This window comes from Delphinapterus leucas, chromosome 13, assembly GCF_059928025.1.
Source record: "Delphinapterus leucas isolate spDelLeu-1000000601 "Yukka" chromosome 13, BTC_Dleu_Yukka2, whole genome shotgun sequence".
NCBI classification, from domain to species: Eukaryota; Metazoa; Chordata; class Mammalia; order Artiodactyla; family Monodontidae; genus Delphinapterus; species Delphinapterus leucas.
The window spans coordinates 46,836,611-47,124,968 of NC_143141.1; positions in this window are offsets into that span (position 1 = coordinate 46,836,611).

Below are 288,358 nucleotides of genomic sequence, written 5' to 3' on the forward strand. Positions count from 1 at the left end.
AAAAGAGCAAAGGTAGTACAATGGAGCAAAGGTAGTCTTTTCAGCAAACAGTGCTGGAAGAACTAGATGTCCACATGCACATGTTAATAAATGTAGACACAGACCTTATATTAGTCACAAAAAAAACTCAAAATGGATCACAGACCTAAATGTAAGACACAAAACTATAAAACTCCTAGAAGATAACATACAAGAAAACCTGAATGACATTAGGTATGGTGATAACTTTTTAGATATAACAGTAGGGGCATGATCTATGAAAGAAATAATTGATAAGCTTGACTTCATTAAAATTTAAGAAGTCTGCTATGCAAAAGGCATTGTCAAGAGAATGAAGAGACAGGCCACAGATTAGAAGAAATTATTTGCAAGAGACACATCTGGTAACGGACTGTTATCCAGAACACACAAAGAACGCATAGCTCAACAAAAGAAAAACAAACAACCCCTATTAAAAAGTGAGTCAAAGACCTTAACAGATATCTTACTAAAGAAGATTTAAAGATGGGAAATAAGATGCTCTCCATCAGGAGTCCCCAACCCCTGGGCCATGGACCTAGGAACTGGGCCACACAGCAGGAGGTGAGTGGCTGACAAGCAAGTGAAGCTTCATCTGCCACTCCCCATCGCTTGCACTATCACCTGAACCATCCCCCAGCCCCGTCCGTGGAAAAATTGTCTTCCACAAAACCGGTGGACCGCTGCCCTACATCACACGTCTCAAGGGAAATGCAAACAAAAGCAACAATGATATACCACTAACACCTATTAGAACCTCAAAAATCTAGAACATGGACAACACCAAATGCTAGCAAGGATGTAGAGCTATAGGAACTCAGATATATTGCTGCTGGGAATGCAGAATTGTTACAGCCAATGTGTAAGACAGTTTGAAAGTTTCTTAAAAAACTAAACTTATTCTTATCATACAGTCCAGCAATCACGCTCCTTGGTAATTACCCAAAGGAGTTGAGCACTTACGTCCACACAAAATCCTGCATGTGGATATTTACAGCAGTTTTATTCATAATTGCCAAAACTGGGAAGGAACCATGATGTCCTTCAGCAGGTGAATGGATAAACTGTGGTACGTGTAGATAATGGAATACTATTCAGTGTTAAATAGAAGTGAGCCTGTAAGCCATAAAAAGATGTGGAGGAATCATAAAGCATAATACAAAGTGAACAAAGCCAATCTGAAGAGGCTACATACAGTATGATTCCAAATATATGACATTCTGGAAAAGGTAGACAGTAACAAGAGCGGTAGTTGCCAGGATTTGAGAGGCAGGAGGGGTGAATAGGTGGAGCACAGAGGATTTTTAAGGCACTGAAACTACTCTTTATGATACTGTTATGGTGGATACATGTCCTCATATATGTGTTCAAACCCATAGAAGGTACAAAGCCAAGAATAAACCTTAATGCAGACTAGGAACTTTGGGTGTCAGTGTGGGTTCATAGATTGTAACTAATATCACACTGTGATGGGGGATGTTGATAATACCTGAGGCTATGCATTTATGAGGGCATGGGTATGGAAAATCTCTGTACAGTTGACCCTTGAGCAATGTGGCGGTTAGGGGCACCAATCTCTGCAAAGTGGAAAATCCGTGTATAACTTTATAGTTGGCCTTCCCTATCCGTGTTTCCTCCTTATCCAAGGTTCCCCAACCATGGGTTCAACCAACTGCAGATCGTGTACTACTGCTGTATTTACTACTGAAAAAAATCTGGGTATAAGTAGACCCATGCAGTTCAAACCCTTGTTGTTCAGGGTCAGCAATTAAGTACTTCTTACTTAATTTAACTGTGAACCTAAAACTACTATAAAAAATAAAGCCTATTTAAAAATGAATAAAAACTCATGGACTTGTCTGTGAAATAACATCAGCATTTTGATACAATTATACTGGCTAAGAGAAAACAATTCTCTCTTTCTCTCTGTCTCCTCTTTTATTTTTCAACTCTGCTCCCACTACCTCTTCTAAGGCAAGGGGAACTCAAATGTGGAATTTAGTACCAATGACCTTAATTAGATAACAAAAGTGCAGTTTTGTAGAGTTTTAGTTGACCTACAGACAGTACGCATAAGACTGAGCTGGGTTCTTAGAAGTGCACTGTCACGAATCAGCATGTTCCCTTGGTCCAAGGAACATATAAGGCAACAGTTTTTTAGAGAAGTGTAAATAGCCAAAACTTAAATAGAATATTTTGCCAGTCCTCATGGCTCTGAGGATTTTTCCAGCCTCACTTAATTCAGAGTTTATAAGCCTGAAATCAAGAAAACTTTTCAGGCCAGTTCTCTACTTCAGCAGTTTTAAATGTGGTTGTAGGCTGCCATTGGGTTCGTGGGCATGAAGAGCTTTAAGTAACTTAAATTCAAATATTTCAAATCCCATATGTCTCTTTCCTAAAACTGTTCTGCCTGAGAATGTACCTACTGTCAAGACATGGTATGAATTCTCCTTTCTTATGGCCTTTTTTTCAACTGCCAAAAAAGAATAATTAGAAATATTGTTGTTAGTGTTGAGAAAGTGAATAACTCTAATGATTAACAAATTATTTTGCAAGGCAGGTTGTTTCAGTGTTTTATTTTTAACAAAATTGATTCAGGGCTTAATTGAGCTCTCAGCATATAGATCATTAAAAATAATTTTTGATGATTGATCACTATGTGATATTTGGCATAGAACTTCTTTCTATTCTTATCTAATAATTTATATTGACAAGATTTTCAAAGTTTATAATAATGAAAAAAATATAAAAATTAATATTTAGCCATATGGTATTCAATTAAAAATTAACATCTGTCCACAGATACATGTAATCAGTTTTTTATAACTCTCCATCCACCTCATAAAGAGATGCTCTTCTAGTAAAATTTTCCTTTTGTGTTAAATAATTATTTTTAAATGTATATTTCTGTTATTTGATGAAATGTGTTCTAATCTTCAATGATGAAACAATTCATAAGAAAATCATAATATTTAGAACTTGTGGGTCATACAAATTAATATATTAAATCCAAGTTTATGTACATGTTTTTGTTGCAAAGGAATAGGATAGGATGATCAAGGATGACTTTCAAGCTCAAAATATGTTAGGTTGGGATAAACTTCTGTGGACTAAGTGTAAAGAAAATATGTGAAAGAAGAAAAAAGAGCAGTGTAAAATAGTTGATTATTAAAACATTTTGTTTATATATATATATTTAAATCAATAATAGCAGGCCTCAAAAACTATAGTATTTTTATGTCACAGTTTTTTTAAAGATTGATATAATATTGTTTCAAATTATATATCCATTCCTACTATATAAATTTTTAATAAAACATTTTGAGTCATCTTGAAATATATGAGTGGGTACATACATTTAAAAATTATTTTAAAAGATACACAAACAAAAAGGAGGTTTCAGATGTATAAAGTCCTGAGTAACGTGGCCTCCACAAAGATCTGTTCATGGGCCAACCAAGCCATTTGTCCCAGAAACTTCCAGAGGAAAAAGCTCAATCTGAAGATGACTAGTTGAGTTGGCTTAAAAGCAGATCTCAGTCCCACTTTCTTGAGCTAGACAGCTCTTGAGTTGCAGAGATCCAGATACATGCAAATTTGTCTAAACCCTCTGCAATGATTCGACATTAACAATAGAAGAGAATTCTGTAGGATTCTCTATTGTCCATATGTTTGATGGTTTCTGAAAGTCAGACATCAAATGAATCAAATGAGGACTCTGATTGGAATGGATTTCAAAGCCTAGGCGGCCACTAGACATTGTGTGTGTGCTTGTGAAGGAGTATGTTTAGTAGCAGGAGAGCCATTTAGTGCTCAAGAGAAATTTTTCCAGACTTCATTGAAACTCTATGCATAGGGCATAGTGTAAGAATGAAAAAGACCAGAGCTCTCATGCTCTCATTTGGAGGAGTTGCTGTGGCTTAATCACCATTTTATTAGATTATTTCCTAGCGCACTCTTAATCCAAAGTGATAATAAAAAGAGTTTTGCATAATTGCCCTATATATCAAATTTATGGAGTCATACTCTAGAATAAAGTTTAAAAAAAAATCCACTCTATGGAAATTTTATCTTATTATACTAAGGAATGTAAATATATAAAATTAATCTCTATATTCTTGTCATGAGTATTTTATATAAATAATCCTTCAGTGAAGAAGAATTCCTAATATAAAGATTAATAAATCAAATAAGAAAGCTTGAGATACATCAAAACACTTGTATTTTAAATAAGAAAAATGCATTTCAGGCTCTAAATGGCTTAAATGCTATTTTTTTCTTTCGTGGTGTTTGGATTAAGTACATTGGGAAGCTCAGTGGAAAAAAAAAAATTTTAAAGAAATCCTGGACAAGACTTTTACAAAATTTGTGTTAAACATAGATCTCCGATTTAGCTCAGATTTCTTTGGGTCAGTAGTGACACAAAGCTAATAAGGCAAGTCTTCATAAGGAGAAAATAGATGCAGATAGATGGATGACAGATTAGATGATAGATCTGATAGATGATAGATAAATTCATAGACCCAAAGAGACAGGTATGTGTGTGTGTGTATATATATATATATATATGTATATATAGTATTAATTATACCGTGCTGCACACTGAATCTTATGGCAGGGGACCCAGATAAATCTGAACTGAGATTTCGTTATAGAATTTGACATCCCCCAGATCTATTCCCAGCCTTCCCTTCCCCGCCCCCTGTGGGGACTATGGAGACTTTTATGATAAGAATCTCAGTCATGTCTGAAGATAGAAGAGTTTGCAACAGAACATTCATTTTGATGAGAGACAGAAGACATGCCCTCGGAGAGGATTTGTCCCAATGTTACAAGGAAATTGCAATGACGTGCAAAATCGACAGCATGTTTAGTGGTGATTATTCTTGATGTATCCCAAGTTTGCTATGCTGGTGGTAAACACACGCACTTGGGAATGAATGAATTAGAGTAAACTTAGAGAAGTTTGGACCTTGGGAGCTAAGCATAGATAGTGGGCTAAATGAGCATAATTTAGAGAAGTGGGAATTGCTTCTAGTCAATTCCTCCAAAGAGTGGGGAACATCAGAACTCTGGCCAAGAAAGATGGGAAGGAGCCATGAGGAAAAAAATGAGATATGAGGGTGAATATATGACTGATAGTGCCGTAGAAAGATGACGGTGTCTTCAGCGTTGGAAGGCGCTGCATGGCATAGGGTATAGGGCCCAGTCAAAATCCAGAGACAAAGCCTTGAAGAAGCTGAAGATACTCCCAAGCATACAGAGTGGAAGGAGCTTCCAAAGAGAGTGTCTGAAGTACAGCCATCTGAGAGGTGGTCATTCATGGAACTAGCAAAATTCTGCTCTAGATGTTTATGTGACCTTATTTGCTAAATGCTTGGCCCTGTAATTCTTACACTTTTACCATGATAGTGAGGAAAGGTCAGAAAAAAAGAATTACTGTGAATAGACATAGTAAATTACATTTATGTATGTACTATTCATATTATTCAGAATAACCTAGATTGTTTGCTAACCCAGAACCAATGCTGATAGGGAAAATGGGTGTTAGCTCATTTTGGTGGCTATCAAGGGAAATAGAGACAACTTCCTGAATAGTTCTAATAGTTTTAAAAGACATTCGAAAAGATTTAATATGGCTGAAGATGAAGATAATAGTATGATAATATCAAGTACTGGGTAGCCATGTGGCTGACTGCCAAGGTTCTGAAAGCTTTTTATTTAGAGGCTACAATTCAGTCGTGCCGCAGATGGTTACTTTACACCTGTGATGTGTCAGGCGCAGTGTTGTGTGCACTGGCCGTGCAGCCACCAACAAAGTGCACAACCATCTCTGCCTTAGGTCTTAGTGCACTTGAGAACATCTTGGCGGGATATTATCAATAACTCTTTAATAAAATAAACTTCCGCATTGTGAAACCCAATAAGATAAACATGTATCAAAACTAAGGGTGGGCATACGTTTTGAAAGATCTCTTATCCACAACTATATATATTGTTTACCAGTTGTGGAAAATTGAAATTCTTCTTTGGGTTTTAGAGGTTACTGTTGGAACAACAGAAACAAAGTAAGGCTTTTCTGTTTCATTGTTCTTGAATCCCACATCTCCCAAACCAGGGCTCTCATTTAAAACTGGGTACATGGCTTAAGCTTCAGGCTTAAGCCAACCGCCGCCTCCTTCCAACCCAAATTTAAACTGTGGGAATCCTATTCTCAAGGACAGAAGAGGCCTACGAGAAAATGTATCCTAAAAGTAAAAGGAGATAGATATGAAAACAGAACCATCGGCATATGTAGTGGTGACTCTTTTTAATTAGGCATTCTGATACATACAGAAAATGGTAGAGATAGAGATCGGAAGGTAGACCTTGTCCAAATTAGCTTCTCAATTAAGCTGAAAATAAATAAGAAAATGCAAAACAAGAATATTTTTAATTTTCTTTATGGTTTTTAGCTGTATAGAAGTTTTAAAATGTATGTAGTAAAAATGTCGTGCTTTCTTTCGGATTTCCTCCTCTGCTTTTAATCTTAAAAACACTTTGGTCAAGTTGAGAGAAAATATACGTCACTTATATTTTATCTGCTATTTTATTAGATACATTTTCCCACACTGTGTAGCTCTTAAATCCATAAAGTTATTTTATGACAGTGGATTGCTTTTTATTTATATAAAATAAAAGATTGCATTTGAGTTTGCTCCATCTTTAGTATCTTTCTTTAGTGTCTGTGCTGTAGAGATATGCTGACACTGCACTATTTTCCAATTTACTGAATTGTCATGATTTTTTCTTATTTATCAGATTGACTGGCTCCTTTAAATTCCCCTAAAGTTGCAATCTTGAAAGCATAATCCCACATCCTTTCTCCTGCATTTTCCTCTGCTTAGCAGAGTGTCTTGTGGAGTGGTTTTATTGATGCCTCTAGATCCGTCCAGCTGAGTGATGGAGTTGGTGGGGATTCCAGTCCTCTTCTGGGCATCTGCTTCCTGGAGCAGCCCCATCCATCACCTTGACAGGCATGTGTATAGACCTCCAAGTGTCAAATATTCTCAGCTTTTTTTTTTAAGAGTTACGTTTGTAAGGCTTTTATCACAGGAGAATAATTTTGGAGAATGTTTAGGTCCAGGTACCTATTTTGTAGGTAGAACTCTAAAAATGCACCCCCCACTAAAGATTTTCTGCCCTAAAGCCTATGACTGTGAATATGACTAGATATCACACCCATGAACACCTTATTATCTGTCAAAAGAGACTTTGAAGAGGTAATGAAGATACTAATTCATTGACTTTAAGAAAGGGGGATTATCCTGGATTATCTGGTTGGGTCTAATCTCGTTACACAAACGCTTTAAAAGTGGAGAAGTTTCTCTAGCCAGCAGTAGAAGGGAAGTCAGAGGTTTGAAACACAAAGGAGATTTGATTTGATGCACAACTGCTGACTTTGAAGATGTGGGGACCATGTGCTAAGGGATGCAAGTGGCCTTTAGGAACTAAAAGCAACCCCAACTGACTGCTAGCAAGGGAGTGCATTCGGCCAATAATCTAAATGAGCCTGGAAGTGGATTCTTTCTCATGTTCTCTAGTTAAGAGCCCAGCTTGTCTGATACCTTGATTTTGGCCTTGTGAGACGCTATGCAAGGAACCACAGAAACTGTGAGGTATTAAGCCACTGAATTTGTGATAAGTCGTTTTGGCAATAATAGAAACTTCCTACAATACCCACATTAGGGTTGTTATTTTCACAAAGGCACAGATGACATATGACAGTGGGAAGGGCGGGCAGACTGTGATTTGGAGCCCATGTCTTCTCCAAAGGAGCCCCCCAACCCACAGCATTGCAGTGCAGAGAGGTGAGTGGGACAGGAGGGCACTGACAAATGCAGCCAATGGCATCCCCTCTTTAGATTTTATTCTTTTAATAGGCAGCTCTGTAACCTAAACAGGGGCAGGCCATCTTCTGGAAACCCAGGCAATTTGCCACTTGGTGGCACTGCTGACTTTTGGAGGCTGAAAGAGTGATGCCACACACCACCAATAGCTTGCTTGGCAATACTGCTAAATAGCTTTGTCTGCAGTTAGTACCAGAGAGGAGGTTTATGAGAACAAAACAGGCTATGGTGACCCCCCCCCCCCAGGTCTGTGACTGCAGGGGGCAAAGTTGAGCTTCGTCTCCAGGTGCTGCTTTCTGAAACCCATCACAGTCTTGACAGCGGTGCCATGCTTCCTGAACTGCTCCCAGCCAATGACTGAGTGTGACAGAGATACTCAGGCAGGGGCACTCCTGTGAGAGATTGTTCTCCTTCGATGGGAGGCTGTCTTGAGCATGACCCAATGGCCACGCAACTTCCCTTAGAACTGCCCTGTAGTGTAAAACTCTTCCCACCAACCTTCCTTCCTTTCTTTGATCCTTCCTTGGAGCCAGACCTGACTGGTGTCTGCAAGTTCTCATGGCCTCTATTTATTTTTCCCCATTTTCTCTCCCAGGCATTTCCCCTAATAAATTCCTGTACATTTAGTCTTGTCTTGACATCTCTTTATTTACTGGAAGACCCAGCCTACCACACAAGGTATGAGTGAAGCAACTCCTTGAGAATGAGGCTGTAGCTCCCTTTGATTCAGCAAGGACCATGCAGGTCACATAGACACAAGGAAACTTTTAGGTCTGTGCGGAGAGGCCCCAGCTATGAACCACAGGCTTTAAAGGGCCCTGAAGAGCACACACACTGATGATAATAGTCAGTAGACCTTCATTTGTACCTTTGTCCCAGGCCCTACAAGTGTCATGCGCAGGCCTGCACAGAGCTATGACAGGTCTGACCCACTTCCTCATACCCAATTGTACATTCTCATCATATAAAAGGAAAGTCAAAACTATTCTTTTGGTTGCTATGTGTAGTTGGCCCTCAAACTTCATTTGTGAGTTTCCTCCAAAAAGACTCTAGCTAGGGTATTAGCCTTTGATTTCTGGATGTCAGGGAAGGTCTGGGAAACCAAATTAACTTAATGAGGGTAATTAGTGTTTATCAGGCTTCCTTAACTAGGCAGGGAATAGTTGTTTAAACCAATCACAGGGTAATATTTTCCAGAGAGTATTATTGTATAGTTTCTGACATTGAAGCTTTTCAGTGTGTGGTGTTCAGTCAGCTTCATTCTGGTAATGAAGGGTGTAGTTAGTGAACCATAAGATGTTTCTTGTGAAGGACATACCACAGCATCACAGAACTTTTGCACTGAAATAGAGATCACTTTACAGTTGTGGAAACTGAGACTCAGAAAGGTTTGTTGGTGTGGAATAAGTCCTACAGCTGGTTACTGATAGAGCAGGGGCTGAAGGCCATTGTCCATCAGATAATGGTTCGCTGAGCGTTCTCCCACGCTCTGGACTGAAGGCATATTTGGTTTGAAGTAACGCGAACAAATGAGCCATAGGTCAGAGGCAACGTGGAAGGGAGTGTTATTTAGAGTCTGGTGTCACTTTCCGCACGATTATTTCAGCTCTGTCACTTGGGTGGCCATAAAAACCATCCACTGATTTATTCTGGGCTCCTGGCCCTGTCTCATAAAGGCATCTTTGTAATTCTCACCAGAGATCATCCTCTGGGATGACAAATAACATCGATCATTAAAAATGACATCTGTAATTTTGCATCCAGGGAAGATGATCTTTTAAAGATGTCAGTGAAGCAAAAGGGATTTTAGGAGATGCTGATGCAGTCTCTTTAAAATCTTTGCAAGTTGTAAAGCGTGAAGATAAACTCTGCATTTTGGAATTGCAGGATGAATTGTGTGCCAAGGCATGCCCCCCACGTGCCCTGCTGTCAGTGGAGGTGAGGTTTGAGGCAACCAGGGTTCCCTGCGGCTCAATCATTAACTTGCTGAGTGACCTAGGAGTCAAAGGAGTTAATGGGCTTCATCCAGAGCTGGAGGAATGGAGGGCAGGCAGAGAGGCAGGGCAAAAACTGTCTATTGTAATAGGAAGAGGAGGTGAGAAGGAAAGCCACACAGAGAGGCAAGGGAGACACAGACACTCAAGAATACCACCTCTGCTTTGGGACTGGTGGTCATGTAAGCAATGAAAAGAACCCTGCATTACAGACCCTCGAAGTCACCCTGCATTACAGACCCCCGAAGTCACCGTAATGAATAGTCTTGTCTCCTCTCCTCTTCATTAAAATTTCCAGGACATTAAAATTGCTGCATTGTCAGCCATATCAATCTCTGCAGCTCTGCAAAAAATAAAGGGGGAGAAAAGAAAAGAAATTAGGTACATGTTTTCCAAGAAAAGGGAGCGGGAAGATGAGAGGATGGAGCCTGGTCCTCACGGCCTTTTCTCACCAGAGGCAGGGAGCTAATTAGTCTTGATAAGCAGATGCTCAGAGCACCGGGACTAATGAACAGACTTGCTCTCTCCAAGTGGAAAGCAGGAAGCCTGGAAACAGCTGCAGCTACAGAAGAGCTAAAGCTGAGGGGTGGGGGCTGCCTGTCCTGGGAGGGGTGGCGGTACATCTGAGGGACACATCTCCACTTGGAGGCAACATATCTGAGTGAACTTTCTAGGTGACTGGAGCAGCAATGCAGACTAAATGCATGTCATCCACACCAGTTTTGCATCTCCATGCCAATCCTAAATACGGTGCTTTATTTATCCCGTTGGAGAGTTTTTAGAGGAAACTCTAACTGCAGCAATTATTGCACAAGAGTCTGAGCGGCTGATGACCTACAGGGCTAGTTGCACTTGGTTTCTTGCAAGCTTTCCCCTGTTTTGTTACCTGATTTGATGGTTTTTTATCTTTGTTCTGCAGTGAATTGTGTGCTTGCTGCTGACCCCCTGCAGTCCTTGGGATTCCCAGGCTGGGGGGCAGGAAGGTGGGCAGTCAGCCTGTCAGACTCTGGCACAGAAGTCAGTACAAGGGGGTGGAATAATTTTCCTGTGCTATTGTTTGCTGAGTTGGCATTTAGTGTAAATACTTCCTGTTTCCAAGATGTCTCTTGCATAATTACCAAGCATGATTCTATTTTGGGTGCAATAGCTGAGAGGGTATAATTGGAAACCACAGAGGCAGAGTATTTTCTCTTTCTTTAAGGGGCTCTTTGTTATCATCATATAATCTTATGCTCCCACTCACTCATACCAAGTACTTCCCATGCTGAATAAGAATATGTACTTGTTCTGAGATTCTTTCTGCTTATAGGTTGTATTGCTTAAAAACTGCACAAGTGGGGAAGTATGGTTACCCAAGATGGTCTTAATGTTCCCCTCAGTTTGACTAAATTTTAGACAGTTGTCTTCCTGACCTTCCTTTTCTTAGAGCATTAACCTAAAACAACTTGCAATTGCAAATTCTTTCTCTGCCCCATAGAGATGTAAATCTTCTACAGCCCAGGAATATCTTCCTCAAGGGTCTGGGAGCCATCCCTTTTAAATGTAATCAAGAAAGACAATGTCCCTGTTTCCCAATTTCTGTGGGAGGATAGGAGTCTAACTTTGATTAGTGACAGCAAACACTGATGGCCAATCACGTTGACCATCCTCCCCCCAACATCCTCCAGTACTTTCCTACTAGCTAACTCCAGTACTTAAAAGCTCTTTTAACAGAGTTGAATTGAATCTCTTTTCCCTATTGAATTAATCCTGACCGCTACTGCAATATTCTTGAATAAAGTCCTCCTTACCTTTTTAACTTTGAGTTTAGCTGAGTTCTGTACGGAAGTGACTCTCGCCTACTGCAGTAGCTGGAATAAAATCTGTCTTGTCATTTTAAACAAGTGTCAGATGCAATTTTTCTTTATCATGGTGTACATAGAATATCACATTTTCTAAAATGGCACAATCTTAGATATTATTTGTTAGTTTATGGAGCCAGCCCTTGGCTAAGCCACCCAACTCTCATAAGTTAGGGATATTTATTTCTGATTTTTAAAAATTTATTTGCTCAAAAAATATCTGTTGAGTTCCTACCATTTACTAAGCACTGTGGATGCAGTGGTTAGCAAAGATAGACATGAGTCCTCCTCTCATAGGATTTATTGTATGAGAGGAAAACAAACATTAATTAAATAATCATACAACTAAACATAAAATTGCACATGTGAAAAGTGCTGTGAAGGGAAAGTATAGGGTTTTATAAGAACGTGTGTTAGGGTGAAGGCGATCTTGTCAGGGAGGTCAAGGGTTCCCTGAAGTATTTAGTTGAGTTTGAAAGAAAAGTGACAGGGTTGGCGTATATGCAGGCAGAGGGAATAGCGTGTGTGAAGGTCCCCTTTGAGAATTTTGAAAGGAAAATTTGAGAAGAAAAGTCAGTGAGACTAGGGTGCAGGCTCTATAGCCATGTCAGTGATGGTTAACATTATCTGGTCTGGTCAGTGATCAAATGTGCACTCTCCCCTACAGCTTCCTCCCCACTGATGTGTGTGGTTCCTTGAGGATTCTCTCCAGGCTCTACTTTTCCTTTATTTGATTAGTTCTAGACTTTGGAGTCCATTCTTGTTCTCCACTCATCTCTGATAGTTTGACGTTTTAGATGATGTGCTGGTTACTTTCCGTTTGACCTCTCATCCCGCATATTCTGTATCCTTTATCACCCTGTTCTGGGCCCCAGGAAGCTAATTTCCCAGGTCCGTGTCACCTAAGTTCCGTGTTGTTGACTTGTTGAGTTCAGCCAAGGGGAGGCACCTGATGGAAGTAAACAGGCAAGAGGAAAGAGAAGTTGGGGTTGGGTCTTGCTTTGGGCAGAATTTCTAGAAGTACTGTATCACTTCATCTATACAGCTGCTATCCTATCAGGAAGGGACCAGTTCCACTGAGCTTCTGTAGTACTGTTTCTTCCTTCCACTACTTCAAGCCTGGGTTGGTAATGGCTTCTAGCTATTGGTAGTCTGTGGGTGCCTCAACATCCTTTGAATTTTTTTTTTTTTTTTTTTGCGGTACGCGGGCCTCTCACTGTTGTGGCCTCTCCCGTTGCGGAGCACAGGCTGCGGACGCGCAGGCTCAGCGGCCACGGCTCACGGGCCCAGCCGCTCCGCGGCATGTGGGATCTTCGCAGACCGGGGCACGAACCCGTGTCCCCTGCATCGGCAGGCGGACTCTCAACCACTGTGCCACCAGGGAAGCCCGACGTCCTTTGATTTTTAGTGGTGCCCATATGTCTATGAATATTCCTTTTATTAAAGCTTCTGGTGCGATCTGAATTTGTCTTTGTTTTCTGCTGGGATCCTAACTGACAAAGCTGATCTCACTAAAGCTATTTCTGTTTATTATGGTAAGCTATTTTTCTCTTGCTCCACCTCTATGTTGAGAATTAGTCCTAATCATTCATATACTGGTCCCTGGCTCTTGGGCACCACAACCTAGGTTTCATCCTCAAGTCTTGCCTAGCCCAGGAGGAGAGATTGGGTAGTTTCATGATGTTCTCTAACACGGTGAGGCAACTTCAAAGACCTTGCTCTGGAAGAGATGGCTCCTACCATCTTCATGCGTCTCTGAAAATGCCTGGATCCTTTTGCTCTTGAGCCCAGGAACCCCCAGCAGTCCCGATAATGCATTTTAGCGTTCCCTTGAAGCAAGTTTTCTCAACACTTTATTTGTGTTTGCTCAATGTTGGTGCCTCACATGCTTAGATGTTTTTGCTTCCATCTCTCCTTAACACTGGGCCTACCAAATGGAGGCTACTAGCATACTGTATAGGATGAAAAACGACCAAAAAACACAGCCCTAGTTTCCATGATTTGGGGATATCTTGCTCTCCCCAAATCCCAGGGCTCATATGGGTTTGATAGTTGAATAATCCAGATAGATTCCATAATCCAGTACTGCTTTCCAAAGCAATGTCTCAGTTTGGGGTTTATTAATTAACTTCTCATTCTCCCCTTGCCTGTAGGGGGCAAACAAAAAGCTTACCTGTCTCAGGTTCCATTTCTAAAGAGTCTTGTCTTCAGCTGGACATCAAATTAGAAAGGCTGTGCTAGATGAATTCAGATGGAATTGTTGAGAACTATTGTTCTTGATACTTTTATGCAACAGATGGAAAGCTCTTGTACGTGACAGATGGAAAAAATGCTGTAATTTCTAATGTGTAAAATTTTCGCATTGTGACAGGTTAGTAGAAGTAATAACAGAAAGGAAGGAATAAGAATCTATATAAATAGGCCTTCTTGGTGAAGCAAATAAAATGTCTACTCTACCTGTCTGGAAAAATATTTTCTGTTGGGGGGTTAGAGGGAGACTAGGATGTTTTAGCCTTGCTGTAGATTCTTTGTTCCCAAGAATCTTCCACTTCATAATCCCAGCTAAAAAATATATTTTTTAAAAAGTAGTCAAAATATTACATAGAAGACTGAACTCCAATTCGTGTCAGTTGTGATGTTGCTGATATAATTGAAATTTAAAACTTGATAAAACAAAAATATATGTAATCAATTTATTTATATATATATATGTATGTATATTTTATCTATGAATCCATCACTCTTCCCAATGACTAGAACATAACAGGCGCTTTATAACTTTCCATGTGCTCCTCCCTCATCCCACCTCTGCTTCCCCACCAGCAGGCACCACTGTCCTTCACAGACTGTAGATCTGTCCCTGACCCAGCTGTTCTCAAGCTCTTCCTTCCTCTTCGATAGTCCCTTCTAGGACTTGTCCCTCCCTGTGCTTCCTCTCTTCCTAAGGAAAAGAGAGGTAGCACAGATAGAGGTGAAAGGAAAATAGAGATGGCCATTTTTATGGAACTGAAATAAGGTTATCTAGTTTCCTTTAAGAATGCTCTTTATCTGCTAGTCCAATTAGTCATTTCTTAATGTAATGTTTGAAAAAGAAATCCCTTCTTTGGATTGTTTGAGAAGGTTTTTTCATCAGTGTAATTTCACTTCCTTGGGAGTAACCTTGCTGCCTCTGTGATAAACTGTGCATGACTCAATTCACTCAACACAATTAGCTGCTAATGTTTGCCTGGCATGGGGAGCAAAAGTCAAAGAAAAAGTAACATTAAAGCATATGCCAAATTATATATTATATAGAATAGCTCTTACCTAAGAGACTCTCAAGAAATTAAAAATAAGTGAAATTTGTAAGTCAAAGTGGTTATAGGATGAAGGCATCATTAGCCTGATTATTTTATACAATAATTTGGATTTGCCTGCATTTGAGGATAAGAGGGGAGATGAAGAAGGTGTCTGACTGAATTATTAATCCAAGCAATTTTTCAAAATGCAGGAGAACTACCACTCCATATTGTTCTGTCCCTGTAATGTCAAAAAACAAACAAACAAGAAAAGAACACACCACTAAGCTTAAACCACAGGAGAATTAATGATAGAACAATAAACCGCTACAGTGACTTAGTATCAACTTGTTCTTCACCCATCGATGTCCTTGAAGAAACTTAAGAACAAAAGACTGTTAGGAGAAAAGATTTATCTACAGAGAACTATATATATCTCTGATGAGTTTCTAAGGTATGTGGCCAGGTGGAATATATTTTTTTAACCTCGACTTTTTCAGAGTTTACCATCTCTATGGTCCGTGTATACTGTGTGTTTGTGCGTATCAACAGAGAGACATAACACATGGCTGTCTGAGAAAGGCTTTGTATTCTAACTCCACGTCTGAATCAATTATGTAATAAGCACAGTGCCTCCTCCTGTCCTCTCATGCACCCTCATTGCTCCATTTTCCTGCCTCAAAAATGAGGACAGTGCTAGCCTGACTCCTGAGGATGGTATCAGGGTTAAATAAATAGTTGAGTGATGGGAGAAGAAGGGCTATGAAAGTATGGAAGTGTGAAATTGGACTGTAAAGCAATACATGGCTGCGAAGGCAAGAGGCAGATTTAAGTGCTGAATGAAATACGGCGACACAAACTGGAACCTGTTTGTTCATGATGTGTTCTTGAGATTCCAGGAGAAACCAAGGGTCTATGGGTTGGGATGTGAGACTCCCTTTCCCAGTGAAACAATCTGTATTTCAAGAAGCAGCACTAACATTTATAAAGAGATACTGCTTTGTTCTTGAGGAGATGGAATTTCAGGGGGTGAAGCTGAAGTTCTGTTTATGAGTGTAGACTTGTCAGGAAAAACCAGCAGCAGCTACAACGGCTTGGCATACGGCAGAGAGAAAAAAGAAAGCTAATGTAATCAAGGGTATCCTTTAGCTCAAGAGACGTAAGGGCTAAGAGGCCAGCATTGAGAAACCCTCAAGAGTTTCCCACCCAATGGGCTAATAGTGCACACATATCTTGTCGTGTGGGAAGGCCATGCCTTGAAATGTAACTCTCTAGAGGGATCTAATTCTGTCCTTGTCACATAAGCCCTTCAAAGGTTGGCACGGAATCCCTCCACAGGCTCTGGAAACAGGGAGCACATCTGCCCCACCTACACTGACTGATGCTCCATAATTGTTGAGAACCTCTGGACTGTGGCCAGCCCCTGGGTATGGCACTAGGGTGGAGAGGGCTGTCACAGTCACGCAGCTCCCACCGAGCTGTGCCTGACACTTATATTTGCTCTTCTCTAAAGGGAGAAGGTTCAAGAAGATCCGTTTTATCCTTGTCAAACATGTGCCCTCCATGGCATGGAGGATGAAGAATACAAGTTTCAGTCACTTTAGTGGGGGGAAATATAGAGGTTTTTCTAAACTCCATTAAATCCATTTATCAAGATGCTTTGACTTTGACAGTTTTGAAAATGATGATAAAGTTTTGCTGTGTACTTCATGCTTGATCTTAATCAATACAATTTTATACATTCTTTTGCTCTTCTGCGTCAGAAAATAAGACAGGAAATCACTGAAAATTTTTCCATGGTTACTTTGTTTTGAAAAATCTATTCTTTTGCCTCTGTGGAGAGGAAGAGTGGAACTTGCAGGGAGAGTGTAATAATTCTAGAATAACTTCCCACCATAAATAAGCAACCAAGAATGCATGTTTTTCATAAATAATTTTTTGAGGAACAAAATTCCCTTCACTTTGACAAAGTGATGTTATAGCAAATGATGTGAATAATAGACTATTTCTTTGTTTGCAGCCGTGTTGCCACTGTTGCGATACCACAGTGCTGGGCACAGTGGTCTCACCCCACACTTTGGGATTAGTTCAGACTTTTATTTATAGCTGAATACTATAAAATTCCTAATAGAGCCATCTTTCCTTGAAAAACGCTATGAGCTGAAGAGACCAAACTTGAGAAGGACACCAAGTCCTCAGTCCCCTTCTGATGGGATTCTCACACAGCCTGCTGAGAGAAGGATCCCTCAGGGATTCCTACAAGTAATTAACTGTCAAATTATTCTAACAAGTAATCTCTGCATCATGAGGGCACCCCAAATTCACAACAGGATAATTGCTAATATCTCCCTTTCTTCTGGAAGATGACATTAGAACTTTACTTTTCTCCTATTTTATATTTAAAAAAAAAAGACAAAACCAAGTGGTGTTATGGCTCAGTATGTTCTGAAATCAGACCACTTGCCATTGACTCCTGACCACAGGACCTATTGGTTTTGTGTGACTTGGACAAGTCACTGTGGCCACCCCTCCCTTGCTCCATTGATATTTCCAAAGGATGATCACACAGACGAGAGCCCGAGTGGAACGCCACCATTGCTGATCCCATTAAATCTTCACAGTGACTCTCAAACCAAGTCACCAGATCTTCAAGAGCCCCATTGCCATTCCTGAAGATATGGAACAGGACTCTAGTCGTTTCTGCTTAGAGAAATCACCGCTAAGTTCTCTCCGGAGAGCTTGGTGTTTTGCCTGCAAGCATAGCACACACCACAAGCTTAATCTTTTCTTGCGGTACGCGGGCCTCTGACTGTTGTGGCCTCTTCCGTTGCGGAGCACAGGCTCCGGACGCGCAGGCCCAGCGGCCATGGCTCACGGGCCCAGCCGCTCTGCGGCATGTGGGATCCTCCCGGACCGGGGCACGAACCCGCGTCCCCTGCATCGGCAGGCGGACTCTCAACCACTGTGCCACCAGGGAAGCCCAAGCTTAATCTTTTTTACTGTCCTAAAGCAAACATTAAATTCTTTGCTGAGAGGGGAGCTGAATTATAGAAAATATGAATTCTGAGTTTACTACAAGCAAATTATGGTGGTCCCCTCACACATCCTCTAGATGAGCAATTGCTTTTATTTTGTATGTATCAGAACTTCACAGTGCATTTGTCTTATGAATGTAAACTCTTGCCGTCTTCTCCTCAAAGGAGCCACCTAATAGTGATAGTGATAACAATTACAATAGCTAAATTTATTGGGCACTTACAGTGTTTAAGGGCCTCTGTAATGAACACAAATAATCTAAATTAATCTTCTCAATAATCCTATGAGGAAGATATTATCACTTCAGTTATACAGGCAAAGAAACTGAAAGAGAAATAAAGGCTCTATACAGGGCTTTTTTACCACTAGGCCATCCTGTCTCGTGAAAGTCTTCCAGCTTCCAGACGAGGAGTCTGAGGTTCTTTTCTGCAGGCTAATCTCAGGCCAAGATTCAGTGATATTGAGATGCCCCTCACCCCCACACACAAGTATTTATAGTGGATGCCATTATTCCCATTTTATAAAAGGGAAACAAAAATGCATTAAAAAGATGTCTCGTGCTTACACATTTTTCCCTAGGCCCTCAAAATGATTAGGATTCCATTTATGGCAAGGATAGAGTAAAAACTTGGATTCAGCTTTAAATCTGGAAACTCCAAATAGGGCTGTAACTAGTTTTCCTAAAAATGAAACAAACCTGGCAACCACAAAATTACATGTGTCAAATCTCGGAAATAGCACCTTAATTATGAGTGTGGCCATTCACGGAGGCTCATAAATTAAATGGAAGCTTTCCAGTCCCACCCCCTCTACACACACACACACCACACACACACACACACACACACACACACTCTAAATCTAGTAGCCGAAATAGGATAGGATTGTGCGCTTTACAGCGGCTATGCCTGCCAGCAGGAGTGAGGCCGAGGGAGCTCTGTGGTGCCCCCTGCTAGTGGTGGCTGAGGCCTCCTACCGCCTTGCTGATGCTGGTGTGGAAAGACAGGCTTTGAGACTGTTTGGGGCCTGGAAGCTCAGTTTCACCTTGAACCTTCTGCTGTGTTTATTTACTCTTACCTATGAGATGTTAAAAATCCTGGGAAGAACTTTCCTCAAGGCCATATGAAGAAGCTGTGGGGAGGGGGATGAGTGAACAATTGCATTTTCTCTTTTTCTCCTCTTCTAAGGCCCTTTTCTCCTCTTCAGAAGCCTCTTCTGTGTTCCTTTCAACTTCCGAAAGGATGACCATGTCATGGCATCATGTGGGGAATTCCACCAAACCTTACCAATCAATCCCCTTCTCCCTCCCTATGATGGTTCTATCCCTTCAGAGTAATCTGTTTAGTTTGGGTTCTGCTTCCAACCAGCCATGTGTCCTTGGTTAAATCACCGAACCTCTTTCGGTGCCTCAGTTTCCCTGTATAATGCAGACGCAAAGTACATCAGACTTGAAGTCACAGGATCTGAGCTCCTGTCCCAGGTTTACCCATTACTACCTCCCTGGCTTTGGACAAATCACTTTATCTCTTTGAGCCCCACCTTTCTAATCTGTACAAAAAGGAATAAGGAGCACTGTTTTCCACAGTTTTTATTGTTTTTATGAGGATTAAATGAGGGGTATATATATATATATATATATGTGTGTGAGTATATGTATATACACACATATATATCTACACATAAAGATATATACACACACACACGTGATACGCTTTGTGCACTGTAAAGTTCTGTGTAGCTATAAGAGATTGATATCACGATTGTTGTTTGCAGACCTAGTGATGTCCAGTCTGAGAGGCACAATGAGCTCTCCCCTTTGCTCCTACCCACTTCTTTGTTACAGCTTTGTACTAAAGCTCCTGAAGATGGATAGAGAGCCAGATTCCTTGACTGCCTATTAAGTCAACAACCACCAGATTTTATTCCTTTCTCAGCTGTTTTGCTTCTCAGGAGATTCCTGTAAGGCAGAGGCATTAATATGACATAGATGATTGTAAAAATAGCCCTCCCAGACCTCATAAAGAAACCCATGCTGGGACCCCATACAAGCTTAGTTCCCAAAGCTTAGGTCAGGATTTCTGTGTTTAACTTGTACCCAGAAATGCATTTTCATAAACAGAAACGAGAATTCTTTCTTGAAAGTTACAACACACTGTTAGAATTAAAAGAAATTAGAAGGGTGTTTTCTTCCATCATGACTAGTAGGTAAGTAACTCTTCAAACAGCACTTACCACTGAAGAAACCTCATTGAACTTCTCATCTTCTTCCTCTTCCCTCCCTGCCTTTCCTTTTTATCCTATCTCCCTCCCTTTCTCAGATACCTCTGTACTCACTTTTCAAGAAGGGCTATTGTATACTGGGGGGAAACTTGACAACTTTGCCAGAGCAAACTGATTCTTCATTTTGATCCTGTCTAGCATCTCCCAGTTGGCATGTTAAAGACAAAAGCAAAAACAAAGCTGCCTCAAGCCTTTTGCAGCAGGAATCCCAGTTGCAGGAAAGAAAAATGCATTTCCCCTCCTCTGCTGTGAATGCCTGCATGCCAGGCTACCCCTCTATCTGCTCAGCTGCTCAGGCAAAGTGGCTTCCATTTTGGGAAGAACTGGCCTTCCTGTATCTATTGTCTTTGGTCTGTTTGCAAAGAGGTTTTGCCTCTTAGGTTGACAAAGCTCTTGGGCTACTTGAGTTGCCAGTCTCCTAGTCTCCATGAAAAGAACACAAGGAGATAAATCCCCTGAAGCATTTAAAGGGATTCTGATCTTATGCACTATCTAGAATCTGGGATCAGGGATGATTGCCTACAGGCTCTCTTGAGTGTGAAAGGAACCCATTAGGTGGTTTCTAACTAGATCTAACAACCCTCCCACTTGCCCAGGAAATGCCAACGTGCCCTATGTCTGGTCTCAGCAAAGATCACCAACTTCTCTACAGAGCACTTCTTCATCTTCTTCAGAACATTCCTCTCTCTCTCTTCCCTTATCAACAGGGTTTATTACACATAACTTACACATAATAAAGCTCAGCAAAGGGCTTCCCTGGTGGAGCAGTGGTTGAGAGTCCGCCTGCCAATGCAGGGGACATGGGTTCGTGCCCCGGTCTGGGAAGATCCCACATGCCGCGGAGCGGCTGGGCCCGTGAGCCATGGCCGCTGAGCCTGCGCGTCCGGAGCCTGTGCTCCGCAACGGGAGAGGCCACAACAGTGAGAGGCCCGCATACCGAAAAAAATTAAAAACTCATCAAATATTGTTGATTTCAGAAAAAAACATTCTGATTTGTTTTTTTAAGAACATTGGGTGTAGGGTAAGAGTTGGAGGATTTTCATTCTAAGTCTCATTTCAACTATGAAATTAAAACGTCTATAGTAAATTTGTCTCTGTGAAAGTGATTTCACTAGAGAGTAGATGGAAGAAGGTTTTGAAGAGCAGAGGCATTCAGGCAGTGCCTCAGGGAAATAGTGAATGGAGGTAAAGTATGTGTCAGTCTTCTTTACTGGAAAGTAATTTGACACTGAAAGATGAGAGATCTATTATGGATAGGGGCTCTTATCTCATTTTCCCTGTTAGTCTCCGTGAGAGTTGCCCAAAGTATATTCCTTGGGGCAGTGATTCTGTGACCAGCATGAGAAACATTTTGGTCAGATGTTCTTGAGAAGCACTCAGTACTGGTTCTCCTTTCCATAGATTTGTAATGTGCTCTAGCCTATCAAAAGTCCTGTACTAAAGAAAACATTTTAGGTTAATATTTCCTCAAATGCTGTTCACAGAAAGCCTTCTTTATGTGGTAAAAAATATAATACCCCATGGATCAAGTATTGGCTAATGTTGGTTTGCATCATCTCTTTCTAGGAGAGTTAAACCATCCCCAGTTTAGGCCATCGTCAAACAACCGGTATCATAATCTGTTACAGAGGAACATGAGGCAGAATTCTGGAACAGGGTCAGATTGAGGACAGATATATAGCCTCCTCCAGGGCAGGGGCAGCCTTCCCAGTCACAGAGCTCCAGGGAAGAGGCCAAGTCAGGAAGCAGGATCTTCAGTGGTATCAGCTCAGCCCAAGAAGACACATCTGAGACAACGGCAGTGCTGACTCTGACACAGCTCCTGCGGTGGGAGATGCCTGGCCTTCTCTACGTACTGACATGCTTCATGGGAAAGTGAGGAAATGCTTGCTGGCCACAATTCCTTCTGAGGAATATGCAGGAACAATAAGACACATACCAATAGCAAACACAACCTGTTCAGATACCGTGGTAATCTTTATCACCCTTTGCACCCAGTCAAAACCTTGTAAAAGTATATGTGTCTGGGACTGTACTGCCTACCTTTTAACCTGTAAGAGTAGTATGTTTATTTGGTATGTGATTTGAGTGTTTCAGAAAGATACTAGTGAGGCTACTGACAGCCAAACAATCTAAGTCTGCACATAAGAGCAGAGGACAAATACACAAGCACATTCCATAATGGTTCATATTTAAGGAGCTGGGCCAGGATACTATTCACATATATGAATAGCAATTGGCCACCAACCCAGTGGCCTCAGGTGGGCCCTTGCCATTGCCACTGGTATCTCCTTATAGCTGAAATAGCCAAGCTACTCCTGTAACCCTGAAGCACAGGGGTTTCCCACATGAAACACCTCTTGACCAGGATCTCGGCTGATGGAGAAGAGCCCAGAGGATGGGACTTCCCTGGTGGTACAACGGTTAAGAATCCACCTTCCATTGCTGGGGACACGGGTTCAAACCCTGGTCACAGAACTAAGATCCCACATGCCGCAGGACAACTAAGCCCACGTGCTACAACTGCTGAGCCCTAGCACCACAACTTGAGAGCCCATGTGCCACAACTAGAGAGAAGCCCGCATGCCGCAACGAAGACCCTGGCACTGCAACGAAGAAGACCTGACATAGCCAAAAATAATAAATAAATAAATATTAAAAAAAAAAAAAAAGAATAACTCAGAGGAGGAGGGCTTCAGGGAATGGTCTAAGCTCAGCCCAAAGAGTTTTGTTTTTGTCTTTCAGTGTTTAGTAAGGAAATACTATTTGTTTTAAGAGGTCTATCAATGGCTTACAAGTAAAGCATGTATCACCCAATCTCCTGTCTCCTTCTGGGTCTGGTATTTTAATGAACTGTGTTTGTGTTTGTGTATGAAGAAAATGTAACTTCGCTGCTCCACATCTCATAGGCTTGTTATTATGATGAAGATACTCTAATGCTTTGTGATCTGCAGAGCTTAGGAGGAAAACCTGAGGTTGATATATTTGGATGTGTGACAGCACATTTACAGATGAATACAAAGTTGTGATGTTCTTGTGCTAGGAGTGTGAGAGAGTCGGAGTGTGGAGTAAGGGTGCTCACATTGAATATGTGCCCATAGTATATTCTAGACAGTCTATATATGTTATTTTATTTAGAACTAGTTTTATAGAGTAGAAACATAAACTTAGAAAGACTAATGGATGTACCTAAAATTAAAGGCAGTAGAAAGTAACAAAACTAGGATTTGGACCTGGACCCAGGACCACATGTTCCGAAGCCCATGCTGTTTCTCCTGCTCAATGTAACATGGACTGAATCCAGTTGGATGTTACTTTTTCATGCGTTCAGAGTCTGACTGTGATGATTTGAGGTCAGCAGGTGGTGGCTATGAGTCCTTTTCTTGCCATTCAGCGGCTCTGGTGGTTGGGCTGTTATTCATGGGCTGAATTGTCAAAAAAGCATCAAGAGTAGCCCTGGGAAACTGGGCCTGGCAGTGAGCCACCGGCCTGTTTCTGTCTTGATGGGAGTCTCCTTGTGTTCCTTCAGTACATTCTAACTTTGCTGGACTGTGTCTTTCTGCAAAACACTAATTCCTGGAGAGTCCTTGCTTCTAGACGTGGATGATACGACGATAAGAGATGATATCATTAACCATGGCTCATAATCCAGGGAAGATGCAGAACTTGAGAGACAAGGGCTCAGCCTGGAGCTTTGACCCTTTGCCTGCACCTCTTATTCTAACAGTGTAAAGTGTTTTGAAGACTAAGCTCTTTGGTCCTATGGCCTTGAGATTTTAGTGTCTGTTGATTTTCTTGGGAGAAGGATCCATGCAAGGGTAAAAGAAGATGGGGCACAGATAAGCATTTAACAAGTCATAGACCAGGAATGTCCTTTGAAGAAAGGTTCTGTTTAATTCAAAGAATTTGAGGTTGATGCTATGACGTTTGACTTTAACTTGTTTGAACAATGGACTGAAAACAAAAATTAGCTTGGAATTTGAGGTTAAAAGATAAAGGAACAAAATTTGTAATGTGAAATTATCACCTTTAAAATATCCTACTCGTCCAGTGATTTGTCTGTTGCTTTTCTCTTAAGAACAGATGTGTTTTGGGCTTTGACTCTCAGAGTTTATGATAAAATATTCACTGGACATTCTTATTCACTGAGAAGGAAACTGATCATGTCTTTCCAGATTTTCATTTTAAAAGAAACTTCTCTATCTAACATGGGTCACTTTTCACTGTGCTTACAACTCTCAGAGGAGCTAATCACTCAGGAGAGAAAAAGCATAGATGCGGTCTGAATATGGCCACTGGTCTGATTAATTTCCTGTTGTGTACACATTATTCCTGAGGACGCTGGTGGGATCACACTATCTGGATATGGGCTTTACTGTTTGGTTGGAGTGTAATAATCTCTGTAAGTTCAGGTTGATTATAAAAGGCAGGCAGAAAATGGCATGAAATACCCTGTGGCAAGTGTATAATTCCAAGAGGAAAGTGAGGCATTTACAAAATACCTGTACGTTTCCCTCCAAAGTGGATTTACAATCCTACCCTCACCTACTAGGTGAGTCCTTTGTGAAGCCACCTGGGCCTTTAGCTTACTTTGCCCTTTACCATAGATGGATCAAGACCTTTAGGTTTGAGGACTCTATTCCTCTCCCCACAGTGATTCTGATACGCAGTATGCTTTCAAAGTCCTGGCCTAACGCTGGTATGTATTGTGCCACAGAAGCAAACGATGGATGGGAAAAGATTTTGCAAGGAAAGAAATGATGCCTTTGGAGAGTTGATTTAACATTTCTCCTCTTGCTTCATTCATTCATTTGATATTCAAAGTTGTACTTTTCCATAGCCACTGTATGCCTTAGATTCTGATAAGTGCTAGAGATAAAAAGATTAATTAGACACTGATCCTAACCTCACAAGGTTAGGATAGACGAACTGTTACCATACAGTATAGAATTGTTTACACTGTGCTTAGGTAGTACAAAAGAGGGGGCCAGTAGAGATAGTAACTAAGTTGGACCTTTGTTAATATTTTATGAAAATATAAATGAAATAGAACCTGTCAGATACAATTACAGACCATTTCCCCCCTTCTCACTCTCAGTCTTCTCTCTAGTAGAGGAAACTGAGTCTGGAAGGACAAGTTAGAGTTAATCAAATACACCAATGGGAGCAAGTATTCTAGACTGAGAAAATGGTATATATCAGGCATGGAAGTGCTACTAAGGTCAATATGGCTACCAGGTATGGGAGCTTGACGGGTAGGTGGTAAGTATAGAGTCAGAGAGACAGATAATGAAGAACATCCATCTTTGGGATGTCGGTGATGGGAAGCCATGGGATCATATTAAACTTAAGAGAAAGTAACAAGCAGATTTATATTTTAGAAAGATTATTCTAGCAGAAGGGTAAAGGAGGGGGTGGAGGGACACCACTCTTATATTCTGGATAGAAATACCAAGGCTCTCAAACAGCGGTTCTCTATCCTGGCTGCATATTTGCATCACTTAGGGAGCTTTATAAAATCCTGATGCTGGCCAGGACCAGACAGTTTTACTGGTGAATTCTATCAAATATTTAAAGAAGAATTAATGCCAATTCTCCTCACACTCTTCAAAAAAATTGAAGAGGAGGGTACACTCCCAAACTCATTTTGCTAGGCCAGCATTATCCTGATACAAAAGTCAAGTAAGGACGCTATAAGAAAACAAAACTGTAGGCCAATATTCCTGACAAATATAAACTCTCAACAAAATACTAGCAAAGTGAATTAAATAGTACATTAAAAGGATCATACACCACGGACAAGTAGGAGTCATCCTTGGGATGCAAGGATGGTTTGGCATATGCAAATCAATATGTATGATACATCACATTAGTAGAATGAAAGAAAAAATCATATGAGCATATCAATAGATGCAGAAAAAGCATTTGACAAAATGCAACATCTTTCATGATCAAAACTCTCAGCAAATTGATACAGAAGGAACGTACCTCAACATAATAAAGGTCATATGTGACAAGCCGCAGCTAACATCATACTCAGTGATGAAAGGTCGAAGCTTTCCCTCTAAGATCAGGAGCAAGACAAGGGTTCCCACTCTTACCACTCCTGTTCAATATATTATTGGAAGCCCTAGCTAGAATAATCAGGCAATAAAAAGAAATAAAAGATATTCAAATCAGAGGGGAAAGAGTAAAATTGTCTCTATCAGCAGGTGGCATGATCTTATACACAGAAAATCCTGAAGATTCCACTAAAAACAGTTAGAATTAATAAATTCAGTAAAGCTGCAGGATACAGACAAATACTGTATTATCTCGCTTACATGTGTAATCTAAAAAAAAAAGTTTTGCCACTATCATTTATTGAATATACTGTCCTTTCCCCATTGAGTATGATCAGCACCATTGTCAACTATTAGTTGACCATATATATGCTGGGGATTATTTCTTGGCATCTATTCTGTTCCATTGGTCTATGTGTCTATTTTTATGCCAATATCATACTGTTTTGATTACTATATTTTCATAGTATAGTCTGAAATCAAGAAGTGTGATTCCTTCAGCTGTGTTCTTCTTTCTTAGGTTTTTTGGATTATTTCGGGGTCTCTTGTTGTTCCATATGAGTGTCAGGATTGTTTTTTTTTCTATTTCTGTGAAAAACACCATTGGAATTTTGATAGGAACTGCATTGAATCTACAATGGTTTTGGGTAGTATAGACATTTTAACAATATTAATTCTTCTGATTTATGAACACAAGATATTTTTCTAAGGAATACATAAAAATGACCAATAGGTAAATGAAAAGGTGCTCAAGATCACTACTCATCAAGGAAATGCAAATCAAAACCACAATGAGATATTAACTCACACTTGTTAGAGTGGCTATCATCAAAAAGACAAGAGATAGCAAGTATTGATGAGGATGTGGAGAAAAGAAAATCCTTGTGCACTATTGGTGGGGATGTAAATTGGTGCAGCCACTATGGAAAACAGTATGGAGATTCCTCAAAAAATTAAAAATCGAACTACCATAAGGTCCGGCAATCCCACTTGTGGGGTGTATCCAAAGGAAATGAAAAGGGATATCTAAAAGAAAAGATATCTGTACTCTCATGTTTAATGCAGCATTATTCACAATAACCAAGATATGGAAACCACCTTAACTGATTCCATTCAATGGATAAATGGATCAAGAAGATGTGGTATGTATGTAGAGAGTGGAATATTATTCAGTCACAAGAAAGAAGGAAATCCCGTCATTTGCAAAAATAGATGACACTTGAGGGCAATATGCTAAGTGAGATAAGTCAAGCCGAGAAAGACAAATATGGCATTATATCACTTAGATGTGCAATCTAAAACAGCTGAAGTCATAGAAACAGAGAGTAGATTTGTGGTTTCCAGGGACTGGGGGTTGAGGGGATTTGAGGAGATGTTGGGCAAAAGATACAAAGTTCAGTTAGAAGATGAATAAATTCTGGAGGTATAATGCACAGCATTGTGATTATTAACAATACGTAGTGTTATATAATTTAAAGTTGCTAAGAGACTAGATCTTAAATGTTCTCACCACAAAAAGAGAAATGATAATTAGGTGACATAATAGAGGTGTTAATGCTCCAGTAGTAACCATATTGCAATATATACATGTATCAAATCAGCACATTGTATACCTTAAACTTCCATAATGCTGTATGTCAATTATATTTCAATTAAAAAGGTGTACAATGTAATGATTGATACATGTATATATTGAAGGATGATTACCACATGTTAGTTAACACATCCATCAGCTGACATAGTTACAGATTATTGTGTGTGATAATAACTTTTAAAATTTACTCTCTTACATTTCAAATATACAAGACAGTATTAACTGTAGTCACCATGCTGCACATGAGATTCCCTAGGACTTATTCATCTTATAACTGGAAGTTTGTGCCATGCACAAACTTTGTCTACTTTCAACTATTTCTCCCCACCTACCCCGACGCCTCACCCCTGAAAACCACTAATCTACTCTCTGTTTCTATGAGTTCTGTTTTTTTAGATTTCAAATATAAGTGAGATCATACAGTATTTGTCTTTCTCTGTCTGATTTATTTCACTTAGCAAAATGCCCTCAGATTTCATCTGTATTGTCTCAAATGACTAGATTTTCTTCTTATAGCTGAATATCTTCTTTATCCATTAATTCATCGATATGAACACTTAGGTTATTTCCATGTCTTGGCTAAGAAGCTCCACTTTTGTGCTCTTTAGCTCAATTTGGAATATTGAGGTGAACAAATGCATCTCAAGACAAAAATCTCCCTGAAGGGCTGCAGGGAACTAGCTAGTGAGAGCTGCAGGACACAAGCTGTTCTCAGAGTGCAGTCACTCAAGCCCCAGGCTGTATGGTAACAGGATTTATTTCCTAGTAATGCAGATAACCTTTATCTGAGATGTAGGCCTTAGACTCCTCTGAGGAGCTGCTGATCTATTCTTTTATTTTTAACATCTTTATTGGAATATAGTTGCTTTACAATGGTGTGTTAGTTGCTGCTGTATAGCAAAGTGAATCAGCTGTACATATACATATATCCCCATATCTCCTCCCTCTTGCATCTCCCTCCCACCCTCCCTATCTCACCTCTCTAGGTGGACACAAAACACCAAGCTGATCTCCGTGTGCTATGTGGCTGCTTCCCACCAGCTATCTCTTTTACATTTGGTAGTTTATATATGTCCATGCCACTCTCTCACTTCATCTCAGCTTAGCCTTCCCCCTCCCCATGTCCTCAAGTCCATTCTCTATGTCTGTGTCTCTATTCCTGTCCTGCCTCTAGGTTCTTCAGAACCATTTTTTTTTTTTTTTAGATTCCATATATATATATGTGTTAGCATACAGTATTTGTTTTTCTGTTTCTGACTTACTTCACTCTGTATGACAGACTCTAGGTCCATCCACCTCAATACAAATAACTCAATTTTGTTTCCTTTTATGTCTGAGTAATATTCCATTGTATATATGTGCCACATCTTCTTGATTCATTCATCTGTTGATAGACACATAGGTTGCTTCCATGTCCTGGGTATTGTAAATAGTGCTGCAATGAACATTGGGGAACATGACTCTTTCTGAATTATGGTTTTCTCAGGGTATATGCCCAGTAGTGGGATTGCTGGATCATACGGTAGTTCTGTTTTTAGTTTTCTTTTCTTTTTTTTTTTTTTTTTGCAGTACGCGGGCCTCTCACTGTTGTGGCCTCTCCCGTTGCGGAGCCCAGGCTCTGGACGCGCAGGCTCAGCGGCCATGGCTCTCGGGCCCAGCCGCTCCACGGCATGTGGGATCTTCCTGGACCAGGGCACAAACCCATGTCCCCTGCATCGGCAGGCGGACTGTCAACCACTGCGCCACCAGGGAAGCCCTGTTTTTAGTTTTCTTGAGGAACTTCAATACTGTTCTCCATAGTGGCTGTATCAATTTACATTCCCACCAACAGTGTATGAGGATTCCCTTTTCTCCACACCCTCTCCAGCATTTATTGTTTCTAGATTTTTTGATGATGGCCATTCTGACTGGTGTGAGATGATATCTCATTGTAGTTTTGATTTGCATTTCTCTAATGATTAATGATTTGAGCATTCTTTCATGTGTTTGTTGGCAATCTGTATATCTTCTTTGGAGAAATGTCTATTTAGGTCTTCTGCCCATTTTTAGATTGGGTTGTTTGTTTCTTTTTGAAATTGAGCTGCATGAGCTGCTTGTAAATTTTGGAGATTAATCCTTTGTCAGTTGCTTCATTTGCAAATAATTTCTGAGGTTGTCTTTTCATCTTGTTTATGGTTTCCTTTGCTGTGCAAAAGCTTTTAAGTTTCATTAGGTCCCATTTGTTTATTTTTGTTTTTATTTCCATTTCTCTAGGAGGTGGGTCAAAAAAGATCTTTCTGTGATTTATGTCATAGAGTGTTCTGCCTGTGTTTTCCTCTAAGAGTTTTATAGCGTCTGGCCTTACATTTAGGTCTTTAATCCATTTTGAGTTTATTTTTGTGTATGGTGTTAGGGAGTGTTCTAATTTCATTCTTTTACAGGTAGCTGTCCAGTTTACCCAGCACTACTTATTGAAAAGGCTGTCTTTTCTCCATTGTATATTCTTGCCTCCTTCATCAAAGATAAGGTGACCATATGTGCGTGGGTTTATCTCTGGGATTTCTATCCTATTCCATTGATCTATGTTTCTGTTTTTGTGCCAGTACCATAGTGTCTTGATTACTGTAGCTTTATATTATAGTCTGAAGTCAGGGAGCCTGATTCCTCCAGCTCCATTTTTCTTTCTCAAAATTGCTTTGGCTATTCGGGGTCTTTTGTGTTCCCCTACAAATTGTGAAATGTTTTGTTCTAGTTCTGTGAAAAATGCCATTGGTAGTTTGATAGGGATTGCATTCAATCTGTAGATTGCTTTGGGTGGTAAACTCATTTTCACAATGTTGATTCTTCCAATCCAAGATCACGGTATATCTCTCCATCTGTTTGTACCATCTTTAATTTCTTTCATCAGTGTCTTATAGTTTTCTGCATACAGGTCTTTTGTCTTCTTAGGCAGGTTTATTCCTAGGTATTTTATTATTTTTGTTGCAATGATAAATGGGAGTGTTTCGTTAATTTCTCTTTCCGATTTTTCATCTTTAGCGTATAGCAATGCCAGAGATTTCTGTGCATTAATTTTGTATCCTGCTACTTTACCAAATTCATTGATTAGCTGTAGTAGTTTTCTGGTAGCACCTTTAGTATTTTCTATGTATAGTATCATGTCATCTGCAAACAGTGACAGTTTTACTTCTTATTTTCCGATTTGGATTCCTTTTATTTATTTTTCTTTGACTGCTGTGGCTAAAACTTCCAAAAGTTTGTTGAATAATAGTGGTGAGAGTGGGCAACGTTGTCTTGTTCCTGATCTTAGTGCAAATGGTTTCAGTTTTTCACCATTGAGAACAATATTGGCTGTGGGTTTGTCATATATGGCCTTTATTATGTTGAGGAAAGTTCCCTCTATGCCTACGTTCTGAAGGGTTTTTATCATAAATTGGTGTTGAATTTTGTTGAAAGCTTTTTCTGCATCTATTAAGATGATCATATGGTTTATATCCTTCAATTTGTTAATATGGTGTATCACATTGATTGATTTGCATATATTGAAGAATCCTTGCATTCCTGGGATAAACCCCACTTGATCATGGTGTAAGATCCTTTAAAGGTACTGTTGGATTCTGCTTGCTAGTATTTTGTTGAGGATTTTTGCATCTATGTTCATCAGTGACATTGGCCTGTATTTTGTTTTCTTTGTGACATCTTTGTCTGATTTTGGTATCAGGGTGATGGTGGCCTCGTAGAATGAGTTTGGGAGTGTTCCTCCCTCTGCTATATTTTGGAAGCATTTGAGAAGGATAGGTGTTAGCTCTTCTCTAAATGTTTGATAGAGTTTGCCTGTGAAGCCACCTGGTCCTGGGCTTTTGTTTGTTGGAAGATTTTTAGTCACAGTTTCAATTTCAGTGCTTATGACTGGTCTGTTTATATTTTCTGTTTCTTCCTGGTTCCGTCTCGGAAGGTTGTGCTTATCTGAGAATTTGTCCATTTCTTCCAGCTTCTCCATTTTATTGGCATATGGTTGCTTGTAGTAATCTCTCATGATCCTTTGTATTTCTGCAGTGTTAGTTGTTACTTCTCCTTTTTCATTTCTAATTTTATTGATTTGAGTCCTCTCCCTCTTTTTCTTGATGAGTCTGGCTAATGGTTTATCAATTTTGTATATCTTCTCAAAGAACCAGCTCTTAGTTTTATTGATCTTTGCTATCGTTTCCTTCATTTCTTTTTCATTTATTTCTGGTCTGATGTTTATGATTTCCTTCCTTCTGCTAACTTTGGGGGTTTTTTGTTCCTCTTTTTCTGATTGCTTTAGGTGTAAGTTTGGTTGTTTATTTGAGATGTTTCTTGTTTCTTAAGGTAGGATTGTATTGCTATAAACTTCCCTCTTAGAACTGCTTTTTCTGCATCCCATAGATTTTGGGTTGTCGTGTCTCCATTGTCATTTGTTTCTAGGTATTTTTTGATTTCCTCTTTGATTTCTTCAGTGATCTCTTATTTAGTAGTGTATTGTTTAGCCTCCATGTGTTTGTATTTTTTACAGATTTCTTTCCTCTAATTGATAACTAGCCTCATCAGAAAAGATACTTGATATGATTTCAATTTTCTTAACTTTACCAAGGCTTGATTTGTGCCCCAAGATATGATCTATCCTGGAGAATGTTCCATGAGCACTTGAGAAGAAAGTGTAATCTGCTGTGTTTGGATGGAATGTCCTATAAATATCAATTAAGTCCATCTTATCTAATGTATAATTTAAAGCTTGTGTTTCCTTATTTATTTTCATTTTGGATGATCTGTCCATTGGTGAAAGTGGGGTGTAAAAGTCCCCTACTATGATTGTGTTACTGTCAATTTCCCCTTTTATGGCTCTTAGCATTTGCCTTATGTATTGAGGTGCTCCTATGTTGGGTGCATAATACTTACAATTGTTATGTCTTCTTCTTGGATTGATTCCTTGATCATTTTGTAGTGTCCTTCTTTATCTCTTGTAATAGTCTTTATTTTAAAGTCTATTTTTTCTTATATAAGAATTGCTACTCCAGTTTTCTTTTGATTTCCATTTACATGGAATATCTGTTTCCATCCCCTCACTTTCAGTATGTGCCCCTAGGTCTGAAGTGGGTCTCTTGTATGCAGCATACATACGGGTCTTGTTTTTGTTTCCATTCAGCCAGTTTACGTCATTTGGTTAGAGCATTTAATCCATTTACATTTAAGGTAGTTATTGATATGTAGTTCCTATTTCCATTTTCTTAATTGTTTTGGTTTGTTATTGTAAGTCTTTTCCTTTTTCTTGTGTTTCCTGCCTAGAGTAGTTCCTTTAGCATTTGTTGTAGAGCTGGTTTGGTGGTGCTGAATTCTCTTAGCTTTTATATGTCTTTAAAGGTTCTAATTTCTCTGTCAAATCTGAATGAGATCCTTGCTGGGTAGAGTAATCTTGGTTGAAGGTTTTTCCCTTTCATCACTTTAAATATTTCCTGCCACTCCCTTCTGGCTTGCAGAGTTTCTGCTGAAAGATCAGCTGTTAACCTTATGGGGATTCCCTTGTATGTTACTTGTTGCTTTTCCCTTGCTGCTTTTTATACTTTTTCTTTGTATTTAATTTTTGATAGTTTGATTAATATGTGTCTTGGCATGTTTCTCCTTGGATTTATCCTGCACTTCCTGGACTTGATTGACTATTTCCTTACCCATATTAAGAAGTTTTCAATTATATCTCTTCAAATATTTTCTCAGTCCCTTTTTTTTTTCTCTTCTTCTTCTGGGACCCCTGTAATTCGAATGTTGGTGCATTTGATGTTGTCCTAGAGGTCTCTGAGATTGTCCTTGATTCTTTTCATTCTTTTTTCTTTATTTTGCCCTGCATTACTTATTTCCACTATTTTATCTTCTAGGTCACTTCTCTGTTCTTCTGCCTCAGTTATTCTGCTACTGATTCCCTGTAGAGAATTTTCTATTTCATTTACTGTGTTGTTCATCGTTGTTTGTTTGCTCTTTAATTCTTCTTGGTTGTTGTTAAACATTTCTTGTATTTTCTCCATTCTATTTCCAAGATTTTGGATCATCTCTACTATCATTACCCTGAATTCTTTTTCAGGTAGACTGCCTATTTCCTCTTTGTTTGTTTGGTCCGGTGGGTTTTTACCTTGCTCCTTCATCTGCTGTGTATTTCTCTGTCTTCTCATTTTGCTTAACTTACTGGGTTTGGGGTCTCCTTTCCACAGGCTGCAGTTTCGTAGTTCCCGTTGTTTTTGGTGTCTGCTCCCCGTGGGTAAGTTTGGTTCAGTGGGTTGTGTAGGCTTCCTGGTGGAGGGGACTGGTGCCTGTGTTCTGGTGGATGAGGCTGTTTCTGGTCTTTCTGCTGGGCAGGACCGAGTCTGATGGTGTGTTTTGGGGTGTGTGTGAACTTATTACGATTTTAGGCTGCCTCTCTGCTCATTGGTGGGGTTGTGTTCCCATCTTGTTAGTTGTTTGGCATAGGGTGTCCAGCGCTGTAGCTTGCTGGTCGTTCAGTGGAGCTGGGTCTTAGTGTTGAGATGGAGATCTCTGGGAGAGCTTTCGCTGTTTGATATTATGTGGGGCTGGGAGGTCTCTGGCGGAGCAATGTCCTGAACTCGGCTCTCCCACTTCAGAGGCTCAGGCCTGACACTGGCCAGAGCACCAAGACTGTGTCAGCCACACAGCTCAGAAGAAAAGTGAGGGAAAAAAAAGAAACAAAGAAGGAAAAAACAAAAAAATAAAATAAAATAAAGTTATTAAAATAGAAAAAAAATATTAAAAATAAAAAAATTAAAAAGTAATTTAAAAAAAGGACAGTCTGAACCCTAGGACAAATGGCCAAAGCAGAGCTATACAGACAAGATCACACAAAGAAGCATACACATACTCACTCACAAAAATAGAAAAAGGAAAAAAAAATAGTATATATAAAAGGAAGAGAGCAACCAAATCAATAAACAAATCTACCAATAACAATAAGCTCTAAATACTAAACTGAGATAAACGTAAAACCAGAATCAAATTTGATGCAGAAAGCAAACCCCAAGTCTACAGTTGCTCCCAAAGTCCACCACCTCAATTTTGGGTTGTTTCATTGTTTATTCAGGTATTCCACAGATGCAGGGTACATCAAGTTGATTGTAGAGATTTAATCTGCTGCTCCTGAGGTTGCTGGGAGAAATTTCCCTTTCTCTTCTTTGTTCGCACAGCTCCTGGGGCTCAGCTTTGGATTTCGCACCCCCTCTGCGTGTAGGTCACCTGAGGGCATCTTTTGGGATGTCTGAGGTCTTCCGCCAGCGTTCAGAAGGTGTTCTGTTGGGGTTGTTCCACATGTAGTTGTATTTTTGATGTATTTGTGGGGAGGAAAGTGATGTCCACGTCTTACTCCTCTGCCATCTTAAAGGTGCCCCTTCTGATCTATTCTTTTGAATCTTGAATCTCATACTTTAAACCATCACCAAACAATATAAATTACAGAAATATTCATATTGACACTAATACATACAAGCATTTGTTGAAAAATTATTATGTGCCAGACTCTGGGATATGTACTTTACATGCATAATCTCATTAATCATCAAAATCACTCTCTGAAGGGGATTCCCTGGCACTCCAGTGGTTAGGACTCTGTGTTTTCACTGCCGAGGGCCCTGGCTCAATCCCTGGTCAGGGAACTAAGATCCCACAAGCCACAAAGCATGACCAAAAAAAAAAAAAAAAAATCACTCTCTGAAGAATAATATTGTTATCATCATTTTATAGCACAGCAAACTGAGATGTTGAAAGGTTAGACAGTTTCTCAAGGTCAAAAAGTCAAGGAGCTAGGATTGAATCTAGGAATATGATCTCAGAGTGGATACTCTTCATGTACTGCCTTTGCAAGCATTGTGGGGTTTTCTTTCTTAGAAATCCAAATATCTGAGTTTACTTCCTTTTACTCCAGGTCAAAGTATTTAAAACTGACTAATGCCACTTGGAACTGAACTAATCAGGCTAGGTCCTCAATGCAGATCCGAGGGCACCAGGCCAGCAATGAGGGATGTCTTGGCTCCCCTTGAGAGCTTCATACACGGAAGTCAAAGATGCCTTCAGAACACAGGGAACTCCACATTGTTAGGCTGGAGTTGGACTTGGGACCAATTAGGCCTTGAAATTAACCTAACCTAGAATAACATATCTTAAGGAGGCTCATTCTAGCCCAGAATCACAATGTTGCAAGGGTATCCTAGTTCTCACTTTAGGAGGTTTAATTCTTTGAAGCAGTTTTAAAATGGTACTTTAAAGAGTCTTACAAAGCCTGGTGAAAACTCAGTGAAGAGAAGCATGCATCAGTGTAAAATTTTAGTTTGTGCTAGAATTGACCCCTCAAGTTAATCCCTGGTTCTAAGACCTGTTAAGGACCTATAAAGTAGGCTCTAGGTCATTAGGAAGACCTTCACTTTCAACCTTTTTCTTCTAACATCATTTGGGCATTTCATTACCTCTCTCCTTCACTGCTATCCAGAGTCATGAATTATTTCATTATGCATTTCATGCATGCTTAAAATAAAAGGCTCATCTAACTGGCTCATATCTGAAATTTCTCCAGCTGGAAGGGAGAAGATAAAGTAGGAGACAAAGAGGTTCTCAGGTCGAGGAAAACTCAGAGTGGGGACATTAGACAGGCTGGGAGAAGAGGAGAATAACATATTAACAATCTTGCTCATTCATGATTTCATGCCATTGACAATTTATCCTCAGATAATGAACTTTATATTGATTTTTAAGTGAAGATCTGTTTAATAGTCATAGGAGGAAAGTCTCTGAAGAAAATAAATATTACCATGACTATTGTAGGTGCAAGAGAAGCATGTATCAGTGAACTGTTTAGAGTGGGGGGAAAGAAGGCACTTTCATTTTTATCAGAATGAATCTGTAGAACCCTTGGCAGTCACTTGTCTTGCATTGACTTTGGCATCTAGCAATGATCTAAGTGACTTGATTTCTCTCTGCATCCCTTCTTCTGTCATCTCTCCTAATAATGGTGTGATATGAGAAGTGACAAACAGCACTATAGGCAAGAGCACTGGAAACAAGGCTCAACCTTCCAAATTTAAGATATATCACCAAGTTCATGACACTTAATCATTTTTAATGTGTATCCAAGCACATTATAATAGCTTATTGGTGCCAATGATGTAACTCATGAGAGTAAGTTAAAAATAGCACATGGGCAATTATGCAGCCTTCACCGGACTGTGCATATTTTCCTTAGATTGCCCTGACAGCATGCTGTCCTGGAACAATTCCAGAGAAGTCATTTCTTTGTACTCTGCCATCAGAACATCCCAGAAAAGCATGATTTCAGGTTCTGGTAACATGATGCTGCTACTATTATACAAAGCTCAGAGTTCATGGGACTTAGAGATAAGGTAATCGAAACAAGCTCACAAATCACATTTGGTTCATAAAAAGCTGAATCTCTCTAGAATATGTCAGGGATTTACTTTTACATTACTCCACTTCAAGGGAAAATACGCTGAAAACACTTATGTCCATGCTATGGATGAATAATGGTACCAAGTGATTCAAATGTCTGTTTCCAATTTCAGAAGTTCAGAGTTCTTAAGCCTCAAGTAGAATGAACGATATTCACTCCAATTTTTCAGACCAGGGAGCTGGAGTCCACAAATAGCTCAAGATTCTCTCTGCCCCAGTGAGCAGCTTGCATTTAATAAATGTTCAGTATTAAAAGCATCCAAATGTGTGCTGATCTGAAACAAATCTAGAATGCCTGCTTCTGATCTTTGCCTTTGCTTTCTGCAGTGACTTGAGTGATTCTTTTCTTGGCTTTCTCTGTTAGGTAATGCTGGCACTGACCAAAATCTCATTAGAACTTGGTGCACAAGGAATTCACCCAGAGCCTTCCTCAATTTCTCAATATGTAAAATGAGACATACATTTAAATATATGACTTTAATTATCGAAAGTCTGAAATGCCTAACCATCCCTCTTTTCTCCACCCTTAAAAATCACCAGTTATTTTGTTGTCTTTTTAATCTAAAAGGAATATTTTTATATTTGAAGACAAAACGGTTGATTGTTAAACATCTTTATCGAGTAATAATTTGCATACCAAGATATTCACTCACTTGCAATTCAATGTTCTTAGTAATGCTACAGAGTTATTCAACAATCCCCACAATTTTATAATATTTTCATTAACTTTAAAAAGAGTCTTCATGCCTATTTGAATTGTCTTTGCATCCTTGTAGGAAATCAGTTGGACATAAATGTAAGTGTTTTTTGCTGGACCCCCAGTTGTATTTCATTGATATAAGTGTCTATCCTCAGGCCAGTGCCACATAGTCTTGATTGTAATAGCTTTGTAGTAAGTTTTGAAATCAGGAGGTATGAATTCTCTAACGTTGTTTTTTATTTTTTAAGGTCGTTTAGGCTATTCTGAATCTCTTGCATGCTCATATGAATATTAGGATCAGTTTGTCAGTTTAAAAAAAAAAAGCTGAGATTTAAACAGATTGCATTGAATTTATGGATCAATTTGGGGAGAATTTTCATGTTGATATTAAGTCTAACAGTCCATGAACATTAGATGTCTTTCCATTTATTTAGGTCTTCTTTAATTTCTTTCTATGATATTTTGTACTTTTTAGTATATGCCTTATATTTCTTTTGTTACATTTATTCCTAAATATTTTATTCTTTTTGATGCTATTGTAAATGAAGTTGATTTCCTAATATTATTGCCAGATTGTTCATTGCTAGTGTACAGAAATACAATTGTGTTTGTACATTGATTTTGTATTCTGAAAGTTGCTGAACTAATTTATTAGTTAAAATATTTTTCTGCATTTCTCACATTTTTTTATATACAGATTATGTCATCTGCAAATAGAGATAGTTTTACTTCTTCCTTTTCAATATGGATTACTCTTATTTATTTTTCTTGCCTAATTGCCCTTTTTAGAACCTTCAGTACTGTGTTGAATAAACATGGCAAGAGTGGACATCTTATCTTGTTTCTGATTTTAAGGGAAAAGCTCTCAGTCTTTCACCATAAAGGATGATGTTAACTGTGGTTATTTCATAGATATCCCTTACTAGGTTGAGGATATTCCTTTCTATTTCTAGCTTTTTTAGTGTTTTTTAAATAAAGGGGTGTTGGATTTTTGTCAAATGTTTTTTTCTGCATCTGTCGAGATGATTGTGGTTTTTGCCTTTTATTCTATTAATATGTTGTAATTCACTAATGGATTTTTGTATGTTGAATCAACCTTGCATTCCTGGGATAAAACCCATTTGGTTATGGTATATAATCCTTTTTATATGTTGCTAGTTTGTAGTATTTTGTTGAAGATTTTTGCATCTATTTTTATAAGAGTTATCACTCTATTGTATTCTTTTATTCTATGTGATTCTGTCCCATGTAATGCGTTGGAAAGTGTTCCCTCCATTTCTATTTTTTGGAGGAGCTTGTGAAGCAGTAGCATTCATTCCTCTCTACATATTTGCTAGAATTCACCAGTGAAGGCTTTTGGATCTGGGTTTTCCTTTGTAATGAATTTTAAAATTACACATTTAATCTCTTTGTTATAGATCTATTCAGATTTTCTATTTCATCTTGAGTTAGTTTTGGTGCTTCATGTCTTTCAAGGAATTTTTCCATTTCATCTAAGTTATCAAATTTGTTGGCATATAGTTCTTTTCAGTATTCCTTTCTAAAGATCAGTAAATTGTTCCTTTCTAAATATCAAAGATTATTTCTGCAAGATCATGTTTCTGTTTCATTCCTGACTAGTAATATGGGTCTTCTCTCTCTTTTTTCCCTTGGTTTGTCAATTTTTTTTATCTTTTCAAAAATCCAACTTTTTATTTAATTGATTTCCTAAATTGTTTTTCTACTTCATTTTATTTCCATTTTATTTGTATTTTCTTTATTTCTGCTCTAATCCTTGTTTTTTCCTTCCTTCTTATTTCTTTGGGTTTAGTTTGCTTTTCTTTTTCTAGTTCTTAAGATGGATGTTTTGGTTATTGACTGAAATCTTTCTTCTTTTTGTAATACATGTGTTTACAACCGTAAATTTCCTTCTGAGAATTGCTTGAGTTGAATCTCATAAGTTTGGTATGTTGTGTTTCATTTTAATTTATTTAAGTTTTTTCTAATTTCCCTTGTGATTTCTTTGACCCATTAGCTATTTAATCTTGTGTTGTTTAATTTCCACATATTTTTGAACTCCCCAAATTTCCTTGTTACTGATTTCTAATTTCCATTGTGGTCAAAGAACATACTTTGTATATTACAATCCTTTTAAATTTATTGAAGCTTGTTTTATGGCCTAGCATCTGATCAATCCTGGAGAATGTTCCATGTATACTTAAGAAATATGTGAATTCTGATGTTTTGGGGTGAATTGTTCTTCAATGTCTTTTTTGTCTTTAGAATGTTGCTCTAAAGAGCAGTTGAAGTTTTATATATTCTTGTTGATCTTCTGAATAGTTGTTCTGTTGATTCTTGAAGTCTCCAACTATTATTGTTGAATTATCTATTCTTCTTTTGTCCATTTTTCCTTTATGAATTCAAAGCTCTGTTCTTAGGTGTATATATGTTTATAATTGTTATGTCTTCCTGGTGGATTGATCCTTTTATCATTATAGTATTTCATTCTTTATCTCTATTAACACTTTTTTAAAACTTTAATTTGTTTGATATTAGTACAATGACTCTTGCTCTCTGATGGTTGCTATTCACATGACATATCTTTTTCTATCACTTTACTTTCAATTTATTTGTATTTTTAAATCTAAAGATTGCTTTCAGTAGACAGCACATGGTTTTTGGTGAATTTTTAAAAAGCCAATCCAGTATTCTCTGCATTTGATCAAATTGCTTAATTCATTCACATTTAATGTTATTATTGATATGGTTGAATTTACGTCTGACACTTTGTTTTCTACATGCTTCATCTTTTTATTTCCTCCATTCCTCCTTTACTGTCTTCTTTTGAATTAAGTGAATATTTTCTAGCATAACATTTCAATTACTTTAATAATTTGTTATTTGTTGTAAGTAAAATAATGGACCCCAAAAGATGTCCATGTTCAAATCCCTGCAACCTGTGAATATGTCACCTCACATGGCAAGAGTTAAGGATCTTGAGCTCGGGAAATTATCCTAGCTTATCTGAGTGGGTTCAATGTAATCACGAGGGTCCTTGCTACACCTCTCTTATTCCTTCTGGTGGCTGAGGGGGATTTTTAAGATTGTATACCTTCTCTTGATCCTGCAAACCCAGGCTGAGTGATCCTGCAAACCCAGGCTAAGTGTTTAAAACCTCCTGTTTGTTTTTCCTAGGGCAGTGCCCTGAAATGGTTAAGTTTGTGTGTCTCCTACTGATGGCCCAGTTTGGCAGTCCACAAGTGAGGCATCCCAAATAGCTCATGGGAAGACTTCTTGGTGGAGTCTGCACCACAGTTAAGAGAATACATGGCCCTTTGTTGATTTCTAAGCCCTCCTTGCTGTAGGTCCTTGCTGCTCTTCTCTTATCCCAGCCTCTCCCAGCCACTCACTCATGCTGATCCCCCTCAGTATTCTGGATGGGGTGAGAAAGAGGTGGGCCAGTGTCCTGCACAACTGGGGAAGCTAGGCACTCAGTCACTCTGCTCTCACATTCCCCCATGGGAGGGGTTAAGATCTGAGAGGGTCTCTCCTGGCACTAAACTGTGCCACCTTGGGGGGAAGGGTGATGCAGGTAACATAAAACTGTTCATTTTACCCACTTCAGTGAGTCTATTCTGTGATCTTTTGTTCCAGTGATGTGCTGGAACTTCTCTGCTGAACTTCTGGACTCCCACAACAATACTCTCATCTTGGGATCATTATCAAAATTGGTGCTGTGGAGAGATGACAATATAAAACTCCTATTCTGCCATCTTGCTGACATTATCTATACTAGTTTTTAAGTAGTTTGATTATCAGTCTTTAGGGTGGTGAAAATATAGTCTTTGGAATTACTAATCTTTGACCCTGAGTTCAGCTTTCTTATTTCTTTTCAGCTGACAAATATTTTGCCCTCTTCCTGATATTTTAGTTATTGTGTAGTAAGTTTAGCAGTTAGATTTGATTTAATACAAAACCATGGCTGAATTTTAATAAAGTAATATTTGCTTTTTAAGCCACAGATTCTTCCTCACCACCCGAAGAGAGCCAAAGTTAGACCTTCCTCCAGCTGCTCCTATTGTGAAGGACAGTATAACTTCATAGGAGCTGTTAACAATTCTAAACATAGTGCTAAAGAAATTCATTTTACTCCTCTGTTGGGAGGTGCTGATGGGAGTAGGGAACCAATTAACAAGGAGAAAGGGGGTAATTATTAATTGCATAAAAGTTTCCCAAATCAAATTAGCACTTAAACACAGAGGTGCATGGACTTCTCATCTTTAGACATATCACATGTTCCATTTTTAAAATGATGCAATGTCCCCATACTGAGGAGATTTAATTTGTAATTGCAGAAGATTCCCATTCTTAGGAAAAAAGTAAAACCCTATTAGTAAATTCAGTAAATTTGGTAAGTCTATTAAATTCCATCCTGGAAATTACCCTTTTTTCTTTTGTTTTCTCCCCTATTCGTCTATATGCATTAAAAAAATATAGGTTCTCCTCTTGGGTATTTCATTCTTTCTCTGATTCTGGGAAATTCCTGTGTTGGTTATTGTAACATGAAGTCTCCTCTGATTATTTAGATTACTCCTTTCTCATTTGTCTCTGAGTACTATTTTATTACTACTTTATCTTGAGCCATCATTATAGAGGTCCTTGAGAATTTTCCATCTTTCCTTAAATTTCTGTTCTTTGCTGGATGTTTTTAAGCCTACATTATACAGAAACTTCTCTACCTAACCCCAGCCTGCTTTGTTGTAGCTGGAAAATGCTCCCCAAATGATTGGTATAGGGCTGTTCCTAGTGCTACAAATTTAATTAATCTCTGCTGTTGACATACTTTCTTCCATGCTAATGACTTCCTGTTGGATAAACTCATGACTAGATCTTTATTTGCTTTCTTGAGTTTTGGAAAGTAAGGGTTCTCCTCTGTGAAGTGCAATTGCTTTCTGAAGACTTTTGGGCTGTGTCAGTGACACAAAATGTGGTTATCTAGTTAAAATTCTGAAAAGCAGTTCTTGAGACCCTGTTGTCCTTTTTAAATATTTGTCATCCTGGGTGAATTTTCATCTTTGAAATAATCAATATGTGTGCATCTCTGTAATAAAAATATCTGCGAAGAATGTAGCTGTAAAGGGAACTTTTCTTACCAGCTTTCATCCACTTTACTGCCGCAGCTGCACACTTTATCCCAATGTTTGGAGAAAACCCTATTAACCCTCCCTGCAGCATACTGACTCCTGAACTAGTCCTAGTCTCCCTTCCTTGCAGTGCCAGTTTTTCTTGGGGAACCCCAGTGGGGAAAAAGGGAAAAGTGAAGAATGTATGTGCCACTGTGGGTAACTTTTCCTAGCTCCTGTTGCTCCTCTCACCTACCTCCATGTGCCATTTGGAGGCTGGATTATCACCCATTGTCCTGCTCTCCCTCCCCAAACCATCCCTGTTCTTTACCTCAACTTAAGCTCCCACCCAGTGTCTTAACAACCTGAGAGCCTCTTGTATTAATTAGGTGGGAAACTTTCAATTGCAAATTAAATGTCTTAAAGCAAACTGATAAACAGTACTGGGTATTTCATTTCCTGTCACAGAACTGAAAGGTCCAGGAGTATATGGCTTCAGGCCAGTTTGATCCAGGTGCTCATATTCTGTCATTGAAAATCTGCCCCTCTCAGCTCTATATTCTTATGACAGTAGTCTTAAATTTTGACTGTGGAACTTGGCTAAGCAGGTTGCTTTCTCCTTTTTAACACACAAAGGGAAAACAATTCACTTTCCCCTTGGTCATTGCCCTACAAGCTCATCTACCCTCACCTCTGAGCAGAAGAATACTCACTGCTTAAAAGATGGGGAAGATGTGTCTTTGGGGCATGGCTGAGTTAGATTTTTCAAAAGCATTTTCTCACAGAAATCTTTTACTTATTTACACTTACTTAAGTTCTGCCTTGTTCCAAAAATGATTTAAGGTGGAAAGGAAAGATTGTTGTAAATGGCAGTGAACCTCAAAGTGCTTCTGAAACTATATTTCACATATTTTATAAGTTAAACATATTTCTGTGGATGGTCTGCCCAATGTCCAATCACCATTTTTAACATTTCCTCTAAGGGGCATGGGTCCTAAGTGAAAAATTATTTACAGACGGAATTTTTGAGCACAATCAGGTCAGACTTACAGGGAACTGCCTTTAATTCCTTTTCATGTCAATGGCTAACTGAATTTCACTGGGCATTCTATGTTTGATTTTCTTATTATGTTTGTACAAGTGCCTTATTGAATGAGCATTTGGTCCCCTTTTTCCAAGCCAGATTCTCAGTCTAGATGAATCATATTGTCCCTTTTTTTAGCTAGCTCATTACTTCAGGATTGAAATTTCATGCGTGTACAACACTATTGACTAATTTCTGCTAATGCCCACATACTTTTTCCCCCCAAATATAAAATACATGAAATATGTATTGCCCAAGTACCCTCAACTCTCATCACTGTGTGGAAATACTGAGTTTACACTAGAATTTACTCTCAATTTCTGCTTAGACATTGTCTTCCCTACTCAAGCAGGAACTCAGCATCTCAGAAAAATCTACTACTGCCACTGCATTACTCATAAAAGTATTCTTGAAAATTCTTAGGGAATATTCTCATATGGGTTTTTAAAGTCTATGTTCCCCTAGAGATCCATTCTTTCACCAGATTTCTCTGTTTTTGTTTTTGTTTTGTTTTTTTTCGGTATGTGGGCGTCTCACTGTTGTGGCCTCTCCCGTTGCGGAGCACAGGCTCCGGATGCGCAGGTTCAGCGGCCATGGCTCACGGGCCCAGCCGCTCCGCGGCACGTGGGATCTTCCCGGACCGGGGCACGAACCCGTGTCCCCTGCATCGGCAGGTGGACTCTCAACCACTGCCCCACCAGGGAAGCCCAGATTTCTCTGTTTTAAGAGAGTGGGCTCTGAAGCTAAACTACCTGGGTTTGAATGCTAGTGCCACCATTTAGCTTGTGACCTTGGGCAAGTTGCTTAACTTCTCTAAACTTGAGCTTGTTATCTGGGAAGGAGTGATTGTTTTAAGAGAGTTATTGGAGTTATTGGAGAGTACTTGACATGTGTTAAGTGCCCCATAAACATTAATCTCTACTATTATCCACAGTATCTTCTGCTGCTTCTTCACTGTTTTAAGGTTCTTGCTGAGTATTAAATACATGATTCTCAAAATCTGCAAATCCAGGGGCCGTCAGAAGGGTCAGTACCATTGTATATTTATCCCAGAAATGGAGAGAAAGGCCCTGCTCGCATTTGGTTCACGTGCTTTCCTTGGAGCAGGTTGGGGTCAAGGTGGCTCAAGATCTCTTCTAGTTTTCATCTCTCCTCCGGGCTGTCATGTGTCAAAAGTTACCTTTTTGCAGGCACTCTTCAGCTCATGAAAATCAATCAGTAGGACCTGAAGCCTGAATGGAGATAAGGGTGGGCACTAAAATCTAGTCCAGCCATGTAACAACTTCAGTGACCTCCCTCTACCGTCCATCATGAACTCTGTACATTGGAAGGAACCATTTTGCCCATTGCACGTTCTACCCATAACTTGTCTTAATTTTAGTTGTCTGTATATTAAGTGAGTTAGTGGACTGAATTCATGTAATTCAAGTCAGAACCTCTGCACTTGTATAGACAGTTCAGTGTATTTTATTTTATCAATCCTACAATGCATTCTGCTTTTTTTTTGGCCTTCAGAAAATATTTAAAAACAATTTAGTTAAGTGAAATAACTTGATTATTTCTAGAACAAAAGTGACAATGAATGTAGTAAATACATTTTTAAAAACTATTCAAACATTTTAACTTTAGAATAACTATTTTTGACTGACTTAATATTTTATTTATTTTAAACCAGCTACAGGATATGCAACATCTTATTTTAAAATTATTTTAAGATCACCAGAACAAACTAGACCCACGTGAAATCTTTTTAATGGGTAACTAGCCACTATTGAAAATATTTGGAATCTGCTTCAATTTTTGACGTCTTATCAATTTAGAAAAGTGTAGTGTCATGATTATCTAAGAGGACTAGGGTAGTTTGCCTAGTTTGAATGCTGGTTCTACCATACAGTAGATGTGTATCTTGGGCAAGTTACTTAGCCTCTCTCTATTTTAGTTTCCCCATCTATAAAATGGGGATAATAATAGGCCAGATGTCATAGAATTGTTGTGAAGATTAAAATAGCTAATATATATTAAGTGGTTACAGTGCCTGGTACATAACAAGTACTCAAAAATGTTTGGCTATTATAGTTAACTATGCCAAAAATAATGGACAAAAAGAACATGATTTTGACTCACTTAATATTTATTAAGCATCCAACTATGTAATAGGAACTGTGCTAGATTAAGGACTAAAAGGCAACTAAGACAAGATTCCTGCCCTCAAGAAACTAATAGTATTGTGTTCTAAAATTTTTAGATGATTGTCTCCATTAAACATTTCATTTTGGAGAACATTCATGAACGAAGCTTATCAAAGAGATGAAATTTGAAAAGGAAAAAGGTATCTCTTCAATAAATGAAGAATTTTCTAAAGTAATCTTTACTGCATAAAGAATTTTTATGCAGTAATCTTTATTTTTTTGTTCAAAATATCTAGATTTCAGGCAAATATGGCTATTTAGATGAATAGCTTTAATGGGATCAAGTGTCTAGGAAGAGTTAATGCAGATGCAGAGAAAGCTCTGTGCTTTATTTCTCCTAGAATTCATTAAAATAATTTTAAAATTAGCCTTTTGAAGATAAACAATTTCCATTTTTAATGCAATCTTTTATAATTAGCATTTTCACACTTATTTAGCATTTTCTTCCTTCAAAGAATGGAAAGCGTTATTTAAACTTGAGTGATACCACTAAGTTTAAATAACTAGGAACAATATTTTCTATCTTTTGCATAAAAGGCATATCATTTTCTTAAAATTCATCATCAAGAATTCTAAAAATGGCACAAATTGGGAAATAATTTAGTTTCCCAATTATTACTGAGAATTTATGAAAAAGACTGCTAGTCAATCTCTTGGGATAAATAGAAGTGAATAGATAGAAAGGGTGCATATGTAAGTTTTGAAGAGAAACTGACCTTGTGTCAGTCTCTCAACCTTTCCTTCTTAACAGATGAATGTCATTTGCCGCGTCAGTGGTTTGAAGTCCATAACCATTGATACTCTCCTTTGGGACCTCTTGTACTTACAAAGGCAATACTTTAGAATGAGGACACAGTCTGCTGATGAGTAAGTAAGTATCTCTAATGATGATAGGAAGAAATTTTACTTTGAAGCTCTGAAATTCAAAAGAATTATTGCTGCTCTGTTCTTTTTAGTAGCTATTGAACAATAATGGGGCATAATTCCCAACTGAAGGAAAAAAAGGTTATATCCAAAAGGAATTTTAAAATGCTTGTGTTCTACAATATATTGCTCTTGCTCTGTTTGGAGAGCAATTTCAAAATGCTGACCCTGGTAAGAAACTTGGTAGAACAACACCTTTTCAAATGAGCCTGTTCATTTATGTCTAGGTCAGAAAGATGCAGAAGTTTAGTTTTCAGCCGAGATACACTCTCAGATATAAAATGTGTTTTACTCTTTCATGGTACCTTGCCTTTGGAGTCTTTACTATTTGGTTGCTTGCTTTACCTGGGCAAATTATGAACATTGGCCTCATGGTCAGTTAAAATCTGCTGCCATGTGTGGCACACAAGTGTTGGCCTTTTAATAATCACTTCTTGGGCTTCCCTGGTGGCGCAGTGGTTAAGAATCCACCTGCCAATGCAGGGGACACTGGTTCAAGCCCTGGTCCAGGAAGATCCCACATGCCATGGAGCAACTAAGTCCATGCGCCACAACTACTGAGGCTGTGCTCTAGAGCCCATGAGCCACAACTACTGAACCCGTGTTCCACAACTGCTGAAGCCCGTGTGCCCAGAGCCTGTGCTCTGCAACAAAAGAAGCTACCGTAATGAGAAGCCTGCGTGCTGCAACAAAGAGTAGCCCCCACTCGCCACAACTAGAGAAAGCCTGCATGCAGCAATGAAGACCCAATGCAGCCATACATAAATAAATAAATTTATATTTTAAAAAATCACTTCTTTATTCTTTTGTCCTCACATTTTCGTAGTGGCCATGTAGTATATAAGAAAAATGATGGAGGATTTGGATAGCTCCTCAGTCTTTGGCATTGAGGTCTTACAGTATTGCCAGACCTTGGTGTTAAAGACAGTTGGACTGGACAACTCATGAGTCTAATTCCACAGGGTAATGTTGCTTTCATCGTGAAAGTATGAATACTAGTTCCAAGTAGGGGCTATCAGAGATGGTGGTAACCCTGAGTTGGGTTACAGGGACCTGGAGATATGGCCCATTGAATATGAGCTTGTCTGCTTAAGGTCTACTTTTACCTTTGGGTTATTTTTTTTTCCCATTTATTTATTTATTTTTTGCCAAGGTGAAAGTGATTCCTGTAGCTGAATATAAAGTATGTGGCCAGGAGTTCTCCTTGCCCCTAAAAGTTCATTTTATAGTACGTGGTAGAGTTACTGTTTAGGTAGTTACACCCTTGTTCTTCATCTCTACCCCCCAAAGGATTTCCTCTTAAACTGAAACAAAATGGAATTAAAAAAAACTTGATTGGATAATACAGCTACAATATGCTCTGTAGCACCCTATCAAAGCATTTGTCACACCATATTGTAACTGAACTTTTTTTTTTTTTTTTTTTTTTTTGCGGTACGCGGGCCTCTCACTGCTGTGGCCTCTCACGTTGCGGAGCACAGGCTCCGGACGTGCAGGCTCAGCGGCCATGGCTCACGGGCCCAGCCACTCCGCGGCATGTGGGATCTTCCCATACCGGGGCACAAACCCGTGTCCCCTGCATCGTCAGGCGGATTCTCAACCACTGCGCCACCAGGGAAGCCCATGTAACTGAACTTTCTATATGTATGTCTTCCCCTCCAGACTGTGACCTTCTTAAAGCAGGGATTGTGTTTACTGCTATTTCATCAGTGCCTAGCATACATTCTGTCATATAGCAGATATTTAATGTTCAATAAGTGAATGAACCAGAAAAAAAATAAATGAATGAATGAGTACATTTGAAGTAGATCACTTCAAGAGATATTTTGCTAATGTGTACTGCAGAGATGTCTCCTAAATCCAGTGAGAAAGCATGATCTTTCTCAATCTAATCAATAAATGAACAACGTAAAACACGCATATGGATGCTGTAAGAACCAATTGCTTGAACCCAGAAGAAGCATCACGGAAGGGTATGAATGTTTTTGGTTTGCAGCCATTGTGTTTTTGAGATAGTTAAGTCCTATCCAAAGTGAATATATTTTCCCCTATTATCAGAGTTGGTTTCTGAGTTTGGTTGTTATGAATCAACGCCACAGAGTCTGACCACCTTCTGAGAAGCTGATGAAATTGAGAGCCTGGGAATACCCTGGCAGCCCAGTGGTTAGGACTCCACGCCTCCACTACTGGGGACATGGGTTTGATCCCTAGCCGGGGAACTAAGATTCCGTATGCCGCATGGTGCATACAAAAAAAAAAAGAAAGAAAGAAATTGAGAGCCTGGATCAAGAAACCTTGGCTTAAAGACATAGCCAATCAGTATCACTCAGATCCATATGTATTTCAATTCAGAGTGTTTATAAACACGTTAATTTTACACAAGCCTTGTACAGTAAGTCCCCTACATATGAACGAGTTCCATTCGGAGAGCAAGTTTATAAGTCCAGTTTGTTCATGAGTCCAACAAAGTTAGCCTAGGTACCCAACTAACACAATCGGCTATATAGTACTGTACTGTAATAGGTTTATAATACTTTTCACACAAATAATACATAACAAACAAACAAACACAAAACATAGAGAAAACTTTTTTTTTTTGCGGTACGCGGGCCTCTCACTGTTGTGGCCTCTCCCGTTGCGGAGCACAGGCTCCGGACGCGCAGGCTCAGCGGCCATGGCTCACGGGCCCAGCTGCTCTGCGGCATGTGGGATCTTCCCGGACCGGGGCACGAACCCGTGTTCCCTGCATCGGCAGGTGGACTCTCAACCACTGAGCCACCAGGGAAGCCCCGAGAAAACATTTTAATCTTACAGTTCAGTACCTTGAAAAGTACAGTAGTACAGTACAACAGCTGGCATACAGGGGCTGGCAAGTGAACAGGCAAGAAGAGTTACTGACTGGAGGAGGGAGAAGAGGTGGGAGATGGTAGAGCTGAAGGGTCTTCAGCAATAGGAGATGGAGGGCAAGCTGCAGTTTCACTCATGCCTGACGTTGATGGCACAGGTTCTGGTTCCTTGCTGGATTCAATTCTATCTACCCTCCTGAAAAATGATACAGTGATGTCTGGGTAGTAGCTCCTTTTTTCTCATTCTATATGACGCGGTAGTACTGGATTGCATTCTGAACATTTGCTGCAACCTTCGTGTACAGTTCTACGTTCGGGTCCTATGCCTCAAAAACTAACGGTGCCTCCTCAAATGAAGACAATCGCTTTGGCATTTCCTGCATCGTGACTCTTCAGTTTTTTAGTTACTTCTTCCTCTTGTCTCTCTTCATCCTTTATCTGGGCCTCCAATTCCATCAGGTCTTCATTAGTAAGTTCCTCCTGTTGCACGGCAGCAGTACTGTACAGTAAAGTACACAAAAGCACAACACTTGTAGAGGATGCACGCATGTGACGATGTACACCAGACACGTGAGCTAACCTACATGATTGGACATGTGAACACACGTACGTGTCTTTGAAAGTTTGCAACTTGAAAGTTGACATGTAGGGGACTTACTGTATAGTATTATTCAGTTCAAATCAAATGAATCCAGAGAAATTTAGCTTGAGTTCATCTATAAAATGGCATTAATCACAATTGGAAGCAAATTCCCATTAAATATGTGTGGATACCCTGATTTCATTCATTATAAGATTTAGTCATCTCATTGACTTTCCATTTTCTTAAGTGAAATGACCAGGTAATAAAACTTGATCTAATTGATTTCATTGGTTTGGCCGTTAACTTATGTATATAGTTATGAGGCTCTATAAGAGACTTGCTCGAGGTCAAAATAAAATTTGACTAGTTAGAACAGTCATTTTGAACAATTTCTTTTTATTCCCTCTTGAGTCCTATAATGAGCATATAAACACAAAACTCTCTGTTTAAGAGATAGGAGCCTCTTAAGGCCAATTCTGTTCCTTTGACTGATAGAAAGGAAACCAACATATACTAAGCAACCACTCTTCACCAAATGATATGTGAGATGAAGATATAGGCCAGGTTGTGTACTACTAGACTTTGACGGCGTCTTACCACTGGACCGCCAGGGAAGTCCCAATGTACTACTAGACTTTATATATCTGAGTAGGTGAGCAGCATGCTGTGATTTCACAATAGGTTTCTCTGTGATTTCTCATATAATCCAAGTTTATTCATTACAGAAATATATATATATATATATATATATACACACACACACATATATATATATACACAAGTATATATTGAGTATCTGCTATGTGTAATCCAGATTTCAAAGATAGCAAATCCTAAATTAAGCTATATAATTAATGCAATCCTCATAAAATACCAACAATTTGAGACATATGACAAAATGATATTAAATTTAAGTAGGAGGCATAAATATTCGAGTCTATTCTTAAATCCAATAGAGCTTATATTATTGTTGGGAGAGACACAAATGTAAGCAAACATAAAAGTAAAGTATATAAATTTTAGGTGGTGAAAAGTGCTCTGGAGAAAAGTTAAGTATAATAGGTGGATATGGAGTACTATTGGTGGGGCTTTAGTTTTAAATAAGGTCTACAGAGAATACCAATGAAGTCAGTATTATTATTTTCATTTTACCTTACACTTCCAAGATTTGTCCGTGGCTATCTGATATTCAGTAATGGTTCAGTAAGAGTTTGGTTTGGGTACTTGAGATATTTAAATTAAACTCCAGTACAACCATCCTGAAATATAAAATCAAAAATAAAACAAATGTCTCTGATAACAATTTATGAAATCTCTGTTAAATACCTCATTGGTCAAAAAGAAAATCAAAACCTTGATTGTGCAATGTTTGTAAAATAACAAAAGTAAAAACAGTAAGTTTCAGAACAAATAGGATATATCTACTGTTAATTACAGCACAATTCCCATAGTCTTAAACTCTTAATTAAGAAAGATTAAAAGGATGAATTAATTATTTAAATCAAGTTTTTGAAAACGATCAAGTGGGAACTAAGGAAAGTAGAGGAATGATTTTAAAAAATGAAAGCATAAATTTATACATAAAGCAGAACCTATAAGTGAATTCAAGACCTGGTTCTTTAAAAAAAACAGATAAAATATATTAGATTTGAAATAAAAATGAGGACATAAACAACTGCACATAAAGACAAAATCAAATTAGTTATAAATGAGTATCTTACATATTCTCTCTAATTCTATTTGAAAGCGTAGACGAAATAAAAGCTTTTCTGACTAAAAAATCCCATAAAAACCAGAGTTAACTCAAAAAGATGTAGGAAAACTAAATAGTCCCCAAATCCAAGGTAAAAATTGAGAAAACTGTTAATCCCCAGAAACATTACACTTAGAAGATTTTACATACGAAGTCTTCTAAATACTTTAAAGCTTGAAAAAGTAATAATTCTAATTATAATTTTTCTCACATAAAAAGTTTAAACTGATATCAAAATATGATTAATGATAATAGAAAGGGAAAAACAAAAATGAACCACTTTATTAACCCATGAACACAAAAATGCAAAACACATTACTGGCAAATAGAATTAGAGCTATTATGAAGGATGACTTAATTTTGGAAAAACTAGTGATATAATTTACCATATTAAAAGATGCAGAAAAATATGATCAATTTAATAGATGATAAAAATGCAGTTGCTTTAAAGCAATATTTATTTTTAATATAAAACTTTAAAAATGGAAATGGAAACTTCCTTAGCATGAGATAAATGCATGCCCAATTCAAAAGCAAGCAAGCATCAGGCTAAATAGTGAAACACTAAGATACTCCTGTTACACTCAGGAGAAATATAGATATGCTCTTTTACATCATTATCATTTATTATTTTTCTGGAAATACAGACATTAGATTCATTAGACAAAAAATAAATTTAGATTTATAAATATTGGAAAGTATGGGCTAAATTTTAATTCTGCAAATGATAACAATTTTATACTTGAAAACCCTAAAAGAATCAACTAAGAACTATTATAAAAATAATTTAGTGAAATAATAGATTAAAAATAAATAACCAAAAAGTTTTCTATATACAAAACTATAAATTCAGAAACACATAGTTTCTAAATTTCTATATGTTCTGTATAACAGGTGGAATAAGAAAAATAGTATTACAAAGGTATATTCCAAGAAGATATTCCTGTAGTGAAGAACTACACCTGCATGGTAAATGAACATGAAAATTAGGTATAGAATTCCTTACATGGATATATGTCGTTGTTAACGAATTTCAAGAATGAATAAATAATTATTCAGGCATCAGAAAAAGCTAATCACCTCCAAAAGAGACAAAAATCCAGACAGACCTCAAACTTCTGCATAGCAACACTCCATGCTCAACTATAAATGAGAATTGTCTGCACTGTGCTGTCCAATATGATAGTCACTAATTATATATGGCTTTTGAGCTCTTGAAGTGTGGCTAGTTCAAACTGAGACATGCTCTGAATATAAAATACATACTGGATTTTGAAGACAATATAAAAATTTTTTTAAATCTCATTAATCATGTTTTATGTTGATTACACATTAAAATGATATTTAGACACATTGGGTTGAATAAAATATATTATTAAAATTAAAAAATGTAATGGAATAAAATGTTTAGTGTACAATATCTGCAAATAATAATGTGTAGAACTAATGTGAAAAAAAAATAAATCTTTTCTAAGGATAGTAAAGAAGTATCAAAGAGAAAGACATACTTTGGATAAGAATAATCTATGTTAAAAATGTATATTTTTCTCAAATCTGTACATTTAATATACTCCTTTCAAAATACCAGCAAGATTGCTTTTAAGAAAATTTGTAAAATGATACTAAATTTCATTTGAAAAAAATAGTGAAATTAAAATGAAAGATTGTAAATGAGAAGAGTAATGTTGGAAAATAAGCCCTACCAGATATTAACATAAAGTATAAAGCTAGAGAACTTTAAAGAGTTGGTCACTGATTTAAGAAAAGACTGAAGAGTATGAAAGTAAAAGTCAAAATATATGAAGATTTAATACATGATAAAGGTAGGGTTCAAATAAATGGGGAAGGAATGGATTATTTAATAAACAATGTTCAATAAATTGGCTTAACATTTGAAGAACTAAAGTGAGATCTCTACCTCATTCATACACTAAAATGAATTTCAGATGAATCAAACATTATAACATAAAAAGTAAAATCATAAAAGCAATGGAGTAAAACATTAGAATATTGCTGTAGTAAAAGCCTTCTAAGCATGACACAAAATTTGGAAGTTGTAAAAGGGAGACTGACAAATTTGAGGACATAAAGATTAAATCCTTCAGTCAAAACAAAAAATTGAAGTCAGAACATGAATGACCACCATGGGAAAAAGTAATCAGAAAAGCATATGAGAAAGGGCTAATTTTATTTGTATGAAAGGATTCACAAGTTAGTAAGAAAAAGTAGCTCAACCCTATAGGGATATGAACAAAAACATAAAGAGGTAGTTTACTAGGATGACCTTCACAACACATTTGTAACAACCACACACACAAATTCTGGAAACAATCTAAATATGTGTCAATTATGATTCACACAAATCATGAAGTATACTGAAAAAAATTTCCTTTAAAAGTGAGGTATGGGCTTCCCTCGTGGCACAGTGGTTGAGAATCCGCCTGCCAATGCAGGGGACACGGGTTCGAGCTCTGGTCCGGTTAGATCCCACATGCCACGGAGCAACCAAGCCCATGCCCCGCAACTACTGAGCCTGCACTCTAGAGCCCACGAGCCACAACTACTGAGCCCATGAGCCACAACTACTGAGCCCTTGTGCCACAACTACTGAAGCCCGTGCGCCTAGAGCCCATGCTCCGCAACAAGAGAAGCCACTGCAATGAGAAGCCTGCACACCGCAATGAAGAGTAGCCCCCACTCGCCGCAACCAGAGAAAGCCTGCACACAGCAGCGAAGACCCAACACAGCCAAAAAAATGAATTAAATAAATAAATGTATTTTAAAAAATGAGGTATATTTTTTAAACTGATATGGAAAAATATCCAAACTACATTATCATATGAATAAGGGACCTAAAAATATGCCCAAATTTATTTTTACCTGTGAAAAAGCACGGAATTTCTAACAGGTATCTCTATTAACATTGCAGTAGTGTTAACTTAGTGCAAAGTGTAACAAGTCTGTTCTATGATAATAGTTGATTATTTCAAAAGTCATCTATTTAAATAGAATTTAAAGGGAAAGGAAAGGGGAAGATAAAGACTGCAATGCACATAATTAAATGCATTATATTGATTTCCTATAAAACTGATTTTGTTACTTTTTTTAAGAGTATTATGTGAATTTAACATTTTGTTTTGGAGATAGGTTTTTTTTTTTTTTTTTTTTTTTTTGCGGTACGCGGGCCTCTCACCGTTGTGGCCTCTCCCATGGCGGAGCACAGGCTCCGGACGCGCAGGCTCAGCGGCCATGGCTCACGGGCCCAGCTGCTCCGCGGCATGTGGGATCTTCCTGGACTGGGGCACAAACCCGTGTCCCCTGCATCGGCAGGCGGACTCTCAACCACTGCGCCACCAGGGAAGCCCTGGAGATAGATATTTTGAAATAATGTAATTCATTGTGTAACTTTATAATAGACCCATATAAAACATGTAAAAGCTAAATTATTCAGTTTGCTATTCCACTGGATTCCAATGCCATATTTTAATATAAGTATAAAGAGTCTAATTTAAAAACAGCGCCTTTTACAAATTACTGTGTTTTTTTAGCTTCGTGATTAATTTTTCTATAGCTGTTCTTTCAGAATAAAAGAATAGTTATCTTAAATCTCTCTGTAGTTGTACCTATTTCATCTTTGTTTCAAAATTTTAAAAAGATATGAGTAATCCTCATTCCTTCCTTCTTTGTAGAAATATTATTTAAAAAATACTCTGCCTTCAAATATAAATTAAATATAAACCAGAAGAATAAAATTTATTCATCCATGAATTAATAATAGGTTACTAAGAACTTGAAAATTAATTCAGCACCAGGCTGAATTTTATCCTTTTCCCCTTTTTTCTCAAATCACTTTTATATAGCCACACTTTAGTGAGCAAATAGGAAGTTTCACAAAAGAAATTATTGTGCTAATTCTGTTGCTAACAGCAAGGCCCTAGGTAGTTTCAACCATTTAAAGTGGCTTCTATTTTTCTACAGGTTATTTGGAATTGGTTTATTATAACCAGGTAGGATGACACTATCCTTCCATTTTCTACCTAAGGAAGTGGGAAACCAGTTTAGAAGTTGTCATCACTCTGAGGTGAATCAATTCTAGAGCAGAGTGGGTGCTGGGACCCCTTCAGTTCTTCCAGTTTTCTCTCTGGTTTCAGATTAGCATGGATGCCTCCAACTTGAATCTACCATCACAATTTTTTACTTCATTTACAAAACTCTTGGAAATTGAATAAAAACTTTTAATGGAATGAAGTGAATGTAGTTACCTGAGGAAAAAAAAAACTTTATTTTTTTGCTGTGACTAATTCTCTGTTGCCAAATTTTCTGGAGAACATGCATCTGTAAACAGATGTCTAAAAACTTGGAGAAATTAGTTTGCAAATAGCAGAGTTAAAAAGAAATTGAATACTTATACCTTTTTTTTTCACTAAAAATCTTCCCTAGAGCTAATTCATAGTCTAATTAGGATGGTGACTATCCCAGAGGGAAATGTATCCCAAACTTGTTTGACCATGGAAGCTATTTTTTTCCCCTATAGAACATCTGTTTAGTAGAACAAATTTGGGTAATACTGATAAGAGCATATCTTTGGACATTAAAAGAAAAAAAAAAGAAAGAAGAATTACCTTAATAATTTGACTTACAGCACAAATCTCCTGCTATATTAAAACAAATTTATACTTTAGCAAGTTAATCTGTAATATCACCTTTTATTGGTACAAGAATAACAGATTTTATGATTTTAGTTAGAGGCTTCATAACTGATAGAATTACTACACCTTGGAGGTGATGCTATCGAGGACTCTGTTGGCCAAGTTGCTGCTATGCATTTGTTTGAATAGAGCTTTGCTAATAATCATCGAAGGTGCTGTGCACAATGGCTGGGCCTTGTTATGGTCTGTAGGCTCTGTCCAAAATTTCAGCCACAGAGGCAGTCTGGATGTGAAGGCTGGCTCTAGAAGCCATGCAATTTACCCACCCTCAAGCAGTGATTATTTTGACTATGCAATGAGCAGATGAAAGAAAAAAGAGACATTTTCATATGTGAACACTAAGTTCTGTTCACTCTTGGAAGGCTCAGCACGAGCACAGTGATGCCTGTGATAAATTTTAAGCTCTAAGTTCCTTAGTCATTGCTCCTGGTATTGTTAGGGGATTTAAACTGTCACTGTTCTTCTGGTCTGACGTTTTCCTTAAATAGCCCATTTATTAATGCTTATTAGAGGGAAATTTTTAAATTCTTTTCTGTTTTTTCCTCCTGCATATTTAAAGTCAGCTTAACATTGTAAGGACTCTCAGCCAGTTGGGTTATTCTGCTATGTCATTTGACGGCTTAGTTTTCTGCTTTGTCTACCTACCTGCTAAATTTTGTCTAAATGATAGATCACAGTATTTTATTATTTTTTCCAACAGATAATTTCACTATGTTCTCTTCTCAATTTCTATGATCTACCACTTTCAATATATGTCTACAGAAACCTTCACTCCTTACTGTGTCTTATATGCAGCAAATGGGAGATTCGTTCATATTTGTAAAATTTCTTAGATTCTAAAAACATCTTTGATATGAAGAGGAACAGAATTCCCATTATGATTCAAATAAGCAGAAGGGATATAAATGATCTGAAGCAGGTTTGTAAGTTTAGTTGGTGACTGTCTATGTGATGTAATTTCAGGGATCTTACAACACCAAAAATAAATGACTGAAAACATTCTGTTCTACAAAATGGGATGTAGAACAGAATCTGTTCTACAGATTCTGTTTGTCTTAAGCCCTCTGATCAATGTTAAAATGTGCACAGACCTTCAGTTAGATATGTAAACATATTATATATTAAGGATTTCAAGCAAATTCATTTAAGAGGAAGATTGAGTAGGGTAAGAGACTGCAGGAGGATTTGGGACAGCTAACATCGGGAGCCGAGGAGAAGGCCATGGAAGAGAAGAGGCTGGGGACACCAGACACAAACAATTCCCTTTGATAAATGCCAGCTCTGAATACCTCACTAAATCTCCTGAAAAGGAAAATGTGGCCAGTAGTGCCAATGTGGATACACTGAAGAGCAGATGGCTCATAGTGTTGTCAATCTTTAGTCAGAAATGTGATGCATGTTTTAAATTTGGGGATAGGGTATGAGAAAGGAAAGCATCTTTGCTAACACATCGCTGAAACTCTCTCATGGGTCTTGGGCTTCTTTTTACCTGAAGCTGGGCGGAGTGATTGTGGCGTCTTCCTGAGCTGTCTGAGGGCCTTGGGTTTTGGATTCTTTGAAGCCAGAATCTCTTCTCTCATCCAGCGGTCCTTCCCCTGCCTTAATATCTATACCGCTCATCACTGAATTTCAGGGCTGTATGCTCCAGAGGGAGGTAGGCTGAGAGAAGGAGGCTGGAAGTGGTGGAAATGGAAGACTGTGACTCTGTGAGGCTGAGTGTTTTGGACGGGGCCTCGGGGAGGGGATTCTTGTGCTCTAACCCCAGGCCTTTAAGGCATAGCTGGTGGCTGCACCTCTTTGGCCTTTATCAAAAACAGTGGTGCGCTACACACCACCGGGGTCTTTCTGAGAGGAGGTCAGTAGAAACCCATGCTGTTCTTTACCAAGCTTGTGCCTTTGAACTTGTAGGTATCTACTGATTGTATCAAAATGTCATATGTCCCTCATCTTCAGTTTAATGTCCCTCATCTTCAGTTTAAATGTTCCATACCCCATGTGGTATGTTAATTCATGATCAGGTCTCCCCAAAAGAAAATCGATTAGGGTTGAATATACACAAACTAGAAATGCCCTTCTAGAAGAGGTTAGTATGCTTTTCTAGAAGGACATTTTAGTAACTTTATAGCATCACACTCCTAGTATCTTAGGGGAAGGAACCTTTGAAATCATGCAGTCCTATTCAGTTGGCTCATAGATGAAGAAGCTGGGGTCTGGATGGGTGAAGTGCCTTACCCAAGGCTTCAGAGCCAGACAGGAACACAAATCTTTGGGCCCCAGCCCCATGCTTTCCCTAGTACATCACACTGCCCTTGGTGCCTCTTTGCAGTGACTTACCCCACCTCAAATAAAAAGGAGAAAATGTTTCCCTTAAAGTACTCTAAAACGCCAAGTACTTGCTATAACTATTTGGCGTCACCAATCAAAATATGCAAAACAGTCACACTTCACTAAGGAAGATCAGCATTAGGTTCATCATTCATTACACATGAAACACTATTGTAATTTATTTGGAATCTGAAAACAAATTTTTAAATTTTACTAAAAACGTAAAAAAATTGAAAATCTACAAAATGAAAGTTGTCTTGAAGAAATATAATGTAGGAAACCAAAGAGAAGACATCTGCTTATGTTAATCCCTGCTTACTCAGCTATCTGCCTACCCACCTCTTCCACTAGTGAGCTTGTTCCTACCATGTCCCCTCCCTGCTCCTTCTTAGCTTGACAGAGGCTTATGAATTCAAGGGGTTCAATTCAGTTTGTTGTCCAACAAAGTTCTGCTCTGCATGAGCAAAATGATTCTTTAATTAAATGCACTGTCATGCATATTTCACAGATTATCTTCATTTTTCCTACTATGACTCTGATCTTCACTGCTTTCAAATCTTGAGATGGTTCTCTTGACTTTTGGTGTCTGATTCAGAAGACAGCCATTCCTCTTAAACCAGTTTACCTTGCTCAAGCCCTCACCTCAGTATTCTACCCTGAAGTGGCCTTGGGGCTTGAAGTTCCCTGGGTGAAGATGTTTTGCATAAAGAGGACAATAGATATAGCAACATACTTTAAAATTTTTTAATTTATATTTTTCTAAAGTAATACTCAATGTTGCATATTAGATTCCCTGGGGAAAATATTCAGATTGAGGTTTTGGGGGAAGGTTTATTGGGAGTGCTCTCGGGAACCACACCTGTGAGAGAATGAAGGAAATAGGATGGTCTAGGGAGAAATTGGAGGCAAGAGAGCTAGGCCTTAATACTCTCACATTAACCAATATTGGATGTGAGTTGCCTCCAGAATTTGGGGGGTGGGAGGTGTGACCTAGGACAGGGAGGCTCTCTTTAGCTTAGATAGCCTTCTTCAGCCCAGGGTGAGGCCCAGAGATAAACTCAGGTGAAAGCATGAGTGGTAGATTGAGTCCTGAGGTTGATCTATACAGGACACCCCAGCATCCACAAGAGCCCACCATTCATATTGCTCAGATATGTAAGTTTCATATAACACACTCAGGGAACAGCTCCCCCTGTATCCTCTTGAGCTCTTCCTAGGAAAATTACAAGAAAAGTTTAGTGGGATGAACTATAGCTCTAGCTCCTTCAGCTGGTCTCAAGGCTACAACGTAATGTGTCTGTCTTCCACTAACCTTCCTAAGTTCCACTTACGTTTGGCTTATACCTCATAGTCTGGATGGCTCACTTGCTAGGATGACTCAGACCCTAATCTCTGTAGGCTCTGAACCCTAGATAACATGTTCTTCACAGTATATGCCTGTGAATTTGCCCCTTTACAATCAAGATGGTACGAGAGATGCTGATAAAGTTCATCTGGGTGCCAGCATGTTCTTCCATGCCTTCATTATATAATAGCTGTCCTACTTATTCCTGATGATTGGGCCAGTTGTCCTGCCAGGATGTAACTCCTTTCCTTGCCAAGTGGTCTCAGTACAAGAAACATAAAGGGAATGGGCAGCACCCATAGCTTAAATTTCAATGGCACTCTTACTATGTACCATGATGGAAGCGTTCGTACCTGGGAACCAGAAGTTTTAAACCTGCAGAGCCCTGTGTTGAGGGGAAGAGAAGCACACATTCCTCAAGTGGGTCACTGGGAGTGAGGGTAAGCTGAGCCACTCATGTTTCCACCCCTTGTTTCCTGGACCTATTTTTCTATCTATTGGGAAGACAGCACAATTAATAGGTCATTGATTTAGAGTGTCATATAACATTCTGTAGGAAGAGCCCCCATTTTCCCAGGGTGTTACTTGTGAGCTGGAGCTTCAGCTGTACCTTCATCAGGCCATTCCATTGCTCTACCAGGTCAGCATCTTCTAGAAGGCACAGTAAGCAATAGCACCAGTGGATTGCCTGGTCATGTAACCATTCCAAAGTCTATAGGATTCTGTGTCAGTGGATCGAACACTGTGTAAGCGCTTGGAGCGTGAGCATAGATAGGCCCTGCAGGCAGGAAAAGCAAACCCATACTTGGAAAATATGCTGATGCCATTCAAGTTGAGTTGCTGCCATTCCAGTGTAAAAAAAAAAAAATCCAGTCTGATCAACTAGCCAAATCTTTATCGGAAAGACCTTTTCCATATTCCTTTACTGAAATACTGGGGTTTGTTGTTAGGAAAAGAAATTACAGCTGGGCCTCTCCTGCTTTTCTTGTGTTCTTATTTTAATTCTTCCACTTATAGCTCTGTAATTTTAGGCTAGTCACTTAACTTCTTTGACCTTAAGATTTTATATCAGTAAGTGCATAATCCTTCTCCTTCTTCTTCACACATTTATTGTGAAAAACCCAGACACTCTACTAATGTAGAAGGGATAGTTTTATAGTGATATCATGTCTAGGGATAAGAGAACAGTACAAAGGGGAGAACCAGAGAAAAAACAAAACAAAACAAAAAACCTTTTCTTTTTTTTTCTTTCAAACTGTGTCCCAATTTGCCTAGTGTCAGGATCATACACATTTTACAGAGAAATAAGGAAAACACAACTCATTGATTTTGTTTCAGAACAGACGCGGCTGTGCCTGCATAGCAACCAGCAAAAGATGGAGAAGGGCAGGTTTCAGATGATGGTCCAGATGCTTGCTGATATTCACAGTGTAAGCAAAGCAGCTGGGTGGTTGACTGAATCTCCCATTAATCACCAAGACCCTTGGCCTTGTGTGGACAAAATTGTAAGTTGATGATGGGGAGAAAAATAAATCCATATAGACAGAAAAACAGAATTATACATAATTCCAGTCTGGTATGTTTGAATGTAAATGTCTCTCTTTGTACTCTCATAATGAGTGGGAGTCTTAGGCAGTCTATTATAACAGCAGGGGCAGCCATAAAGACAGTAAGGATATAAATGATGACACGATAAATAGTCTTCTACTGCAGATCATCGGAGGGGAGCCTTTTAAAGCAGAGTATTCTATGAACATTCCCAAGTTGGTGTGTCTGTACTTATTTCATCTTACACTTTTTCAAACGATGGTCTCTCCAGAAGACATATAAATCATTGCAATTACTAGAGGAGGAACCCATAGACCCTTGCTTCTTTTCATGGTAGCTGAAAATGACGAGACTAGAAACCCCTTGAGATGTGACGCTCATGAGTGAAAAGCCCCAGGCACCTGAACTAAGACTTGAATCAATGCATCCAAATTGCAGAACGGGATGGGATGCTTAGGGGATTTGGGCTCATTTATCCCCTGCCTTCAACCATGCAGAGAGAGGAGGTAAACCAAATATTTGTCCACAGGGAGGAGGAAGTAAGCCTTCTCAGTCCCTTTTCTTTCTTTTCCTCTTCTACTTCTATAGCCTTGTGGCAACTTGGGAAATGTGATCGCTTATTTAAAAGTTAATTTATCCAGGGTTATGATTAACCATACATTTATCAGGCAATCTGTATTTTCTTATGAGGTTTTTTCTTCTGAGCTATATTTGTTAATATCAATTATTAAACACACATGAAATAACTTGACTTGAAATACAGTATAACTTTATTGTAAGTATTTGTTGATCATTCATTGTGTGCTTGTATATGTACCAGGCACCCAGGAACCTACAAACTGCCTGGAGAAATAGTTCCTGGTACTTGCTGTCTTCTTTTCTCTCATTCACTACTCAACCTCCTGCAGTACAAACTGATTGGAATTTCTCTTGGCAAGGTCAATGATGACGTCTTTGTTGATAAACTCAATAAATAATCCTTATTTGAACTCTCATCAGCATTCCACAATGTTGACCAGTTTCTCCTTTAAAAGCCTCTTCCCTGGCTTTTAGGATACCGTGCTACCTGGCTTTCCTACTACTTCTCTCTGGTGCCTCTTTTCTGGTTCTTAGCATGTGTCTCCCTCCTCTGCCAATAACTAAAATGTTGGTATTTTCAGGGTTCTTCTCTAGGTGCCCTCCTCTCCTTTTTCCTCCCTTTTCCTCTCTCCTCTCTCCTCTTTTCATTCTACTCAACTTCCCTGAGTAATCAGAGCCATTCCAATGGCTCTGCAATCCCTAATCCTATATGTACCGTACAGCCCCTTATATATCTGATTATTCATAAATTTATGTTTTCATCTGAATCTTCACACCTGGACACCATCCCGTATATCAGATTGCCCCTTGGATGGCTTGCTTTGCTGTCTTACAGGTACTTCTATTATAGTATAATCAAAGAAAAATTCATCTTCTCCCACAAATTTGACTCATCTGTTTTGCATTTTTCACTGAATGGCACTAAAATCCAACCCACAGAATAAGCCAGAAATATGGGTGGCATGGTTAACTCTTTCTTCTCCACACATTTGACCAGTTACCAAGTTCTATGAATTTTAACTAAGAAACATTTTAAAATATGTTCACATGCTTCCTTTCCTCTATTAATACCCCAGTCTGAGTCCCAACATTTCTCCCCAGATAAAGTCTTCATTTTAACATGCACAATTTGGAAGAGAGGACAGATACAGTCATTTTTAGGAAGAAAGTCTTAACGTTAGCCAAACTGGAATAAACAAGGGTTTGTAGAATGGGCCACAGCACTTCTTCACGTTTCTCTTATGAGCACCTTTCAGTTCACATAGAGTCGGCTTCACATGGAAATTTGAGAAGCTCTTCCATTTCTGATTTCCTCTTCTTTATTCCTCCAACTATTCCTTTGGTTCTTCTCTAGTACCTTCAACTCAAGTGCCTTAAATTCCTTGAGGTTCTGATAATGGCTCCTGCTTCTAATCTGTCTGAGTGGCTATAGATCCTTTTTGTGTCATAGATGGAGAAATTTTCAGGTATTTCAGATGCTTCAGACCATACTAGACCACTTTTGTTTTGTCAGCATTGAGTGCCTCTCTTGGCATAACTTTTCTCTATTACTGTACCACTCAAGTCATTCTCTCTAGGACTCAGAGGATGAGGGAAGGCAGTGTGAATTCAGTATTCTGTTCATGGTTCTGCTCACCTCCTGATTTGCTCCTGTTCAATATTCTCTTCCTTTTGCAGTCAGAATAAGCCTTCTGAAAGGTAGGTCTAATCATATCACTTCCCTACTTCACATTCCCATGGCATCCCATTACCATTAGGGTAACCATCAACTTCTTAAAATAGACTTGTCTACTTCCTTTCACGTTGTCACTTGCCACACCCTTCTTCTTCTTTCTCTCAGCACCAGCTAAACTGGATTCTTTCAAGCTCTATGTCATCTGGTTCTCTGTTAGCTCCAGTCCTTTGCACATGCTGTTCCTTCTGTCCCAACGCAGACCTTGGAATCATTGCATCTCATTCTTTGGCTCATCTCTAGATCTCCTTCTTTCTACAAGAGATAGGTGAAAATGTGAATTGCAGTCTCATTTGGGTATTTGTTTATACCCTGTTTTATGTTTTGTTTTGTCTGTTGAATCCTCCTAATAGCAGCAAGCCTGAAATTGAATTTCTGGTTTCCGGTGAATAAGAAAAGCGCCTTCTGCCTAGGGAACACTATTCTTTTCTGTGCTCTGTTGCTTGATGATTGGCTTCAGGTGGGTGGCAGGATGTAACTTCCAGCTAGGGTCTTGCCGGGAGGTCTCCCAGCTGTGGGAGTAAAGCCAAGGGTCCCTCCTGTGTACGTGCATATGAGGACAGCTATAATGAGCTAGGAACTGGTACTTTATTCTCAGTGTTTTTGTTACAGAGATGTGGATGAGGGATTGTTTTAGCAAAAGGAATTAAATACCTGTCAAGATACTCTCCAGCATTAACATGGAAAAAAGTTCACTCCTAGAAGTTTTCTGAGCTTAGATTCAATGAGTAGTTATTGGCATCATTATTTAGTAGGAGAATTTTGATCCACAGAGTTGATATATATCTCAGGTTCCTAATTTATATGTGTGTTGTTGTTTTTTTTCCTGTTCGCAAGAAGGATGTTATTATCTGTTAGATTCAATGGTGGAAGCAAAACAGAAGGAACCAGAGAATACAGCATTGTGAGTTCAAGCAGTAACACTATTTAGGAAAGAAAGCAATCTCAGGAGAAAGAATTGAGTAAACTTGATAGATTTTCTGATTTATCCTCTTCACAAACGTATTCCTACAGCCCTAACCAATTTCATTTTCTCTCTACCTTCTCTATGATATGCCTTAAAATCACTTTAATCCTTAAAGAAGCAGAGTTAGCACAAAGGACTCTATTTGGGCCAGCTTTATAAATGATTCTCATGATTTTTCCTCAAGTTATGATAGGTCTGAAGGAAATTAGCAACAGAAGACAAAATGGGAGACACCATTTTACATCTAGGAATTGGCTTATTTAATTCCTTACTTTTTTTAAAGGCCATGTTAGCTTCTTTCTTAGGAGGTGTTGGAATGTGAAAAAAAATATGAAGAGGTTTTACGCATTTTTCTTTTTTTTTTTTTTTTTTTTTTACTTAACCCTCATTTCAGAAGGTTGTAATGAACTCCGACCCCTCAGCAATGTGTATTTTTGAGCCCTGCTAGGTAGCATGGTACAGACATGGACTCTAAAAAAACCTCAGAGTGTCTGTTTACCAAGGTGACTTACGTGATTCTCGAAGCTCCCATCCAGCTCCTGAGAGTTCTGCAGTGTTGAAGTTTTATGTCCAATTTATGATTATATTACACAGAGATACTGAGCTAACACAGGCAATGAAGTCCAGAGGCATTAAGCATGTTCATTTAAGCAGTAATTTCTGTCTTATCTATTAACAACCTTTATTAGAGGGGTTAGCAAGTTGCTAAAATGAGACCGATTCTGGCTTAATTTTATTTCATTTCCCTTGTCTCCGCTTAAATGAAGGGCATTAACTAGCAATGAATTGTCCAGGCCTCTGGGAGAGGGGTGGAAGGAGAAAGAAGAAAAGCAAATGTCCGGTTTCTCCCTGAGACTGGACAGACCTCTTCTAGGTAATAGGCATTGGCTCTGTCTTTCTGGGAGAAGCCGCAGTTTTACCTGGAGAGTACAGGAAAATACATAATAAGGGAAGAATACCATATATTATTTTCATTGCAGTTGAGACAGTCTTGATTATTGTTCCTGTGCTCCTTAGGCTCGGAACTGGAGGGCGGGGAGCGCATGCAGCTTGGGAGTAGGATGGAGCATCTGGGTTGTATGTACACAGCATTATGCAAAAGTCTTGTATGCCCACACTTCAGACAGTTCTGACAGCTGCTGGGACAAACTTTTTTCCAGTATAATTATATAAAGCCAAAAGCAGTCAGCAATTGTATTTACCATTGTGAATTGTGTTCCAAATCTTATTCTCTCTGAGATATTCATTTTAATGAGCTAAAGATGCTCACTTAAAAAAATAAAAGGTTTTGCATGTAAGCATCTTCAAAAAAATGTTTTTATACTGTATGCTAGCATTACCACATTCCTTCCAGAACATATTTTGATTCCTAAGTTAAATCTAGCTATAGCCAAAACTCAGGTTTGCAATATGTCAAAATGCTCTGTTACAGGTAGCTCTCAAGACCTTGTGGCCGTGATCCACCAGGAGTAGACTGGATTTTGGAAATTATGGCAAATAGAATCTTAATCATATATGTCTTCAGCCTTCTGAAGATTATAGGTTTCCAGATGAATGAAATGACATGATGATAAAGATGTTTTTCAGCCTAAGTTTTTGAAACCAAGGATGCTACAAAGCAGAGGAAGCTCAGAGGATTGACACTCTTACTGAATCCATCTATCCATTAATTTTAGATTTTTTGCTGCCTTTAAACTTCTCATTCTTTCTGCCACCTTGTAGGAAATGCTAACCAATGGCACCAATAACTAATGACAGAAGCTAAATGAGGTATCTTTTCCCTTAGTACTCACTGAGAGTTGTGCACACCTGCACTGTAGCCGTAAGTTTGCTGTCCTGTAATTGTGTGAGTCTTCCCTCCATACCAGGGGTTGACATACTATGGTCTGCAGACCATTCCTGACTGCTCCCTGTTGTTGTTTTTTAATAACGTTTTATTGAAACACATCTCTACGCATCTGTTTATGTATTTATTGTCTATGACTGCTTTCGTGCTACAGGGGCAAAGTTGAATAGTTGCACCAGAGACTGTAGGGTGAGACCCCGGTGGGAAGGAAACAAGGAGAATAAGCATGGAATCTTCAGGGATTCAAATCTTAATGCCTGCACTGTCTGAGTGATTAAAGAAAAGTCAGTATAGTAGAGCAGAGGAGCTGAGTCACCTACAAATTTCATCAGCAGAAAGGGTTCCAGGAAAGATATATGCTTAGGGCCACCATTGCAGAGAGCTGAGCCTTTGGGAGAAGATGAAAAAAGCCTGTTTGCTTATTATACTTTTTGGTCCTCCCTTTCAGTGGTAGTAGTAATTAAAGGTCTGAGTGTGTCTTTTGCCAGGCAGGGCTTAATGGAGGGTTAACCTGGGCCAAGGTGAGGCCTTGGGGGTGGGGTGGGGATACGGTGGAAGGAAGCAAAGGAAGGCTGCTTGACTATCTCTGGATCAAGCCTCAGGGTTCTTTAAATTCTCTGCTGGTCGGCTTAGGTGGGTAGGGAGAAGGTGAATATTTAGAACAGAAGCCCTGGTTGTGGTAAGGACTGCACATTTGGTCAGTTTGGGTCCTGTGTCATCCCTTGGAAATCACATTGAGGCAGTGAGGATGTGGATTTGGGATGGTACTAATTGAGCTGAGGGAGCCCGAACATCTGCCAGAGCCAGCAATAGGAAACGTCAACAGCTGGCAAACGACCTACAAATACTGCCTGTCTGAAATTGCAGTAACAATAGCTTTTTCACATAGTGAGTAGTAAATAAAAGAAATTTATCCACTACCCTCCAAAGGTTTTTATGAGAAGAATAACAAATGACAGTGATCCAAGAAACAATCACTTATTAAAGGGGAATAATGTGCTCAGAATATATTTATAAAATGAATATATTGTAGGGTCACCGAGTATACTGACTGTGGCAAACACTCAGCCCCCTAACAAAATATTATAACTTCTGCAGCTAAACATGTACACTAGTTAGCATATATATATATATAGCAGGGTGGCTCATTGATTTAGCTCAGCATAGAATTTAATTTTCTATTATACATTTTTTTTTTATTTTTAGAGATGAACTAGAGTTCTAACATTATGAGTCTCAACCAGGAGTTTGAAGTATTATAATCAAATGATTTCATAGTCTCAAATAACCTAAAGCTGTTCCCAGATTGTTTATTGATTCTTACTGATTTATTTCCTGGTATTGTTATTCTTCTCATCTGCCACTGTTCCTCCAACCACAGAGCACTGTGGCCAATGTATATCCACAAGCAAGCACTGAGAGGAGATAGGTAACCTGGAAAGCTTCATTAAATTTCCAGGACAACAGAGTCAGAATCACTGCACCAGGTTAGTCATTTACTGAAAGGCAAAACGATTTTGCTTTGGATTCTCTGGTTACCACCTCAGGGGTCCATAGAAATCTTCTGAGCCCTTTGTTCTCACTCGTTCTGTTTTTCTTGAAGGATGAATGCACTAGGTTTGTTTTTATTACAAATTTGACGCAGTAAACTCTGAAGTTACAGTATGGAAAACATATAATTACGGAAGCAAGCAAAGCAATAATCATTTTGTATAAGACACCAAAAGCCTACAACTGTGGCAATTAGTGTGGCACTCCCAGCTGAGATTACATTTGCATAGTGTTAATGCCAAAGTGATGCTTCCATGTGGCTCAAAGAATGGAAGGAATTATCATCCCAAATTACTTGCAAATGATAAGCTACAGAAAACCAGCAGGGTCTCTTCAGTGACCTGGCAAATTTATGTATCTTCCCTTCTGAAATCGTCACTTGCTTTAGGTTGTGTGTGTGTGTGTGTCTGTGTCTGTGTCTGTGTCTACACCAGTGAAGAATGGCTTTCATAATATTTCTACCATGAGTTTTTAAAGCATTGTTCGTTCAGATAAACGTCATATACTGTTGTGTTCTCAGAACATCTCTTTAAGGTGAATATGAAGATATTTTTGCTTTCAGATGTCTTCAGTGTTCTAGATAATTCAGGCCTAAGACAGCCTGACATTGTTGTTATCGCTGAGTGACATGAACTCAGCTTCTGATTCACATTTTTTCCCTAGCGCAGGAAAAAGCACTTTTTCCCTGCCCTTGAAGTCCTCTGTTTTTTTTTCTATTTTTTATCCTAGCTCTAAATAGATACAATTTTTTAAAATACCAAATTATATTTAGTCTCACTTTTACAATATAGGTGAAGCAGTTTATATCTGAGCCCTTCTCAGCTTTGATTTAATCACTTTTTAAAGTCTTTGGAAAATAATGTGTGCATACAGTGAGAACCTTTCGTTAATGACAGCAATAGTTAACGCTTAGGAATCTACTGCATCCAGAATACTCTACTGAACGCTGTAAGGAAGCTTGTATATAAGAGGAAACTGAAACTTAAAGAAATTTAAATGATTTATTCAAGGCTACATTGCCTAGTAAGTGTCAGAGCTGGGATTCAAACCCAGGCATTTTGGCTCTAGTGCCTATATACTGAATATTGCTTTGCTAGAGCTTGGCTGCAGTTTTTGCTAGCGTTTTTTTTTTTTTTTTTGGTTTTTTGGTGTTTTGGTTTGTTTTGGGGGCTGTGCTGTGCAGAATGCAGGATCTTAATTCTGTGACCCCTGCAGTGGAAGTGTGGAGTCTAACCACTGGACAGCCAGGGAATTCCCTTGGCTGCATTTTCTACATGTAGGTGGATGGGAATTTCTGTTTAACTAAGTAGTGGTTGGCATAGCAGATAGGTAAGAGGGTGTATGGGCAGGTGGGGAGTATATGTGGGTCCTCGATGCCTTCCAGCCAGTGTGTGCAGAAGGAAGGGAGTGTCAGAGGGTTTCTACATAGTTCTACAAGGGCCTTCTAAACCTCATGATCATCCTGGAAAACTTTGAAAGAAATAACAAAGAGAAGCTCTGTAACTGCTGGATGTCTTGTTTTTGTAATCCTAATTACAAACTACTGTGCTTTTGAGGGATTGATGTTTGTCTTCCAAATTCTCCTTTCGTGTCTTCACTGAAACGTGACCAATGTGGTCTAAGGCCAGTTTGTACCTTTGGTAAGTGCACAAAGTCCACCTTCTGTTTTGACAAGGTCACGTAAGTCTTGGTGGTAGTTGTATTTCTATATAGGCTTATAACCTATTTCCTTGTCTTTTCCATTATATTCCCCTTGTGTTATTCTTATGCTTTTCCCTAGCATGTTGTCATGCAGATGTTGTGCTAAACAGTAGCAAGGGAGTGAAAAGAATCTATAGGTCCTGTGTAGCCACCAGGATAACTCAAGCAGGCTGTCATGCTAGGGGTGCTGGCCATGATGTAGCCATGCACCAGACGTATGGACATGAGACTAGTCGTGCCTATCAAAGCATGGCCCAATAATGATGACTTGAGAGGTCCCACACATGGAGGACAGTGCACTAGTGCTCCATGACACCACAGTCATTTAGACAGACCTACTTTAATGTAATTGGAAAAGGTAAACAGAAAGTATTCTAGGCTGTGGAAAAGGAATGTTGTTCTTAAAAAATGCTATTCAAGATGCCTCCTGGCCAAACCAGTATACTCATGAAAAGTTTTGTTTCCAATTTCCAGGATTACACAGCTTTTTGTATTGTCCTTGCCGTAACATTTTTCAACATGTAGTGGAACTCATATAAAAATTAAGCTATCTGATATCATGGGATCCTGTCTGAGCCCTGTAGCAATTCTGTAATTACCAGTTAGTAAATGCCTGTTCTGCTATGCACTTGTGTTTACCTGACCATAGGGCTGTAAGAGGCCAGAAAAATATAAAGTATCCTCAAAATAATCCCAGTTTGATATTTACAAAGACAAATATCATGATATGTTTGTTCCAAACAAATACACACTTTTAACCTTTTAAACTGCACCAATTTTTTTTGCCATTCCAACTGAAGCCAAGAAATGAAAATAACTATAATTTCTTATGGCAGGGAGTTCCCTGGTGGTCCAATAGTTAGGACTTGGTGCTTTCACTGCCGTGTGCCTGAGGTTCTATATATATATGTATGTGTGTATATATATATGTGTGTGTGTGTATACATATATATATATATATATACACATATATATTTCTTATGGCAGTAGACATTTATCCCTGTGAGTTTTGTATAAATTATTTTTGACAACCCCAACGAGGGAGTAAACTTATTTCAAAGAATTTGTAAACCTTGCCTCATGTTTAAAAGCTGGAAATAAGTCACTTTTTTACTTCGGCAACTGAAAAGTTTGGTTTACCTTGTACTCAATTAAAACCAGATCTTTTATACAAAAACATTGCTCTGTGATGATTTCTTACACCTGTCTGTATTAGTGGTATTGTTTTGCATTGTACTATTTTGAGGAGACAATTTGGTGTCTTACCTTTCAAACTTCTGAATATCTATTTTCATTTAGTTATCTGGCAGTCTAAAGTGGGGCCCTAGTCTAGGCAGTATGTATTTGTCACTGTAAGTTGTGTAGATCATATAATTAGTTTTAATTTTTTTTCTTTATATAGAAGTCTATTTATTTGGAAGTTTTGTGGCTCTAGTTCTGGGGCATGAAAAGGATTAGTAGAAGCAGGGCCTACTATTAACAAAATTGGAAAGGTCTAGAACTTTACAGTTAAATCCTTTAGCTTTTTCTTTCTTTTCCTATTCATTCAGTAAGGCCCCATCTTACTCATTGAGATACGTCAGTGAACAGAGATATCTGTATATCAGCTTCCTCATAAACTTTTTTTCATTTTTTGCTGTCACTCCCTGTCTCTGTCCGTCTTCTAAGTTCATCATTCACAGAACAGATATTTTTGAGTATCTATAATGTACTACCCTAGTTCCCCGGTGGTTTTGTAGCTTTCTCAGACTGCTTTTAGAGAAGGAATTGCAATAAGTCATATAGTCTCAAATGTGAATTGAAGTCAACTTTAGCTCTCTCTTTCAAGGATAATAAATCTGAAGTCTTATTTGATTATAGAGGTATTGGATTTTATTAACAGAATTTGGCATTAATTAGGAAATGGCTAAATTATTGGTCTTAGTAGCTACTGTCTAAGGGTAAGTGCATATAGCCCCTCAGATATTCACACCTAATCAGAAGCTTGAGTTAAAGGAATTTCAGGAATCTTGCTCTGTTCCACTTTTACTTAACAGGGTGGAAAAGCTGACATTTTACTTATTTATTTACAACTCTATGCCCTTTATTTTATATATTTATTTATATATATGGAATCTTAAAAAAAAAATGGTTATGAAGAACCTAGGGGCAGGACGGGAATAAAGGTGCAGACCTACTAGAGAATGGATTTGAGGACACGGGGAGGGGGAAGGGTAAGCTGGGACAAAGTGAGAGAGTGTCATGGACATATATACACTACCAAAAGCTGACATTTAAAATTGCCAAATACCTCACATCAAATTTGTATGAAAACGCCTATCAGAACCTGGCTGGTTTTTTGTTTTGTTTTTTGTTTTTTGGGGGTTTTTTTTGGCTGAGCTCCATGGCATGTGGGATCTTAGTTCTCAACCAGGGATAGAACCCATGCCCCCTGCCGTGGAAGTGCAGAGTCCCAACCACTGGACCAAGAATCTGGGTTTCCTGACTCTCAGTCTGATGAGTTTTACTCTACCATGTTGAGTATGGGGAGAACCTAAAGCAGAATGAGCCCAGAGAGAACTAAAAGGTGGAAAATTAGACCCAACCTGGAATTTGTATTTGTTCTGGACAAGAATAGGCTAATGGGAAACTTCAAAGCTAGCTGCATTTAAGGGTATAAACAGCTTTTACAGTAAGAATTGTGATGACTAACACTATTGATTGAAGGCATAAAAAGAACAAATGTATTTAAGTTGTACCATGAAGATTTGGGTGAGGTATAAAAAATTCCCTGAAATTAAATGTAAGAAGATATTTCTGGGAGAAAAGATGGACCTATATTTTTGAGAGATATTGAGATATTTTAAAAAAATAACCTAGATATCTAGGTGTGTTCGTGTGTGTGTGTTTAGCTGTAAACCTCCTGTTCAAATGGAAGGAAGTGCATTATATAAGTCAGGTGAAAGTGGAGGTGCACTTAGAATCCCACTTGCTTGTGGTTCCCTGAATTCTGCAGAGCACAGTCTGAGTGAAAAGCAATGAGCCAGATCATCATTTGGCCAGAATGGATTTACCTTAGGGCAGAGAGTAGCTTTTATGACAGTGCTGCAGCTCTGATATTCCAGGAAGGGCTCTCTGCCTGCATATCAAGAGGTAGTTTGGCAATGTACATGATATTCGGCAATCATTGACTCATGCCCTTTCATTTCAACTAAATTGAATAATCAATGCTCAACATAAGGCCTTGCACACAGTGGGTTCTCGACAAATATTTGCTGAACAAATGCTGTTCTTTGGTACAGTAGAGAGCTTTAATTCTCTAAATGATTTGGTGAGAAGCAGTGACAAGTCAGTGGCACAGAGTAAATTTTGGCTTCCTATCCTCTCTAGACAGTATATTGGATTTCACCCATGAGATGGCTGCCAAAGATACAATTTTCCCAGCTCTGTTTGTGCTTATAGCCTGGGCAGAAGCTGGGATAGCTGCCACAGCAGAAACATGAGGCACAGACCCAGGGCCAGCCTGACTCAGTCAATATCTTCCCACTCAGCACCTCAAAAATGTTTCCTGTGTGGATCTCTTTGGACAGTAATGAAGGAACGAAGGATATTTTTAAAACAGTAACTTATCAACATGAAGCAGATACCCAAGTGTGCTCTGGATTGGATGCAGTTTACACAAGAACTTTCAGAATTGATTTTTTTTCTCTTCCTGGCCTTATATAAATGTGGGGAGGTGACTCCAAGGCATTATGGATTTTTTTTTTTTGGATATTGACAAGTCAATCTACCACTGAATGTGCGGCTTTGGAGAGCAGTAAATAATTTTCCTGGGTTCACTGACTTTTAGGGGCCTGACAGATATTTTCAGAACTGCCATATAAAGAAGATTGTATCATTATGACAAAAACATTTTGCAATTCCCACACTCCCTGCTCCATCCCCATGAAGTATGTTTCTTCGTTGTGCTTTTATCAACATTTTTTCTTCTCTTTATTTTATTTATCATGTAAATAGCATAAAATAACAACCAAGACATAAAGAACAAAGAAGGACGTTATCTGAAATATCACCACTCAGTTATAGAAAATGTCTTAAATTTTCATTTTTCTTTATAGACACTGTGTTCATACAAATACTATATAGTGTTAATAAAAATGTAGATAGAATTATGTCTTCGTATGCTAAAATTGATGTTATGTATATTTTCCATGTTGAATGATTTTCATAAGTCATCAGACTAGTGGTTATATTCTTTTGGTAGATATATCTTAAGACTTTATTATTTGATGCTTATTTAGAGAGTTTCCAAGTGTTTCTATGATAAAATCACTGAAATGAGTAATTTAACATATATCATTTTTTCTTTCTTTTAAAAGCACAGCATAGAGATAATCCCTTGCCTAAAGAAATTTACATTTTAGTGACGATAGACATGAAATAGAACAAGTGGGTAACAGTTGCTATAGCAGCTGGGTACAGTGAGAGAATGACAATGGTACATTCCTAAAGGGTCAGAATGGTTTCTTTTTTTTTTTTTTTTTTTAATGTATAAAGGAAGTGATGCTGTTACTAAGTCTTGAAAATGTGTTGATTTTAACTAGTTATGTGAAAGCAGAAGGAATTACAGACATAGGGAGGAGCTTGTGCAAGGGCATGGAAGTCCGGGAAGTTCTGGGAACTGTCAGTCATTAGCAATAAGGCAGTATGAAGGAGGCTCAGCTCCACTCAGGTGAGACACAGATGATGAAGCGCCTTGTGCACCCTTCAGGAAAGGTCATGGAGGCTGAATGAAGCCTGTTTCCTGTATCGAGAAACGGGGGACACAGAAAGGCTTTTGTGCCCAGGAGCCCCACAGGGTCCTGCTCGGTATCACCTCAAATTTTGTCTATTGAGCTCTTTCTGGATTAGAATCCATATGCATTTTCCATATCATGTAGATATTAGCTCTTTGTACAGTCATACTTGACATTTATTCTTCCTAGTGCATTTAAAAAGTTATTTACTTATTTATTTTTGTCCAGTGCATTTTTTGTATCTAAAATTTTTCAGTTACATCTATCGTGAATTCAACAATTTTAAATAGTGATGCTTTTCCTTTGTGATTTTTTTTCTTCTGCATTGAAATACAGACAGATTAATTAAGAGGAATTGAAGGGCTAGTGGTAGGGAGTCCAGTTAGGAAGCTATTATGCCAAAGAGATGATGTCCTAAGGGCCTGGAATAATGAAAGGAGCAGTAGGAATAGAAAAGAGGAGATTGATGTAGGAGTTACTACAGAGGTAAAATTTATACGTTTCCATAACCAACTGTAAAATTAGGCAGGGATGTTTGGAGGCTGAGGTTTTAGACAATGGATAGAAGGAAAGAAAACCAGCATTTTAAGCTTTTACCGTATTTCAGAAAATTTATGTTTAATCATTCAAAGAATTTATTGAGTACCTGCTATGAGCCTGACATTGTTCTATGTGCTTGGGATGTATTAGTAGACAAAGCAATGATTCCTGCCCTTGTGTAGTTTACTTTTTAGGGGTGAATACGGATGATAAACAAGCAAAAAATAACAATGGCACATAAGTAAAGTATACAGTACATTAGAAGTCAATGTGATTGATATTCTCTGCTTGCTTCTCTAGATTTATTTTATCTTTTCCTCCTCCTGCCCAGAGCTCTGGAAGTCTGACTTTTACAGATGAATCTATGGGTTCTTTTGCCTTTGGGCCTCCAATTAAGTTTAACCGATGAGAGGCAACAAAAGGAGATCAGAGCCTGGGAGGAGAATGAGTGTTGTTCTCTCCTCCTGCTGGTCAAAGTGTTGATAACGGCTGGGCTCATCTGGCAACAGGCTCAACTTCTGTAAGATGCCTTCTCCTACAGGTTTCTCAAGGTTCCAGCAAACTGCTTCTCCCTTCCTCGCCGTTTTAGCCAAGATTAGCACTAGAATTCTGCTGTTTCTCACCCTGATGTGTTTCAACATTTGTAGTTAATTTCCCATTTATTTGCCCAATGGCACCTTCAATCCCCTCACCCCCCATTTGAGCATACCATTTGTTTTCTACCAACCTTGACTAGTGTAAGTGATAAGTACCAGGTGAAAAAAAAAAAAAAAATAGAGCATGGTAAGGGGGATCAGGATTGTCAGAACTGAGAGGATAATTTGCAATATGAATAGGATGGTTAGTTGGGTTTCATTAAAAATGAGACGTTTAAGCAAAACCTGGAAGGAGTTGAAGGCATTATTCAAGTGGATATCTGGGGTAGGATCATTTCAGGCTGAAAGAGCAACTATAGGTAACGTACCAAGAATGGTGTGTCCTATTATGTCAAGAAACAGCAGAAGACTGCAGGGCTGGGGCATAATGAGTGCACTGGATTGTAATAGTAGAAGATCAGAGACCATGCAGGCATTGAAAATCATTGCAAATAATTTGGCTTTTACTCTGAAACTGTGAGTCACTAAACAGTATTAAACAGAGGAGTGACATGATCTGACATACTGAAACAGGATAGCTTTGGATACCTAGTTAAGAAGAGCTGCAGGCAGGCAGAGGGATTGAAGGGAGAACTAGTTGGAGATGATCATAGTAGTTTTCTTGGAAAATGATGACGACTCTATCCCTTGTGATATCAGAGAATGTGGTGCAAATTGGTCAAAGCCTAGGTATAATTTGGGGTATGAGAGAACAGAAAGAGTAAGGGATGACTCCAGGGTTTGTGTCTGGGCCTACTGGTAAGGTGGACTTCTATCACTTCAGATAGAGTGCAAGGAGATCAGCTTGGCTTTGGACATGCAGAATTTGAGATGTATAATTGCTATCTCCAATTGGAAATCACAAGTAGACAGACAGATATGTGATCTGGAGTAATAAATTGGGAGTCATTATATAGATCTGCAATACAATAGTCCACTTGCCACATGTACTAGCACATGTAAAGTGCCCAGCAGTCTCATGTGGTTAGTGGTTGTTGTATTAGGTAGTGCACATATAGAATATTTACACCGTAGAAGAAAGTTCTGATGTACAGTGTTAATCTAGATGGTATCTCAAGTAATTAGACTGGATGAAATCACCAAGGCAGTAATAAGAGAAGAAGAGAAAAAACTGAAACCTGGGACAATAAAATATTAAGGGATCAGACAGGAGATGGAAGCAATAAAGACTTGAAAAGGAGTGGAAGTATAAGGTAAGTCAGAAGTATCTGGTTGAAGTGTATCATTTCATCCTCATTACAAAATTAAGGGGCTTCAATTATTTTCAATATTATTTAGGCAAGGAAACAGGCTCAGAGAGTAAAAGCACATGTTTTCTATCACACAGCTAGTTTTGGAAAAGTTGGGATTTGAGACCAGAAAGAATGGAAAGCCTCCTCTGGGAGGGATCTAGCTGTATGTAAATATGATGATGGTGATTTCTCTTAGACCATGACAGCTGGGGTTTTCTCACCAAAGATGTCTGTTCTGGTAGATTCAGGATGTTGACCCAGGTCTCAAGGATCCACCCAAACCTGTTGAATATATTATACTGACAACAGCTGCCTCCAATTATGACCAGATGAGAGAGAGTGTTTGCTTCCCTCCCATCCAGTTTATTGAAATATAATTGCTATATAGCATTGTTATAGTTTGAGATGTACAACATAACTATTTGATATATGTATATATTGCAAAATGATTACTACAGTAAGTTCAGTTGACATCCATAACCTCACATAGTTACAAACATTTTTTTCTTGGGACCAGCACTTTTAAGATCTACTCTCTTAGCAACTTTCAAATATATAAAACAGCACTGTTAATTATAGTCATCATGCTGTACATTACATGCCCAGAACTTATTCATCTTATAACTAGATGGTACCTTTTGACAAACTTCACCCATTTTGTCCACCTCTTACCCACCACCTCTGCAGCCACCAGTCTGTGCTCTGTGTCTGCGAGTTTGTTTTTTTTTTGATTCCACACATAAGTGAGGTTATACAGTATTTGTATTTTTCTGTTTGATTTATTTCATTTAGCACAGTACCCTCCATTATGCATAAGGTTCAATGATGTTGTCACAAATGGCAGAATTTTATTCTTTTTTATGGTTGAAAAATATTCCATGGTATATATGTATATATCATGTTTTCTTTATCCACTCATCCACTGATGGACACTTCACTTGTTTCCTGAAAACATGTCTTGGCTATTGTGAACAATGCTGCAATGAACAAGGAGGTGCAGATATCTTTTCAAGATAGTGATTTCATTCTCTTTGGATATATACCCAGAAGTGGAATTATGGGATCATATGTAGCTATACTTCAAAATTTTTGAGGAACCACTATACTTTTTCCACAGTGGCTGCATCAATTTATATTCCCACCAACAGTGCACAAATGTTCCCTTTCCTCTACATCTTCACCAACACTTTTTATCTCTTGTCTTTTTGATACTAGCCATTCCAAAAGATGTGAGGTGATCTCATAGTTTTTATTTTCATTTCCTTGATGATTAGTGATATTGAGCATCTTTTCCTGTACCTGTTGGCCATCTGTATGTCTTCTTTGGAAAAATGTCTATTCAGGCCCTCTGCCCAACTTTTAATCAGAATTTTTTTTGCTATTGAGTTGTATGAGTTCTTTATATATTTTGGATATTACCTCCTTATCAGATATATGATTTGCAAATATTTTCTCCCATTCAATAGGTTGCCTTTTCATTTTGTTGATGGTTTCCTTGGCTGTGCAGAAGCTTTTGAGTTTGACGTAATCACACTTGTTTACTTTTGCTTTTGTTGCCTTTGCTTTTGGTGTTAAATCCAAAATATTGTTGTCCAAAATATTATTTACAATGGTAAAGTGTCAGTGTTTGCTTTTGAATGGATCATCTTCCCTAGGTTTGTCACATAAGAGGGTACGTGCTTCATCTTAGTGACTCACAAAGTCCTAAGATTGCTACGTAAGGGGCTTAATGTTTTGCCTGATTTGATATTTCTTATTATAAAATCCTTAACATCATTTATGTCTTGGTTTGCATCTCCCTGAAGGCATAGACTGAAATAAGGATTTGGATGCAAGTGACCTATTTGGGAGAAGATCATTTCTGCTTCTGGGAAGCAGAAATGAGAGAGTGAGGAGAATGAAGCAGGGCAAGGAGAAAAGCTAAAAAGGGTTAGTTACCTCCATGGGCAAATGGAGCTTAATCTATGTGGGGTCAGTCTGATTCCCCTGACTCACACTACCCTTAGTCCAGAGTTGACCTTGGGGTAACTACCCATAATTCTGGGCTATGCTTATGTACAATTTAAGCTGTGTTCCCAGCTTCTCCCTGAACCAGAAAAATCAGAGATGCTGCAGCTTGTGTTTGAGGTGAGACACAGGCACTGTGCATGAAACTGTCCACTAAAGCCATACTGAAATCAGGGGGGTGGGAGGTGGCATGCAGCACCTGTAAATGTGTAATACAGTTGGGAACTAGCATAATTTAGCTGTTGGTAGTTACTAACGAATACAGAATTACATTATCCTCCCTTAAAATGATAATGTAAGTATACTGGCTGACACTATCATTTGTCTCTGAGACAAAATAATTACCAATAAAACTTAAAAAGAAACTCTCCACTATTGCAAATTAGATGCATCATTTTGGAATCAGAGAAATTGTGTTAGAGTGCTAGTTTTGCTGCTTATTTGCTCTCTGACTTTTGGGAAGCTAGTTATTATTACTGAACATCAATATTGTAATCTATACAATAGAGATAAACGTATTTACCTCATGGGATTGTTAGAAGAGTTATAGAATACATACACAAACATACACATATGCACACACATCAGGCATGGATTAGGTACTTAATGATTGTTAGTTTTCCTTTCTTTTGAAAAATTGTATTTATTTAATTCATTTTATTCCTGAGCTCCTTTCTTTTTTTTTTTTTTTTTGGTGGTACGCGGGCCTCTCACTGTTGTGGCCTCTCCCGTTGCGGAGCACAGGCTCCGGACACGCAGGCTCAGCGGCCATGGCTCACGGGCCCAGCCCCTCCGCGGCATGTGGGATCTTCCCGGACAGGGGCACAAACCCATGTCCCCTGCATTGGCAGGCGGACTCCCAACCACTGCGCCACCAGGGAAGCCCTCTTTCTTCTTTCTGAATGCAAAGTAGAGACATATGTTGATTGGTATCAATGGTGAAAAAACAGAATAAAAGTGATACAAAATTCCATTCGATTAAATGAAGAATATTGGACTTTGATGAATGATTTTGGTATTTAAGTTATGACAAAATGAAAAAAATATATGAACAAAGAAAAATATCGTCTTATCTAAAGTTTGTACTAAAAATTCATATACTGCAGCCTAATTTTTCTTTTTATGAGATTTAAAAAGAGGCAAGGAAAAAAAAAGCAAACTGTATTAGGTAGCACACATACAGAATACTTCCACCATAGAAGAACGTTCTGAGGTACAGTGCTAATCTAGATGGTATTTCAAGTAATTAGACTGGATGAAATCACCAAGGGAGTAATTTCTACTTCCATTTACTGTAATGGGAATATTGTTGATTATAAGCTTTGAATTTTCTATTAAGTGTCTTCTTATCTCTTTGCTTTATTGAACACTCATTCCTCATTTTTTGTTTATGGCCTTACTATCTAGAGATGAAGAGAGAAAATAAACGCCAACAAGTCTAAATACTGAAAGGTCAGGGTGTTCACACACACAGTATTTCACTTTTCAGAATGCATTAGCCATTACAAGTCTAGTATCTCCGTCAACTTTCCGATATCAAATTGATGTTGTGCCATTTTCTCCCCTGGAGGCAATTTTGAGATCATAAAAGTTGTGCCAAGGACAAGAAAATGGGGCCTGGATGACTCAGAATTGAGAACATGTTCAGCTCATGGGTAGTGAAAAAGAACCAAAGTGCTGGTTTCACTGGCTGCTTGTTTTTGTAGCACTTCAAGTAATAAAACCATCAACATAAATTCTGGGTTGGTTTTGTTCCCCTTTGAACTTTTGCTCTAGGGACTGAAGAATCTCTTTGCACAGCTGCGTAAATACTGTGCTGGCATTTGGCACAAATGGGAGGTTGGTCTTAGAAATCTTCACTTGTGAAAAATGAAATAAGCACAGGGGACTGGAACACGTGTGGATTAGGAAAGGAAGAGAGGAGCCGGAGCTCTGCAGTCTGAGATTTTTCTGTAATAGATATTTGCTGCTCCTCTTTGCCTAATATATTTTCAGTTGGGTACCTGCTCCTTCTCTACCTCATAATTTTGGTCAAGCTGTCAGGTACCCTGACTTCTGTCCAACAGAGTAGCTACTAGGGGTCCAACAATTGTAAAATCAGAGGCAATAAGAAAAAAAAAAAACACCTTGATAAATTTGACTATACAAAATTTTTTTAAATGCATGAAAAAATCATAAGTAAAATCAAAGACATTTGATAAATTTGGAGAAAATATTTTCAAGGTATATCATATATAAAGGGTTAATAGCCCTAATTCATAATAAACTTTTAAAATTAGAAGGGGAAAAAAATGTAGTAGAGATTAGGAAGAAGATATAAACAGATAATTCACAATAAAAATAGACGTTAAACATAAAAATGTTTCTAATTTCTTTACATCTTTGCCAACATTTACCTTTTATTGTTTCGATAACTGCTGTGAGATGGTATCTCATTGTGGCTTTGATTTGCATGTCCCTAATGACTAGTAATATTGAGTATCTTTTCACATATATATATATATATATATATATATATATATATTCATTTATATGGCTTTTTAGCCATTCCCCACCTGTTGACTCTCTATCAGCCAGGGCTCTCCATTAGCTCAGCTTGCCTGCCAGAAAATAATTAAATTCAGTAAATATGTGATCCCTTCCTGTGGACTGGTTTATCCAAGTGCCTCAAAGTCCTTTCAGAAGTACCATAAACACTATAGGTTACAAATTGTAGGCAGAATTTTATCACACTCAATAATCTCTTCTACCTTCCGTCTCAGTTAATAGCATATTCATCTTCCTATTCCTTTTAGAAACCCTAGAATCACCTTTCATTTAAACTTTTCTTAATATTCTCTATGAAGTTACCAAATGTTGTATAGTCTTAGGATTTCAGCCTTATCACTTGCCTCCAGATTCATAGTCTACGTTTTCCTCCTGCTTTGTTTATGGTTCTCCTGCTATTCAGTCAGATAATCACAATGACCCAGTCCTTCTACTGCAATATCAGTGGGGTCCAGTCCATGACATTCAAATAAAGATCTTATCATTATTCATCTATAAACAAGTTCCTGACAATTCCCTGTTCCCCTAGTGGATACAGAGAAAACTCCTTATCATGGTATACAAAGGTCTCCCCAATCTGGTATCAACTATCTTTCTAACCTTATCCTTTGCCCTGCAGTCAATGTATTCAAATTCACAATGTTGCTCTTTCCAGAGCTCCCTGTGTTTTGGTCTGCATATTGCTGTTGTCTACACCTATAATACTTTCTTTTTCTTTTCTAACTGGAAAATGCTTACTCATCTTTCATAATCCATCTTAAATAGCCCCTCTGATGTTTTTTCTCTATTCCCTCTATTCCCAACCTGAGCAGGTTAAATCATTCTCTCTTTTCTCCATAACATCGCCACACATTTTGTTATTATCAAACTCATCAATTTATATTGTGATTTTTATGTCACTTTTTCTCTAGTAGACACCTAGCAAAATTATGGGGTTCAGTAAATGTTAAGTTGAATGAATATAAATGAATGCGTGCATGAGACATAAGGGAAGTATTTTTGCTGTAGAAGAAAATCTGCTACCACTCACATGTGCACTAAAATACAAAATAGTCTACTCTGATTATGAGGATGACTGTTCTCAAGTAATTTATATGACTTCGATGTTGTAAATAAATTTACTTTCAAATCTGAGTTCATTCTTGGTATGCATTTTGCCAGGACACTTTCTAAATTCTAAACCACATTCCTCTCTATAGCAGTGATATGAAATGGCTCTAGGAAACTACACATTTAAATAATGACTTAAGTCAGATGGTAAGAATAAGAAACTATATTTTATTGGTCCAATTAATTTAATAAGCCCTTTAGTTTCCATAATAGAAAATTAGAATTGTATAGAAATAGAATTATATATATATATAGCTTTTGATAATATTATATAATATTTCACTTTAAACATGTTATGCTTTTGAATGTAAGTTACTGTGAAACTAACTGGAAAAAAACAACACCACCTCATCAGACTCTCAAGTGTTGAAAATCTTTTTCCTCTATATAGAAACTATATTCCTGTAGAAACTATATTCCTCTATTAGAAGTAGATGGCACCATTTTCCAGGCTGAAATTATAAGCCAGTACACCTCCAGGCATTTCTCAATGGAGAAACTGAAAGGTAATCACATTTGCACAACTCTGTGTGCTGTAAGCTTGACAGATTTGAGTGCACTGTATTGTTTTCTGAGAGATTATTTATACTCTTATCTTTAAGATACAGAGATCCTTACTCTGAACTGGCTTTTTAAAGGATTTGCACTGAGACAGCACCTGCATCTGTAAAATGTGCAGGGAGGAAAGCCAGGTTTGTTTAATGTCTTATATGCTCTTCAGGTACTTAGACAGAGAATGCATTTTTTCATGTTTCTTTTTATTTACAAAAGTCTCATCATTGTGACCTTATATAAGGCTGTTTATACATATTTGTGTGTGTATGTATGTGTGTGTGTGTGTGTACGTTCAAGACAACACAGATGTTTGCGTGTTGCTACAGAAATGTTTTGTTACATGCTGTCTTACATTATTAACAGCCTCTGGATTTGTATTTTGCTTTTCACAGTTGAACTTGTGATTAAGGCTAGAAAGGCATGATGAATCCTTGTGCAAAGTGATGAAATTATAAAATTGCAGCGGCTTAAACTGGTGTTCACAACACTTAATTCATTTGGCTCTAAACCAGGCTTATTCATAAATTTCTTGTACTTGAAGAGTCGGCAGACATTTAATATGCCTAACTTTTTTCTTTCCAGGTATAGTTTGATCTTGACATCGACTAAGAAATAAACCAAAATAAACTAAGGGAAAACAAATCTGTTGTTTTTTTTTTCAAAGTCTCCCTTGCATTCTCTCTCTAAGAGGGTATGAAACCTAATTATGTATTTTCTAGGAAGCAGTGATCATCCCATTGAAAAGTGAAACATCCAGACAGTCTATGAGACCTAATAGTCCAGTGATATGCTGCGAAGGGAATTTTATATATTTGACGTTTTCTTTGCATTTTGAGGACTGCATTTAAGAAAGGAGGCTTTAGTGTAGTCTCAGAGAGGAGGTGAAAAATGCCTCCAGGCCTCCTAAAAGTTTTAATGACCTGAGAAGTTTTCTTAACTTTTCCTGCTGGTATTAGTGTTTCAGCAAAGCACTTGATACTTGGGAGCTTCACTGACCCAGAGAAATAGAAGACCAGATCCAGGGATTACACGTTCCATTTTTATTAAAAGTACTCTGTTCTTTCAGAATCTATCTGAATCTTTGTGTGCTGAGAGACCTCAGCAGATTAAAGCTTTCTAGAAGGATTTCATTGAGGAAGAGGGTTGAGATACATATTTTCATAGCAAAAGGTGTTTGAAAGGATACCTATTTTCTTCTGAAGCCTTAACATGCATATTTACTTACTTAGTGTGAAGAAAATACCACCATCTCATCCCTGGTAAGATGAGATGAAATTAATTGCATATGGGATAACTTTTTCTTCTATAATGAGAAAAGAAAGTGAGATATAAATGTCTCTGGGGCAGGGGGCATTTTGATTCAAGTTCATACTAGGATATAAAAAAAAAAGTTTTCCCGAGAGCAGTTTCTGATGGATGGAAGAAGAGTAAAGAGAGCAAGAATACACTAGATGGAAGGAGGAAAAAATATCATAAAGTTGGGGGAAATAAAGAGGAATGGGCTGAGAGGCTGGAGTACTCACAAGCCAGCTATGATGACAATTTTATAGATGTGTACTCTGGCCTCTCCACACTGCTTATGCTTAAAGCTGGCTATCAACTCTGTGACTAGATCCATGGCTAGTATTTAAATATTAGCCTCATAGATGGCTAGGAGTATTTGCTAAAATAGTGCTAGACTAGGGCTGACTGTGGTAATTTTTCCCCCATATAGAATTTGGGCACATTAAAAAAAAATCATCCTTGAGGACATCCTTCTAAATACCTCTTTCTACTTGAATTTGCCATTCATAGGACAACACAATGCCTAGAAAATTCATATTTCAGCTCACTTGGCAATTAACTAATTATATTTAAAGATGGGGATCATGGTTCTTTTAGACCTCTTAGAGCCACTTGGACATAATGGAAACATCCAGGAATCAATTAATACATACGAGAAACATAAGCATATTTATATAAACATATTTTTAAATTGTAAGATAAAATACAATAGGCTTGGTCCTATTGGTGAGAAAATCATTATTAGCAAAGTGTCATTTAAATGTGATGATTTACCTTAAACTATTTACAATTCTGTTCTCATTAGAGATTTTTCACAATTGAGCGGTCTACATTTTCTTTAATATTTATTTACTTTGGGTGCGCCAGGTCTTAGTTGTGGCACGTGGACTTCTTAGTTGCAGCTTGTGGACTCTTAGTTGTGTCTTGCGGGCTCTTAGTTGCGGCAGGCATGCGGGATGTCTTTCCTTGACCAGGGATCGAACCCAGGCCCCCTGCATTGGGAGCACGGAGTCTTACCCACAGGACCACCAGGGAAGTCCCTGAGTAGTCTACTTTCTTTTCCGTTTAGGGGACTCAAAATCATGAAACCAGGAGCCTGTGCTAGGATTTCTCACCACCTTCCTTTGAATTTGCTCAGTCCCCTTAGTTCTTTCCTCTCCATTCTCCTCAACAGAGGAACTGCTGCTATCTCTACTGAGTCATAATAAGTGAATTTGAACACAGTTTAAAGTGGACAAGGCACCACTCACTAGTCAGCTTTTCTCATTTTCCTTGGTCTCCTTAGCCTGTCTTTAAAGGTGCTAATAATGAGAGCAAATCTTCATTCCACAATTTTTTTTGAAGTCTGCTATTTCCAAGGTACTATGCTAGATATCCAAAAATAGAATATTCTTGTTTTCTGAAAGCTGAAAGCTGGGAGCTGGGAGTGGGGAGGGGGGGTAGTTAAAATACATTCATAAATAACTTGGATTCATAAGCTGAACATAATACAGAACAATGAGATATTTACTGAGTATTTACTATGTGCTGTATACTCTGCTAGGTGCTGTGAGTGATTAAAAAAAGTGAGTGGAGCCCATGAATTAACTGGAGAGATGGTGCATACACACATGAAACACAGGCTGGTAGGAACCAAGATAAGTAGAATCTGATGAGAAGACATCAGAGAGCTAGATTTATGGTAAATATGTAATAAATGTTTAGAGATTGTTTAAAGAAAATTGGGACTAAGCAAGGACTATGGAATAGCTTTAGCTGGTGCTTTAAGAATGACAGTCTGGTACAGTAGGGGAGGAAGCACTCTGGGTAAGGAAGTGATGGGAGCAAAGGTAAAGAATTAGATATGTACTGGCATGACTGGAAATGAGAGAGGCTAACGGGAGAAATACAAGCAGGGGGCAAGAAGGAGACCTGGAGGTCAGGCAACTTGTCCAAGGTTGTAGAGCTAAAAATAAATGGGGTTGGGATTTGAACCTGGGATGTCTGATGCTGACTCCCCTGGGTGGGAGGTCAAAATTGAGGCAGCCTTCATTATGGAAAATGGTATGGAGTTTCCTCAAAGAGTTGCCATATGATCTAGCAATCCCACTCCTAGGCATATACCCAAACAAAACTATAATTCGAAAAGACACATGCACCCCTATGTTCATAGCAGCAATGTTCACAATAGCCAAGACATGGAAACAACCTAAATGTCCATCAACAGATGAATGGGTAAAGAGGATGTGGTACATTATATACAATGGAATACTACTCAGCCATAAAAAAGAATGAAATAATGTCCTTTGCAGCAACATGGATGGACCTAGAGATTATCATACTAAATGAAGTAAGTCAGAAAGAGAAAGACAAATACCATATGATATCTTATATATGGAAATACCATATGATATCTTATATATGGAATCTAAAATATGACACATATGAACCTATCTACAAAATAGAAATAGTCTCACAGATATAGAGAACAGACCTGTGATTGCCAAGGGGGAGAAGGGATGGGGAAGGGATGAATTAGGAGTTTTAAATTAGCAGATGCAAATTATTATAAATAGAATAGATAAACGACAAGGTCCGACTGTATGGTACGGGAAAATATATTCAGTACCTGTGATAAACTATAATGGAAAAGAATATGAAAAAAATATATATATATAACTGAATCACTTTGCTGTACAGTAGGAATTAACACAACATTGTAAATCAACTATACTTGAATAAAATAAATTTTTAAAAATTGTGGCAGCCTTGAATTTGGGCACAGGGATTTGAGTTTAATTTTGTAGATACCTGAGGATTTATTCAATGTTATTTTCTTGCCTTTCTACTATAAACATTAGCAGCTGCTTTAATATTGGAAAAGAGTACTCAGCATTGAGAGAACTCAGCTTTCTGAAATGATGGTCTTGTAAATGACCTCAAGTACTGGGAAGTAACTTTTTTAACTTTCAAAATTCTAATGTTCCAATATGTGATAAGTAACACAAAATTCTGTGATATTATTGGGTTTCTGCTGAAGACTTTCATAAAAGGAACACTTTTAAGCTGAGATGTGACTTGTTTGAGGTTCTTATTATGCGGAAAACTTATTTCTAGAATTTCAACTAAACCTAAGACGTGAGTGTTTACAGGTTGATTTGTGTCTCCTCAAAGTTCATATGTGGAAGCCCTAACTCTTAATGTGACTGTATTTGGAGAGAGCGCCTTTAAGGAGGCAAATAAGGCTAACTGAGGTTATAAGGATAGGACCCTAATCTGATAGAATTTGGTCCCTTAGAAGAAGAGGAAATAACACTCAAGCTCACTTTCTTTCTCTCTCCTCTTGCACACAGGAGAAAGGCCATGTGAGGACACAGTGAGAAGGTTTGCAATCCAAGAAGAGAGTTCTCGCCATAAACCAGCCCTGATGGTGCCTTGATCTTGGACTTGTGGCCTCTAGAACTGTGAGAAAGTAAATGTTTATTGTTTAAGCCACCCAGGTATTGATATTTTGTTATGGCAGCCCTAGCAGAATAAGACAGTGAGAAAAAAGTAGGAAAGAGAAAAAAGGAGAAATAAAACAGAATTCTCTCTCTCAAATTAATAAAAGGAAATTGAGGGGAAATACAATATACCTAGAAATATGTTATCATTTAAGGAGGCATTATTAGGTCCTAACTTAGAAAGCTCATCTTCATAGGCTGTCTGGATTGACATACTGTGAAACATCAGGAAGTAAGTTAACTGATTTTCTTGGAAAGAGAAGTCACCGTGAAAATTATGGACGGTGTCACTTGGGGTTACCTATGTTTAAAAATAAATGTAATTGTGGCCAATGAGAAATATTTGAAAACTACTGGCCATTTTTTGTTTCACTCTGCTGTAGTTTATTAACACAAGTTTTAATTAACTCCATTGGCAGTATTATTTTTCTCTTGCAGCAGCTGACTAAAATATCTAGGGCAAATTCTGGCAATAATTGTGTTGAATCTCTTCAGGTAAAAAGTGAGAGCAATAATACCTATAAAACTTTGCAATGGTTTGCGTTAGCAGATTTTTTCAAAGACTGAATATTTTCACTTTTTACTCCTTTGAAAGCAAGTAAACCTGAGTTGTCTGAACGGGAAGAAAAGTTTCACTTTTCACATGGGGAACTTCTTAAAAAGAGAGAAATTCTTTTGAGGAAGATGCAAATTCTTGGGTATCTGTGTGTCTAAGCTTACTTACTAGCTCAATGTTGGGTGATGTGGCACCTTTCCTATTCCTGTATTCACAAATACTGAAACTGTGCCTCAGCACTGCAATGAAGACGTGACAGCTTATACTCTTCTATAGTTTCAAAGACTCTGGAAAAAAACAATCTAGGCCATGCCCATATATAATAAAGGGCTTTAAAATTTTTTTCCAGGTTCATATAAAGCCATTTAAATCATTTGGTTCCTCTTATAAAAATACAGAAAATTGAATGTCTTGCTCTATAGAATAGATAATACATAAATTTGAAAGAAAGCATAAATGATTTTATGCTGATATAGTCTTTAAATATTGCTAATTTCTTCTTTTATATTTCTCCCTCTTACATTTAAGGTAAATAAAATTGCCAGTTTGGTACAGGGATTTAAACCAAGCTTCCAATTGTGAAAAAAAAGTTTTTTTAATTTGATTTCTGATACAGTTGGAGGTTTATTCATTATACATTTCTAGATTTTATGTTATTTAAAATTACTTCTCCACATAGTACTGGCTATCAGTCTGTATAATAACTTTGTCTGTCATGCTGCTGTAATCAGATTTTTTAGATTTACTCTTTTATTTTGAAACATATTTCCATTATTTCCATTCAGGTAAATTTATTGGGTACCTGATAGGTAAAGTTCAATAATGAGTTCTAATTATTTCAAGCAAAGTAGAACATTTCACATGATTTCAAAGTTTCCTGTAGGGAAAATGAGTCTCATATTAGCATGGATTGTTTTTGGCTACTCATCACCCAAGGATCCAAACATCTTTCTTACTATGGGATAGCTCTAACAGTGGTGGTAAGCAGGGCCCTACCTCTCACTATAGAAATGAAAGAGGTACATAATTCTTTGACTTCCTGGAAGCTAAAGTATAAGCAAGTATCTGCACAGGCTTGTCTAGGTAGACACTATGAACATTTAATATTAAGGGAATCATTCAAAAATAAGGGAGCTGAGTTTCCTTATAGAGTTGTCACAGTGAATTTTCAGGGGCAAGTGTCCACTGCTAAATTGGTGTTAGAGATGACAGCGTCCATCCAGACCGCTCCTGTGTGCTATCTCGGCTCCACCTTGGCTTCCTTTATTTCTTCTCATCCTTTATATCTTTCCAGTGTTTCTGTGAACTCTCTATTATCCTTTCCATAAATTTGTTTTATGTTTAATGAGAGTGGATTTCAGATATTTGCAATCAAGTAGCATGACTATTACCTTCCATCATCAGGGATTATTATTTTTTTAAACTGTAGGTGAAATTAACTAAAGTAGTGATAACTTTCATTTGTACAGTCCTCTATAATATTTTTGAAGCACTTCCACATTCTTATTTAATTCTATCCTAAGGAGATTACTATGAATTGGTCAGGAACTAGTATCTCTGAATGATAAAACAATAAGCTATGGCATGGAAATGTTAAATGACTTGCCTAAGGACACCTACTCAGGCATAGAGAAGAATTTATAAGCCAGAGTGCCTGACTCTCAACATCACCTTCTCATATTTGTTTCATATTAGCTGATATCAGGATTGTGCTAATAAAAATCTTAAAACCCTAAAAGAATAGCCTAGATAAATTTTAACTCAGCATATATTTATTGAATAAATTTCTAACCTGCATAATTTATTTTTTTTAAAGCAATAAAAACAGAGCTTCCCTGGTGGCGCAGTGGGTGAGAGTCTGACTGCCGATGCAGGGGACACAGGTTCGTGCCCCGGTCTGGGAAGATCCCACGTGCTGCGGAGCGGCTGGGCCCGTGAGCCATGGCCACTGAGCCTGCGCGTCCGGAGCCTGTGCTCCGCAACGGGAGAGGCCACAACAGTGAGAGGCCCATGTACCGCAAAAAAAAAAAAAAAAAAAAAAGCAATAAAAATAAAATTATTAACTGGTGAGTAAAGCTGTCTCTACTCTTCTAGGAACTTACTATTGAATCAAGGAGGTAGATCTACATAAATAACGTATTTCAATAGGTACTTATGGGGTCTGGAAAATTCTTGAGGCGTAACTTCTGAAATGAATGAAGGAGCTAAGTGAAGGGTGTGTGGCAGGATTTCTTCAGGGGAAATCATGGAGTTGGTTTTGTAGGAACTTAGCAAAGAGTGTGCCCTGAGAGAAGAAAATGGAGATGGGGTTTAAGACTAGGTCATAGCGAGCCTTGAAAAAGCCTTACTTTTGAAACGTATTCTCCAAGACAGCAGTTTCAAGCAATCTCCAAGGAAGTGTTGACCTGACACAAATAGACAGCCAGATATTTCTCCAGCAAAGATAGGTTTATTCAGGATCAGCAGAGAATTGCAATTTGGACTCTGCAACCATGGTCATCTACCTGTAAGTCCCTGTAGGCAAGGGATGGAGAACACTTTTATAGAGATAAAAAGTAAGTTGGGAGGGCTACAGGAAACAGAGTCCATGGCTTTCCATTGGCTGAGTCCTTGCCAGGAAAGAAGAGGCATCTCTTTTCTTCTTGTTGGGCTCTGCTGTCATTGCAGAACATGAGAGATCCTCCTCTGTCCTCCCAACTCTATTTAATTGGTGTTTCTGTTTGTCAGATTTTTACTGAAGTTTGTTAAAATGTGGTTTCCCGGACCTCCTTTGCAGAAGTTCTTATTTTTCTGCCTGGGGTAGAGCCTAGAATTTTAACCTTAACAATAACAAATTCAGGTAGTGTGCAGATGCTCCCCAGTGAGACAATCAGCTTATGTCTTGTAATACATTGTTACTGTTCATGTAACTTCTAATAGGTCTAAATGTATGAAAAAGGGGCAATGAAACAGCCTACCTTCACTCTTGCCTAATATCATTGTCAAGTAGTATTCACTCATTCAGGTGTGTAATGGGTTCTGTCCAGGAGTTGGAGGGGTGGTAGAGAACAAAACAAAGTGCCTGCAAGCTTGTGTCCTAGTTGGAGGCAGGGTAGAGACTATTTTGTATCTTATATCTTCATTACAAGAACAGGAGATGTGTCGATGGAGGGGTATTGTTTTCATAGCAGTGATCAGGAAAGGGCTCTCTCGTGTGATACTTGAGCAAAGTCCTGAAAGACTTTGACATGAGGAGGGAGTCAATCTGAGCAGGAAACTTCCAGGCTGAAAGTACAGTAAGTATGAAGACCCTGAGGAGGAATTTGTGGTGGGAAAACAAGAGTCCAGTGTGGTTAAAGAGGAGGAGAAAGGAAAGGAGCTAAAGAGAACCAGTTTAAAGATGTAAAGAATGTCTGCTCTTTTATGCTGTGGTAAGGTGGTCACTGTGTTCTCAGTATCATGGAGAGAGAATTTTGAGCAGGTGATTTATGATTTTAAACGATCACTTTTGCTGCTCTGGGGAGAAGGGACTGTTGAGAAAGCAGAGTGTTGAGAGGTGATGGTGGCCTAGACCAGGCTGACCTCGACTGGCATGGCTATAATGGTCCTTCAACCCAATTACATGATATATGTCTTCAAAACATGTTTAAAGGGTTCTGTGGTATTTTCCAACATTGACAGCCACGTCTCTGGTTCTCTGGACACCAACTATGTCCTACAATGCAATTCAGTTCTGGTAGTAACTCCTTGGATTTAGCACCAGAGTCCACAGATTTAAGGGCTCAGACCCACAAGAATGTCCTCACTTTAGATGCCAGCATAAATATTGGGTCCCCAGGTTACACACATTCTGTCCAACTTGGCTGCAAATTGGGGTTTCCACACCCCCCCAAGTTCAATAATTGGGTAGACTGGCTCATAGAACTCAGGAAAACAGTTTACTTTCTGTAACTACAAACAATAAACAGGGGACACGGAGGTGCTTTTGTACCTGGGAGGGCCCACAGATCCCTGCTCTGTTTCAATCCCTGCTTTTCTTTGATACTGTTCAATCCTGAGGGTAACAGAGGTGGGACAAGAAAAGGAAAAGTTTTGGACAGAGAGGTTTATCATAAACTCATCAGGGGAACTCAGTTTTAGTGGAACTTGGTTTCACAGGCAAATGGAAGAGATGCATAGGGCAAGTTATAGGGGAAGGGGCATAAAGTTTCCCTGCCATCTCACTGTGCAACACCATCCCAACATCTGGATGTGTTCACCAACCTGGTAGTTCTCTGAACCCCATCATTTAGGAGTTTTTATGGTGTTCCCATTACATAGGAGTGATTGATTAAATTATTGACCACTGGTGATTGAACCCAATCTCCAGCCCCAGAGGTCTGAGGGGAGGGCTGAAAGTTCCAGTCCTCTGATCATGTGATTGGTTCCTTTGGCAACCATCCCCCATCCTGAAGCTACCTAGGAACCCAGCAAGAGTCACCTCATTAACATACACTCAGGTATAGTTGAAAGCAGCTTGTTACAAATAACAAAAGGTGTTGCTATTACCACTATCACTCAGGAAATTCCAAGGATTTTAGAATGTCTGTGTTAGGAACTTAAGAGAAAGACCAAATATGTGTTTACTATAAGTACAAATAATGGTGGAATCACATGTTGGCTGAAAGCCAGCCCACTTTAGGGATACATTTCTTTAATACTGTATTGCTTTTGACACCCCAGAGTTCACACTATGTAGATGGCTATGTACGAAGGAAAAGGAACATTTTTAACATTTTTATAAAAGGACACTTCATAATTTCTATAATTTAAATTTTAAAATAACATCCATTAGGAAATATCATATTTACTCTAAATTCTTCTTGCTGAGGTCCAATCTACTGCTTTCTCTAGAACCATATGCTTGTTTTACAGGATCTAATAAAATGATCTCATAATTATGTTAGGATTTCAGCTGCTTTACATGAGATAGTTCTATTTGTGGAATTAATGTCGATTCCAGTTATATTAGAGAACATGTCTCAAAATCACGAAAGGAGATGAAGATGGCCATAACATTTATAGAGCAAGAAGGGCAATTTGACTTAACCTACAATAATAGTCACTGAATGTTAGTGTTTTTCAGTAATGATACAGGAAACAAACTTATTTATATGTTGTTAAATGCTTTGCACAAATGAGAGAATTGACGTATGTGTTAACTGTAGAAATAGGTAAGCTTTTAAGACTGAGAGAATGGATAGAAATAAAAGCGATCATGCACTTCTGTGAACAGAAATGCAGTTGCCAATGATAACGATTCCATTCAGTTTGAGAAACTGTGATACAATGTTCACCACATTGAAAACTGAAACGTCCAATCTGGCATTATCTATGGCACATATCCAGTGATATGGGCCAAAGAGGACTTAGTGTGACATCTTAGAGTATCTATGAATTTATGAAAGAAAAAAGTGGGATGGTTTTTAAGTTAGGTAAAATTGTAACAGAACATTCTCTTCCCCGGTATAATAAAACTGGAAATGAGACAGGAGGGAAGAGAGCAGGGCACAACCATCAAAAGAATGACATAGCCGTTGAAGATATGACATAAACTGGTTAGAACCAGCTAGGCCCAAGGTGGCGTAAGATTCAACTTCCAGTGGACCTTGAGCCTCATTATGCATTCATTGTAATACATTAGCTTAAACGACACACACACAGGCGCCATGATAGTTCCGAGGCTGACCATAAAAGGCCAAAAAGTGGGCTGTGGCCTAATTCCTGGAAATCCCCACCCCTTCCCCATAATAGTTGGAATAAACCTCTCACTCATCAGCCTATGAAATTACCCAGCCCTTAAAAACTACCACCCCTGCACCAGGCCACCCTCGCCTTATAAGACGGCCCACACTCTGTCTGTGTCTCTCTCTAAATAAATCTGCTTTCACTTTACTATGGCTCCCTCTTGAATTCTTTCCTGCGTGAAGCCCATCCCAGGGACTCACCTGAGAACTGACACATGTGGTCTTCTCCCCCTCCCCCATTTTTCCTTTGATTATAAAACTGTAGCCCACTTAGTTACCGGGGCAGAGCCCTCTTGTTTGTCCACGTATATCCTTCACAAGCATCCTATATTAATAAATCTACTTTTTACCTATCACTTTGTCTCTCGCTGGATTCCTTCTGCAGCGAACCATAAAGAATCTGAGCTTAAGTCCTGAGACAAGTTGCGTGGTTTCAGTTGGAAGATTGTGGGTTCAAGTCCCTATGTGAGGTGCAGTTTCAGAAGGAGAAGAAATAGCAAGATGCGGTCATGTTTAAACTGGCACGTTTAACTTTCTATCTTGGAGGTTGGGCGGTTCGGAGAGGAGGCGAGACGGCGGGGCTAGAGAGGCTGTTCTGGCGGCTGCAGGCGTGGCCGGAAGTGCTGGGTCCCGAGCTGGAGCTCGAAACCTCGTGTGCAGGTATTCCACGTCTAGTTTCTTCGCAGACTGTGTCAGAGTGGAGCTGAGCCGTCTGGACGATTCCAGGAGAGCATCTCACTGTTTTCGCAGACTTGCTGGCCTTGTGGCTATGACTGCGTGTTCTCTATCACTAAGTAGCCGTCAGCACCGCAAGAAGCAGGAATGAAAGTGGTGCTTTCTCCGGCCCAGGGTTCCAGGACACAGTCCCAGGCTGCCTATGGTTATGAGGCCGACTGAGGGTGTGAGGGGCCTTCACACCTCACTGCAAACTTTAAGCTCGTTGTAACATACAAAGAAACGACGCCTGGAAATTTCCAAACAACAGTTTTTTCCTCAATTTCTTCCTTAACTTTATGGAAGAAGAAGCTGAGTAGGGCCCAATACAGGGGCTGCTTTCTTTTCTACTCCCCTCGTATCAATATACATCTATGTGTAAGTATGTATATATATTTCCTATGGGGAAAAAACCCTATGATTAATTTTAATCTCTTTAATGCACAGTGTAAGCTTAGTTGTAAGGAGCTCAATATAAACCGGGTAATATAGTTAAGAGCTCAGGCTCTGGAGTCTGACTGCTGGGTTTTCAGCCATGGTTCTACAACTTGTTAACCGTGGGACCTTAGGGGATGTTAAGGACTGAATGTTCTTGTCTCCTCAAAATTCATATGCTGGAGTCCTAATTCCCAGTGTGGCTATGTTTGAAGATGGGACCTCTAAGGAAGTAATTAAGTTTAAATGAGATCATATGGGTGAGGCTCTGGTCCAATAGGCTTAGTGTCTATATAAGAGACACCTGAGAGTTGTTCCCTTTCCCTCTCCACCTGTTTAGGATTCAGCAAGAGGGCAGCTATCTGCAAGTCAAGAAGAAAGCCCTACCTGAAACTGAAGCAGCTGGAACCTTGATCTTGGACTTCTAGCTTCCAGAACGGTAAGAAAATAAATTTCTGCTGTTTAAGCCCCGCAGTCTAAGGTATTTTGTTATAGTAGCCTAAGAAGACTAATACAGAAAAATTATTTAATTCTCTGTGCCTTAGTTCCCTTACTGTAAAATGAAGGTAACAGATAGGCCCACTTCCTAGTGTTGCTTTGATGAGCTGAGTGTAAGAAGCTCAACTAATGTTAGTTATTCATATTATAATTATTGAGAATGCAGTTTACTGTTGTCTTTATGCAAGTAGAATAGAATGAGCTAATTTGGTGAATGAGTGTTTTTTTTTAATGAATTAAACTCATTAGGTATAAGTATTTATACATATTTTGTATGTAGAAGAATGTACATGAACCTGAGACAGATTTAAAGCTTTGTCAAAGAATGCTAAAAAGAGAGGTCTGTGGAATATAAGAAGAGTAAATTAAACAAATTTTTTTTGATATGAATTTTGACTTTTTTTGAAGGTGTGACTCAAATGTGACCAAACAGACTTAGGTGAATATCGTTTTGAAATTTTCAAGGTTCTTAAACTGTACCCTAGATAACTAAATGCAAATTGTTAGTCTGAGATCTTTTCTCAGACAATGACAAGGAGAAAAACAAAAAAGAGTATAGACTATATGGTTCATTTAAATATTTTAGCCCCAAACTTCAATCTGAAATTTTGACTGCAACGAGCTCTTTTAGTGTCCTGGAGACAGAGATTCAGTCAATTTAGCAAAGCAAAGGTCAAGTCAATTATTTGTTGTCCTAGAGAGGCAATTGAATAATTGATTTAGTTAATATTATATTTCTTGGGCTTCCCTGGTGCCACAGTGGTTAAGAATCTGCCTGCCAATGCAGGGGACACGGGTTCGAGGCCTGGTCCAGGAAGATCCCACATGCCGCGGAGCAACTAAGCCTGTGCGCCGCAACTACTGAGCCTGCGCTCTAGAGCCTGTGAGCCACAACTACTGAAGCCCGCGCTCCTAGAGCCCCTGCTCGGCAACAAGAGAAGCCACCGCAATGAGAAGCCTGTGCACCGCAACAAAGAGTAGCCCCTGCTCACTGCAACTAGAGAAAGCCCACACTCAGCAGCAAAGATCCAGTGCAGCCAAAAATAAATAAAAATAAAAAATTTAAAAGAATATATTATATTTCTTTAACCTGGTAATGCCTGTGAATTTTAGACAAAATCTCAATGAAATCAGAATTTTTCTTCCTACTAGTTAATACCTCAACACATTGACATATGTCATTTTATAGACAAATTGCTTACTGCAGTAGGTTCTTTAATAAAGCGTTTGGGACCTAGAATTGAAAGTAGATGTGCTTGTATGGGTTGGGCAGGAATGGGGGGTGGGGAGGAGTCAACTGTCTTCAGACATTTGACTGACTGATCTAACAAAGTTCCTACTATTCCTAAAAAAATTCCTAGGTTGTTGCTGATGGCTTTGAGGGCAGAATGCAATTCTTATAAGAAAATAAGAAACCCGAGGGTACAGGAAGAATATTGATAAAAAATCAGAGATAAGGTAGGTAAAGCAGATTTCTCTGAAAAAATATCTCTTTTTTAATCATGTCTCTCCCTCGTAATTACCAAATCTGGTTAGTTAGAATAAGAAGAAAGTAGGAGAGGGATGGTGAATACAGAATTTCATTGTCATCAGTAAATAAGTTGTATGTGTCTATTTATATGTTTTACTGTCATCTTATAAAACTGGGGCTTAGTAGCAGGAAATTCTATAATGAATCATAAATATAACAGTATTTTAATAGTATAGATTGTATTCTCATGATGCTTATAGTAGAATAGTCAAGTCTTTTAATAAGCTCTAGAAAAACCTTAAATGTAAAACCAAGTAATGAAAAACTATAGGTTTAAAATAAAACACTATAATAATGTAATCTGTTTGGCATCTTAAGTTATCTAACTTAGTCTTATAAGTTCAGTGTGTAATTATATAATTCCTTTGCCTAGGAAAAAGATAATTCTTTTTTTTTTAAGGAATATTTACTGTGTGCTTATTACACGTCAGACATTGCTGGCATTTTAAAAAAATTTTTATTGGAGTATAGTTGCTTTATTTATTTATTCTGTTAGTTTAGCATATATGTGGAATCTACAAAAATGGTACAGATGAGCCAGTTTGCAAGGCAGTAATAGAGATACAGATGTAGAGAACAAATGTATGGACACCAAGGGGGGAAAGTGTGTGGGGGGGTGGGGGGGGGTGGGATGAATTGAGAGATTGGGATTGACGTGTATACACTGATGTGTATAAAATAGATAACTGATAAGAACCTGCTATATAAAAAATAACTAAAACAAAATTCAAAAAATATATAAATGCAATAAATAAATAAATACTCTGTTAGTTTATACTTTACATACAACATTCTTTTTTTTTAATTTTTTAAAAATTTATTTTATTTATTTTTGGCTGTGTTGGGTCTTTGTTGCTGCGCGCAGCCTTTCTCTAGTTGTGGCAAGCGGGGGCTACTCTTCGTTGAGGTGTGCGGGTTTCTCATTGCGGTGGCTTCTCTTGTTGCGGAGCATGGGCTCTAGGCGCATGGACTTCAGTAGTTGTCGCGCACAGGCTTAGTTGCTCCACGGCATGTGGCATCCTCCCCGACCAGGGCTCAAACCTGTGTCCCCTGCATTGGCAGGCAGATTCTTAACCACTGTGCCACCAGGGAAGTCCCAGCATTCAGTTTTGAGGGGTCTTCTGGAGTCTGCAAGTCCAAGATGAAGGTGTCAGCAGCATAGTTCCACCTGAGGCCTCTCTCTTTGGTGTGCAGATGGCTGCTCTCTTAATGTGTCTTCACATGACCTTCCCTCTGTGGCCGCACTTCCCTGATGGCTCCAAAAGACAGTTCTTAAAAAGTTCTTTCTCACTTAAGTTATTATGAATAAGAAAATATTAATGTACTTTATATGCACTTTTAAGTAGTGCATAGGCAGGGACAGAGAGAAAATTAGAAAACTTAAAAAAAAATGACTGCTAAAAAGTGAAGCAAAAGCTGTTTTGTATTGAATTCCCACCCAAAGATATCTGAGAAAGAATAGAAGTAACTAATATATCCAGTTTTTAAATATTGCTTTAGGAATAGTTTCATTTGCTGGAAAATAGTGAAAAGATAAGGAACAATATATTTCTCAGTAAGCTGAGAGAGTATATTTGACTGCAAGCTTTTAGTATCTACAAATGCTGTTTAAAGAGGATATTAATATCCGTTAATGTCTCCCAAGCAAAGCAAAGCAAATCAATGGGAAAAATATTAAAGCTAAGAACATTTGGTAAAGTGGCTGTTTTCAAAATAAATATTATAAATAAATAGCTTTATCAGTAATAAACATTAAAAAGAACAAAAAATTACACTGAAGTTGTAAAATATGAAATTTCTAGGAATAATCTCAACAAAATTTGTCATACAAACAAATTTGAGACCTATGGAGGAAATAAATTTAAGACCTATGGAGGAAATAAATAAAAGATCATTTTTTCCTCTTTTGTATCCCTAATGCTTTGAATAGTGCTGGGCTCAGCCCATGAAATATTTGTCAAATAGCTAATGGATCAACCTTGTGGAATATGTAGAAAATAGTTTGGGAAATGCTTTTATGATGTAAAAATATTGCACCGTTGACATTCAATGTATATATACATATATAATGAGTATGTATGTATATATGTTTGTGTATGTTTTCTATTAAGTGAATATTATTTTTAAAATTGCACCCAGCATTCTACATAACAGAGAAGTAATAGAGGCATGTGATTCTAGTATTTAATCAGATAGTCAAGGGTTGCAGATTTATTTATTTCTTTTTTTACTTATTTTGTTCCTGAATTTTAATCCCTAGTTGTTATATACTCTAGTTTCTGGAAATATAAGGCCAGAATTCTGAATTACAATAAAAATAATCAAACACAAGCACTCGTACACACATGCATGCACACATACATAAACACACCCTACAGTCAACCAGTCAACCAGAGAACAAAACCTAGTGTCTCAGTTCAAAGTCATATCATGTTTCATCCAACTACCCATCCATTCATTGATCCATTGATCCATCAGTCCATTGATCTATTGATCCATTGGTCCATCCATCCCTACATGCGTACATAAAATTAAGTTTATTGACCTCTATAAATATAAACTAGTATTAGCAACCTGTTTCAGTAAAGGAAACATAAAAGGTAATCATAGAGTAGAAAAAATAGAGTATTGCAGTGAAAGTCTAGGAAAAGAAGTGTTTCAAGGAGCTGGGAGGAGTCTATGGGGATGATACAGAGGGATTATGTCTTGGTAGTATTCTTTTGGATTCATTGCTTAGGATGCTACTGATGAATTTCAAGATCGCAGTTTTAGTAGGTTCATTAAGTACAAGCCAAATTCAGTTAGATTGAAAGTAAGTGTGGTGAGAAGGAAGTAAGGAGTTGAATGTGTGGCATCCTTATCAGTACCACTCTTAGGACTGGGAAAGAGTGGCCCCTGCTCTCAGACCTGCATTATAAAAGGACACACGCCTCACAAGCACACAGACTCACATGTTTATTAAAGAACACATGGGCAGTACTGTTATCAGAGATCTGGAACTCAGTGCTCTTTTAATACGTGAAATGAACCTAAACATCCTCTTTTTTGACATACCATTTGGTCTTCAGGGAAATGCTCCTTTTCATTTCTTGCACCATGTCTTTGAAACAAAAAGTGACAATGTCTGAATGCCATGAAATTTGTGCATCAGGTTAATGTCAAAATCACCTATACCTTCAAAGTGCAGGAATGATCTGAGCACCAAAAGTGCTTAGGTAAAAGGAAAAAAAAAAAAAAAATATATATATATATATATATATAAATTAACTTGTCAAATTCTTCCTCTCACCATGGAAGAATGTTGTAGATTCTTGCATGACAAAGTATCCTTCCCAGCAGTTCTGAGCTTCTATTCTCTGTTCCTCTGTGTTCCAATTCCTGGTTCTGGAGCCACTCAAAAATAGTACAGAATTTGTAGCATTTGCATGGCAGCTGAGAATCAGTTTGTAATGTTAAACCACATTATTATAATGATTTTTAAATTATTTTTACTTTATGTTTTTTGATGAAATATATTCAAAATGTGGATGCTTTGAGAACAATAACATTTTAATTCTTAGATCATTCCAGTCAGTAGAACAAAAATAACACTATAATATTACTTATAAAAACAATTTGTGGGACTTCCCTGGTGGTCCAGTGGTTAAGACTTCGCCTTCCAATGCAGGGGCTGTGGGTTTGATCCCTGATGGGGGAGCTAAGATCCCACATGCCTCAGGGCCAAAAAACCAAAGCATAAAACAGAAGCAATATGGTAATAAATTCAATAAAGACTTCAAAAATGGTCCACATTAAAAAAAGAAAAATTGTGATTTTGATGAAATAAAGGCAAAAATATTTTGGAATATACTCTGGGAATTAGGTATGCCTTTGTCTGTTACACGTCCAAACATTGCAAGTGCAGCAAGAGAATGATGCCCAGACACATACAATATTTATTAAATTCAATCATCTTTGATATTTTGATAATTTCAGTTACAAAGAAACCATAGTTTTATCAGTATTTTTCCATTTAAAAAAGTCATGGAGGTAGATTTGTCAAAGAAGAGAAAAACATTTTTATTTAACAGTATGTTAGCTTGGTTTATAACTTTTAAATACTTAGACATATGGTTTGTGGGCTTCATTTTTACTCTTGCTTTGGGTCTTGTAAATTTTAGGGGTGGGTCTAGTGTGAATATATTCTTGAATATTTGTTCACTTACATAGTTTCTTAAGATAAATTTATAAAATAGAATTACAAAGTCAGAGAGACCTTTTTTGTGAACATTTAGATTTGTAATGATTTCATAGCAAAAGCCCCTTTAATAAATGAAAATATTATTTATTGAGTACTGTTTACTACCCTTTTATCAGAACATCCCTCATAATTTTGTTATTGAATGTGTAAGTCATAACAGTGTTGCAAAATTCTGCAGAACTATTGCAGAGGTCCTGAAGAGGCAGAGAGGAAATCAGAGGAGAGCTGGGGAGGTACAGGGCAACTGGAGGAGGCTTTCTTTGGGTTCAGATTTTATCCGTGATCTCTGTGCTGCAGTTTAGTTACAAACCAAGCGTCCCTCAGCCTGGAAATTTGGTGGTGGGCTCCGTGGGTCATATACATTCTTCAAAACAAATTGCATTTTGAAAGACTATACACAAATACATTTTTTGTTACAAAATATAAATCAGAAAATTTATGAAAGAATGGGGAGAATGATAATTGCCTACAATCATATATTGAGAGAAAAATTGCTATAGTATTGATACTTTTGTATATATATTTTCAGACATGTATGTGATTTTATATATATATAAATGTGTGTATATAAATATATATATATATACATTTAAAATTTATCCCCCATTTAATATACTGTGAACATCTATCCACGTCAGTACATATCTAAGGTTGCATTGCATTGGTATATGAATATACCTTAATATATTCATTTATAATTTATGTCACATTCTTAGACATCTAAGATGTTTTTGCTTCCATAAATAATCCCAAGACAAATATGTCTGTACATAAATCTTTAGAATCTTGTCCATTTATTACTTTAAAGCATGTTCTGTGAAGTGGAATTATGAATTTTAAAATAAATACACGTTAAAGCTTTTGGTAGATATTGTCAAATAACTCTCCACAAAGGGTATATGTATTTTACCCTGCTGTATATGAAAGTGATTAATTCCTCAATTCACTGTTATTTTGTTTTTACTCTTTACCGGTCTCTATGACAATGCAAATAATTTTTGTTTTATTGTGTATGGTCGCAAAATAATTTAGATAAGCTTTCATATATTTATGGACAGTGCATTTATTTGTGAATTGTTTGTTCATATAATTTCTATATTATTGTTTGATGTCTTCAAACTGTTCTTTTTTTAAAATTTATTTTTTTATATTTATTTTTGGCTGCGTTGGCTCTTCGTTGCTGCGCGGGGGCTTTCTCTAGTTGCGGTGAGGAGGGCTACTCTCCGTTGTGGTGCACGGGCTTCTCATTGCAGTGGCTCCTCTTGTTGCAGAGCATGGGTTCTAGGCACGCGGGCTTCAGTAGTTGTGGCATACAGGCTCAGTAGTTGTGGCTCGCGGGCTCCAGAGCACAGGCTCAGTAGTTGTGGCACACGGGTTTAGTTGCTCTGCGGCATGTGGGATCTTCCTGGACCAGGGCTCGAACTCGTGTCTCCTGCATTGGCAGGGGGATTCTTAACCACTGTGCCACCAGGGAAGTCCCAAAATTGTTCTTATATATACACTTTATACAGAAAAAAATACTAAAGCTTTGTCTCAATTTAACAACATTTAGAAAACTATTTATTGACCAATACTCTGTTTAGTGGAGGGCACTAAATAGACACATTGAACAAAATAAACATGACGGCTGAGCTGAGTGACTTATTTAATGATCAAGCCAAGGAAGATAGAAAAGGAAAGATGGTCTTCACACCCAGAAAGCTGTTTTAACCAAGACAGATAGTGATAGCATTCACATTGCTTCAGTGCAAGAAATCTGGCTCCATAATTCATATTGCTGTGTTTTTCATTTTTTGCTTTATATTAATTTATTACAAGTATAAATTTAATGAACACATTTTAAAAATTCAAATAGTATTAAGCAGCTTATAACTAAAAGAAACAGTATACCCTGCCCTGTTCCTCCCCATCCTCTAAACGTCTGTACAGAAGCAGCCACTTTTATCATTTTTAGTTACTGGAACATATATTTGCCTGCATATTTATAAGTAATATATTTAAACATCTATTTTTTGATCTTCAGATTTTAGATATTATAAATCAATTTCATGTTAAGAAAGGCTTTAGCTTTGTTACACTAACTCTCTCTCTTATACATGCACACACACACATTAAACACCTACATTTCTCTTCCTATATTTCTCAAAATTATAATTTTTGTTTAAGTCATTGTTCTTAGTTTCTAATATATAACTGTTACCTGAAATTTCTCAGTGTCAGCACTATTGACATTTCAGCTGGATAATCTTTATTGTGAGGGGCTGTCATGTGCATTATAGGGGGTGTTTAGCAGCATCCCTGACATCTACCCACTAGATGCCAGGAACACATCCTAGTTGTGGTAACCAAAAATATCTCCAGACATTGCCAGATATCTCCTGGAGGACAAAGTTGCCTCTGATTGAAAACCACTAATTTCATCTTATAAATGATGATCCATGTTATTATGTATTGTTCACTGCTGAAATTACATGTCTTACAATTATTTTACTGTCTTTTCATATAAATTTTGTTTTTATTGGAGTTAATAACTGCATTATGTGTGTGTCTTTGCTTCATTATATATGTAAATTCACTGACAGAATTATAAGACACCTCTTAATATGTCAAAGACATCTGTTAACCTGTCAGTTCAGTTTTCTCTGGGAGGTACCTCTATCCTCCTGCTCCAGGATGGACTGGTTGCTCTCAGTCAGATATATTATTGTCATCTTGCAACTTCTCCTTGTCATACTAAGAATTTCCTTTGCCTCACTAATCTGATAAAGCCCTGGATTCATATGTATTGGTTATAAATTGTACTTGGCTGCTTATAAAAGACACAAAACAACAGTGGCCTTCACAGCAATAAATTAACTTTTTGCTAATATAAAAGTAGTAGAGAGCTAGTTCTGTGCAGTTATGGTGGCTCCAAAAGTCATTAGGGATCCTGACTGCTTTCTCTTTCTGTTACACCATGCTCATGCATGGTCCTGATGGTCAAAAAGTGCCTGCTGGATCACTGCCATCACATCTGCACTCAAAGCAGGAAACAGGAGGAGGAGGTGGGGAGAAGATAGAAAGAGTTCTTGTATAAAATTTGGTTTGATCTTATAGAAAATTTTATGTTGGAAATCATGTTTTCTTAGATTAAAATGTTGAAACCATTCCCTCAATGTCTTCTGGCTTTCAGTGTTGCTACTGAGAAGTCACATATTATTTTGATTCCTGATTCTTTGTGGTCATTTTTTCCCCCTAGTTGCTTTTAGCATCTTTCCTTTATCTTTACTGTTTTTAAATTTCATGACAGTCATATTGGTTTGGATCTTTTTAATTCAGTTGTGCTGGACACTTGGAGGAGGTTTTCAATTTGGAAACTCAGTTTCTTTTGGACAATTTTCTTATATTTCCTTTTTAAAAAATTTATTTTTCTCATTTAAAAAATTAGAAAAATTTTATTGAAGTATAGTTGATTTACAGTATATTTCTTCGATAATTTACTCCCCTCTACTTTTTTTATGTTTTGATTCTGGATGTTAATGCTCTAATTCATTAAACGCTGGAATACTTGGATTGATCCTATAATATTCTCTTTTTCTTTTTCCTCTCTTTTATTTTTTAGTTATTTTCTTTTTGGTTCTGTGCTTCTGATAATTTTTTCAATTTTATCTTCAAACCCGTCTCTTGATTTTTTAATTTCTGCTGTCCACTTATATTTTCTTGCTTGTTCTCTGTTTCTGTTTTATAGCAATCTCTTTTTACATCCTGATTTCAATAACTTCTCTCTGAGACCATTAATGATAAAGTTTTAGTATTTTCTTCTACTTCTCCAAGGTGCCTTTTTCCTGTTTGCTTATTTTCTTCTTTATTTTTATTAAGGGATACTCCTCAAATATCTTGTAATGCTTTGATAATCTATTTCTCTTTAAGAGTGGGGTGCTTAATGGGTAATTAGAAGCTCTGTACAGAGCTCATCATCTTCGTATAGCACTGTTTGGTAGGGACTTCGCCATTTCATAGGGAAAAGTCCAAAGTTAATATCTGTAGATATGGGTTTTTTTCCAGTTTTATTGAGATATAATTGACATATAACATTGCATCAATTTAATGTGTATGACATAATGATTTCATATATATATATATTGTGTTTCCTAGTTCTGATCGAACTCCCTGTGGAAGACTATTCTAACCCACTGCCCAGGGGAGGGATTTAAACTTGACTATTAGCATTCTGGGAGTGGAGCATGAGAAGTGGAATGCAAACCTCCTTTAAGGATGTGTAATTGAATTAATTTTTCTGTTTTCAAAATGGCACTGTATCCCTGCCCTCATTTATACAGCCTCAAATCCACAGGTTCTTAAGTTCAAATTTTCCAGAAACTTTACTCCAGATGATATGATAGGGGAGCAGATCTGAGGATCTAAATTCTCTTTATAAAGACTTCCAACGAATTCTCCCTTTTTCAGACCCATCTTCTACTTCTTCCTACATACCTGCTTATTCCAGTTACTGAGCTTCTAGAGATTGTCTGGCTGGAATTGGTTTCAGATGTCTTCCTTACTAGAACAGTTACCACTCATGAATCTTATTTTCATCTTCATCTTCTTTATTGATGCATCTTGTATGCTCTAATTAACTCTTTCATTTGCTTTGCCCTTGTCTTTTATCTATTTTTATTTATGTACATTTTGGTAGTATTCTTGGAGGCTGAAGATAAGTAACTATGTTCAATATGCCATGTTTATCAGTTTCCATTCATTTGTTATAGCTACGCTAGGTAATATTTAAATAGTCTCAAATGTATAAATAAAAGGACATTTTTATGTGGCTAGGTTAGGACAACAGAAAGAAGTAGTTACCCTGAGTTGACTTGGGGGGGCTGGTCTAGCTGTTGGGGCTTTGACATTTGGTGCCATGAATTGTTTGGCCAACAGAACATAACGAGATTGTATGTTGTCGTCTCCACTTTATGTGTTCCCTATCATGATAGCTCATAAAATTGCTACTTCTATCAGGGTGAATAAGTCAGATATGCCGAGATTTGAAAGATGCTTATGTGGTTATCTGGTAAAATCTAATTTGTAGCTAATGTATTTTGTATCACTTGAACCCTTCACTTCCAAACCAATGTTCACATTAGCTGTCATGAGTAAAGAATATGTGTTATCTTACCTCATTCCTAATCTTGAGTTGAAATTCAATGAGAAACATTTGTCATCTTCCAAACAGTTCCTTTTAGTGGAGAAGTTCCAAATGAACAGGCTACACCTCAGCAGCACAGCATAGCATTGATAGGAAGAGGCAAGAGTAGGAGGAGTAGAGAGGAATAGGTCTGCAGCGATCAGAGTATTTTTCTGATTTTCTAGTATGTGACTATTGTGGAGGATTTCTTACTCAAATTATTTTTAGGAATTACATTGCCTGACTTGTGAGGCCCTATACAACATGCCTTCTGTCATAAATTTAGTGACGTGGCCTTATTATTTGGATTGTACTGAATATGTAGTGCATTTTGCATTTTTCCTCAACTTAACTCAGTATCTGCCCATTAGCTGCAAGTCACTTCTCAGGTGACACAGCATTTGAAATACCATATGGGAATAAATAGTTGCATTTGATCTTTGATTATTTCCAAAAGGCATCAGTGAAAAGCTGTGGTAAAATATAAGGCTGAGTCCCTGGGTAAAGGAAATTACTGCATTTCAGCTACCGTATCACGTGTCTTAAGGAAATGCTTACTCATATCATTAAGAGGTACGTTGCATTATATATCTCAAGAGTAGATTTTTCTGCATCCTAATTAAATAGATTGCATATCCTGGGTTAAAAGCAGAAATGAGATAACAGTGATGAGAATTGGTTTTAAGTTTTCAGATGTTAAGGAAAAGAAATAAAAGTAGAAATGCAGAGATTTATTTGTATTTTTTGACAAAAGGAAGATGTGAGGACAATTTATTTTTCTTGCAAAAAAAAGTGGAAATTTATTTCTTGCGTCTTTGTACAGAGAACATCTAGGAATAAAATCTTCAAACCTAAAGAAACATTGCCCAGCTAATGGTTCCTGTATCGACCTTCAGCAGAGACAAAGAACTTTACATTAAGTTGTGCCTTAGTGAAAGCAGTTCTTTGAAGGGCTCTGGTAATGTGGTAAATGTGCTTTACTGTCTAATGGTTTAATACAGGAATGGATCTTAGGCAATCAGACAAATGGATGTAAGCGCATCCATTAGATGCTTGCCAGTATCATGAGTAGAAGGAAGCATAAGATTCTATAGAATTTCTATAGGAAATTCAGTTCTTCGTAGGTATTCAGGAGCATGGGAGGGTTATTTATCTCTGAAGTAATCATGAGTATATCCCTGTAACTGAAATTCTTTATACCTTGTGATATAGTCTCAGATTCACTTCTCTGTTTTCCTAGGTATGAGTAAAGATGTCCATTTTTATTTGATTGCACATATAGAAAATTTTATTCTTGTTGATATCCAGGAAGCTGAATATTCAGAAAGTAGATGAATGGATCGGATACATACCTATATTCTTTTTAAATAACCTCCCAATTCAAAAACATAAATTTAAAGATTTATGGTGAGCAATTTATAGCATAATTATTATTTTCTTTCAAATTCAATGCTAAAAAATTTAGACAACTATCTTCATCTACTTGGGCTGCCATAATAAAATACTACAGACTGGGTGGCTTAAACAAAAGAAATATATTTTGTCACAGTTTTGGAGTCTAGGTCAGGGTATTATATGGTCAGATTCTGATGAGGACTCTTTTCCTGGCTTGTAGAAGGCCTCCTTCTCTCTGTGTCCACACAGGGCAGAGAGAGCAAACTCTCCAGTATCTCTTGTTATAAGAGCACTAATTCCATAATGAAGGCCCCTCTCTCGTGACCTCACTTAAACCTAATACCTCTGAGAGGACCCATCTTCAGATGCCATTATATTGCGGGTTAGGGCTTCAACTTATTAATTTGGAGGGATACAGTTCAGTCCATAGCAACAATATTACCTGGGTTTTCATGTTGAGTATTGTAGTTGACTCCTCCAGATTTCCCAGTAACCAGTGTTTTCAAACCATGATGTGTAGTCATCTGTCCATCTGACTGAAAGTACCTGGGCTCATTCAAGAGGACCTATGTCTCCTATTTTGGCTGTCCCTCCCCTTATTTTTTTCAGAAAGAACATGGTCAACAAAGACTCATTTTTGAAGAAATCGAGGAATTCTTGGTTAAATGACTGGTAGATCTGATGGAAAAGGAAGAAAAAGAGAAAGTTTAGAAACAATGCAGAAGTTTTAAACAAACCCTATATCAAACATCTTTTCTTACCCACTTTCCATTAAACATAAAAAATATTGATACATAAACTCATAATGCTAACTGCTCAGTAGAGCTTATCCATTTCTCTTTCTGACTAAACATATCCATACATATAGTACAATGTGTAGCCCCTGATCCTTTCATTTTGCAGATTTCGTGTGAATCCATACATACACTGGTATAAAATTTATCACATTTGTTTGAACAGAATCTCAATATGTTTTATTTCTTTGCCACTAACTACAGCTGGAAGCTAGAACTAAATATGTTAGGCATAGGTTATCTGTATTTGTGAATGGCCTTTTTTCCCCAGAAAAGGGACTTGAACCATGTCAACCGGATTGGCCACATGTAAATGTAATGCTTGATCCTTGAAGTAGAAAATAGAGAGTTAGCTCTAAACTAGGCTTCTATCATTTTACACACTTAAAATACATTGTTTAAGTTCTTGAGACCAAAGCAATGAAAGAATGTGAGTGGTTTCATTTCTATGTGTGCTCTCTGCAAACTAAAGGAACATTGTTTTGTGGGTGGTAATAAATATGTCTTAGAATTCATGTACTTTATTATTGTGTTTATAACATACAACTAGTTAGGTTAGAATGAAGAATTGAGCTATATTCGTATGTATGTGTCTCCTTGGACTGTGAGTTCTCTAAGGGCAGGCTCTATAACATATTTGACTCTGTGTCCCCAGAGTAGTATTTGTATAAAATAGGGGCTCCGTAAGTGCTTAATGATTGACTGACTGAATAAATATCTCCAAAATATCTGGACCACAGCATAATTAATTCAATGTTTTAGTTTGATTTAATGACCAATAGGGATAGCTCATGGTCAAATAAATTGATGTGCATCAAATTTATAATAAAAAATGGTGGGGCTTCCCTGGTGGCGCAGTGGGTGAGAGTCCGCCTGCCGATGCAGGGGACACGGGTTCGTGCCGCAGTCCGGGAAGATCCCACATGCTGCGGAGCGGCTAGGCCCATGACCCATGGCCTCTGGGCCTGCGCGTCTGGAGCCTGTGCTCCGCAACGGGAGAGGCCACAGCAGTGAGAGGCCGGCGTACTGAACAAAAAAAAAAAAAACTGGTGAAGCAACTTATTTTGTTTCAGTGATAATTATTTATAAGGCTTTCTATTCATCTGACTTAAAGATTAAACTCATATTTCAACCAAAATATTAGAGAACTTTACTTTCTTGTTGCTAGTTTATTTTCTTTCTCTTATATTACTTCGTTTTTGAAGATTACCCTGAACTAAAAAAATATTTCCAACCTCATTGAAGATTCTGGATGACAAACCCTTGACTGAAAAATGCCAATGGCTGTTAGTTTTGATTATTTTTAATGCACGTGCAGAACATTAGAAACCTCAGGTCTCTTTTTAAAAATTTCAAGTGCATTTTCACAGAAACTCTCAAAGATAGACCAAGATGATTACAAAGTCAAGGTTATTTTGCAAGGGTAAAATTCCTTACTGAATTCTAGTTAACTTGAGGATTCTGGTCAAATGCCAAGTCAGATAATCGCTTTATTCTCTGGTAAATTTCCTTCCTGGATTAGAATGCATTTACTTAATTTTATGATTTCTTCTAGGGGTGGATAATTGGTGAATATTCTTGATGCTTCATCACAGACATAGTTCCAATTTGATTATGTGGGAAATGATATGTGTGCAAAAGTTACAGAATTTTGCATCTTTTTATATTTAGTTTCTGGGAGTTAATGAATTCATGGCAGTGTGCTTTCAGCCTGGTGGAGGAGGATCCAGGAAGAAATACTTTATTGCTTTATCTTAAAATGGAGAATTGGGGCACCTTCGGATGAAATGAGACAGTATGTGATAGCAGTATCATCATAGCCATTATTTATAAACAAAACCAAACAAAGCAACCATCTATGCAGGTGTTAGTTGTGGCAGAGTCAGGAGTGGTTGAGAAGAGTTTATTAGATGACTAAAGAGTGCAGGCAACATTGCATGGTGGAGAGCATCAGCTTTGGAGTCATATAGCATTGGTTTTAATTCCCAGTTCTCCATTTTAGTAGTTTTGTTCTTTTCATCTTTTCAAGTTACTTTTCAGTGTCTGGCATGTAATAGTTTTAATATAAATCGTAGTTATTGTCATTAGCCACTAAACAACTAAGGTGTTTTTCTGGAATATTCACACTTTTTCAATCAACGTTTGTCTTAAACATTTTTGGTGATGTGAGACTGAATGTTTTGTTGCAGTGAAGTCTTTATCCTGTGATTTTCCCTACTCAGTTAACCAGATAGCCTCCACTCTTGGTTTAAAAAGCAGAAACCTCGAAGGGTTAGAGACACAAACATTTGCGTACTATATCTCATTGTTGTTAGATGTTTTAAAAGAAAAAACATTTTAAAAACTCCCTAACAGTAGGGGCATGGCCATTCCTTTTAAATTTTGGTCACATATTCAGGAAGATAGCGACGGTAGCTGATAGGGAAATTAATGGTCCCTGAAGGGCTGGTCTATGTACCTTGGGACATATTCAGATTTACCTTATAGACTGGTTAATTGTACATAATGGAGGCACAAGTGGTATTGGTTGTGAAGAGGAGGAAGATCCTGAACTTTCTCACTCATCTTTTCATTTGTTAGGGAGTAGGGAGGCCATATATAAATTAATTAAGTCTAAAAGATATGTTTGGTCTATTCCTGAGATTGTATTGAACTTAAGCCTTTGATTTTGAGGTCAGAAATCCTGGCTTTGCTATTTGTTACCACTGTGTCCTCCTATGAGTTACTGGACTTCTCTGGACTTAGTGTCTTATCTATAAAATCATAATAATATGTCCCACATCATTATAAGTTTTATCTGGAACTTTATTACCTAGATAATGCAAGGAAAGTCTTGTTTTAATTCATAGTGCAAAATATCTGTTCAGAAAATGTTTGATGGTCTGTGAACCAAGTTTTTGAGACTTAAGAATGCAAAAAGGCAATTGACAGTTGTTGAGTATGCACATTCTGTGTGCGAGATAGATGTTGGCCAATTATTATATATATTTATCTCATTTAATCCACATAGCAATCATGTTGAGTTGGTCCCCTTACCTTCATGTACAAGGTGAGGGAACCAAGTCTTAGGCTGGTTTAGTAGCTTGTTAAGTCACACAGCTAGAGGCTTATAATGCCAAAACTTTATTGAGTTTGTCTGTTGTCAGACACCAAATTCTATTCTCATGGAATGTATTATGTTCCTGGGTCTGTGTTCTTTGCTACCACCATAATATCTTCATAATTTCCTGTTGATTAGTTTATTCCTTCTTATGCTGAGCCTGTGTGCTTTACTTTAGACTACATACCTGCTTGATTTAGGGTTTGCATATATGTATCTATCCAATTTAGGTGTCAGGAAATCCATGCTGTTGATTTTCTGGTTAGCAGGTATAGTAAAGAGAAATGTGATTTACACAGGTTATTTAATAGCATTATTGTTTAACTTCAAAGGGAAACATATTCATTTTATATGTATTTAATAAGCAAAAGGCTGATGGTCTCAGATTCCTTGATATCCTCTTGAAAAAACATTAAATGTAACAGATTTACTAGTATTTTTCTCATTAAATCACATATGAATTTATTCTGTGCAAAGGCAAGGCCTGTATATCTGTGGCAAAATCAGGCATGGCTGAAAGATGAAGTCATTCATAGTTGCCAGGGAATTATATATATTAATAATATGACTCCTAAGAGTGGAAGTGCTGTTATCTCTCTGTCCACCTGCCAAAAGGATTGCAGAGAGGGAACAGAAAACCAGAAATTCTGCAGCTGCACCAATAAGACAACTCCAAAATGATATGAAAGTGGAAAAAAACAGAATTATTGATTTTGAGGTATTCTAATATGTCAGTTCCAGCCATGACCAAATCCAGTCTTTAATGAAAAATGGAGAACTCAGAAACAAAGTTAAATGAATTTACTAAATTCATAGCTAAATTTATATTTTGTATTTGAAGATGGTGGATATGTAATGCAAAGCAGATATTTCATAAACTTAAGTAGATAAACCTGTATACAGAATGCAACTAAATTTGCTGTTTAAGACAGAATTTAAGGTTGAAAACCTTGAAACTCTTTAACTTTACTTAAAGACTTAAGCAACACAAAAATAAGTTGCTTTTATTTTTCAGGTTACAGATAATATGAAAAGAAAGTTGCCAATCATTCCAGAGTTTTATTTTAATCCTTCATGGATAGTGTTTTTTAAACTTGTGCTTATCTCTCATTTAGTGGAATTTATGTAACTCTAGAGAACACAGTGGTGATCATGGCTCTTTGGATGTGGTCCTTTTGAATCCATGCCCTTTACCACTCACGTACCCTGCCCAAATCCCAGCAAATGACCCTGTGTCAGAAGGAAAGTAGGAGCTGCCTAACATAAATTCTCTCAACTTTCTATCCCACCACCCATAATATCTACTTCTATGTACTCCAGCTACAAAGGGAGAGGGTCAAGACTGGTTGTTTTCTGGTGCTCTGTAACCCATCCACTCCTGCTGTCTACCTCTAGTTTCTTATTACATTTATTTATCATTTGATCTCTTCTTTGCTATTAATCTCTCACACTTCACTGGTTCCTTTTTTCAATTTATAAATATTCATTAATTCAACAGTTATTTATTAAGAATCTGTTTGACGACAGGCTCTTTTCTAGGCACTGGAGTTACAGTGTTGATTGAAATAGACAAAAATATCTACTTCCATGGAAGTTAGATTCTGGTGAGTGGAGAAGAGATTTAAAAAATAGGTAAACATGTAGTATAGCAGATGATGGGAGGGACTAATGAGGAGTTCACTATAAAATAAGGTAGTCTGGAAAGGCTTCATTGAGGAGATGATATTTGTACAAAGGAGGTTAGAGTGTAGAACGTGTAGGTCTGGGAAAGAACATTTTAGCAGAGGAAACATGAAGTAGAAAGATCTTGAGAGAGGAGCATGCCTGCCATATGCAAAAAACAACTAGGAGGTCAAAGTGGCTGGAGCAGTCAGTGAAGGAAGATGGTGCAGATCCTGCAGAGTATTTTGTCAATTATACAAACTGAAAAATAATAAAAATGTATAATTGATAAATAAGAGGGGAGATAGAATCATAAGAATGCTCAATTAATATAAAAGAAGGCAAAAAAGGAAATAAAGAACAGATGGAATAAATAAAAACAGCTAGAAAGTTGTAGATTTTAGTACAACCTATCGATAATCACATAAATGCTCTAAACCCACCAAATAAGATATATTGTCAGACTGCATATAACAAAAAGACCCAATTCTATGCTCTTTACAAGAAGCCCACTTTAAACATAGAAAAAATAAAACGGATAAAATATTAGGATTGAGAAATATATACCATGTAAATAATAAAAAAGAAAGCTAGATTAGTTGCACTAATATCAGATAAATAAGACTTCAGAACAAGAAATAGCACCAGAAATAAAGAGGGGCGTTTCATGACACAAAGGGGTCAATTCTCCATGAAGGTCTATCAATTATAAATAAGTATGCGCCAGAAACAAGAGCAAAAACTGACAGAATTTAGGAGACAAAAGCAAATATACAATTTTAGTTGAAGACTTCAACAATCCTCTAATTAACCAATACGAGACAGAAAATGAGCACGCATATAGATGACCTGAATAATATCAACCACGTTGATCTAATTGACATTTTATAGAACACTCCCCTCCAAACACACACACATACCCACCCACACTCACACACATACACACAGCAGAATATACATTTTTTTTTGCAAATGCACAAGGAATAATCATCAAATTTACCATATTCTGGGCCATAAAATAAATCTTACAAATTTAAAATAGTAAAAATAATACAAAATGTGTTCTTAAGCTCTAGAGGAGTTAAATAATAAATTTCCAGGAAGTACCCAAACTTCACAACTCTCTGTTAACTTACCTGTGGCCCCCTCTAGGTATGCTTCTACCACCACCCTCACATCCTGTGGCTAAGAGCCAACAAAGGACTATTACTGAATTCTCTGATCCACTCCTCATTGGCTTTAGCTCTTATTTTCAGTCATGCTCCTGTATTTTTGACTTGAAATTGATCTTGATTTCCTTATCCCGACCCTTGGTATTATTTAGGACTTTGGCTAATGAGTGGGATGCCCCACACAACTATGATCCCCTAAACCCAGTTGCTGCCCACATGCCTGACCAAGGCCCATAAAGTTAACACTTGGTAGTAAGGTTTTCCCAGAAGAGTCAATCACTCTCTAGTTTACACTCTTACTGTATCTTGCCCATGATTAAATGAAATATGATATATAAAGAGTTTGTGCAATCCTTGGCATGTGGCAAGTTTGCTGTAATACTAGTTGTTAGTGTTAATGTAAAATTTTTGGTCTTTTTCTTATTATATTGATATATCTGTTTTATTTCAATTTTTAGCTTCTCTCCCCAACTTGTTTTATTCTTTGTATTTACTATTGATAAATATGATCACCAGGCCCCAAGTTACTCAAATTATAAAACTGGAGTTGTCTTCAATTTCTCTATTTTTCTCCAGTCGTTAACTACTATAGAGTTTACCTTTTGAATGCCTATCGTATTTTTTTATCATCCTCTCAGTTCCTGTTGCTCCTATCTCTTTATACCTTGCCTGAGCTAGTGCAGTATTTTCCTAACTCGATTCTTTTTCTCAAAGTCATCCCCTACCATGATTCCAGAAGTATAATTCCAAAATGCAGGTATGATCTCGTATTTAAGACACATTATTCATTGTCATTGGGAAGTCCATGGATCCCTTCATTGTATCCTTCTGAGTAACAAGTCTCATTTCTGATTATTTCATCATGTGCACTCATCAGTGCCACACTACTTGCAGTTCTTCCAAATTATTTACATCTTTTTGCTTTTGTACATATTTTTCGACAGGAAAACTCTTATACCCCCAGTTTGTTGGTGTGAACACAGTTTAAATTCCTCCTCACTTCCAAAGCCTTCACTGATAGCTAACTGCCATCCTGTCCTCTCTAGTGACAACACACCACATATCCCATCCCATGTGGTGTTCCTTTTGGTACTTAACCAGGGTGTTATCATTTTAAATTCGTATGTCTATTTTCTCCACTAGATTTTGAGTTCCTTGAATTCAGGCATGGCTGACATCTTATTAATCTGCTTCTTCAACCCTTTGTCCAACCCTGGACATGTGGAAGGTTTCATACTAGAATGGCTGGCTAAATAGAATGGACTGAGTTAGGTTCAGTAATGTCCCATGGAACTTTCCAGACTTATGATTCCATAATGCATTAAAATTGAATGAAGACAAAGATCAACTTTTAAAATTCGTTCAAATTATCCAGATGTACAAAACATACCAAATATTATGTCGTTTCTTCACTTTCAAGGCATGAAACTCATCAGTAAATTCGTTGTCTGGATTTTCTAGCGTTGTGCCACATGTAGCCTGTAGATGTATGTGGATTTAAATATTTCTGAATTTTATATACACATGATTTATTCTTTTACTTCAAAAAATGGGTAGAAATTTGAACTGGCTATCAATCCTTAGCTACAGAAAAATACCTTCTGTGTATAAAATAATTCTATATACTGTATTGAGTGTTGAAATTTGATCTACTATAAATTTATCTGAACATGTGCTGAAACATTGTCAGTGATGAAATCCTTAAGCAAGAAATCTTGAAAAAAATGAGATAAAATACCCCCAAATTGTCTGTTGCTTACAGGGGCTATTTGACCTCTTGATTTGGTCATTCCAAGATCCAAAATTGGATACAGAGTGGATTGCTATTGGGTGTATACAAATTATATTATGTAAGCAGATATCTTTTTACCCCATATTTAATGGACTGGGCTTGTAATTCTTGCTTCTGAAGAGTTACAATAGTGGTATTCCCGGACTCAGTAAATCAACATTTTTGAGTTCCTACTATGTGGAGTACATTTGAGGGAGACTGATTTAGAAAGAGTCGCTGCTTCCTCTATGCCTACAGCTTGATGTCAAGGCAATACCATTATTACTGCTCCTAATTTTGAGATTATCAATAACAATATTTTATGTTGATGTATGTGTCTAACACTGTTCCAAGGAATTTATATCTATTATTAAAATTTAATCGTTACAAAAAACCCTTTGTAGTAGGTATAGTTATTATCTCTATTTAACCACAAAATAAAGTCCTAAAGACTTTAACAGACTTATCCAAAATCACACAGTTATTAAATAATAGAGTTGGAATTACCCAGTCTTATGCTGGAGTTTGTTCTCCTTACCACTGTAGCCTACTTCCTCCCAAAGTTTCACAAGCAAAAAATATGAACAGTTAAAAAGCATATGAATTAAATTGCAGTTCTGTGTAACAACCTAGAAATATTGTGGGCAGTTCATGATTAATTGCCAAAAGAATGGTAAAGACAAAGTCTTTGGCTTTATCTTGATACTCAAGAGTACTCCAAGACCACCTTCTATCTCTTCTCTTGTATCTCCTTCTTTAAACAATCCCCTTGCAAGTCCAATTTGATAGCAAAGTCCAGAATTATGCAAGTTTACTCAATGTATTTTTCCTGTACACATTTTAAAAAAGGTACTGATTAAAGTTTTGCTTTTTTCAGAATACATACACAAATTGAACCTCTGCTTGCATCTATAAACCAGTTAGCCTACCCAGTTATGCATCAGGCTTAAAATGATGGCTTTTGTTGAATTTTTGCCAAATGAATTGGACTAAAATATTCTCAATATCTAGCAAATGTGTGCCAATCAAATAGCCATATGGTAATAATAAATGTCTGGCTGTGACCCATAAAAGACAGCTTTTTAATATATGATCTTGCACTATACCTTCATTTTTTACCTTATTTTAAAGTTCTTCTCCATGATACCTTGGATATTCACAAAATTCTGAAGTAACTGCATTCAGTCTGAATGAATAGGACTGAAGATTTATGATGTGGCCATATGACTGTATAAAAGTGAAGTCGGGCTTCCCTGGTGGCACAGTGGTTGAGAGTCCGCCTGCCGATGCAGGGGACACGGGTTCGTGCCCCGGTCTGGGAGGATCCCACATGCCGCGGAGCGGCTGGGCCCGTGAGCCATGGCCGCTGAGCCTGCGCGTCCGGGGCCTGTGCTCCGCAACGGGAGAGGCCACAGCAGTGAGAGGCCCACGTACCGCAAAAAAAAAAAAAAACAAGTGAAGTCATGTGATGATGATTTTCTTTGACTGTAGGAAAATGCCTTTTAGAAAATCAGCTGAGCAGTTTTTTACTCCCCATTTCAATGTAGATCATCACTACTTTAGTTGTAGCTTACATTAGGTTTTGTATAGAAAAAGAAAAGTTTTGTTTGAAAGTGCTTCCAGTGGTTGATTTATTGAAAGAACCACCTCAGTAGGAATAATTTTAACTCTAGATTTCCCAAAGAATCAGCAATTTTAAAATATAGGTAGCCTTCAAATAAAGGTGTATTAATTCTGAATACTTTAATTTCAAGGTAGATCTATCCTTTCAGGTGGTTTTATGTGCAGGCTTCATAAAATCTGTAATGTATATGGGGGCATAAGGCAGGGAAGGAGTAAGTCTCAGCTTCATAAAGTAACTTTTGTTTGCAACGCAAGGTTTGAATGGGGGGGGCACAAATTCCCAGGCAAAAAGTATACAGTCAAGTTTATTACTTTCTGAAACCTGCTTGACTGTTGGAGTTTATTTTGAGCATCACTGATGTGATTTTCTCTTTGCGAATCTGTTTACAGAGAAGCAAGAAGCCCTTGATGTGACCAATTTGATACTTCCCAAAATATCTTAGTATATTTTAGATATGGTGATGATTGCTTGATTGACTCCAGTATCTGCTGTAATATGTAATTTAATATCTCTACTACCCAGATTATATTAAACATTGAAAATGCCACATTGTTTCAGAGGTTTTAAATAAAACGAAGAACCTCATCCATAAGAATTTCTAGAGTGCATGTCCTTGCCTGTTAGTATATAAGTGTAGATACAGAACCACAGATTTGTGAGTCACATGGCTATGGTTCTAATCCTGAGGTCTTTGCCTCTCTGAACTTTAGTTTCTTCTTTCCTAAAATAGAAAAATATACCTATATCATGTGGTTGTTTTGAGTAAATAAATTTATGTCAAAGAACATTGCAAATTACCCTTATTATACAAGTGTTAGTTATCATAGTCATTTTACATAATATATATAATTATTAACCTGAAATTTGTTTAGCCAGAAAATCATTTCTACTTTCCTTTTAATATCCAGGTTTTCTCTTGCTTGGTACCAGAGCAAGTTTTCCAGATCTGGTTGATTCATTTGTTTTTGATTGAAGGTCGGCTCTTCACAATGGGTCACTACTTATTTAATCTTCTCTAGCAAACTCCCAAGCTTCAGTCATCTACTTCAGTAACTTCTGGTTGAGTTGAATGAAACCTATGTTTGAGACAACTGATTGTTTTAAACACACAAATTACTTACAGATTTGAAATGAATCCTAAAGCCAGAGGGAGAAAAATTAAATATTTGAGCTTGCCATCTTTCACTAGGATACCATCATTTAATATAATATTTTATGGTTTCTTATTTGATATGGTAAAAGAATCTGCAACACATCAACAGATCCTAACAATCTTTGCAACGGATTGCTGTAAGTTATGAAAACACTACCAAAAGACATTTTTTATTGAACTCTCTTTGATCTGAACATCAGTGGATATCTATAGAGACCTGATATGTCAAAAAATTATAGAAGAGTTGATTAACTCTTCACAGAAGTAAACAGATTACCTGAAGAGTAAAATCAAATTAGAGGTAGCAGCTGAATTTGATAAATTGAAAAGCAGTCGGGAAAAAACACAAGTTTACAAAAATGTAATAGTCATTTTGAGGTATCTAAAGCTGATACAATGTTTAACTGTATTATGCCTTACAGAACACAATATTTATCAATTTTCTTAATTTATCAATTAATTGATTCTAAACCAGTAAAGCAGAACCTACATGGTATTCGCTTTTGGGTCAGGAATGAAGAAAGTGCTATTTTAAAATTAGCTACATTTCATTTACATGTTTTCCAAATTTTTTCATTAGTAGCATGTACCATACAATCATAAAATGTTGATAATAATGTGTCTCAATATGAACATTTCAATGTAATCCACTTTTATGGTTTACTCATCCGAAATTCACCACCAAATAACATTGACTTATTGGGTCACATAAACAAATTCTGAAGCTTTGAACCCCTTTGTATCCAAATGAAATGGCATCTGTTGAGATGGATAGGAGAATTCTCTGGATGGTATCACTTGGTTGCCTAGCAACCAGTCACCTGATGTGTTTGGGGAATTAGGTAATGAGCAAGAAGTCTGACAAAAGAGAGAAGCCATAAGACCTTTTACAAAGGCTAGTTATATGTACATTAGCATCTGTTTTAACTTCTGCTTGAGTGTATAAAGTAATTGAAACTAGGCCAACAGTACTTTTGGATAAGCTTCACTATGGAAAAAGAGGGATCTGGTAACATATATTGAGTTGCTCATATGATTTCTTTAGAAGATAAAGGTTATAATCTTAGGATACTCCCAAGAAGATGTTCAATGTCTGTAATGTGAATTGTAATGATCTTGGGAAATATCCATTTGAAAATGTGTTCTTTGGCATTATTAGCAGTAGAAAGTTTCAATTTATGTGATTGATTACACTTAATTAAGCAAGTATAACTCATTTTATTGCACTCGCTTCGCTTTATTACAATTCACAGATATTGTGGGGTTTTTTTAATAAACTTTTTTATTAATTTAATTTTTAAAATTTATTTTTGGCTATTCTTCATTGCTGCACACAGGCTTTTCCCTAGTTGCAGTGAGCGGGGGCTACTCTTCATTGTGGTGCGCGAGCTTATTGCTGTGGCTTCTCTTGTTGCGGAGCACGGGCTCTAGAGCGCAGGCTCAGTGGTTGTGGTGCACGGGCTTAGCTGTTCCTCGGCATGTGGGATCTTCCCAGACAAGGGCTCGAACCTGTGTCTCCTGCATTGGCAGGCGGATTCTTAACCACTGCGCCACCAAGGAAGCCCCGATATTGTGGTTTTTACAAATTGAAGGTTAATTGAAGGTTTGTGGCAACCCTGGGCTGTCAGATGATGGTTAGCATTTTTTGGCAATAAAGTATTTTTTCGTTAACGTATATACATTTCTTTTTTAGGCGTAGTGCTATTGCACACAATAGACCACGGTAGAGTGTAAACATAACTTTTATGGGCACTAGGGAACCAAAAAGTTCTTGTGACTTGCTTTATTGCCATATTTGCTTTATTGCAGTGGTCTGGAACCAGGAACACAGTATCTCTGAGCTATGCATGTATTTATGTTTTCAGATTAATTCTCATCACATGGAGTCTTTTTCCAGAAATTTTGTGACTTCTTTATATAAAAAAGTTTTGTGACTACAGAAGTCATCTAATACAATGCTACTTATTATACTCTTAATTGTGTCTGAATTATGTTAATGCTACAATTCTTAGTTTCTGTAACATTCAGCATTAACTCTTCTCTACCAATGAGAGTCTGATGTGTAACTGTATCTAATACAAGAGGGTCTCCTATTCCTTATGACCTTCTTAAATCCCCTGGGGAATAAGGCAGGGTAAAATTAAAGAAATAATATAACAATTGATTAATATATTAAGTTTCTGCAAGAACTATCATATAACAATTGATTAATATATTAAGTTTCTGCAAGAACTATCATGAAAAGATATATAAGAAGTATTTAGCAAAATCTCTAATCCAGAATGTGCTACCTGTATATACTATAAAGAAGGTCTAGAACATATGTATTTCACTCTCATTAATATTAGACTTATCTGTTTATGTTTAACTTAATGTTTACTTTTTAAGTATCATGAATATTAGGACTAAAAAAATTGAGACAACATTCACATAATATAGAATTTATTATTTTAATAATTTTAAAGTATACAATTCAGTGATTTTTGGTATTTTCACAAAGTTGCACAGCCATCACCACTTATTATAGAACATTTGTATCACCCCAAAATGTAACCATTTATTTATTAGCAGTCACTCCCCATTCTTTCCTTCCTCCCAAGCCACTAGCAAGCACTAATCTACTTCCTGTATCAGTGAATTTGTTTAAGCTGAATATTTCAAATAAGTGAAATCATACAATATATGGTATTTTATGTCTGGCTTCTATCATTCAGCATAATGTTTTCAAGATTCATCCATGTTGTAGCATGTATCAGTACTTCAGTCCTTCTCAGGACTGAATAATATCAATATTTCATTGTATAGATATATCACATCTTTATTCAATCACTGGTTGATGGACATCTGGGTTATTGTCACATTGTGGCTATTATGAATAATGCTGATATATCACTCATGTACAGGTTTTTGCATGGTTATGTGCTTTCATTTCTCTTAGGTGTATACCTAGCAATGGAATTGCTGGAGTAATGTTAACCCTATGTTTAACTTATCAAGGAACTGCCGAATTGTTTTTCATAGCAGCTCCACAATTTTATATTCCCACCAGCAATGTATGAGCTTTACAGTTCATTCACATCATTGCAAATACTTTTTATTATCTGTTTGTTGTTGTTGTTGTTTATTAATAGCCATCCTAGTGGGTGTGAAGTGGTAACTTAATGTGGTTTGATTTTCATGTCCCTAATGAATAAAGATATTGAGCATCTTTTCATGTTGGCCATTTTTATGTATTCTTTGGAGAATTGTCTATTAAAACTCTGCCCATTTTTAAATTGGGTTGTCTGTCTTTTTGTTGTTGAGTTGTAAGAGTTCTTTAGGTATTCTGGGTGCTAGACTCTTATCAGATATATTATTTGCAAATATTTTATTCTATATCGTGGATTGTGTTTTCACTGACTCGATAGTGTCCTTTGCTTCACACAAGTTTTAAATTTTGGTGAAGTACAATTTATTCGTTTTTTGTTTAGGTTGCATATGCTTTTGATGTCATGTTTAAGAAACTATTATCTAATTCAAGGTCATAATATTTATACCTCTGTTTTAAGACTTTTATAGTTTTAACTCTTACCTTTAGATCTTACATTTATTTTGAGTGAATTTTAGTATTTTGTGTGATGCAGGGATATAATTCATTCTTTTGCAGGTGGATATCCAGTTATCCCAGATCCATTTTGGGAAAAAAACAAAAACTAAAAAACACCTTTTATTTTTTCTATTTGAGTGAACTTAGTCCCCTTGTTGTAAATCAGTTATATGGATTTGTCTGGACTCTCAGTTATATTCTGTTGGTCTATATATCTATTCTTATGCCAGTACTATATTGATTTGACACCAGTATATTTGTAGAAAGTGTTAAAATTGGGAAGTGTGAGTACCCCAACTTTGTTTTTTTGTTTTGTTTTATTTATTTATTTATTTTTGGCTGTGTTGGGTCTTCGTTGCTATGCGCAGGCCTTCTCTAGTTGCAGTGAGTGGGGGCTTCTCTTGTTGCGGAGCACGGGCTCTAGGCGCACAGGCTTCAGTAAGTTGTGGCTCACAGGCTCTAGAGCGCAGGCTCAGCAGTTGTGGCGCACGGGCTTAGTTGCTCCGTGGCATGTGAGATCTTCCCAGACCAGGGCTCGAACCCGTGTCCCCTGCATTGACAGGCAGATTCTTAATCACTGAGCCACCAGGGAAGCCCCCCAACTTTGTTTTTCATTTTCAAGATTGTTTTGGCCACTCTGGGTTCCTTGCAATTCCATAGGAGTTTTAGAATTGGCTTGTCCATTTCTGCAAAAAAAGGAAGTCAGACATTTAATAGGGAATGCATTGAATCTGTGCATAAATTTGGTGATTATTGCTATCTTAACAATATTAAGTCTTCAGTCCATGAACATGGGGTATCTTTTCATTATTTTAATTCTTTCAACAATGTTTTGTAGATTTTAGTGTCTAAGTCTTACACCTCTTGGTTAAATTTATTTTTTTAAATATTTTATTTCTTTTGATGCCTTAGTAAATAAAATTGTTTTCTTGTTTACATTTTAAGACTGCTCACTGCTAGCATATAGCAATACAACTGCTTTTTATGTTGATCTTGTATCCTACAATTTTGATGACTCTTTTATTAGCTATAATAATTTGTGAATTATTTAGGCTTTTCTGTATATAAGATCATGTCACCTGTGAATATAGGATACATTTTCTGCAGAGAATATGTTGGGATTTTGATTGGGATTTCATTGAATCTGTAGGTCACTTTGGGTAGTATGGACACCTTAACAGTATCAAGTTTCCGATGCATGAACACAGCCTGCCCTTCCATTATTTGTGTCTTCTTTAATTTGTTTCAGCAGTGTTCTGTAATTTTCAGTGTATGAGTTTTTCACCATCTTGGTTAAGTTATTACTAAGTTTTTGTGTTTTTTTGTCACAATTGTAAATGAAATTGTTTTCTTAATTTCCTTTCAGATTGTTCATTGTTATTATGTAACTTTTGATTCCCTTTTATAATTATTTCCTTTTGTTGACATTGTCAATTTGGTGAGTCATTCTTATGGTTTCTTTTTATTCATTGGGCATGATTTCATTTAGTTTTTGAACATATTTAGAACAGCTATTGAAAATTTTTGTCTAGTAATTCCAGTGTCTAAGCTTCCTCAGGGAGAGTTCCTCTTCATTTCTTTTTTGGTTTGGTATGGGTCATAGTTTATTGTTTTCTTATTACCTTGTAATTTTCATTGAAAAGTTGACATTTTGAATATTATGATTATGCAAATTTGTAAATCACATTCACCTTCCTCCCCTTGGCTTTTTGTTGCTGCTCGTTGTTGTATGTTTGGTGGCTTTTCTGAACTAATTTTGTAAAGCCTGTGTTCTTTATTATGTTTGGCCACTGAATTCTCTGTTCTGTCGCCTTAGTGATCAGCTGATGATTGGACAGAGATTTCCTTAAATGGCTGGAATTAAAGTAAAATCTCTCAGTTTTCAGATGGGCTTGTGTGTCATTTGGGGGGATATCTTGAGTACTCAGCCAGGCAGTTTACAGCTTTGCCTTAGCCTTCCTGGAGATCAGTCAGAGGGGAGAATTTAGGGCCTTCTCATGTCTTTTCTGAACATGCATACATGGTCTTCTAGATTCCTAGTATTATGTTGGAGCTTTTCAAAACCTTTATTCCTCAAAGCATCTCATTCTTTAGTCTTTCTTCCCAAGCTTTTTGGTTAGTCTGTTATTTGTCCCAGCTGTCTCCATTGCCCTTAGGCAGCCGTGACTAATGTCTTTGCTTGTATATTTGACCAACACCCCTCCTCAGATAGCCATCTCAACACTGCAAAAGTTCTGAATTAGGCAAAGATGAAGGCAAACACTTTGATCCAAGGAGTCACCAGACAGGTCAGCTGATCACCCACATCTCTTTGTGAATGAAGCCTCTTCTAGTCCTTCTAGTAATGCTCTCTGTATTGGGACTGTGAGCTCTTAAGTCAAGTTCACATCTGAATCCAGAATTGGGTAATGGGACCAATAAGTAAGAGCACCACCGGGGTCTCTGTTTTTACAAAATTCCACCAGTTTTTGTTGATTAAAGCATTATCTTAGTTGCTGCAAGCTTCTGTTTATTTTCCAGAATGCCAAAAAAAGTTCATTCTGATAGATTTTGCCAGTGTTTTTATTGATTTTATGGCAGGACAGAGTTTTAGATTTTCTTACTATGCCATTTTTTGTTAACAATATTCTGTTTAGGATTTTAATAAATTGTAACATTGAATATCTACTAATGAGAATCCAAACTAAAATATCAATATCTTAATGCAGTGTGTACATTTTATTATATATATGTATACACACGTGTGTGTGTATATATATATATATAACCTACATGATACTCCACACCTTGACACATTTAAATCTGTATCTATTTTTCTTTCTCAATAATTGGAAATAGAACTTGGTATAAGAAACAGGAGAGTTAAATCCTATTTGACCTACTTCATCAGTGCCCTCCCTCCTTGCCAAGACTCAGTGTTGGTGGAGTTAGTTAGCAGTTCCCATTGAGATACAGAGTTTCCATTTAGCTACAGTTACCTTCAGTATTACACATTAATAAATAACAAATATACAGTGCTTCTCTCTTCTCTTTAGGTACTTCCCCAGCATTACTGACTCTCAAATATGGCAGCCTCACATAAGACTAGGAGAATTGTGTGGGAGATGTATATTGACCTAAAATTAAGCGTTTAGCAAAAATATAATTTTTTGCAGCTATACAGGGAGATACTAAAATAGTAAATAGGGATTTTGCTACTTTGAACATTAAGTGTAGTTTGCATATTCTGTGTGTGTTGTGTATGTGTTTAAAGGAATTATTGACTGTTGTTGAAAGTAAAGTTCTAGAATACTGTTTCAACTTGTTTTATTTGAGTAAAGAAGGTTTGGAAACTTGTTCCTATCTTTACTTTAGAAAAGTATACTCTAGATATCAGTAACTAACATTGGTATAGAAATTTATGGTTTATAAGTTTATGATTATAAATTTGGATAGTTTCACCATATTACTGTCTCTTTAAGTATCATAAAAAAGATAATCACAAAGGGGAAAAATGTTTAGAAATGTTGAGGATAACCTGAGGTCAAATGTATAGTAGTTGGCCAAATTGGAACTAACTATAAATCATATAGTTTTTTTCAGTACCATCCATTTAAGAATAATGTACACAAGCTTGAGTGACAGATGCTTAGTGTGAACCATTTCTGTAACTAACTAAGCAGTTCATGGAGTTGGTTGAGTGTAATTCTGAAGTTTTACCTTAGTATATCATCTCAGGGGGACCATCATTAAAATCATTCCTTAAAGTAATGGTATAACTGGGTTCTCCAATATTTCAAGCCTGTCTCCGAGGAAGGACTTGCCTGAAACCTTTGATGTTTTATAATCAGAGAGCCTTTTTGATCTTGCTTGGTTATACCAATTTTGCATAATATTCCCCAGTCAATAATAATTCTATCATATCAAAATTACTCTGCTTTATCCTTTATGGTCATCAAAGAATATTTGTTTCAGCCAAATTAATTGCCTCTGGTATAAATGCAGCCAAGGGATTAGTTTCTGTGAGAAGTTTAAAAGTTGTTTCATTATCTAAATTTCAAATATCTATTGGGTTAAATTTATTTAAGCCTTTATTTCCAACCTTGGGGGGAGAACAAAAGTCATATCACTATTCAAAATTGCCTTTAATACATCAGAGTTTTGGAGATACCAAAGTATATAAGTCTAGAGAAGTGAAGAGAAAAGAAGTGTGCTTGATTTAAAAGTAAGCTATTGATATTTGAGTTGTACAAGAAATGAAATAACCTCTGTGTGAACCTAAAGAACATTTACTAAGAAGTCAGTGTTCTGAATCTCTATGAGAACAGTAATCAGAAGCAATATTCTGTAAAAAAGCATGTCTGGATGGATGGATGGAGGGGAAAAATGGGTTTCAAGTCAGACCCTTTTGTCTTGGTTTTCTCATCTGTGTTAACTGTTTACAGGGTTATTGTGAGTATTTTCGGGGAATAAGTATGAAAGATTTGAAAAATAAACTGAATCTTGGACATAAAGTGCTTTTATTACTTCCCATTAATAATTTTAATAATTCTTAAGAGAGTGTAGCAATGTGCCAAATCAGATATAGATGTTGGGAGGAGACTCCCTAGTTGCCCCTTCTAAAGTTGTTTGTCTGCCATCACAGCAACAATTCCAGCCCTGTCACTAGTCAGGGGAGAGGAAGTCATAATTCTTAGCTTTCCTTCTAATTCAAGTGATGTTATAGGCTCAGTTGAGACAAAGTAGACTAAAGCCGGAAAAAAAAAAAGGCTTTTGAGTCACATAGCCATATCTCAAGAACAGTGTTGTCAGTAGCTGTGGGATAACTAGAATCTGGATTTAGACAACATCATGATTTCCTTGACATTTGGCTCTTGATTCTCTCTCAGTATTGCTTTCTTCATATTGGTTCTACTCTCATGACCTCATCTAATCCTAATTACCTCCCAAAGGCTCTATCTCTTAATACCATCCCATCGGACGGTAACATATGAATTTTGGAGAATAAAAGCATGCAATCCATAGTATTTTGTTCCTGGCTCCCAAAATGTATGTCCTTCTCACATAAAAAATACCATCTCAACAACTCCCAAAGTCTCAACTCATTCCACCATAAGCTCTAAATTCTAAAATCCAAAGTTTCATTTAAATAGCATCTAAATCAGATATGGGTGAGACTCAAGGCGTGCTTCATGCTGAGGCCACTTCCTCCTCAGCTGTGAATCTGTGAAACCAAATATGTAATGTGCTTCCAAAATACAACTGTGAGATGGGCATAGGGTTGGCATCCCCATTCCAAAATCAAGAAGTAGGAAAGAAGAAAGGGGTAACGAGTCCCAAGTACGTCTAAAACATAACAGGGCAAAGAGCATTAAACCTAACGGCTCAAGAAAAATCATCTTTGGCCTGATGCTCAGCCTTCCAATCCCATTCAGGGGCAGTATCACCCCCATGACTTTGTGGGATAGTCTTAAGTGGCTTTCTGTAGGGGCCCTGCCCCCACAGCAACTTTCTGCCTGGGCTTTATGGCTCTCTAGGGTTGGGTCATGTGCCCGTGGCTCTCCTAGTCGGGGATTCCAAGCCTGTGGCTCGCCTGACCCCATCCTTTGAAATCTAGATAGAGGTAGCCCATGCCCCCCCATAGCTGTGCTGAATACAGCCCATACTAATTTCTCCGTGATGGCCCAACCTCTGAGGCACTGGGCAGGGGCATCCTGGACTGCCTGGTGACCCCCTCCTTTGAAACCATTCTTCCCCTCATCCCTCACAGGCCCCCTCCACACTGGGCCTGTGATGGGAGAAGCAGCCTTGATGATGTTCGATTCACCTTTGGGGTCATTCTTCAGTTGTCTTAAAGAATAAATCCTGGCTTCTCTTGAAATGGCTGATTCATACTAATCTTATCAAAGGGTTGCCTGGCCACATCCTTGGTGTTCTCAGTTTTTTGCAATATGGATAAGCTGAGAATTGTCCAAATCTTTACATTCTGCTTCACTTTTTGCTCAACAATTCCATCTTTAAGTCATTTCTCTCTTCTCATATTTTATTATAAGTAGTCAAGAGAACCCAAGCTGTACCTTCAACTCTTTACTTAGAAATAGTTTCAGCTTGATATCCAATTTCATAAGTTCTACCTTCCACAAAACACTGGAACATAAACACAATGCAGCCAAGGTCTTTGCCACTTTATAACAAGGATTACCAGTTTCCAACAACATGCTTCTCATTTCTGTCCGAAACCACATCAGAATGGCCTTCATCATCTATATTTCTACCAGCATTCTATTCAGAATTACTTAAGTATCCTCTAAGAAGATTAAATCTTTCTCTACAGCTTTTCTTTCTGAGTTCTCACCAGAATCTCCCTTAATGATTCATTCATGGCAATGTAGGCTTTTTCTAGCGGACCTCAAAACTTTTTCAGCTTCCACCATTACCAGTTCCAAAGCCACTTCTACATTTTTAGGTATTTGTTACAGCAGCGTATCTATTTCTCGATACTAATTTCTGTTTAGTCAATTTGGGCTACTATATCAAAAATACCATTGACTGGATGGCTAATAAATAACAGAAATTTATTACTCACAGTTATGGAGGCTGGCGGTCTGAGATCAGGGTGTAAGCATGGTCAGGTTCCAGTGAGGGCCCTCTTGTGGGTTGCAGACTGCTGACTTCTCAATGTATCCTCACATGGCAGAGAGCAGAGAAAAACCAAGCTCTCTTGTGACTCTTATAAATTCATTAATCCCATTCATGAGGCCTCTACCCTCATGATCTCCTCTAATCCTATTGCCTCCCAAAGACTCCACCTCCTAGTAGCATCCTGGTTTTTTTTTTTCCTATTGAAATGTATTTGCTTTACAAAATTATATTAATTTCAGATGTACAGCATAGTGATTCAGTACTTTTATAGATAATACCCCATTTAAAGTTATTACCAAATAATGGCTGTATTTCTCTGCTGTACAATATATCCTTGTAGCTTATCTATTTTATCCATAGTAGTTTATATCTCTTAATCCCATACACCTATTTTACCCTTCCCTCCCCCCCCACTGGTAGCCACTAGTTTGTTCTCTGTATCTGTGATCTGTTTCTGTTTTGTTATATGCATTCATATTTTTTTAGATTCCACATATAAGTGATAATATGCACTATTTGCCTTTCTCTGTCTGACTTATTTCACTAAGCATAATACTGTCTAGGTCCATCCATGTTGTTGCAAATGTCAGAATTTCATTCTTTTTTATGGCTGAGTAATATTCCATTGTGTGTGTGTGTGTGTGTGTGTGTATGTGTGTGTGTATATATCTTCTATATATAGAATATAAATATGTATATATATATGTCGTCTATATATATAGAAGATATATATATATACATATTCTATATTCATTCATCTGTTGATGGACACTTAGGTTGCTTCCATATCTTGGTATAGTAAATAATGCTGCTGTGAACGTTGGGGTACAGTATATCTTTTCTTCAGATATATACCCAGTATACAAGGGTTCCCTTTTCTCCACATCCTCACCAGCATTTATTTGTGGTCTTTTTGAGAGTCATTCTGACAGGTGTGAGGTGATTATGTCATTGCGGTTTTGATTTGCACTTCTTTGATGATTAGTAATATTGAGCATCTTTTCATGTGCCTGTTGGCCATTTGTACGTCTTCTTTGGAAAAATGTTCAGGTCTTCACCTATTTTAAAATTGGGGTTATTTTTTGATATGATAAAGTTTCAACATATGAGTTTTGGGGCAATACAAGCACTTAGTCCATAACATATGGATATACCACATTTTGTTTATTCTTTCATCCATTGATAACTACTTGGATTGTTTCTACCCTTTAGTTATTGAGAATAATACTACTATGAACATGGGTGTACAAAACCTTTTCAAGACCCTGCTTTTAATTATTTTGGATATATATACCCAGAAGTAGAATTGCTGGATCATATGGTCATTCTGTTTTTAATTTTGGGGGGAAACCTCCAGACAGTTTTAATAGTAGCTGCACCGACATCAAGCACCCGTGGGGTTGGCGGCCAGCTGGGCCAGAGCCGTGGTCTGGGCTCTAGGACCCCAGCGTGGCCTCGCGAATTACCTTGCCTCGCCGCCACCCTTCTGCCTCGGGCCCAGTCTGAGCCCTGGCACCTTCCAGGCTGGCACCAAGCCGAGGTGGGAATGCAGCCATTTTGTTGAGTGTGACTTAACTTTCTGTGAGGAACTGTGTGGAGTGTGTCACCTCAAGGTGCTCACCTTTTACTCTACCACAAGCTGTGTGGCTGACAGGGTCTTGGTGCTCCGGCCGGGTGTCAGGCCTGAACCTCTGAGGTGGGAGAGCTGAGTTCAGGATATTGGTCCACAAGAGACCTCCCAGCTCCACGTAATATCAAACAGCAAAAGCACTCCCAGAGATCTTCATCTCAACAGTAAGACCCAGCTCCATTCAACAACCAGCAAGCTACCGTGCTGGACACCCTATGTCAAACAACTGGCAAGACAGGGCACAACCCCACCCATTAGCACAGAGGCTGCCTAAAATCATAATAAGGTCACAGACCTCCAAAACACACCAACAGTGCGGCCTTGCCCTCCAGAAAGACAAGACCCAGCCTCATCCACCAGAAAACAGGCACCAGTCCCCTCTACCAGGAAGCCTACACAGCCCACTGAAACAACCTTACCCACTGGGAGCAGACACCAAAAAAAATGGGAACTAGGAACCTGCAGCCTGCGAAAAGGAGACCCCAAACACAGTAAGTTAAGCAAAATGAGAAGACAGAGAAACACACAGCAAATGAAGGAGCAAGGTAAAAACCCACCAGACCAAACAAATGAAGAGGAAATAGGCAGTCTACCCGAAAAAGAATTCAGAGTAATGATAGTAAAGATGATCCAAAATCTTGGAAATAGAATCTTGGAGAAGATACAACAAACGTTTAACAACATAGAAGTACTAAAGAGCAAACAAACAATGATGAACAACACAGTAAATGAAATTAAAACTCTCTAGAAGGAATCAATAGCAGAATAACTTAAGCAGAAGAATGGATAAGTGACCTGTAAGATAAAATGGTGGAAATAACTACCGCAGAGCAGAATAAAGAAAAAAGAATGAAAAGAATTGAGGACAGTTTCACAGACCTCTGGGACATTAAATGCACCAATATTCGAATTATAGGGGTCCCAGAAGAAGAAGAGAAAAAAAAAAAGGGACTGAGAAAATATTTGAAGATATTATAGTTGAAAACTTCCCTAATATGGGTAAGGAAATAGTCAGTCAAGTCCAGGAAGCTCAGAGAGTCCCATACAGGATAAATCCAAGGAGAAACACAAAAAGAAACATACGAATCAAACTGTCAAAAATTAAATACAAAGAAAAACTGTTAAAAGCAGCAAGGGAAAAGCAACAATTAACATACAAGGGAATCCCCGTAAGGTTAACAGGTGATCGTTCAGCACAAACTCTGCAAGCCAGAAGGGAGTGACAGGACATATTTAAAGTGATGAAAGGGAAAAAAACTTCAACCAAGATTACTCTACCCAGCAAGGATCTCATTCAGATTTGATGGAGAAATTAAAACCTTTACAGACAAGCAAAAGCTAAGAGAATTCAGCACCACCAAACCAGCTCTACAACAAATGCTAAAGAAACTACTCTAGGCAGGAAACACAAGAGAAGGAAAAGACCTACAAAAACAAACCCAAAACAATTAAGAAAATGGTAATAGAAACATGCATATCGATAACTACCTTAAATGTTAATGGATTAAATGCTCCAGCCAAGTGACATAGACTGGCTGAATGGATACAAAAACAAGACGCATATATATGCTGTCTACAGGAGACCCACTTCAGACCTAGGGACACATACAGATTGAAAGTGAGGGGGTGGAAAAAGATACTCAATGCAAATGGAAATCAAAAGAAAGCTGGAGTAGCAATTCTCATATCAGACAAAATAGACTTTAAAATAAAGACGAGACAAAGAAGGACACTACATAATGAGCAAGGGATTGATCCAAGAAGAAGATATAACAATTGTAAATATTTATGCACCCAACATAGGAGCACCTCAATACATAAGGCAAATGCTAACAGGTATAAAAGCGGAAACACAATCCTTGTAGGGGCCTTTACACCCCACTTTCACCAATGGACAGATCATCCAAAATGAAAATAAATAAGGAAACACAAGCTTTAAATGACACATTAAACAAGATGGACTTAAGTGATATTTATAGGACATTCCATCCAAAAACAACAGAATAGACTTTCTCTCAAGTGCTCATGGAACATTCTCCAAGATAGATCATATCTTGGGTCACAAATCAAAGCTTGGAAAATTTACGAAAATTGAAATCATGTAAAGTATCTTTTATGACCACAATGCTATGAGACTACATATCAGTTTCAGGAAAAAATCTGTAAAAAATACAAACGCTTGGAGACTAAACAATACACTACTTAATAACCAGGAGATCACTGAAGAAATCAAAGAGGAAAGCATAAAATACCTAGAAGCAAATGTCAATGAAAACACGACGACCCAAAACCTATGGGATGCAGCAAAAGCAGTTCTAAGAGGGAAGTGTATAGCAATACAATCCTACCTCAAGAAACAAGAAACATCTCAAACAAACAACCTAATCTTACACCTAAAGCAATTAGAGAAAGAAGAATAAAAAATAGCCCAAAGTTAGCAGAAGTAAAGAAAGCATAGAGATCAGATCAGAAATAAATGAAAAAGAAATGAAGAAAACAATAGCAAAGGTCAATAAAACTAAAAGCTGGTTCTTTGAGAAGATAAACAAAATTGGTAAACCATTAGCCAGACTCATCAAGAAAAAAAGGTAGAAGACTCAAATCAGTAGGATTAGAAATGAAAAAGGAGAAGTAACAACTGACACTGAGAAATACAAAGGATCATGAGAGATTACTACAAGCAACTATATGCCAATAAAATGGACAACCTGGAAGAAATGGACAAATTCTTAGAAAACCAAAACCTTCTGAGACTGAACAAGGAAGAAATAGAAAATATAAACAGACGAATCACAAGCACTGAAATTGAGACTGTGATTAAAAATTTTCCAACAAACAAAAGCCCAGGACCAGATGGCTTCACAGGAGAACTCTATCGAACATTTAGAGAAGAGCTAACACCCATCCTTCTCAAACTTTTCCAAATTGAAGCAGAGGGGGGAATACTCCCAAACTACTTCTACGAGGCCACCATCGCCCTGATACTAAAACCAGACATAGATGTCACAAAGAAAGAAAGCTACAGGCCAATATCACTGATGAACATAGATGCAAAAATCCTCAACAAAATACTAGCAAACAGAATCCAACAGCACACTAAAAGGATCATACACCATGATCAAGTGGGGTTTATCTGAGGAATGCAAGGATTCTTCAATATATGCAGATCAATCCATGTGATACACCATATTAACAAATTGAAGGAGAAAAACCATATGATCATCTCAATAGATGCAGAGAAAGCTTTTAACAAAATTCAACACCGATTTATGAAAAAAACCCTCCAGAAAGTAGGCATAGAGGGAGCCTACCTCAACATAATAAAGGCCATATATGACAGACCAACAACCAACATCTTTCTCAATGGTGAAAAACTGAAAACATTTCCTCTAAGATCAGGAACAAGACAAGGTTGTCCACTCTCACCACTCTTATTCAACATACTTTTGGAAATTTTAGCCACAGCAGTCAGAGAAGAAAAAGCAATAAAAGGAATACAAATCGGGAAAGAAGTAAAGTTGTTGCTGTGTGCAGATGACATGGTACTATACATAGAGAATCCTAAAGATGCTACCAGAAAACTACTAGAGCTAATCAATGAATTTTATAAAGTAGCAGGATATAAAATTAATTCATGGGAATCTCTTGCATGCCTATACACTAATGTTGAAAAATCTGAAAGAGAAATTAAGGAAACACTCCTATTTACCATTGCAACAAAAAGAATAAAATACCCAGGAATAAACCTACCTAAGGAGACAAAAGACCTGTATGCATAAAACTGTAAGACACTGATGAAAGAAATTAAAGATGATACAAACAGTTGGAGAGATATACCATGTTCTTGGATTGGAAGAATCAACATTGTGAAAATGACTATACTACCGAAAGCAATCTACAGATTCAGTGCAATCCCTATCAAACTAGCAATGGCATTTTTTACAGAACTAGAACAAAACATTGCACAATTTGTATGGAAACACAAAAAACTCCGAATAGCCAAAGCGATCTTGAGAAAGAAAAATGGAGCTAGAGGAATCAGACTCCCTGACATCAGACTATACTACAGAGCTACAGTAATCAAGTCACTATGGTACTGGCACAAAAACAGAAATATAGATCAATGGAACAGGATAGAAAGCCCAGAGATAAACCCACGCAAATATGGTCACCTTATTTTTTGATAAAGGAGTCAAGAATATAAAAAATGGAGAAAAGACAGCATCTTCAATAAGTGGTGCTGGGAAAACTGGACAGCTACATGTAAAAGAATGAAATTAGAACACTCCCTAACACCATACACAAAAATAAACTCAAAATGGATTAAAACCTAAATGTAAGGCCAGACACTATAAAACTCCTAGAGGAAAACATAGGCAGAACACTGTCTGACGTAAATCACACCAAGATCCTTTTTGACCTACCTTCTAGAGAAATGGAAATAAAAACAAAAATAAACAAATGAGACCTAATGAAACTTAAAAGCTTTTGCACAGCTAAGGAAACCATAAACAAGACAAAAAGAAAACCCTCACAATGGGAGAAAATATTTGCAAATGAAGCAATTGACAAAGTATTAATCTCCAGAATTTACAAGCAGCTCATGCAGCTCAATAAAAAAAAAAATAAATAAATAAATAAAAACTCACCCAATCCACAAATGGGCAGAAGACCTAAATAGACATTTCTCCAAAGAAGATATACAGATTGCCAACAAACACATGAAAGAATGCTCAACATCACTAATCATTAGAGAAATGCAAATCAAAACTACAATGAGTTATCACCTTACACCGGTCAGAATGGCCATCATCAAAGAATCTACAAACAATAAATGCTGGAGAGGGTATGGAGAAAAGGGAACCCTCTTGCACTGTTGGTGAGAATATAAATTGATACAGCCTCTATGGAGAACAGTATGGAGGTTCCTTAAAAAACTAAAAATAGAGCTACTGTATGACCCAGCAATGCCACTACTGGGCATATATCCTGAGAAAACCATAATTCAAAAAGAGTTGCGGCTCTATTTACAATAGCTAGGACATGGAAGCAACCTAAGTGTCCATCAACAGATGAATGGATAAAGAATATGTGGCATATATATATACAATGGAATATTATTCAGCCATGAAAAGAAATGAAGTTATTTGTAGTGAGATGGATGGACCTAGAGACTGTCATACAGAGTGAAGTAAGTCAGAAAGAGAAAAACAAATACCATATGCTAACACATATATATGGAATGTAAAAGAAAAAATAAATGTTTCTGAAGAACCTAGGGGCAGGACAGGAATAAAGACCCAGACGTAGAGAATGGACTTGAGGACACAGGGAGTAGGAAGGGTAAGCTGGGACGAAGTGAGAGAGTGGCATGGGCTTATATATACTAAGAAATACAAAATAGAAAGCTAAATGGGAAGCAGCCGCATAGCACAGGGAGATCATCTCAGTGCTTTGTGATTACCTAGAGGGGTGGGATAGGGAGAGTGGGTGGGAGACGCAAGAGGGAGGAGATATGGGGATATACGTATATGTGTAGCTGATTCACTTTGTTATAAAACAGAAACTCACCGTTGTAAAGCAATTGTGCTCCAATAAAGACGTTAAAAAAGAAAAAAAGTGGCTGCACCATTTTGCATTCCCACCAACAGTGCACAAGAGTTCTAATTTCTCCATATCCTTGCCAACACTTGTTATTTTTTGTTAATTTTTTTGATAGTAGCCATCTTGATGGATATGAGGTTATATCTCATTGTAGAAATATCTCATTCTTAAGCTGTGTCTCCACCTCATTTTCTCCCACTTAAGAATGTGTGTTATAATGTGAATGAATGAGAGTGATTTTGTTATGTCTAATCATGAATCTGTTCTAATTCATTTTTAATCTTTAACGAATTTAATGATTTTTTTATTGTTACTAACAAATAGCATGCAATGTACCTCTATCTTGTATTGTCTGAAAAGAATTACAAGTGGTGACTCTGAATTATAATAATATAATTGTAGTGTGTATAGAAGGCTCAGTTCTTAAATACACTTTTACTTCTTTGCCTGAAAGTGGGGATTCATATTCTCCTCTTTCTATTAGCAGTCCTTCTTTGCTACATGACTTTTTTATTCCATATATATTTTAGCCTGAATTCTTTAGAACTATTTAATGTGAGCAATTGAATCTATATTTCATAATGCTTACTGCCTAGTTTTGGATGTAGACATCAATACCAAATAGTTATTTAATAACAATGGTGATAAATTATATGAAGGGAAAGTGCATGATGCTGTGAGGGCTGTAATGGGGACTGGAACTAAGCAAGAAGTGGGTAGGAAAGACAGGCTTCTCTGAGAATTGACATTTGTGTTAAACTTGAAGTTAAGTGATGTTTAGTTAGATGATATGGTGTGTTGATAGACATGACTGTATGGGTGGATGGGAGTGGATTCCAGGCTAGGTTAGAAAATATTTTTAAAAGTCCTTAAGATGGAAGGACATTTGATTTAGGAATAAAATGTAGGCCCGTTTGAATGAAGCATAAAGAATAAAAGAAAAATGGGTAGGAGCATAGGATAGAGAGATAGGCAAGAGCTAAATCTTGCAGGCTATGCTAGACCGCATTTTCAAAGAATGTTTTTGGGCTTTTTTGATCAAGACTGTGCATAAGTTTATATGAAGTCTTTCAATTTTAAGCAAATAGCAATGATATATAATGTATAAAAACAGTAGCAACCCTCCCCCCCCAGATATGTAGTTGGGCTCCAGGGCAAACTAGATATTTTTGCAATCCAGAAACAGAATAGAAACTCAAGTAGTGATGAAGCTGAAGCTATGAACTTGCTGGTATCTGATACAAGACACTGTCATTGGTGGCACAAGAAATTGGCTCCGGTAGACTAATGGGCACCAAATTCCAAAAAATAGGAAAGCATGTGATAGCAAATTAGCCTATCAAATCAACAATCTTTATGTGAATTTTCCTTCGGGGAACAGAAGAAGGGAATTAGCAAATTCATTCTGATGAGTCTAGTATAATATTGAGATCAAGACTAGGCAATAAAAGTTTAAGAAAAAAGTTATAGAAAATCTCACCTATGAACTTGAATGCAAAAAGTCTCCAAAATAACTACTATATCAATATTTAAATCAGCAGTACATAAAAAAGATACATCATGACCAAGTGCAGTTGATCTGAGGAAAGCAAGAATGCTTCAGTATTTGAAAAGCTATCAAAATAATATATGATTAATGAACCAAATCTAAAAATCTATATGATTATCTTCATAGAAACAGCAAAAATAAATGTAATTCCATACTGCTTCATAGATTAAAAAATAAAATCTCTTAGCAGATGAAAGGCAAATAAAATATGTGTCCTCTGTTGTTTTTTTGTCTACCCATACTCATTCCTAAACCCTTTTTTCTTACCCACTTTTCACTATCAAGATGAAAAAGCCAACTATTCACATTCCTAGTCTCTCTTGTGTAAGGGTGGTCATATGACCCAGTTCTGGACAGTAAGGTGTAAAGAGGATTCTGAGAGGGGATACTAGGGATGACTTTCCTCCCTGATGAAAGAGATATACAATCTTTTTTTTTTTTTTTCTCACTCTAGCTACCCACTGTTTCTTCCCTATGACCATGGTTGTAAGTGAATGTGATGCTTGAAATTATGCTGTAAGAAAAGGCCAAAGATTCTCATCCCATATACTGATATCAATAAGCTGCTGCCCAAACCTGCAACTTCCTACCTTAAAATTTCTTGCTATATGAGATAATTAGCTATCTTTTTTGTAAATAGCAGTGTTAGATATTCTTACTTTCAATCCAAAGTATTTCTAACTGATAAAGAAGGAAACTTCTTTAACTTGAAAAGGGAATTCAAATTCCCCTTTCAAATTCCTATTCAAGTTCTTCAGTGAGTATCATACATATTGAAAAAGGTTAGAAGTCTCCCATTACATTCAGAACTGGAAAAGGATGCCATTTATAACTTTTTTCAGTGTTATACTGCAGATCCTAGTCAGCGCAGTAAGATAGAGACATAACATTAAAACATTAGAAAAGAAAAATACCTAATTTGCCAATGATATTGCTTTCATAGAAGACTGGAAAGCATATGTAGACAAACTGCAGAATTAGTAATAGAGTTTTGCAAGTTTACTGGATTCAAGATCAACTGAAAAAAGACTATATGGCCACTACCCACCAGTAAAAAGAAATCACATTATATAATAAAGTACTTAGGAATGTATCTAACAGAATCTGGTAGCACTTTTTAAAAGGGAATAATTTCAAAATGGTACTGAAGTGTGTAAGGTGAATAAAAGGAGAAAGTTTTGGAATTGAATCACTCATTATCTTAAAGAGACATTGATTTGCCTCAAATTAATACTAGATTCTATATTTCCTATGCAGTGTCTACTCAAACTTTAAAAGGATTTATTGGGTGTCTTAACAGCTCTTCATAAAATTAATGTGAAGTTACAAAGGACCAAGAATAGCTGAGACAATTTTAAAAAAGAAGTGCAAGATAGTTAGACCTTACGAACTTATTTAACAGCATAATGATTAAAATTATATAGTGTAGTAGTTGCTTGAGGTTGGGCAAATAGAAAGATGGGAAATTTTAGGGAAACAGAGCACCTATGTGGAAACGGTATGTTCCAGAGGTGTCATTAAACTTATAGGCAGAGAGCAACCAAGTATATAAATCGTTCTGGAGAAATTAGTTTTCCTGGTGAAAACAGTTGAATTCCTATTTCACCCTACGTAAACAATTAGGTGGATGAAACAATTAGGTTTATGATCTCAGGTTAAGAAATGAGTTAAGTTACAAAACAGCATAAATCTTAAAGGAAAAGATTAATAACTTGATCATATTAAAGTTAAAAGTTTCTGGTCATCAAGAGACACCATAAAGGACTTCCTTGGTGGTTCAGTGGTTAAGAATCCACCTGCCAATGCAGGGGACACGGGTTCGATCCCTGGTCTGGTAAGATCCCACATGCCGCGGAGCAACTAAGCCCATGTACCACAACTACTGATCCTGCACTCTAGAGCCCATGAGCCACAGCTACGGAGCCTGCATGCCACAACTACTGAAGCATATGTGCCTAGAGCCCATGCTCCACAACAAGAGAAGCCACCACAATGAGAAGCCCGCGCACCACAAGGAAGCGTAGCCCGCACTTACCCCAACTAGAGAAAGCCCACGTGCAGCCAAAAAAGAAAAAAAAAAAAAGACACCATAAAAATTAAAATATATCTAAAAATATTTGAAATACATCTAACAAAAGTTGGGATCTAGAATTAAGAAAGGATTCCTACATATAAATAAGAAAAATGTAATAATACAAGTGAATGAATAAAGGAGAGGAAGAGGGGACAGAAGCCTAACCCACACCCATAAACATATCCTCAATCTCACTGATTATTTGGGGAATTCCATTTCACAGCTATCAAGTTTGCAAAATTAAAATCTGGTTTGACAATTCAGTTAGTTGATGAGGATACAGAGCTACACGAACTCTCATTTATGTTGGTGGGAATGCCCACTGATGCTTTGGAGTAGAATTTAGCATGATTCAACAGTGTCAGTGATGGTCATACCCTTCATGCTATTTATACATCCTAGAGAAGATTTTTCTAACTCAGGATTAAAAAAGATGTTCTTGGCAATATTGCTGTCACAGGGAAGACTGAAAATGACTTAACTATCCATTAAGAAGAAAACAGGTAAATGCTATTACTTCACAGTTGAATACTTACTACACATTGCTCAAATGAATGAACTAGAGCTACATAGTTATACCTCAGAAATATAACACTAAGCAGAAAAATCAAGTTTCACAATGGTGTGCAAGTTATACTGTTTTGGTAAAGTTTGAAAGCAGGAACAACCCTTCTGTGTAATGTTTATTCATACATGTACAAGTAGTCATAGATTAAAATGTGCATGGGAATGAGGAATACCAGATTCAACATAATGTTATATCTGGGGAAAAAGAAGGGAAGAGGATGGGGGAGAAATGCATAGGGGCTTCACCTGTTCAAAATATTTTATTTCTTAAGCTGAGAGTCTGTTACATGGATGTTTATTATACGATTTCTATGTTTTTGTATGCCTTAAATGTTTCACAATAATCTATCCTATCATCCATCTATCTGTCATCTATCTATCATCTACATATCATTTATGTATCTATCATCTGTTTCTTTATCAGTCATCATCTATCTGTCATCTGCCTGTCTGAAGCATGCATGATAAAATGGATACTAGATCTATAAGTATTATGATATTCTTATTACTTTGCTGCTATTTTAAACATGTTATTTACTAAAAGGTTTTATTTGCTACTGTGTGGGTAATAGATCAGGGTAGATAAGAGGGGGTGTGAGATGCCACTGAGTTTTATTGCAGTAGCAGATGGAAGAACATAGCGAATCTGAAGACCACTTAGGAAGTTGAATGGATGTCTGTGAGACTACTTGAAAGTGAAAGTTTAGGGAAAGGCTGGTGCAAGGATGGTTCTAACGTTTCTGTCATGAACCTCCTAGTGGACAATAAAATGACTTCTATTGCTAGAAAATACATGTGGAAAGGGTGACGTTGGTGGTTGGGGCAATGTGATTTTAACATTTTTAACAAATTTTAACAAAGAATTTATGTTTCTTGTAACATTCCTTGATGTGTTGAATATCCTCAAAAGTGTATCCTGAAGCCTTTGTCAGAGTCCAAGAGAAGAAACGTTCTGATGTGGCTTTTGCCTCCTCCTGAAAAGTCCAAGTTAAAAATTTCTGTTTAATGAAGTAAATCCTTCGTATGGCATATTCACAGTTTCTATAGAACTGGCTGGCATGAGGTGGTTTAGGAGAGATCCATTACTTGGTCCCATTTGTGGCCAATATGGGCTTTGGACTATGAAAATGCTGATTGGATTGAAATAGGATTTACAGCTGAGAATCACCTGTTAGGGCAGGGATGCTGCCTAAAAATGCTGGCTGAAGATTGCAGAATGTGCTGATCTATATACTGGAGAAGGCCCTAAAAAGCACAATGTGCAAGACTTTCACTCTTACTAAGAACTCAGGTGAAAAATGTGTGTTATAGGCATTTTTTCACCCAGCATGACTTCCGTGGATGCTGCTGATTGATCAGAACTTGCTGCATATTGCTTTGTGGCCGCTTAATTTCTGTACTAGCTCTGGATGTAGCATCTTTAAAAAAATTGTTATACTTCTTCAGCCATGGTAGGAAGTCACAACAAACAGTTCATTCTCAGCTTCATAATCCAGAGTTATATAAAATTTTGCCATAGTGCTGTTTATTTGTGGCTGATCGAATTCTTGGCAAATAACAGAAACTGATGCTTCTATTCTTATTCCTGATGCTCATTTCTATATTAGGGTATGAAAAGAGCTAATGATAGTATTAAGCATTAATAAAGTGAGCAAGTGAGGTTGCTTAAGAATGAAACTGCTTATGAGATGTCCTAGATTCTACTTTGTGTTAGTTTTATTAGATAGGTGTCACTTTTCCAATGTTGATTTTCATAACCATGTCCTTTATTCTGAACCATGAAAAGTGAGTATATGTTTAAAACTAAAGTAAATACAATATTTAGGTTTTTAGCAGTTTTGTACCATCTATGAAGAAAATAAATAAGCCTGGTAACCTGAGAGTTCATTTCAGTTAAGAGTAAAAATTACTAAGATGTTCTGTTCACTGAACCAAACACAGATTATTTTTTTGTTAGCTAGGTTCCAAGAATTCACCAGGGGGAAGCTAGAGAAAAAAACAAAATTAAACAAAACAAAAATCAAATGAGATCTTGATAGTAGAAGAGGGGAAGACTCAAAGGCCTATCTATTCTTTCCTTATAAGAAAGTAAACCTTTTATAAACTTTCTACAAAGAAGTTTTGCAAAATTATAATCAGACATTTCAGGGGCAAGATGGTGTTTCTGATTTGCAGTCTCGGAAATCACAACCAGGATCCAGTTTGCTAAAGGGGAAGCTTCAAGAAGAGTTAATATTAATGTTCCAGGACTTTGATCCTAGGTTATCACATTCTGGGGGCACCTCGTAGATCATCTGTTTCTATTCTGTTTATTATTGAAGACTCCTGCTTTTATCTTCACCTGAATCTCACACATAATCAGGTACACTCAAGCAGTCTGGAGGTTGCTTATACTTTTAGAAAAAGTACAAATTTACAAAAATAATCATCCCTTGGACCCCTCTCCCTCTCCTTTCTAAAATCACAGATAGTTTCACACCTGCCAGTCTCCCTTGCTTGGTTCCTCTAGAGCAGTTTCTCAACCCTGGCACTTTGGTTCTTTGTTGTAGGGGTCTCATCTATGCACTGTAGTATGTTTAGCAGCATCCCTGGGCTCAATCTACTAGATGCCAGTAGTACTCATCCACACAACTGTGACAAACAAAAATGTCTCTAATTCTTCCCAAATGTCCCCTGGGGGCAAAAATGCTCCCAGTTGAGAACAGCTGTTCTAAAGAGAAGTTTATAAGGGTCTCCAAGAAGCAGTGGTGAAAGACTAATTCTGCAGCATCACTGATACTTGGATTGGGTTTTCATGCAGATAGATGTGTCTGGGGGTTATCCTAAAAAAAATCATGAGATGATTGTATCAACTATACTTAAATAAAATAAAGTTTTAAAAAGTCATGAGTTGGGAACCTCTTTTTACAGAAGCATTATTCTGCTACGCGATATACTTTCTGTTTTCTGACTGACAGCAGTTTCAATAAATGGATTGCTTTTCTATGTTAGGTGCTGAAAATACTAGTGTGAATGAAAATCAATTTCTCCTCTAAAGGAATAGGCACTCTAGGGACATTTGGGAAATCTTTGACCAAAACGAAACTTAATGTAAGTTAGCATTAACTGTGGACCCTATATTAGTAACAAACATTACTACTTTCTTTCATTAATGAAAGACAATTCATGTGTATATATTCATTCCTTTATGTAAGAATCTGCCTGACTCTCCTATTCTTGTATCATTATTAAAGGATGAATAATACCCAGAGAGGTAGTTAACGCCACTTAATTGGCATATGAATGAATGAAATGTTCAATTAAGAGGGCCAAATGCCAGAGATGAATTAGTTTAATGCTTTTTTATGACTTGACATGATGCATTACTGGTGACTAGCATCTATAAAATGGTCTGCCTTATAAGAGGGTTAATTACTAAACTTTAGCTTAAACCACTTCATTCTATTGTCACTTTGTTTTATATTTTCTTGTGTTGTTCATTGCTTAAATTCATGAAGAATAGTTCTTATTTTAGCAAACATATTTCCCATCTTAGGATAATCCAAGGCTTTATTGTTCACTGATGCTCTCATTTGATGCCAAGTACCATGTATTTTAATATACCATACAACTACTAGATTGAGATGGTTTCTTAATTGGCTCTTTCAGCTTTCCAGCAGCTTGCACCAATTAAGAAGATTCTACTCTGCTTATCAGAAGTGAGCTTGCTGTAGTTGGTGACATTTGTGCTGATCTTAAAAATTATCAGACATAAAATCATTTATTGTCTAATCACGTAAATTGGACAGCTTCTATCTCTGACTGAACTTTCAGGTTTTTGTGAAATAAAGTAATAATAATGAATAGTGATGAAAACCAAGTGGCCTGATGCATGATATAAATCTTTATTGCTCTCATTTGTTCTGTTGGTCATTCCTCCCACTACCTATTTCAGAAAGTCATCTAAAATAGAAACCTGGTACTCTGAATCTTATGGAAAATAGTCCTTTAAAAGAGAAGAGCCTTTCTTTATTTTGATGCATGTATATTTAGAATCCTTTGAATACTCAAATACAAGACTATAGATGGAATATTATTTAGAACAGACAGTGATATTACAGGTAATTCAGCACAATGCCTTTATTTTTTCATATAAGGACACTGAAAGTCAGATTGGCTAAGTGACTTGCCCAAGCTCTCTCAGATAGAAAGAGGCAAAGTAGGCATAATACTACAGAATTACTAATTCCTGGTCCAGTGGCATCAGTTTTCTAGCATATGGTTTTTCTATATGAACTTCAGAATTATTTTTTTCTGGTCATATGATTATATGATTTAGAAGTTAAGGAAAAAGTAAGCTAAAATAATATTTTCTCCACAGCCCCAGATTTTGTATATAAGTTTCAAGAGTTCAAATGGTTGGTATTTCATGGCCTCTGACATTTGGAGACTCACTGTGAACATCACAAGAACAGTTAGACACATGCAACTTGTATGTTCCAAATGTTCTTGGATCAGATTCTTATTTCCATAGGTGTACCTTTTGAGATTTATATTAAAAAGATACCTTTAGCATTGTTAATTTACATAAAAATAAAACGTTAAAAAGTGAATTTACATGTTTTTATATATTAAGTAGAGTTTTTTTTTTTTTTTTTACAAGTAGGAACCAAAATGTTCTAGTTGTAATAAAGCGAGTGTTGCAGAATTGAGTACTGTTTTTTTATGATAGATATTCAGTATAATTTCAGGGGATAGAAACTTGCTATAATGAGCATTCATATAGTGAGAAAAGAATTAATGTAATTAATGTAGAGATTATATATATATATGTAGATAGATAGAGATATAGTGGATGTGAGAAGTATCTCATTGTAGTTGGAAGTTGCATTTCCCTAATGACTCATTATATTGAGCATCTTTTCAGGTGCTTTTTAGCCATTTGTGTATCTTCTATTCAAATCCTTTGCCCGTATTTAAACTAGGTTAGTCTACTCCTAGGTATAGACTCAAGAGAAATGAAAACATATGTGCAAAAAAAATTTTGTGGAAGAATGTTCATGTTAACATTATCCATAATAGCCAAAGTTGGACACAATCCAAACGTCTGTCAACTGAAGAATAAGCAAATGTGGTATATCTGTACAATCAAAAACTATTTGGCAATAAAAGTGAATTATGTACTGATGTATGCTATAACACAGATGAACCTGAAAACATACTAAGTGAAAGAAGCCAATCATAAAAAAACATATATCATATAATTACATTTATATGAAATGGCTAGAAAAGAGACAGAAAGTAGGTTAGTGCTTGGCTAGGGCTAGGGAGAGAGAGAAACGGGGAATGACTGCTAATGGGTATATGCTTTCTTTTTGGGTGATGACAGGTTCTAAAACTAGATAGCAGTGGTGGTTGCACAACTCTGAATGTGCTAGAAAACACTGAATGGTAAACTTTAGTTGGGTAAATGTTATGGTATGTGAATTATATCTCAGTAAAGCTTTTGAATAAAGGAAAACATGCTTATAAAAATTACACAGTTTCACTTTCTTGTAGTTTATAAAATAATAAATTTCAAAATAAGGCTTTTAGAATCCTTTCTATAAGTTGATTACCAGCTGGTCAATAAAATAACCACTTGCACTTAAATTGTTAAAAATTAACATCTCCGTATTACAGACAAATGTTTTCACTTCTACTCAGTATATAGCACATCATCTATCTAGTTGCCCAAACCAAATACTTCAAAGTAAGCTTTCATTTTCTTTTACCTCCAACCTGTAGGAAAGCACAAAGTTCTATTGACTTCACCTTTTACCTCCTGGGTATCATTTGGCATTCTTCCTTTCCAGTCATGCTGCTTTAGCCTTAGTTGGGAATATTTGGCCTATCCTATTTTTAAAAAAAATTTATTAGAGTAGAGTTGATTTACAATGTTATGTTAGTTTCAGGTGTACAGTAAAGTGAATCAGTTATACATATACATATATCCACTCTTTTTTAGATTCTTTTCTCATATAGGTCATTACAGAGTACTGAGTAAAGTTCCCTGTGCTATACAGTAGGTCCTTATTAGTTATCTATTTTATATATAGTAGGTATATATGTCAATCCCAGTCTCCTGATTTATCCCCTGGTAACCATAAGTTTGTTTTCTACATCTGTAACTCTATTCCTGTTTTGTAGATAAGTTCATTTGTACCCTTTTTTTAGATTCCACATGTAAGTGATATCATATGATATCGGTCTTTCTCTGTCTTACTTCACTCAATATGACAGTCTCTACATCCATCTATGTTGCTGCAAATGGCATTATTTTGTTCTTTTTATGGCTGAGTAATATTCCATTGTATATATGCACCACATCTTCATCCTTTCCTCTGTTGATGGACAATTAGGTTGCTTCCATGTCCTGGCTGTTGTAAATAGCACTGCAGTGAACATTGGGGTGCATGCATCTTTTTGAATTATGGTCTTGTCCAGATATATGCCCAGGAGTGGGATTGCTGGTTCCTTAAAAACAGAGTTACCATATGGCCTACCCTATTTTTATATTGGTTTTTCTATACCTATTGGTTTGTCTATACCTCTGGTACAGATTGTTCTAAAATGCATGTATGATCTCAGTGACATCAGTGTATAATTTCACTTACAGAATAAAGATTAAACTTCTTAGTATGCTCTGGAAAGCTTTTTATATTCTGAATCCTGTCCATTTTCCAGTCCTACTTTCTATCACTCCTACACAGCAAGTTACACTAGAGTTCAATGCACTTGTCATACCATTTCAGACATTTAAAATTTTTCTCTTGTAACTTCTTTGATCCATAGGTAATTTAGAAATATGTTGTTTAGTTTCTAAATATTTGGTGATTTTCCAACTACCTTTCTGTTACTGATTTCTAGTTTAATTCCACTGAGGTCTGGAAACATACTTTTTGTTTGTTTGTTTTTATTATTTATTTATTTATTTTTGTGGTATGTGGGCCTCCCACTGTTGTGGCCTCTCCCGCCACAGAGCACAGGCTTCGGACGTGCAGGCCCAGTGGCCACGGCCCATGGGCCCAGCCACCCCGCAGCATGTGGGATCCTCCCGGACTGGGGGCACGAACCTGCGTCCCCCGCATCGGCAGTCGGACGCCCAACCACTGCACCACCAGGGAAGCCCTGGAAACATACTTTGTAAGGTTTCTATTCTTTAAAATTTGCTGGGATGTCTGCTGTGGCCCAGCATGTGGTCTCTTGGTGAACATACCATGTAAGCTTGAACAGAATGTGTTTTCTGATGTTGGATGGAGTATTCTACAAATGTCAACTAGATCAAATTGATTGATAGTACTATTCAGGTCATGTATATTCTTACTGATTTTCTGCTGGCTTGATCTATCAATAAGTCAGAGACAAGTTGAAGCCTCCAACTATAATGCTGGATTCATCTGTTTATACTTGCAGTTTTCTCAGTTTTTGTTTCATGTATTTTGCTACTCTTTAGTAAGGGGCATTCACATCTGGGATTGTTATGTCCTCTTGAAATTGGCCCCTTTATCATTATGTAATGCCCCTGATTCCTGCTTAGTCTGAAATTGATATAATCACTGCAGCTTGCTTTTGATTAGTGTTAGCATAGTAAAGATTTCTCTGTATCCCTGTACATTTTACCCATCTGAGTGGTGTATATTTAAGGTGTATTTCTTATGGACTGCACACAGTCAGATCTTGTTTTTTTTTTAATCTACTCTGATAATATCTATCATTTAATTGATATGTTCAGACCATTTATATATAAAGTGATTGATTTATTGATATAGTTAGATCATTATCTACCATGTGTGTAAATATTCACTGTATTTGTTTTTGTTTCTTTCTCCCCTAGTTTTCTGTCTTTTCTTATTTTGATTGACTATTTAAATGATTCTATTTTATCTCCTCCCTTTAGTGTATCAATTATACTTTTTAAATAGCTAGACTTTATATTTTTAGAGCAGTTTTAGATTTACAGAACAATTGAACAGAAAATACAGTTTTCATATACTCCCTTTTCCCCTGCTCCCATCATTTCTTCTGTTATTAGTATCTTGTATCAGTGTGGTATGTTTTTAACAATTGATTAACCAGTATTGATACATTGCTATTAACTGAAGTCCATTTACATTACATTTCACTCTTTGGTTGCACATTCTATGAATTTTGACAAATGCAGAATATTATGTATCCACCATTTTAGTATCATACAGAGTAGTTTCACTTCCCTAAAAATTCCCTGTGCTCCACTTATCTCTCCCTCCCTTTTCTCCCTTTCTTACCCATTCCCTTCCCCTGCTACAACTGAACTGGCAACACCAATCTGTTTACTGTCTCTGTAGTTTTGCCTTTTCTGGAATGTTATATTATTGAAATCGTACAGTGTGTAGCCTTTCATACTGGCTCCTTTCACTTAGCAATATGCATGTGAGGTTCCTCCATGTCTTTTTGTGGCTTGATAACATTTCTTTTTAATCTGTGGCTAATATTCCATTGTATGGATGTATCATAGTTTGTTTATCCATTCACTTGTTGAAGGACATCTTGGCTGCTTCTGGTTTTTCACAATTATGAATAAAGCAGCTATAAACATCCACATGCAGGTATCAAGGAGTGTGATTGCTGGATCGTATGGTAAGAGTATGTGTAGTGTTGCAAGAAACTACCAAACTGTCTTCCAAAGTGGCTGTACCATTTTGCATTCCCACCAGCAATGAATGAGGGTTCCTATGGCTCCACACCTTGTGAGCATTTGATGTTATTAGGGCTATGGATTTTGGCCATTCTAATAGGTGTGTAGTGCTATATCATTGTTGTATTAATTTTCATTTCTCTAATGACATTTGATGATGAACATATTTTCGTATGCTTAATTGCTATGTCTTCTTTGGTGAGATTTCCATTTAGAACTTTTGCCCAATTTTTAACTGAGTTGTCTGTTTTCCTATTGTTAATTTTTAAGGATCCTTTGAATATTTTGGATACAAGCAAGTCCTCTACCAGATGTGCTTTACAAAGAATTTTTCCCAGCTATGACTTGTGTTTTCATTCTTTTAACAGTGTCCTTTGCAGAGAAGCAGTTTTTAATTTTAACAAACTCCAATTTATCATTTTTTCTCTCATGGATCTTTCCTTCAGTATTATATCTAAAAACTATTGCCAAAACCAAATTCACCTAGTTTTTTTCCTATGTTATTTTCTAGTTTTTGTGGGTTTATGCATTACTCTAAGTCTGTGTTACATTTTGAGTTAATTTTTGAGAAAAGTTTAAGGTCAATGGCTTAATTCTTTTTTTTCCCTGTTTTTTTTTTGTCATACAAATATTCAGTTATTCCAGCACCATTTTTTTTAACATTTTTATTGGAGTATAATTGCTTTACATTGTTGTGTTAGTTTCTGCTGTATAACAAAGTGAATCAGCTATACGTATACATATATCCCCATATCCACTCCGTCTTGGGTCTCCCTCCCACCCTCCCTATACCACCCCTCTAGGTGGTCTCAGAGCACCGACCTGATCTCCCTGAGCTATGCGGCTGCTTCCCGATAGCTATCTATTTTACTTTTGGCAGTGTATGTATGTCAATGCCACTCTCTCACTTCTTCCCAGTTTACCCTTCCCCCTTCCCGTGTCCTCAAGTCCATTCTCTACTTCTGTGTCTTTATTCCTGTCCTACCCCTAGGTTCTTCAGAATCATTATTTTTTTTATATTCCATATATATGTGTTAGCATATGGTATTTGTTTTTCTCTTTCTGACTTAGTTCCCTCTGTATGATACACTCTAAGCCCATCCACCTCAATACAAATAACTCAATTTCATTTCTTTTTATGGCTGAGTAATATTCCACTATATATATATATATATATATATATATATATATATATATATATGCCACATCTTCTTTATCCATTCATCTGTCACTGGACACTTAGGTTGCTTCCATGTCCTGGCTGTTGTAAATAGTGCTACAATGAACATTGTGGTACATGACTCTTTTTGAATTATGGTTTTCTCAGGGTATATGCCCAGTAATGGGATTGCTGGGTCATATGGTAGTTCTATTTTTAGTTTTTTAAAGATCCTCCATACTGTTCTCCATAGTGGCTGTATCACTTTACATTCCCACCAACAGTGCAAGAGGGTTCCCTTTTCACCACACCCCCTCCAGAATTTATTGTTTATAGATTTTTTGATGATGGCCATTCTGACTGGTGTGAGGTGATACCTCATTGTAGTTTTGACTTACATTTCTCTAATGATTAGTGATGTTGGGCATCTTTTCATGTGTTCATTGGCAATTGATATTGGTCTGTAATTTTCTTTTTTTGTAGTATCTTTGCCTGGTTTTGGTATCAGGGTGATGGTGGCCTCGTAGAATGAGTTTGGGAGTTTTCCTCCCTCTGCTATATTTTGGAAGAGTTTGAGAAGGATAGGTGTTAGCTCTTCTCTAAATGTTTGGTAGAATTTGCCAGGGAATCCATGTGGTCCTGGGCTTTTGTTTGTTGGAAAATTTTTAATCACAGTTTCAGTTTCAGTGCTGGTGATTGGTCTGTTTATATTTTCTGTTTCTTCCTGGTTCAGTCTTGGAAGGTTGTGCTTTTGTAAGAATCTGTCCATTTCTTCCACGTTGTCCATTTTATTGGCATATAGTTGCTTGTAGCAGTGTCTCATGATCCTTTTGTATTTCTGCAGTGCCATTTGTTACTTCTTTTTCATTTCTAATTCTGTTGATTTCAGTCTTCTCCCTTTTTTTCTTGATGAGTGTGGCTAATGGTTTATCAATTTTGTTTATCTTTTCAAAGAACCATCTTTTAGTTTTATTGATCTATGCTATCATTTCCTTCATTTCGTTTTCATTTATTTCTGATCTGATCTTTATGATTTCTTTCCTTCTGCTAACTTTGAGGGTTTTTTCTTCTTTCTCTAATTGCCCTAGGTGTAAGGTTAGGTTGTTTATTTGAGATTTTACTTGTTTCTTTAGGTAGGATTGTATTGCTATAAACTTCCCTCTTAGAACTGCTTTTGCTGCATCCCATAGGATTTGGGCCATGGTGTTTTCATTGTCTTTTGTTTCTAGGTATTTTCTGATTTCCTCTTTGATTTCTGCAGTGATCTCTTGGTTATTTAGGAGTGTATTGTTTAGCTTCCATGTGTTTGTATTTTACTGTTTTTTTTTCCCTATAATTGGTATCTAGTCTCATAGCATTCTGGTCAGAAAAGATACTTGATATAATTTCAATTTTCTTAAATCTACCAATGCTAGATTTGTGACCCAAGATATGATCTGTCCTGGAGAATGTTCCATGAGCACTTGAGAAGGAAGTGTATTCTGTTGTTTTTGAATGGAATGTCCTATAAATATCAATTAAGTCCATCTTATTTCATGTGTCATTTAAAGCTTGTGTTCCTTTATTTATTTTCATTTTGGTTGAACTGTCCATTGGTGAAAGTGGGGTGTTAAAGTGCCCTACTATTATTGTGTTACTGTCGATTTCACCTTTTATGTCTGTTAGCATTTGTCTTATGTATTGAGGTGCTCCTATGTTGGGTGCATAAATATTTACAATTGTTATATCTTCTTTTTGGATTGATCCCTAGATCATTTTGTAGTGTCCTTCTTTATCTCTTGTAATAGTCTTTATTTTGAAGTCTATTTTTTCTTATATAAGAATTGCTACTCCAGTTTTCTTTTGATTTCCATTTACATGGAGTATCTTTTTCCATCCCCTCACTTTCAGTGTGTGTTCCTAGGTCTGAAGTGGGTCTCTTGTATGCAGCATATATATGGGTCTTGTTTTTGTATCCATTCAGCCAGTTTATGTCTGTTGGTTGGAGCATTTAATCCATTTACATTTAAGGTAATTATCAATATGTATGTTCCTATTACCACTTTCTTAGTTGTTTCTGGTTTGTTATTGTAGGTCTTTTCCTTCGCTTGTGTTTCCTGCCTAGAGAAGTTCCTTTAGCATTTGTTGTAAAGCTGGTTTGGTGGTGCTGAATTCTCCTAGCTTTTGCTTGTCTGTAAAGTTAATTTTTCCGTCGAATCTGAATGCTATCCTTGCTAGTTAGACTAATCTTGGTTGTAGGTTTTTCCCTTTCATCACTTTAAATATGTCCTGCCACTCCCTTCTGGCTTGCAGAGTTTCTGCTGAAAGATCAGCTGTTAACCTTATGGGGATTAGCTTGTATGTTATTTGTTGCTTTTCCTTTGCTGCTTTTAATATATTTTCTTTGTATTTAATTTTGATAATTTGATTAGTATGTGTCTTAACGTGTTCCTCCTTGATTTATCCCATATGGGAGTCTCTGCGCTTCCTGGACTTGACTGACTATTTCCTTACCCATATTAGGGAAGTTTTCAACTATAATATCTTCAAATATTTTCTCAGTCCCTTTCTTTTTCTCTTCTTCTTCTGGTACCCTATAATTCGAATGTTGGTGCGTTTTATGTGTCCCAGAGATCTCTGAGACTGTCCTCCATTCTTTTCTTTTTTTTTTCTTTATTCTGTTCTGCAGTAGTTATTTCTACTGTTTTATCTTCCAGGGCGCTTATCCGTTCTTCTGCCTCAGTTTTTCTGCTATTGATTCCTTCTAGACAATTTTTAAATCCATTTATTGTGTTGTTCATCATTGTTTGTTTGCTCTTTAGTTCTTCTAGGTCCTATTTAAACGTTTCTTATATTTTCTCCATTCTTTTTCCAACATTTTGGATATTCTTTACTATCATTACTCTGAATTCTTTTTCAGGTAGGCTGCCTATTTCCTCTTCATTTGGTCTGGTGGGTTTTTACCTTGCACCTTCATCTGCTGTGTTTTTCTCTGTCTTCTCATTTTGCTTAACTTACTGTGTTTGGGGTCTCCTTTTTGCAAGCTGCAGGTTCTTAGTTCCCGTTGTTTTTGGTGTCTGCCCCCAGTGTGTAAGGTTGGTTTAGTGTATTATTTAGGCTTCCTGGTGGAGGGGACTGGTGCCTGTGTTCTGGTGGATGAGGCTGGATCTTGTCTTTCTGATGGGCAGGGCCACGTCTGGTGGTGTGTTTTGGGGTTTCTGTGAACTTACTATGATTTTAGGCAGCCTCTGTGCTAATGGATGGAGTTGTGTCCCTGTCTTGCTAGTTGTTCGGCATGGGGTATCCAGCACTGGAGCTTGCTGGTCGTTGAGTGGAGCTGGGTCTTAGCGTTGAGACGGAGATCTCTGGGAGGGCTCTTGCCAGTTGATATTACGTGGGGTTAGGAGGTCTCTGGTGGTCCAGTGCCTCAGCTCCGCTCTCCCACCTCCAAGGCTCAGGCCTGACACCCAGCCAGAGCACCAAGACCCTGTCAGCCACACAGCTCAGAAGAAAAGGGAGGAAAAAAAAAGAATAAGATAAAATGAAAGTTACTAAATTAAAAAATTTTTAAATATTATTAAAAAATTTAAAAAGTGATTTAAAAAAAAGAGCCACCGAACCAATAAACACATCCACCAATTATAACAAGTGCTAAAAAGTAAACTAAGATAAGCATATAAATCAGAAACTAATCAGTCACATATGGCAAACCCCAAGTCTACAGTTGCTACCAAAACCCACTGCCTCAATTTTGGGATGATTCGTTGTCTATTCAAGTATTCCACAGATTCATTACCTCAAGTTTATTATTGAGATTTAATCTGCTTCTCCTCAGGCTGCCTGGAGAAATTTCCCTTTCTCTTCTTTGTTAGCACAGCTCCTGAGGTTCAGCTTTGGATTTGGCCCCGTCTCTGCATGTAGGTCGCCCTCTTGCATCTGTTCTTTACCCAGACAGGAGGGGTTTAAAGGGGCGGCTGATTAGGGGGCTCTGGCTCACTCAGGCCAGTGGAAGGGAGGGGTATGGTATGTGGGGCGAGCCTGAGGCTGCAGAGGCCGGCATGACGTTGCAGCAGCCTGAGGCGCACTGTGTGTTCTCCTGGGGAAGTTGTCACTGGATCACTGTACCCTGGCAGTGGCAGGCTGCACAGGCTCCCAGGAGGGGAGGTTTGGATAGTGACCTGTGCTTCCACACAGGATTCTTGGTGGCTGCGGCAGCCGCCTTAGCGTTTCATGCCCATCTCTGGTGTCCACACTCATAGCTGCGGCTCGCACCCATCTCTGGATCTCGTTTAGGCGGTTCTCTGAATCTCCTCTCCTTGTGCCCCCTGAAACAATGGTCTCTTGCCTCTTAGGAAGGTCCAGACTTTTTCCTGGACTTCCTCCTGGCTAGCTGTAGCACACTAGCCCCCTTCAGACTGTGTTCACGCAGCCAACCCCAGTCCTCTCCCTGGAATCTGACCTCCAAAGCCCGAGCCTCAGCTCCCAGCCCCCACCCACCCCAGCAGCTAAGCAGACAAGCCTCTCAGGCTGGTGAGTGCTGGTTGGCACCAATCCTCTGTGCAGAAATCTCTCTACTTTGCCCTCTGCACCTCTGTTGCTGCGCTCTCCTCCATGGCTCCGAAGCTTCTCCCCAACCACCACCTTCTCCGTCAGTGATGGGGCTTCCTAGTGTGTGGAAACTTTTCCTCCTTCACAGCTCCCTCCCAGGGATGCAGGTCCCATCCCTATTCTTTTGTCTCTGTTTTTCTTTTTTCTTTTGCCCTACCCAGATACATGGGGATTTCCTTGCCTTTTGGGAAGTCTGAGGTCTTCTGCCAGCATTCAGTAAGTGTTCTTTAGCAGTTGTTCCACATGTAGATGTATTCTTGATGTATTTGTGGGGAGGAAGGTGATCTCCACGTCTTACTCCTCCACCATCTTGAAGGTCCCTCGAGCACCATTTTTTGGAAACACTTATTCTTTCTTTGTTGAATAGCCTGTGCTCCTTTATCAAAGATCAATTGTCTATATTTATGTGGGTATATTTCTGGCCTCTTTATTCTGTTCCATTGCTCTGTTTGTCTATTTTTTTTTGTCGATACCACACTGTTTTGATCAGTGTAGCTTTATAGTAAGTGTTGAAGTCATATAGTGTTCGTCCTCTGACTTTATTCTTCTTCAATATTATATTGGCTAATCTGGGTCTTTTGCCTTTCCGTATAAACTTCAGAATAAGTCACTTGCTGAAATTTGATTTAGATTGCATTGAATTTATAGATTAAGATGGGGAGAAATGATATTTAACAATATTGAGTCTTCCTGTCCATGAACATAGAATATCTGAATATCTGTCCATGTAGTTAGATCTTTTTTCTTTGATTTTTTTTCATTAGAGTTTTACAGTTTTCCTCATATGTATCTTATACATATTTTGTTAGCTTTATACCCAAGTATTTATTTATTTTTTTGGTACTAATGTATATGATATTTTTTGATGTCAAATTTCAGTTGTTCACTGCCAGTATAAGGGAACACAATTGACTTTTGTATATTAACCTTATATTCTGCAACCTTGCTATAATTGCTTATTAGTTCCAATAATTTTTGTTGTTGTTGATTCTTTGGGCTTTTCTACATATAGCCATGTCTTCTGCAAAAAGATAATATTATTTCTTCCTTCCCAGTATACTTTTTTTTGGTCTTAAATCATTGGCCAGGACTTTCAGCACAATGGGAAGAATAGGAGTGGTGAGAGGGGACTGATCCTAGAATGCAGTTTCTAAATTAACCTTTAGAACCCACCTCAAATATCACTACCTCAATGAAATCTCCTCTAATTTCCTGCCCACCTGTACCCTTAAAGGATTAGTTGTACTTTCATGTGGCTCCCAAAATATCATCCAAAATATTAGAATATATGTACTCTAATACTTACTTTTTTATTAATGTACATGTTTGTATCTTTCATTGTGAGCTGTGTATTTAATTCATCTCTGTATTCTAAGTATTTAGAACACATGCCAGTACATATTACACTCTCAGTAAATATTTAATAGATAAATTTATCATTACAAATTACAAAGCTTATTTTTGTATGTCTCTCCATGGTTACAAAACCAGCATATCCATAATTTTTGGTCCGATTAACCATAACCTAATATGGCATGAGGAAGCTTCACTTACCTGGCTATCTATATTCCTTCCAACTAGAACCTTATAACTATATAGATAGCTGCTTTAGGTTCTGCCAGATATTTGACATGAGGACAACTGAACTTATGTTCTTGTTCTTTCTCCCACTTTAGGTGATAGTCAAAAAGATCAAAAAATTATAAAATGGAAGGTTTGATCACAAGTAGTTTAATAAAAGAAATGAATTTTTTGAAACATGACATTTAATTATAATATAATTTACAAGGAAGCTGCTTAACATCATATGGTTTTATGTAAAGCTCATTTAAAAAATATATATACATCTCTCTTTAAGTGCAGTGCAGCTTCCTGTGGTAAGGACTGTATTTTATCTCACTTTTCTCATCTAAAGCACCAAATAGAGTGACAGGTGGATATTAGGCACTCGAGTCATTTTCATAAGTAGTCATTAATCAGTTAACCTAATGTTCAAAATAAACTGTTTTCTGTCTTTTGAACAGTATCATAAAATTATTACTGTAAATGCCATCTAACATTTGAAACTCTATTAGACATCTTTATGCAAAGTAAGGCATCCCCTCTGGCCTGCTAATTACTAGCTCTTAATAGAATGTCAGTTTCTGAACCTGTACCTCAGGAACATCATTTGGGAACATGGAAGCATGACAGGCTTTATAATAAAACACTGTGGGTTTAGTCCCCATATACAGATATTCTACTATATTAAAATTCTCAATTGTTTAACAAATAAAAACAGTGCCTTTAGTGGATCGGCCAAAAGATGACAATTTGAATTATTTATGGATGATTTAGATACTGGGGTAATTTCCTGCTTGAATATTTCATGTAATTGACTGTAAATATGAAAGTAGAGAGAATTGTTAGACTGATTTTTGAAACAAATCTGTGCTTTTACATCGTATAACTTCCCTTGGGAATATCATCGAAATGAATGGGTTGGATCGCTACATACAGTGACTGGAAGCTGCAGTTGGATAATGTTTTACATTATTATTATTTTTTTTAATGTTTTCATATCTGCTTCCGTTTATCTCAGTTCCAGTCTCCATCCCTCAGAATGGTCTGTCATTCATCTGTTTCCTGCAAGTTAGTGAGACTGATCACGTAGGAAAGATTCATCCATAGTAGAGAGAACTTCATTTGAGGAACATTTATGATTGACTGCAACTTCAGAAACAAGATGACCTCAATATACCAGTCACAGTGTTATAAAATGTTCTAGCAATGAAAGATCAAAATAATATAAAGGTAAAATAAAAATACCCTGAAGGAGGGAGAAAGCTTATTTGAACATAGGAAAGCAAAAGACTAATTTAGAAGCCTTCAAATCTCCTGGATTCATTTGAGTCACAGTGTTAGGCAATAACTCTAATAATAGTAGCATTCGTTTCATCTTTATCCAGGTGTACTTCCAATCAGTCCTAGTTGTTTCTTAATAATGGCTCAGTCCAAGCCTGCATCCTCTTTCACTTTTTTGAGACAGGCCAGGTAGCTGGCTTTTTGTTTCCTTCTTTTTTCTTTTTTTTTTTTTTTTTTGCTGGGGGGCGGGGGATTGATTTAAATATTTTATTTAAAGAAGTCTTCTGAAGACTATAGTTTATTGGTAAGAAAAATATAAAACATACTTTTTTTTTTAATTTTAAGGAGTTTATTTCAAATGCAAGTAATGAACAGAACTATTTTAAAACTACTTTTGACTACTGGATTTTATTAGTTTGAATGTGACTTTTCCTGGAAATCAGGTTACACTGCATTGTTGAATTTATTTGGGTAAAATATGCAAACACCTCTTCGATACGTAAGACATAGTGGGTACTCAACAAATGATACATGTTATAATGGTCATAATTACTTCTGGCTGCCACTTCTTTTTCGTAGGCTAAATTTGATAGCTCTATTTTCAGGCACCCACGTCTTTCTTGCCTCCATTTTTGCCCGCCCCTCTTGGAGAGATACTACTTTTGCAAGGCCCAAACTAACAATCTGGGGCATTGCTGCAAGGCATTAAATTCAGGTATGTCACAAAGGAGTAATTCCATTTTCCCCCTTCTCCATGCATCATTTAAGGCCATAGATCCTGAGGAAACTGCCAAAAATACAAGCAGCACTAGCAATGAGAAAGTTCACAGCCACTGATTTTTGGGACTGCAGAACCACACACATCCTGTTCTCATTGTCATGGGTATATGAATTTACAAGGTCTCTGATCTCATATTCTTCTGTATTCTTTTGAGTGGAGTTTCCCTTTATTTTTCTATTTTGACCATGATATTTCTAGTCATCTTGGGACCATGTAAGGTAGACTTGAAAATCTTCCAGAGGTAACAATTTTCTCTTATTTACAAATGAACGTTTTAGTAGGAGTTTCTAATTTTATTTTATTTTCACTTTATCACCATATTAAATTATTTTATATAACTATTTATTCTCTCACTTACTTGCTTTTCTCAACTAGAATGTAAGCCCCATGAGGTTTTGAGCTTTATCTGTTTTTTAAAAAATTTTATTTAATATTGGAATATAATTGATTTACAGTGTTGTGTTAGTTTCAGGTGCACAGCAAAATGATTCAGTTATACATATATCTATTCTTCAAATTCTTTTCCCATTTAGCTTATTACGGAATATTGAGTAGAGTTCCCTGTGCTATACATTAGGTCCTTGTTGGTTCTGTTTTAAATATAGCAGGGTGTGTATGTTAATAGCAAAGTCCTACTTTATCCCTACCCAGCACCCTTCCCCTTTGGTAACCATAAGTTTGTTTTCTAATTCTGTGAGTCTGTTTCTGTTTTGTAAATAAGTTCATTTCTATCATTTTTTTTTGATTCCACATACAAGTGATACCATATGATATTTGTCTTTCTCTGTCTTACTTCACTTACTATGATAATCTCTAGGTCCATCCATGTTGTTGCAACTGGCATTATTTCAGTTCTTTTTTATGGCTAAGTAATATTCCATTGTAAAATTGGCGACTTCTTTTTATCCATTCATCTGTCAGTGAACATTTAGGTTGTTTCCATGTCTTGGCTATTGTAAATAGTGATGCAATGAACATTGCAGTGCATGTATCTTTTTGAATTATGGTTTTCTCCAGATATATGCCCAGGAGTGGGATAGTTGGATCATATAGTAGCTCTATTTTAGTTTTTTAAGGAACCTACATACTGTTCTCCATAGTGGCTGTACCAATTTACATTCCTGCCAACAGTGTAGGAGGGTTCCCTCTTCTCCACACCCTCGCCAGCGTTTTTTGTTTGTAGACTTTTTGATGATGGCCATTCTGACTAGTGTGAGGTGCCATCTCATTGCAGTTTTGATTTGCATTTCTCATAATAATTAGTGATGTTGAGCATCTTTTCATGTGCCTCTTGGCTATCTCTATGTCTTCTTTAGAGAAATGTCTATTTAGGTCTTCTGCCCATTTTTTTGTTTGTTTGTTTGTTTGCAATATGCAGGCCTATCACTGTTGTGGCCTCTCCCATAGCAGAGCACAGGCTCCGGACGCGCAGGCTCAGCGGCCATGGCTCACGGGCCCAGCCGCTCCGCGGCATGTGGGATCTTCCCGGACCGGGGCACGAACCCGTGTCCGCTGCATCAGCAGGTGGACTCTCAACCGCTGCGCCACCAGGGAAGCCCTCTGCCTGTTATTTGATTGGGCTGTGTGGCTTTTTGATATAGAGCTGCAAGAGCTGTTTGTATATTTTGGAGATTAATCCCTTGTCGGTCCCACCCTTTGCAAATATACTCTCCCATCCTGTGGGCTTTCTTTTCATTTTGTTTATGGTTTCCTTTGCTGTGCAAAAGCTTTTAATTTTCATTGGGTCCCCATTGTTAATTATATTTTTAAAATTTTTATTACTCTAGGAAGTGGATCAAAAAAGGTATTGCTGCAATTTACGTCAAGGAGTTCTGCCTATGTTTTCCTCTAAGAGCTTTATAATATCTGGTCTTACATTAAGGTCTTTAATGCATTTTGAGTTTAGTTTTGTATATGATGTTAAAGAATGTTCTAAGTTCTTTTTTTCCACATAGCTGTCCAGTTTTCCCAGCCCCACTTATTGAAAAGACTGTCTTTTCTCCATTGTATATTCTTGCCTCCTTTGTCATAGATTAATTGACCATAGGTGGGTGGGTTTATTTCTGGGCTTTCTGTCCTGTTCCATTGATTGATATTTCTGTCCTTGTAACAGTACCATACTGTTTTGATTACTGTAGCTTTGTAGTATAGTCTGAAGTCAGGGAGCCTGACTCCTCCAGCTCTGTTTTTCTCTCTCAAGATTGCTTTGGCTGTTTGGGATCTTTTGTGTCTCCATACAAATTTTAAAATTTTTTATTCAATTTCTGTGAAAAATGTCATTGGTAATTTGCTAGGGATTACACTGAATCTGTAGACTGCCTTGGGTAGTATAGTCATTTTAAAAATATTGATTCTTCCAATCCAAGAACGTGGTATATGTTTCCATCTGTTTGTGGCATCTTCGATTTCTTTCATCAGCATCTTAAAGTTTTCAGAGTACAGGTCTTTTGCCTCCTTAGGTAAGTTTATTCCTAGGTACTTTATTCTTTTCGATGTGATGGTAAATGGGATTGATTGTTAATTTCTCTTTCTGATCTTTTGTTGTTAGTTTATGGAAATGCAACATATTTCTGTGTGTTAATTTTGTATCCTGCAACTTTACTGAATTCATGGATGAAATCTAGTAGTTTTCTGGTAACATCTTTAGGATTTTCTATGTATAGTATCTTGTCATCTGCAAACGGTGACAGTTTTGCTTCTTCTTTTCCGATTTGGATTCCTTTTATTTCTTTTTCTTCTCTGATTGCCGTGGATAGGACTTCTAAAACTATGTTGATAAAAAGTGGTGAAAGTGGACATCCTTGTCTTGTTCTTGATCTTAGATGAAATGCTTTCAGTTTTTCACCATTGAGCATGATATTAGCTATAGGTTTGTCATATATGGCCTTTATTATGTTGAGGTGGGTTCCCTCTATGCCTATTCTCTGGAGAGTTTTTATCATAAATGGTGTTGAATTTTGTCAAAAGCTTTTCCTGCCTTTATTGAGATGATCATATGGTTTTTATTCTTTAATTTGTTAATGTGGTGTATCACACTGACTGATTTGCAGCTATTGAAAAATCCTTGCATCCTGGGGATAAATCCCACTTGATCATGGAGTATGATCCTTTTAATGTATTGTTAGATTCTGTTTGCTAGTACTTTGTTGAGGATTTTTGTGCCCATGTTCATCAGTGATATTGGCCTGTGATTTGTTTTTTTTTGTGGTATCTTTGTCTCATTTTGGTATCAGGGTGATGGTGGCCTCATAGAATTAGTTTGGGAGTGTTCTTTCCTCTGCAATTTTTTGCAATAGTTTCAGAAGTATAGGTGTTAACTTTTCTCTAAATGTTTGATAGAATTCAGCTGTGAAGCCATCTGTTCCTGGACCTTTGTTTGTAGGGAGTTTTTAAATCACAATTTCAATTTCAGTACTTGTGATTGATCTGTTCATATTTTCTATTTCTTCCTGGTTCAGTCTTGGGAGATTGTACGTTTCTGAAAATTTCCCCATTTCTTCTAGGTTGTCCTTTTGTTTTTTAAACAAATTTATTTATTTATTTTTGGCTGCATTTGGTCTTCATTGCTGCACACAGGCTTTCTGTAGTGGTGGTGAGTGGGGGCTACTCTTCATTGTGGTGCGTGGGCTTCTCATTGCAATGGCTTCTCTTGTTGTAGAGCACAGGCTCTAGGCACACAGGCTTCAGTAGTTGTGGCAGATGGGCTCAGTAGTTGTGGCTCACAGGCTCTAGAGCGCAGGCTCAGTAGTTGTGGCGCACGGTCTTTGTTGCTCCATGGCATGTGTGATCCTCCTCGACCAGGGCTCGAACCCATGTCTCCTGCACTGGCAGGCAGATTCTTAACCACTGCACCACCAGGGAAGTCCCTAGGTTGTTCATTTTATTGACATATAGTTGCTTGTAGTAGTCTCTTATGATTCTTTGTATTTCTGTGGTGTGCATTGTAACTTCTCTTTTTCATTTCTAATTTTATTGATTTGAGCCCTCTCCCTTTTTTTTCTTGATGAATCTGGCTAAAGTTTTATCAACTTTGTTTTATCTTTTCAAAGAATCAGCTTTTAGTTTCATTGATATTTTTTATTGTTTTATTTGTCTCTATTTCATTTATTTCTGCTCTAATCTTTATGATTTCTTTCCTTCTACTAACTTTGGGGTTATTTTTGTTCTTCCTCTAGTTGCTTTAGGGGTAAGGGTAGGTTGTTTATTTTAGATTGTTCTTGTTTCCTGAGGTAAGATTGTATCACTGTGAACTTCCCTCTTAGAACTGCTTTTGCTGTGTTCCATAGGTTTTGGATCGTGTTTTCATTTTCATTTGTCTCTAGGTGTTTTTTTATTTCCTCTTTGATTTCTTCAGTGATCCATTGTTTGTTGGGTAGCATATTGTTTAGCCTCCATGTGTTAATGTTTTGTTTTGTTTTTTTAAATGAAAGCTTCTTTCTTTCTTTCTTTCTTTATTTTTGGCTGTGTTGGGTCTTTGTTTCTGTGTGAGGGCTTTCTCTAGTTGCGGCGAGCGGGGGCCACTCTTCATCGCGGTGCACGGGCCTCTCACTGTCGCAGCCTCTCTTGTTGTGGAGCACAAGCTCCAGATATGCAGGCTCAGTATTTGTGGCTCACGGGCCTAGTTGCTTCATGGCATTTGGGATCTTCCCAGACAAGGGCTCGAACCGTGTTCCCTGCATTGGCAGGCAGATTCTCAACCGCTGCGCCACCAGGGAAGCCCGTTAATGTTTTTTATAGTTTTTTATTTTTTAGTTGATTTCTAATCTCATAATGTTGTGGTCGGAAAAGATGCTTGGTATGATTTCAGTTTTCTTAAATTTACTGAGGCTCTCTTTGTGGCCCATCATGTGATCAGTCCTAGAGATTGCTCCATGTGCACTTTAAAAGAATGTGTATTCTGCTGCTTTCAGATGGAATGCTCTATAAATATCAATTAAGTCCTTCTGGCCTAATGTGTCATTTAGCGCCTGTGTTTCCGTATTGATTTTCTGTCTGGATGATCGTCCATTGTTGAAAGTGGGATGTTAAAGTCCCACACTATTACTGTGTTACTGTCGATTTCTCCTTTTATGGCTGTTAGCATTTGCCGTATATTTTGAGATCCTCCTACGCTGGGTGCATATATATTTGTAATTGTTATATCTTCTTTTGGATTTTTCCCTTGATCATTATGTAGTGTCTGTCTTTGTCTCTTGTAACAGTCTTTATTTGAAAGTCTGTTTTGCCTGATATGAATATTACTTCTCCAGTTTTCTTTTGATTTCCATTTGCATGGCATACCTTTTTCCATCCCCTCACTTTCAGTCTATATGTGTCCCTAGAGATGAAGTGGGTCTCTTGTAGACTGTATATATACAGGTATTGTTTTTGTATCCATTCAGCCAGTCTATGTCTTCTGGTTGAAGCATATAATCCATTTACTTTATATTTAAGGTAATTATCGATATGTATGTTCTTATTGCCATTTTGTTAATTGTTTTGGGTTCTTTTTGTAGGTACTTTTTTCTTCCCTTCCTCTTTTGTTCCTTTCTCTTGTGATTTGATGACTGACTTTAGTGTTTGGATTGCTTTTTCTTTTTTGTGTGTGTATCTGTTGTAGATTTTTTGTTTGTGGTTACCATGAGGTTTTGATACAGCAGTCTGTATATAAACAAGATTGTTTTAAGTTGCTGGTCTTTTCATTTCAAATGCATTTCCAATATTATGCATTTGTGCTCTCCTCTTCTCATGATTGCTGGTTTTGATATCATACTTGTGTGTGGATGATTTCCTACATTTACTGTACGTTTGTTTGCCTTTACCGGTGAGCTTTCCCATTCGTAATTTTCTTGTTTCTAGTTGTGGCCTTTTCTTTTTCACCTAGAGAAGTTCCTTTAGTATTTGTTGTAAAGCTCGTTTGGTGGTGCTGAATTCTTTTAACTTTTGCTTACCTGTAAAACTTGATTTCTCTGTCGAATCTGAACTAGAGCCTTTCTGGGTAGAGTATTCCTGGTTGTAGGTTTTTCCCTTTCATCAGTTTAAATATACTGTGCCACTCCCTTCTGGCCTGCAGAGTTTTGGCTGAAAAATCAGGTCATAACTTTATGGGGATTCCCTTGTATGTTATTTGTTGCTTTTCCCTTGTTGCTTTTTTTTTTTTTTTTTTTTTTTTTTTGCGTTATGCGGCCTCTCACTGTTGTGGCCTCTCCCATTGTGGAGCACAGGCTCCGGACGTGCAGGCTCAGCGGCCATGGCTCACAGGCCCAGCCGCTCCGCGGCATGTGGAATCTTCCTCGACCGGGGCACGAACCCATGTCCCCTGCATTGGCAGGCGGACTCTCAACCACTGCGCCACCAGGGAAGCCCCCTTTGTTGCTTTTAATATTTTTTCTTTGTCTTTAATTTTTGGCAGTTTGATTACTGTGTGTCTCAGGGTGTTACTCCTTTACTCCAGGTTTATCCTGCCTGGCATTCTGCATTTCCTAGACTTGGGTGACAGTTTTCTTTCCCATGTTAGGGAAGTTTTCAGCTGTTACCTCTTCAAATATTTTCTCATGCTCTTTCTCTCTCTCTTCTTCTGGGACCTCTATAATATGAATGTTGGTGTGCTTAATGTTGTCCCTGAGGTCTCTTAAACTGTCTTCATTTCTTTTCATTCTTTGTTCTTTATTCTGTTCAACACCACTGATTGCCACCATTCTGTCCTCCAGCTCACTTATCTGTTCTTCTGCCTCATTTATTCTGCTATTGATTCCTTCTAGTGTATTTTTTTTATTTCAATTCTTCTCTGTTTGTTTGTTCTTTAGACCTTCTAATTCTTTATTAAACATTTCTTGTATCTTCTCGGTCTGTGCCTTCATTATTTTTCTGAGATCTTGGATTGTCTTTACTATCATTACTCTGAATTCTTTTTCAGGTAGATTTCCTATCTTTACCTCCCTTAGTTGTTCTTCTGGGGTTTTATCTTGTTCCTCCACCTGGAACATATTTCTCTGCCTTCATTTTGTCTAACTTTCTGTGACTGTGTTTTCCATTCCACAGGCTGCAGGGTTGTAATTCCTTTTTCTTCTGGTGTCTGACCCCTGGTGGATGAGGCTGGTCTGAGAAGTTTGTGCATACTTTCTGGTAGGAGGGACTGGTTCCTGTCCACTGGTGGGTGAAATTGGGTCTTGTTCCTCTGGTGGGCAGGGCCATGTCAAGAGGTGTGTTTACCAGGCAGCTGTTGGCTCACCAGGATTTTAGGCAGCCTGTCTGCTGGTAGCTGGGGCTGTGTTCCCACCCTGTTGATTGTTTGGCCTGAGGTGTCCCAGCACTGGGGCCTATAGGCTGTTGGGTGGGGCCAGGTCTTGGTGAGAAAATGGCAGCCTCCAAGAAGTCTCACACCAATAACTACTCCCCAGAACCACTGCCACCAGTGTCTCTGTCCCCACAGTGAGCCACAGCCACCCCCCAGCTCCTCAGGAGACTCTCCAAGACCAGCACGTAGGTCTGGCCCAGTCTTCTATGAACTCACTGCTTTTTCCTTGGGTTGTGGTGCACATGAGACCCTGTGTGCACCCTCCAAGAGTGGAGCTTCTGCTTCCCCCCCCAGTCCTGTAGATTGCTGGCGATCAAGTCCTAGTGGCTTTCAAAGCCAGATACTCTGGGAGCTCCTCTTCTCAATGCCAGACCCCCAGGCTAGGGAGCCAGACATTTGGCTCAGAACCCTCACTCCTATGGAGAACCTCTGCAATATAAGCATTCTCCAGTTTGTGGGCTGCCCACCCGGCGGGTATCGGGTTTGATTTTATAATGATTGCACCCCTCTTACAATCTCATTGTGGCTTCTTCTTTGTCTTCGGATGTAGAATATCTTTTTTGTAGCTTCCAGTCTTTTTTTTACTATGGTTGTTCGTCAGTTAGTTGTGATTTTAGTGTTTTCGTGAGAGGATGTGAGCTCACGTCCTTCTATTCTGCCATCTTGTCTCCGTCAACAAATATTATTTTTAGGGGTTCTCTTTTTTCCAGAGCTTTCCAAAGAATCATGAATTGAAATCTGAGAAAGCCAGTTCTTTAGATTGCTTGTATGAAGTAGATTTTTGGTCAATGACAATAAGGCAGAACAGAGGAAACTCCTTGCCTGATAGCAGTTTTCCAAAGATGAAACATCAAAATAGTGACAAAACTTCTGAAGCCTGTGATTCTGCAGTTTTAGATGCTCATTATATTAACAACAGCCAAATAAAGAGATATGTAGGACGTGGTCCCAAACAAAGGTATCATGGAGTTTGGCAACCTGCACAATGGTGTGCCGAAGTGTTCTGGTTCTCCAACCTGGAAGCTCTAAGCATACATGTTTAAAGATTATTTTGTACTGACATTATAGTAACTAGGTTTATCCATATAATATGATTCATTTTGTAGTGCTACTAGTGGAATTCATTCTGCAGAAATATGTTTTGTCTTCAAATCTTGCCATGTTACCCTAACATCAAAAAGAAAAAAGGATAATAAAAAAGCACAACTTGGAGGTTTCCCTGGTGGCACAGTGGTTGAGAGTCCGCCTGCCGATGCAGGGGACACGGGTTCGTGCCCCAGTCCGGGAAGATCCCACATGCCGCGGAGCGGCTGGGCCCGTGAGCCATGGCCGCTGAGCCTGCGCGTCCGGAGCCTGTGCTCCGCAACAGGAGAGGCCACAACAGTGAGAGGCCCGTGTACCGCAAAAACAACAGCAACAACAAAAAAACACAACTTGGATTAAAGTTTACTAGACCACATCTAATTTATTACAGAGTAAGTTATTTTATTTACCTCTTCAAGGATGTGCTTGAACAACATAGGAAAACAAATCTCTCTCTTTCCATATATATATATATATAACATTTTTTCATAGTCATATATTTCTTAACTTGGGTTCCAGGACTATCAGGGGGCCTTATAAATTGATCAGCACTTTAATATAATTGTCCTACTTTTTAATCCCATTGTTTGATATTATGTATTTAAAAAATCTTTTCTAAGAAGGGGTTCATAGACTTCTCTAGGCTTCCAAAGAGGTTCATTGCACAAAAAAAGGTTGTTAGCATATATTGGTGGCAAAATTAAAAATTCTTTTTTTTTTTGACTATCATGGGAGCAAGTAATACATTACTTTATTTTCTAAATAGAATCAGCTAAGCAATTGTCTCATTTATCCAGGAGATGGAGCATTATTTTGTATTGTTCTAGCCGAATATTCAAAAGCTCCATCAATAAGAAGCCATAAGCTTTTAGTCACAATACCATTAATGGAATCTTTTCTGGCATTGTTAGTTTTTTCTTAAGTGGGTGATTTCTGGTCAGCCTTTTCTGAAACTAGGCACCACACAAATTTTGTGTTTCTTTTAAATTATTAGTGAACTGATCATAGACATGTATCCCTTATTTTAATGCACAGTTCTGAATCATGAGCAGATATTTCAGAGACAGTTTTTGATAGAAGAACTTACCAGAGTCAGGAATGGATCACATTTAACTTGGATTTAGGGAATAGAAATGAATGTTTCAGTGCAAAATTGCTCCTACTTATCCATCATTTCCACACATTTCTATTAGGTAAAGTCATTTTAGGCCTCTTATAATAGGAAAATCTGTTCTTCTAGGGCTAACTCATTACTTAACATCATCCTTTAATAATATAACAGTTTATCTGATTAGCCCTTCTCTTTTATAAGATTACTTTTCAAACCATGGGCCATGATTTATTTCTAGGTTATAAGATCAATTTAATGGGTCATGACTAGCATATCTTTTTTATTTATTTATTTTTAAAATAAATTTATTTATTTTTGGCTGCGTTGGGTCTTAGTTGCTGCATGCGGGCTTTCTCTATTTGCAGCGAGTGGGGGCTACTCTTCGTTGCGGTGTGCAGGCTTCTCATTGCAGTGGCTTCTTTTGTTGTGGAGCACAGGCTCTAGTAACTCAGGCTTCAGTAGTTGTGGCACGTGGACTCAGTAGTTGTGGCTCACGGTCTCTAGAGCACAGGCTCAGTAGTTGTGGCGCACAGGCTTAGTTGCTCCACGACATGTGGGATCTTCCTGGACCAGGGCTCAAACTTGTTTCCCCTGCGTTGGCAGGCAGCTTCTTAACCACTGTGCCACCAGGGAAGTCCAGCATTTCTTTTTAAATAGAGTACACTAGACCATGTCAATTTCATAATATGAATTAAAGGTAAATATTGTTTTGTGAGAAGTTGTTTTGTGTTTGTGTGTGTGTGCGTGCGCATGCACACGAGAGAGAGAGAAAGAGAGAGAGAGTTATATGTATCTATGCGTATTGCGTTGAAATACAGGCTTTTTTTTGAAATGTCATATAAATTAGAATGGAGTCAAGAAAATTTGGAAGCAAACAGAGAACTTATGGAATGGGAACGTAGGGACATTAGCAGTTAAAGATTGGCCAAAAAAGTATTGAGAATTAATAACAATAGTAATAAGTAGTATTATTATTCCTGATGTTTCTTGAGCATTTGCCAGGCACTGCTATGAGAAATTTCCATAACTCACTTAGTGTTCCCAATGATGCTTTAAGTTATGTAGGTAGTATTACTATTTCCATTTTCCTGTTGAGAAAACGAAGATACAGATATGCTTAATGACTTGATCGATGTTGTTTAGCTTAGTGAGTGGCAAACATGGGATTCAAACACAGGCTCTCTCCAGCTATGAAGCTTATGCTTTTAAACACTACAGTAGATTACTTCCCAGGTTAAATGCAGTTGAAACATAAAGAAAAATAAGAATTGCCTGCTTCAAATTTATTTTTAGAGAGGTCTGCATACAACAGTATCCTCCTCTAAAATAAGTTTCAGACAATGGGCAGACATACAAGATCAGGGCATTCAGTACCTAACCCATTCAATATTGTAAATGAGTGTTTTGCAGAAGCCTTTAAAACTGTCTACAGGTTAATGAGCTTGATACAATAGACTTGTAGGCTTATAAAAGAACTGTACTGGCTGACTAGAGAGCCATAAATTTAGCTCCTCTCAAGTTGACGTGTTGTACAACTCGGATTTCCCAATGTCTTGAATTTTAAAATGACCATAAGATTTAGGGACATTTACTAAAATGCTTTTAACTTTCTTCACAAAGGCCCCAAGCTCATTAGAAATACAAACAAAACTAAACTCTCAGACTTCATGCAGCTGCTGCTGAAGCAACCTGAAATGAAGAGGAAGTGATTAATTTTATATTTTCCTTAATATATACACAGTACACATTATGCTTCTATCAACTTTAATGCATTTATCCCTCGGGGATCACTAACAAGCAGCCAAGGTAAGGCAAGGTGAAGTGGCCGGAAGGTTTCAGAGCCGATTTCTTCAGCCTCCTGGGAGCTGATCTTGTCCATCTCTCTGACATGTACTCTCTGCATATCAGAAAATGCTGTTGATCACATCAAAGCATTCATGAATTCAGTGATTTTTTTTTTTCCTTCACCAAATGTTCTTTCCTTTTCAGATCTTTGTCAGTGGTGTCACAGCTGAGTGAGCCATTCCTGGCTTCCTGAATTTCCCTTGAGGGCTAAACTGTCAATATCTATGTTCATCATGGAAACCTTCAACTTAAGAAAAATAATTTGATTTTAATCAGGATTTTATATGTAAAATGAAGCCTCTTTAGATCTCTTAGTTTCCTGAATTTTTCCCCTTATGATTTTAGTCCATTTAATTTTTCTAGGAGGATTGTAAATACCCCCCCACAATGAAATTTTTCTTTTGTTTTTACTTCCTCCCCTTCCCTTTCTCTTCACTCCTGTTCTTTCTTTCCAGCCTTCCTTCCTACTTCCTCATTCTTATTTTTTAAATCATTTCTTTCTTTCAACATTTATTGAAATAACTGCTATGTGCCAGACATCATGGGTGTAGTGATGGATGCAAATGTCCTTGCCTATGAGGGACTCACATTGACCACTTGACCTTCATTCTTAATCATGAAATAAGCAGCTTCCTTCATTCATTGCTTTTTCCAAGATCACCTCTCTTCACCCTGTGTTTCCTGTCCTCTCCACGTGCTTAGATGATTTATACCAAAGGGCTGGGTGTGCCTGGTTGGGTTTATCCTGCTTCACATGCCTGGAAATGACAGTTAGCTCTGTTATGACTTTGATTTGGCTTCAGAGGAATGAAAATGGAACTAGGTTTAATGGAAGATACAATGAAGAAGGAAGGAAGGGGCTTTAATTCAGTCCTGCAGGATGATGCTAGGGAGGCAAAATATCTACTCACTAACTTAGTGGGGTCCCTCATTGGCTGCCCAATTGCTTGAGATCATAAGTGTCCTGGTAGGAGTAAAAACTTTGGGTGTATATTTTTAAAATCTATTGAATACATATAACTGGTTATATTGCCCTTTTATCATGCTTCACCCCAGTTCATTCTCAACATAGTCATTAAAGGCACCTTTTTAACATACAAATCTGATTATATTGCTCCGCTACTTAAAACCTTCTTGTGGCAGCCGTTTGCCTAAAGGTGGAAGGCAGAAGTTTACCAGCTCTGTATGTTAGGCCACTTACATTGTGACCCTGCAACCTCTCCATGCTCATCTCCCCTGGTTTTTCACCACATGCACTCTGTTCAGAATATATGGATTTGCTTATAATTCCCTGAAGGTTCCATGTGATTTCATACTTTTATGCCTCCACATACCTGTTTTCTCTGTCTGGAATTACTTCTTTCCCCTCCACTATTTATCTACCTGAGAAAGCCAATCAAGTCATCAAAATCACGGCCTGGCATTCTCTCCTCCTGAGATCTTCCTTGAATATCCAAACTAGAATTAATCACTGACTTTTCTGTACTTCTTCTATATCTGGTACTTATTTTTTATTATTGCACTTCTCATTTTGCTGCTTAATCACTTGTGTGTACTTTTGCTTCCCTATTACACTGAGCTCCTTGAGTGAGAGTTTGTGTTTCTAATGTTTCTATTTCCAGCTGCCTTATCAAATACTTGAACCATCATAGGTAACGAATAAATATGTGTAGTTTTGTAATTAATTGATATGGATTTGTATATTCTGTTTACATTTTTCTTTTTTTTCTATAACAGTCTTTATTTTCCAAGGAAACTTAATAATGAGTTTAATAAATGCTCACATACCATGTTAAGTTACTTGCATCCCCTAGGACCCCAAATTGGATTTCAATATACTCTTCCTTACTGGTAGCCTAATGTACAATTAGTGTTCTGACTTAACATGTTAAGTGAAGCTGAAGTGAATTCTAATTAGATCAATGAGCTAATAGTCTACTCTTCATAGAATATCCCCATCTTTCAGCCATTCTTCAGTATTTATCAAGCTAAGAGATTTAGTTAATGATGAAAGTTAATGGTCAATACACTTCTTTATGTTTTTTATTACTATCTTTGGTAACACAAAAGGTGTTTTTCTATGTACAATCTCATTTAATTTTCAAAACTACTCTGTGGGTAAAATATGGCAAATTTCACTTACAGAATCTCTAGGATATTCTGCAACATGCAGGACAAGGTTGCAATATGCCATCCAGTTGAGACCTGGGGAATGCTGGCTTATCAGTTAGATAGTCCTTCACATGGTGACATTTGTAACCTGGGAGAATTCCCTGTATTTTAGGCTTTGGATTTTCAGGCTTTGGGCTCAGAATACTGATGTTCTGATAAATGAAGAGGAAGATCAGACTCTCATGGGCAGTCTCACATATATAAATCTTTCAGATTCTGATTATTGAAACCAGAAGGATTTTTCTTAATTTAAAATTAGAATAAGTCATCACCAGGATAAGATACTGATATCCACTAGTTGTGGACTTTCTTTGTGTAGACAAAGCTACATGAGTTTCAAAATTATAAACTGAAGTTAGCTTTAAAAACATTAATGATTCCAGACAAGGAGTGTGTAAATGCTTGCATCACCCGTTTCTCCACAGATGAAGCTGCTGTTAGGACAAGAGAGGTCACATCCCTGAACATTCAGCTATACGGTCACTCTAATGTTGATTTCTTCTGTGCCAGTCTTTCTTTTTTTTAGTTTTCAAGGCTGATTTTTTTTTTTTTAATTTCACATTCTCTGTATCAGTCAGGGTCCAGCCAGGATTTTAAAACTATGTATTTTAATGGAAGGTTATTTAAAATAATCAATAACACAGGTGATCACAGAATGGAGAACCCAAATTAAGTGTCACAGATATTAGCACTAGGAGGAAGTAGCTACCATTCCTAGGGCTAGGAGGCTACCTGTTTCCCAATTGAGATGTGAGATTCATCCTGAGAGCCCAAAGCTCAGTTGGAATGAGGTTTTGCTTATGGGAGCTGAGTCACAAAAGGTGGGACTGTCTATCAAGGAGCCATGGAAACGGTATAGTCACTGCAGAAAGATACTACAGGAGGCAAAAGAGAGAGTGGAAGAGATACTTTGACTTCCTTCCTTGCACCTTCTTGTCTTCCTCCAGTGCTTTACAACGCCTGGAACTACTTGGAAGCCAGACAGCAAGGGTGGAACTGATGACAAAATGACTTTGGCCAGCAAGTCTTCTTTCTTCGGACTTGGTCAAACATTAAATTAATCCTTTAGCAGGCAATTTGCATAATTGACTCAATTTGGGATTCTGCATTCTTTGAAAATTTGGTCAGACTGATATATCTATCACATTTTAGGGCCTCTATCAAAGAATACTTTTTAACAGACGTATAGTTGATTTACAGTATTAGTTTCAGGTATACAACATAATGATTCAAACATTTTATAGATTATACTCCATTTAAAGTTATTATAAAATATTGGCTATGTTCCCTGTGCTGAACAATATATCCTTGTACCTTATTTATTTTACACATAGTAGTTCGTACCTCTCAATTCCATACCCTTTTCTTGCCCTTCCTCCTTTCCCTCTCCCCATTTGTAGCCACTAGTTTGTTCTCTATATCCATGAGTCTGTTTCTGTTTTGTTACATTCATTTGTTTTATTTTTTAATTCCCCATATAAGTGATAATACACAGTATTTATCTTTTTCTGTCTGACTTATTTCACTAAGCATAATACCCTCCAAGTCCATTTATGTTGTTGCGAATGGCAAAATTTCATTCTTTTTTATAGCTGAGTAATATTCCATTATATATATACATATATACATATACCACCTCTTCTTTATCCATTCATCTGTTGATGGACACTTAGCTTGCTTCCATGTCTTGGCTACTGTAAATAATGCTGCCATGAATATCATCGGGGTGCATGTATCTTTTTGAATTAGTGTTTTTGTTGTCTTCAGATATATACCCAGGAGTGGGATTCCTAGGTCATATGGTAGTTCTATTATTAGTTTTTTGAGGAACTTCCATACTGTTTTCCATAGTGGCAGTACCAATTTGCATTCCTAGTAACAGTATACTAGGGTTCCTTTTTCTCCACATCCTTGCCAAAGTCTATTATTTATGGTCTTTTTGATGATAGCTATTCTGACAGGTGTGAGGTGATATCTCATTGTGGTTTTGATTTGGATTTCTCTGACGATTAGTGATGTTGAACATCTTTTCATGTGCTTCTTTACCATCTCTATATCTTCTTTTGAAAAATGCCTGTTCAGGTCTTCTGCCCATTTTTTTTTTTTTTTTTTTGCGGTACACGGGCCTCTCACTGTTGCGGCCTCTCCCGTTGCGGAGCACAGGCTCCGGACGCGCAGGCTCAGCGGCCATGGCTCACGGGCCCAGCCGCTCTGCGGCATGTGGGATCTTCCCGGACCGGGGCACGAACCCGTGTCCCCTGCATCGGCAGGCGGATTCTCAACCACTGCGCCACCAGGGAAGCCCTTCTGCCCATTTTTTAATCAGGTTGTTTGTTGTTTTGATACTGAGTTGTATGAACTATTTGCTTATTTTGAATATTAACTCCTTTTCCATTATATCACTTGCAAATATTTTCTACCATTCAGTAAGGTCGTCTTTTTTGTTGTTGATGATTTCCTTTGCTGTGCAAAACCTTTTAAGTTTAATTAGGCCCAATTTGTTAATTTTTGCTTTTGTTTTCTTTGCCTTAGGAGACAGATCCAAAAAATATTGCTATGATTTATGTCAAAGAATATTTTCCTATGTTTTTTCTAGGAGTTTTATGATTTCTAGTCTTACATTTAGGTCTTTAATCTATTTTGAGTTTATTTTTGTATATGTTGTGAGGAAATTTTCTAATTTCATTCTTTTACATGATGCTGTTCAATCTTCCCAGTACCACTTATTAAAGAGACGTCTTTTCCCCATTGTATATTCTTGCCTCCTTTGTAGTAGATTAATTGGCCATAAGTGTGTGTGGGCTTATTTCTGGGCTCTCTGTTCTGTTTCATTGATCTATGTGTCTGTTTTTGTACCAGTACCATATAGTTTTGATTATTGTAGCTTTGCAGTATAGTCTGAAGTCAGGGCTTGTGATACGTCCAGTTTTGTTCTTTTTTGTCAAGATTGCTTTGGCTATTTGGGGTCTTTGAGGATGCCATATAAATTTTAGGATTATTTGTTCTAGTTCTGTGAAAAATGTCATTGGTATTTTGATAGGGATTGCATTATATCTGTAGATTGCTTTGTGAAGTATGGACATTTTAACAGTATTAATTTTTCCAATCCATAAACCTGAGATATCTTTCTATTTCTTTGTATCCTCTTCAGTTACCTTTGTCAGAGTTTTATAGTTTAAAGTGTATAGGTCTTTCACCTCCTTGGTAGCATTTATTCCTAGCTATTTTATTCTTCTTGACGCAGTTTTGAACATGATTATCTTCTTGCTTTCTCTTTCTAATGGTTCATTATTAGTGTATAGAAAAACAACATATTTCTGTGTATTAATCTTGTATCTTGCAACTTTATTGAATTCATTTATTCTAATGGTTTTTTGGTGGAGACTTCTATATACAGTATCATGTTATCCACAAATAATGACAGTTTTACCTCTTCCTTTCCAATTTAAATGCTAAGAAATTTTAAAGGCAATATACATAAGATTATGAGATTTAAAATACTGTTTCCTTCCTAGGAGTACATGTTCCCCAAACCTGAAGTACTTTTTTTTTTTTTTTTCCTGGAGTCTGTGCATAAGTTTAGATCCAAGAAAGGACCATGCTTCTGGAATTGAGATTCTGTTATTCTGGTAGTGATAATGGATTCTGACACCTTTATTCAGGATTCTGACACCTTTATTCAAGTTCTAAGGAGGTATCAGAAGATATTAGTGGGAGGGCTGTTCAACAGTTATTGTATATCCATCCAGTCTGGCCAACTTCCCTGGCAGAGATAAGTGTTCCAGCTGTGTGGATGATAGCCTCAGTCTTCATGGATTAAAGGTGTACATTAAAGTTAATTTTTTAACAGAGCTACTGAATTCAAGGATGGAGTAGGGAGCTAACTGTATATCAGGATTTCAGGGGAATCAAAAAGCATCCCAATGCCCTAACAATGGGCACTGTCCCACTGCTGATGACTTTAACTGACATGCTTAGACATTTATTTCTTTGACAATATTTTCTTCACTGATAGAATGAAAAAAAATCCATATAATATTATAATCATGATTTTCTAATATTCTTTAGAGAGAAGGCAAAAGGATAGCTCATGTATACCATATTTTTGAGGAAGAAAATCAGTGTGCCTCTTCTGACACTTCAGCATTATGCTTTGTGGAAAAAGGGATAGAATATTTAATATTAGAAATATCTATGAAATCCTGTGTGTATACAATCACTTTGCTTATAAGAGATGGGCAACATGACTTTGAAGATTACATGCTTGAGGTTGTGGATAGAGAGAGGGAAGGAGTACAGACCTTAGAACAAGGCAGAAGTGTGGTCTCCTTTTTATCTACGAGATTGAGAGCTTTTACCAGAACGTAAATGTAGTAGGTCAATAAGCACACCACTTAGTTCAGCAGTTTTACATGTAGCAAGACTTTCTCTGTGAAGGAAGCAGCATAAGACTCTCAGTTGAGTGCAAGCTCTTAGCTCATGGTGGACATCATTTTGAGTAGCGTCATTTCAAGCAAAGGGAGAGAGCCAGGAAAAAGGGATATCTTGGGAGCCAAGGGAAAACACAGCCTGTTTCACTTTTGTTGAGTTCTAATTGAGTGGGTTTCTTTATCCAGATTGTTAGAACTACCATCTGTAACCTTCATTTATTGGTTCTTATTCTGTCCTTCAGTTGTGGGACTTCCCTAAGTCTCCCTCACCCCCGCAATTCCTTTAATAATTCTCCATAATGCTTGGTTTTCAGACCCTTCATCATCACCTTCACCGTTGTTAGAATGTACCACATTTTATCCAGGCTGAACGCAAAATGGTGAACTCATGCCTGTTCTAGACACATACTAACTGGAGCAGAGAGTGTGGGAACTATTTTGTCCTGGACACTGTGCCACCTCACCACAGCCCGTGATTTCATGTTTGCTCATGGATATGTCTCAGTTCTTAATAACATTAAGTGTACTGTTAACTGAAACCCCATGCCTTTATACTTTCTTCACATGAACTGGAGTTAACTTATATTTCCATCATCTGGTACTTGTGAAGCTGATTTTTTAAACCTACTTGCCTGATACTTCATTCGTCATTACTGACGAATGGCTTAATTTTGTCTGTTCTTCTGATCAGAAGAGCAAGATTTATTGGCCGTTCTGAGGTGCTAGTGTAGAGAGTAAATTGTTTCAAGGTGCTATCAAGGCATTTAAACAAAACATTTGGAATTATGTTACAAATACCTTATCTACTCATTCAATGCTGTAATGGGATTTATGTGATTGAAAAACTCTTGCTGAGGGACTAAAAGCTTAGACTTTTTCATTAAAAATCAGCTGCATATGTGAGCATTTATTCATTTACCCTTGTTTATAAACATCACCTAATAATTGTGGAAATTATTGTTTGCAAAAGAAGTTTCTGCATATTTTTGGAAAACGTTATTTGGCTTTACTAAAATCCCAGTTTTCTTTTATATAAAATACAAATTAAAATACACACTTTATGGGAATGTTTTGAAGATAAAATAATCTGTGATTAATAGTAATTTCAGTCCACAAATTCCCATTTGCAATAAATATTTCCTATAATTAAATTTAATTTGAAATCTGAGTCACCATTCATTGTACTAGTGAGAAAGGCAACATTTAGTCATTCTTGAGGTTTGTACAAATTAAAGAAGAGGTGGGATTTTAACATGAATTTGAAGTGGGGGGAGAACTCTACCTGGAATGATTGGACGAATTCGGGAGTGGCAGTTTAGACAATTCAAAGGGAGGGAGAGCAGGCAAAAAAGGTGTTAGGTAGGAGAAGCCAAACTGGGTTTGAAACCAGAACTCAGTCTAGTGTGCTTGTAATAGCAACTATGCATTGGAAGAAATAAGGGAGAAAAGTACTATGGGAATGGAATTACTTTCACAACTGTTTACCCAGACTGCGCTAGGCTAAGTAGATAGGTTCGAGTTCTTCTGCAATTAAATGCTTTGGGGCCATTAAATTCTTCTGAGGAAGAAAGTGACATGGTTACCTTCATGCTTTTAATGGAACATAAAGATAACTGGAACAAGTGTGGTCATATTTGGAAAGGAAGTGCTTGAAGTTAGGAAACCCCATTAGGACATATTACAGTGGTCCAGGCAAGTGATTCAGAAGGCCCAGACTAGAGGAGTGATGGAGAGAACACGAAGGAGGGAACATGGCATTGGGTTCTTTCTGACAAGGAAGCACTCTTAATAGAAATACTTGTCTTCATCATTAGAGTCTATTCCTTCTTCCACTTCAATAAACCATTGATTAGATAGTCAGAGTCATGCATTTTCTACCTCCTACCAATTCTTGGCCCTAGCCTGGGACAGCAAGTTGTTTCTTAGTGAGTGTAGCTACCAGGGAAAATTGACTTACAATCAGTGTGTAGTGGGAATTAGCAAAATAAGTTCTACTTAGAATAAAGTTATATTTGGAATATAGAAGTTATTTTTATGATCATTTTATGCCTTTATAATTTAAAAATCAGTAGCTAGATAAGGTTAAATAAGTATAAATGGCATTTATATTTGTTATAGTTGAAGGTAACTAAATAATATGATTGATTCTTATTAAGCTCTAAGACAAATTGAATATGGGTTAAATAATAAGGGTATAAGTTATGTCCTTTGGCTACTGGTATTAAAATTGATAGAAACCAGAAGAATATAAATATAATATGCCATTAATTGCTGTTTATAGATTTTTTGTCATATCTGAAATTTTAAAAAAGCGTAAGACCTTTAATGTGCAATGTGCTTTGTAGCTCACAAATCACATTCTTGGATAGTCTCATTTAATCCTCAGTACAGTTCTGCCAGGAAGGCATTTATTATTTTCCCAAACAGAGACTCTGAAGAAGTCAAATGAATTTTACAACTTTTTATCGAGCTGGCCAGTAAAAAATGAGAACTTGACACTGTGATTTTGTGTGAGTGATTCTGTATGTTTTGAATGCTACACCATGCTACCTAAGTTATTAGTCAGGATACACTAAATTTCAGTAACTCAGAACAAACTATCTATCTATCTATCTTTCTTACACTTGTCCATCAAGTGCTAGCTTCAGGCTCTGCTCTGTGCTTTCTTCAGTCCAGAACACGAAGCCAACAGAGGACATCCAATCTGGTAGTGGCTGGTCATCATGACAGAGGGAAAGAGGACATGACAAAGCTCATACATTTTGAAAGCTTCTGCCTTGGTGACTCACAGTACTAATATCTGCATGCCATTGGTCAAAGCAAATTAAACAATTACACCTAGCTTCGGGTGAGCAGAGATGTATGTCTTTCCATGTGTCCAGAAAGAGAGAGAGCTGGACTATTTATAAACATCCTAATTACTACCATAGTTGTTAAAAGTCAAAATTGAAAAACTAATAAAAATTTAGAAAAACCATATTTTTGTTTTAAATAAAACAATGTTTGCCTTTTACCCAAAGTTTACATATGAAATGTTTGCTTTGTGTAATTTTAACGAGCATAAGTTATTGACAACTCAGCATAGAAATTCTCAAAGTGAGAATTGTGTAAGACCAAACCTTTGAGATGCTCTGTGATCCAAGGTTGTATAAGTTTTGAAACTGTCTCCTATCACTTTCTTGGAGAGTCACAGTTATGTTAGCATTTAAAGCCCAAGAAATCCTGATGAAGTTCCAAACTCATCTGAAGACACTCCTTTGTGTGTGTGTGTGCATGTGTCACATCCACTAGCGTCCCGACAACACGGGACTCCTTGGGAAATTCACCCTGAATCCTTCTTTAATGTCCTCTTTTTCCTTAATCTTCACATTCAGTCTGCCAGAAAGTCCATTCAGAATTATATTTTCCTGAGTAGTAGGCAGCAAAAATTGTAAAAAGCCTATTGTAATAACCATACTAGCTATATGCCATAGCAAGTGACTTAAACTTTTGGAACCTCAGAAATGTTGTTTGTAAAATGGGTTTAATAGTTGCTGTGAGGATGAAAGTAATGACATATAAGATACCTGACCCAGTAGGTAGCTAGTTTTGATTTTCCTATCTATTCTTCCTTTCTCTTTCCACTTACATATTGGGAAAATAAAAGAATGGAAATGATTTGCCATTTTTTCTTATTTATTTAACTAAAATATTCTATTCATGTGTTTCTTAGAGATACCCTGCAAAACAGTAATAGAATAAACTACCACACACTTTAACTTTGCTAACTTCTTAGAGGGAACATTAGAAGCAGAGAGCACTGAGCCAATGGGGTATAGAAGTCATGATTTCAGGCACCAGCATGTGTCAAAGACACTAAGCTAAAAAGCTAAAGAACTTTTGTCAGCAAGGCTGACTGCCACTTTCCATAATGAAGGCACATTTCCAAAATGTGCCTTGAGTAGTTCCCCAGAGCAGGAAATAAGAAACATCCCATTTTAACGTCCTATTTAGATTTGCTCTACTCTAGTCTATCTTTTTTGGTAACAAGAAGAGAGAATTATTTGTCAGGATAAGGATTCCGTGTTAAAACTCATTTTTAAATGGATTTACCTTTCGGACATACATAATGAGAAAGAGGTTCTTTGGGACGTCATCGTAGACAAAAGCAGCCACCACAATGATGTAATGAAGCAAAATTGAAATAATAAAAAATAAATATAAGATGATGAAAATGTTAGAAAGTAAAAGCTTTTCTACTATACAATCCCAGGGGCGCTGGGCTACAAAACTATCTTATTCTGGAATCAACTATGTATTTCCAGATCTGGCCCAGATCAGAAGCAGTTTTTTCTGAGATGTAAGAAATTATGCCTAGTTTCTCTTTATGCCATATCTGGGCCACAGAGACCATGAAGAAGGAGACTGGTAGTGAAACCCATTTAAGGACTGGGTTATAAATCAGTCATCTGCAAACCTGACCAGGGAGTCTGGACTTCGTATGCTCTTGTGTAGTGAATCTTTACTAAATAATCTTCCTGTAGAACTCTCTTACCTTTAAGTGAGGTAAAGAGAGAGTGTGGTGCAGGGCAACTGGGAAGAATAATGATTTCTTATAAGGAGCACCCTACTCTGGTTCTCTGTGGCCCAGTAGACGTGGGTCCTTTTCTGTTTAACTTTTTGATTTTTATCCTTAAGTTATCCTCAGCAGTGGACTGCTACTTGTTTTTTTACGCGAGAAAGCTTTCCCCTGGCTACGGTGCCCCCTGAAAGCAGTCATCTTCATCAGTTCTACTGAGTCCAGGAGTGATTTTCTAATGCTAATTTTAGGCATGTGCCCTGGAGTTGAAGGCCTATAGAGCCAAATATAGAGCAGACATTATTTCCACTCTGTAACATCAATGAAGAGCACATCATAATAGCTTCAAATGATGAGAAAATGTGAACCTCTCCTCAACAGAAAAGACTGCAAAACTAGCATAGAAAGCACAAACTAAGAGATTTAACATCTGACTTGGTGATCTACAGATAAATTGCCCATACATTTATTGTCTCATTTATTCCCCCATTCATCAGACATTTGCTAAAATCTCTTACGTGTCCTTTTGTGTAATATACAGAGGAGTTGATCGCAAAGAAACCACACATTGCAGACCGAGGCAGTTCTGGAGCCCAAACGTGACTTTTTTAGTCCCCGCAAGTTACATATCACTCTGTGCCTTAGTTTCTCCATGTATAAATGGAAGAAATAAACATTGTAGCATACTTTTCTTAGTGGAGTAGGTGGTGTACTTAAAACCACGTAGCAAACAGTGGTATCACACAACACTGGTTAATTCCCTTTGCTTTTTGAGCTGTCTTTCCCTATGATTCTGGAAATGATGCCAATATGATGATATGGTTTCTATCCCCGAGGAACAGACTGAAACTGATGCTAGTCAAAAAACATGGAAAGCCTTTCAAATGGGTTAGACCGGACCTACTTTTAACGTAGGAACCCAAAAATTATAGCATATATATGAGGGGAACAAACATGTCTGTCTTTTATATAGCTTTGGAGTTATAGAGCCTTATCACGATTCCTGTCACTTAGTGCTTTCCAGTAAATATTAAATGGATGAGTGAGCCTGAAAGAAGTAGAGATCAAGGACTAAGTAATTTCTAATGAGGGAGAAATGATTTCTTACATATAAGGTGTTCAGGTCTGGTGCTTAGGACACAGAATCTGAGATTGAGACTTGTGTGCAGAAATGTTATTAGAGATGGTCTCAGGATTAACATGTACAGGGGTAGGTAAGGAAGCAGAATTGGGCAGAGAGAGAAGTTGGGCTGTGTGATGCACTCAAAAGAGTCAGTGAATCCACTGGGATCTCAGAGACTAGAACAGGTAGAGTTTTCCTGAGCACCCTTACTTTGAGCATACATGCAGGCTACCCTTGAGAAGTGGGTATAACCTTTAACTGAGGGAAATTCCTGGAGAGGGCTGACAACTGAGGGCTATCGGGCTGCAAGCTTCTCAGCAATATGGAAAATTGGCCTTTATTACCGAAGGGAGGGTCTGTGGGTGCAGTACACTGTCCACTGCAGTCTACCATTCCTTCTGATCAGATCTACTTCTTCCTGTATATCTGAGAACAGCTATTCCAGGATACTGGTTCAGCTCTTTTCCTGTGGACACTTACAACAGGAAGGTTAGTGAGATCACTAGAGACTCTGCTGCTATAGCTTTTCTTGAAATCACAACTAATATTCATCATCTCCTTCCCCTATTGTCCATTTAGTCTTCACCTCAACCACAGCCAACCTCTGCTGGCCTCAGTGGCATACCTGCTGATGTGATTCAGAATCTCATTTCTGAGGGGTCTGAACTTCTGGTCACCAAACTCTTCTTAGGCTGTGGCTGCTACACTTCTCTATTTAACGTCAAATTTGGACAAGCGATTACCTAGAGAGTCCTAAGAGGATCGCCTCAATGTCGGATACATTCTTCCCTTTCCCCATTACGTAACCACAGCCTAATCTCCTCTTAATAATTGATTGATAAACTCTGCCAGAATAGTGACTCTTCTTGCCTGCTGGTCCTTTGGCATAATGCGGATCCTGAAGTGCCTGTATAGCAGCCATATCTTAAAATTTAACACTTGCTCTAAACCAGCAGTGAACAGATTTGGAGGGAAGGGAAGTACAAATTTTCCAAGTGGGCCACGCTCTTGTCCCTGAACCCGTGTATTCTGTCTAGTAAAGGCATGGCACCGTGTGATGGCCACTGTTTAGAGTATATAGTGAATCCGGAGGATGGCATCCCATCTTCACAGAGTTTGATCTTTCAGTTGGTGTCTCAGCTGTGCCTTCAACAGGCCGTTATGTTGCTATGTCAGACTAGCAGCTTCAGGTTGGTAAGATTTTTTGATAGGACCAGTGGATCTCACAGTGATGTGCCCACTGCCCACCCCCTCTTCTGTAAATCGTGTTCTTTGGTCTGATATGATATTATATGGGATTCTGTGTCAGCTTACTTTGTAAGCCCTTTAATGGTGGTAAAGACAGAACACCTGATGGTAGCAAAAAGGAAATTCTTATATGGAATGTGTCTATTTCAGCCAAGTGACTCACTCTCAGGGTAGAAGAAGTTCAGTGTGGTTAAGTTGCTCTCAGGTGGATGGTTGGTTTCCTTGGAGAATGGTCCTGTATCAGGGAGTCATTGTTCTATTATGTTCTTTACCATGGTACCACATGACATACTTCATCTGAGCCCATATAGCTCCCTCAGGTTCTCTTTCTTGCTTCTGTAACTAGGAAAAAGAAGCACAGGGATATTTTCCAAGACTGGGAACACTGCTTCCAAATTTCCAGTCCCCTTAAGTATGCTATGACAAGTCATACCCTTGTCTTCAAAAATATAGGAAACATGTGCTGTCAAATAATCACTCCTCTCTCACTTCCCCCATCTAGGAAAACTTTCTTTCCTCTCTCTTGTATCTTTCTAAAATTCATTTTCTTTTATCCCTTCTCTTTGGAGATGTCCAGAATAATTCTTTCAGTGAGTTTATCTCTAGACAAATAAAAAAATAGCTCTTGACTTGAAACTGCTTCTGATGTTAGCCCTGGAAAAAAGAAGTTCCAAAGGCAAGAAACTACTAAGGGTCTGGCTACTGTACTAGAGAGGGGGGAGGAAAAATAAAGCAAACAAAATGCAAGTTAATGCACCAAAAGTGTCAAGCTAAAGTGGCCCAGTGCTATGAGTCCAACAGACAGGAGAGAGAGACTGAGGGAAAATGGTTTAGTGGGGTGAGATGACAGACGGAATGGTTATGTACCACCACAGTCAAAAAGAATTTTAGGGGCAAAAAAGACCCTGAAGATCACATAATCCAATTCTTTTCTTTGACACAAGGGTAATCTGAGGCTCAGAGCTAGAACCAGAGTCCAGGGCTCTTAATTACCAGCCCAATCTCCATTTCTAACGCTTATTTTCATGCCTTGGATGACTGATTTTTCTTGTTCAAACCTTGGTAAGGAGAGATGTGCTGAGTTCTTGGCAGGTGACTGTGAAATTCATGCTGCAACCAGTTTAAGGTTTAGATGTTTGTTTCCTGCATGCACGCTACTATGAGACCACAAGGAACTGTGAGATACGATCTGCAGCCATAAATCAAGCTAGAGATATTTAACAAAGGCAGTTTGTGTCGTGAAAATGAATGTATTGTGGTGCTATGTACTGACAAAAACCTCTCTTTTCCCTTCCCCTTCCTTGCTGAAGCTGAAGGCAGCTGCATAATAAAAAGTGACCCTTTGAAGCCAGCAATGCTAACCTTCCCAAACTTGATAAGAATATTTAATTCCTTTATCACCAGACTGGGCTTCAAGGAAAGTACAATTCAGACATAAAGAGACCAGGCAAATGGTTCCAGGGCTCTTTTCTGTTTCTGCTCTACCTGCCAGAATTTTTGGCATTGCATCAAGCAGCCCTGCATACCCCAGCCCAGACAGATGCTTGTCAAGGGAATGGATATTTTAAAGAGGTTGCCTTCTGTTTCAATTAACTGACTGATAAATGAAGTATATCTGGCAATGCCATCTTCATTCTCATGTTAAAATTATAGTGAATATATGAACACGCAAGAATAGGTATATGTAGTAAACATTTGTATTTCTCCATCCACCCAGATTCTGCCCCTGCATCTTCTAATATTAGAACTGTAATCCCCTTTGCGGAAATTATATCCTATGCATTATATATAGTCTGCATATTGTTCTCCATTGATGTGCTCTGTACAATCCTGGTAAATGGTCAATGCATACCTGAGGCTCAGTTTCTTTGAAACTCTCTCCAGATTTTTAATCTTCAGTTGCATGACGCAGGGTGGAAAAATGGAGTTGATTCATGTAAGAGGCTGATTCATTCTAGCATAGTGTTATCCAATAGATATTTCTGCAATCATGGAAATATGATACCTTTGTGCTATCTAATGCAATAGCCACTAGCCACATGAGACTACTGAGCACTGAGGCGTGGCTAGTGTAGCTCAATAACTGAATTTTTAGTTTTATTTAATTTTAATTAATTAAAATTTAAATAACCACATTTTTATGGTAACTTCTGTTTCAGACAGCACAGTTCCAGCAGAGCTCCCTGGAGAAATCATGCACTGACACATAGTATGTGTGCACATGGATTCCCAGATAGTACGGTTCTTTCTCTTTTTGAACCTCTTTCTTTAGCTATTTCTTTGACTCTCTGAGCTACCTCAATCCAGTTTGTTATGATAATTTCCTCCTTTTCCTAGTAGCTAGAATCAACTTTATTTGCTTGTAACCAAAGAACTCTAACTGAAGAGTTTAAGTGGGGAAACTCACTAATTTATTGACATATCAATAAGTTAAGTATCTATATGTGTCTGAGCTGGTCTTTGGGGATGAAAAGTTATCAACAAAAATCCTTACCTTTCAGGAGCTGAGACTAATGAAGAAGATAGAAATGTAAGCAGCAGTAATGCAATGAGAGAAATCAGATATTTACAAAGAATTCTGGGATCCCAATGGATATTTCATATTATAATACAGTGCAGTGGGTTAAATAGTGCTCTCCCAAAAAAGATAAGTCCATCTGGAACCTGTGAACATGACCTAATGAGGAAATAGGGTCTTTACAGATGTAATTAAGGATTTTTGAGATGAGATTATCTTGGATGTAGAGTGGACCCTAAATCCAATGACAGTGTACTTACAAAGGACACCCAGAGGAGAGACACAGGGAGACGAGGGGAAGGTATTTGAAGGTGGAGGAAGAGAATGGAATTATACTGCCACAAGCTAAGGAATGTCTGGAGCCACCAGAAGCTAGAAGAGGCCAGGATGGTTCTCCCCTAGAAGATCTGGAGGGAGTGTGGCCCTGCCAATACTTTGATTTTAGACTTCTGGCCTCCAGAACTGTGAACTAATATATTTAATTTGTTTTAAGCCATCAAATTTGTGGTAGTTTGTTATGACAGTTATAGGAAATTAATGTATATAGTAAGATATTCCAGTTCTACTAACAGAACACTGCCTTAAACCCAGCCTTCTGTGTTGTCCCTTGGGTAGCCGACCTAGATATCAGGAACGCTAGACCCTATTCGTTCTACCTCCAAGTGTTAAGTAGGGTTACTCTGCAACACAGATGGAACATATCCATCTTATCTTTGTATATTGTCCATTCAGCTGTAAGTTCCACAAGGGAAGGGATATTTGTCTAGCCTGTTCACTACTATATTTCCAGCACCTAGAAGAATACCTGCCGTGCATTTAGTTTTAAATAAATATTAAATTAATAAATTAATTAAATTTAAAAATAATTTAAATTTAATTAATATTAAATTAAATTAATTAATGCTGCTGGGTCCTTCCCCTGGACCTTGTCAAACTTCTTTCTCCTGCCACATCCACTTTCAGTATTAATGCTAATCTTGGTGATGTTCAAGTTCACCCTTCTTCCTTGGTGAATCATGTTGAGCTTGCTGATTCCTACTTACCCAAAAGAAACACAACCATGGAATTGACTTGGTCACCCCTACCCTAATCCCAAATTGTCACTAGATTCTGCCACCCCTCTTTCAAATCAAAATATCCTGAAAGGAGTAAGAGTAAAAAGCATCTCTGGATCATATTGGAATAATCACATCTTTGGGAAAAACTGGGGCTTTTTTCCTGGTATATTAAAGCAGATTGCTTTGATCAGTATATTGTTGAGCTACTGCCAAGTTTATTTTCTTAGACTCTACAACCTCATCCATAATTTCAGAGTTAAGTTGTATCATGCTTTAACCATCATGCCACAAAACGTATACATTGAATTCCTGGAACTGTATTCTACGAAGAGGTCTTCAGATTCTCATTAGATTTTATTGACTGTCTTTCAACATATACTTTTAGAAAATATGATTGTCTTGTTTCTCAGCTCATAAGGAATTTAAATAACTAGTGGCAGTGACTCACATGCAATGACTTCACACAGTGACAAGTTACAGACTAATACTGAGAAAAAAGGAAGTTATAAAATAGATACAAAAAATGTATTGTACAACAGACAGCAGCCATGTAATGCAGGAGATGGTTCCATCTCTCTCCCTCTCAATCTAGATCTCTCTCTCTCTCTCTCTCTCTCTCACTCACACACACACACACACACACACACACACACAAATACACATATGGAAACAATCAAGACCACATCTTTGGGGTGTGGAGGCCCTGAAGCAACCTTGTATACATCTCTCTTTATCCCAGCACAAGGGCAGCCGATCTAAAATTGAATTATGAAATCATTTGTTCTTGATTTCAGCCCCTATGGTGTCCATTGTACTTACAGGAGCCATGCTGCCTCCTTTTCTGTCTCAGGGACATCCCTCTCCTCTACTGGACTTATTATCTACAGGATTATTTCCAGTCATTCTTTCAAATACTACAATCTCTCCACCCCCAATCTAAAAATAAAAACTCTGATAGTATCAATCCACATTTACCTGAAACATATTTAGTATCGACCCCATGATGTAATACCCCTAGTATTATTATTTTTATCTCTAATTATATTGATAGATTTGTCCAATTAAAGGAACCTCAGACAGTACAGGAAGAATTTGAACTCTTGAAAGAGATGGGAGATTTAAGTGTTAAGGAATTTCATATCATCCAGCTGGCTGAGAAGCAAACAGCAGCTTTGGGGTACATACTGGGGCCTCTTGTCTTTTAACTGGATATGTTAGAGCATTGATCGTTGCTATCACTATTATTACTGTGCTTACAGTGGTAGTGACAGTAGAGTATTCACATGGTTATGGTGTTAAGGAAAATTGTGGATGCATATCTGACAAGGTAATCTTCTGCATTTGATGGTTTGGGTTCCATACTCCTTAAGAAGTTACATTCCTCTTCCAGCATGAGGAAAATACATAAATAAATATGCTTAAGTGAGAAATATTGGGAATTTTTATCTTCTTTAGTGAGGTTCCTAGTTTTAAAAACCCATTGATCAAATAACCATCTGTCGCCATTCAAGCTAATAAGTATTTGAGGTTTGCTTTCTCATGAGGATTCAGTGCTGTGTCTTGTGAGGCTGGTTTTACTTTTTGCCTGATTATTTATGTCTCTTTTTTTTTTTTTCATCTTAGAGGCATAACAAGGAAAACTGCTCTCTTCCCATAGAGTTATTTTTTAATAGTTTCAGTATATTTATTTATTTGGTTTGAACTGACCAGTCGTCTCAAATGCTTGTGGTTTGAAATAGTCTTCAATGACCTACTGTAATGTGGTAAGGAATTCCCTTCAGCTGTGATTCCTATCCTCTTGTCACGTCTTCGGTATCTGAAAGAATGTGTAGAGATACCAAGACCTTTGGAAGATTTATCAGCTGTTCCCACTACCCAAAATACAAGCGTTCTTGTAATAAATTAGAATACTATGTGATATGACTCCTGGGGCATCACTCTGTCTTTAAAAGATAAAAAGTCACTAGATTTAGTAAAAGTCAAAACTGGAGAAAAAAATGCTCTGTTTTCTTGCATTCTACCCGGGCTTTGTATATGGGTTTACAAAATTAATGTTTTTAGTTTCTTATGTTGACAGTTATCTTAAACAACAGAAGAGGGTTTAGTGGTTGAGGTTTGGTATTCACCTTTTCCTAGACTTGCCTTTCACAAAAAAATTCCATCATTGCAGCATTAAGTGGAGCAACTTATGAAAAATTTAATCAAACTTCTTTCACAGAGGAAAAAGAACAAAATCTTACTCTATCCTGTTGCACAAATGATGTATTTTCTCTTTCTAAATAATCAGGCACTAGGGATGCTCCAATGAGTTGGTTTAGTGGAATGCAGATTCTGATTAAGCTAACATTTACTGAGCAAAAACTGCATGCCAGACGCTGCCACATCTTTTAATGATACTGTTTAATCACACAGTGTAATAACTGTAGCTACAATGTATAATTGCCAACTATATGCCAGACAATTTTTGCTCATTTATTGATGTTGCCCCAAGCTATGCAGTCAGTGAGTGCTGGAGACAAGATTTGCTCTTCATTTTGTGTAGCTCCACAGCTTCTCCTCTAGTATTTCTCAGCCAATGCTGCCTGACCAAATAGGGTAATTTGGCCTTCCCTTGATTTGTACCACTCTTATCATGATATCTCTCCCTGGATGATTAAATTCTAAAACTGATTTACCCATTTAGATCATTAAAACACTCAACTGTTTAAGTGATTCTTCAGTGCACAAATGCTCCTGAGAGGCTAACCCCTTAAGTCTTTCTTGGCTCAAAGTATGGGAGAATGAGACTCGAGCCAGGCCCTGGGACAGTGGGATGCAGGCAAAGCGACTACGGGCATGTGACTGCGATTATGTACTTGGCTCAGTGATGGAGAGAATCATGGCAAAGAAAGCTGGAGGAATCCGAGACAAGTCCTTGGTGCTTCATAATTTAAAGAACAATTCCTCGTCTACCTTGTGTCCAATCAGAACTGTTCCACCAAGAAGACCTACAGGTCCTCGCTATAGGTTTATTGTAATCTCTTCCTTTATCTTTCCTTTATTCTTTTAACTGTTTGCAGTTTATATGCCGCCTTTCATCAGTTTAGTTGCTTGAGGCTAGTGTTTGAACTTGCCTTGCAGTCTTGTAGGCATCCTGCACAAACTTACACATGGCAATTTTCAATAGAATAAAATTGTTTGAAGTTAACTTCTTCCAGGGAAAGTATTTCACAGTGTCTATACAAGGTGAATGTCCATTTAATTATCCTAATTTTTATCATAGTGACTGAGGCTAGATGGGAGATATAACCCCTAGGAGATATTCATCTAGTAAAATACAAAACCAAATGAGCAAGTGTCCAAGAGTAGGAACTGGAATGTAAATTCCAGAACCTCTTTTTTTTTTTTTTACATCTTTATTGGAGTATAATTGCTTTACAATGGTGTGTTAGTTTCTGCTTTATAACAAAGTGAATCAGTTATACATATACATATGTTTCCATATCTCTTCCCTCTTGCATCTCCCTCCCTCCCAGCCTCCCTATCCCACCCCACCAGGCGGTCACAAAGCACCGAGCTGATATCCCTGTGCTATGCGGCTGCTTCCCACTAGCTATCTATTTTACATTTGGTAGTGTATATATGTCCATGCCACTCTCTCACTTTGTCACAGCTTACTTCTTTTCATTTATATAAGTTGGTGTTGCACTGGTGTCAGTTCTCTTATAATCATTCCTGGTAAGAGAGCAAAACCATGTTTGAGATGTGGTTAGGTTAAATTGCATGAAAAATACGGAGTTGGGCAAGTGAGGATGGGAACGCCAGAGCAGTGAAATCTATTGAATTAGTAAGAATTTATTCAATATTTACTGTACTCCTGGTACTGGAAATGTAGATTGAACTTAAGCTAGGGGATTTTTTTTTTTTTTTTTTTTTTTTTGCGGTACGCGGGCCTCTCACTGTTGTGGCCTCTCCCGTTGCGGAGCACAGGCTCCGGACGCGCAGGCTCAGCGGCCATGGCTTACTGGCCCCGCCGCTCCGCAGCATGCGGGATCCTCCCAGACCGGGGCACCAACCCGTGTCCCCTGCATCGGCAGGCGGACCACTGCGCCACCAGGGAAGCCCTCTAGGAGATATTTTGTAATAACTTCGAGTTTTCTTTTTTTAATTTAATGTATTTATTTATTTATTTTGGCTGTGCTGGGTCTTCATTGCTGCGCGCAGGCTTTCTGTAGTTGTGGCGAGCGGGGGCTACTCTTCATTGTGGTGTGCGGGCTTCTTATTGCTGTGGCTTCTCTTGTTGAGGAGCATGGGCTCTAGGTGCGTGGGCTTCAGTAGTTGCAGCACGCGGGCACAGTAGTTGTGGTTCGCAGGCTGTAGAGCACAGGCTCCGTAGTTGTAACGCAGGGGCTTAGTTGCTCCGTGGCATGTGGGACCTTCCCAGACCAGGGATCAAACCCATGCCCCTGCACTGGCAGGCGGATTCTTAACCACTTTGCTACCAGGGAAGTCCCTGGGTTTTCTTTAGTACCCCAATTTTCCCCTTACTGTTCCCCTTCCTCTCAGATGGTTTGCTTCAAGAATTTTGATTTTGTTGTGTTTATCCAAAATATTCTAAGTTATTATTGGTAAGAAATTGCAATTTTAAATAATCCTATAAGACCAGTTGGACAGATAGGAAGGGCACTAGGTTTGGAATAAGAGAGACATACGTTTTTATCTCTGCTTTACCACTTAATATACTTCTGTTTTTTGATAAGTCATTTATCTTCTCTAATCCCAAGTGTCTCTATCTATAAAATGGAGATAAATACCTTCTGGGTTGGTGTGAAATGTGAAGATTAAATGAGATAATGTATGTATTGTACACAATGCACAGCACCAAGTAAGTGCTCCATAAATAACCCTAACTGCTGTGCTCTTCTATTTAAATCACCCAGAACAGAGCTAAGAATATATTAAAATCACTGTAATTCTTATTTCATTTCTCTTCCCTTTAATATTCAAGACCTGAATCTAGGGGTAGAATTTCTGTCCCTGTAACTGGGAGAAGTAGATGCAAATTTGGCTTAAAGGAAAGAGGAGGAAAAGAAGAAAAGTGGTAGGAACTTTCTGAGAGTCTTCAAATCAAACCAGCTGTGACCTTAAATCCACTTTGAATTAAGCTCTGTTCCACTAGCGGAAGATTTCAGAAAGGCAGTTTGTCTTTCCTTTACTATCTCAAAGTGTGTCTGGGCAGAGAACAAACAGGCAACCTCTTGACATTCTTTATTTTGTTAGCTAAAACCCATATACCTAGATCTCCAAATTTGACTAACAATATAACTACAACATTTGGAAAAAATGTATTTTCTTTTCTTTATCAGTAACGTGTTTTCCCTCTCAACAACTATTTGTTTTTTAGTTGGAGGGTGGCAGGATCGGGGAGGGGCTCTTTTAGTCATTTCCTATTTCAAATTTCATCTCTTCCTACAATTTATACATGCAGTGCCTACAGAAAGAATGCTCAGGCTTTCAGATTTGAGTTCTTCATTACAGCTGCAGCCTCTCTCCAAGATGGTGGCTGAGCATATGGGGGTAGAAATATGACTTGCATGATGTCATGTAGGAGGGAAAGGCTTAGAGAACTTGGGGATTATGTGGTCTGCTTTTTGTGTCTCAGGCAGTGTCTTTTTTCCTCCCTGGTTGAGGCTTGCTCATCTGGTATCCCTGGCTGGAGGGTGTAGCTGATGTAAGTCACAGTCCTTTCTCCCTTCCAGGGCCTGACTCACTGACCTTTACCTGAGCCCCTCTTGGTCTATAGACCCCTTTCAGATCTGACTGTAACTCGCCTTCAGCCAGGTGCCAGGAATCTGAACTGCAGTTCTCATCCAAGCCATTTTGTCTCACTCTTGGGATCCCCTCTCTAAGTCCCCTAGCCAGATTCCCAGCTATTTCTGGGTCCTGTCTATGCCTTGTCGGGATCAGCAGGCTCATGATCATGGAACCTCAATGCCTTTTAGTGACTGACCATCCTGAGCCACCGGGTTTACTTTTTACAGCTGTGGCTGTGAGGCTTTCTCTTCTCATCATTCCAAAAGAAGAGTGGATACCCTCGATATCGCTACCACTTGTCTCATTAATGCTCCCTTTCTGAGCTGAAGACTGAAGAGGGTAAACTGAGCGCGTGCCTCTATTTTCTCTCCTGCCTTTCTTCTCCCTTTTTCCTCCCATAACCCCAGCACCCAACTGTGCAGGCTTTTCTTTACTTCAAACTCCAGCCTCGTTACTGAACCTAAATGATGATGAGTATTTCATTCACTTTACAGGGACAATTCTATAATGTGTTCTCACTTTAGCCTTTGACTTGTTAAATCATCGCTAAAAGAATGAGGTAATTTCTCTTTAAGAAGCCTGGCTTTTCTGCCTATTGCTGTGCCAAAGAGGTGAAGTACTGATTCTTTACTTCTTGAGAACAGTATAACTCATTGAAGTGGAAGTTTGCAGTGTGACCATGATAAAAGGGGAAGTTAACATGCACTTGACATATTTACAAAAAAATTATCTGTTACCTATTATGTCTTTGGTCTGAAAAATTCAATGGCTTTTCCATTGTGTGTGCAAATTAATTTTGAAAAATGAACCAATCACATATTATATCAGTATGTTAATGTAGTTTTCACTGTTAGTGCCTATCCTCATGGAGAACATGGATTGTGATGAAGTATGTGTCAGCACAGAGTTTGCTTTGTAATAGGCCCTCATTAAATATTTGTTGAGATAATTAATTCATGATAACCTGTGCTCAAGTCTATATTGGCCAAGGTCTGTGATAATATCCAAAGAGGAAACATGTAAAACATAGCAACTACTTTGATATAACATTTTCCAAGCCTTTCAAACTCCATTTGATATTCTTTTACTATTGGGCATTTCTTGTGGCTTATTTTTTTCTTTTCTTTTTTTCTACCCCGTCTTCTCTTTGGTGAAAAGAAACATGCTTTTGGCAGTTGAAACCAAAGCCAGTGCCTTTTCATTTCCTTTTCACTTTAGCCATTAAACTTTTCACAGTTTCTGAGTCTTGTCCTGATAGTCTTTTGTTTCAACAGTTAGCTTCAAGTCTGAAGGCAAACGTTTGTGCAACTCAGCTGTAGAGCAGCTAACTGGGCATCTGCATTATATGAGCAAGCCCTACCCACTAGTAACTGGATGCAAAAATGAACAAAAGACAACAGTCTTTGCCCTTACGGAGCTTATATTATAGTGGAGGCAAATACAGACCAAAAAAAAAAAACAGGTTTGTCATGTGAAATCAAATTATTAAACATTTACCAAGTATTTACTGTATCCCAGTGTTTGTGAAGTGCCATGATACTTAAAAGTTGGTATACCCATGGTGTTTTCCTTAAAACTCAAAGTCTGTCTTAACTAAACTTAAGCTAAATGTGAAGCAATTAGAAAACCAATACAGTTGGTAACATTTGTAACAAATATAAAAGGAATGAAGAGAAGAGCATAGCCACCAGAATCTTTAATAATAATAATTTAATTTATTACATTTAAATTTATTATAACTACACACATCACTAGGCCATTTGCATTAATGAGAACTCAGTAAGGTTGGGGGACACATACGATTATCCCCATTTGTAGGAAGAATATGAGACAAGACGGGGTAAAGCAACTTGCCTGTGTTTTATGACGGATTAGTAGTACCAGAGCTAGAATCAAGGTGTTGGACCCATACTGCGTCCGGGGGGAGGGGAGGGGAGGGGAATTTTTGCCAAGAGAGACAGCGGTGACAAAGGCACAGAGCTGGAAAGATACAGAGTATTAAAGGAGTCTCAAGATCTCAGGTTTTTCATGTTTCAGATTTGAAGCAGATGAAACCAAGATCATTCTTAAAGACTCTTCTAACATCAAAAATACATTATTCCTTTTTAAAGAAATATCATTTCCATTACGTACTCTTAAAGTTTGATGGAACAGATTTTTCCACTCAACAAAAGTATAACTATTTTTGGTGAGCAGTTTTCTATTTCTGCAACTCTGATCTTTCTTTGAACCTTACATGCTGCCTCTCTTACTTTTTGAAGAACAGTTTCACCTGAAGTTTTTATTTTACCTTCAAGCTATTATGTGTAAAGAATTTGTTATATTTATTTCCAAATAAATTTCCTTTCAAAGTATGTTTATAGATTTTTTTTCCCAGTAGCTAAGGATGAAAACTTCGAAGCCATCCTTGCTGCCTGCCTCTTTTTTACTTTCCCTTTTCTAAGAGCAGGCAGTCACCAGTGTTTTCTGCAATTGCTAATTCCTTTGCATTCCACTGTTCCCAAGCTAAAACGGAATTTTATTACTTCATTGTTTGCATGACTTTAATAATTTTGTAATTAATTTTCTCCATCCCTTTCAGTTCATCATGCACACTCAAGACGGCAGAGTCAGCATAAATATAAAATTATTGTCAACCAAAAGAAGTACAGGATAAAAAAAGGTTATTAATGTGTCAATGGCATTTTTTGTTGTATTTTATATTTGTCTTAAGAACAGGTATCTTGTATGTCTTATTCACTACTTTGTCCCCAACACCTGGAATAAGGCTCTTGTAGACAGACTCTAAGATGGCTCTCCTGTCTCATGATATTTTGATCTCCTCCCCATGATTATAGATAGGACTTGTGACTTGCTTCTAACCAATATATTCAATAATATGGAAGAGTGGTAGAATATCATTTCCACAACTACATTATAGAAGATTGTAACTTCCATCTTGCTAGCAGGCTTTGATTATTGACTCTTTCCCTTGCTGGCTTTTATGAAGCAGGCTGCCACATGGATAGACCCACATGGCAAGGAAATAAAGGTGATCTCTGGCTGACAGCCAACAAGTCCCTAAGGCCTTTATCTGATAGCTTATAAGCATCTGAATCCTGCTGATAACCACATAAGCTTGGAAGTAGCAGATCCTTCCCCAGTCAAGCCTCAGGTGAGACCCTAGCACTGGTCCATGCCTCAATTGCAGCCTCATGACAAACACTGAAGTAGAGGACCCAGCTAAGCCATGGTGGGATTCCTGATCTACAGGAATTGTGAGATAATAAATATGTGTAATTTAAGGCTGATAGGTTTATGGCAATTTGTTATGCAGCAATAAAAAACGTAATGCCTTGCATCTATTTTGTAGTTAATAAATATTTGTCAATTGAATACATGAATGAAATATCCTCATTGTATATTTAAGTCCATCTGTTCTAATGTGTCATTTAAGGCCTCTGTTTTCTTATTGATTTTCTACCTGGATGATCTGTCCACTGATGAAAGTGGGGTGTTAAAGTCCCCCACTATTATGTTACTGTCGATTTCTCCTTATATGGCTGTTAGCATTTGCCTTATATATTGAGGTGCTCCTATGTTGGGTACATATATATTTACAATTGTTATATCTTCTTCTTGGATTGATCCCTTGATCATTATGTAGTGTCCATCTTTGTCTCTTGTAACAGTCTTTATTTTAAAGTCCGTTTTGTCTAACATGAGTACTGTTACTCCAGCTTTCTTTTGATTTCCATTTGCATGGCATACCTTTTTCCATCCCCTCACTTTCAGTGTGTATGTGTCCCTAGGTCTGAAGTGGGTCTCTTGTAGACAGCATATATATGGGTCTTGTTTTTGTATCCATTCAGCCAGTCTACGTCTTTTGGTTGGAGCGTTTAATTAGTTTACATTTAAGATAATTATTGATATTTATGTACTTATTGCCATTTTGTTAATTGTTTTGGACTTGTTTTTGTAGATCTTTTTTCTTCCCTTCCTCCTTTCATCTCTTCTTTTGTGATTTGATGACTAACTTTAATGTTGTGTTTGGATTCCTTTTTCTTTTGTGTGTGTGTTTCTATTGTAGATTTTCGGTTTGTGGTTACCATGAGTTTTTTTTTGTTTTTTTGTTCTTTTGTTTTGCAGTACGCGGGCCTCTCACTGTTGTGGCCTCTCCCGTTGCGGAGCACAGGCTCCGGACGCACAGGCTCAGTGGCCATGGCTCACGGGCCCAGCCACTCTGCGGCATGTGGGATCTTCCCAGACCGGGACATGAACCCGTGTCCCCTGCATCAGCAGGCGGACTCTCAACCACTGCGCCACCAGGGAAGCCCCTACCATGAGGTTTTGATATAGCATTCTGTGTATAAGCAAGAGTGTTTTAAGTTGCTGGTCTTTTAATTTCAAATGTATTTCCAACATCCTGCATTTGTGCTCTCCTCTTCTCATGATTGCTGGTTTTGATATCATATTTGTGTGTGGATGATTTCCTAACTTTACTGTATGTTTGCCTTTACTAGTGAGCTTTCCCACCCATAATTTTCTTGTTTTCAGTTGTGGCCTTTCCTGCCTAGAGAAGTTCCTTAAGCATTTGTTATAAAGCTCATTTGGTGGTGTTGAATTCTTTTAGCTTTTGCTTGTCTGTAAAGCTTTTGATTTCTCCGTCGAATCTGAATGAGAGCCTTGCTGGTAGAGTATTTTTGGTTGTAGCTTTTTCTTTCATTACTCTAAATATATTATGCCACTCCCTTCTGGCCTGCAGAGTTTCTCCTGAAAAATCAGCTGATAACCTTATGGAGATTCCCTTGTAAGCTATTTGTTGCTTTTCCCTTGTTGCTTTTAATATTTTCTCTTTTCTTTAATTTTTGTCAGTTTGATTAATATATGTCTTTGTGTGTTCCTCCTTGGGTTTATCCTGTATGGGGCTCTCTGTGCTTCCTGGACTTGGGTGACTGTTGCCTTTCCCATGTTAGGGAAGTTTTCAGCTATTATCTCTTCAAATATTTTCTCAGGCCCTTTCTCTCTCTCTTCTTCTGGGACCTTGATAATGTGAATGTTGGTGTGTTTAATGTCCCAGAGGTCTCTTAAACTATCTTCATTTCTTTTCATTCTTTATTCTGTTCCACAGCAGTGATTTCCACCATTCTGTCTCGCAGTTCACTTATTCATTCTCCTGCCTCATTTATGCTGCTGTTGATTCCCTCTAGTGTATTTTTCATTTCAGTTACTGTATTGTTCATCTCAGTTTGTTTGTCCTGTAAATCTTCTAGTTTTTTGTTAAACATTTCTTGCATCTTCTCAGTCTGTGCCTCCATTCTTTTTCCAAGATCTTGGATCATCTTTACTATCAGTAGTCTTTTTAGGTGGAAGTCCTATCTCCACTTCACTTTGTTGTTTTTCTGGGGTTTTATCTTGTTCCTTCTTCTGGAACATAGTCCTTCTCATTTTGTCTAACTTTCTGTGATTGTGGTTTCCATTCCACAGGCTGCACGGTTGTCATTCCTCTTGCTTCTGGTGTCTGCCCCCTGGTGGATGAGGCCAGTCTAAGAGGTTTATGCAGGCTTCCAGGTGGGAGGGGCTTCTTCCTGCTCACTGGTGGCTGGAGCTGGATCATGTCCCTCTGATGGGCAGAGCCATGTCAAGGGATATGTTTAGAGGTGGCTGTAGGTTCAGGTAGGGCTGGGTTCCCAACCTGTTGGGTTGTTTGGCCTGAAGTGTCCCAGCACTGGAGCCTACAGGATGTTGGGTGGAGCCAGGTCAAAATGGCGGCCTCCAGGAGCGCTCACACCAATCAGTACTTCCCAGTACATCTGTCCCCAAAGTGTCTTTGACCCCACAGTGAGTCACAGCTGCCCACCTCCCCAGGAGACCCTCCAAACCAGCAGGTAGGTCTGGCCCAGGCTCCTATGAAGTCACTGCTTTTTCTCTGGGTTCCAGAGCATCTGAGACCTTGTGGGCACCCTCCAAGAGTGGAGTTTCTATTACACCCAGTCCTGTGGAGTTCCTGCGATCAAGCTCTGATGGCCTTCAGAGCCAAATGCTCAGGGGGCACTTCCTCCTGATACCAGACCCTTAGGCTGGGGACCCTGACATGGGGCTCAGAACTCTCATTCCTGCAGGAGAACCTCTGTGATATGATTATTTTCCAGTCTGTGGGTCACCCACCTGGCGGGTATGGGACTTGATTTTATTGTGATTGTGCCCCTCCTGCCATCTCATTGTGGCTTCTTCTTTGTCTTTGGATGTAGAATATCTTTTTGGGGGAGGTTCCAGTCTTTTTTTTCGATGGTTGTTCAGCAGTTAGTTGTGATTTTGGTGTTTTCGTAAGAGGAGGTGAGCTCGCATCCTTCTTCTGTGCCATCTTGTCCTCTCTCTGTTTTGTATCTTTATAAATGAATATTCTATATACATATTTCAATAAATACTACCTAAAAAGAACAAAAAATACCTCTTAAGAGTTAAGAAAACTAGATTAATTTTAAGACTGGGACCTTTAATCTCCAGGCATTTCCTTTAGTGTTGAGTAATTATGATGTGGTGAATGTGGTAGTGTCAGGTATTGCTTTTGAGTTTTTCTTGTTGTTTGATGGCTAACATCTCTGCTGTCATTGAACATGCTTAATTAAATGTGTGATCTATACTTTCACACACTAGTTAATTAAACCCATGTCTGTAGACATAAGGTGAACTCTCCTTTTATTTTCTCAGAGACTTGGACGTTCCAAAGTCATTTTTGCCATAATTCTTGAGGATACTTAATTAAATTTGTATTGTTTTCAAATATCCTCATTACCAACAGCATATTGTACCATGGTGCTGGACATGCAGACAGAAAACCAAATTATAAATTGAAATGTGGCAAATATACATTAAAAATTAAATTCTGTAGATCTTACCTCACTTGGCAAAGATTAGTGTCAGAAGATGTAACTTAATATTTCAGATCTTCAATAAAATATTCAAAAACCACAATTCTTTTATCTTGGGAAGAAGGAAAAGTTTCAGCAAACTTAACATCTACAAAATATAGTGACATATGAGGGGCACATATTTTTTATTATAAGTAGTAAAGGAAAATATCAGGAGGCAATATGTTTATTACCAGGTTGGAAGTGCTAGTTACTGTGTTTGTATCAGCTATTTCTGGAAATTTTGCAATAGGTTTAAATGTTTGCTCAGGCAATTCCTTGTTTGCTTCTTCTTCTAATCCAGTTCATTTTCACTCTGTCTCACCCCATCAGAACCCTGTCTTTTCATTCTGCCATTCTTGTGGTTGTGTTTAGAACTGATCACATTACTCAGGAAATAATTTTGAATCAATTAAATGTGCCTTGAATTAAAAAAAAATAAAACAGAGGATGAGAGTATATTTAGCAACATGCCTTGTTAAAAAAAAATTGTTAGTGGAAACCCCAATTTCAAAACATAATATGGAAAGCAATAGTAAAATTGGACAGTAAGTCATGTTTAACTGAGAATACAAATGGATAATTAAACTTGTGTGTGGGAATTCTCTGGTGGTCTAGTGGCTAAGACTTGGCACTTTCACTGCCTTGGGCCCAGATTGATCCCTGGTCAAGGAAATAAGATCCCACAAGCCATGTGACATAGGCAAAAAAAAAAAAAAGAGAAAAAGAAAAACCTTTGTGTGACCACAATCCACAATTAAAGGATAAAGGAAAGCAAATAAAAATTGCAAATTCAAATTTCAATCCAAGTAGTTGTTGATACTTTTTTTATATTTTTGTTTCAAATGAAGTGGAGGTGAAACTTGATTAAGGGTTGGCTAGTGAACAAAGTGGCCTCATGTATCATTTTATGGAGAGTATGAGTTGTATGGTCAACCAAGGACATTATATTTGACGCAGAGAAATGGGTGGATTTCAAGAAAGAAGAGGATATTTAGAAAGTGGGACCAGTAGAGGAGAGTAGAAAGTAAGAACCTAGGTCTTCCCTAGATCTTAGTCTCTGATACCTTTAAAATTTTTTTAGACAGCTTTCTTGAGGTATATTTGATATATAAAAACTGCATGTATTTATGTGTACAATTTGATGAGTTTGATATTTACAAACACCCATGATATCATCATGATGATCAGAGAATAGATATATCCAGAACCTCCAAAAGTTTCCTTGTGTCCCTGTTTTCATTTGTTTATTCTTTTGTGGTAAGAACACAACATGAGATCTATTCTCTTAAGAGATTTGAAGTGTAAATACTATATTATTAACTGTAGACATGATGTTGTCACTAGATATCTAGAACTTATTCATCTAGGATAACTGAAACTTTATACTCTTTGAAAAACAACACCCCATTTCCCCCAACCCTCAGCCCCTGGTGACCATTATTATATTCTCTGCTTCTATGAGTTTCACTATTTTAGATACCTCATGTAAATGGAATCATGCAGTATTCCACTCTGTGATTGACTTATTTCACTTAGTATAATGTCCTTTATCTATGTTGTCACAAATGAACATGGGAGTATAGATATCTCTTTAAGATCTTGATTTCATTTCTCTTGGTTTATACCCAGAAGTGGGATTGCTGGATCATATGGTAGTTATACTTTCAATATTTTTTTAATGATCCTCCATATTGTTTTCCACAGCTGCTGTACCATTTTCCATTTCTTTTAGAACTAATATGCAAATTAGAGTTACAGATATAAAATCAATATGGAAAAATCAGTTGTATTTCTGTACACTAACAATGACCGATGTCTCAATTCTTAAGAAAATAATCCCACTTACCATAGCATCAAAAAGAATAAAATACTTAGGAATAAATTTAACCAAGGAAGTGAAAGATTTGTACACTTAAAACTATAAAACATTGATGAAAGAAATAAAAGGGGTCACAAATAATTAGAAGACATCGTGCATTCATGGAATGAAGACTTAATATTGTTAAAATGGTCCACACTACACAAAGCAATGTACAGATTCAAGCTATCCCCATCAAAATCCCAATTGCATTTTTTTCTTACGGAAATAGAAAAATTACAATCCTAAAATTCATGTGGAACAACAAAAGATATAGAATAACCAAAGTGATTTTGACAAAGAAGAACATATCTAGAGGCATCACAGTTCCTGATTTTAAAATATATTATGAAGCTACAGTAATTAAAACAGTATGGTATGAGCATAAGTACAGACATAAAGAACAATGAAATAAAATAGAGAACCCAGAATAAACCCACACTAGAAGATTTACAGAACAAACAAACTGAGATGAACAGTACAGTAACTGAAATGAAAAATACACTAGAGGGAATCAACAGCCCAGGTCATAGGGATCTGTGACAAAGGCTAAGAGTTCATGAGAATCCCAGGTGTGAGGTAGATTGACAGTAGACTATGGCAAAATGAAAAATCATGTCCTGCCAACTTCCAGATCAAAGTCAGTTCACAGCCTCAGGGTTCCTTGATTGAAGGAGATCCTAAGTCCCCAACATCACCACAAATATATGTGTTAAATAGTCCATTGTTTTATTCCCCAAAAGATCTGTGGGCTTTGTCAGGGTTTCAGTGCCCTGGAAAGGCCCCTTGCCTAGACTTTTCAGCAGGGCGTCTGAACTGTGCTGACACAGAATATCTGAGACAGTATCATCGTTTTCCAGTTACAGAGGCCAATGGTGGACCAGTTGTAGCAGTGAGTACCATAGCTTGTTTCATTAACTTCCTTGCTTGAAGTCTTTTCAGATATTGTTTCTGTGACTTTTACTTCCTCTTTCGGAGAAGTGAGGGCATTTTATCTTCATAAAAATGGTGGGTCATTTTGCAGTATGAGAACTGGAAAAAATGGGAGGGCATGAATGGATCTGAGTGATGCAACGAATGGGCCGTATCAGACACCTTCTAAGTACCACTTCAAATGCTTGTGACCTCATCTACCCTAGTCTCTGGCCACTGGTTTTACCCCAGGTGCTGTGATGACTGACTTCACATGAGAGCACCTTGTCTCATGCCTGTACTCTATATCTCTTGTCTCTTGCCTGAGGTTTCCTGGTTTCCACTGAGGTGTGAAATGCCATAGAATACACTTGGCACCTATGCTTATACAGCCCTGAAGTTGAACTTTTGACTGACGGGAAGTGGGAGTTGGTGACTGTATTCTTAATTCTTCTCCACGTGGAAGGGCTCTCTTTTTTTTTTGCGGTATACGGGCCTCTCACTGCTGTGGCCTCTCCCGTTGCGGAGGACAGGCTCCGGACATGCAGGCTCAGCGGCCATGGCTCACGGGCCCAGCCGCTCCACGGCATGTGGGATCTTCCTGGACCGGGGCACGAATCCGTGTCCCCTGCATCGGCAGGTGGACTCTCAACCACTAGAAGGGCTCTCTTAAATGCAGTAGTAAATAGGCCCTCTCAGAAGATAAGCCTACTAGATCAAGCAAAATTAGTTGTGTTGGATTTTAAGCAGTGACCAGCTCCATGGTACTTTCTTTCCTATTTACTCTTCTTCCTTCAATACCTCACTCCCCATTTCCTTCCCTCCTGATTCCTTGGGATTTCTCTCACCAATAAAGTATTAACACATATATTTTTGCCTTAAGCTTTGTTTCTAGAAAAAAATATATAATATCACATGCCTCAGACCATACGTATTTACTTCTTATACCTGCACTGATTTTTTTTTTCCTTACTTGAGTAGCAAACTCCTGATCATTCTTCAAGTTTTATTTCGCTGTGTTCAATAAAGCTTGATCTACTCAAGCAGAATTAATCATTTTCTCCATTGTGTTACTATTAACTTCCTAGCACATACATCTATCATTGTATTTGCCATAATGTTTTATAGTGGTTTGTATTGCTGATTAAACCATGAACTCCTTGAGAGTCATATCTTAGGCTTCTTTGGATTTTCAACATCATTAATAGTCTCTGGAACATAGTGTGTAATCATCATTTTATTTTTTTACATCTTTATTGGAGTATAATTGCTTTACAGTGTTGTGTTACTTTGTGCTATATAACAAAGTGAGTCAGCTATATGTATACATATGTGCCCATATCCCCTCCCTCTTGTGCCTCCTTCCCACCCTGCCTACCTCACCCCTCTAGGTGGTCACAGAGCACTGAGCTGATCTCCCTGTGCTATGCAGCTGCTTCCCACTAGCTGTCTATTTTACATTTGGTAGTTTATATTGGTCAGTGCTACACTCTCAGTTCATCTCAGCTTACCTTCCCTGAACCCATGTCCTCAAGTCCATTCTCTACATCTGCATCTTTATTTCTGTCCAGCCCCTAGGTTCATCAGAACCTTTTTTTTTTTTGATTCCATATATACGTGTCAGCATATGGTATTTGTTTTTCTCTTTATGACTTACTTCACGCTGTATGACAGCCTCTAGGTCCATCCACCTCACTACAAATAACTCAATTTCCTTTCTTTTTATGGCTGAGTAATATTCCTTGTATATATGTGCCACATCTTCTTGATCCATTCATCTGGCAATGGACACTTAAGTTGATTCCATGTCCTGGTTATTGTAAATAGGGCTACAATGAATATTATGGTACATGATTCTTTTTGATTATGGTTTTCTCAGGGTGTATGAACAGTAGCGGGGTTGCTGGGTCACAGGGTAGTTCTATTTTTAGTTTTTTTGAGGAACCTCCGTACTGTTCTCCATAGTGGCTGTATCAATTTACATTCCCACCAACAGTGCAAGAGGGTTCCCTTTTCTCCACACCCACTCCAGCATTTATTGTTTGTAGATAGATTTTTTGATAGTGGGCATTCTGACTGTGTGAGGTGATACCTCACTGGTTTTGATTTGCGTTTCTCTAATGATTAGGGATGTAGAGCATCCTTTCGTGTGTTTGTTGGCAATCCTTATATTGTCTTTGCAGGAATGTGTGTTTAGGTCTTCCACCCATTTTAGGGCTGGGTTGATTGTTTTTTTGATATTGAGCTGTTTGAGCTGCTTGTATATTTTGGAGATTAATCCTTTGTCAGTTGCTTCATTTGCAAATATTTTCTCCCATTCTGAAGGTTGTTTTTTCATCTTGTCTTTGGTTTCCTTTGCTGTGCGAAAACTTTAAGTTTCATTAGGTCCCCTTTGTTTATTTTTATTTTTATTTCCATTAGTCTAGGAGGTGAGTCAAAAATAATCTTGCTGTGATTTATGTCATAGATTGTCCTGCCTATGTTTTACTCTAAGAGTTTTATAGCGTCTGATCTTACATTTAGGTCTTTAATCCATTTTGAGTTTATTTTTGTGTATGGTGTTAGGGAGTATTCTAATTTCATTCTTTTACTTGTAGCTGTCCAGTTTTCCTAGCACCAATTATTGAAGAGGCTTTCTTTTCTGCATCGTATTGTGTTGCCTCCTGTGTCAAAGATAAGATGACCATATGTGCGTGGGCTTAGCTCTGAGTTTTCTATCCTGTTCCATTGATCTATATTTCTCCTTTTGTGCCAGTACCATACTGTCTTGATTACTGTAGCTTTGTAGTATAGTCTGAAGTCAGGGAGCCAGATTCCTTCAGCTTCGTTTTTCCTTCTCAAGACTGCTTTGGCTATTCAGGGTCTTTGTGTTTCCATACAAATTGTGAATTTTTTTTGTTCTAGTCTGTGAAAAATGCCGTTGGTAGTTTGATAGGGATTACATTGAATGTGTAGATTGCTTTGGGTAGTATAGTCATTTTCACACTGTTGATTCTTCCAATCCAAGAACATGGTATATCTCTTCATCAGTTTGTAGCGTCTTTGATTTCTTTCATCAGTGTCTTATAGTTTTCTGCATACAGGTCTTTTCTCTCCTTAGGTAGGTTTATTCCTAGGTATTTTATTCTTTTTGTTGCAATGGTAAATGGGAGTGTTTCCTTAATTTCTCTTTCAGATTTTTCACCGTTAGTGTATAGGAATGCAAGAGATTTCTGTGCATTAATTTTGTATCCTGCTACTTTACCAAGTCATTGATTAGCTCTAGTTTTCTGGTAGCATGTTTAGGATTCTCTATATATGGTATCATGTCATCTGCAAACAGTGACAGTTTTACTTCTTCTTTTCCAATTTGGATTTCTTTTATTGCTTTTTCTTCTCTGATTGCTGAGGCTAAACCTTCCAAAACTATGTTGAATAATAGCAGTAAGAATGGGCAACCTTGTCTTGTTCCTGATCTTAGTGGAAATGCTTTCAGTTTTTCACCATTGAGAAAGGTGTTGGCTGTGTGTTTGTCATATATGGCCTTTATTATGTTGAGGTAAGTTCCCTCTATGCCTACTTTGTGGAGAGTTTTTATCATAAATGGGTGTTGAATTTTGTCAGAAGCTTTTTCTGAATCTATTGGGTTGATCATAAAGTTTTTCTCCTTCAGTTTGTTAATATGGTTTATCACACTGAATGATTTGCCTATATTGAAGAATCCTTGCATTCCTGGGATAAACCCCACTTGACCATGGTGTATGATCCTTTTAATGTGTTGTTGGATTCTGTTTGCTAGTATTTTGTTGAGGATCTTTGCATCTATTTCATCAGTGATATTGGCCTGTAGTTTTCTTTTTTTGTGACATCTTTGTCTGGTTTTAGTATCAGGGTGATGGTGGCCTCGTAGAATGAGTTTAGGAGTGTTCCTCCCTCTGCTGCATTTTGGAAGAGTTTCAGAACGATAGCTGTTAGCTCTTCTCTAAATGTTTGATAGAGTTTGCCTCTGAAGCCATCTGGCCCTGGACTTTTGTTTGTTGGAAGATTTTTAATCACAGTTTCAATTTCAGTGCTTGTGATTGGTCTGTTCGTATTTTCTGTTTCTTCCTGGTTCAGTCTTGGAACGTTGTACTTTTCTAAGAATTTGTCCATCTCTTCCAGCTTGTCCATTTTATTGGCATATAGCTGCTTATAGTAGTCTCTCGTGACCCTTTGTATTTCTGCAGTGGCAATTGTTACTTCTCCTTTTTCCTTTCTAATTCTGTTGATTTCAGTCTTCTTTTTTTTCTTGATGAGTCTGGCTAATGGTTTATCATTTTGTTTATCTCTCAAAGAATCAGCTTCTAGTTTTACTCATCTTTGCTATTGTTTCCTTCATTTCTTTTTCATTTATTTTTGATCTTATATTTATGATTTCTTCCTTCTGCTAACTTTGGGGTTTTTTTTATTGTTCTTTTTTCTCTAATTGCTTTAGGTGTAAAGTTAGTTTGAGATTTTTCTTGTTTCTTGAGGCAGGATTGTATTGCTATAAACTTCCCTCTTACAACTGTTTTTGCTGTATCCAGTAGTATTTGGGTTGTCGTGTTTTCATTGTCATTTGTTTCTAGGTATTTTTTGGTTTCCTCTTTGATGCCTTCAGTGATCTCTTGGTTATTTAGTAGCGTATTGTTTAGCCTCCACGTGTTTGTAATTTTTACAGTTTTTTTCCTGTAAGTGATATCTAGTCTCATAGTGTTGTGGTCATAAAAGATACTTGATACAATTTCAATTATCTTAAATTTACTAAGGCTTGATTTGTGACCCAAGATATGATCTATCCTGGAGAATGTTCCATGTGCACTTGAGAAGAAAGTGTATTCTGTTGTTTTTGGATGGAATGTCTTATAAATATCAATTAAGCCCATCTGTTGTAATGTGTCATTTAAAGCTTGTGTTTCCTTATTTATTTTCATTTTGGATGATCTGTCCGTTGGTGAAATTGGAGTGTTAAAGTCACCCACTATTATTGTGTTACTGTTGATTTCCCCTTTTATTTCTGTTAGCATTTGCCTTATGTGTTGAGGTGCTCCTATGTTGGTTGCATAAATATTTATAATTGTTACATCTTCTTCTTAGATTGATTGATCCCTTGATCATTATGTAGTGTCCTTCTTTGTCTCTTGTAATAGGCTTTATTTTAAAGTCTATTTTGTCTGATATGAGAATTGTTACTCCAGCTTTCTTTTGATTTCCATTTGCATGGAATATCTTTTTCCATCCCCTCACTTTCAGTGTGTATGTGTCCCTAGGTCTGAAGTGGGTGTCTTATAGACAGCATATACATGGGTCTTGTTTTTGTATCCATAGAGCCAGTCTGTCTCTTTTGGTTGGAGCATTTAATCCATTTACATTTAAGGTAATTATCAATACATATGTTCCAATCCCATTTTCTTAATTGTTTTGGGTTTGTTTTTGCAGGTCTTTTCTTCTCTAGTGTTTCCCACCTAGAGAAGTTCCTTTAGCCTTTGTCATAAAGCTGGTTTGGTGGTGCTGGATTCTCTTAACTCTGTTTGCGTAGCTCCTGGGGTTCAGCTTTGGTTTTGGCCCCGCTTCTGCATGTAGGCCACCCTCAGGCATCTGTTCCCCACCCAGACAGGAGGGGGTTAAAGCAGCAGCTGGGGTCTCTTGCTCACTCAGGCTGGGGAGAGGAGGGTTATGGTAGTAATAATTTGAATGCGAGGCGTGCCTGTGTTGGCAGAGGCCAGCATGACTTTGCAACAGCCTGAGGCACGCTATGTGTTCTCCCGGGGATGTTGTCCCTGGATCATGGGACCCCGGCACTGGTGGGCTGCACAGGCTCCCGGGGGCGTGTGTGTAGTGACCTGTGCCTGCACACAGGATTCTTGTTGGCAGTGGCAGCAGCAATAGTAGTCCCTACCTGCCTCTGGGGTCCGAGCTGATAGCCGCAGCTGGCACCCATCTATGGAGCTCACTTAGGCCATGCTATTCCGTCTGTGGGCACACGGAGCAGGAAGCCCTTCTCCTCGTGCACCTGGAAACAGTGGTCTCTTGCCTCTCCAGCAGGTCCAGACTTTTTCCTGGACTCCCTCCCAGCTAGCTGTGGCACACTAGCCCCCTTCAGGCTGTCTTCACACAGCTAACCCCAGTCCTCTCCCTCATGTCTGACCTCTGAAGCCAGGGCCTCAGCTCCGAGCCCCCACCCACCCTGGCGGGTGAGCAGACAAGCCTCTCAGGCTGGTGAGTGCTGGTTGGCACCAATCCTCTGTGCAGGAATCTCTCTGCTTTGCCCTCTGCACCCCTGTTCCTGCGCTCTCCTCCATGGCTCTGAAGCTTCCCCCTCCACCACCCCCATCTCCACCAGTGAAGGGGCTTCCTAGTGTGGGGAAACTTTTCCTGCTTCACAGCTCCCTCCCAGAGGCGCAAGTCCCCTCCCGATTCTTTTGTATCTGTTTTTTCTTTTTTCTTTTGCCCTACCCAGATACATGGGGATTTTCTTGCCTTTTGGGAAGTGTGAGGTCTTCTGCCAGCATTCAGTAGGTGTTCTGCAGGAGTTCTTCCACATGTAGATGTATTTTTGATGTATTTATGGGGAGGAAGGTGATCTCCACGTCTTACTCCTCCACCATCTTGAAGGTCTCCCTAATCATCATTTTTTATGGAATGAATTAATTTCTTAATTAAAATTTAATATTAAGACCATGTTCTAGTTTTGTGGCCTGTGTGAATGCAGAGAAATGTCTAATAGCTGAAGATTTATACTATTATACATAAGCACCTAGTATGTAACTATATGTACCTGTTATGTAATTATTTACATATATTGAATATCCAAAAGTATTTTATTTACCTATATATTTTATCTTCCTGTCTAGCTATCTCTCTCCCCCCTACCTATTTCTGTATTGTCAGTGTGTACTATTCCTTTGAGGATGAGAAAGAGAACAGACAAGTGCCATTGATAAAGCAATAGACCACGAGGTTACTTGTTCAAAGTCAAAACACTGTATGCTTTGGAGAAATGATTTTTATTGCTTTAGTTCAGAAGTGAGCCTGCATTGCTGCTTTGTTTCGGCCTGGTGTGTTTCGGTTCTGACAGAGATTTTGCTGTTATAATGGTCTCAATGCAGTACTTAAACTAGAAATAGCAAGCCTAAGAAATGACATAATTTTTACCAACAACTGAGGTGACAATAAAGAAATTTCATTTGCAGCTTCAGATACTTTGAGCTTCAAGTCAATACTGGATCCCTGAGCACATATTAATTTATTTGCAGATCCCTCTCTAATATATCTCTGTGCTCCAACCTCCATAACCGCCTAGTATAATTGTTATAGTTCTGATTTGCAGGTGTTGCCTCTCATTTCTATGCCACAGGCTACTTGCTCATCCAAAGCCAGTTATTTCATAATTCCCAAAGAGGGAGAGAAATGTCCTCCCACATCCAGAGCTTCATCATTGTTGGCATATTATGTTTCTAATTAATCAGCTTTCTTTCAAATTTAGCCTTTAGGCTTTTGCCTCCAAAATCACCAAAAATGGCATCAAATCCTGAGTGCTTCAGTAGTATAAGAACTTTAGTATCTGTGTCCTAGAAAACCCTTACCACTTACTATATTATATTACTATAAATATTCAGAAAATATGCAATGATAATTTGTATCCAGTTGAAAATACATTATTAGCATGTAATTATTCCCTATTGAATTTATTTCTGATCTGAATATATTATTTATGGGTGAGAATAAGGGGAGAAAATCATTCCTTTTTTGTTCAATTTACCTCTTTATGATTTATTCAAACTAATTTATTTATTACTTTTTTGTTTTGTTTTTGTTTTTGTGTTTTGAGGACAACACTTTGAGATAATGCGTCCTGGAAAGTATCTGCATTCTGGTTAGGACATTTATTTGGAATGAATTAAAGCTCTTGAAGACTCTATTATATTCTTTCTTTGTTATGCATTTAAGAGATCTCTCAGTTCCTTTCAAGGTATTTATTATTTCTTGTTCTGAGTTTGATGTAAAATGTCACAAAACAACTCTACGAGAGTGTGGGCAGTTTCCATACTGTCAAAGAGAAGTGATCCTCATTTATGATGAAATAGTTATTTACTTTAGGCTTGTAAGCCCCTTTGTCATGTGCAATTTTCCATTCAATCATGACACTTTAAACAAAAGAAATATAAATAGATGGAGACATCAAATCAATGAATATGATCACTTTATTAACTAAAACGATTTTAAAAGGGGCCAGGTAAGTTTAGGAAAACAAACCTCAGAATTTCATTTGAAATCCTACAGACTTTTGTCTGCATTTCCCATGCTCTCAGATGCTGAAACAATAACACACTTGATGGCAGTGAACAAGAAACGTTTGTTAAAGTAATCTACTTGCCAAACATGACCTAACCTTGTTTTATTTTTTACATTGTTTTTCTATCTACAAAGGTACAAGGCTTTTGTGTGCTTCTCAGACAGATTAGGCCCCAAAAGGGAAGTGCATGGTCAAGCAATGAAAAAAGTTTTGGAATTGGCTGGCTTGTTTGTGAGCGGTCCATTCTATTATTGCTCTTAGGCTCAAATCTGATACTTGTGGTGAAATGAGAGGATGTGGGTATGGGGGTTGAGTTGGTAAAATTCAGTGGCAAAAAGAGGAAAAGGAGCGCACATCCTTAAGGAGAGCATGCTACTTCTGATCTTAGGTTTAGTATTGAACATCTCCCCATTTCACAGATAGGATGAAACCAATTAAACACCATCAGGATCTAATGTGCTCACTAGATCTTGATGGTTTTCTTACCTTTTTCTCTTGTATATCTTCCTACACACCCTGTTCTGCCATGTGTTCCTTTATACTAAAATGGAGCTTCTCAAAGGTGGCACCATTGACATTTTGGGGTGAGTTGATTCTTTTTTGGGGAGTGAAGGCTGGGCTGCCTTTGGCATTATAAGCTGTTAAGCAGCAACTCTGAGTTTTATCTGCTAGATTTGAGTAACACAGTCCTCCCCTGCCCTAGTTATGACAACCAAAAATATCTCTAGACATTACCAAATATCCCTTGAGATATTTGCAAAATATCCCCCCAAGTCACCCCTTGTTAAGAACCACTGTACTAAAAGAATAATTCTAAAAACTGCGTTAAATATGGTGCTCTAGCTGCTCTCCTCAAATCTCAGTTACTCAACACATTAAAAGTTTATGTTCTCCGCACTTTACCACTATGTGCAGATATTCCTGGTCAGATGGCCTTCCATAATGTAATGAAGGAATATAAGCCCCTTACATTTCACAGATCTGCCCTTCTCAAGGGGCTTTGAGTCTTTTCTATCCAGTAAATGGAAAAAGAGAGCAGGAAAAAAACTGCCCAATTCTGAACTACTTTGGATAGGAATGGATATGCATATTGTATTTGCTTACATTCCATTGAGAAAAGTAGTCATTGGCATCACATAGATGAATATGAACTGGAAAATCTAGTCCCTAGATCGGCAGCCATTTCCAAGCAATTATTCCACCCCAAGAAAGAACAAAACAGAAGTCTTTGGGGGAAGAAGTGGTGTGTCACTTACCCTTCTTTGCTGCATAACCCTAGAATATCTTTTCTTCTCCATGGACCCCCTAAGTTGTGGCTGCTGATAGATATCTGGGAGAGGAACTAAACTGAGGTGCCACTGGACAGAAGATATTTTAAGATATTTACCCTGAAGAGAAGTAAAAAATCTTAGAAACCTACCGACACTATAGTTACACAATTAGAAGAATGATAAACATAATTTTTGAGACACTTAAATATTTACTATATTACATATTCATCTAAAAATAATTAAATGAATATTCATTTAAATAAACCATACCCTACAATATAGTGGGTTTAAAAGAACAGAAGTCTGATATTAGATTTTGAGTCTGTCCTTACTGGCTTGTGATTTGCGCAAGTCATTGAATATTCCAGCATGTTTGTTCTGCATGTGTAAAATAGACATAAAACCACTTAATGTTCTTACAGGGGATTCATAGGAGAGTTACGTTATAATTTTATTTGAAAAATTCTTCATTCTAGCTAACTTCAAAGTTATACTTATATCACACTACTTATTATGAGTTACTGTGTGGAGCTGGTAAATGATCACATATTGGTTCACTGTCCATTAGAGAGAGGGATTCTGAATTATCTAAAGAAAAGAAGGCTGAGAGGCTGCATGGCAATCTTGTGAGCCCAGTGAGCATTTGGACATATTCATGGAGACCTCAGGCTATATAAAAGGAATCTCCTTTATGTTTTAGGTACTATAAAGGCCTCTGTAACAGTAGTTGAGCAATAAGGAAGATGAATTTATAAGCCAGGGCATTCTCTGATGGGCAGTAGCCAAGAAATTAGGTCTTAATTTTTGAAGACTGGATGCATCAATGATATCTGGAGCAGAAGCAAGAAACACTACAATCCTGCAGCCTGTGGAACAAAAAACACATTCACAGAAAGATAGACAAGATGAAAAGGCAGAGGCCTATGTACCAGATGAAGGAATAAGATAAAACCCCAGAAAAACAATTAAATCAAGTGGATAGGCAACCTACCAGAAAAAGAATTCAGAATAATGATAGTGAAGATGATCCAGGACCTCAGAAAAAGAATGGAGGCAAAGATCGAGAAGATGCAAGAAATGTTTAACAAAGACCTAGAAGAATTAAAGAACAAACAAACAGAGATGAACAATACAATAACTGAAATGAAAAGTACACTAGGAGGAATCAATAGCAGAATAACTGAGGCAGAAGAACGGATAAGTGACCTGGAAGACAGAATGGTGGAATTCACTGTTGCAGAACAGAATAAGAAAAAAGAATGAAAAGAAATGAAGACAGCCAAAGAGACCTCTGGAACAAAATCAAATGCAACAACGTTCGCATTATAGGAGTCTCAGAAGGAGAAGAGAGAGAGAAAGGACCAGAGAAAATATTTGAAGAGATTATAGTCAAAAACTTCCCTAACATGGGAAAGGAAATAGCCACCCAAGTCCAGGAAGTGCAGAGAGTCCCAGGCAGGATAAACCCAAGGAGAAACATGCCGAGACACATAGTAATCAAATTGGCAAAAATTAAAGACAAAGAAAATTTACTGAAAGCAGCAAGGGAAAAATGACAACATACAAGGGAATTCCCATAAGGTTAACAGCCGATTTCTCAGCAGAAACTCTACAGGCCAGAAGGGAGTGGCATGATATACTTAAAGTGATGAAAAGGAAGAACCTACAACCAAGATTACTCTACCTGGCAAGGATCTCATTCAGATTTGATGGAGAAATCAAAAGCTTTACAGACAAGCAAAAGCTAGGAGCATTCAGCACCACCAAACCAGCTCTACAATAATTGCTAATGGAACTTCCCAAAGTGGGAAACACAAGAGAAGGAAAGGACCTACAAAAACAAACCCAAAACAATTAAGAAAATGGTAATAGGAACATACATATCGATAATTACCTTAAACGTGAATCGATTAAAGGCTCCAACCAAAAGACACAGGCTTGCAGAATGGATACAAAAACAAGACTCATATATATGCTGCCTACAGGAGATCCACTTCAGACCTAGGGACACATACAGACTGAAAGTGAGGGGATGGAAAAAGATACTCCATGTAAATGTAAATCAAAAGGAAGCTGGAGGGCTTCCCTGGTAGCGCAGTGGTTGAGAGTCCACCTGCCGATGCAGGGGACACACGTTCGTGCCCTGATACGGGAAGATCCCACATGCCGCATAGCGGCTGGGCCCGTGAGCCATGGCCGCTGAGCCTATGCATCCGGAGACTGTGCTCCACAGCAGGAGAGGCCACAGCAGTGAGAGGCCCATGTACTGCAATTAAAAAAAATAAAAACATAAAAAAGAAGGAAAGCTGGAATAGCAGTACTCATATCAGATAAAATAGACTTTAAAGTAAAGACTGTTGCAAAAGATAAGGAGGAACACTACATAATGATAAAGGGACCAATCCAAGAAGAAGATATAATAACTATAAATGTTTATGCACCCAAGATAGGAGCACCTCAATACATAAGGCAACTGCTAAAAGCTCTAAAAGAGGAAATCAACAGTAACACAATAATAGTGGGGGACTTTAACACCTCACTTACACCAATGGACAGATCATCCAAACAGAAAATTAGTAAGGAAAAACAAGGTTTAAATGACACAATAGACCAGATAGATTTAATTGATGTTTATAGGACATTCCATCCAAAAACAGCAGATTACACTTTCTTCTCAAGTATGCAGGAAAAATTCTCCAGGACAGATCACATCTTGGGTCACAAATCAAGCCTCAGTAAATTTAAGAAAATTGAAATCATATCAAGCATCTTTTCTGACCACAACGCTATGAGATCAGAAGTGAACTACAGGGCAAAAAAATGTAAAAAACACAAACACATGGAGGCTAAACAATACATTACTAAATAACCAAGAGATCACTGAAGAAATCAAAGAAATCAGTAACTACCTAGAGACAAATGACAATGAAAACATGACGATCCAAAATCTGTGGGATGCAGCAAAAGCAGTTCTAAGAGGGAAGTTTATACCTATACAAGCCTACCTCAAAAAACAAGAAAAATCTCAAACAATCTAACCTTACACCTAAAGAAACTATAAAAAGAAGAACAATCAAACCCCAAAGTTATCAGAAGGAAAGAAATCATAAATATCAAAACAGAAATAAATGAAATAGTCTCAAAGAAAACAATAGTAAAGATCAATAAAACCAAAAGCTGGTGCTTTGAGAAGATAAACAAAATTGATAAACCATTAGCCAGACTCATCAAGAAAAAGAGGGAGAGGACTCAAATCAATAAAATTAGAAATGAAAAAGGAGAAGTTACAACAGACACTGAGAAATACAAAGCATCCTAAAGCAACTCTATGCCAATAAAATGGACAACCTGAAAGAAATGGACAACTTCTTAGAAAGGTATAACCTTCCAAGACTGAACCTGGACGAAATAGAAAATATGAACAGACCAGTCACAAGTAATGAAATTGAAACTGTGATTTAAAATCTTCCAACAAACAAAAGTCCAGGACCACATGGCTTCACAGGTGAATTCTATCAAACATTTAGAGAAGAGGTAACACCCATCCTTCTCAAACTCTTCCCAAAAATTGTGGAGAAAGGAGTACTCCCAATATCATTCTATGAGGCCACCTTCACCCTGATACCAAAACCAGGCAAAGATACTACAAAAAAAGAAAATTACAGACCAATATCACTGATGAATATAGATGCAAAAATCCTCAAAAAAAATACTAGCAAACAGAATCCAATAACACATGAAAAGGGTCATACACTATAATCAGTGGGATTTATCCCAGGGATGCAAGGATTCTTCAATATATGCAAATCAATCAATTTGATACACCATATGAACAAATTGAAGAAGAAAAACCATATGATCATCTCAATAGATGCAGAAAAAGCTTTTGACAAAATTCAACACCCATTTATGATAAAAACTCTCCAGAAAGTGGGCATAGAGGGAACCTACCTCAACATAATAAATACCATATATGACAAACCCACAGCAAACATCATTCTCAGTGGTGAAAAACAAAGCATTTCCTCTAACATCAGGAACAAGACAAGGATGTCCACTCTCACCACTATTATTCAACATAGTTTTGGAGGTCCTACCCATGGCAATCAGAGAAGAAAAAGAAATGACAGGAATACAAATTGGAAAAGAAGAAGTAAAACAGTCACTGTTCGCAGATGACATGATACTATACATACAGAATCCTAAAGATGCCACCAGAAAACTACTAGAGCTAATAAGTGCATTTGGTAAAGTTGCAGGATACAAAATTAATGCTCAGTAATCTCTTGCATTCCTATATACTAATGAAGAAAAATCTGAAAGAGAAATTAAGGAATCACTCTCATTTATCACTGCAATAAAAAGAATAAAATACCTAGGAATAAACCTACTGAGGGAGACAAAAGACCTGTATGCAGAAAAGTGTAAGACACTGATGAAAGAAATTAAAGATGATACCAACAGATGGAGGGATATACCATGTTCTTGGATTGGAAGAATCAATATTGTGAAAATGACTATACTACCTAAAGCAATCTACAGATTCAATGCAATCCCTATCAAATTACCAATGGCATTTCACAGAACTAGAACAAAAAATCTTAAAATTTGTATGGAGACTCAAAAGACCCTGAATAGCCAAAGTATTCTTGAGGGAAAAAATCGGAGCTGGAGGAATCAGATTCCCTGACTTCAGACTATACTGTAAAGCTATAGTTATCAAGACAATATGGTACTGGCACAAAAACAGAAATATAGATCAATGGAACATGATAGAAAGCCCAGAGATAAACCCACCTACCTGTGGTCAACTAATCTATGACAAAGGAGGCAAGGATATCCAATGGAGAAACAACAGTCTCTTCAATAAGTGGTGCTGGGAAAACTGGACAGCTACATGTAAAAGAATAAAATTAGAACACTCCCTAACACCATACACCAAAATAAACTCAAAATGGATTAGAAACCTAAATGTAAGACTGGACAGTATAAAACTCTTAGAGGAAAACATAGGAAGAACACTCTTTGACATAAATCACAGCAAGATCTTTTTTGATACACCTTCTAGAGTAATGGAAATAAAAACAAAAATAAACAAATGGGACCTAATGTAACTTCACAACTTTTGCACAGCAAAGGAAACCATAAGCAAGACGAAAAGACAACCCTCAGAATGGGAGAAAATATTTGCAAATGAATCAGTGGACAAAGGATTAAACTCCAACATATATAAACAGCTCATGCAGCTCAATATTAAAAAAAACAAACAACCCAATCCAAAAGTGGGCAGAAGACCTAAATAGACATTTCTCCAAAGAACACATACAGATGGCCAGGAAGCACATGAAAAGCTGCTCAACATCACTAATTATCAGAGAAATGCAAACCAAAACTACAATGAGGTCTCACCTCACACCAGTTAGAATGGGCATCATCAGAAAATCTACTAACAAGGAATGCTGGAGAGGGTGTGGAGTAAAGGGATCCCTCTTGCCCTGTTGGTGGGAATGTAAATTGATACAGCCACTATGGAGAACAGTATGGAGGTTCCTTATAGAACTAAAGATAGAATTACCATATGATCCAGCAATCCCACTACTAGGCATATACCCAGAGAAAACCGTAATTCAAAAAGACACATGCACCCCAGTGTTCATTGCAGCACTTTTTACAATAGCCAGGTCATGGAAGCAACCTAAATGCCCCTTGACAGATGAGTGGATGAAGAAAATGTGGTACATATATACAGTGGAATATTACTTAGCCATAAAAGGAACGAAATTGTTGAGACGTGGATTTATCTAGAGACAGTCATACAGAGTGAAGTAAGTCAGAAAGAGAAAAACAAATATCGTATATTAACGCATATATGTGGAACCTAGAAAAATGGTACAGATGAACTAGTTTGCAGGGTAGAAATTAAGACACAGATGTAGAGAACAAATGTATGGACACCAAGGGAGGAAAGCGGCGGGGGGGTCTGGGTGGTGGTATGATGAATTGGGCAATTGGGATTGACATGTATACACTGATGTGTATAAAATTGATGACTAATATGAACCTACTGTATAAAAAAATTAAATTAAATTAAAACAAAAAAAGAGGGCTTCCCTGGTAGCACAGTGGTTGAGAGTACGCCTGCCGATGCAGGGGACATGGGTTCGTGCCCCGGTCCGGGAGGATCCCACATGCCGCGGAGCGGCTGGGCCCGTGAGCCCTGGTCGCTGAGCCTGCGCGTCTGGAGCCTGTGCTCCGCAACGGGAGAGGCCACAACAGTGAGAGGCCCGCGTACTGCAAAAGAAAAAGAAAAAAAAGTAAACACCCTTATGGCTGCTAAGGAGGAAAGGTGGGGTTGGGTGAGGCATAATCCAGGAAGTTGAAATTAGCATAGATACCTTTCCAAAGACCAATAAATAAAAAGTAAATAAATAAATAAATAAAACCTGTTACAAGGCTTTCAAAGGAGCTATCCATTGTTCTGATACTCTATTTCAGACCTTTCTGCATCAAAGGGCCAATATCCTTATTCTTGGTACAATATTTGCCTCTCAACCTTGTCCTCCTGATTGTAACTACCCTTAACATTACTGTGCTCTAGATCAAAACTGATCTGTGAAACCATTTTTATACCTTGAATGGTTTCCAGCCTAACTTCCAGTAACCTTAATAAGTTAATGAGTTACACTGCTGCCCAAGTTAATCGATACCTAGCCTGATCTTCACATTCCCCAGTTATGCCCCAGACCTACATTCTGGTTTCAAACTGGATTAATTACACAACAAAAAAATGCATATATTGTGCATGTAGCCAATGGCTGGAGAATTACTTTCATAAGGCATCAATAATTATAGTGTAAGTCAAACTAATTTTTATGGTTTGTGACATTTTTAAGTACCTGAGAAGAACCTGATTTTAGAACACAGATAAATCTTACGAATAGTTTGATATGTGAGCAGTGATTTGGTTGTAAATTAATACTTCTGCTGATTGTTCATGTTTCTTATCTCAACCAAGAATCCCCAAAGACTCAAATAATATTTTTAACAGATGATGAAATCACATGGGCAACTTTGATACTTATTATGTTATCTCACAGGATTCCATTCTCATGTAAATGCTCTACTCTGGTAATAAGAAAAGGAAAGATGGGAGGTCTGTTTGGGGCTTGAAGTTTGATTATTCTCTTCATTGACTTTTAAGAATATGAAGTGTATTATTTATGCCAAGCCCATGAGACACATTACCTGTACTAAGAAGAACAGTATTTTGCAGAGTTGATTCCTATTAAAGAGTGAGTTTTAACAGCCAAGGGCACAAATAAGCCAACTTGAGGAGTATTGATCAGGGAGAAATGTGGCATTGGCACTGACTGGAAAGTGCACGTTTGCTACTCAATTAGAGTCAAATCCAGCAGCAAGGAAACTGGGGGGGGATTCCTTAAAAAAAAAATAGGGTGCAAGGAGCTCTAACTTTCGTAAGAATTAATTTTAGTTAAATCAGGTACTCTCAAGGTAAGGAAAAATGGATGAACTGGTAGGATAATGATTTACCTGAGACACTCTATTTTCATTGCATCTGGTTGACTTTTTTTCCAATGATATAAAAATGTACATGGTTTTTAGATCACTTAATGAATATAAATATAGATATTTTAATCTGTGTTTCATTAGACTAACACAGTAGTACCACGACTAAACATTGCAAAATTTAGAAACACGTGTCTATTTCCCCTTGGTAAATTTCCCATGGCAGAATTTCTCTACTTACGTTCCTTTTTATGTGGCTAGAACCCATGGTATTTGAAGATGGGAAGGGAAGAATACTACCTAAGTGATAGTAACAAAAATATTCATTGGCAATTATTGCTTTTACGTTTACCTTTTCTATATTGGATATCATATGAACAAAGATAAAAATTATTAAGATTTCGGCCTCATTTTCAGTGATTTAAACAGAGGAATCAGCTTAAAGAAAAAAACAATATCCAGGCCCTAGGGTGATTAGTCTAGTTTGACAGTAGTCCTATATTGTTGATTTTATGCTTTGAGTTTTGTGAATGCTTTCATTTCACATTTGGCAGTTTTATTGTTTACGCATATACAATTAGTTGAAAGCCTAAGGAAAAAAAAATATTGTTAACAAAAGGCATTGTCCACTTCTTTAAGTTGGGTAACACGTGGTTGTTTTCTTTTCGGCATGTCTATGTTCTTTCTTAAATGTTCTTTAGGACAGTGCTTCCAAACTTTAATGTGCATGTGAGTCATTTATGCATCTTGTTAAAATGTGGAATCTGATAGTAGGTTTGTAATAGAGACTGAGATTCTGCATTTCTAACAAGCACCCAGGTAATGCCAATGCTGCTGGTCTGCAGACCATACTTCTAATTTCTGTTATGTAATAGCTATTAGCTATTACGTCATAGAAGTAGCTATTATAGTAAGCTATTTGACTTTCCTGTTTCAGGACCAATAGGGATGGTGAAATGTGGTGATTAAGACCATGGGCTCTAGTGTCAGGTGATCTGAGTTTGACTTCCAGCTTTCATCTTTGCTTAGCTGTGACTAAATTGTTAAATGTTTCTAAGCCTCAGTGTCCCATTATATAAAAAGTAGATAATGTCTGGTCCTACATCATGGAATTCTTATGTTGATTTCATGAGATAATGCTTATAAAGTACTTAGCCCACTGATAGGCACATAGTAGATACTCTAAAATGTTAGATACAATCATTTATATTTGCATTTATATGAAGCAGAAGGGGCTTTCAGAAATTATATAGTTTAACCCTGTTAAAGCTTGGAATATTGAGATATGTAAGATAAACTGAATTGCCTTGGATCGATCAGCAAGTGCTGGTTAATAACCTAGATAAGATGGCATATCAGAGGCAGCATCTGAGAGAAAATTTGGAAGGATTAAGACAGTTAAAACAAAATTCATTACTTTGGCAGATGCATTAATCAAAAGAATAAACCCAGCATATCCTATATTACTTAATAGATTTTCATATTTTTATGAACACACTTCTATTTTTTCAAACATCATTTTACTTGTGCTATTTCAAACACTTTATGATACAACTCATACAGTTTTTAAAGCCATTTTAGCAGAGAAAATCTTGAAGTGCAAGTAGAAATTTATAACATACTCTTCAACAGAATAATTGCTTTGCAGATATCATCACTGTTTTATGCTTAAGAAAAAATCTCCATGGAGGTCTGTCACTGTTTGGCCCTGAGAAGCAGGAGGTATGCAATTTAATTCTATTTCTGTTGCTCACTGATTGTGGATTCTTGGGTAAGTCAGTTTATCTCTGGCTCAGTTTCATCAACTATAAAAATATCCATTTTTCCTCCAAGCATCAAGTATAGTTCTGGGTGTTGAAAATTTGTTGTTGGATTATCGCCAAAATGAGTTCATTATTATAATGGCACCTTCACCTTCAGAATATGACCAAGGCTATCAATGACATAAGCCCTTTATCATAGGAAATTCTATGTCAGTGACTTCCACAATGATTGAAAGTGAGGGCCCATTTCTTTGGGTGTTAAAAGCACTGAGAAATTGGGTAGCAGCTGTTGACATTGCACAAGCTAAATTATTAACCATATATGTGTAAACCTATGCATTTCCTTTAGGAAAAAATGTACCCTACACCACTGTAAAATATGGTGGCATTAACTTTATCTCCAGCTGAATTTAAAAAAATAAACTTCAGTATTATTATAATGCAGATACAAGTTGTCTATGAGGCTTTCCAAAAGATTTTCTTGTGCTTTGAGTTGAGATCTTTTTAAAAATTTTATGCCTTTATGTTTTTTCTCTCTCACAAAATGACATCCAAATGCAAACATATGTGGACAGAAAAAGATGATCATAGTAAAGTGGATCCTCATCTTTTCATTAGAGATGGATTAATATTTATGGGTTTATCTTTACCTTAAATATGTTTTTACAGGAAATGCATTTCAAAATTCTGGATTGTCCATAAGGTTTCTTTACATTCCTGACAATGTTCTTCCCAGTGAAGATCAAGATTTATATAAGAAAAGTTTATTGTATTTGTAATTGGAAAAGCATAAAAACTGATTTCTGTCAGTTCCCTCAAGTAGAGGTGCCAAAGCTATTTAGACCTCCACTTATTTCTTTCTGGAACTTCTTCATACACACTCCTTTACCTACCGAGGATGTCATCATTTCAGCATTCCCCATGTGCCTGGTGCTGTTAGTTCGTGAAGCCCGATCCCTTTTGCTGTCATTTGTCCCCCTGTGGGTCACTTAAAAATATCAGATACAGCTGTTGCTTTTACCTATAACTTTGCCCCAAGGTGATAGTTGATGTAAGTGTAAAGAATATCTTGAGAAGAAAATTTGGCATTTAAAATAGAAAGTACAGTATCTTTCTAGGTCAATTTCTAAAGAATGCTATCATTTTGAATTAACACTTTAATTCAAAGTAAAGGGCTGAAAGATGTCTTGACCTCATTTATTAAGCTCTTTTCTTAATTTAGAAGGTTTTGATTTTTAAATATTCTATATTAAATGTGCAAAGTAAATATACCTTAATTTTCTAAGTCTTTTATTTTTTATTTTTATTTACAATGTTGTGTTAGTTTTAGGTGTACAATACAGTGATTCAGTTACGCATATACATATATTCATGGTTCTTCAGATTCTGTTCTCATATAGGTTATCACAAGAATATTGAGTAGAGTTCCCTGTGCTATAGAGTGGGTCCTTGTTCGTTATCTATCTTATATATAGTAGTGTGTGTATGTTAATCCCAAGTTCCTGATTTACCCCTTCCCCACCCACATTTCCCCTTTGGTGACCATAAGTTTGTTTTTGATACCTTTAAGTCTGTTTCTGCTTTGTAAATAATATCATTTGTGTCATTGTTTAAAGTTAGATTCCACATATGAGTGATATCATATGATATTTGTTTTTCTTTATCTGATTTACTTCACTTAGCATGATAATCTCTAGGTCCGTTGGTGTTGCTGCAAACGGCATTATTTTGTTCTTTTTTTTTCATGAATGTCATTTATTTTTTATTTTAAAAAGACACAATAAAAATATTTTGATATTTTAAAACCCAATGCATTCTTTTTTTTTAACATCTTTATTGGAGTATAATTGCTTTACAATGGTGTCTTAGTTTCTGCTTTATAACAAAGTGAATCAGTTATACATATACGTATGTTCCCATATCTCTTCCCTCTTGTGTCTCCCTCCCTCCCACCCTCCATATCCCACCCCTCTAGGTGGTCACAAAGCACCGAGCTGATCTCCCTGTGCTATGCGGCTGCTTCCCACTAGCTATCTATTTTACATTTGGTAGTGTATATATGTCCATGCCACTCTCTCACTTTGTCACAGCTTACCCTTCCCCCTCCCCATATCCTCAAGTCCATTCTCTAGTAGGCCTGTGTCTTTATTTCAGTCTTACCCCTAGGTTCTTCATGACACTTTTTTTTCTTAGATTCCATATATATGTGTTAACATACGGTATTTGTTTTTCTCTTTCTGACATACTTCACGCTGTATGACAGCTCTAGGTCCATCCACCTCAATAAAAATAACTCAATTTCATTTCTTTTTGTGGCTGAGTAATATTCCATTGTATATATGTGCCACATCTTCTTTATCCATTCATCCGGTGATGGACACTTAGGTTGCTTCCATCTCCTGGCTATTGTAAATAGAGCTGCAATGAACATTTTGGTATATGACTCTTTTTGAATTATGGTTTTCTCAGGGTATATGCCCAGTAGTGGGATTGCTGGGTCATATGGTAGTTCTATTTGTAGTTTTTTAAGGAACCTCCATACTGTTCTCCATAGTGGCTGTACCAATTCACATTCCCACCAACAGTGCAAGAGGGTTCCCTTTTCTCCACACCCTCTCCAGCATTTATTGTTTCTAGATTTTTTGATGATGGCCATTCTGACCAGTGTGAGATGATATCTCATTGTAGTTTTTATTTGCATTTCTCTAATGCTTAATGATGTTGAGTATCGATTCATGTGTTTGTTGGCAATCTGTATATCTTCTTTGGAGAAATGTCTATTTAGGTCTTATGCCCATTTTTGGATTGGGTTGTTTGTTTTTTTGTTATTGAGCTGCTTGTAAATTTTGGAGATTAATCCTTTGTCAGTTGCTTCATTTGCAAATATTTTCTCCCATTCTGAGGGTTGTCTTTTGGTCTTGTTTATGGTTTCCTTTGCTGTGCAAAAGCTTTGAAGTTTCATTAGGTCTCATTTGTTTATTTTTGTTTTTATTTCCATTTCTCTAGGAGATGGGTCAAAAAGGATCTTGCTGTGAATTATGTCATAGAGTGTTCTGCCTAGGTTTTCCTCTAAGAGTTTGATAGTTTCTCGCCTTACATTTAGGCCTTTAATCCATTTTGAGCTTATTTTTGTGTATGATGTTAGGGAGTGTTCTAATCTCATACTTTTACATGTACCTGTCCAGTTTTCCCAGCACCACTTATTGAAGAGGCTGTCCTTTCTCCACTGTACATTCCTGCCTCCTTTATCAAAGATAAGGTGACCATATGTGCGTGGCTTTATCTCTGGGCTTTCTATCCTGTTCCATTGACATATCTTTCTGTTTTTGTGCCAGTACCATACTGTCTTGATTACTGTAGGTCTGTAGTATAGTCTGAAGTCAGGGAGCCTGATTCCTCCAGCTCTGTTTTTCGTTCTCAAGATTGCTTTGGCTATTCGGGGTATTTTGTGTTTCCATACAAATTGCGAAATTTTTTGTTCTAGTTGTGTGAAAAATGCCAGTGGTCGTTTGATAGGGATTTCACTGAATCTGTACATTGCTTTGGGTAGTAGAGTCATTTTCACAATGTTGATTCTTCCAATCCAAGAACATGATATATCTCTCCATCTATTTGTATCATCTAATTTCTTTCATCAGTGTCTTATAATTTTCTGCATACAGGTCTTTTCTCTCCTTAGGTAGGTTTATTCCTAGATATTTTATTCTTTTTGTTGTAATGGTAAATGGGAGGGTTTTCTTAATTTCACTTTCAGATTTTTCATCATTAATGTATAGGAAAGCCAGAGATTCCTGAGCATTAATTTTGTATCCTGCTACTTTACCAAATTCATTGATTAGCTCTAGTAGTTTTCTGGTAGCATCTTTAGGATTCTCTATGTAGAGTATCATGTCATCTGCAAACAGTGACAGCTTTACTTCTTCTTTTCCAATTTGGATTCCTTTTATTTCCTTTTCTTCTCTGATTGTTGTGGCTAAAACTTCCAAAACTATGTTGAATAAGAGTGGTGAGAGTGGGCAACCTTGTCTTTTTCCTGATCTTAGTGGGAAGGTTTCAGTTTTTCACCATTGAGGATGATGTTGGCTGTGGGTTTGTCATTTATGGCCTTTATTATGTTGAGGAAAGTTCCCTCTATGCCTACTTTCTGCAAGGTTTTTACCATAAATGGGTTTTGAATTTGGTCGAAAGCTTTCTCTGCATCTATTGAGATGATCATACGGTTTTTCTCCTTCAATTTGTTAATATGGTGTATCACGTTGATCGATTTGCATATATTGAAGAATCCTTGCATTCCAGGAATAAACCCCACTTGATCATGGTGTATGATTCTTTTAATGTGCTGTTGGATTCTGTTTGCTAGTATTTTGTTGAGGATTTTTGCATCTATGTTCATCAGTGATATTGGCCTGTAGTTTTCTTTCTTTGTGACATCTTTGTCTCGTTTTGGTATCAGGGTGATGGTGGCCTCGTAGAATGAGTTTGGGAGTTTTCCTCCCTCTGCTATATTATGGAAGAGTTTGAGAAGGATAGGTGTTAGCTCTTCTCTAAATGTTTGATAGAATTCGCCTGTGAGCCATCTGGTCCTGGGCTTTTGTTTGTTGGAAGATTTTAAATCACAGTTTCAATTTCAGTGCTTGTGATTGGTCTCTTCGTATTTTCTATCTCTTCCTGATTCAGCCTTGGCAGGTTGTGCATTTGTAATTATTTGTCCATTTATTCCAGGTTGTCCATTTTATTGGCATAGAGTTGCTTGTAGTAATCTCTCATGATCTTTTGTATTTCTGCAGTGTCATTTGTTACTTCACCTATTTCATTTCTAAATCTGTTGATTTGAGCCTTCTCCCTTTTTTTCTTGATGATCCTGGCTAATGGTTTATCAATTTTGTTTATCTTCTCAAAGAACCAGCTTTTAGTTTTATTGATCTTTGCTATAGTTTCTTTCATTTCTTTTTCATTTATTTCTGATCTGATCTTTATGATTTATTTCCTTCTGCTAACTTTTTGGTTGATTTGTTCTTCTTCCTCTAATTGCTTTAGGTGCAAGGTTAGGTTGTTTATTTGAGATGTTTCTTGTTTCTTGAGGTAGGATTGTATTGCTATAAACTTCCCTCTTAGAACTGCTTTTGCTGCATCCCATAGGTTTTGGGTCATCATGTCTTCCTTGTCATTGTTTCTAGGTACTTTTTGATTTCCTCTTTGATTTCTTCAGTGATCACTTACTTCGGTATTAAGTACTGTATTGTTTAGCCTCCATGTGTTTGTATTTTTTACAGACCTTTTCCTGTAATTGATATCTAGTCTCATAGCATTGTGGTCGAAAAGATACTTGATACAATTTCAGTTTTCTTAAATTTACCAAGGCTTGATTTGTGACCCCAGATATGATCTATCCTGAAGAATGTTCCATGAGCCCTTGAAGAAACTGTGTATTCTGTTGTTTTTGGATGGAATGTCCTATAAATGTCAATTAAGTCCATCTTGTTTAATGTATCATTTAAAGCTTGTGTTTCCTGATTTATTGTCTTTTTGAATGATCTGTCCATTGGTGAAAGTGGGGTGTTAAAGTTCCCTAGTATGAGTGTGTTACTGTCGTTTTCCCCTTTTATGGCTGTTAGTATTTGCCTTATGTATTGAGGTGCTTCTATATTGGGTGCATAAATATTTACAATTGTTATATCTTCTTCTTGATTTGATCCCTTGATCATTATATAGTGTCCTTCTTTGTCTCTTGTAATAGTCTTTATTTTAAAGTCTATTTTGTCTGATATGAGAATTGCTACTCCAGATTTCTTTTGATTCCCATTTGCATGGAATATCTTTTTTCATCCCCTCACTTTCAGTCTGTGTGTGTCCCTAGGTCTGAAGTGGGTCTCTTGTAGCCAGCATATATATGGGTCTTGTTTTTGTATCCATTCAGCCAGTCTGTGTCTTTTCCTGGGAGCGTTTAATCCATTTACATTTAAGGTAATTATCGATATGTATGTTCCTATTCCCATTTTCTTAATTGTTTTGGGTTTGTTATTGTAGGTCTTCTCCTCCTCTTGTGTTTGTTGCCTAGAGAAGTTCCTTTAGCATTCATTGTAAAGCTGGTTTGGTGGTGCTGAACTCTCTCAGCTTTTGCTTGTCTGTAAAGGTTTTAATTTCTCCATCAAATCTGAATGAGATCCTTGCTGGGTAGAGTAATCTTGGTTGTAGGTTTTTCTCCTTCATCACTTTAAATATGTACTGCCACTCCCTTCTGGCTTGCAGAGTTTCTGCTGTAGGATCAGCTGTTAACCTTATGGGGATTCCCTCTGCAGTGGCGGGCTGCAGAGGCTCCCTGGAAGGGGAGGTGTGGATAGTGACCTGTGCTCGCACACAGGCTTCTTGCTGGCAGCAGCAGCAGCCTTAGTGTCTCTTGCCCGTCTCTGGGGTCTGTGCTGATAGCCGTGGCCCGTGCCCATCTCTGGAGCTCCTTTAGGCAACGCTCTTAATCCCCTCTCCCAGTGCACCAGGAAACAAAGAGGCAAGAAATAGTCTCTTGCCTCTTCGGCAGGTCCAGACTTTTCCCCGGACTCCCTCCCGGCTAACCGTGGTGCACTAACCCCTTTAGGCTGTGTTCACGCCGCCAACCCCAGTCCTCTCCCTGGGATCCGACCGAAGCCCGAGCCTCAGCTCCCAGCTCCCGCCCGCCCCGGCGGGTGAGCAGACAAGCCTCTCTGGCTGGCGAGTGCCGGTCGGCACCGATCCTCTGTGCGGGAATCTCTCCGCTTTGCCCTCCGCACCCCTGTTGCTGCGGTCTCATCCGCGGCTCCGAAGCTTCCCCCCTCCACCACCCACAGTCTCCACCCATGAAGGGTCTTCCTAGTGTGTGGAAACCTTTCCTCCTTCACAGCTCCCTCCCACTAGTGCAAGTCCCGTCCCTATTCTTTTGTCTCTGTTTATTCTTTTTTCTTTTGCCCTACCCAGGTACGTGGGGAGTTTCTTGCCTTTTGGGAGGTCTGTGGTCTTCTGCCAGGTTCAGTGGGTGTTCTGTAGGAATTGTTCCATGTGTAGATGTATTTCTGATGTATCTTTGGGGGGAGAAGGTGATCTCTGAGTCTTACTCTTCCACCATCTTCCCCCTCTCTCTGTTCTTTTTTTAAGGCTGAGTAATATATCTTTGTATATATGTACCACATCTTCTTTATCCATTCCTCTGTCGATGGACATTTAGGTTGCCTTCATGTTCTTGCTATTGTAAATAGTGCTGCAGTGAACATTAGGTTGCATGTATCTTTTTGAATTATGGTTTTCTCCAGGTATATGCCCAGGAGTAGGATTGCTGGATCATATGGTAGCTCTATTTTTAGTTTTCTAAGGAACCTGCATACTGTTTTCCATAGTGGCTGTACTAATTTACATTCTCATCAACAGTGTAGGAGGTTTCCCTTTTCTTCACACCCTCTCCAGCATTTATTGTTTATAGAGTTTTTGATGATAGCCATTCTGACCGGTGTGAGTTGATACCTCATTGTAGTTTTGATTTACATTTCTCTGATAATTAACGATGTTGAGCATCTTTTCATGTGCTTTTGGGTATCTGTATGTCTTCTTTGGAGAAATGTCTGTATCTTCTGCCCAGATTTTTATTGGGTTGTCTGTTTTTTGTGATACAGAGCTGCATGAGCTGTTTTTATGTTTTGGAGATTAATCCCTTGTCAGTCGCTTCATTTGCAAATATTTTCTCCCATTCTGCGGGTTGTCTTTTTGTTTTGTTTAAGGTTTCCTTTGCTGTGCAGAAGCTTTAAGTTTAATTAGGTCCTATTTGTTTATTTTTGTTTTTATTTTCATTACTCTAGGAGGTGGATCAAAGAAGATATTTATGTCTGCAGTTTATGTCAAAGTGTGTTCAGCCTATGTTTTCCTCTAAGAATTTTATAGTGTCTAGCCTTACATTTTGGTCTTTTATCTCTTTTGAATTTATTTTTGTGTATGGTTTTAGGAAATGTTCTAATTTCATTCTTTTACATGGAGCTGTGCGGTTGAATAAGCACTGCTTATTAAAGAGACTGTCTTTTCTACATTGTATATTCTTGCCTCCTTTGTCATAGATTAATTGACCATAGGTGGGTGAGTTTATTTCTGGGCTTTCTATCCTGTTCCATTGATTGGTATTTCTGTCTTTGCACCAGTACCATACTGTTTTGATTATTGTGGCTTTGTAGTATAGTCTGAAGTCAGGGAGCCTGATTCCCCCAGCTCTGTTTTTCTTTCTCAGGATAGCTTTGGTTTTTCAGGGTCTTTTGTGTTTCCATACAAATTTTAAAATTGAGTCTATTTTAAAAGTCTGTGAGAAATGATATACAGGAATCTGCCTTTTGTACAAATATTACTGTAAGCACATCAGCAGTCTATCTGGGCCCTGGATAACATTTTGGTAGATGCCTTAATCCAACCTCAGACCACATAGTCATTCAGAGGAACAGATTTTGTTTTTACAAGAGCAAATAGGCTTTGCTGATTGCTCAATATGCGGAATTGTCTGAAAAATATTCACCAAAGACACAAAGTAATATAAAAATAAAGCCCTTTTCATAAAGTATTAATTTAAAATGAATTTTGCAATGATCACGAAATGCAGTTTCTTTCTTAATATGGATATCGATCGACCTTTGATTTGAGTCATAGGGACAATCTGGGATGTTGTGAGTGATTCTGAGCAATGTCTTAGAGTATGTGCCTGAAATGTAATAAACTTAGAAATAAAGAATCTCTCCCAACAAATCACTTTTATTTGACCTCTCAGCAGTGAACGTTGAGATCTGACAGATTTGAAGTTAGCACGTGAATGTGAAACATATCAGTCTTGTAAGTGCCTAGGGAAACATTGTTTTGCTACACAGAGATGATCTATTGAAGAAAGTAACCACTGTAGCAGAAAGACTCAGTTTCTTTGATGTACATATTCACTGGGGGCGTGCTTGACAGCTGATTCATTTAGGAAAATCACCATTAATACTGCAATCCTTAAACTTAAGCTGCAGCTGGCTTTTAGAGTCAAACATGGACCCAATTTGAGCTCATATTAGTACAAATACCCTACAGCTTTCATTGCCAGACTGCTTTACATAATCCATAAAAGCAGCTGTATAATTTGAATTTATCCTGGGAGTCGGCTTTGATCAGAAATAATTTCTGTCACATAAAAAATTTGATAAGCTTCCTATGTTCCATGTTTGCACAGTCATGATAGCTCATCCCCTTGGAATTATCGACGGAATGACTGGGCCCTGAAGACCTGCTCAATTAGTGTTTTTATTTACAAGGCCCTCAATCCCGTGGAAAACAGGAACAGTTACTACTACTCAAAGCAGATCCTGAGACAAAGCATTAAAATAATCATAGCTCATAATAACAAATGCTGATATTAAGACATTATTATTTATTCTTCAAGGGGTTATGTTTCAGAGATGCTATTTTTCTTTACAGGCTTTGGTTTTCCCCTTGGTAGAGTGACAGTCTCTTCCCAGTCTGGGCTGTAACATCCTCCTGGCTGGAGAACTGGTATAAGAGATGTGGAGAAAAAGTCACACTGCTATTCCTGAGTGAGGGGACTGTGGCCTCTGTTGACTTTACATTCTCTTGGCTTGTAGCTTTTAAAAGTAAGGCCAAGTTTTCTGCCATTCTTCTCTCAGCTGGACTCTGACTTGAGATTCACAGAACAAATTGCAGGAGGTAAGCCCAGCCAGGTCTTAAATCCACCTGCAGGCCTTTGCCTGAGCCAGCCATTTTGTCAAAGTCTACATTTTATCTCTTCTGAATGCATAGGAGGGAAAAAATACAGTTGATCCTAAATGAATTCATCAAATTCAAAGGTAGTTGTCAGGAAAGGTAGTTTGTCAAAAAATAAATAAAGGAAATCTAGGATAAGAGTTTATTTGCAAAATGAAAAAGTACCTCGGTTTTCTCTTTCCAGACAAATTTGTAAAGTGCTGTTTTCTTTCACTGGTACAGCATACCTTAACCAAAAGTGGAAAATTGAAACAATTGTTTACGTATCATAGGTAGTGATATCAATTGGAGTTTTATAAGACACACACACAAACTGTTTTATTGTATATACAATACTGTATATTATATATATGTATTTCTAAAATGTATTCCTATATAATGTATATATGTGTAGCTATAATTATTTCTTTGTACCCACTTTATGTCCACTCAGATCAACAACTTAATTTTTGGCCTTTTAAATAATTAAGGTGAGAGCTGCTATTTTAATGCATTTCTGGTTTTGCTTTGCTCCTGTCTTATTATTTACTAGTGATTTGTTACCAGCTGGAAAGAAGTTTTTGTTCATTGCTTTGTTCTATTCCCTTTATAAGTCAGGCTCAAAGGAATATATTCTTTAGCAAGCAGCCAGAGCCACTCTGATTACAGATAAGCTAATTGATGCTAAAAAATGAGGGAGACACAGAATGCTGCTCTGAGACCATGCAGCTCCTAGGGCAGGCATTAGAGACAGTGGCTGCCCCACTTTTCTCTCCAAAGCTGCAGTTCCCCTGTCTGCCAAGCCTCAAGAGCAGGGGCAAGGTGAGCAAGGGACAGGGGTTATGTAAAAACATGGGAGGTTAAATTCAAAATCATAATGGGGTAGATATGTAATGGACTTGGAGTTTACGTGTCCAGCGTTTCTCACAGTGTTGTCTGAGGCCTTCCTGGTAGAATCCCCCTCCTCCTCACTGAGTCAGTCTCTGTGGGGTTGTGGGCCCAGGTTACAAGCACACCAGGTAATTTTTTACTACACACTAAGGTTTGCAAATCACTGATTCTAATCTAATAGTCCTTTTAGCAATATTGATTTACATTGGTTACATCACCATCATTCTCATCAGCATCATAATTGCTAGGATTTATTGAGAATTTACTCTTCAGGGCACTGTGCTTTTCATGCTTTATCTTCTTTAATCTTGACAAAAATCCTATAAATTAGAATCATATAAGCCTTTATAAGTAAAAAGAAACAGGCCTAGAGAACTGAGAACTTTCCCAAGTTGACAACAATTAGTAAGTGATAGAGACAGAATCCAACCCCTCTTCTGTATAACTACAGAGCCTTTACTTGAATACTTTGTAGATAAAAATTTTACAGAAAACAAATATTGCTTTTTGTAGAGACTCTAAAATAGTGGAAATGAATAGGAAATATTTTAGGGAAAAAATACAATTAACTGAAATACTTGAAAGATAGAATAGCTTCATCTTATCTGGTCTGTTGTATTAACAGAAATATTGGACTCATACACAAATTAGAAGAAATGGACATGGAGATATGGAACATTGAATAAGACCAGCATATATGCCCTAAAACTTTCCTAGGGAACTTGGAATTTGCATAGGCAAAAGTAAAACAAGGAATAGTGAAGGATCTTGTGGGTGATTAAATAAAATATCTTTAGTTCCAAATTTTAAATTCCTTTTGTTTGTTTGTATATCCATATTGCCTAGTGCAGGGTTTGCTATAATAAGATTCAAAATTATTGTTGAATAAATTGAATTGGGTGTGGAATTGGAGAATAAAAAGTAATTGTGAGAGGCCATCCTGGTAGCTTTTCAGATCTGTCGTGATGTCTTGATGGAAAAGAGACTCCTTAGGACCTGTTGTGCCAGCAGTAAGACTGCATCTTATTGAAGATTTTATTTGGGGAGTGTGTGAATGAAACATTTTAAAATATAAAGGGGGATCAGAGAGAGCATCATGACATGGTACCAAGGACTTTCAGTGCATGCTCTATGCGTAAATGCAGTATTAAAAAGTGATCTGTATGGAGATGGGCTGAGGTCATAAGTCTAAAATTTAGTGTGATTTGGATATTAATACCTCAGATGTTAAAGTCAGAAGGACCTAGTTTCAAATCATAGCTCTCCACAATGTTGTATGTGCCAGGACAACATACAGAGCCTCCTCACTTATGAAATATGGATGAGAATGCCTAGGTTATTGATATGTGGGAGGGCATGAATATCTCCTTCGTAAAACACCTCAAAAGTCAAAATTATAGAAGCAAAACTATAAAAGAAAATTGGGACCATGTGATATTTTACTAAACAAACACATTTTTCTTTTGTGTGTGTATAAAACATGTTATATGATATTAGAAATATAAGTTGTTGCTACATGATACCGAACACCAGATGAAAAATTAGAACAAAATTAACCAATCATTGCTGATTATATAAACATCCAGATGTTTGGCATCAGATAGATAAAACATCTGGCTCGTGAATTGAAATTTTTACTTTTCATATGCAAGTTGTGATAACACTACTTTGTGTTTATTTCTATAATTTTTTTTTCCTTTCTAAAGTAACAAGCTTATGAATCTCACAAGAGAAATGTATAAAGCAGGGAAAACATTTCAATTTTAGGTAGATTTTAATCTCACAATTAATTTTTACTCTCCAATTTCACACCAAATTCGGTTTATTCAACAATACTTTTGAATCTTATTAGCAAACCCCGCATTAGGCAATATGAATTTTAAGACAAACAAACAAACAAAAAAACCACCCCTGCCTAGAGATAGGTCACTTTTGAAGGAAGGGAACAAATGTTTAAAACAATAAAAATTCAGCATCAGCACTGAAGTAAACTCAGGGTGGCACATGCACACAATAAAGAGGCTGCCTTCCCGGCTCCCAGCTAGAGGAAGTGGAGAGAAGAAGGCATGTCTGTAGAGACTTCCAAGAGGAAACTGATGTTGGAGTTGAGTAATAAGGACAAATAGCTGTATGCCGGGAGGATTCAGAAGTGATGGATGTTCAAGGAGCTCATGGGTTTGCCCCTGGAGCTTAGGAGCTGCATGTAAGTTGTCTGGGAGATGAGGCAACAAGGAGAGATTCTGAATGGTTTTCCGTTAGTGGGGTGAACAGAGTGGCATTGCACAGAGTGTGAGGGGAGTAGAATGCAGGATGAATGGTGAAGGGAGACAAGAAACCAGTAAGGAGACTACTGCAATGATCTGGGGTTATGAAATCCCTACCTTAGGAAAAAAAAAATAACAGAGAAGAGGGGACAGATTGCAGAGATATAGACGAGCTAAAAGCTCATTTGGTGCTATCAGGATGGAGAGCAAAGGAAAAGGAAGTTTGCCTACAGCTTTCAGGTTTCTGTTTGAATGACAGGGAAATAATGCCATCTCTATATGGAAGAAGAAAGGAGAAGGAAAACAGCTGTATGGATAAATGTGGTGAAACTAGTTTTTGACATCCCTGTGAGATACAAGAGGGAGATGTCTAGAAGGTCATAAAAAAGTAGCCTAGATTGAAATATTGATTTTTGCGGATATTGAAATACAAGTTAGAACAAGAAGAAACACTGTAAACATTATAAACACTAATGTTAAAATACCGTCTAGATTCATTTAAATGATAACCCAGAGCATCAAGGCAACGGGTATATCTTTTGAAATTGCTTCATTATGAATTCCACGTTGGATGATCAGAAAGTTGGAAATAAAGAAATATATTATTTATGCCCTGATAGAATCTGTGAGCCATGATGTCAGTGCTGTCATATGTTGCTCTTACCCAGAACTATATGATTTTGAGAATTATCTTCTAGAACATTTTATTCAAATTCCAACACTAAAGATGTGAAAGGTATTATGTCTTTTATACTCCCGAGGGTTCATTTGTATATTTGATGGGAACTGAACTGCATTTTTAATTCAGATTTTTGTCTGTGGGTTTAAATGGCAGAAACAAAGTTTAAGTGCCCCTAAAGTTTTTGAAAAATTCAATCATATATGGCTTTGTACATAGTATCAATTATTTTGTGATTGAAATATTTCTGGCCATAATCCCCAACATTGGACTAGTCCTAACTGTTGACTCTGTTTCACCTCGCCTTGGATTTCTATCCTAATCTGTTGTTATGTGGAACCAGAGGGTAATTCCCGTTGTCAGACTTCAGAGCCCAAGCCTCACTGTCATTTGGCATGCTCTATGGAGCAAAGAAGATTTGCGTTTTGCCTAGAGCTTGTCAAGAGCCATAAACACACACCTTTGAATTAGAGGCGAAGCTAAACTTCTGAATAGCCATCCACATAGGTCTTTGTAGCCCTTCACAGCAAGATCTGAGCTATAATCTTCAATTTTATTTCACCTCTTAAGTGATAGATTCTGGAATAAACCTCATTTTCCTGATGGCCAAGGTACCTTGACTCCACTTTATACGGATACTATATGTTATTAATCTCAAAATCACCCTTGCTCTTCTTTATTGCTTAAGCAACATAAAAAATTAAAATGATAGTATTTTGTTTATAGAGGGCTAATGGTATGTTTTAATAGCCATAAAACTCTCATTGCTTTTTTTTTCCCCTCTCAATGCTTTTTTTAAAAATAACTTTCTATTATACACAAAATTCATGCTATGTGCTTCCGCACGTACTTTCAAAAAGTGAGAAATTTTCTCATATATTCATGGTCATTATAATACCAATATTAAACATAATTCCTAACTTATTTAACAGGTGGTCCATATTGAAATCCTGGGTTGCATCTCAAATGTCCTTAGCTTGCTGTTGTTTTTTGACTCAGTATTCAGATTCTACTCATTGCATTTTGTTGTTAATATCCCTTAAAGCTCTTTAAGTCTTTTTCTTTTAATTGAAGAATAGTTGACACACAATAGTATATTTATTTCAGGCATATCATATAGTGATTCAGCATTTATATACATAACAAATTGATCACCATAAGTCTAATAACCAGCTGTTACCATGTAAAATTATTATAATATTATTGACTATATTCCCTAGGCTTTACATTACATCATTGTGGCTTATTTGTTGTAACTGAAAGTTTGTATCCCTTAATCCCTTTCACCCATTTTGCTTGCCTTTCACCCTCCTCTTCTTTGGTGACCACAAGATTGTTCTCTGTATCTATGGGTCTATTTCTATTTTGTTTTGTTTTGTTTGTTTGTTTTTTAAATTCCATGTATAAGTAAAATTACATGATATTTGTCTTTCTCTTAAAATTACCTCTCAAAATGTTATATATAGAAAAACAAAGGTAAGACTGACAGCCAACTTCTTGTGAGAAATAATACAAATGAAGAGATACTTTTTGAACAGTTTTAACATATTAAAAAAAAGAAAACCCTGCCAAATTATAATTGAATAATTGGCAAAAACATTATTCAATATCAAAGGACATTTTCAGGCATATAAAAGGTGAAAAACATTACCACTAGCAAATCAATGCTGTAAGCAATGTTAAAGAAAATCATTCCATCAGAAGGAAAAGAGATAGAAATCAGTATTGACATGGAATAAATAACACTGGAAATGGTAAATATGTGAGTAAATATAAAAGGCTTTTTTTTTTCTTTTAATTCTCTTTGAAAGGTAATGGACTGTTTGATACAGTAGTTGGCAAAATACGGCCTGTGGACCTACAACCTATTTTATATATGGCTTGAGACCTAAGGATAAATTTTGCATACTGAACTATAATAAGACATAAGCAAAAACAAAAACCAAGTAACCATGTGCAACAGATCTCATGTGACCTGCAGTGTTTAAAACATTTAATGTGTGGCCCCAGAAAAATATCCTCAGTTTAAAGCAAAAATACTAATGTTGTGACATTTACACCATTTGGAAAAGCAAAATGTGTGAAAACAATAGGACAAAGTCCAGTGGAGGGAAGATGGACTAATAATGTCACAAGATTTTTCTGCTATCCTTTAAGTGATGCAATATTACTTAAAGTTAGATTGTGAAAAGTTAATTATATAAGTTAATGAGAGTTAATGATAAAGTAATAACTTAAAAAGATGAATAGTTAGTAAGCCAATAAAGAAGATACAGTGGATTGAAAAGTAACCAATTATTCCAGAAGATGGGAGTAAAGATGAAAAAGGATACAAAGATCAGAGGGGACAAATAAAAATGATAAGGAAGATGGTAGAACTAAACCTTAAAATAGTAGTAAATCATATTAAATATAATTGGTCATGTACCCCATTAAATGACAGATAAGTCAGATTGCATAAAAAAGCAAGATGCAAATAAACATATGTGGTATACAGTAAGCCCTCCTGAAACATAGAGACATAAATGGTTCAAAGTCAAATGGGAAAATATATGCAGTGCTAAGCTAATATAAAGAAAGCTGCAATGGCTATATTAATATGAGATGAAATAAATTTAAAGAAAAGAATATTGCCATTAATAAAGTGGGCCATTTTTTAATGATAAAAAGCATAAAACATTCCTAAATGTTTGTGTTCCTATTACCAAAGTTTACAGATAAATTAAACAAAAATTAATAGAATTGAAAGCAGAAATGGACAGATACCCAATTATAGTGAAAGATTTTATACTGGATAGAAACAAAACAAAAATAAGAATCAAGAAGACTCGAATATCTCCTCCCTGTTATAAAGCAGAAACTAACACACCATTGTAAAGCAATTATACTCCAATAAAGAAGTTAAAAAAAAAAGACTTGAAGGGCTTCCCTGGTGGCGCAGTGGTTGAGATTCCACCTGCCGATGCAGGGGACACGGGTTCGTGCCCCGGTCCGGGAAGATCCCACATGCCGCGGAGCGGCTGGGCCCGTGAGCCATGGCCACTGAGCCTGCGCGTCCGGAGCCTGTGCTCCGCAACAGGAGAGGCCGCAACAGTGAGGCCCGCTTACCGCAAAAAAAAAAGAAAAAAAAGAAACAGATAACCTGAAAAGCCCTATACCTATTAGAGGAATTGAATTTGTGGTTAAAAACATTTCCACACAGAAAATTTCCAGTCAAATGGCTTCACTGATGCATTCTACCAAACATTAAAGGAAGAGACAGTATCAACAATACTAGCACCTAGAACATTTGGCACATGGAAATTATGTAATAAATATTAATTTAATTGATAAACCTGTTTTTAATATCTCTCTCTTCAAATATTTATAAGCACAAAACTCTGCATGCGTGCTTCATATAGTTTTCATTTAGGGGCCAGTATTTAGTTAGAAATTTCTGCAGATGCAAAAGGGGAATACCTTAGGTTTGTTACTAAAATACACACCTACAGAGTGTGAACTTTTGAATTTCAAAAAAGGGAGATTACATAGTTAGCATCTCACTTTGCTCTCTGTATATTATGAAACTGCCCTACATTCATCATTGTACTACAAAAATAATCATTTGTTATATGTGTGTATATGACATGTATATGTGTCTATATAAAAAACGTTTTTATTCGTTACAATAAACCATATGACTTTGCAGTATTCTTACCAACTAGAGTCACATCTGACCCAAATAGGAACATTGACCCAATCCCATGGCACATTTGATAAAACCAATTTTATCACCCTGGTATATTTTTGGACTCCAGCAAAGGAGATATAATGATACTCTCATAAATAATTTGGGGGATTTGATTATTATGCTTTTTACCCCAGTCATGCTCTGCCTCAAAGTTTATCTATGTAATAGCAACTGACTTGGTGTGACAGTTTCTGAAACTTTCTTTTCTCTTCTGTTTCCTTTTCAAAGTAACTCTTGTAAGGTTATTTAAACAGATGTCAGTTTTAATAGAGCAAGGATAAGTTCTCAGGTTATATCTAAGAAATCAATTATAAATGTTCACTGACTTTTACTGATTCTAAAAGCCATGCACCTAAGTAAAAAATATTTATTCATTTAAAATAAATGATAGTAAAGTGTGAGATGGCAGGGGGTTTGTGGATGGAAATTTCAGGAGTCGTATCTTGAGAGATGTCCAATATTTACCTATTTTTATTTTTAATGTAATTTTAAAATTAAAAAACAACCTTTTATATGTATCCTTTCCAAATTTCAATAATTTAGATTCAAAATTGTAATAAGTGTAAAATTGGATCTTTATGTTTTTTAATTGTATTGGTTTGGTTAATAAGAGAATAGGAAATTATAGTCTTCAAATTGAACTTGGCTTCTATTTGTTTTTGCTTTATGCTCAAATTTCTTAAGCTTTGCTTTCAAGAAGAGAACTGTGTAACGATATAAAGTTTATCAGAAAAATCAGGTATCTTTTCCTTCTAATAAAACCTTTAAAGAATGAAATGATAGGAATATTGGCACTGATTTTTTTATCCAAGAAAAACTTAAATTTTTAAAAATTTTATATTGGAGTATAGTTGATTAACAATGTTGTGTTAGTTTCGTGTGTATAGGAAAGTAATTCAGTTATATGTATACATGTATCTATTCTTTTTCAAATTATTTTCCCATTTAGGTTATTACAGAGTACTGAGCAGAGTTCCCTGTGCTATACAGTAGGTCATTGTTGGTTATCTTATTTTATATATAGCAGTGTGTGTATGTCAATCCCAAACTTCCAATCTATCCCCCCCCACCCTACTCCTCCCCCCTGGTAACCATAAGTTTGTTCTCTAAGTCTGTGAGTCTATTTCTGTTTTGTGAGTAAGTTCAATTTATCATTTTTTTAGATTCCACATATAAGCCATATCATATGATATTTATCTTTGTCTGACCTACTTCACTGAATATGATAATCTCTAGGTCCATCCATGTTGTGGCAATTTTCATTTCATGTTGTTGCATTATTTCATCCCTTTTTATGGCTGAGTAATATTCCATTGTATTTATATACCACATCTTCTTTATCCATTCATCTGCCAATAGACATTAAGGTTGCTTCCATGTCTTGGCTATTGTAAACAGCACTGCAGTGAACACTGGAGTGTGTGTATCCTTTCGAACCATGTTTTTCTCCAGATATATGCCCAGGAGTGGGATTGCTGGATCATATGGTAGCTCAACTTTTAGTTTCTTAAGGAAACTCTATACTGTTCTCCATCATGGTTGTTCCAATTTACATTCCCACCAATAGTGTAGGAGGGCTCCTTTTTCTCCACACCATCTCCAGCATTTATTGTTTGTAGAATTTTTGATGATGGCCATTCTGACTGGTGTGAGGTGATACCTCATTGTAGTCTTGATTTGCATTTCTCTAATGATTAGTGATACTGAGCATCTTTTCATGTACCTTTTGGCCATCTGTATGTCTTCTTTAGAGAAATGTCTGTTTAGGTCTTCTGCCTATTTTTTGATTGGGTTGTTTGGGTTTTTTTTGTTACTGAGCAGCATGACTGTTTGTAAATTTTTGAGATTAATGCCTTGTGTGTTGCTTCATTTGCAAATATTTTCTCCCTTTCTGTGGGTTGTCTTTTCATTCTGTTTATGGTTTCCTTTGCTGTCAAAAAGTTTTTAGAGTTTCATTAGGTCACATTTGTTTATTTTTGTTTTTATTTCCATTACTCTAGGAGATGGATCAAAAAATATATTGCTGCATTTTATGTCAGAGTATTCTGCTTATGTTTTCCTCTAAGATGTTTATAGTTTCCGGTCTTACATTTAGGTCTTAAATCCATTTTGAGTTTATTGTGTTGTGTTAAAGAATGTTCTAGTTGCATTTTTTTTAATGTAGCTGTCCAGTTTTCCCAGCACCATTTATTGCAGAGACTGTCTTTCCTCCATTAGATAGTCTTGCTTCCTTTGTCATTGATTAATTGACCATAAGTGCATAGGCTTATTTCTGGGCTTTCTATCTTGTTCCATTGATCTATGTTTGTTTTTGTGTCAGTAGCATACTGTTTTGATTACTGTAGCTTTGTAGTATAATCTGAAGAGAGGGAGCCTGATTCCTCCAGCTCTGTTTTACTTTCTCAAGATTGCTTTGGCTATTCAGGGTCTTTTTTGTCTTCATAAAAATTAAAAAAATAATTTTGTTCTAGTTCTGTGAAAAATGCCATTGGTAATTTGATAGGGATTGCATTGAATATGTAGATTGCCTTAGATAATATAGTCATTTTGAGAATATTGATTCTTCCAATCCAAGAACATGGTATATCTTTCCATCTGTTTGTGTCATCTTCGATTTCTTTCATCAGCCCCTTACTATTTTCAGAGTACAGGTCTTTTGCCTCATTAGATAGGTTTATTCCTAGGTATGTTATTCTTTTTTTTTTTTGTTTTCATTGGAGTATAGTTGCTTTACAATGTTGTGTTAGTTTCTGCTGCACAGCAAAATGAATCAGTTATATGTATACATATATCTCCTCTTTTTTAGATTTCCTTCCCATTTAGGTCACCACATAGCATTGAGTAGAGTTTCCTGTGCTATACAGTAGGTTCTCATTAGTTATCTGTATTATACATAGTAGTGTACATATATCAGTCACAGTCTCCCAATTCATCCCACCCCATTGCCCCCCTTGCTATAGATAAGCTTCTTTTCTACATCTGTGTCTCTATTTCTGCTTTGCAAATTAGTTCATCTGTATCATTTTTCTAGATTCCTCATATGAGCAATATTATATGATATATATTTTTCCCTTTCTGACTAACTTCACTCAGTATGACAGTCTCTGGGTCTATCCATGTCTCTGCAAATGGCACTATTTTGTTCCTTTTTATGGCCGAGTAATATTCCATTGTATATATGTACCACATCTTCTTTATCCGTTCCTCTGTTAATGGACATTTAGGTTGATTCCATGTCCTGGCTGTTGTAAATAGTGCTGCAGTGAACATTGGGGTGCAGATATCTTTCTGAATTATGGTTTTCTCTGGGTGTATGCCTAGGAGTGGGATTGATGGCTCATATGGTAGTTCCATTTTTGGTTTTTTATGGAACCCCCATATTATTCTCCCTAGTGGCTGTACCAATTTACATTCCCACCAATGGTGTAGAAGGGTTCCATTTTCTCTACACCCTCTGCAGCATTTACTGTTTTTAGAATTTTTGATGATGGCCATTCTGACCAGTGTGAAATGATACCCCATTGTAGTTGTGATTTTCATTTCTCTAATAGTGTTGTTGAGCATCTTTTCATGTGTTTGTTGGCCATCTATGTCTTCTTCGGAGAAATGTCTATTTAGATCTTTCACCCATTTTGTGATTGGGTTATTTGTTTTTTTGATATTGAGCTGCATGAGCTGCTTGTATATTTCGGAGATTAATGCCTTGTCGGTTGCTTCATTTGCAAATATTTTCTCCCATTCTGAGGGTTATCTCTTTGTTTTGTTTATGGTTTCCTTTGCTGTGAAAAAGCTTTTAAGTTTAAATAGATCCCATTTGTTTATTTTTGTTTTAATTTTCATTACTCTAGCAGGTGTATCGAAAAAGATCTTGCTGCAATTTATATCAAAGAGTGTTCTGCCTATGTTTTCCTCTAAGAGTTTTATAGTGTCTGGCCTTACATTTAGATCTTTGATCCATTTTAAGTTTATTTTTCTGTATGGTGTTAGAGAATGTTCTAATTTCATTCTTTTACATGTAGCTGTCCAGTTTTCCCAGCACCAGTTATTGATGATACTGTCTTTTCTCCATTGATTATTCTTGCCTCCTTTGTCATTGATTAGGTGAGCATAGATACGTGGGTTTATCTCTGAGCTTTCTGTCCTGTTCCATCGATCTATATTTCTGTTTTTGTGCCAGTACCATACTTTCTTGATTACTGTAGCTTTGTAGTATAGTCCAAAGTAAGGGAGTCTGACTCCCCCGGCTCCATTTTTCTTTCTCAAGATTGCTTTTGTTATTCCATACAAATTGTAAAATTTTTTGTTCTAATTCTGTGAAAAATGCCATTGGTAATTTGATAGGGATTGCATTGAATCTGTAAATTGCTTTGGGTAATATAGTCATTTTCACAATACTGATTTTTCCAATCCAAGAACATGGTATATCTCTCTATCTGTTTGTGTCATCTTTGATTTCTTTCATCAGTATTTTATACTTTTCTGAGTACAGGTCTTTTGCCTCCTTAAGTAGATTTATTCCTAGGTATTTTATTCTCTTTGTTGTGATGGTAAATGGGATTGTGTCTTTAAATTCTCTTTCTGATCTTTTATTTTTAGTGTATAGGAATGCAAGAGATTTCTGTATTAATTTTGTATCCTACAGTTTTACCAAATTCATTGATTAGCTCTAGTGGTTTTCTGGAAGCATCTTTAGGATTTAGTATGTATAGTATCATGTCATTTGCAAACAGTGACAGTTTTACTTCTTCTTTACCAATTTGGATTCTTTTCATTTCTTTTTCTTCTCTGATTGCCGTGGCTAAGACTTCCAAAACTATGCTGAAAAAAAAAGTGGTGAGAATGGACATCCTTGTCTTGTTCCTGATCTTAGAGGAAATGTTTTCAGCTTTTTATTGTTGAGAATGATATTAACTATAGGTTTGTCGTACATGGCCTTTATTGTGTTGAGATGTATTCCATCTATGCCCACTTTCTAGAGAGTTTTTATCATATATGGGTGTTGAATTTTCTCACAAGCTTTTTCTGCATCTGTTGAGATGATCATATGGTTTTTATTCTTCAATTTGTTGTATCACAATGAATGATTTGCAGATATTGAATAATCCTTGCATCCCTGGAATAAATCCCACTTGATCATGGTGTATGATCCTTTTTAAGTGTTGTTGGATTCAGTTTGCCATTTTGTTGAGGTGTTTTGTGTCTGTGTTCCTCAGTGATATTGGTCTGTATTTTTCTTTTTTCGTGGTATCTTTGTCTGGTTTGTGTATCATGGTGATAGTGGTCTCATAGAATGTGTTTGCAAGTGTTCATTTCTCTGGGATTTTTTTTTTTTGAACAGTTTCAGAGGGATAAGTGTTAAGTATTCTCTAAATATTTGATAGAATTCACCTGTGAAACCATCTGGTCCTGGGATTTTGTTTGTTGGGGGTTTTTAAATCACAGTTTCAATTTCAGTACTTGTGATTGGTCTGTTCATATTTTCTATTTCTTCATGGTTCAGTCTGGGAAGGTTGTACATTCCTAAGAATTTGTCCATGTCTTCTAGGTTGTCCATTTTATTGGTATATAGTTGTTTATAGTAGTCTCTTATGATCCTTTGTATTTCCGTGGTGTCTGTTGTAACTTCTTCTATTTCATTTCTAAATTTTTTGATTTGAGCCCTCTCCCTCTTTTTCTTGGTAAATCTGGCTAAAGGTTTATCGATTTTGTTTATCTTTTCAAAGAACCAGCTTTTAGTTTCATTGATCTTTGCTATTGTTTTCTTCATCTCTACTTCATTTATTTCTGCTCTGATCATTATGATTTTTCTCCTTCTACTAACTTTGGGTTTGGTTTGTTCCTCTTTCTCTAGTTGCTTTAGGTGTAAGGGTAGGTTGTTTATTTGAGATTTTTCTTGTTTCCTGAGGTAAGGTTGTATTGCTATAAACTTCCTTCTTAGAACTGCTTTTGCTGTGTCCCATTGGTTTTGGATTGTCATACTTTCATTTTCACTTGTTTCTAGGTATTTTTTAAATTTCCTCTTTGATTTATTCAGTGATCCATTAGTTGTTTGGTAGCATATTGTTTAGCCTCCCAGTGTTTGTGTTTTTTTACATTTTTTTCTTGCAGTTGATTTCCAATTTCATAGCGTTGTGGTCAGAAAAGATACTTGATATGGTTTCAGTTTTCTTAAGTTTACTGAGGCTTGCTTTGTGACCCAGCATGCAATCAATCCTGGAGAATGTTCCGTGTGCACTTGTGGAGAACGTGTATTCTGCTGCCTTTGGATGGAATGTTCTATAAATATCAATTAAATACATCTGGTCTAATGTGTCATTTAAGACCTTTCTTTCTTTATTGATTTTTCTGTCTGGATGATCTGTAAATCAATGAATGTAGGGTGGTATATTTCCCCACTATTATTGTGTTACTATCAATTTCTTCTTTTATGCCTCTTAGCATTTGCCTTATATTTTGAGGTGCTCCTATGTTGGGTGCATATATATTTATAATTGTTATATCTTCTTCTTGGATTGATTCCTTGATCATTATGTAGTATCCTTCTTTGTCAATTATAACAGTCTTTATTTTAAAGTCTATTTTGTCTGATATGAGTATTGCTACTCCAGTTTTCTTTTGATTTCCATTTGCATGGCATACCTTTTACATCCCCTCACTTTCAGTCTGTATGTGTTCCTAGATCTGAAGTGCGTCTCTTGTAGACAGCATATATACGGGACTTGTTTTTGTATTCATTCATCTAGTCTATATCTTTTGGTTGGAACATTTAATCAATTTACATTCAAGGTAATTATCAATATTTATGCTCTTACTGCCAGTTTGTTAATTGTTTTGGATTTGTTTTTTTAGGTCTTTTTTCTTCCCTTCCTCTTTTGTTCTCTTCTCTTGTGATTTGATAACTTTTATGTTGTGTTTGAATTCCTTTTTCTTTTGCGTGTGTGTATCTATTGTAGATTTTCGGTTTGTCATTACCATGAGGTTTTGATACAGCATTCTATATATAAACAAGATTGTTTTAAGTTGCTGGTCTTTTAATTTCAAATGGATTTCCAACATCCTGCATTTGTGCTCTCCTCACAGTTGCTGATTTTGATATCATATTTGTGTGTGGTTGATTTCTTACCTTTACTGTATGCCCTTACTGGTGAGCTTTTCCATTCATAATTTTCTTGTTTCCATTTGTGCCCTTTTCTTTTCTGCCTAGAGAATTCCTTCAGCATTTGTTGCAGAGCTCCTCTGGTGGTACTAAATTCTTTTAGCTTTTTCCTACCTGTAAGCTTTGGATTTCTGCATAGAATCTGAATGAGAGCCTTGCTGGGTAGCACATTCTGGGTTGTAGGTTCTTCCCTTTCATTATTTTAAATATATCTTGCCAATCCCTTCTGGCCTGCAGAGTCTGCTGAGAAATCAGCTGATAACTTTATTGAAATTCCCTTGTATGTTATTTGTTGCTTTTCCCTCATTTCTTTTAATATTTTTTCTTTGTCTTTATTTTTTGTCAGTTTGATTACTATGTGTCTCAGCGTGTTCCTCCTTGGTTTTATCCTGCCTGAGACTCTCTGTGCTTCCTAGACTTGGGTGACTGTTTCCTTTCCCTTGTTAAGGAAGTTTTCAGTTATTACATCTTCAAATATTTTTTCATGTCCTTTATCTCTTTCTTCTCCTGCTGGGACCCCTTATGCAAATGTTGGTGTATTCAGTGTTGTCCCAGAGGTCTCTTAGACTGTCCTCATTTCTTTTTGTTCTTTTTTCTTTATTCTGTTCCACAACAGTTATTTCCACCATTCTGTCTTCCAGCTCACTAATCCATTCTTCTGCCTCAGTTATTTTGCTATTGATTCCTTCTAGTATATTTTCATTTCAGTTATTGTATTGTTCATTTCTGTTTGTTTGTTCTTTAGTTCTTCTAGGTCTTTTTTAAACATTTCTTGTATCTTCTCAATCTGCCCCTCCATTTTTTTTCCAAGATCTTGAATCATTTTTACTTTCATTACTTTGAATTCTTTTTCAGGTAGATTGCCTATCTCTACTTCACTTAGTTATTCTTCTGGGATTTTATCTTGTTCCTTTGTCTGGGACAGATTCTTTTGCTGTTTCATTTTGTCTAACTTTCTGTGATTGTGGTTTCTGTTCCACAGGCTGCAGTGTTGTAGGTTGTAGTTCTTCTTGCTTCTGCTGTCTGCCCCCTGGTGGATAAAGCTGTCTAAGAGGACCGTGTAGGCTTCCTGGTGGGAGGGACTGGTTCCTGTCCCTGGTGGGTGGAGCTGGGTCTTGTCTCTCTGGTGGGCAGGGCCATGTCAGGGGTTGTGTTTATTAGGCAGCTGTGTGCTTAGGAAGACTTTAAGCAGCCTGTCTGATGATGGGTAGGGCCATGTTCCTGTCCTGTTGGTTGTTTGGCCTGTGGCATCCCAACACTGGAACCTGTTGGATGAGGCCGGTTGTTGGTGGGAAAATGGTGGACTCCAGGAAAGCTCATGCTAATGAATACTCCCAAGACCTACCACAGCTAGTGTACATGTCCCCACAGTGAGTCACAGCCACTGCCCGCCCCCCGCCTCCACAGGAGACCCTCTAATACTAGCAGGTAAGTCTGGCCCTGGGTCCTGGTGTGCATGAAACCCTGTGTCCACCCTCTAAGAGTAGAGTTTCTGTCTCTCCCAGTCCTATGGAATTCCTGCAATCAAAGCCTGCTGGCCATCAAAGCCAGATTCTATGGAGGTTCCTCCTCCTGTTGCCAGATCCCCAGGCTTGGGATCCTGACCTGGTGCTCAGAACTTTCAATCCTGTGGGAGACCTTCTGTGGTATAATTATTTTCTTGTTTGTGGGTCACCTACTCAGTGTGTATGGGATTTGAGTTTATTGTGATTGTGCCCCACCTACCGTCTTGTTGTGGCTTCTTCCTTGTCTTTGGATGTAGGTTATCTTTTTTGGTAGGTTCCAGCATTTTTTTGTTGATCGTTGTTCATCAGTTAGTTGTGATTTTGGCATTTTTAGTGGAAGAGGTGAGCTCATGTCCTTCTACTCTGCCATCTTGTCTCCTTCCCCCAGCACTGATTTTTGTTGTTGTTGCTGTTAGCACTGAATTTATTTTGATCAACACTAGACGGTGAGATTAGAGTTGCAGTGCCTAAATTATCTCATATGCTAAAATGGAAGCCATTGCTAGTACATACATCATCAGCATATGTGATAGATTACAACAGAAACCTCATTTATTTCAACTTTTATATATCCACACCCTTTGCCAGTTGGTTTTGCTATTCCTTTAAGAAGAGGTAGCACCAATTTTCCACGCCTTGAATTGAGTGGGCTTTGTAACTTTATTTGGCTCATAATTACAGTATTCCCAGCATCAAAACAAACTGTATTTTCACTTGCCTGTTATTGATCTCTTCTGTGACCATGATAAAATGGCATGATGATGAAAGAAATGTAGGATAGTTTCATGTTGACCTTGTTGCCTTGGACAAGGCCATTATATAGATAAGCTAGTAGATAGTCCATCCCCAGGCATATGAATGAGTCAAGCTAAGATCAGCAGAACTCTCTAGCTCCTGAGTGAGCCCAGCTGAGATCAGTTAAACTTTGAGATAAAGAAAAGTTATGTGTTGTATGACACAATGACTTTTGTGAGTTCGCTACACAGCTATAATTTTTAAACTTTTTATTTTGAAACAATCATAAATTTTAAATTTACTGAAGAATTATAAAGATTGTGCAGAGTTCCTATATACTCTTCAGTAAGCTTCTCCTAATGTTAACATCTCAAATAACCATGTTACATTTACCAAAATTGGGAAATTATCATTGGCACAAACTTTATTTGGATTTCATCCATTTTTCCCCTAATGTTCTTTTGGTGTCCCAGGACCAATCCAAGATACCACATTGCATTTAGTTGTCATTTATTGTTATTTATCTAGCAGGTGACCTCTTGAATGCAGTGAATTCTACCCAGGATAAACATCTTCCTTGCACTGATTCAGTTTTCCCTCTTTATACTTTAGGTTAGGGCAGTGCTCCTCAAACTGTAATATACATATAAATTACCTGGGTATCTTGTTACAATGCAGATTTATATTCAGTAAATTAGGGTGGGATAAGAGATTCTGCTTGTCTAACAAGCTCACAGGTGATGTTAATATTGTCCATCCACGGACCATACATTGGATTACAAGGACCTGAAACACAGAAATTAGATGATTAAGGTAGTCTGAGTGCTAACTCTGTAAAGATTTAGTGCCAGGCTTAGCTTTGTAGCAGCCCAATCATGTGGCTAACAGTTTGAGGAAACAGCAACTGAGAAACTTGCAGAGCCCTATTCTGAGAAAGAAGATAAAGCAGATGTGAAGCCTCTAAGTTCACACAGCTTCTGAGAGAAATGGAAATGAAGATGGACCTTCTTAAATAATAATCAAAATTCCAGGAACCCAGCTGTTAGAAATGAGTCTCTAAACCCAACTCACACTCTCTTCTGCTCTAAATTTCAATCAGTTTTAATCCCACTTTATTTATATTATTGTTAATGGAACCCTATTTCTTCCTTCTAAACATCCTAATTTACATCCATATAAGAATAGTACCCCCAACTGTGCAAAGAATTAAAAAAAAGGAAAGAAGAAAATAAAAGATAATAACTCTGGGAGTATATGGACCTAGAAATATGTCAGTCTTTCTTTAAAGCTCATTATAGTTTCTGTTCATGAAATACCTTTCTCCAGGCGTTCAAACACCTTATATAGAAAAGAGAGATTCCTCTAAAAACAATTGGTATATTTATAATTCAAACATAAATCTTAGTAGCAAATAAAAAATAAATTTCATGTAATATTTTTTTTAGTAATTAGAATTTCTGGAACCAGTCTAGTGTATTTTTTGTTAGATCAGTATATCCTATTAAGACAATGTGTGGCTGTGGGGTTAGGACTGAAATCACAGCTATAGTTAGCCTCCAAGGTAAAAGGATAACTAGGTGGTCCCTCAGAATTTCATCTCCTGTTACTATTATATTGATACAAACTAACTGGGCAGACATTGCAACATGTTAGGTAGGCTTTGATTTTGTTTTAAATGAGGGCAACAAAACAAGATAGGATCTAAGGAACCTAGTATTTATAGCTTCTCTGGACTGTGTAATAATATTACTGAGTAGAGTGACTACTCTGTTGCTCCTTCCTACCCTGAAACTCCCTAACAATATCCACAACATTTGTTGAATTTCTTTGATTGATTCATTCATTCATTCAACAAGAAGTTATCAAGCACATATATACCTCTATGAAGTAAATGCAGAATTACACCACAACCCCATTAAAAATTTGAAAAACCTCATTTATTCCGTAAGCAATTTGGACATTTATAATTACCTTCTCTCCTGTGGTGCTATACAAAGTGAGTGTGCCTATGAACTCCTCCAAGCTAATAAACCTCTTTCTGATTCCCTTTGAGTTAATATTACCAATAATCTTATATATAAATTCTTACATGTCTTGCTACTACAATAGGAAGCAGTCAATATTTTGCATATATTATAATATATATTTATATGTATTGCTTTTAATTGTGTATGTATTTCATAATTTAAATATGTGGGTTTGTGGGACTCTTGTTTTCATATTTGTTTACCTAAGCATTTTTGGATTTGTACATACAGTTTTGTTTTCTATCGTTTTATGAGTTTATGTCTTATTCTCTGTTCCATATTGTACATCTTATCTTTTATTTCACAACACAGGCCTGGCCCTGAGGGGTCAGGTGACAATCTCTTATGACCTCTAAATGGTCAATTGGTCATTGATATGTCTATTTCTATTTGATTCTTTAGTCTCTTTCTCTTTATGATTTGGGGGATAAAGCCTTGAGCTCTTCTTTTTTTCTCAATTTTGCTCTTTATAAACCTGGAGAATTTGAATGAATGTGATTCACTTCTTAAGTATGCCTAGAATGAATTGCATTTCTTTTATTGTCAAATCTTGATCATGATCCTGTGTTGAGTTCACTGCTAATATTGTGTCTGGGTATGCAGGTGTTAAGTTGATGTGCCATATAAGCTCATCTCTGAGCCACAGGGCCAGTGCTATAAATAAGTGTAACAAGCTGCATTGTTAGAAGTCAGGGCTTCAATATGGAAAGACGATAATAGAAGCTTTTTAAATGGGGTCATGAAATAGCAGTTTAAAATGTTCTCTGTTAGGTAGGTGACACTGTTGCTGCTTTCAGTCAGAGGGAAGCATATTGACAATATTCTCTGTTTTCCATGTATGTTTTTCAAATGGGAGAGTTTGCATCAGAATCTCAGAAGGTGTTTTCCCCAGATTTAATAATTTCATTCTTCAGCCCTTGGAAAAACAATAGCAGCCACCTTTCATTGTCGACATTTATTCCAAAGCATATTTTATCAGATTGGGTCATGTTTTTGAATAAATAAGGCACTTAGTTTTTATTTATTCCATAAAGCACCTGTTAATTTTTTTCCAGTAGCATAAGGTCATAGTCTAAGATGCTCTAAGATTTCCCGAAGATATAATTGAAAATAGCTTGGCCATCAAGCAGATTACTTTCCAAGGGCAGCCTTTGCACTGCTGGTCCTTACAAAGTCAGCAAATGTGTTACTGTCTCTTTAAAGCAATGGGGCTTCTGTACTTCTACAATATGATACTCAGACTTTTTCTTTTCTTTTTTTTAATTTCAGCTTTATTGAGCCATAGTTGACAAATAAAATTTTAAGGTAATTGAAGTGTATATTGGGACAATTTGATATGCATATACATTTGAAAGAATTCCCCCCATCTAGTTAAAACACATCTATTACCTCACATATTTATCTCTTTTTTGAGAACATATTAGTTCTGCTCTCTTAGCAAATTTCAGTTGTACAATACAGTGTTATCAACTGTAGTCACCATGTTATACATTCAATCCTCAGACCTTATTCATCTTACAGCTGAAAGTTTGTGCCTTTTTATCCACCTTTTTTCCCTCTTTCCTCCAGCCTCCAACCCCTGGCAACCACTTTCCTGTTTCTATGCATTTCACTTTTTTTTTTAGATTTCATATATAAGTGATGCTGATAGTCAAGACTTTTTCAACCCTCAGCGTATACTTTGATTACCTACCTTTCCTGGCTACTTGAAACCTTATTTATTGGCGAGTTTAAATTTAATCACTTTGTAAACAACTCTGAATAAAAGCATAATTTTCACATAGTCACCTACATTAAAAAAATCATTTTTCAGTGGTCTGGCAGGTCTGGTCTGATCAGAAGTATCTGTCAGTAGTAAGCAATAATTCACTTGCTTATCTTAACTCCAATAAAGAAGCCTTCTTAGACATGGCCCAATGTTGTCTAGCTGGCCAATTCATAAAGTGTCAAAGGAGACTAAAAAGAACCTAAGAATGTCCAACCACATAGTGAAAGGAATTGTATGAAGTGGAGAAGCTCTGTCTCGGTGGCCAACAGCATTCTGTGCCTGCTCTTCCCCTCACTTCTTGGCTTCTCTATTTTTTTCATCCTCGTGTTGTGCTCAGAAACCTTCCCTTTTGTCTGAAACTAGTATAGCAAACTTTGCTTTCAGAAAGTAAAGTGTAGAAGAGGTTGTATAGAGTAGTCGTTAAGAGTGTGGGGTTTAAAGAGAGACAGTTTAGGATCAAATTCTGATGCTATCACCTGCCACGTACCCTGGGCAAGTCCATTAACCTCTCTGTTTACTCTTCATTCCTTTTTGGACTGTTTATTACTGACAAGCGCATAGGATCCTGTAATGGTTAAACCAATTATCCATTTGAGGGACTGTCATTAATAAGTATTCAATGAATAGTAGCCATTACTATTATTATGTTCAACTTTTACAAGTTACTATGATATTAACTTGTTAATTTTTGAGGGACATATGGATATTAAATATTCTCTCTAATAATGAAGTCATTTGATGTTTCTTCAAGCATTAGGAAGTCAGAAGAGGGAGTATTTCAGAGAGAGCTACCTTTCTTGGTACCCATGATATGATAATCACCACTTTTCAGGTCTCTTTTCTTAGTGAGATGATGTAACTATATATCTCATTTAATTCTTATTGGATCCAGATGAATCACTAAAGTGACGCTTGCATATCTTCAGGGCAGAAATTACCTCTACTAATTTTAGGCTCTGATCACTAGAGAAGACCTTCCATATAAGCATTTGAATTGCTTATCATTTATACATATTTATATTCCTCTTGGCTATTCTCACCATGATTACTGTCTAGATTTTCAGAATTGCCCCCTCCCCCAACACCCCTCACTTTGTAACTGACTTCCTGCTGTTCTTGACTCAGGAGTGTTTAAGTCCCATATTTAAATGGTGAAACATTTGTTTGTGACAAACACCATATGTCCAGAATTCGTGTACCTGTCGAAGAGAGGCCTTGCAGGACCTGACAGGTGGAATGTCTGCATATAGGTTGTTCTGCATGATCATTCATAATGATTCTCAAAGGGAGTATGAGTAATTTACATATCAAAGGTCCTATGTCAGGAGTGTATATTAAGCAAGAAGCTCACCAGTATTAAATTTTTGATCAGGAAACTTCTTCAGGGACCATATCTCAATTTTCAAGGCATTTCTAGTAAAGACAACTTAAGTAACTGCTTTGATTAACAGTGTCACCTTTCCTATTTGAAGGTATTGCTGACTCAGATTCATATCTCATTCAATCCTCATTATAATATTGAGTCAAGTGTTAGGGCCCACATATAATTAGGATTCATGCACTGTCCACCATGCCACTTAGCTAGTGTCCCATTATCCCACTTTGCCTCAAATATGACTCTCCTCTCAGATATTAATTTATAAAATACTCATTGTTTTACATATATATGTATAAAACCAAGTAAGAGGAGATGTTTTGTGGTGGGGAAGTGCTTTGCCAGTGGCCCTGTGATATCGTAGAGTACAGCACATCTATTCAGGTGAAGTTGGTTCTATAGACCACCTTTGTTTAAGGGTGTAGCTCAGTGTTTTCCAACATGTATTTTGGAGAACAAAACTAGTTTTGTTGTTGTTATTGTTTTTACTACTAGATTTCTCAGAACATTTATTATTACTAATGTACATTTGTGAGTCTACAAGGGAAAAAAGGCATACTTTTCAACATTGCCCAAATTTATTTAATCATAGAATATCTTTTTTTCACAGAGATACAGAAAAACTCATGGCTCCAAGGCTTTATACAAGGCATTCCAGAAAACACTAATATGACTATTTGAAAACCTGGAGAAAATCCCTATTAAATTAGGAGGGAGGAAGGTAGAGACAAAGTGTAATAGAGCCTCTACTGAGGATCTTGGTTTTGCTTAAATATTTTAGTATCTCATTGAGTGTGAAAATGAAAATAAACAAACTATCATCACTTCAACCACCATAATTGCTTTGGTAAAATAATGGTAAATAGCAGCATAGCCATTTTTAAATGTTTGTTTTTTTCACATTTGCCATGTTACTTATGGACTCAAGGCCAGCTACTACTGTAACTTCCTTTACTTCCTTATTGCTGATGTTTTAAAATGTGAACTTTCAATCCATTTCCCTTGATTTGCCCAGCTTCCCACTTTGCTTCAGGTCTAGAAGGATAGGGAGTGTTAGCCCCGGTAGACACTCCCCTGTCTCAGACATGCATTCTGCCCACCCCTGTCCAGTCCCTCTACTCCCCGAGACATAGCAGATTTTGACATCTGGTTCTTTGGTTCTTTATCACCAATTCTTTCACCTTAGTCCACTCACCTTAGTCCCAGCTTCATCAGATCAAATGCTCATATTTAAGGCTGCGTTATTTTTCTTTGTGATGTAGAGGGATCTTCTACTGTTAAAGTTTAAAAATCCACCTTTCATGTGCACTTAAAGTCCCCTGTTGAATTTAACTGCAAAGAATAAAAGAGAATGAAGTAGAAAAAATCCTGTAAATCACTGCCTATATTTTCTGATAAGCATATCGAAAGCCCACTCTTCCCCATTCTAGTAAACCTCCAAAGTGATGGATTTAGTTGAGGGACAGGAATGTGGGTGAATAGCTGTGGGGTGAGGACAGGGGGAGTAAACCCAGAGCTGTGCTGCAGCTGTGTTTCCTGGTGGCTCAGCAGAGCCAGTGGTTAGATTTCCACGAGCTGTGAAAGCTGGCCGGTAAACACAACCATTATTGAGAAGTAAATTATATAAACTTATATTTAAATAATTTACATTAAAAACAAAGGTAATACGTACTCAAAACTCACCACTTCCTAATTATTTTATTACATGTTACTATTATATATGATCAAGGTTATTTATATCCATTGTATTTGCCTTGTGGAAATAGTATACAATAATGTGCTATCGTGCACCTTCTCCCAATTCCCTGGTCAGGTTTGTAACTTGAATTTGGCCATTGGGGGAATTTTCATACCATAGAAACCAGCAACTATTACACAGCAAGGCTCATTTTATTGTTTTATTGATTATCCAGAAATTGGCAAATTTTTTCTGTACCTGTGTATCAATAAAACGATTTACCAAAACAGGAGATTGCCCAGATTTGGCCCGTCAGCCAAGGTTTGCTGATCTTTAGTCTGAAGTTAAGAAGATGATGCTGGAATGTTCATAATGCATTTAAAGTAACAGTGTATTATAACTGTATCCATTACATTGTGAATTGCACAAAAAATTCAGGAATTATTCCAGTATTTGAAAACTGTTATCTCATTTGGCAAGAAAGCCACTATCATCACTGAGGAATGAGTGCCATTCTGGCATATGTCTTCTATGTTTCACTTTCATATTACTCATTAATGTAAATGAAAATATCCGGTATTTAGGTAAGAACTACACTTGTTTGTCAACTGCAATAATAGATTGGTTATGGACACCAGAATTGGGCAAAAATCAACCAAAACGTTCTGTGAGAGTCAACTGGTTATATGGAATTGTATGTTGTATTACTTTTATTATTATTTGTAAATTGCATGCTACACATCCTTTAGATTGGTAAAGGATTTTATGTACATATATAGGTATATAAATTTTTTTTTCCTGAAGAGTCTGTTGTTAAACATTTATCAGTTTGCCACTGAGGGAAAGAAATCACATATGGGGGTAATTGGAAGTAGCCGTGGAAAAGGAAGAAGGTGGGTTCACCTCTGGAACACTCGGAGAGAAAGGAAGAGGGTGCTTAGGAGAATATGAGTTCGTCTAGTTTTTTGGACGAGGACTCAGGATTCCTCTAGATTTGGAGTGGGGGATGGGACCATTGTGCTCTTAGCAGGCCAAGGTGAAATTATTACTGTAAATATGTTAACATACAATGAAAGCACCTAATGCCACACTTTGCCTTGAGGTAACTTGTATGTTGAGTAGAAGTTGAAATCCAATATGTGTACTATGCCAGAGTTTTCAACGTGGTTTCAATGGGAAAAATAACAAACAACTTATGTATTTTGGGGAAACATATCTTTCATAAAAACAATCTGGATTTTAAATGATTAAAACAAACTCTCATGCACAGCATGCTTTGGAGATTGCACTTTTACTTTCTTTTGTTATTATTATCTTCAGAGCTGACTACTTTTTAAGAATGTACTTGTTAGACCATCGTTTTCTTTCCACAGCTTCAATTAAAATGAGGTATGGTGATTTATCAACATTGCAACAGTGACTTTAGGCTATCAGCATGCTGACAGTTCACTGTGCATACTTACCTGGAGGCCCAGATTGGATCCTGAGCCAACTTCCTTCCTTTGGTCAATTTTCCATAACAGTGTCCAGGATTGTGTCAGTTCAGGCAATGCTAATTTATGTTGGTATTACTTAAAGCCTGAATTTAGGGAATTATTCCTATGGCCTAAGGAAACCTTATCTAGCCTCAAATCAGGTATCAATGAGTTTTCATTTTTATTGGATTGCTGTTTGGATTACTCATCTGACATCTTTCCTTTCCTGTCACGCTCAGAGTTTGCCTTCGTTATAAAGATTATTCAGACTTGCCTGTGCTGCTATTCAACCATCCACCACAGTGGCTGGGCACTTTCCCAAAATCTGATTATTAACTGTCACTTTGCACAGCAGAGCTGATATATTTGTCCCTCTTCCCAAACTGCATAATAGCATCTCCGGTTCTAGAAGGAACCATTTGATATTCTCCCTGTACAGTTGTTCACCTGGTATGTTGTTGCCAGGAGGTGGCAATGGCAGCGCTCTAGCTCTTTAGTAGCTTGGTAAGAGCAGTTTAAGAAGTGTAAATGGTGTTTGTTTAAGGTGAAGAAAATGAAGGGTGCCTTCTGCCGTGTTACTTATAATGAAAATAAAAACTGTGTATACTAAATGCCTAGTTCAATAAACAGTGCATACAAATGAAACACTGTGAATCATAAAATAAATTTAAATAAAATTTAAGAAAAAGGAAATAATAATTAGAATATAATATTTAGTGAAAAAATGATGGATTTAAAATTACATAGGCACACCAGCCCTAATTTTATAAATGTATGTTATGTGTATTTGTGTATTATGAAAGCATAAAAAGATTTGAGTAATAGTATGAGTGATTTTAATTTTCTTCTTTAGTTTTTTCTGTAGTTTTCAAATTTCTATAATGGTCATGTCTATTTTTGTAGTCAGAATTTAAAACATCATTATTTACAAAAAAGAAATTTCCAAAATCAGATAACAATAACTGCCCCCCCAACCCCATCATTGCCATTTGCTGAAGATAAGAGGAAATCTGCTTCAATTACTCAGATTTCTTCATGTGGTTTCATGGAACCATGGATCCTTTACAATACATAAAACCATTTATTCTGAGTCTTGAAGAAACAGAAATGAAGCAGAGTATAAAATGTTTACAAGGCAAATGCTATTGTATCATTTTAACCCCTAAAATACCTGGAAAGATGTAGGAACTTTAGTGATCAATATGAGTCATACTCATGCAATCTAGCGTTCTGATTAAAATCTGGAAAAGAATAGGGCATAGTCCATCACCAACAAGAACCAAATCTTTCCAGCAGAGAGTCAGGAATCTTCCTGGCATCCAGAGGTTGGTGCTGTGGGCCATGATAGATTCTCTCCTGTGGACTTTCCTTTTCCTGTTCCTCTCCCATGAGTCATACTTTATCCTACACTTGTGCTCAATCTGAAAAATTAAGTTTCATGCTTTGTCTTTTGAATCTGTATCACCAAGTCAAACTCCCTGATTGTTCAAATTCTTCAGCATATACTAAAGGCCTAATGAAGCCATAAAAAGAGGAGATGTCTCTCTTACTGAAGAGATAAATCTCATCGTATAACTTGTGCTCACCATGTCAGAAAGCCTCTTCAGAATGAGGTTGAGGATGAAGAGGGATGAGGGGGATAAAGGGAAGAGAGCTCTATTCTGCCCTAATGATGAAAATGGGAAGAACACAAGGGTGAAGTAGATGATCTCACTGTGGGTGAGTGGGTGTGTCACTGTTTTGCAGTTGGGTGAGATGGAGATCTGACCCATGGTAGAAGCATTCCTTCACGAGAATGGAGATGAGAGGGGGTGATATCTACTACCCTTGGCACTGATCCTAGACTCCTTTAGCCTTAACTCCTTAGGGAGACCTGAAATTTCTTTTCTAGTCATTTCTAATTCTTTAAAGAATTATTTTGTCTTCTCTTGGTAGGCAGGGTATGCATGTATTTCTCAAAGATCTTCTCTGTGAGAAGCATTTGGTATTATTAAGAACTCATTGCTGGACTCCTTATTTCCAGAAAGTTATGATTCTTATTGACTTTATTGCTGCAGCTGGATTTATTTTAAAAATCAAAATGTCTTCTTGTTAATGCAAAGGCTATCAACGACGAGTAGGTCTAATGACTAATGATTTTTTTAGCAATCGATAGTCCTGTACACAATGGTCTTGTACACTGTTAAATCTCTAATGATAAAGGTGACTGGTGTGATAGTAATTAATGGAGGTGCTCTGTCTCTCCTTTTTATCCACATTCCATTATGGTTTTAAAACATATAAAAATAAAGGCAATCTCTGAGACAATATACAAGGAGATCCTTCTCTCTCGTCTTAGTTACTGCTCACCTGTAAGCTAAAAAAAAAAGTCTTCTCCTTTCCATTTGGTCCAGCTCAGCTCAGTGCATGTTGGGTGTTGAGTTTGTCTCCCTTGTGACTCCAGTCAGGGTTTTGAGAGGGTGTGTATCATCTTATATGCTTTAAATGATGATGTGGTCTCTGAAGTTACCATCTCACTGACATTTAGATATTTTCAGGAAGCAGATGAAAAATGGCTCAGGATGGAGAGTTTTATACTCACTGAATCATAGAAATTTGAATGATGATTTGTTTCAACTGAGGTGGAAAATCAAAAGCCAATTGATTTTTGACTAGTCCCACTCCTTCCATCAGCTCTCATATTAACATCATTTGTGATTTTATTCCATATTTTGACTTTTCCTCATATATTGTGCAAACCAATTTTATGCCTAGCTAGAGGCCCCACCTTCTCCCCCTTTTCTTGTCTAAAGACCAGTCTTTTTTTATTTAAAAATTGTTTCATTCCCATGCCTTCCTCTCTTGAATTTCTGTTGGTTTTTTTTGTTTGTTTTACAGAGGTGCCCTTTAGTAATTTTTTTTTACAAAAAGTCTAAATATTCTTAGTCCTATACATCCTTATGCATATTTTCATTCTGTTCTCATACTTGAATGCTAGCTTTAAGTTATTTTTATTAGAAGATTGAAGACATGATTCCATAGTTTTCTGGAGGCTGTTACTGACAGAAATTCTGATGGCATTTTGATGTTCACATGCCAGTAAATACGTTTTTATTTTTCTCCAGGGAAGCTGTTGAATTCTTTTCTTCTATTTAACTTTTGGAAAGTTTACCACAACATGTGTCAGTGCAGGTTTCCTTTGTACTAACACTATATTCAGTCATCAGACTTGGGTTTTTATTTGACTTTATTCATTATTATTCCTTCCTGTCCATTTCCCCTGAATTTTTCATTCTGAAACACATAATTGATGGGCCTTGAAACTTCTGGATCTAACCTTTCAGTGTCTCAGCTTTTCTCTCATATTTATCCTCTTACAGTGCCTGCCTCTGCTTGTCGTGGGGAGGGATGTAATGCAGGGGATTGATTTGTCTTCCTAGTGTGAGAGCTCTCTGTCCCTCCAGAAACTGTAAACTGCCTGGGGGTCACAGCGTTGCTTCTTTGGTGCCTGGGCTGAATTGATACTTCACAGAACAGCCTTAGTTAGCAGGCAGCCATCCTTTTTGATTTTCTGTCTTTTTAGAGACTATTCTTGTCTCAGTGCCGTGTATACTGTGAGCACTTCCTGGATAGATGGTCCACAGGCGTTCAGGCAGCAGTTTCCAGGGCATCAGTCTGGGGGCAGGAGACACTGCTCTCATCTGCTGTACAGAATGAAAAGCCAGCCCTGTGCTCAGTGTAGTTCTTCTTCACCTTGTTACCATGATGCCTGCCAGGCTTGGAATTTCTAATACTTCACTGGGCCTCTGATGTTTTAGGTCTATTTTGTTTCCTCTGCTTTTCCCTATCAATCTTGTTTCATTTGCTTTCTATCCTTAAAGGAATTTCTAAAATTTCAAAAATGTGAATGACAATTTTCTCCTTTCCCTGTGATGTTACAGGAACATATATATTTATTTTAAAGAGATTTTAAGTTGGAGAGGGGATATAGACATTTGGGCTCAGTTCAGTATTCACACCATAGAAATTCCAAGACAACAGGCTGAATGCTCAATGAGGTTTTTCAGCCACAGCTGAGGGTTTGCCCCCAACACAATCAAGGACAGTCTCTCTCCTAGAAGCTCCCTTCTCAGATCTACTACAAAACTTGGTAGCTCTCCTAGAGTAAACAGAGAAATATCCAAGTTACATTAAATACTTTCTTACAGTTTGGAACCTAACAGTGCTTTCCCATAATGCAGTTATCCTTACTATCTTATTTCACCCACATACTTCCTGAACTGTAAAGTATTGCTAAGTCTATTTTTTGGCCGGGGAAAATGAGATACAAAGTGACTAGTCATCTTGCATGTATAAGAGCCTGGACAGGACTACAATTAGAACCCAAATATCCTAGTCTATTAGGCCAGCGGCTCTTACTGCTTTTGCAGAGCAACATAGGTGACAGAGAAAGCTCACATATTCACCACATTCCTCAGGATCCTGGTGCACTAAACCCAAACTCCACTCTAATTGTATCATTTAAAGAGCTGGGTGCATCTCAAGGTCTGTTGCTACTTGGACTAATATGGATTACTCTATTTAAAAAATGATAGTAAACATTTATTGAGCACTCACTCAGGCAGAGCTACAGTGCTTCACATATATTAACTAAGTCATCCTCACCCCTGTCAATTGGGGATGCTATTATCATCTTTATTTCATAGATGAAGAAACTAAGAGATTAAGTCTCACAGCTGGTTACAGGTGTTGCCAGGATCCTGACCATCTGACTCCAGAGCCCATGCTCTAAACCAGAGACTAGCAAACTAAAGCCTGTGGGCTAAATTTGATCAGCTGCCTTTTTTTTTTTTTTTGGCTGTGTTGGGTCTTCATTGCTGCTTGTGCGGGCTTTCACTAGTTGCGGTGAGCAGGGTCTATACTTCGTTGTGGTGCGTGGGTCTCCCATTGTGGTGGCTTCTCTTGTTGCAGATCACGGGCTCTAGGCGCATGGGCTTCAGTAGTTGCAGCACGCGGGCTCAGTAGTTGCTGTGCTTGGGCACTAGAGCATGCGGGCCTTAGTAGTGGCACACAGGCTCAGTAGTTGTGGCTCGCGGGCTTAGTTGCTCCACGGCATCTTCGCGGACCGGGGCTGGAACCTGTGTCACCTGCATTGGCAGGCGGATTCTTAACCACTGCGCCACCAGGGAAGTCCCTAAATTTTACACTTTTTAATTGATTACATTTTAAATGGTTATATAAGTGCCTATGTAATATCTTCAATTTTGTTTCTTCGCCCCACAAAGCCTGAATCATTTACTCTCTGGCCCTTTAAAAAAATGTGTGCCAACTCCAGCAAGTCTAACCATCAGGCTCTAATTCACACACTCCAGTATTTTATTTTGAGTTACAATTAGTTGGGCATAGCTCACTGTTAGCAGGTTGAGACGTGTAGTTGAGAAATGCTGCACTAGTTTATACCATGGAGTCCAGACAGCATAAACAGGCAATTCGTGGCTTTTATTGCTTCTCCTGCCCATTTCTTCCTCCCTCATAAATAAGGTCTTAATAGGCTGTATTTGTTTTTTAACTATTAGAATGAATTGATAAAATTTCTCCTTCTCTCTTTACGCATTTCTAAATGTAACCAGTTTTTCCTAAGGAAATAGGAAAGGATTGTGCAGATAGAGGAAATCTGAAAATAAATCAAGAACTGTGCTTTAAGATCTCAGTTGTTGTTTTCAGGATTCATGTTAGCAATTAATCTGGCAGTAGGAAGGCCCTGGCGAAAGAATCAGACATATACCTAGCCTGAAATCTGTAACAGGCCTTCTGTGTGGGCTTTGCTTTGCAGGTAGGTAGATTCATACCAAACCCCACATTATGATCATAGGAGTCCATGTTAAGAATACAGTTAGGGAAATGTAATTGGTTTATATAAAGAATCTTTTCATATGTAACATATGTCACAGATCATAGTTTCATGGAATGCTAAAGCTGTTTGGTGTTGAGGAGTCCGGACACCCACATGGTTAAATAAATTTGAAAAATTCTTGGTTAAACAAAGTTAACAACTTTTCTTAGTCAGAAACTCTCCTAGAGGTCATAATATGGTAATGTCCAATATCAGTCCATAAGTGGAGTATGTAGTGTACAGTGTTTTCTAAAGTTACAAGATGATGAACCTTTGTTTGTTTGGTTGGTTGGTTTTAATCAAATGACTTGTGCTCCAGAGAACACAGTTTGGGGAACACTGGGAAACATATTGAATTGCTCTTTTCCTCCTTGGAAGCTTTTTATGCACACTGAATCAGTACCAGCTGATAGAGTCAGAGCACCATTCCTCCTGGATATTGCAGAACCATATTTATAAATCCCTTTTCTCCCATTCCTCTTTCTTATTTTAGATTCCATGCAAACTATCAGCCTTCTGTGCGCATTTGACATTATATCATTCTTTTCCATTCCAACATTTTTTATAACCATAAAATTTTCAAGTTGACAAATCATTCCTCATTGCTTTTCTTCTTGATTTAACTGCTTCATGCACACTTAAGGAGTTACCTTAATCTAATCAGCCAGTTCTCTCTAAATCACAATGTGAAATAACGACAGTTAATCCTTACCGAGGTGGTGAGTTTCTGCTAACTTAGATCTCAGATGCACTCTGTAAACCAGTACTTAGGTTTGTAAGTTTATAACACCTTGTAGGGAGGTGTAAAACCTTTTGGCACCTGACCACATTGTTCATCTATAACGTAAAGTGTCACCCAGCTCTTACTTTTGAAGTTCTACCTTACATTCTACCCAGGGATTGTATGAAATGGATTTTGGTGGTTTTCTTTTTTAAAACAGTCTTCAGATAGAGGAAGTTACTGAATTCTCTACATAAAGATCAGTCTCACCTGCCCTGATAACCTTTGGTAGTCCTGCCCTGTGTGGCAGAAATCAGCATTCCCTGTTTCCAGCAGGTCTCCAAAAACGATAGCAATTTCCTTGTGCACATCAGTTTCTCCTTGCGGATGGGCAGCTTGTTGCTATAATCAGATCTGTCAGCTTTTTGCAAAAGAATTGGAAAGTGGCCTTACTCATGTGGAAATCTAATAGCGACTTGTTGTCTCTCCCTCTTGGCGGCATAGCCCGGGCTGTCAACATGGTGTCCTGTGTCCTGCAGTTGCAGAGGGTTGGGTCCCTGCCTGAAGAGAGGCTGCTGAATTGGGCCACTTTGCTCGCTCTTGCAGAATTTATGATCTACCCAGTGCCTTCCCTGTCATGATTGACTTTTAGAAAATGAGATTGCCAAGTCCTGAGTATTTTAATCTGTCAGTAACTAGTACAAATTCTACCATCATAATTCACACAACAAAAACCAATTAATGAAAACAATCCAGCTATTGGTACATTATGATTTCCTAGTACCATGAAAAATGGGGTACCCCGTTGTAGCGAATTATTATCCCACATCTCTCTACGTTCTACTTAGAGATTGTATCAAATGACAGAGGTAAGATTCTTTTAAAAGAAATTTAAAATATATCCCAGGCAGTCATTCTTTTAAACATTAGATGACAACTAATTGATCTTTAAGTTTTTACTTTTCAGCTCCATTACACTTTACACCTCAGTATATTTTCATACCCTTTCACATTTGGTAGAGATATCCGATTTCTAGCTTTTAACAGAATTGTTCCATAAGTTAAGTCAATTCCTGTTAATACAACTGTTAAGTATTGAGATCATGCTGCATGTTAAATGAAATTGGTTTTCAAAGTAAATTAAATCCCTGAATAAAGGTGGGTGTATCTTTCCACATGAAGGAAGAAATCGTAAGAGAGTTGCATATATAATCAGATCTTGGGGACATAAACTGAATTGTCTACGGAAGAGTTGTATTATGATGAAACAGTCCTATCCTTCTCAAAGAGCCTTAAAAAGTAAACTATATTTAATATGAGTTTAAACATGGAGGACAAAGATACAGATTTTGAGAATATGATGGTTTTTGTCTGACTGTCAGCCGGTTGTTTTTGCTTTAAAATAGTCTAGAGTCGAATAAAGCCCAATTCCTCATTCATTTCTTCCAACCAGGAGAGAAAAGTGGGGTTGGAGTAAGTAATGTCTCAAAAGCAATTTTTACACTTTAATTAGCTGGCTCTAGCTGTAACTGGATTGACAGGGTTCGTATACCATTGTAACAATACTGAATGCTGTATTCTTCGATTAAACCCACATTTGTCTATTGCATCCTAAAAAGTAGGTTTTAACTTCAGATCCCCTATTTCTCCTCTCTTTCTCCAATCTTTTTACTATGTAGAGAAAACGGAAAGTAAGAAAAACCTTAAGCAGTGTGAAAGAATAGAATAATCCCCACCCCCGTCTTCTATTTTAGTGTAGCAATAAGTCACATGATTATGTATTATATAGTTTACAGAGTATAGGGTATATGAAAAACATCATGTATATAATTCATATGCTCATTCAACTAGGCTGAACTAAAAAGCTTTATGAGGTTTTCTTTGTTTTCTCATATTCCATAATATTATGAAATGTAAGATAAGTGCTCAGTCACTTACCAAATACTTTGTCACATGGTCTCAGGGCCATGTTCGGTAATTCAGAGGGGAGACAAGTAGAAGAGAAGTCACAGGGAGGGCTTTCATGTAACTTGTTATCTGGTTTTTGAAAGATAAAACTTCCCAAGTTAAAAATAATGGTAAACCCTTCAATCCTTTCACAGGGGAAAACTATATGAAAGATTATTCTGTGTGATTCTAAAAGAATAGATTTAAAGTTGAGGCAAGTTGAGAACTTGAGGTGGAGTGATTACAGCCAGGGGAGCAAACTGAGGGGTCACTGAGGAGATAAACTTGCTGATAAAAAGAAAAATAGGAAGGTGGACACATTGGCTTTTCCAGTGAGGGGAATGGTCTAGAGGAGAGATTGGCGGATTGTGACCTGTGGGCTAAATCTGACAAATGGACAATTTTTATACGACCACTGGGTAAGGTTAATTTTTACTTTTTAAAGCATTGTAAAAATACAAAGAGGTATATGAGATAGAGACCCTATGGCCCAGAGCCTAAAATATGTATTATCTGGCCCTTTACTGAACAAGTTTGTTGATCCTTTGTCTATAGTAACCCTCTTCAAACTTTCTGTGACAACGGAAATATCCCATCTCTGTTCTGATCAACGCAGTGGTCAGGAGCCACTTGTGACAACTTAGCACTTGAAATGTGGCCAGTGTGACTGAGAAACTGGGGTTTTAATTTACTTAATTTTAATTACTTTAAAGTTAAATGGTCACAGGTGGCTCGTGGCTACGCTACTGGACAGCACAGTTCTAGCCAGTTGTGAATGTATGGACCATTTTATATAAAAGCAAAAGTTCTAGACTAATTCCTATTCCATACCTCAGGTTGACCACTCTGTATGGTGTTAGCTCTGAAGCAAGCTGGGAGTGACAGGGCACCAAACTGAGAGTGAGGTGTAATATTGGGAAGGCTGAAAAGTCTTGGCAGGGGGAGATTGCAGGACAACCCTATGGAGAGTTCCCATGCTGGGGATACAGTCTAAGTTCTAACTGAGGTGGCCAGAATCCATCTATTTCCAAAACATATGCTAAGAATCCAGAATTAGAGATCCGATCTGGAGGAAGTCAATGTTTAGACTGCAGCGCAGAGACAATTCTAGTGTCAGACAAAGGATGAATCAAGTGGAGCAATCCGTCTGTGGTAGGAAAAGGCCAGAAATATGATCCATATCTTCAGAAATAGGGCTGGCAGAAAAATGATGGGCAAATAGGCCTGTCAAGGCAGCTAACGTATAGGGAAGTGTCCCATCTTTCCAGAGCACCAGTATTCTGGTTGGGGGAGGTGCTATGGATTGGACAGGTTTTAGTGCCTAAGGGATAGGCATAGGATACGCACATGGATTTAGAGGTGGGTGGGAGCAGCAGGTACCTTGAAACCTCTGTCCCATTCATTCATGGAGCTAGGACAGGATTGCCAGATGAAATACAGTATACCCGGTTAAATTTGAATTTCAGATAAATAACAAATACTTTAAAAAAAAGTATATCTAAAATATTATATGGGACATACTTACACTAAAAATATATTTATTATTTATCCAAAATTCAAATTTAACTAGGCATCCTATATTTTTATTTGCTCAATCCGGTAACCCTAGGAAGAGCCATTGACACAGCCTGCTGACCTTCCATGAAAGGGTGGGGTAGCTTAACGGAGGCTTCATCCAAATGTCTGGAATCAGGCTAGGTTGACACTTACTAGACATATGCTTTTGGCCACATCACTAAAACTCTCTTTGCTTTCTGTTCTCATTAGTGTGGAGCAAGGAAATTCACTCAGTGAGAGCTATGTCTGTCCTACCTTGAATGGCAAAATGTTAGAACTACATGGGACCATAGTTATCTTCTATCTAAGGCTGTTATTTTTACAGAAGAAGAAGGAGGCCTAAAAAAAATAAGGCGACTTTTAAAAGAACCCACATTTCTACCTGTGATAATATGACCATTCCTGGAATCTGGATATCTTGCTACTCAGTTCAATGCTTTTTCTCTCTCTACTGCTCTGTCATCTTCTATCTTCAAAGACCATAGGAAATAATGCACATTAAAGTGATCTGCAAATTTTAATATGTAAAATATAAATGTATAGGAGAACTGTTTCTAGGCTGATATCAGAGCATGGAAATCACCTCCCTAATTATGCTGATTCACAATTCTCTGTCTGGAAAAATGTTTGGATATCAGCACTTCAGAAGTCCAAAGTCTTAATTTTGGGGGGTTGTCTCTAGAAAGCACAACTAATAAATTAAAAACAAAGTTATCAGAACAAGTTACAATTCTAGATCTTTTAAAATCTGGCCCCATGGGAAACCAACCAAAGCTGTTTGATAAAGGTAAACATCCCTAGATGCACACCAACCAGCCTTCTGCATTTCATTGTTGACAAGTCAGGCTAGATGCATAACTTGTATGCTGCTGTCTGCCTCGTGGGAGATGGATTCTTATTGCAAGGCAAGTCACATCCCTGACCACATTTATAGCTGCTCTGTCACTATGGCAGTGACAGCCTGATACCTCCCAGATGCCTGGATTTTTCCCCCAGTGTTAATAAACGGTTGTGGTGGGAGTGTGGAAATGAGGTGAAATAATATTCCTGTCCAGGCAGTTAATGCTAAAGAAACATTTAGATAAAAGAGGAGCTGATTTGAGCATGGAAATAGATATCCAAAGGTAATGTTTAATATCCAAAGTCTAAGAACTCTTTAGAGGCACCTCCATAGCGGGGAGAGATCTGAGCCTCTTTGGTTGCTGCTGCTTTGTGTCATTGCCAAGGACTGTACCCTCTCTTTCCTGTAATTGTCTTATTTTGGCTCAATTAAGAGTTTGGGAATAAGAGTTTTAATCTTATACTGAGATATATAACTACTGGTAGTACAACTGGTTCATTGTCTTTTGAATGTGTTTAAGATTTCCTCTTCATAAATGATTCAGTGGGAGTTGGGTTTATTTTTATATTGCTAAATGTTTTATGTATGTAAATGAAATTTTGGTCAAGGAAATTAGAATGGAAATATTTTAAGACATGTAAAGCTTTTAATCCAACAAATTATTTTGGGAATAAAAAGATCTTTCCTCCTGTGTGCTTATTGTTTGGCCCAAAATTATATGTCTTCCATAAATACCATGAATATTCTCACAGAGACTTAACACTGTCCAAAAATTCTTCATTTCTTATAGATTTTTTAAAAACTCAATTACCTTGTATTCTCTTGCACATAACAAAATATTTTGTTCTTCCACAGAAGTCTAGAATGTTGTTTTCATCTGCGTTGCCTTTAAGTGGTATCTAGGTCTTTAGAATTATCAAGAATATTAGATATTGCTTTTCTTTACCTTATAACAGCAGCAGAAGAGCTTTTAATTTACAAATTAAATGATACGCATGTCTTTTCTTTTTTCTTTTCTCTCCTCTTCTCTTCTTTTCTATTCTATTCTATTCTATTCTACTCTTTTTTTCTTAACCAAACCCAGTTGACAGTGACTGTTAAGGGTTTACTTTTCAGAACCCAAGTATCTTGTTAGGAAGATGCTCCTAGATTTCTGAGCTGTACTGATGAGGTTTGAGATAGTATACTCCTTGCCTCATACTGGTGGCAGGGACAAAGGCTTTAAGCAGAACTGTCCAGTTTAGCATCTTTCATTAACATATTATAGTAAGTTTCCCTGTAGAGTGTGTTTTGCCCTTTAGAGGAAAAATCTGTTTTTAAAAACACTTGGATAAAGAACACCCATGTATGTATACACGGACAAATCTCTAGGCTTCAATCTGGTACAGAAACAGTTTGGGGCTATGTCACTTTGGGTTTATGGCTGTGAATACCTATTGTGTGCCAATCACTGTACTGAGTAACATTATTTGAACTGATGAACCGCTTGCTTGATTGATTGATTACACAAGCCTTTTATTTCAGTCTGATACCTTGGAGGCTCTATAAACTCTTGAGTTTGTAGGCTAGAATTAGTGCTTTGGGAACTTGTCAAAGTATGCAGATTAAAAATTTATTGAGAAGCGGTAAGATATTCATTCATCTTTTAAAAATAGTGTGAATGGGACTTCTGTTTGGGGTTTTTTTTTTTTTTTTTTTTTTTGACATTTTGACCCCTCTTCTACCTGGATCATTACAAGATTGTTCTGATTAAACTTCCTTCTCCATTCAGGTCCCTAAAATCAATTAAGCAAATTAAAAAAAAAATCCGTTCCTTATCATGTCTCTGAATAAGGTAAGAGGTAAGTTTTCTCACGATTGATTATGCTCAGGACTTATAAGCATTTATCCCAGATTTTTTTCAGAAGAAAATGAACTAAAATTAGCTTATAATCAACAAGCATTTAACAGAGTCCCATGGAGAATTTCTGAGTTTCATGGGGTACTGATTTTTTAAAAAGAATTTTTATTGAAGTATAGTTGAATTATAATATTGTGTTAGTTTCTGGTATACATCAAAGTGATTCAGATATATATAATATTTATATATATATACTTTTTTTTCCATTATGGTTTATTACAGGATTTGAATATAGTTCCCTGTGCTATACAGTAGGACCTTGTTGTTTATCTATTTTATATATAGTAGTTTGTATCTGCTAATCCTAAATCTAATTTATCTCTCCCCCATCCCCTTTCCCCTTTGATAGCCATAAGTTTGTTTTCTATGTCTGAGTCTGTTTCTGTTTTGTAAATAAGTTCATTTGTGTCATATTTTAGATTCCACACATAAGTGATATCATATATTTGTCTTCCTCTGTCCAACTTACTTCACTTAGTATGATAATCTCTAGGTCCATCCATGTTGCTGCAAATGGCATTATTTTGTTCTTTTTATGGCTGAGTAATATTCCATTGTATATATGTACCACTTTTTTTTTTTTTTTTTTTTTTTTTTGCGGTACGCGGACCTCTCACTGTTGTGGCCTCTCCCGTGGCAGAGCACAGGCTCCGGACGTGCAGGCTCAGTGGCCATGGCTCACAGGCCCAGCCGCTCCGTGAAATGTGGGATCCTCCCGGACCGGGGCAAGAACCCGTGTGCCCTGCATTGGCAGGCAGACTCTCAACCACTGCGCCACCAGGGAAGCCCTCTGTACCACGTCTTCTTCAACCATTCCTCTGCAACATTTAGGTTGCTTCCATGTCTTGGCTATTGTAAATAGTGCTGCAGTGAACATTGGGTTGCATGTATTTTTTCAAATTAGAGTTTTCTCCGGATATATGCCCAGGAGTAGGATCGTTGGATCATATGACAGCTCTATTTTTAGTTTTTTAAGGAACCTCCATACTCTTCTCCATAGTGGCTGTACCAACTTACATTCCCTCCAACAGTGTAAGAGGGTTCCCTTTTCTCCACATCCTCTCCAGCATTTTGTATTTGTAGACTTGTTTATGATGGCCATTCTGACCAGTGTGAGGTGATACTTCATTGTAGTTTTGATTTGCATTTTGAAGTACTGATTTCTAAATTTCGTTCCACAAACCTCCATAGAAGAGCCCCTTGAAAGCTGATATGAACATGTTGGGTGTTTTATTTGAAGCTGGGCCTGTCCTCAGGAAAGACTGGGGATCCACAGACAGAAAAAGTTATCTCTTCTAGAGCCAAGGTTGCAAAACTGTGCAGTACATGATTATGCTGTTATAGACACTCTGTCTTTATTTTGTGGATAAAGAAACTAAGAATTAGTGTTATTTAATGTAAGCCTTTGAAAGGAGGAGGGGGGGAAAGATCTTATATAATGATAACTAATGCAATCTAAAAAGTTATTTTGGTGCAATGGTGATGTGTTTTCCCCTTGCAGTTTTGTAACAGTTTCCAAGCTATTAGATTACTATGTCAGCAAAGTTGTATTGGATTTGACTTTTCAAAAAACTTAAAGTAGTTCATTATTTTTATTCCGTTTTCAAAAGAAACCTCCAATTTCTGTCTCCAATGGAAATGATTTCACCAGTAGTTAATTATTTACAGTTGTACCACCATCCTCACAGCCACCCGAGCGAACTCCTAGAGCCAGTCTAGTCTGCTTCAGCTCTCTCACACTCAAATTACTGTCCATATCTGTTACCTCCTCTGAGATTTGTTTTGTATCTGTCCCCTTCCCTCTATCATCACTGCACCCGTGTTCTCCAGTCCATCATCTTCTCTCGGCTGGACAATGCAGCAGCCCATCACTATCTCCTTGTCTTGGATCTGCCCACACTCCCATTTGTTCCCTGTAAGAGCCCTTCACTCCTCCCCATACAAACCTCCCCTTCTCCCTGTAGCCCTCAATCTGAAGCCTAAGCTTCGGAATGCCATTCAATCTTCAGTCAGTAACTCAACTCTCTACTTGCATCTTTCACTATTTATTCCTTCCTACTTTTAGATTTAGAGTTTTTGAACTACTTATAGTTGCAAGATTCTATCCATTTTCTGTGCCTTTTCTCAGGCCGTCCCCTCTTCCTGAAACACTCTTCTCCAGCCCCTTGGTTTCATGCCCCCATTGACCATGCTAACTTCTATTCATCTTTCAAAACTATTCCCAGGGAAGAGCTGAATCACTCCCTTTTCTGAACTGAGGCCCTCTAACTCGGTGCTCTGGAACCAGACTGCTTAATACCATTTTTTATTAGCTGCGTTACCTTGGATAAGTCATTTTCTTTCCCTGTGCCACAGCCAAGCCCTCATATTTGAAATAATAATGCCTCCATCATTGGGTGGTTATCAGGATTCAATTAAAAAATAAAATAGAGTGCTTGTTATACAGTAAAGGCTAATATAACTATTATTATTATTACTTGTATATTCAATTATTTTCACACTGCATTATAATTATTTCATGATACTTCAATATCTCACACACTTACCTTTAATGAGGACTTAGAAAGCAAACACAGCATTTTATTCATTTTTATATCTTCAAAAGTTTCTATAAAGCCAGGAACATAGTAGACAGTGAGTATGAAGTATGTCAAAAAGAACAAAATTCTGTGTAAGTATGTGGCAATATCATCCTATCATGGGAAAGAAAGCACAAGAAAAATTCATTAGAGGTGACTTAAGAAGAGTTAGACTCGATATGGTTTAGATTTTAACATGTACCATGTTTAGGCAAACATCAAAGTATGATTAAATTTTCAAGTTAAGTGCCTATAGTGGTGAAAAACACAAAGAGTGTTCTGTTGGGTAGCTTAGTTAAAAAAAAAAAAAATCCATAATTTACATTTTCTGTTCGCTAACACACAGAGCCCATCAACTCTCACAAGAAACTCCAACTGTTAAGTATGGATCCCCTGCTGTACGCCTAAATGCCTGCTCCCCTGCATCCCTTTTGCTAGGGCTACACCCCTGCTGTCATTGGCCCATTGCCCCATAGGTCTGCATATAAGAACCCATGGTGTCATTCCCCCAAGACCCACACACCCTTCTAAGTTTCCATCCTCCTAGCAGAATGTCCCTACCTCCTAGAAGCTTCTACGGCCCTGGTAATGGCCTCAAGCCCCAATTTTTCAGAGCCCTTCTCTCCAACCATAAATGCTGTACTTGAAGTGGGATTGTTTGGTGACAGGACCACATCTAGAATTCCAATAAACTGAGTGAAAAAGATCTTTTAAAAATAATTTGCAAGTTGAACACAGTCTAGCTTACTAAATCCATGTAAACTGGTAACTGAGAAGAGACTGTACATTTCTTCAGACTATACCTTTTTACGTACACTCATAAAAACCAGAAGAGCACACTACCTTCTTCAGATGCATTTTTGCAAACTTTGTGCACTGTCCATGGAAGAATGGAAAAATAGTTAAATGGATGATGTAGCTAAAATTCTGTTTGACAAAACAAGAAGAAGAGACATGGAATTAGGGATTGAAATTAAACTAATACAATCACAAACAGCAATCAGGAAACTACAGAAGTAATGCTCAGCTCTCTGAGCTGATATATTCCTCAATTCACATGTCTCAGTTGTCTTTTTGAGAGTGAAAATTGTCAGAGACTATGAGATTAAGAATGAAGTCACAGCCCACTTAAGGTGAAACTCCTTGTAAGTGCATTAAAGGAGGGATGCAGGGAGAATGGCTCTATGCAGCAGCTCTAAGAATAAATATTTATTGAATATTTTACAAAACAGACTGATTTTGGTGGGATTATTTGATTTTTGTGAAAGTCAAAGACTCTTTAATAATATCAATAAAAATAAAAACATCTTGACAGTGTTTTAATAGCATGTACATTTTTTCTTTAACTCCAAGAAGAAGAGCTAATGATGTGCATGTAATTTTATCATGTTAAATGAGAAAAAAAAAAAAAAACCCTGAAAATTAGCTATGGCCTGTGGCAAATTCCTGAATTTCATACTATTTTTGGACTTTGCCCCAGGGAGGGAGATATATTATTTTGGTTGTGAAAGGCCGTCCAGTGCATTAGCTGTGACAGGATTGCACAGACAGGTATTAAACCGGCCAACAGGAGTTTTTCAGACATAGTACACATTGTTTCATAGTCAGTTGCTGCAATTTTCTGGTTCTGTGATGATATGAAATTCCAGTATGAATGTGAGGCAAATGATATGAGTAGATAAAAAAATAAGAGATCCTGTTGACAGTAAGTACAAGACAACATATGATATTGGGGGTACACATACCACATGGCTGGTTAATCTTCAAGGCTCATTTCATGTCAGAAAACAGAGCCAAGTGAGAACAGCCCCTTCCAAATCCAGACAGCCACACAGAAGCCAGCAATCCAATGCAACATTATCTCATAAAGCAAAGCTGTTTCCCCTGATCAATCTTGTTGAATAAAATAAAATGTTCAATTTAAAAAATATATATATAAGACTGGTTAAATTCAAGAAGGCTGTTGGCATACATTCAGGCTACACCATGCCATTGCTTCCTCAGCATGAGCTGTTTTCAGGAAAAACAGCAATTGACACTAATTAAAACTAATTAACTCATCTTGCTCTTATTCTTTGAGTTTTTCTGGCCTTACCAATATGTACTGTTCAAGTTCAATGCTTGCTTGAGGACTGGAGAATTTTTTTCAGCTCAGCTCTAACACATGCTACTTTACTTTCCAACTAGTGTCAGGAGGAAAAGGAACTGCAAATGGGCTGTGGTCATGTAAGAATAGAAGTTTTCATAGGTCTCGGGGGAGGTTATAAGTTTACTAAAGATTTAATGTTTTATTATGGGATTTATTCCAACAATACGTTTTATATCTGTATAGTTATTACAAGTAGGCATCACTGCTACTGTCCTTATTATTGAAACTATCTTTGGTATTATCCTATTATTATTGATACTATCCTTATAGTATCTTTACTATATGGCACTCTCTGTACCATCAATGACTCTTCCTTACCCACTGAGTTAAGAATAAGTTTTCCAATTTGTACAAATAATATAGTCCCATCCTCCCTCTTCAGCCTCAGCTTGTATTATTCCCTTGTCATACCATGGGGTCTCACTAACTAGGCCAATTGTAACTCCCAACCACATTCTAACTAATGCATTTTCTTGATTTTAAATATATTTGCATAATGTAAGTACTTAGGTATGATTACAGCAGACATAATTTTTGGTTTATACCTAAGCACATATTTGAGTACATATTTGGAACCTGCATATTTAAGTCCCTCTAAATTTTGTACTTTTAGCTGGGGCTGTCTGGGAAATTTTGTCCCAGAAACTGCTATTCAGTTCCACAAGTGGCCTTTCCAATCTATATCAGTCTATAAACATGGCTTTTTGTCTGCCGTGGTCCATACCTTGTCTAGGTTGAAACTTCACAACAACTTTCACAGACAGGAATTTAATGGTAACAGAAACTTGTAATTTTGTTTTCTTACCATTTAGTGTTTGTTTGCTCCTTTTTCTCTCAGATATTTCCCCCAAGATACAGTGGATCTGTGTTTCTGTGAGGTGTTTCTTAATTAAAATCCTGTTCAAGACCTTACTCTTAATTTTACCTTCTAAGTTAATTCAGTATACTATATTCTTAACACCATCAGTACATCACAATTTTTTAATAGAATTAGTCACTGAACCTTTGTATATGCATAATGCACTCTAGTCCCTATTTAAGTTAAACCCTTGTGTGGCTAAAGGCGAATGACACCAAACCACAAATATATATGTTACAAATATCCATATGTATAATATCCTGGCAAAAAAGTCTTTGAGTCACATAGCAGATTCTGTTGAGTGACTTCTGTGGGTGGGGAGAGTAAAGGGGCAGGGGTTTATAAATGCTGATTCCTCAAGAGAGACACATAACATTGTCATACCTTGAGAACTGGTTGGTGGTACAGCAGCAGTGAATGACGTAACAGAAATGATCATCTTTTCTTTTCCTTCTTCCTGTCCTCCAAACACTTCCAGAGAAATAAGTAATCACCGTATTGAAAACTTGCAAGCACATTCTGTGTTCCTGAGGCATTTTTGCCATTCTATGATTGAACTTAGGCTATTCATCATGTACATACTTTTAAGGTGGTGGAGCTCTGTATGAATTAAGTCACCTCCAAGATGGTTAAACAGCATTTAGAACATTCCCTCTCCTAGACATAGAAAGGATTTCTCTTTGGGAATACTTATTCCCACATGACTGGTTCACTTATCTGAGCATTCAGACCTCATTGCTCTCTGAGAAAGAAATTACTCTGGAGAGAGTCAGTATGAGATGGTTGCAAGCAAGGGAATAAGCAAGGTAATAGCCTTCTTTTTCATTAGTACTTATTCAGAAAGCCATCTGGAGCGTTACAGCCATAACCCTCCAAAAACATAAAAAAGGAGGAATTATGGGATGGAGACTGCCAATTCTCTGGGGAGTTCTAGTCCTTCAAATGAGTTGTCACCAGTACAATCCAACCGCTCCCAGGACATTTCTTACAATTTCTGGGTGGTAGTTTACATTTATCAACAATTGCTATGAGACCTCAAAATTGAGAAAAGTATTAAACTAGAGCTCTAATACTTGCTAGATTGATCAATAACCTTAGGGACTATAGCTTCATGCTTTTTCTTCCCAAACACAAACAAGTTTTAGAAGAAAAGTTAATAAAACAAAAATAAAAACCATGGGGACTGGAAGAGTTCTTCAGAATAGGAACAAATCATGATTATGGAGGCAAAAGGGTGTAGGCAGTGCTGGATTAACATACAGGGATGTGTCGAAGCACGTCCCAACAAGTTAAGGATCACATTAAACAAAGCTTGGTAACCTTCTCTCAGGTGGGCTTTATTGGTATTCAGAAGGGAAGAGACTGATGCTCAGGGCAAGTCGGCCTCTTGGCAGAACCTAACAGTTTTGGAACACAGAGGAGAATCTTATTTTTAGCTTTACCGTCCCAGAAATTTAGTTTTGCCACGGCACACAGTTTGGTCACATTTAGAGAGACTGACAGAAGCTAACCAAAGTTAGAGGAAACTAACATGTAGGATAGCCCAATCAAAGGATTTATAAAAGGCACATGGAGCTTATACATTTTTAAACATCATCTCCTGCTCCTATAGAAATGCATACATTGGTCCATGCTGTGAAAGAACAACTGTGTGGAAGGACGATTTTACTAGGTGAGAAGGCAGGCCTGTTCACTGCTTTGCCATCTTTCCTAGTGTGAAATTATGGTGCCATCAGAATTCGAAGTGGGTACTTTCCTAGACCAGGAACAAATTTTCTAATAAAATTTGCTAGGAGAAGACTTAGAAAGGCAATTTTCTTTCCACTTTGATATTCAAATGAGCAATGTGCAGACTTCAGCTTTTCTCTCTCTTTCTCTAATAACATGGTAGGAAATGTGTTTGTTGATTTTCTTTTTTCACTCTTGATTATCTAAAACACTGGGATTTGCAGTCCTTTAAGTTTCCCTTTGAGCAGCCATGAAATTAACAATGTTTTGCCTGTGTATGAGGCAGTATTTTTATTGTCCATTAGCTTTGGTTTCCATCAGCAGCTATCGCTATTTGGAGGATGTGGCTCTCCCTAACCTCTGATGGGGCACAGGCCTGTGAGTGTGGAGTCTCTGAGGTGCTACTTGTACTAGGGTGAGCTGGGGGGTCTGGCAGACCTACCAGCTCACTTGCAAGGCCTCCTCCACAAGTCGCTCTTGAGAGACAGAACATTCCACGTTGGTACAAGGCCAAGGAGCCCACAGCTGTGAGTAATCAGCTGGGTGTTCCCTCAGGCTCTTCCAGAGAAACTGAGGTGGGTGGAAGTATGCACACTGAAAATTTGGGTACATATTTTGTTTCTCAGTGCCCTCTGATTTAGGATACAAGGGCAAAGTAAGAAAGCATTTTCTTTCCCTTTTCATGGGTAGCATCACTCTGGACCTAGACAGGGGAGCAAATCTTAGCCCTTTTCTTGGTTTCAGAAGTTTTATTTGTGAGTTTTTAATATTTTTGTCATTGTTTCAAACAGCTGTTTCTAGAGTTCTGTGAGGGTTTTGCTTATCTTGGCAGATTCAGTATCAAGAAGGTATATATCAAGCTTCATAGCAGCTCAAAAATAGCAAGACCCAAAATGCTTGAACTTTTTTCTAAGTGACATTTCTTAATAATGCAATACATTTGGAAATATAGTTACTAAGGGTTTCATAATCATCCTAGGAATGTAATATTTCTGTGGAATATGGAGAGCAAAAATCAAGCATGAGGATTTTAATCCTAAGATGAGGATTTATCTATAGCTTTTAAAGTAATTTTTTATCCTCAAGAAAATTTAATAGGAACAGCAGAATTGTGGGACCCCTGCAGAGGTCATGTCTGAGCAAATGGATCGTCATTTGTTAAGTTGTTTACATGTTTATAGAAGCCTCATTCTCGGCAGCAGGCCGAGAATTCCTACTCAACCAGTTTTTACCTGTGCACAGTCATTCTCAGTTTCTGAGTAAGCAAAAGGAAATTGAATATTCATTTTACATTTGTTACTTGGCTTACTGTTACTAGAGACATACTCAACTATGAATTTTTAAATCCATGGATTGTTTTAAAAAAAGCCTTGCCAATTCTTTTAGAAATGTGAAAAGAAAACAACTTGGGAAGTAGGGAAAGTATTGAGCTATGAAAGACAGGATAGGGAGAAGTAGAAGGGGAAAAATGTGAGGTTGCTTTCTGTAGTCAGTGCATTTGTCTTAGAAGAAATAATTCTGAAGGGGAAAAAAGTGTCTTTCCTTAAGCACATGAAAGGTGCCCAGATTTTATCTAATATTAAAAATCATGACGTGTCAGATGGCTGTCAGGATTCTGAGATAATATTAACTTTCATTTCATGGCAGTGCTCTGCCACTACTAATTTTACATTTAACAGAGTCCATTTCTTCATCTTGCCTTCGGAGTCTCTAAACTCAGGATTTATTGATCTGGTGTCAATCAAGTATGCTTTATTTTCTGAGTCCCTTGCCTCACCTAACTGTCTGTAGCCCCTGCAAGACAGGACACTGTTAACACTGGTGAATGTGTGTGAAGGCCTAGCAAGTGAAAGAGGAAAGGTTTAGCTGGGGTCAGTTTGGGTGGAGCATTAGTGCTAATTGAGAGAGTTCTAGGTCATGGTGCTTTACCTACAGAGAGAGTTGATGTGGCCAGAAGGAGATCCTCAAAGCAGGACTCACATCAGGAGAGGATAGAAGTAGTGATTGCAGTGCTAGGGAAAATGGAAGAACAGCTTTTTGGGGGAGAGTAGGTGATAGTGGAGTATTAGCATTTTATGAGAAAAGTAAGCATAATTTATTTAACAAAATAATCAAATCTAATTACTCAATGTTATCAAATATATTTGAACAAAATGTATCCAATGTAAAGTTATGAACAAATATAAAAGTTAGAGAAAAATATCATTAAATATAAATTACTAGCTACTAAGTGACATCTCTGGTCTCTGCCAGACGTTTGCTTGGACTCCATTCGTCTCCATCCTGGGACCAATGAGATCACTCAGAGCTGTAACCTCCGATGGCATCAGCCCAATTGGCTTTCAGTATCTTCCTGTCATGTAGCTCCCCTGAGTGGAGTTGTCACTAATACTGCCTCTGGGTAGCTCCTCTGCCTGGGCCAAAGCAGTTTTATTTTAGCAGTTTGATTTCTTTGCTTGCCATCTCCAAGGAAGTGGTCGTGCCGTAGTCACTTCATTCTCAGCTGAGGCATCTGCCTGTGCTGTGCACTCTAGCCAGGTCAATCCTGGGCTTTTTGTGGTGGGCTGCGATGAAGCTGGGGGAAGGATATCAGAGGCAGCAGGAGATCAGTGACAAAGAACAGGAGGAATGGCTTGCAGTAAGGATGTCAGGAAAGGGGATTGGGCAGGAAGTGGAAGAGGAGGCTATTAGAGATAAAAATGGCCAACTAAGCTACTGACCAGTGTCTCTAACATTTGCATGACCACAACGAAAGTACCAGTGTTTCAGTTTTTAAAAATAGAAAGGTAAAAGGTAGTGGTTTTCCATCTTGGCTGCACGTTGGCAAGTTTATTTTTTAAAATACTGAGGTTTGGGTCACACCCTGAACTTCCCCACCAGAGACACTGATTGAATTGTTCTGGGGTGTGGCTTTCTCATCAAAAGTTTAAAAATCTTACCAAGAGAGTTCCAACATGCAGCCAATGTTAGGAACTGCAGTTGTAAGTTAATGCTAGGAGTTTGAAAATCAGTATTAAATCCATAAATGGAACATGCAGCTGTTACCTTTATTTTTAACCAAAGGGAAACAGGTTCATTTTTAAGGAGCGTCTTCAGGTGCCAGGTATGGTGCTGAGTACTATTACCTTTTTTATTTTTATAGTAATACTGTGAAGTGAGAAGAGTAAACCTAATTTAAAAGGTGAAGAAAGTGAGGCTAAGGGAAGAGAAGTAATTTGCTCAAGGTGACAGTGTTTGTGGAGGTGAAGCTAGCAACTGGGACTCAATCCCAGGCTTATATGATTCATCTTTTTTCTTACCTTTCCTTTAAGACACAGTTGTAAAGGGTAGCTTATCATGGCTTGCTTGAAGACCTACATTCTTTTGTGCCTTATATCTAGAGATAAGAAATGAAATCTGTATGTTCTAATCACCATAACCTATAAGATTGCTCAAAATCAGGGTTCAACAAATTATAACCCACTGTCAGTTTTTGGGTGGCTTATGAGGTAGAATGGTTTTTACATTTGTAAATGGTTGAAACAAAATTAAGGAAGGCTATTTCATGGCCCATGAAAATGATACGAGATTCAAAATTTGGTGACCACAGATAAAGTTTTATTGGAACATGCTACACTTATTTGTTATGTTTTATCTGGGGCTGCTTTCCCACCACAGCAGCAGGGTTGAGTACTGGCAGCAGGGAACATATGGCCAGCATAGCCTAGAATATTTACTATTTAGCCCTTTACAAAATAAAGTTTGTTGACTTCTGCTCTAAAGTAAAACCTGATAGAGAAATCTTAATGTACAAAACTGACATATGGTATAGAGAATGCTTGTTCACATTAACAAATATATAACAATACAAAACAATTTTCAAGGTTCTTTGCAGGTATAAGCTACCCTAGTGCATTTAGGTGTTGGTTTAAAAATCATTAGGTGCCCCTGGGGATTGATGATTATATAAATGTAAAGCAAAAGCACCATGAACCATTATTCACAGAAGATTAGTCACAGAAAAAGGTAAGAACCCTTACAAATGAAGTCACTAGCAACTCAGGATTAATTGTAATAACTCCATTTATTTTTAGCTTTACTTGTAAATTAAGTAGATCAGTGCATGATTCTGTTTCTATTTTTGCACAAAGTTTCTTTTTCCAAAATTTCTACTTTTTAAAATACTGGTATATACATCAATGTTTTCAGAAATGTACTAATTCAGTAATATGCTATCTTTGCTGTAGCAACTGTACCAGAGTCTCTCAAAATGTGTTCCTTGGATCACATGCATCAGAATCATCTAGGATGCTTGTTTTAAATACAGATTCTAGGGCCTCAGACCAGACCTACTGATTCAGAGCCTCTGAGGGCAGGATTCTGCCTTTCTCTAAGCTCCCAAGGTGAATCTCATGTATCTTGTAGAGTGAAAAAACCATGCTACATCATGGGTGGTTCTATTGCCAGTTATACTAGGAATATAGATTTAGAGGAGCAGCAAGCAGGGTGTAGAGATTCCTGCAGAGAAGTGGAGGAATATCAGGATTCTGTATTCCCGGGGTGTATGAGTGAAAGCAAATAGGGAAACCATCTTGCTAGTAAGAAGCAGATTCATCCAAGTGGACAGAGAAATAATAGAAATGAGGAAACATTAAAAGAATGAAAGCTGGGACGGATTGCTGCTAGTTTTTTTCTGCTTATCAGAATATGATTGGTCTAAGAGCCATTTCCCTTCCTGGCATCCTTTCTTCATCCTAGAAATGACCAAGTGTGCCAGGCATTTATGTTTGCTCTTTCAGATCCACTCTCCATCCCTTTCCATCTACCCTGTTCTCTCTCTGGAGAGGCTAAACTGTATGGACTCCCCTGCCATGTGGCTTCTAGTTGGGGTGATCAGTGGGGTGCCCAAGAAGATCAGAGAGAGGCAGGGGAGTGAGGCCCCCTCACTGTGGAACCAATCTGGCTACCTGTCTCTTTAGACTGATAGTCATTGCTCTGTTCAAGATGGCCTTTTCTACATAATACTCCACTGCCAGGTTCTGTTACATGCTTTTGCCTTGTCCCTTTGGGTCTGAGGGCAGTAATATCTCCATGGTTGCAAACCCCAGGTTAACTACAAAATCCTTTACGTTTCTACAACCTGCCCACATGTTTATATATATTTAAACACTCTTTGAGTTTTTCTAATTTGACTATAGCATCTGTTTCCTGTTTGGACCCTACTGTAACAGCAACCAAATGTCTACAGGTGGAATCCAAAAGGAAAGGGGGCATCATCTCTTTGGTGAGAAAAGTTGTAGTTCATCAAACATGACAAGAGACCTCACATGCACTGTTATCCCGCCTAAGACCCTCTTCTCTCCACCTCTTTATCTGGCTAACTCCTGGTCATTTTAAAAGTCTCACCTTGAATGGCAGCTTCTAAGAAATTCCTCAAATGGTTCCACCAAACTAAATTAGTTTCCCCTGCTATACCTTCTCATAATATGCTTTATTTTTTTCCTTAATTGTTCTCATGCATATTATAAGTCATTTATCTTATATTATCTTTGGTCATCTCTCACACTAGACTGTGATCTCTAGGAGGGCTCTATTTTGTGTTTAACACCTGCCCTTTGCAAGTGCTCATTCAGTTTTTGTTGAATATGTGCATGAATAAAATATATCTATCTTAGCCAATTTCACTGTTATCCTTTTCCCTGGGAAAAACTATGATATATATAAACCATACCTATATAGCATTCTATATTCTGTACTTCCATAAACCCAATAATATGGACCAGTTATGCTAGTGCCCACACAGAACTCTAAATCTCAGGTGAATGGTTCTACTTGTTTCCCAGAAACTTGTCTATTTTATGAAACATTTACTGTAAGAAAGGAGGCAGAAACCTATCAAACAAATTGTCAGTACTTGATAAAGTAACAACAAATCATACAAAGCAAGAACAATTGCATGGTAAGTGTAGGACTGGTGCTAGGTTAAACTCGGTGAGTGGGCATTTAATTTACCTTTTCCTAACAAATGGGAAAAGACCCACTGGATCCCCACACTCTTCTTTCCTTGTCTCCAGAGTATTTCTAATCAGAGACACTAGCAGACATCTACTTAAAATAAAAGGCTTCTCCTTAGAGAATCAAAGTGACAGAAACTTTTAGGTAGTAAATTTGACAAAGCGGCAGGTTTTCATTTACTGCATTCTCTTTCTGAGAACTTAGTTACATTTCCTAAATAAGTAGCCTGGATTAGATGAAGAGAAAAAAAAAATTTAATCACTCCAAATATTTGGAGATAGAGTAACTAGTGAGAACTCTTCATAATTTGTTTTCTCCATTCCAGTGCCTCATCCTGTGTGGATTTCGGTTTCTTTGTAGCCTAAGTCTTTGGGGGATACAGATGTGAATAAGTAAGGTACCCCTACAGATCCACATCTGCCTGTGTTTAATTTGCATTCCACATTTCATCCATTCACAGTCCCAAGCCCATTTCAGTTTTTCTCTTCATGGAACAAAATATCCCAACCCCAAGGACTCATCTCTTTCTCTTCTTGAAGGACTGCAGTCAGTGCAGGTTCTCTTGCCAGCTGCCACCTCGTGCTGAGAAATCATGCAGATAGACCACCCTTCTCCAAGTCATCACAAGCCCAGAGATGCTCTTTGTGCATTGCACCAAATGCCACAGTGAAGAAAAGAAAATCAATCAGAATCTTCCTGCATTTCAGTATGGGCTGACCTTCCTCCTTTGTGAGTGATTTCAGGGATCAAGAGAAAACTATTTAGGTCCTGTCCACTAATTTGCTAATGTTTGAAATTCCTTTGTTAAAGACTTAACTTAAGCTTAATATTATAGGCCCTGTTTAAAAACAATTTCCCTGTGTGAGGTAACACATAGTACATTGTTAATCATTGACATTTCAGTTTGAATAAGATCACCAGATGCATTTTGAAAGTAGATTTCTATAACGAGTAGGGGGCGAGAAAACATGAGGACCCCGAATTAAGCACAGAGGAGAGCAGAAAGGGGACACTTGGCTCTCAGTATAAACAGCATCTACTTTTGCTTCCATACTTCCCTTACCTCAGTCCCAATTTCAACTAACATTGTTAAATTTTGTCAGGTATTGAAGGCATTCCAAATAAAGTAATATGCAGTGAATTTTCTCTGATTATTGCCAAGCCAGATAAGTATTGACTTCATTATTAAAGTATGCATATATTACAGAATTAATATAAAAGTGCACATTTTAGACTTGTCATTATTCATGTATATATATGTGTGTGTGTATATATATATATATATATTTGTATGTGTGTGTCTATTTCTTAACATGAGTTAAAACAGTATATGGATTCAGCATTACGCAAGGCAGTGGAATTTAAAGATGTGAAAATACAGCAATCATATATACATTATTTTGTACAATTACCCTTCAGTAAATGCAAACAGGGACATTTATTAAGCGCTTCAAAATTTGTATCTCCACCTAGTGGTAACTGATGGAAATAACATGTTTTTAAATTAATATTTTAAGCACCGGGAGTGGATAAATTGAGATGTTCTTGGTCAATCAGCATTCGTTATCAATTCAGTTATATTTTTATATGGAATGGAAAGTACAAAGTAAAGCTAGACGTGCAGTTGGAAAAGGGAAGCCAAGTACTGTTCAACTAACTGTGAACAATATAGAGTAGGCGTAAATTATTCAATATGGAGCAAGCCAGGATTTCAAGCAGTATTTATATAGCAGAAATCTCATAGGACTAAAAGATAAGGATGGACGGTTTATTTTGAACATCAAGAAGGGAGCCAGGAAATTACCTCCATTTGCTCTTTTTTTTCTGAGAACATCACCTAATGGCCATCCTTCTCCATGGCTTCCCAGAGTCAGTCTTCTTGATGACAAAGAATGTTTGCGAGAGAAGTCATTTTGGGATATGAAAGAACCCCTTGGTTTCCTCAAGTGTCTCATTTAAAATCCTACTGAGTGGTAATATCAATAAAAATTTATCTTAAACTGATATAGGCACAAAGCATATCTGCCTCCAGACTCTGAGGCTGCCAAAGAGAAACACTTAGTTGAGGGAACAACTTGTTAAAAATGTATAAGTTCCCTGTTCCAAATTTTCTCAGAGCCTTTCTTACATGAATTCTTTACCAGATAAGGTAGAATAAGTCCCTGAGAGAGATACCTAGGATTTTTTTTTTTAATATATAAAAGAAAGACAAACCTGGTTCCATTTTATCTTTTTTTATGTGATAAAAGAAAGGATTGCTTAGATTTATCAACTACCATAGAGCTTTCATCCTGCTATGGATGGGACAAAATAATAAGTCTAATAAACCGACCATAACATTTATAGATTCACATAATTTACATAAAATTTCATACTATTTATTGTTTGTTGCCTCAGTGCTGGAAGAATCTAATAGACACCTTATGTATGCAGTTCCTTAGGCTTCGCCTGTGCTTGCAAAGGACAATGACCTGAGAATTTATTCCAAATTCCATGGACAACTAGGACACTTTATATTTTTTAATTTAGTCTTGAATTTCTGGCTTGAATCACAAGAATTTTGATTCTTCACTTGAGCTTGCTTATTTATTCACTCACAATACAGTGGTGATAGTGACAATACCCTGATTTTCCCTTGAATAATATTTTATTCATTCATTCATTCATTCATTTATTCTGATTTGATTAAAAGAATTCTTTCTGGATTCAATGGCTTTTGGCTGTAGCACATAGTTTTCTGTCTATGTATTTATTTAACGAATGCTTATTCATCATGTTATATGTCGTGTGTGGAGTTAGGTGCTGGGAATACAATCATAATTTGGGACTAGATGTTTGTAGGAGTTGTTTCTTCAAAAAATATTTACGCCAAGTGCCAAAGCTATAACAAACCACGACATAATTAATGTTTACCTCTGGTGACTTTTTACCTTCCTTTTAGTTTTGCAAAGATTTCTGCAAGGAACTGCTCTCTACCTTTTAGCAGTCATAACTTAATCCTCCCTGCAGGATGCTGCCTGCTATAGAAGCAACGTCCTTCTGTTGTCTCTTACCTACAGAATTCTGTCCTTCTGCGGCTGAATCACATTGTCACAAAGCACACCCGTAGGCCTGAGCATAAGCAGAACTGTTGGCGGCGGTTATAGAGGGAGCTTGGGCACTTAGGCTGGGGTATCCACCAGCCTAAGGCATCTGAGACACCACCTGCAGTGCTGGACAGAGCCTGGTCAGGAAGTAAAAGGGTATGAGCTACAGGCCTCCAGCCAGCGGTGACCAAGAGCTCCCAGTGCTGTCAAGTAGAGGATCATATGAAGGTAGGGGGATAGAAGAGATTTTATTTGTCATTCTAGTAGCTCTATTTACAACTTGTAAATACTTAGATATACGTTATGTTGACTCCATTTATTCTCCTGCCCCCAGCCCCGCAGAGGTTTAGGATAGGCCTGATAATTCCTTCCCACCCGCTGCCTCTGCTCTCCGCCCGCCCTGCTGGGCATCACTGCCTCTCACCAGCTCCCCTGGCACTGCTGCTCCTCCCCAGCTGCTCTGCCACTGCTTCTCTGGCACCGGGGCCTTTGCTGCTATTCCTCTTAGGAGGTGTGAGAACCCTCCTGGTACGAAAGCTGTTTGGAAAGCACGCTTTGCTCCAGGTTTGTCTTTAATGTTACCCTCTCTCAGAGGTGAACCCAGACTGTACTGCATGTGCTCTTGTTTTGAAAGAGACACTAAGTAAAATGCATCTTTCTGTTTTTATATACAGACTTCACAGGACTCAGATATGAGTCCAGTAAAGATAAGAGACATATTCCCATGACAAAGAATATTATCCTGTGAGGAGATCAAAGTTAATTAATTTGCCTAATGATGTACAGAAATAAGTGACAGAACTATGCTTGTATCTGTGTTTCTGGTTTCAAATCTAGGGCTCTGCATGTGATACCAAGCTGGCACTTGGTTTCATTTTATCAGCACTTAATTACTTCCTTTTGAATTGTTCTCTAATTGCTTCATTCATGTTTATTTTCCTTGTCTCTTAGGACTGTAAACATCTGAAGGCAAAGTCAAACGTTGCCAGGGCACTA